The sequence below is a fragment of the Geotrypetes seraphini genome, chromosome 4 (genome assembly GCF_902459505.1).
Source record: "Geotrypetes seraphini chromosome 4, aGeoSer1.1, whole genome shotgun sequence".
NCBI classification, from domain to species: domain Eukaryota; kingdom Metazoa; phylum Chordata; class Amphibia; order Gymnophiona; family Dermophiidae; genus Geotrypetes; species Geotrypetes seraphini.
Genome location: NC_047087.1, coordinates 53,416,122 through 53,622,390, shown reverse-complemented (window position 1 = coordinate 53,622,390; position 206,269 = coordinate 53,416,122). Strand labels below are relative to the sequence as shown.

Sequence of the window (206,269 nt, the reverse complement as noted above, 5' to 3'; positions counted from 1 at the left end):
GTGATTAATATTTTTATGGATGGGGGGTCGGTGATCACTGGAGTAGTGTGTGGGTCTGTGTTATATGTTTGCTGTGCTTATCTGGTGACTTTAGGTGGGTTTTTGTGACTTAGACCATGTTTTACATGGTCTAAGTCACAACGTCCAAGTTCCGTCAATCGTGGGCTGTACGATTAAGTCTAAGCCGGCCCACGTCTCGCCCAACTTCCGCCCTCGACACGCCTCCCAAAACGCCCCGTTTAGCTTTGGTCGTTCAGTGATACTATGAAGGCCTAGGTCATTTAGAAATATGTCCAAAACCCGTTTTTAATATTGGCACTTGGACGTATTTGGGAAATGTTCGTCCAAGTGCCGATTTAGGCTGGTTTTTGGACATTTTTCTCTTTCGATTATGAGCCCCTTAGGGTATATAACATAGAAACTTTGCTGTGAAGTACTTGACCAGCCCTCAGACTTCTCTAGATCCATCTCCATTCCGTCCGTTCCGTCAGAAGCATACACACACTGTTGCAGATCTTTGTGATATCTGTAAGAAGTAAACTTTTCCTATTAGACCTTAAGAGTGGTGGACGCTTGGAATGCTCTCCCGGAGGAGGTTGTGACGGAGACCCCCATTCTGGGATTCAAGGGCAAGTTGGATGCACACCTTTTTGCAAATCACATTGAGGGATACGGGAAAACAGGGTCTTCATCAGGGAACACCTAGTTTAGCCTCCGCGTGTGCGGGTCGCCGGACTTGATGGACCTAAGGTCTGATTCGGCGAAGGCACTTCTTATGTTATGTTATGTTAAGATTACCCTGCTATTTTCAGAGCAACCTGTTTATCACTATCCCCCCCTTCCGATGCTACTCCAATGCTCACAGAATTCCTTTGAGCATCAGAGCATTTAGCACTCTGGACCATGGCAGAAACCTCAAGCGTGGCTTAGTAAAATATATTTATTTATTCAATTTTCTATACTGTTCTTCCAAGGGAGCTCATAACAGTTGACATGAAATTATTCAGGGACTCAGGCACTTTTCCCTGTTTGTTCTGATGGGCTCACAATGTACCTAGTGTACCTGGGGCAATGAGGGGATTAAGGGCTAGATTCACGAACCTGCCCGATCAGGACTGAGCCATGTCCGATCTGGACAGGTCCGATGGATTCTCCAAACTGCAATATGCAGATGGGGGCGATCGGAGGAACGCCCCCCCTCTGCCTGCCCGGATCACTCTATAGCGATCCCCGTGCAGGCGCAGGGCGGCAGAAGGCAGTGCAGTCGGAAAGGGCTTGAGCAACTGATCCTCAGCAGTCGCTTGTTTGTGATCGGCCAGCCCAGTCGGTGTTGCAGAGTTTTGGTTAGTGAATCGCGTCTCTGTCTACTTTGCATGCCGTTGCCCTCGTTTGCATGCGTGGATCGGAGGATGGTCAGCAGAGAGGTAAGTGAATCGGGCCGGAGGGAAGTCAGGCCGCAAATGGGTCACAAACCGATCAGTTTGCTTTGTGAATCTAGCCCTAAGTGATTTACCCAGGGTCATAAGTTACTGTGCCGGTTTAAACCCACAACCTCAGGGTGCTGAGGCTGTAGCTTTAACTACTGTGCCACACTCTCTAATGTATGGCAGCAGCCAAAAGAGCAAACAGGATGCTAGGAATTATTTTAAAAGGGATGGCTAACAAGACTAAGAATGTCATAATGCCCCTGTATCACTCCATGGTGCGACCTCATCTGAAATATTACGTTCAATTCTGGTGTCCTTATCTCAAGAAAGATATAGTGGTGCTAGAAAAGGTTCAAAGCAGAGCGACCAAGATGGTAAAGGGACTGGAACTCCTCTCGTATGAGGAAAGACTAACATGGAAAAAGAGACGGCTGAGGGGAGATATGATTGAAGTCTACAAAATCCTGAGTGGTGTAGAACGGGTACAAGTGGATCGATTTTTCACTCTATCAAAAATTACAAAGACTAGGGGACACTCGATGAAGTTACAGGGAAATACTTTTAAAACCAATAAGAGGAAATATTTTTTCACTCAGAGAATAGTTAAGCTCTGGAACGTGTTGCCAGAGGATGTGGTAAGAGTGGATAACGTAGCTGGTTTTAAGAAAGGTTTGGACAAGTTCCCGGAGGAAAAGTCCATAGTCCTGTGCATGAACCAAAGAGTCCTGTATCTACAGAGGCCTATGTCATTCAGACATTGTTCGAACTGTACATGCCCCTGTAGTTGACACAGCTGATACTTGATACATAGCCACACGGTTCAAATGCAGGATGCTGGAGGCACCCATAGGTAACTTGACAGCATCACAATAAGTCAAAAACTGGCAGAGAAAAAGCCAAGTTACTATTTAACAGAAGTAGCTGGTATCCAGTGTTAGTATGAAGATAAAAAGGAAGGGAGAGGCAGGGAAGGAAGAGCAGAAGCAACAAAAGAGTAGCTGGATTAGTGAGCAGAGTAAATGTCCTCTGCTTCACTCTAGGCTCAACCCTTCCCACCCTCTTCCCTGGAAACTGCCTGGAAGGAAAAGGCTGGAACAGAACAACCCTGATGCTCAGAAGGAGCTGGGATTCAGGCCATCCCCCCCGAAATGTAACATTCTTTTAGTATATTTTATTTTTTTTAATTGTACGTCACCTTACTTTTAAGCAGGATATACTGTACATTTTATAAATAAAGCCCCAAGTACCGGGATTACTGTTGCAAAGTTCTTTGCATTTTCTGCCTTGATCTCTTTATTATGGCTTATCAGCCAACAATAATATCCCAGGGATAAGAAAACTGTAATAAGCATCCTTGTCCTTTGGTAAGACACTGAGAATTAAGCTTTTCCTTACTCTTAATAAATCTACTGCTGATTACCCATTTATTACTTATTGCAGAATAAGAGGAAATTCCATTCAGTTCTCCTTCTCTTGATGAACCACATATTAAATCTGCTTTTTTGAGCCAGGAAATTTCTTCCTAATTCTTCAGACTTCCTAGGGCTGGCTTAGGGTCTGACACACTAGGCAAACCTTCAGCCATATGCCCCTCCCCATTTTCCCTTTCCTACTCTAACAAAAAATGGTCAGCATCTCATGTCCTTTTCCCTACTCCCAACCAGAACTTCCAGGCCAATGTGGACAAACCTTACCACCTCCTAGTTTGGCTGGAAGTAGGATTACCATATGGCTCCAGAAAAAGGAGGACGGATTGAGACATCTACTACTACTACTACTATCGCTGAAAAGCATACGCAGCACTGTACATTCTGACATTTATAGACAGTCCCTGCTTGGAAGAGCTTACAGTCTAACTTGGACAGACAGGGCTTCAGATATGCCAATGGTTAGACAAATGTTTTCTATGGCTACCAATATACTTGTGGCCATGGCTTCCTCACTAGCCCCATATTTTTTTTTTTTTTTTTCTTAAGCTTTAAAGTGCTATGTGCTCTATCTATAATTTATCATTTATAAAAGATAATAAACTTTTAACATTAAAAACTTATCTTTGTTTCTTAATGTTATTCTCTTGTTCACATCGGGAAGGGACCTGCCATTTCATCATGTTTCGCCCTTAGGCTGCTTCAAGAAAAGTCCCCCCTTTTTGTACTTTATCTGCACCATCCCGATCTGTGTAATGTTTTTAGTATTTATTGAGGTTGAAAAAATGCCATAGCCATCTTGATACTAAAAACATTACACAGATCGGGATGGTGCAGATAAAGTACAAAAGGGATAACGGTTTTTGATCATTTATCTTTAACCGAGTTTGCTTCTAATGAAGAGTTTAAGGTTGTTATAGACTTATTAGTTTAACTTTTTAATATAAGCACTGATTCTTATGTTCTAGGGCAGTGTTTTTCAACCTTTTTACACCTATGGACCGGCAGAAATAAAATAATTATTCTGTGGACCGGCGGTTGAAGAACACTGGGCTAAGTCGTAGGCCAAACCTCGCCCATCTCTACCCAATCTCTATCCCAGACCCCAGACCCCATCCCCATAATCGTACTAATTGCACCTTGCAGGTCCCGTGCCTCATCTGGAAGCCTTTCCTCTGACGTTGCAACATCAGAGAGAAGGCTTCCGGTTCAGGCGCAGGATGCCCATAGGAGCCACTGCCTGTAGCTTTGTGCACTGAATCAGTTAGGAAGAGGGAGCTTGCTCGAAGATAACGCCGCATCGATCGCACCGTGGACCGGCGGTTGAAGAACACTGTTTTGGACCTGATGCACGTGCTGGCCCTGTGGACCGGCAGGAAATTTCTGTGGACCGGAACTGTTCCATGGACCGGTGGTTGAAGAACACTGTTCTAGGGGACTTTTCTAGATGGAAGTGATGTCATTTCCCAACACCTTCAATAAGAAATCTGCCCTAAAGGGGGCAGAAGGATATGGAAGCACTTCAGCATGGCCTGGACGGCACTCAGTATTTATTAAGCTTTGGGCTGGCCAAGGCGGTTTGGGTGGGAAGAAAAGGAGCAGCAGTGCCAGGCCCAGTAAAAGGAAGGGAAGCAGGGAAAGGTTCTTGTGTGCCAAAGACATAATACCAATCCTGAAATTCTGCTTTCCTAGACTCCTTTTGGTAGGGCTAACCCCAAGTGTTCCAGCTCTTCAAAACCAAGATTAGATTTTGGTGTTAGGCGCCCCCCTCCCAACTCATGCAGCCTAGTCATCACACAGCATTCCTCCTGCAAATATTGGCTCTAGATAGCAGCCTTGTCAGGACTGATTTTTGGTGGGGCCCAGGTGTTAACATAGATGAACATTAGGCAGTGCAGATGGTGACATCACCTCCAGTACATCTCTGGGCACTGCCACTGACTGAGTGTGCCTGAATCCAAAATGAGATGACCATGATCCAACGAGCCCTCCCCCCATGGCTATGCCCCTTCCATTAGGTTTAACTGTTGCACAATGATTATGAGAAGTGTCACCCCCCCCCCCCACTCAAACACACTTCAACCCTTGATCATTACCTCTTGGGGATCCTCAGTGACTTTGGAAAGGAGAAGTCCCATCTGGAAACCAGACTCAGATCCTCCTCATGACACTACATGAACCTGGTAAAGGCTGACCTGTTTCAGTACCTTATAAAGTTTTCTTCTACAGTTTTTCTTTAGGGGGAGGGGCAATATTTCAAAATTAAACTCAGCACTGAAATGAAAAACTAGGCTGTGTGTCTTTCTGAGAGGTATTGATGTACTAGTTAATGCTGGCTCCAAAAAAGCCATTTGTCTCTCTGGGAGATTCACCCACCCTCCCCATTTCTTTTTTCTTCTATTGATTTCTGTTCTGAAGCAAAGAGTCAATTCTTACATTTTTACCAATTGCTTTCTCTGCTCCACTAAACAGTTCTTAATACCTCACCTTGAGACAAACCTTTTCCCAGCTTCTTTCCAGCGAGGAAAAGGTTTGTCTCAAGGTGAGGTATTAATTGTGGGTAAGCCTTGTAGAGCCATGACTTTCCCTTAAGTGTGTCTCTATTTGTTATGTTAATCAGATTTTCTATTCCGTCTTTAACCAGTGGCATAGTAAGGGGGAGCGGGGGGGGCGTTAGCACTTATCCTCCTCTCCACCCCACCCCACCCCCGCCGCTCACGTGCACCCCTTCCTTCATACCTCTTTCATTGTCCCTGCACAAGCAACATTATGAACTTGTGCCTTCGTCAATGTCGCCTCTCTCTAACGTCACTTCTGGGCCCCACAACTAGGAAGTTACGACAGAGGGATAGCCAACACAACGCAGGCAGCAAGTTTGTAATGTTGCTCGCACCTGGAAAATTACGGGGGAAGGGGGCACAAGCATGGCAGGGGGGGTCAGGAAGGAGCGGAGGATGGAGGAGAGGGGCAAATTTGCCCTGGGTGCCAGTCACCCTCGCTACGCCACTGTCTTACCTATTCAGTTCAAGGTTGGATTACATTTCAAGAGGTTGTGTCAATTACCCAGGAAGTTACAATGGACAGTTTAGTTTGACACAGACATTCAATAGAGTTGCTAGTACAGGTAAATCAGTACAGTTATTAATATAGTTAGGTCATAGTTACAAATTTAAGTAAATCATCTTTAACTCATCATTATGTCCGATGAGTTGCATTGGCCAGCTTAGAAATGGGCTTTTACAATTACTATTTAGTTACTTCCAGGTTGACTCCCTGTCTTGGTACGAAATGCTTTTGATTCTTTCAATAAAAATTGTTATACATAAAAGTTTTCTGAACCTGAGATAGTGGTTACAAGATTGTAGTGTAAGTGATGGTTGGCTCCAGCATTTTGCTAATTTATACTGAATGGATAAGGTAATTTGCCTGGTAGAATTTACATTGTTGCATGCTGGGAATTTTAATTGGAAAAGATTTGTGGTGAAATATCTGTTGGAGGCACCATGGAGTAGGACGGCTAACTCTGTTAAGTAGTCGGGGGCAGGTCCATTGACTCAGCAGCATGGCACCTCAGAAGACTTGATTTCATTTCCAAAACTCACCGCGAGAGGAAATAAATAACTTCTTAGTAGCTAGAGTAACTGGGAAAAGAGGCTTGAAATTCAATTGATAGCACAAGCATTTTTGGACCTTGGTAAGGTTGCCAAATGGAGTCATATTTACCCAACATAGTTGATCCAATCCTAGTTTACTCCCACTGCATGTAGGAATGTGTCGCATTGATTTCCCTCATTGCATTTCTTAAGAAAAGCAAGGCTACAAGTTCCTGCATGCAATGGGGTAAACCCAGAACCGGATTAACCCTTGGTGAATCTGGATCTAATTGTCAGCTTCATGCCTTAGACAAGTCACTACTTTCCATTGCCTTGGGTGCCCACTTAGGCTTACCATATGACTCCAGAAAAAGGAGGATGGATTGAGACATCTGGGTTTTACTTCCAAATGGCGTTATCTCCTGAGTCCATAGAACTTTGAGCTAGTGTATAAAGTTTACTTCAGATGTTGGACTGTGTATAGCTACTTTCTGCTTCATTATAGTCCACACATTTTCAATAATGTTCAAATCTGGGGTGTTGCCCAACTAAGGTTCTTTCAGTGGTATCTGTCCACAAGCCAGTCATGCCTTAACAGGTTTTGTAGGACAAAAAAAAAAAAGAATCCAACCAAACTGCTGTAAATGTCGAACTACAGGATCCAAAAGAAAATACTGCAGAGCCGATGTACTTGATGCCAAGGCTTTATTTCAATCAATAAGCATTGTTTTTATGCGTGGTACACCTTTGTCCTAGAACAGGGGTGTCAAAGTCCCTCCTCGAGGGCCGCAATCCAGTCGAGTTTTCAGGATTTCCACAATGAATATGCATGAGATCTATTTGCATGCTAATAGATCTCATGCATATTCATGGGGGAAATCCTGAAAACCCGACTAGATTGTGGCCCTCAAGGAAGGACTTTGACACCCCTGTCCTAGAGAAACAAGGACCCGACACGGTCCGTGTTTTGATCAACATATCTTCCTCAGGGGTCTGAATGGTTCCTTAATGAGCCACAGCAATGTACAAAAAATTCAATACTCATGGAGAATCAGTGGAAACCTTAGAATGGTGCCTCTTAGTGCAGTGAGGAAGATGTCGGGTTCTTGTGTCCCTATGACAAAGGTGGACCACATTAAGCAAACAATGTTTATTGACCAAAATAAAGCCTTGGCTTCAAGTACATCGGCTCTGCAGTATTTTCTTTTGGATCCTTTACAGGTTTTGTTCCTTGGCATGGTGCACCATCCTGTTGGAAATGGGTTATGTTGTGAATTAGTATAAAAATGTAGCACTTTCCCCTTCAAAATTCAAATAAACCGTTAATGGTGATTGTTCTTCCGCCCTGCTTGACCAGATCCCGATACTGCACCCCAAAGCATAACCTTTGATGGTTGCCTACAGAAGACATAGAACTGAGTGAAAGTGCTTTCATCTAAAAACATACCATAATTCACTCCCATTGATCAGCTGTCCACTGCTTGTACTTGTAACAGAAGGCAATCCAATCTGATATTTATGGCAGACAGCTTCAGTTTTTAAGCAGACTGATAAGAATGAAGTCCAGTGTAGAATAGTCTCATGCATATTGCCCTTTTGCTTGAAATCCAGGCATGAATCACTTATTAACTCTTTCTAAAAATACTAGGACTAGGGGGCATGCAAAGAAAATACTAAGTACAGGTACAAGATCCTTTATCCAAAATCCTTGGGACCAGGCCTATTTCGGTTTTTGAAATTTTTCAGATTTTGGAAGGGTAATGTTGTCAGAAAATTGCCACTTCCTTTTCTGCTTCTCATTGCCACCCTGAGTGGCATCTGCAGCTCTCTTTGTCATTTTTCCAACCCGCCAACTTCAATTATGCAGAGGACAGGAGAAACGCAGCATGTGTCATATCAAGCAACTTGACTACTTCCGGTTCACGTCAATTTTCCGTTTTTGGAACTTTTTGGTTTTCAGATAAAAGATCTTGAACCTGTAATAGATTTAAAACAAGCCAGATAAAATATTTCTTCACTCATCGTGTAATTAAACTCTGGAATTCATTGCCAGAGAATGTGGTAAAAGTAGTTTAAAGGGTTAAAAAAAGGAGGGTAAGCTAGGGGTGCTGGAGCGATGCTGGACCTGGACATAGAGGGGGGATCACGTGCATGTCACTTCAGGCTCACTCAAAAGTTCCCAAATGAAATTGATTTTTAAATTAGGAGGAATAGCCTAATGCTTAGAGCACTAGGCTGAAAAGCCCCTTAAAGAAAGATTTGTTAAAGCTCATCAATAAGTTTTATTAAGGTTGTCCTCAGAAAAATGTAGATTGAGGACAGCCTTTTCTTGAAAATACAATGTTGATGTGCCTGAAGCAATTACCCAGTTCTTTCAAAATAACGTATCATTTCATAAATGCTGAGTCAGAAAAATGACAGGTGAGATGTTCCCAATGGTGCAAAACCTGTTGCAATAAGGGTAGTGCTGTATATGCTGTCATTTCCTGATTTCTCTGGCTTTAAATATGCTTTGCAGCTGTACTCTCATGACCCATGAATGTAGGTGTAAAGGAGTAACACCCAACGAGGAGGAAACCCAAAACCAGCAAACCAGGAAGACAAGGCAGACCAAGAGACAGATGAAAGGAAAGCCTGAGGGCATGCAGAGGGAGTCTGCTGGCAGAGCTTCAAAAGTGAAAAGTGCAGGGCAAACTGCCATCACCTAGAAACTGTTGATTTTGTAGCAGCTCACCAATCTGGAACCTTTCTGAAGTTTCTAGGGTTACCATATCACTCCAGAAAAAGGAGGACGGATTGAGACATCCGGGTTTTACTTCCATTGCCTTTAATAGCCGTAAAACCCAGATGTCTCAATCTGTCCTCCTTACTTCCATTGCTTTCAGCGGAAGTAAAATCTGGATGTCTTAATCCGTCCTTCTTTTTCTAAGCCATATGGTAACCCTATTCTGAACTATACCAAATGTGCTCCATTTCCACATTATAACAAGGGTGGAGGCCAAGTTTCAAGTTTAATAAATCTTTGATTAATCACTTGCCCAGTTCCAGGTTGGAGACTTTGGGACAGTCTTGGTTTTGAACTCACAGCCCAAGCAGTGAGGGATTTGCAGTGTCTGATCCTGCCATTGAAATCAGTTCTGCTAATCCCATAATGCACCATGATGGAGTCCATGTGTTCCAAAATCTTCAGCCTGGAACTGGAAATCTTGGCATCCCTGCCACTAGCCTCAGCCAGGGCCAGCAATTCTATTAGGTGAACTAGACCAGGGGTCAGCAACCTTTTTAAAGCAAAGAGCCATTTTATCCTAGAGATGTTTGACCCAAGATTTACAAAGAGCTGCTAGGGAAGGGATTTGTTTCATGTTTGGTGAGTAGTTGGAAGTCTTTCCCCTTGCACCATATCTCCTTCCCCTCCACCCTTATGTCCGTTTCTCTCTTCCCCCCCCCCCATGCAGCATCTTCCCCTCCACCCCATTTCCCTCTCTTCCCATGCAGCATCTCTCCCTCCCCTCCCCTCCACCCTACCCCTATATCCATATCTCCCCCTCTCCCCATGCAGCATCTTTCCTTCTTCCCCTCTACCCTTATGTCCATTTCTTCCTCTCTCACCCCTCCTGCAACATATTTCCTTCCCCTCCAACCCCACCCCCACCTCCACTCACAACTATTATGCTTTTTCTTGCTTCAACGGGTCAGTGGCGATTCCTACAGTTGCCTGCCTCTAACTCGGAAGCCTCTCCTCTGTTGTGTCCAGCCTGGGCAGAAACACAGAAAGTTCTGACAGAGGGTGGGAAGCTATAGCAATAGCGGCAGACAGCTATAGGAATCATTGCCACTAACCCATTGATAAGAAAAGAGCCGCAACCATGTGGTCAAAGAGCTACTTTGACTCACAAGCCGCTGGTTGCCGACCCCTGAACTAGACCATCGCTAAGAGAACCAAAATTGGTTGGGGAATGGGCCGGCCCTGCGAAAATGTCATGGCCATATTCTTCCCCACCCTCCTCAGAGTTTAATCTCAGCACCCTAGCAAACCTTCAGCCACCTCCCCCTATTAACTCTCAGATCCCTAGTGTGCTCCGCCCCAGTAAATCATGCTTTTAAAACTTTCTTGTGGGTATATAACCCAATCAATTCTACTATCAAAATCTTTGGAGTCATCCTGGACTATTGCCTGACTTTTGACGACCATACTAATGCTCAGGTTAAAAAATGCTTTTGCACCCTTTGGAAACTTCGCACCATCAAACACTATTTTGACTTCCTCTCTTTTCAACTGCTGGTTCAATCTCTAATCTTAAGCATGTTAGATTATTGCAATATCATATACTTGGGATCCTTTAAGAAAACCATCAAACGATTGAGAGTCATTCAGAATGCTACCGTCTGTCTCATTTATGGTCTCAAAAAGCGACACTGACTGCCGATGGAGGCAAGGATCATATTCAAGTTTGCCTGCCTCTGCTTCAAAACCTTAACAGGTTCATCCCCAATCTACCTGTCGCACCATTTTGAATTTCCAGGCACCACCTGCACATGTAGTGCCTACCTATTTGCCTTCCCATCCTTGAAGGGCTGTTTCTACAAGAGATTCCTTGATAGATCTTTGTCATTCCAAGCAGGCAAATGGAATAAATGTCTAACCACCTTCATTTCAAATGCACCCTCCTACCAAACCTTCAGGAAATCAATTAAAACCTATCTCTTTGATAAATTTCTCTGACTCCCTTCCTGCCTTGTTGTATCTCTGATATGCCTCCAGATATACCTGACTACTCTTGACTTGCTAATGTAATTTGAAAGTCTTTTCTGTAACATCGCTGTCTGTGTACAGTCTCTTCCTCTGTAAACCGCTCTGAACTGCTGTGGTATTGCGGTATACAAAAATAAAGTTATTGTTATTATTATTATATATTTATCACCCAAAAAGAGCAATTCCCAAAAGTCATTTATTCAGTCCTGCTTATTTAGCTCTACACTTAGATGCCTTCTAGTCCTTCAGCCTCTAGAGGCCCACCTGCCTTTTGACATCACATACTGGTGACTGGGCAGACCATGACAGGCTTAGAGCAGTGTCTCTCCAGCTCACTCCTGTAGGGCCAAGTACATGGCTGTGGCTGCTGAAACTATGGTCCTTCTCCCCCTGCCTTGTGGTCTGGAAGCTTGCTGACCCAACTCACACCCTCTGCTCTTGCTGTAGTGAATGACAGCTGCTTTCAACTCTGGAAAGCTCAGGAAGCTAACCTTTATTTAAAATTTTTTTTAAAAATCCAAAACAAACAACTTTGAATATCCATAACCTCAAGTACTACAAGGGATAGGTGTCTAAAAGCCAAGAATGTCAAAAGTGACTCACCTCAGAGTGAGATTTACCACTTCAATAAGGGCCCTTTTACAAATGCACTGAAGCCCTCCTGCAGATGCAGAGTAGAGTTTGGACATTTTCCCATACAACTCACTATATAATCATGTTTTTTGGTCTCTACTGCTATCTGAATAACAGGCATGTTGGATAATGTGATACAAACATCTGTACAATATAAAGTCTGTGAGAACATTAAGCACCAGCTACAGTGCCAGCACTCATTCCAAAACCAGGTCTTCAGTTTCCTCTGTAGCTTAAATAAAATTTAAAGCCCCACTATAATACAGAAAGGCCCAAATGACTATAGAATACTACCTGGAAAATTCATGCTAACAGAAAACCTCAATGACACACAAGAAAAATGCAGAATAAAAGTTACCACGAACATGCAGTGGACACCCTAAGAAGCCAGTCTTTGCACATAGTACAACACCAGAAAAGTAGAAAGAGATGCATTTCCTCCTACACTGTGCAAAATATAGACAGAGCATGGCATTAGGGGGTCCAACTACTACTATTACCCTTGGACCCCTAGCCAGAGAAATCCACAAGCCTGCTGGAAGCAGAACAAGGTGCAGCCTGGTAGTCATCTTTGGGAACCCTTCCAAATTTCTTGCCCAGACATGTCTAACACTGGCTCTAGTAGGATACATATTTCAACTCAGATGTATTTTCTACTAATTATTTAGAGCAGGGGTCTCAAACTCAAACCCTTTGCAGGGTCACATTATGGATTTGTAGGTACTTGGAGGGCCTCAGAAAAAAATAGTTAAAGAAATGATAATTTTGCATGAGGTAAAACTCTTTATCTATATATATAAAATCGGAGGTATGTATGTGTGTATGTGTGTGTGTATGTGTCGCGATCACGCAAAAACGGCTTGACCGATTTGAACGAAACTTGGTATGCAGATCCCTCACTACCTGGGATGATATGTTCTGGGGGTCTCGCGGCCCACCTGCACACGTGGGCGGAGCTACAAACATAAAATCAGATTTCACCCATTCATGTCAATGGAAAAAATGTAAAAAGCTGCCATTCTCACAGTAATTCAAAAACGGCTTGACCGATTTGAACGAAACTTGGTATGCAGATCCCTCACTACCTGGGGTGATATGTTCTGGGGGTCTCGCGGCCCACCTGCACACATGGGCGGAGCTACAAACAGTAAATCAGATTTCACCCATTCATGTCAATGGAAAAAATGTAAAAAGCTGCCATTCTCACTGTAATTCAAAAACGGCTTGACCGATTTGAAAGAGACTTGGTATGCAGATCCCTCATTACCTGGGGTGATATGTTCTGGGGGTCTCGCGTCCCACCTGCACACGTGGGCAGAGCTAGAAACAGAAAATCATATTTCACCCATTCATGTCAATGGAAAAAATGTAAAAAGCTGCCATTCTCACAGTAATTCAAAACCGGCTTGACCGATTTGAACGAAACTTGGTATGCAGATCCCTCACTACCTGGGGTGATATTTTCTGGGGGTCTCGCGGCCCTCCTGCACACGTGGCCGGAGCTACAAACAGAAAATCATATTTCACCCATTCATGTCAATGGAAAAAATGTAAGAAGCTGCCATTCTCACAGTAATTCAAAAACGGCTTGACCGATTTGAACGAAACTTGGGATGCAGATCCCTCACTACCTGGGGTGATATGTTCTGGGGGTCTCGCGGCCCACCTGCACACGTGGGCGGTGCTACAAACAGAAAAACACATTTCACCCATTCATGTCAATAGAAAAAATGTAAAACACTGTGGGACCGATTTGAACGAAAATTGGTATGCAGATCCCTCACTACCGGGGGTGATATGTTCTGGGGGTCTCGCGGCCCACATGCACACGTGGGCGGAGCTAAAACCAGAAAATCAGATTTCACCCATTCAAGTCAATGGAAAAAATGTAAAAAGCTGTGGGACCGATTTGAACAAAAATTGGTATGCAGATCCCTCACTACCGGGGGTGATATGTTCTGGGGGTCTCGCGACCGACCTGCACACGTGGCCGGAGCTACAAACAAAAAATCAGATTTCACCCATTCAAGTCAATGGAAAAAATGTAAGAAGCTGTGGGACCGATTTGAACGAAATTTGGTATGCAGATCCCTCACTACCTGGGGTGATATGTTCTGGGGGTCTCGCGGCCAACCTGTACACGTGGGCGGAGCTACAAACAGAAAATCAGATTTCACCCATTCAAGTCAATGGAAAAAATGTAAAAAGCTGTGGGACCGCTTTGAACGTAAATTGGTATGCAGATCCCTCACTACCTGGGGTGATATGTTCTGGGGGTCTCGCGGCCCACCTGCACACGTGGGCGGAGCTACAAACAGAAAATCAGATTTCACCCATTCAAGTCATTGGAAAAAATGTACAAAGCTGTGGGACCGATTTGAACGAAACTTGGTATGCAGATCCCTCACTACTTGGGGTGATATGTTCTGGGGGTCTCGCGGCCCACCTGCACACATGGGCGGAGCTACAAACAGAAAATCAGATTTCACCCATTCAAGTCAATGGAAAAAATGTAAGAAGCTGTGGGACCGATTTGAACGAAACTTGGTATGCAGATCCCTCACTACCTGGGCTGATATGTTCTGGGGTTCTCGCGGCCCTCCTGCACACGTGGGCGGGTCTACAAACAGAAAATCAGATATCACCCATTCATGTCAATGGAAAAAATGTTAAAAGCTACCATTCTCACTGTAATTCAAAAACGGCTTTACCGATTTGAACGAAACTTTGTATGCAGGTCCCTCACTACCTGGGCTGATATGTTCTGGGGTTCTCGCGGCCCTCCTGCACACGTGGGCGGGTCTACAAACAGAAAATCAGATATCACCCATTCATGTCAATGGAAAAAATGTAAAAAGCTGCCATTCTCACAGTAATTCACAAACGGCTTGACCGATTTGAACGAAACTTGGTATGCAGATCCCTCACTACCTGGGGTGATATGTTCTGGGGGTCTCGCGGCCCACAACTCTATGTTGCTTGCTCAAGGGTGGGTTCACCCAAGAATTTATATGTTCTTGCTCCTGGAGGTGAAACTAAAAATTTTGTTTATAATCACGTTTTGCGTTAGTTTTATTGTATTCATTTTGTCAAATATTTCACATTATAATTTGAATATTGTACTTTTTATTAAGCTGTAAAAAAATAATTTCATTCACCACTATAAAGTATCTTTATTTGAATCCATTTACAGTGTTATTGCTATAATTAAATACCCGTGCAACGCCGGGACATCAGCTAGTAGTTTATAAATCTTTCTTTGTGGCTAAGTCTTAATAATAATATTGTCATTTATAGCTAAAGAGACATATGATCAAGAAACTGTTTTATTTTACTTTTGTGATTATAATAAACATACCAAGGGCCTCAAAAATAGTACCTGGTGGGTCGTGAGTTTGAGACCTCTGATTTAGAGAATGGCAATATGTTTCCTACTCACAGGGGAACCTGTTGGTCTTTGGGTGACAATATGGCTCTAGAAAGATGAGGACAGATTGAGATATCTGGGTTTTACTTCTGTTCAAAGCATTGTAACTAAAACTCTGAAGTCAATCTGTCCTTCTTTTTCTGGAGTCATGTGGTAACTCTGGTTACTCCCCCTATTACTGGGGTTCTTTGGGTATAGCCAAGTTATTTGCAGGGTTCATAAACCATGTTCTAGACCTCTCCCTCTCTTGTGAACTATTACACTCTGTAACGTAGTAACATGGTAAATGACAGTAGATAAAGACCTGAATGGTCCATCCAGTCTGCCCATAAGTTATACCCATTGAAAAATACACAATTAGATTAACTTGTCTCTTCTTTGATATTTCTGGGCCATAGACTGTGAAGTCTGTCCTAGGTTCCAAATGCTGAAGTTGTTGTCCAAGCTCACTCCAGCCTATCCCACCATCCTGTTGCTTGCAGGATATCTACCGTAAAGTCTGGTCAGTAACATCCTCATCTATATATACAAAATCGGAGGTATGTATGTGTGTGTGTATGTATGTGTGTGTGTATGTGCCGCGATCACGCAAAAACGGCTTGACCGATTTAAACGAAACTTGGTATGCAGATCCCTCACTACCTGGGATGATATGTTATGGGGGTCTCGCGGCCCACCTGCACATGTGGGCGGAGCTACAAATTTCACCCATTCATTTCAATGGCAAAAATGTAAAAAGCTGCCAACGCAAAAACGGCTTGCCCGATTTGAACGAAACTTGGTATGCAGATCCCTCACTACCTGGGGTGATATGTTCTGGGGGTCTCGCGGCCCACCTGCACACGTGGGCGGAGCTACAAACTGAAAATCAGATTTCACCCATTCATGTCAATGGCAAAAATGTAAAAAGCTGCCAACGCAAAAACGGCTTGCCCGATTTGAACTAAACTTGGTATGCAGATCCCTCACTACCTGGAGTGATATGTTCTGGGGGTCTCGTGGCCCACCTGCACACGTGGGCGGAGCTACAAACAGAAAATCAGATTTCACCCATTCATGTCAATGGAAAAATTGTACAAAGCTGCCAACGCAAAAACGGCTTGCCCGATTTGAACGAAACTTGCAACACATCTTCCTTTTCAGTTTAAGAGATTGCAAATTCCAGTGATACTTGCATTCTCTATCACAATCAACAAATCACAGGGACAGACTATTACATACTGTGGAGTGGATTTAAGATCCCCCTGTTTTTCCCATGGTCAACTCTACGTTGCTTGCTCAAGGGTGGGTTCACCCAAGAATTTATATGTTCTTGCTCCTGGAGGTGAAACTAAAAATGTTGTTTATTATCAAGTTTTGTGTTAGTTGTATTGTATTCATTTTGTCAAATATTTCACATTATAATTTGAATATTGTACTTTTTATAAAGCTGTAAAAAAATAATTTCATTCACCACTATAAAGTATCTTTATTTGAATCCATTTACAGTGTTATTGCTATAATTAAATACCCCTGCAACGCCGGGGCATCAGCTAGTGTTCTATATTAGTGGAGTTCCCATTGATGCCCACCCTCGCCCATCCTACACTGAATCACCATATAAGTAGCCTACACTAAAGGCTTCTGTTGCATCCCCACAGACTGCAAAGTCCCCCACCCACATATGGGGACAGCCACATACATTGCTACAGGGATGATAGCAGGTGGGGCTGAGGGACAGGAGATGTATGGGAACAGAGAAACAGACAGAGGTGGAGCAGAAGAGAGCTCAGGAATATGAATCTGTTCAACAATGATATGAATACACCAAATCAAATGAGAAGAATATGTTTCGTAATACACCTCATTTCCAACTCTCAGGAAAAGAATAACCGATACAGCATTCACGTTTGCTGATGAACATAGGAAGTGGACATTTTTGATGCACAACTTGAACTTTGATATCATCAATATACATCTGGGTGCCAAATTGCCAATGAAAAAAAGGCTGTTTGGGGCAGCTTAGGATCTGTGTTGGGGTTTGTGACCATATCTGAGTTTTCTGTAGACTTGTACCCACCACTTGGGGAAGATGGAGCAAGTAGCTTTAATCACTGAGCCAGAGCAGCTGTTTTTTAGTCTGTGCTCTCTGACATGTGGAATGATGCCTTAGGAATGCATAGCATCTGTGTAAAAAAATAGATTTTCCCTGTGGCAAAGGAAACTGCACAGTGCAGATGCAAACAACAAAGTATTTTGCTGTCCCGCAATGCCCAATCTCTTCTGCAGGAAAGAAGAGGTTAGGAAAGTACAGGGGGGGGGAAGGATTTGAAAAGGGGACAAAGTGGCACATACAGTAAATCTGAGTTTCCTATGGATTTGAACCCACCACCTGGGGAAGTTGGAACAAGCAGCCTTCACCACTGAGCTACATCACCACTGAGCTACATCGTTGGAGAGCATGCCCATCAGTGTGTGTTAGATAGAAGATAATAGTCCTCATGGGAAGAAGGGCCTTCAGTGGGCAGATGGAGAAGATTCTCTCAGCATATTTATACTATGGATTTGACCAACCTGTTAGTACACTACCCTCCCTAGACCCATCATCAGATATATGAATGTGAATACAGTATTACAAAGTTACTCATATTCATATTACTAAACATTGAATATAAGATAAATATCACACTGATAGGTGCACTGTAGTGAATCATGCTTAACAATGCTTATGCGGAGCCATTGAAAAAAACTGGCCAGTTTTCAGGACGCTTAATATGCAGGCATTGATATAGGTACCTAGACGCACGTACAGGAAGCAATTCTATGAAGCCAACTAGCTATAAAACTACACCCACGCCTATCTCAATAGGTGCCTGTTTTCTTAGGGCACCTACAGTTTCCTAGGCAGCCTTTGCTAGAACCATATTGTACTTATCAGTGCCTATTTTTCAATTATCCCTCATTGGGCTTATTATTCCTAAGCAACAATACAGATTCAGAAAAAACAACAGAGGAATTATCAGAACGTAACATTAATAAGAACATAAGAATTGCCGCTGCTGGGTCAGACCAGTGGTCCATCCTGCCCAGAAGTCCGCTCCTGCGGCGGCCCTTAGGTCAAAGACCAGTGCCCTAACTGAGACTAGCCTTACCTGCATATGTTCTGGTTCAGCAGGAACTTGTCTAACTTCGTCTTGAATCCCTGGAGGGTGTTTTCCCCTATAACAGCCTCCGGAAGAGCGTTCCAGTTTTCTACCACTCTCTGGGTGAAGAAGAACTTCCTTACATTTGTACAGAATCTATTCCCTTTTAACTTTAGAGAGTGCCCTCTCGTTCTCTCTACCTTGTAGAGGGTGAACAACCTGTCTTTATCTACTAAGTCTATTCCCTTCATTATCTTGAATGTTTTGATCATGTCCTCTCTCAGTCTCCTCTTTTCAAGGGAGAAGAGGCCCAGTTTCTATAATCTCTCACTGTACGGCAACTCCTCCAGCCTCTTAACCATTTTAGTCGCTCTTCTCTGGACCCTTTCGAGTAGTACTGTGTCCTTCTTCATGCATGGTGACCAGTGCTGGGTGTGTGAAAAACAAAGTACTGAAAGTTTGCTTCACTCCAGGAGGCACTGTTCCCTCTAAGGCAGTGGTCTCAAATTCGCAAGCCCACCAGGTACTATTTTGAGGCCTTCGGTATGTTTATCATAAACACAAAAGTAAAATAAAACAGTTTCTTGATCATATGTCTCTTTAGCTATAAATTACAATATTATTATTAAGACTTAGCCAAAAGGAAAGATTTATAAACTATAAAGAGTTTTACCTCATGCAAAATTGTCATTTCTTTAATAAGACATTAAGTATTTTTTCTGAGGCCCTCCAAGTACCTACAAATCCAAAATGTGGCCCTGCAAAGGGTTTGAGTTTGAGACCACTGCTCTAAGGTGAGCAAGAGTCCTCCACCCATAGTCCTACCAGTAGGGGTGCTGTTTCATTATCACAGTTTCAATAGTGAGGGACAGGCAAGCTCTTCTTGGACTCCAGGTAACCTGCCTGTCTCTAACAATTGAAAACCACCAATATTGGAGTACTGTCCCCCTCTGGCAGCAATGCAGTTGGAGGACTCCCGCTCTGCTTGGAGCACGGGTGTCAAAGTCCCTCCTCGAGAGCCGCAATCCAGTGGGGTTTTCAGGATTTCCCCAATGAATATGCATGAGATCTATTTGCATGCACTGCTTTCATTGTATGCTAATAGATTTCATGAATATTCATTGGGGAAATCCTGAAAACCAGACTGGATTGCGGCCTTCAAGGATGGACTTTGACATCCCTGGCTTAGAGGGAACAGTGCCTGGAGGAGAAGTTAAATATTTTATCTTCTTGTACCCAGCTTAGGGGTGAGGTGGGGGGGCAGTCCGCTGGCAACCCTCCTCCTTTCTACCCCCTCCGCCTCTTCCCACTCCTCCCTTCGCCATGCACCCACCCCTTCCCTCGTACCTCTACTTGTTCACCACTTTGAGCAATGACTTCAACGTGTTCCTCTGACATCACTTCTGGGTGCCGTGCATAGAAAGTGACAAGAGAGGGGGAGCTGCCAGGGTCATGAGGAGCACAATGAGGTTGTTACTTATGGCGGTGAACAACCAGAGATACGAGGGATAAGGGCACGCGGCAGGGGGGATTGGAGAAAAAACTCACATACACTACATATCTCTCATGGCACAGCTGGAATCTAATCTGAGCGAGAATCCTCCAACTGTATGACTGCCAGTAGAGGGTAGTGCTTCAATATTGTGTTTTCAATTGCTAGGGATAGGCAGGATCACTGAAGTCTTGCAGTCACTATTGAAAATGTGATATTGAAACAGCAGCTCTCACAGGCAGAACTGAAAGTGAAGTACTTAGAAGAAACAGTGCTTGTAGTTCAGGGGTGTCCAATATCGGTCCCCTAGGGCCGCAATCCAGTCGGGTTTTCAGGACCTGGTGAGCTGTCTATACTTATGCAACACCCCAGCACCTCCCTCAGTACCCCATGATCCCCTTTTCCCTCAGGAATCTGTCCAATCCCTGTTTGAATCCCTGTACTGTACTCTGCCGGATCACTTCCTCTGGGAGCGCATTCCATTTGTCCACGACCCTTTGGGTGAAGAAAAACTTCCTTGCATTTGATTTGAACCTATCTCCCTTCAGTTTCTCTGAGTGCCCCCTCGTACCTGTCGTCCCTTTTAGTCTGAAGAACCTGTCCCTGTCCACCCTCTCTATGCCTCTAAGTATTTTGAAGGTCTCTATCATATCCCCCCTGAGCCTCCTCTTTTCCAGAGAGAAGAGCCCCAGTTTATCCAGCCTCTCAGCATATGGGCAGTTTTCCAGCCCTCTTACCAGTTTCGTTGCCCTCCTTTGGACTCTCTCAAGAACTGCCATGTCCTTCTTGAGGTGCGGCGACCAATATTGAACGCAGTATTCCAGATGTGGGCGCACCATCGCTTGATACAGCGGCATGATGACTTCCCGCGTCCTGGTTGATATGCCCCTCTTGATGATGCCCAGCATCCTGTTGGCTTTCTTCGAGGCTGCTGCACACTGTGCGGATGGTTTCATGGATGGATCCACTAGCACACCCAAGTCTCTCTCAAGTCCGGTGTCTTCCAGCAATCTCCCCCCCATTTTATACTCGAACAACGGGTTCTTTTTCCCTATGTGCATGACCTTGCATTTATCTACGTTAAAGTGCATTTGCCATTTGTTTGCCCAGTCCTCCAGCTTATCGAGGTCCCTTTGCAGTTCCTCACACTCCTCCCTGGTCCTAACTCTGGCGCAGAGCTTGGTATCGTCTGCAAATTTTATAACCTCACACTTTGCCTCCGTTTCCAGGTCATTGATAAATATGTTGAAGAGTAGCAGCCCCAGCACCGATCCCTGCGGCACACCGCTCGTGACTCCCCGCCAGTCAGAATATTGGCCCTTTACTCCGACCCTCTGTAGTCTACCTGACAGCCAGTGCTTGATCCATCTGTGTACATCCCCGCCCACCCCGTGGTTCCACAGCTTCCTAAGCAGCCTTTCATGTGGCACCTTGTCAAAGGCCTTTTGAAAATCGAGGTAAATGATGTCTATGGGTTCCCCTTTGTCCACCTGACTGCTTATTCCCTCAAAGAAGTACAGAAGGTTTGTCAGGCACGACCTTCCCTTACAGAATCCGTGCTGGCTTGTTCGCAGTAGGCCATTTTTCTCGATGTGCTCGCAAATGCTGTCCTTGATCATTGCTTCCACCATCTTCCCTATAACTGAAGTCAGGCTCACCGGCCTGTAGTTCCCGGGGTCACCTCTCGATCCCTTCTTAAAGATAGGTGTGACATTCGCCAGTTTCCAGTCCTCTGGTACCTCTCCAGTTTTCAAGGATAGGTTGCAAACATGCTGGATTGCGCCCACTATTTCCTGACTTAGTTCCTTTAGAACCCTTGGGTGGATCCCGTCCGGTCCCGGTGATTTGCCGCTTTTCAGTCTGTCAATCTGCTTGAGGACATCCTCCCGACTTACCTCTATATGCCCCAATCTTTTGGCCTGCTCCCCACTCATGAGCTCCTCTGAGTCCGGTATATTGGACGTGTCCTCGCTCGTGAAGACCGACGAGAAGAACGTGTTCAACCTCTCAGCTACCTCTTTATTCTCCTTAATCACTCCCTTCCTATCCCCATCGTCCAATGGCCCCACCTCCTCTCTCACTGGTTGCTTCCCCTTTACGTAACTGAAGAATGCCTTGAAGTTTTTCGCCTCCCTGGCCAGCCCCTCCTCGTATTTCCCTTTTGCTTTTCTAATCTCTCGGTGGCATTCCTTTTGGCATTTCCTGTGCTCCTGGTGATTTTCCTCCGTTGGATCCCTTTTCCATTTCCGGAAGGACACTTTCTTGTCACTGATTACCCTCTTTACTTCAGGTGTTATCCAAACCGGGTCTTTTGACCGCTTGTTCTTGCGGCCTTTCCTGAAACTGGGGATGTACAGTTTTTGCGCTTCCTGCAGTGTGTCCCTGAGAAGGGTCCAGGCGCTCCCTACAGTCTCCATCCTAAAGCCGTTCCTGAGCTTCCTCCCCACCATTTTCCTCATAGCAACATAGTTCCCTTTCCTGAAGTTGAGCGCAGTCGTTGCGGTCCTCCCCACTATTGGTGACCCCCTTTCTAATGTGAATCTGATCACGTTGTGATCACTGTTGCCTAGTGTTCCTCCCACTTCTACCCCTCTTGCAGGCCCCCCTAATCCGTTAAGGATGAGGTCAAGAGTAGCATCCCCTCGCGTCGGTTCCTTGACTAGTTGCTCCATGAAGCATAAGTTGTATAAGGACAGACTTAAAGATCTCAATCTGTATACTTTGGAGGAAAGACGGGAAATGGGAAATATGATAGAGATGTTTAAATACTTATGTGGCGTAAATGCACATGAGTCATGTCTCTTTCATTTGAAAGGAAGCTCTGGAATGTGAGGGCATAGGATGAAGTTAACAAGTGAAAGGCTCAGGCGTAATCTAAGGAAATACTTTTTGTAGGGTGGTGGATGCATGGGGGTAGTAGATGCATGGAACAGTCTCTCCCAGTAGAGGTGGTGGAGACAGACTGTGTCTGAATTCAAGAAAGCCTGGGATAGACACGTGGGGTCTCTTAGAGAGAGGAAGAGATAATTGTTACTGCGGATGGGCAGACTGGATGGGCCATTTGTCCTTTATCTGCCATCATGTTTCTGTTATATTGTCTATGATAGAGGTTTATACCGCAGCCCAGAGCACTAAATGCTTCGATGCTGCTCCGACGCTCATAGGAATGCTATGAGTGTCTGAACATGTAGCGCGCTGGGCCGCGGTAGAAACCTCTACTGCAACTTAAAGGGGGTGGGGGTTAGGCTTTAAGCGGGTGATAAATCACAAAAAAATTACAGCAAAAAGTGAGTAGGCCAAAGATTGATCATTCCTTACAGGCTCCCAAGAAAATTTACAAGAAAGCAAAACCAAGCTGAAAATGCTGAAAGGGTTGAAGAGTTGTGATCAGATACAAAATCAGAAAAGAAAGCCAATTTAAATATAGGCTAAGGAAATTAATTAGCATTGTGCCTGATGTCCCTGTGCCTGCAAGCGTCTGTTCTCTATTATGTACTTCTACAAAATCCTTGATGTTGGCGGGTGATAAACTTCTAAGGTTGTGTTTATGTACACAAACCACAACAGATGCATTGAATGGAAATTTCTTCTAAATATTCACATAGAAGGGGTAAAGAAGATTATGTGCCTTAGCTGGGCTGGCTCTTACCACTGAGCTTACTTTTCAAAAACGACAGTTCTGCTAAAGTATTGAACCTTCAATAGGAAGCAGTTTTCTGCCACTTAGTTATTGCCAGGCAACCAGAGTTAACTCGGGTTCAGGGTCCAGCCCACGCTATTGAAAAGCCTGAATTCTCTTTATACTGTGGCATTGTCCAGAAGGTTCTACTCGAGAAGGGGAGAAGAGCTGAAAGGAGAATTTTAAGCCATGTCAGGCTTAGGAACATAAAACTCAGGAGCATATCTAGGAAATAAGTTTTTTCAAGGTCCCCTCCTTCCTCCCAAAAAAAACAAGCATTTTCTTTAAACAAAATATAATATCAGTTACTAGCTGATGACCCGGCGTTGCACGGGTATTTAATTATAGCAATAACACTGTAAACGGATTCAAATAAAGATACTTTATAGTGGTGAATGAAATTATTTTTTTACAGCTTTATAAAAAGTACAATATTCAAATTATAATGTGAAATATTTGACAAAATGAATACAATACAACTAACACAAAACTTGATTATAAACAACATTTTTAGTTTCACCTCCAGGAGCAAGAACATATAAATTCTTGGGTGAAGAGACCCCCAGAACATATCACCCCAGTTAGTGAGGGATCTGCATACCAAGTTTTGTTCAAATCGGTCAAGCCGTTTTAGATTTACTGTGACAATGGCAGCTGTTTACATTTTTTCCATTGACATGAATGGGTGAAATCTGATGTTCTGTTTGTAGCTCCGCCCACGTGTGCAGGTGGGCCGCGAGACCCCCTGCACACGTGGGCGGAGCTACAAACAGAAAATCGGATTTCACCCATTCATGTCAATGGAAAAAATGTAAAAAGCTGCCATTCTCACAGTAATTCCAACTACCTGGGTGATATGTCCTGGGGGTCTCGCGGCCCACCTGCACACGTGGGCGGAGCTACAAACAGAACATTAGATTTCACCCATTCATGTCAATGGAAAAAATGTAAACAGCTGCCATTCTCACAGTAAATCTAAAACGGCTTGACCGATTTGAACAAAACTTGGTATGCAGATCCCTCACTAACTGTGGTGATATGTTCTGGGGGTCTCTTCACCCAAGAATTTATATGTTCTTGCTCCTGGAGGTGAAACTAAAAATGTTGTTTATAATCAAGTTTTGTTAGTTGTATTGTATTCATTTTGTCAAATATTTCACATTATAATTTGAATATTGTATTTTTTATAAAGCTGTAAAAAAATAATTTCATTCACCACTATAAAGTATCTTTATTTGAATCCGTTTACAGTGTTATTGCTATAATTAAATACCCGTGCAACGCCGGGTCATCAGCTAGTATAGATATAAAATAGAAGAGACACCTAATCAAAATGAGAGAAGGTGGTATATATATATATGTCCTTACCAATGTTTTAACCCTACACCAGTGTATCGCAAACTGTGTACCGTGGCAGATTCCAGCTGGGCCATGAGAGATATGTGGTGTATGTGAGTCTCTTCCCCAATACCTTCCTGCCGCGTGCCCTTCCCAGGCCGTCCCTAATATGTCTGGTTTTTCACCACCACGAGTAACAACCTTAATGTGCTCCTCACAATCCTGGTGTCTCTCCCTCGCTCGTCACTTTCTATGCATGGCATCCAGAAGTGATGTCGGCGGAAGAGCCGACGCGGTCGTGGGGAACACGTTGAAGTCGTTGGTCACAGCGGTGAACAAGTAGAGGTAGGAGGGAAGGGAAGGGGGCATGCGCATGGCGAAGGGAAGAGTGGGAAGAGGCGGAGGGGGCAGAGAGGAGATGGGTTGCTGGTGGACTGCCCCCTCCCCCTCCCCCCTAAGCTTACTACGCCAATGTAAATCAGACAGCAGTGACTTTAAGCTCAGGACAGCTTTTTATTCCTGTCCTGCACTTCAGGCAAAGCAAAACTGGGCTTATCATGGAGATGGGAAGGCATGGAGTTCCATAATTGTGGGGCTGTGACTGATAATATGGAGGAACGTGTATTATCATAAATTATTTGTTGTGGTGAGGGTGTTACTAAAAGGCAGCACTTGGACGACCTAAAAGACAGGTCATCCAAGTGGCAATAATTAAACCAAGTTTCTGAACGTGCCGCAGGACTTTTCATGCCTCTGAATGTCGCTGTACACCCAGAGCTGAAAGGAAGGGTGGCACAAAAGGGGAGGGAGGCTATGCTCTTCCTTAATTATGCGTCCTTGAACATGAAGGTTTTTAAATTCGTTTTAAATTTATCAATATTTTCTTCCTCTCTTAAGTAAGCTGGTAATGAATTCCAGTGTTCGGGTGCACTAACAGAGAAAATACGTTTGCGGGTTGTATCATAGAGAAGGTGTCTTAGAGAAGGGAAATGGAAAAGATGTTGACTACTAGACCTTAGAGTTCTTGATGAGCAATAAGGGACAAGCAATCTGTCCATGAAATTTGGTGTATGAAGAGATTTTGTTTTAAATGTTAACAATAAGATTTTATAAACAGATGCTGGAATGTGCTTCTTGGATGTTGTACTGTATATGCTTTGATTTTTGCTGAGGTTGGTATGTAAAGAATATGGAATTGTAACCGCAGAATCTCTATGTCCTCAGTTGAATTGGAGTGATTAAGAGCTATCAGGTGTAGAGTATTCTGTCCCAGAGAGAACCCTGCACAAAAAGACTGGGTGGAGGAGGGGAAATATTCAGCTGGCACTGGTCAGCATTTATTTTGGCTGTTGCTGGCATAATGCCCAGATATTCAATGCTGGACCTTGCCCTATATTCACTAAGCAAACAGATCGTGTACCGATCGATTTGTAACCACTTAACTATCAAATTTCCCTCCGGCCTGATTCACTTACCTCTCCTGCGATCCGCTTCTAATCCGTGCATGCAAATGAGGAGAAATGCATGCAAATTGGACAGCGACCCAATTCACTATACAAAATATCATCGGACAGGGCTGGCCGATCAACGGAAGAAGCAACTGCTGGGGACCAGTTGTTCAGTGGTTTCCAACTGCATATCCTGCTCTCTGCCCCAACTCAAGCACAAATCTCCTGCCCCGAAGTCCTGCTCTCTGCCTCAAAGTCCTGCCACCCTGCACTGCCCCGAATATCCCCGAAGTCCTGCTGCCCTGAACTGCCCTTCCCCGCCCTGCGAGCCCGTGGTTTTAATCAGCGAGTTTAAAGCGGGCTAAAACCACGGGCTTGCAGGGCTCAAAACTTCTAAAAAAAGTAAAAAAAAAAAAAAAAAAGAAGATCGCGGGTCCAATGGACCCAAAGTTGGGAGCAGGAGGGATGCCCGGTCCCTCCTGCTCCCAGGCCTCCCACCCCTTGCCCGATCCTGGTTGGGTCAGGCCAGGCTGTCAAGCTCAGCCCACCCACCCCGGTACCTGCAAAATAGTTGGGAGCAGGAGGGATGCCCGGTCCCTCCTGCTCCTAGGCCTCCCACCCAACCCCCCATCCCCACCCGGTCCTAGTCATGCCTGGCCCACCCCGGTACCTGTAAAATTGTTGGGAGCAGGAGGGGTGCCCGGTCCCTCCTGCTCCTTGGGCAAGGTTCCCCCATCTTCGGGAGCAGGAGGGGTGCCCGGACCCTCCTCTTGCTCCTACGCACCGGCAATATCTTCGGCACTTAACCACCTAAGTATTCATGGAACCGGCATAATAAAGGGGAAAATACCTTGATAAAGCCCCCTGGGCGAAACATAGCCTATGTTGGTGAAGAGCCCCTGCTATGCTTCTCTAAAAGAGATGAGGACTTTTTTCAAAAACTTATTTATTAAATGAAGTATTAAAATTTATATATAGGGAAAAAAATACATAAAAATTGAGACCGATGAAGACTTCTGTGCTGATACATCTGTGAACGAAACCTTCTCACAGTTAGCACCGCTGAGGTCCTAAACGGGATAAATAATATCGGTATCTAAGGTTGTCTATGTTTGATTTTTGAATTTAACCTCAGAAAAACAAATCTTTATTGCCTTATAGATTTGTATTTTGGAGGTTAGTGCCACTGAATATCCGTGGATAGCCTTGTTAAATCGCTTTGAATATCGACCCCTCAGTATTTTGCATGACTCTGTAGCCAGAGGCTTAGATTTATTTTTTTATTTTTTTTTAATTAAAAGAAAACAATAATAATTTCTGTTGAGTTTTCATTCTGAGAAAATAACCCTCAGGCACATCAAGCCAAGGGATACTGAAATAACAGCAGAAAACCCAAATCAATCACTAGATTTCCCTAAAAGTCACAGCAAATATACATTTTCTAGCAAGACCCACACGCATTGCCAGAGGTTGTGGTAAGAGCGGATAGCGTAGCTGGTTTTAAGAAAGGTTTGGACAAATTCCTGGAGGAAAAGTCCATAGTCTGTTATTAAGACATGGGGGAAAACCTCTGCTTGCCCTGGATCGGTAGTATGGAATGTTACTACTCTTTGGGTTTTGGCCAGATACTAGTAACCTGTATTGGCTACCGTGAGAACGGGCTACTGGGCTTGATGGACCATTGGTCTGACCCAGTAAGGCTATTCTTATGTTCTTATGTAATGCTTATGTAACTACGAGGGTTCTTAGACAAGTTTCCACACTTTCATATTTTCACGAGAATTGGTTGGGGTGGGAGAAGTGGTAAGAGGGCGTGTCATAGAATGCCATGGGAAAAATGTATCACAAAACAGGATGATTAAGTAGAAAAGTGATGTAATTTGCTTTTGAGCTATTTAATAGTGTTTAAAAAGATAAAAGTGTGCAAACTTTTTGAAGATCCCTTATATATACATTTATTAAGGTAAGTTACAGAATGGAAAATATTACTCTTATGGCCGCTATGTCAGTCCTAGCAAAGACTGACTTATCAATACATACTGTACATTATGCAATTTACTTACCTGAAAAATGAGCTGGGTTGTATAACTAATCAACAAAAATGTTTTATAGTGCTATCAAGAGCAGACCATAATCTCTTCTGGAATGTGAACTCTGCACTGTAGAACAGGAGTGGAGTAAAGAGATTATTATCCGAGTTGAATAACCAAAACTATTTGCTTAGACAGGCTGTGCCTTCTGAAGCAGTACAGAAAACAGACCTTTCTAAAAATTTGTCAAAAATTTATTGGAATCTCTGGTTTTAGGCAAGGTTTGAAATGTGCTGATAAACTGAGTGGAACACAAGGGTAGATCAGTTGGCTCAGACACCAAAGGTCTGCAGTGTGTCGAACTGATAACAACACAGACAACCAACTCATTAATCTTACTCACAGGCAATGTATTTTTAATGACCGTGCAGGTCTAGTCTGCTTGACATAATGCTGTGGATAATCTCATTCGAAAATAAAGATACAGCATAAGCTTTTCTCTTGCCATGGATGGTAGAAAAGGAGGATTCAAAATGATGAGTAAATTTAGGAGTTGCAAGGATCAACAGTCAACAGCACATATTATGTCTGCTAATTTCATTCCCCTTTTTTGAGCTCCCAGTTCAAGTAGAACCTGATCCAAGTGAGCCTATGGATCTAGAAGCCTTCATTCCCTGCTGGACTAGCTTTTCACTGAGTGACAGACTGTATGAGGCTCATAATCAAAACATCTAGACATCCAAAAAACCACCCAAGGCACTCGGTTGTCAAAACCCTTTTCCAGGACATCTAGTGAGACGTTTCTCCAGCTGTGCATCCAGAGCTCAAAGGGGCAAGTTGGGAGGAGTATTATGGGCGGCGTTTAGGAAGGCTTAGACATCCTGCAGGGATAATTGAATGTTTTTGGCAGACATCCTGGATGGAACATATACATTTCGAGTTAGACCTGTTATAAAAGGGTATAAGCAGGGCCGGATTTAGATGAAAAGAGGCCCTAGGCTATTCCACTTATGAGGCCCTTTTACCTCCCATTTTTTAAGTTTGTAAATTACATGAGATAATAAAATACATCATTACTGTGATATATATCAATATGTTAAATGAAACATATTGTTATTGGTACTAACCTTTATAAAAAATGTGACATGGATTTTGAGGCCCTAGGCTGAAGCCTAGTTAGCCTATAGGAAAATCCGGCCCTGGGTATAAGTGTTAAAATGGTACCCAAAGTGACCAGATAACCAGTGCAGAAATAGAGTAAAGACCCACACACACTTCCCCAGTGCTCATTGACCTCCTCATAACCCACAAAGCTCAGAATACAAAAGGACATACCTGCCTCCAGAACAGCAGCACCTAGTATTGGAAAGCCTAGTAGACCTACACACAGGTGTCTTGAGTAGCCGGGTGGGTAGCGCAGGAATGCCAGTGGACAGCTGAACCATAGAGAGGAGTAGCAAGTCCCATAAGACACTCTATCCACTACATTTATGGTGGAAAGTGTGAGCCCAACAAAACCAACCCCAAATCTACTGTACTGCCATATAAGTGACACCTGCAGCTATAAGGGCTATTGGGGTGGTAGACAGGTGGCTACTGTAGGTTTAGGGGGAGTTTTGGAGGGCTCACCATACATTAACAGGGGATTCTGGTGAAATATGTACTTGGCACCCTCTATGGGAAGTTCACAGCAGTGCCCCCTAAGGGTGCCTCACTGCCCTGTTGGGATGTCTGTGTGGCCAGTCCAAATGGGCTTGATTTGAACATTTTTGTATTTGAAAATGGCCTAAAATAATTAGACATCCAATGGACCAAGACATTCAAATAGGTCATTTTCAAATAAAAAATTTAGACATCTAGCAATTTAAAAAATGGATGTTTCCCCAGCCCAATATTTGGACATCTTGCAGGATATGTCCAAAGTCGGACTCAGACGCACTATTGAAAATACCCCCTCCACATCTCTCCAGAACATGCTACCACAGTGTGCTGGAGCCAGCCAGTTGGTATTATTCTCAAAATGACTGGACTTCCTTTTGGTGAATTCAGATGCACCCTGAGCACCAGGGCCCAATCCAGGAACTGAATCTGGATATACTACAAGGAAAGGGCCAACCAGCAGATAATAACATTACAAAAGAAAAAAATCTTCACCCCTTCCTTCTCCTCATTTACAAAATCAGTTGTTGAAAAGTGACTATGTGCATGCATAAATACATGAGCCAATTACGACATATGGTCTCTTGCTCGTTCTCCCAGAGTGATCAGTAATCATTACTTGTGGTTTGGAAGGATTTAAGGAGGTCTCTTCGACTACATGAGAACAGTAGAAAGGTTTTTGTTTCCTGATCTACCGCATTTCCATGATATAACCGAAGCAGTTTACACATTACATAGAGGTATTTTTTTTCTGTCCCACAATCTAAGTATTTGAACCTGAGGCAATGGAAATTGACTTGACTAAGGCCACAAAGAGCTCCTGTGAGAACTGAACCCAGATTTCAGATCGTTGCATAAGCCTTTAGGCTACTCCACCAGTCTTAGAAAAATGCAGCAGCTGCTGAAATTTTCAGGCAAAGTTTACATTTGTGGAAAAGTTATTTTACATCCAGCATTTCTCAACATTTGCTTCTGTAATAAGATGAGACATCGCTGCAATGACCAACCTGCTACAGGATTCCTGAATATTCTCTACAGAGTTTAACAGCAAACCCACATCTAATAAATGGTGGATAAAATTCCCACAAATACTGAATGAACCTACGATTACCTAATCCACTAAATAAGCAAACTAAAGTACACAATGTGATAGTAAAAACACAAACAGTAATTATGTCTAAGCAGCTTCTCATGACTAGCAAATCTGAAACATTTGTTTTGTGTATTCTTTGACCTTCCATTTATATATTGTTTGCTATTTAAACTAGTTTCTGATTTCCTCCATTACTGATCAATGAAAGAAAAGTTACTTAACATAAGAAACATAAGAATAGCCTTATCGGGTCAGACCAAAGGTTCATCAAGCCCAGTAGCCCATTCTCATGGTGGCCACTATAGGTCACTAGCACCTGGCCAGAACTCAAGGAGTAGCAATATTCCATATTACTGATCCAGGGCAAGGAGTGGCTTCCCCCATATCTTTCTCAATAACAGACTATGAACTTTTCCTCCAGGAAATTGTCGAAACCCTTCTTAAAATCAGTTACCTAGCCACTCTTACCACAACTTCTGGCAATGCATTCCAGAGCTTAACTATTCTCTGAGTGAAAATAATTTTCTCCTATTGGTTTTAAAAGTATTTCCGTGTAACTTCGAGTGTCCCCTAGTCTTTGTAATTTTTGACGGAAAATCGATCCACTTGTTCTACTCCACTTAGGATTTTGTAGACTTCAATCATATCTCCCCTTAGCCGTCTCTTTTCCAAGCTGAAGAGCCCTAACTGTTTTAGTTTTTCCTCATACGAGAGGAGATCCATCCCCTTTACCAACTTGGTCACTCTTCTTTGAACCTTTTCTAGTGCCACATTATCTTTCTTGAGATAAGGAGACCAGAATTGAATGCAATATTCTAGATTAGGCCGCACCATGAAGCGATACAGGGGCATTATAAGATTCTTAATCTTGTTAATCATCCCTTTTTTAATAATTCCCAGCATCCTGTTTGCTTTTTTGACCACTACTGCATATTGGGTGGAAGCTTTCATCGTATTGTCTACGATGATACCCAGATCCTTTTTTTGGGTTCTACTCCCCAAGGTGGACCCTTGCATCTGATAACTGTGATTCAGGTTATTCTTCCCAATTTTTCACTATGCATTTGTCCACATTAAATTTCATCTCCCATTTGGACACCCAGACTTCCAATTTCCTAAGGTCCACCTGCAATTCTTCACAATCCACATTCATTTTATCAGTTTAGTGTCATCTGCAAATTTAATCACCTCACTCGTTGTTCCGATTTCCAGATCATTTGTAAATAAGTTAAATAGCACTGGTTCCAGTACAGACCCCTGAGGCACTCTAGATAGAGAGGGTAAGTTGGGAGGTGGGGTAGCACTTTACATCAAAGAGAACATCAAGACAACTAGGATCACAGATGTCAAGTACACTGGGGAATCCATCTGGGTAAACCTGGCCAGAGGCGGAGAGAAATGCCTATACCTTGGTGTGGTATACAGACCTCCAAGACAATCGGAGGACAAGGACACAGAATTAATTGAAGACATTGAGAATATCACCTTACGGGGGGACGTTGTCCTGCTAGGGGACTTCAACATGCCTGATGTAGACTGGAACACATTCTCAGCAACAACTTGTAGTAGCAGGAGGATATTAACATCCATGAAGGGAGTACAGCTCAAACAAATGGTGCTAGAGCCCACTAGGGCCCAGGCCATCCTGGACCTGGTACTTACGAACGGGGAAAGCGTCACGGAAGTCTCGGTGGGAGAAACCCTGGCAACCAGTGACCATAACATGGTATGGTTCAACCTTAGAAAGGGCTTCCCTAGATCACAAACAAAAACAAAGGTACTCAATTTCCGGGGCACTGACTTCGCAAGCATGGGTGATTTCATCCATCAGACGCTACAGGCTCAAGAAATAACGGATGATGTGGAAGCTATGTGGTCAACACTGAAAAAGACACTACACGAAGCAACTAACCGCTACATAAAATCGGTAAACAAACAACAAAGAAAGAGGAAACCCCGTTGGTTCACTGATGAGGTCTCACACCTAGTCAAGGACAAGAAAAGAGCATTTCTTTCATACAAACGCACCGGGGAGAAAGAAGCTAACATTGAATACAAGACAAGGTCTGCAGCGGTCAAAACAGCAGTCAGGGAGGCCAAACTTCGAGTGGAAGAAACTCTAGCAAAGAACATTAAGAAAGGGGACAAATCCTTCTTCAGGTATATTAGTGACAGGCAGAAGAACACAAACGGGATAGTATGCCTCAGAACAGCAGACGGGAATTATGTGGAAACAGATTCCGAAAAAGCCAAACTACTGAACGATTACTTCTGCTCAGTCTTTACCTGCGAGGCACCTGGACACGGGCCACAGCTGGAAGCAAAGCCAAGCAAGGAAGACCCATTTCAGAATTTTGGGTTCTCACCAGCTGATGTTTACAGCGTACTGTCAAGACTCAAGGTGAGCAAAGCCATGGGACCAGACGAATTGCACCCACGAGTGCTCAGGGAGCTGTGCGATGTCCTGGCGGAACCGTTAACCATGCTCTTCAATCTCTCCCTAAGTATGGGAAGAGTCCCCCTGGACTGGAAGACAGCTAACGTCGTTCCTCTGCACAAAAAGGGTTGCAGAGCGGAGGCTGCGAATTACAGACCAGTGAGTCTCACATCAATAGTGTGTAAACTCATGGAAACATTACTTAAATGCAAATTAGATACAATTTTGGATGAGGGGAATCTAAGGGATCCTAGTCAACATGGATTCACTAAGGGTAGGTCATGCCAATCCAATCTTATCAGCTTCTTTGATTGGGTAACAGGAAAGCTAGACTCGGGAGAGTCTCTAGACATAGTGTACTTGGATTTCAGTAAGGCTTTCGACAGCGTCCCACACCGTAGACTATTAAACAAGATGAAATCGATGGGGTTAGGTGAGACACTAATTGCATGGGTCAATGATTGGCTAAGTGGAAGACGTCAGAGGGTGGTGGTCAACGGCACCCTCTCTGAGACATCGGAGGTGACCAGCGGAGTGCCACAGGGCTCGGTCCTGGGTCCACTCCTTTTTAACATATTCATAAGGGGCTTGACCCAAGGGCTTCAGGGTAAAGTAACTCTATTCGCTGATGACGCCAAACTATGTAATATAGTAAGTGAAAGCAATCTGCAGGATAGTATGACGCAGGATCTGCTTACGTTGGAAAACTGGTCCTCGACATGGCAGCTGGGCTTCAACGCTAAGAAATGTAAGGTTATGCATCTCGGTAGCAGAAATCCATGCAAACCTTACACCTTGAATGGAGAAACACTAGCTAGGACTTCAGAAGAAAGGGACTTGGGAGTAATCATCAGTGCAGACATGAAGGCCGCCAAACAAGTAGAGAAGGCCTCATCCAAAGCAAGGCAACTTATGGGATGTATCAACAGAAGCTTCGTTAGCCGCAAATCTGAAGTCATAATGCCACTGTACAGAACCATGGTGAGACCTCATCTGGAGTACTGTGTACAATTCTGGAGGCCACATTACCGTAAAGACGTGCTTAGAGTTGAGTCGGTTCAGCGGATGGCCACTAAGATGATCTCGGGGCTCAAGGGTCTCTCGTACGAAGAAAGACTAAACAAATTGCAGCTCTACACTCTAGAGGAGCGCAGGGAGAGGGGGGACATGATTGAGACATTTAAATACATCATGGGACGTGTCGAAGTGGAAGAAGACATCTTCTTTCTCAAGGGACCCTCGGTCATAAGGGGGCATCCGTTCAAACTCAGAGGAGGGAAATTCAATAGTGACATAAGGAAGTATTTCTTCACAGAAAGGGTTGTAGATCACTGGAACAAGCTTCCAGAGCAGGTGATCAAGGCCACCAGCGTTATTGACTTTAAGAATAAATGGGATGCCCTAGTAGGATCCTTACGAGAGTCGAGTTAAGGAACTAGGTCATTAGTACTCAGACTTAATGGGGTGGGTCAGTAGAGTGGGCAGACTTGATGGGCTATAGCCCTTTTCTGCCGTCATGTTTCTATGTTTCTATTTACTCTCCTCCATTGAGAAAAATGACCATTTAACCCTACCCTCTGTTTTCTATCCAATAACCAATTCCTAATCCACAACTGAACTTTGCCACCTATCCCATGGCTCTTTAATTTTCTCAGGTGCCTCTCAAAAGCTTTCTGAAAATCTAGATACATTATATCAACTGGATCACCTTTATCCACACCTTCAAAGAAGTCAAGCAAATTGGTGAGGCAAGATCTCTCTCGGCTGAACCCATGATGACTCTGTCTCATTATATCATGTTTGTCTACATGTTCCACAATTTTATTTTTTATAATTGTTTCCACCATTTTGCCCGGCACTGAAGTGAGACTTATCAGTCTGTAATTTCCTGGATCTCCCCTGGAGCCCTTTTTAAAAAAATTGCGTAACATTGGCCACCCTCCAATCTTCAGATACTACAGACGATTTTAGCAACAGGTTACAGATCACTAACAGCAGGTCAGCAATTTCATGTTTGAGTTCTTTTAGTACCCTGGGATATATACTTACCTTTAACAAGTATTCTCTGGAGACAAAAGTCTCTCAGTCACACAAGTGGGTCATCATGGTTGCACTTGGTGCTGAATGGACATCTGTTTCAGGACTTTTTGGAAACACCATTCTAAAGCCTTTACTAACCTACTGTATATTATAAAGGGTTTTAAAAGCCAAACAAGCTAATTTAATGTCCGCTCAGGGTTTCTGACCAACTGACTTTTCTGCCAAAATTCAAATTGGTGGACTGCCCTGTTCCCAATCAGGTCAGTGAACCCACTATTTACAAAGTCACACAGACTTCAGAGCATACCCTGAAGAAAGAAACATCGGTTTCTAACTGACAAAGATGCAGTGAGACCTGGAAACCTTCAACAAGCTAATTTAAACTCAATCCCCAAGTGGATTGGAAAATAATGAAGGACAGTGAGAATTAGGGATATATTTTGCACCCTTAGGAGCCAGGCCAGACTTTACAGCAGCCAACATAAAGAACTTTACAATCGTGCATGAAGATAATACTGTATAACTGGGGAGATAACCTCTTGAGGGGGAGGTTCTCCTCTCTTATCTCTCCCTATACTCTGCCCCGGGCAGTCTCTCTTGTCTTATACCCTTCTCCTCTACTGCCAACTCTGTCCCTTCTATTATGCTGTGCCTGACTCAGTACATCAGGCTCCGTCTCTTGCAGTATTCAAATCCATGCTGAAAGCACACTTTTTTAAAGCAGTGTTTAAGTCCTAACCCAACCTGCTTGTAAAGCACCCATATCTGTTTGCCATTTCCTCTATAGTCCCTTACCCTATCCACGTCATTCCCTTTGTAATTCCCTACGTGAGCAGTGTGTATAGATTTACCATTTTAGTAAGTTCTTTCGAGTAGGGACTGTCTCTTGCGTATTTAATGTACAGCCCTGCGTGTATCTGGTAGCGCTATAGAAATAATAAATAGTAGTAGTAGGTAGAAGGATGTATGTAACTGATGAACTGTTCTGTTCAGCAACATCGTTTTCTTTTAATTCCAACAATCCACCAAACTCAAACGTCAAAGAGGTGTCTTAAAATTGAGTGGGTGCAGTGTCATAGTAAGGGGAGGGTAGGGGGCGGACCGCCCTGGGTGCCATCTTGGTGGGGGCACTGGCACCTCTCCATCCCCCCATGCCACACTTGTGACCTTCCTTCCCAGCCTCATTAAAATCTTCATCAGCGCGAGCAACTCCTCTAGCCCTTTTAAATCACTTCTGGGTCTCAAGGCCAGGAAGTGACATCGGAGGGAAAGCCAGCGCAAGCAGCAGGCAGAGAAGCTGCTCACACTGGAAAAGATTTGGAGGTACAGGGGTGGGAAGGGACAGTGCGAGTGTGGAGGGGGGGTGCAGAAGGATCAGGAGCGGAGAGGAGGCCACGGGGGGCACCACTGCCCCAGGCGCCTCCCACCCTCGCTATTCCACTGAGTAGATGCACAGGTCTTAGATCCCCACTGCGAGTCAAGACTGAGATATAAGCTCAACAGTTTTATTGCATCAAGCTTTATGTGTCCACTCATCATTAGTTCTGTCCACTCTTGGATTTTATTGTTATGTTTTTTCTTTTATTTAACCCACTTAATTTAATTTATGTAAATAAATAGAATCTCACTTAGCTTAGTGGTCTTATAATCTGGGAAATATTAGCCGACATGTTTCACCTGTCGCTTTTTCAAGGCCATTCCCCAGTAGTATCACCACCATCTCACTTGACCACCTTTTCAAACTAAGATAGTGAAATGGTGGAAAGAACCAGTGTCCTGTTTTCACAGTGACCAATCCAAGTCACAAGTACCTGGCACATAGGCAGCGGAACGCTGTTTAGTTTTGGGGATGACCAGGAGCTTCGCCCTAGCCCCAGCGGAATCCTGCGGCATGTCCGTCACCAGCTCCTGACTTCACCTCCTACCTCCTCCTGGCGTTGTACTTTAAAGCTTCAGGGTAGTCGCCATGAAGCATCAATGAGCAGGCCTGCCCCCGGCACTAGAATGAAGGGTTCTATGGCAGGCCTGCTCACTGATGCTGCATGATGGCTGCCCCAAAGATATAATGTACAATATCAGGAAATGGGGGGGGGGGGCAGGCACCAACTGTCAACTGCCAATTTTTGGCCCTTGTGGCCTTCCCCGTTCTGACACCTATGACCTGGCAGAAGCCCAAATGGTAGCAACATTCCATGTTACCGATCCCTGGACAAGCAATGGCTTCCCCCATGTCTGTCTCAATAGCAGACTATGGACTTTTCCTCCAGGAACTTGTTCAGACCTTTTTTTAAACCAGCTACAATGATCCACTCTTACTGCAACCTCTAGTAATGCGTTCCAGAGCTTAACTATTCTCTGAATGAAAAAAAATTTCCTCCTATTGGTTTTAAAAGTATTTCCCTGTAACTTCACCTACTCTTATCTGACCTGTTCTATAGTGATGTAAATCAGAATGAGCCTTGAGGATTTTGGAGGAAACTGTTAAAGGCCTTGTATATTAGGATTGACTGGATTTGACCAACTTTAGATTCAGATTTTAAATATGCAGGCATACGTCATATGGTGACAGTGAGTTTCTGGCAGATTCAACTGATCCAGAATCTGAGGCCTTATTTTTCTCAGATTTGGCACTCGATTATGGGACAGTTAGATTATTGTAATGTCCTACTTTCAGGGTAAAAAAAAAATATATGCAAATGATATGATTGCAGTATGTTCAGAATGCTGCAGCTCAGGTATCAGAAAAGATGTCAGCTGTTTCAGAGTTTCCTGGTTTTCCACTGCTGTAAGGAATGGCTTTAAAGTTTCATGTACAATTATTAAGTACTTAGTTGGGCTGGACCAAGCTATTTGAGAGTGAAACTGAAAATTAATACTTCTATTCATGCATTACTCTGAGCTGGCGATCATCAGTTCTTACTTCCGACTTGAGTGTTCGGGCATTTCTTTGGCACAGTTCAGCTCAAGTGATTAATCATTTATCCTGAAAATAGTGTACTTAAGAACATAAGAATTGCCGTTGCTGGGTCAAACCAGTGGTCCATCATGCCCAGCAGTCTGCTCCCGCAGCGGTCCTTAGGTCAAAGACCAGTGCCCTAATTGAGTCTAGCCTTATCTACGTATGTTCTGGTTCAGCAGGAACTTGTCTAACTTTGTCTTGAATCCCTGGAGGGTGTTTTCCCCTATAACAGCCTCCGGAAGAGTGTTCCAGATTTCTACCACTCTCTGGGTGAAGAACTTCCTTACGTTTGTAAGGAATCTATCCCCTTGTAACTTTAGAGAGTGCCCTCTCGTTCTCCCAACCTTGGAGAGGGTGAACAACCTGTCTTTATCTACTAAGTCAATTCCCTTCATTATCTTGAATGTTTCAATCATGTCCCCTCTCAGTCTCCTCTTTTCAAGGGAGAAGAGGCCCAGTTGGTTATTTTAAAACATTTAGTGGGGGGGGGGGGGGGGGGTGGAGCGATCAAGGTGCCATTAAAGCCAAGCTTTCACTGCACCTTGATTTACCACGGAAGTCAGCAACCTGTAGTATAGTAGTTCAGGTTGCCGACTACTGTGGTAAATGAATGATGCCAGATTAGCAATGAGCCCTGCAATTTCACCCTGCCTGGTAGTTCTAATTATCCCAAGTGAGAGGATATTACTTTTCTACTGGATTCATAACTTCTCAGAATTTCTAGCAGATATAGATGGATTGTGAGCCCACCGGGACCGACAGGGAAAAATGCTTGCGTACCTGAATAAATTCATGTAAACCGTTCTGAGCTTCCCTGGGAGAACAGTATAAAAAATTGAATAAATAAATATAGTGGGCCTGTCATCATGCAATTTTTTAAAAGCATTTTTCTCAATCTGTGCAAACTATAAAGACAGCACATGTTAAAGTTTCAAGTTTCAAGTTTATTAAATTATTTGATTAAACGCTTTTCAGGATACAAAGCGTTTTACAAAAAAATAAAATTGGATTTCTTAAAATCACAAATACATCGTAAATAAAAATAATTACTTAAAAAATTAAAAAACGAACTGGGGTAACAAACACATGGAACAGTAGGAAAGGAGGGATAAGAAAAAATACAATAAAAAAAAAAAAAAAAAGAGATGAGTTAATCAGATTGGGTTAGAACATAAGGATAATGTGAGAAAAGGATTTACAAACTTGAAAATCTAAAAAAAAGGGGATATATAATCAGAGTTTAATACAAAACGATAAGATTAGGAATGAACCGAAAAATAAATTTTTAGTTAAAGGCTTCTTTAAAAAGAAAACACTTTAAACTATTTTTGAATTTATTCAAATCTTGTTCAAGTCTTAAATGAAGAGGAAGTGAGTTCCAAATAGTAGGGGCTGTAACCGAAAAAAATCAGGTCACGGCGAGTACCGATGACTTTCAAAGAGGGAACATAAAGGGACGCTTGTGAGGATGATCTGAGAACTCTTGAGGGGCTGTAAGGAATCAGAAGCCTATCTATAAATGCAGGAGTATTATTTCTTAATGTCTTAAAAACTAATAGTGCTATTTTATAAGTAATTCTATATGAAATTGGTAGCCAGTGAGCATTTTGAAGCAGCGGTGTAACATGATCGAATTTTTTTGAACCTGAGATTACCTTTATTGCAGTGTTTTGTATGATTTGGAGGCGCCTTATATCCTTAAGATATGCCCCCTTTAACAAGGAATTGCAGTAGTCTAGTTTTGAAATCACTAGAGAATGTATTAAAGTATTGAGTGAAAATGAATCAAGAAGGGGAACCAATGAACGGATCATTCTTAGTTTATAGAAACAATTTTTCACCAATGCACTGATGTGTAATCTGAAAGAAAGATTATTGTCTAAAATGACGCCTAAGATTTTTGTATTGGTAGTGAGGTATAGAGGTTTGTTATCTATTAAGATTGGGTTGATTAGTTGTACACCTTCTTTCCCTGAAAAAAGCATAGATGTAGATTTATTGATACTTAAAGAAAGTTGATTATTGTTCAACCAATCGTGAACTTTGGCCAGCTTACGGTTGATTTCGAATATATCCTGGGAGCTTGAAGAATCAATAGGGTGTAAAAGTTGGAAATCATCCGCGTAGGCATACACTGTAAATCCTATAGATTGACAAAGGGTTAAGAGAGGGGCCAGATAAATATTGAAAAGTAATGGAGACAATATGGACCCTTGAGGTACTCCATAATTTGTTTGATAAGGCTTTGAAATAGAATTGTTAAAGTGTACTGAAGAAGATCTATTGGTAAAATATGACTGAAACCAATCTAAAACTTGGTCTTTAATGCCAATGGAAGAAAGGCGGTGAAGTAGTAAATGGTGATCAATAGTGTCGAAGGCTGCCGCTAAGTCTAAAGAAATGAGAACGACAGATTTATGTTGGTCCAGAAAGTAATGAATAGTAGTGACGAGACCTAATAAAGAGTGTTCTGTTGAGTGATTCTTGCGAAATCCTGCTTGATTGGGATGCAAGACATGAGTTTTGTCTACAAAGTCTGATAACTGTTGAAAAACTACCTTTTCAGTTAGTTTTGCTAGGAATGGAAGACTCGCAATTGGACGATAGTTAGAACAGTCGCAAGGACTAGTTTTAGAATCCTTGATAATTGGTAGAAGAACTGAATGTTTCCAGTCTTCTGGAATTGATGATGTTGACAAGCTTTTGTGAATAATTTGTAGAATAATTGGACCGAAAGTTGAGAAGTATCGCTTAAGTAGAAAAGGAGGAAATGCTTCATTTTTAGAACCTTTAAGTTTTATTGATTGAAATAACTGTCTTAGTTCAGATAGGGTAGGAATGATAAACTTGGAGCATGTAGCTTGAAAATTAATTTGATCTTCATCAGAAATAGCAGGAGTTTTGTTAGTTATATTAGCTTTGATAGTATTAATTTTTGTGTAAAAAAAATCAGCTAAACAGTCGGCTGTGAGGGAGTCATTGACAGGAATATCCGGTTTATGCTTAAAGGTAGTTAATTGTTTTAACATTTTGAAAAGTAATGAAGAATTCTTAGTCATAGATATTTTTTTATTGTAATATTTTTTTTTTGCATCGTTGATCTTTTGACGGTAATATTGGGAGTGATTTTTGTAAGTATCCAGATTGTTTGATGAGGGTTTGGCTCGCCATTTACGTTCAGCTGAACGTAACTGTTGTTTTAGTAATACAAGAGAAGAGTTGAACCAGGGTTTTTTTTGTTTTTTTGGTGAGATAGTTTTAGTTGTTATAGGAGCAATTTTATTTAAAAGAGATTGACAGGTGTTGTTCCAGGTAATTAGTTGGTCGTTTATAGATAGAGATTTAAAGTTATCCAGATCCAGTAATGGTGTAACGAGAATTTGAGGGGAAGGGGTGCACACTGGTTAGCAGGAATCCTAGTGAGGCCCTACATATAAAGATGATGTCATCCCTTGAATCCAATCATGGTACAAAAAGATACTTCTTAGCTTAACCATTAGTTCACCAAAGGGCAGTTTTTCTGCATAGATCTACCATCATGTGGGATCTAGAAATAATTACTAGTAGTACTCTGCCCACTGCTCACCACCCTAGCTAGCAGATTAACCATCCCCCCCCCAACTGTATCCCCACCCTGGCATAGGGTTACCAGATGTCTGGGAAAACCTGGACATGTCCTCTTTTTAGAGGACTGTCCGAGGTCCTGGATGGACTTTCCAAAACCCAGCAGTTTGTCTGGGTATTGGAAAGCCCCAACGAACTCCAGCCGTATCTGGAGGGCATCTGAGCAAGCGGGGATGATCTCACACACATCCGTGCATGCTTCAGACCCTCTAGGTGCAGCTGGAGCTTGTCGTGCAAGATGAGAGGAAGTTTGGGGGGGGCGGAGCTGGGGCAGAGTCGAAGGCGGAACTGGACGGGGATGAGCCATATGTCCGGATTTTTGCAACCTGAAAAATGGTAAATCTGTTTTTCTGTCTTGTCTGTTTAGATTGTAAGGTCTTTTGAGCAGGGACAGTTTCCTTTATGACTGTGCAGGACTGAGTACATCTGGTAGTGCTTTAGAAATAATTCATAGTAGTAGTACAAACCTTGTGTAAGATGTTAATAAATAAAAACAAAACCTGTTCTCCCACCCCTATTTCTATTTAATGTAACTTTTCCCTACGTTGATACTTAGGCCTTCTTCTTAATGTATTGAATGGGCTTTCCCCCTTGCAACCCTCCTCCACAATGCTTTTTTTCTGGAACTCTCTCCCTCTTGATGTGATGTAACTTTTCACCATGATGTTGCATATGCCTCTTATCTTGTAAATCACCTTGATCCTATTCTAGAGAAGTGTGATTAAGAAATCCTGATCTGATTAGATTAGACTAAGACCGTGTCACCCCTCTCCTTTTTCTACTCTGCATATTGTATCCAGCAGTTTTAAGTACCTGTATTGTATGGTCTCATTCCACCCCCCCCCCTCCCATACACACACACACACACACACACACTTTCTGAAGCCGTGTTAGGCTTTTTTATCACTGACAGCAGCAGTAAAAGCTCTGACACTCATAGACTTCCTATGAGCATTGGAGCTAATACCTCCGCAGCCAGCGATAAAAAAGCCTAACACAGTTTCATAAAAGGGGGGCCTTTATTAGTGTTTGTATTTCCTGCAACCTGCCCAGAAGATTTTGAATCAGCAGGAAGTAAATGTTTTAAATGAGTTAAACTTTCACTATTGTCAGCCATGAGAAAAGGAGAAAGACTGCAAAGGCCCTAGGGCAAATCCTGTTAAGAATCAACCAGTAATAAAGATACGTATGTTGTGAATATGAAAATAATTTTAACTGGACTAGAACCTCAATGCAGAGAAATTCCTAAAGGGAAAACCCCCCATTTCAAACAGGGGGCTACAGCTATGCAGTCAGGTTCTAAAGTTCTGCTAAAAAATCTAAATTTTATGTCAAAAAATGTTTTTACCAACAACGAAGGACAAAGCAATAATGATTTAAAAAACAAACAAACCCCCCAAACAACCTCTTTTCAAAATAATGTAAACAGAAAACATTCAGTCCAAAATGAAAAGAAGATAATGTAAGCATCAATATTTCTCAGTCAATATTGATTTTTCATCATGTATCAAAGTCAAAAAAATTATGTGAGTTCCCATGCAGCTGTTAAAGTTGATACATTCACATATTACCCTACAAAGGGATCCTTGTTTTACTTCTGTTATATCGAGGGTTAAAATCCTGGAAACTGCCGAAGAAAATAGTGTCAAGATAGGCCTTCTCTAAATCACAAATACCAACTTCAAATTAACCAGTCACATGAAAACTGATGTCAGACCAATGATCTTACTTCTCAGCTTTCCAAAACTCTGCGTCTTTCAATTTCTTCAGTTTCTTGTTCCTACTTGAAGTCTATCCATCATTCAATTTTCTTTTACATTGTGCCCACTCTATGGAACTCGCTTTTACTTCCCCCCCTCTCTTTACAAGGAGCTCTCTTGTCAAAAAATTAGTGTGGCCCTAGAAAAACATTTCTTTACTTCTGCCATTCCTTGTTGGGAGATCAGGTAGGGATTTTGGTGGCATGCCATCGGCTCTTCTCTTCATTATCCTTATCTTGGCTTTTTCAGCTTTCCTAACAAAAGTTTGTAGCTCTTTTCCGTTCTCTGGATTTTATTGTAAACCTTTTTGATTTCTCCAATGGAAATATGGTATATCAAGCACTAATAAACCATAATTTGAAACCTAGGACAATATCAGGTGGAGTTTATAGTCTATGACCCAGAAATATCAAAGAGACAAGTTAATTTAATCATGAATTTTTAATGGGTACAACTAATGGACAGACTGGATGGACCGTTCAGGTCTTTATCTGCCATCATTTACTATGTTACTATGTTATAACCATAACCTTTAGGATTATACGCGTATGTGGAACGGCATTCCTATTATTGAAAGCTGAGAAGTAAGATCATTGGTCTGACATCAGTTTTCATGTGACTGGTTAATTTGAAGTTGGTGTTTGTGATTTAGAGAAGGCCTATCTTGACACTATTTTCTTCGGCAGTTTCCAGGATTTTAACCCTCGATATAACAGAAGTAAAACAAGGATCCCTTTGTAGGGTAATATGTGAATGTATCAACTTTAACAGCTGCATGGGAACTCACATAATTTTTTTGACTTTGATACATGATGAAAAATCAATATTGACTGAGAAATATTGATGCTTACATTATCTTCTTTTCATTTTGGACTGAATGTTTTCTGTTTACATTATTTTGAAAAGAGGTTGTTTGGGGGGTTTGTTTGTTTTTTAAATCATTATTGCTTTGTCCTTCGTTGTTGGTAAAAACATTTTTTGACATAAAATTTAGATTTTTTTAGCAGAACTTTAGAACCTGACTGCATAGCTGTAGCCCCCTGTTTGAAATGGGGGGTTTCCCTTTAGGAATTGCTCTGCATTGAGGTTCTAGTCCAGTTAAAATTATTTTCATATTCACAACATACGTATCTTTATTACTGGTTGATTCTTAACAGGATTTGCCCTTGGGCCTTTGCAGTCTTTCTCCTTTTCTCATGGCTGACAATAGTGAAAATTTAACTCATTTAAAACATTTACTTCCTGCTGATTCAAAATCTTCTGGGCAGGTTGCAGGAAATACAAACACTAATAAAGGCCCCCCTGTTATGAAACTGTGTTAGGCTTTTTTATCGCTGGCTGCGGAGGTATTAGCTCCAATGCTCATAGGAAGTCTATGAGTGTCAGAGCTTTTACTGCTGCTGTCAGTGATAAAAAAGCCTAGCACGGCTTCAGAAAGTGTGTGTGTGTGTGTGTATGGGAGGGGGGGGGGGAATGAGACCATACAATACAGGTACTTAAAACTGCTGGATACAATATACAGCCAAATTAGAAAAATTTCTCTTTTTTTTTTTTTTTTTTGCTTTTAGACATTACACTGTAAATGGCAATTAAGATATGCTTAATAATACAAGTAAAGAAAATATTGAGAAAAGAAAAACCTTTAAAAATACAGTTATCACAGTAGCATATGGAAGAAGCACAGACTACCATATTTGATTTCATCTCTCCCTTCAAGGTGTTGTTCCAGTCAGCTACCAACCTCTTTGGCAAGCAATACATTATAATCCTTTATTCCAGAACTTCCTTCTCACTAAAAACAGCTAACATCTTATATGTTATTGTTCCCATGTGGTATTTGGCATTCTCTAGTATGATGCAGACATTGTGGTGTTATGAGAACTGTTCTTTTCATAATTACAATGTAACCTCCAGACATGGTCTACCAATGAGGTGTACAGAGCTGTTTATGTTCCTGTACATGTGCCCAACATTTCATTGAATTCTCGTCCCACCTAGTCATGCCGTTTGTCGACCATGAAATCAGTGTGATCATCCTCTTGCTCTTCTGGATTTCTTGCGATCGCCCATGCAAGTCTCTTTTTTTTTTTTTATAAATTCTTTATTCATTTTTAAGATTACATTAAGTGTTACATATATTCAATCACATTAACAATAAATATATCACTTACAGACTATCATTTGCACATTACTTAAAATCTTATCCATCCCCCTTCCCTCCCTCCCTACCATATAATCCAGTATAATATAAATATGTATTAATAGAATATCCCCCCCTACCCTACCCTATTAATACTAATAAGTTTAAGGGAAACAAACTCTACTACTCCGTACAATATTTTGTTAATGGTTTCCATACATCCTGAAATTTCTTGAAATAACCCTTTTGTAATGCAATAAATCTTTCCATTTTATAGATATGGCATAGAGAGTTCCACCAAAAGTTGTAATTCAATCTTCTCCAATCATTCCAATTATATGTGATTTGCTGAATGGCAACACCAGTCATTATGAGTAATAATTTATTGTTATTCATAGAAATCTGACTTTTTGCTCTCATTTCCATGCCAAATATCACAGTATCATAGGATAATGCCACCGGATTATCTAACAAATTATTAATTTGGTCCCAAATTGATTTCCAAAAATTCATAATAAATGGGCAATGAAACAATAAATGATCTAAAGTTCCTGCTTCCAAATGACAATGCAAGTCTCTTAACCACAGTCCTGAGATGGTGCGGTCTTTGGTGCCCATTTATCAGCCGTCACGGAGTTTACCCTCTAAGGATAAGTCATGTCTTGTTGTGCCCTCTTTGACCGTAGTTAAACTTTCGAGTTTGCGCAAGGTGATATTTTCTGGGCGAGGCCCTACATGTTGGAATGAGCTTGCTTTGGAGCTCAGGCAAGCCTCCACGGTGTTACAATTTAGGAAAAAAAGCTTAAAAACTGCTTTGTTTTTGCACACCATTCTAAATCCAGCAAGAGCAGGGCGAGATAGGTTTTAGGTTTTGGGGGGTTTTTTCCCTTCTTTTTCCTTTTCCTTTATCGTTTTATGTAACATGATTGGTATGTTAAATGTTGTAATTTGTATCTTTTACTCTGTGGATGTTTTATTGTACTCTGCATAGAATTGCAGGATATGCAGAATATAAATGTTTAAATAAAATGAATGAATAAATAAATAAAATATATTGCCCCAGGTACAAAATTAGTACCTGTATAGAATATGTATACAGCTTTGATTGTAACCGCAGAAAGGTAGTGTATCAAATCTCATCCCCTTTCCCCTTCTGTATCTCACATTCAGGTCTGCATTTTTAGGCACTGAATTTTACCTGTCACACCCTTCAGTACACCTCAGACTTTCTTAAATCCCTTGTCACTTTTCCATTTCATCTACTCAACTGAAAGAAAGCACAGCTTTCTAGTCACATTATGGATGCCTCCAACACTAATCTGGTCATGTTCCACTTCTTGAAAGGAACTTGGTATATAAATTGGATCCTTAAGGGCTTGGGTCTCGGTCAAGTGCATGCAAACATGCCTGGTGAATATTAATTGCATAGATCCTGAAAAACAGTTTTGTTTGCAGCCTTTAGACAAGAGCTATGCTCCTCTGTTCCACAAGGCTTTAGTAAGTGTGTAAGCCATTTTACCACATTAAGACCAATTATATACTGGCCAGATTTTTTTTTTAATACATTCCATGTGAAACAGTATCAAGAGCCTTACTGAAAAGGAGATGCTGTAATATCCAGTACTCTAGCCTGACCTAATTTCCTGAGTACCCAGCCAAGATCAAATTAGTTTGACAGCAGCGCCCTCTAGTGAATTAATTCTGCCTTTCATTATGTTCAACACTCCTCAGTTAGTAATTACATAAGTTTCTTCATCAACTCACTTGATTCTCCCATAGTTGCCAGTCTTTCCTGTGGAAAGGGCCACACATTTTTATTTATTTATCTATTCGATTTTTAACCTGTCCTCCCACAGGAGCTCAGAACAAGTTACAAATCAGGTGCCGAAGCATTTTTTCAATCTGTCCCAGCAGGCTAACAGTTTACCTAATGTACCTGGGGCAGTGGAGGATTAAGTGACTTGCCCAGGGTCACAAGGAGCAGCTTCTCTGTTTCTGTTACTTCTGCCACCTTCTAGTCCTCTGGAATTACTTTTGTGATTTGTGAGTCACTAAACAAGGTTGTTCTTGCTTCTCTATGCATCTTTCTATAGTCCCGGGAGGTATGCTGTCTACCTGGTGCTAAAATCCAAGATGTTACAGAGAGATTGTCAAGACTCATCAAGTATGATGACTACGATCTGATGTTGCGCATCCACGTTGGCACTAATGATAGTGCCAGGGACCCCTTTGTGGCTCTGGGAGAGAAGGTGAAGCAGTCAGGTGCGCAGGTGGTATTCTCATCCATCCTCCCTGTTGAGGGTAAGGGCCAGGTCAGAGAAACATGCACCCTTGAGATGAATGTGTGGCTATGTGGATGGGCCATGGGATGATTTTCCAAGGGCTGCTGAGCAGACTGGCTAATCTACTGAAGAGGGCTTTATACGAGAAGTGATGAGGAAGGGTGATCAAAGCCACTGGGTGAGTATAAGCCCTCAGGTAAGTAAATCACTAAATACCACTACATGGATAGGAAAAGGGGACAATGTCTGGAAAGCAGTATGTACTAATGCTTGAAGTATGGGAAACAAAATTCTGGATTTAGAAACAGTGATAGAAGAAGATGAGTTGGATAGGATATAGTGGCGATCACAGAGACATGGTTCACGGAGAACCATAACTGGGATGTAGTTATACCAGGCTATAAATCTGTTCAGGAAAGACAGGGTAGGAAAGAGGGGGAGTAGCGTTATATGTTAAAGATCATATTAAAGCCACACACTTGCAGGATTTGCAGGGCAAGAAAGAGGCACTGTGGATCAATTTAAAAAAGAGGAAATGGTAAATATATTTACATTGGTGTAATAAATAGGCCTCCATCACAGACAGAAGAAGTGGACAGAAATTTAATAGTAGACATTTGGAATATAGCTAAAAAAAGGGGAAGTTTTACTAATAGGTGATTTTAATATGCCGGATGTTGATTGGGGTATCCCTATTGCATGGTCTTCTAGAAGTAAGGAGATCCTGGATTCTCTACAAGGAGAACTGTTCCAGCAGTTGTTAATGGAACCCAAGCGGGATGGGGTCATACTGGACTTAGTGCTTACAAATGGGGAAAGTGTTTCTGATGTTAGTGTGTGATTATCTGGCATCCAGTGATCACTACATCATGGTATGGTTTAATATTAAGACAGTTATAGAGAGTGCTCATTCAAAAGTAAAGGTTCTAGACTTTAAAAAAACTAACTTCGTTCGGATGGGGGATTACGTCAAGGTATTGTCTGGATGGGAACGTCTGGAAGGAGTAAAAATACAGTGGGCAAATCTTTTTGTGACGCAAGTAAGTAAAAGTAAGAGGAAAAGAAGGCCACTTTGGTTCTCAAAAATAATAGCTGAGAAGGTAAGCAATAAGAGATTAATTTTCATAAACTACTAAAGATCATAGAAAGAAGACAGGCAAAAATATCTGGAAAAAAGTTAAGAAAGGCTAGGCGAGAAGTCAGGAAAGCATAGATACAAATGGAAGAAAAAATAGCTGACAGTAAAACAGGGTGACAAAACATTTTTTAGATATATCAGTGATAGGAAGAAGTACAAAAATGGCATTGTGAGATTCAAAAGTGAAGGGGAGGAATATGTAGAAGCTGATACAGAAAAGACTGAATTGCTTAACAAATATTTCTGTTCTTTGTTCATGGCTGAAGATCCAGGAGTGGGAACGCAGAAGCCAAATGCGAATAGGAATGGTGGAGTGGTAGACCCCGATCGATTTTCAGAGGGTTGTGTTCATGAGGAGCTAACTAAATTAAAGGAAGACAAAGCAATGGGGCCGGATGGTGTACATCCAAGGATGCTGAAGGAACTTAGGTAAGTTCTTGTTGCTCTACTGACTGACTTTTTCAGTACTTCTCTAGAGTTGGGAGTGGTGCCGGAGGACTGGAGAAGGGTGGATGTGGTCCCTCTACACAAAAGTGGCAGTAAGGAAAAAGTAGGGAATTACAGGCCAGTAAATCTGACTTCTGTGGTAAGCAAATTAATGGCAACTCTTTTAAAACCGAGAATGGTGAAGTTTCTGGAATCCAGTGGATTACAGGACCAGAGGCAACATGGATTCACTAGAGGCAGGTCTTGTCAGACAATCTGATCAATTTCTATGACTGGGTGACCAGAGAATTGGATAGAGGATGTGCGCTAGATGTGGTGGTTTTAGATTTTAGCAAAGCCTTTGACAGTGTACCACATAGACAGCTAATAAATAAACTGAGTGCAGCACTTTCCAACCACCACACACCCCATTTTATTTCTGGGAAAATAACTGGATGCACTGGCGTTAGCCTCCTCACCACTTGTTTCCTCCTTAGCCACAATCTGATGGCTTTTTTATGTGCCTCTGCAAAGTCTTCATTCATCCAACAGCATCCTTCTTCCCTTCTCCTCCTCCTCTTTTTGCTTCCTCTGTTGCCTCTCGCTTAATGCAGCTTCCCTCTGCATCTCCTGATACCATTCTTCCACCTGTTGCTTTCTTTCCAGCTGATATTCAAGTTCTAACATGTATCTCTCTGGGCTACGAGGCATTCTCTGAGTTCTAATGAAGACACTATTCTCATAATCATGATTCCACTTTTCAGGACTTGGGCTTTGTTTTCTGGGCTCAGTTTCCTCAGATTCTCAGGGCTTACATGTAACTCCCTATCCAGCCTTTCAAATCTTACAGACTTTAGATTAAGTAATAGGATGGCACCATATTTGCAGTGCTTTAATTCTTAGCTTGAAATGTAGGCTTTATTGAGTATGGGAAGCAAGAAGTGTAAGTTACAGCTTAGAGTAATTTAATGCGCTTTTCCATTCAATACGGTTTTGGCACTCTTGCTTTTAGCACGTTACATCATATACATCATGACATGGGCAGATTTAAACTAACAAAAAACATTGCCGCCTGCGAATGGGCCATTGCATAAAACTGTTAGGTTACAGATGCCTGCACGGAAAGATTATTAAGCTCCCGTAGTTGACTCTTTAAAGAAAGAGACCGCACAGCAACTTAAGTAAGTATAGAAAAATGTTAAGGTTTATAAATAGCTTAATTTTAAAAGTAAAATTATTAATGTAAGAAAAATTTATGAATTTTTTAAAAAACAAAGTAGGTATGAAAAAAAATCTGTTTCAGCAGCACTAGCCAAGGTTCCTTCTATCTAATATTTGAGGTGCATAGAAACATGATGGCAGATAAAGGACAAATGGCCCAACCAGTCTGCCCATCCACAGTAACCATTATCTCTTCCTCTCTCTAAGATATCCCACGTGACTATCCCAGGCTTTCTTGAATTCAGACGCAGTCTCTGTCTCCACAACCTCTACCTGGAGACTGTTCCACGCATACCATCCTTTCTATAAAAAAATATTTTCTTAGATTACTCCTGAGCCTATCACCTCTTAACTTCATCCTATGCCTTCTCATTCCAGAGCTTCTTTTCAAATGAGACTCGACTCATGTGCATTTACATCACGTAGGTATTTAAATGCTTCTATCATATCTCCCCTCTCCCGCCTTTCCTCCAAAGTATACAGATTGAGATCTTTAAGTCTCTCCCCATTTGCCTTATGATGAAGACCACACACCATTTTAGTGGCCTTCCTCTGGACCAACTTCATCCTTTTTATATCTTTTTGAAGGTGTGGCCTCCAGAATTGTACACAATATTCTAAATGAGGTCTCACCATAGTCTTATACAGGGGCATCAATACCTCCTTTTCCTACTGGCCATACTTCTCCATATGCACCCTAGCATCCTTCTAGCTTTTGCCATCACCTTTTCAACCTGTTTGGCCACCTAAAGATCATCACATACAATCACACCTAAGTCCCGCTCTTCAGTCGTGCATTTAAGTTCTTCACCCCCTAAACTCAAGTTTTTGCAGTCAAAATGCATGATCTTGTATTTCTTGCATTAAATTTTAGCTAACAACTAAACGTAAATGGAGAGAAGATAAAGAAAAAGTGGGGGGTGTAGAAAGTCAGCACAAAATTAGAAACCCCTCACAATCAATCACATTAACAATATAAGTCAAGTAACCGTTAATAGCAAGCAAAGAATATTTAAATATAAATATAATAAAGACAATCAAAATTTTATTCATATAGCAATGTCATAATATCTTAATATCAAATGTAAAATCCATTAAATTCAACATGTACACGTATAAGACAAAACATACAACAAAAACAAAGGCTTCATGATCATGAGAAAAAAAGGGGAGCAAAAAATGTGAGAAAAATAAAGTCAGTCCAAAAAGTGAAAAAGCAGCAGCACAGGTGAAAACTTGAAATCAGTTCTAGAACCAGCTAGAGCAGCAACACAAGTGAAAATTATCAATTTCCAAAAATCAAGAAAAGAAATAACAATAAAGTTCAAATAAAGTCCAAATAAATCCAAGTATGCAAAAAAACCAGTGCAAACAATAAAGCAAAAGTGCAGGATATAGGTCACAAATCGATACTGCACCACATCTCCGCACAATCATGAAACCCAACAGACTGTAGGATAGTAATCCTTCTCCTTAACTCATCTTTCCTCTTTCTTCCTTGACACAGGCCATATTTCGAACTTTCTTTCTCAAAAGGAAGTCAGAACGCAGCTCATCAGACACAGAGCTCACTGTCACCACACAACGTCATGATCATGAAGCCTTTGTTTTTGTTGTATGTTTTGTCTTATACATGTACATGTTGAATTTAATGGATTTTACATTTGATATTAAGATATTATGACATTGCTATATGAATAAAATTTTGATTGTCTTTATTATATTTATATTTAAATATTATTTGCTTGCTATTAACAGTTACTTGACTTATATTGTTAATGTGATTGATTGTGAGGGGTTTCTAATTTTGTGCTGATTTTAGCTGCCAAATTTCAGATTTTGGTATCATCCGCAAAGAGGCAAATCTTACCCGACAACCCTGCAGCAACATCATTTTTAAAAATGTTAAAAAGAATAGGCCCAAGAACAGAACCTTGAGGCACACCACTGGTAACAATACAAAGGCATCATAATATTCTCCAGTTTGTTTGCCAGTCCTTTCAAAAGAATTATTAACATTCTATTTGCTTTCTAAGCTACCGCTGCACACTTAGCAGAGGGTTTCTACATCTTTTGGGAAACTAGCCTTGGAACTTATTGAATGACAGTGATTATTCTTATAAGATTTATCTATTTAGTGTATTTCCTTTTATGTGTTTTAATTGAATTTTTAAGTTACACAAATAGATATTGCCTCTCTATCCTTTACCCTTCCCCCCTCCCCCCTAAGTTAGTGAGCAGTGCCCTGTTGAGGGAATGCCAATAGATAAGGTCGAGTCACATTATTATAACCACCACCTATCTCTGACATCAGGGACGCACAGTCAATAAATGAATGCACATGTTGTGTGCAGACTTCATGGGTATATAACAGTGGTTCCCAACCCTCTCCTGGAGGACCACTAGGCCAATCGGGTTTTCAGGATAGCCCTCATGAATATGCATGAGAGAGATCTGCATATAGTGGAGGTGCCAGGCATGCAAATCTACTCCATGCATATTCATTAGGATTATCCTGAAAACCCGACTGGCCTAGTGGTCCTCCAGGACAGGGTTGGGAACCACTGGTATATAAGATGGGATGTCAACAAGTTGCCAATATAGCAACTGTGGCTGTCATGGGGAAAAAGTGTGATTGATCAGTCATTGAAAAATGCATGATCATTGGCTACAGAGCCAAGGGCAGCAGCATTTCAGACTTGGCAAAGTTTGTGAACAATCTGTGGTTAAAGTGTACCGTGAGTGGACAAATGGATCCTTTTCGACAACCTGTTGTGGTAAATGTGAGGCAGCATAAGTCATCAATGTGAGAGGTAAATGTCACTGTGCAATTTGGTGCAGGCCAATTGGCACACTATCATGGAGAAACTCATTGTCCTAATGAACCAGGGGGCATCTAAATGCGTGTCCAAAATGACTGTTTAGCAAACCCTATTGCGAATGGGGCTCTAGCTGGCTGGTGACTGCACCAATGCTCACAAGAGTTCATTGCAAAAAAACAGCTGCAATTTACACAGGAGTACCAACATTGGACTTGCACCGACTGCCATCTCAGATGAGTCACGTTTTGAGCTACATTGAATAGATGGACATCAACGTGTCAGGTGTGAAACTGCCGAAAGCACCCAGCAACCATTGTTGGATATACACAAGCTGGTGACAGAAGCATTATGGTCTGGGGAATGTTTTCTTGGTATGGTCTGGGTCCCTTGATACCTCTGGAAGAACTCTCAACCAATATAGGTCTCTCTCCATCCTTGCTGATCATTTACACCTGTACATGTTAACAGTCTTCCCTATGGCCAATGGGATCTTTCAACAGGACAATGCAACGTGACATACCACCAGAATTGTTTGTAAGTGGTTTGCAGAACATGACCAAGACTTCCAACTACTTCCCTGGTCTCTGAATTTCTCAGACCTTAACCCAATCGAGCACATTTGGGACCACCTCCATCGACATGTTTGATGACTGAATCCACCACCACGTACTCGTCAGCAACTGTCAGATACATTGCAGTCTGCATGGCTCACAATACCTCTAGCAACCACCCAGCATCTTATTGAGTCACTCCCACAGCATCTGGCTGCCATCATATTAGGTGATCATAATGTGACTCAGTTGTATACGACAGTTCAGAAGGCATATTTTTCTGATTCAGGATCATAAAGCTATTTCATCGCTGCTTTACCTTAAATGTGGTATGTTAGAGAACTCCTTATCATATGCAATGTGGGTGGGTGGTTAAAGTTTGAAAGTGTGTCCATAAATATTTTGAAAATATATTTGGTAAATCAATCTCATTTACTCCAATGGATTTTGTTTGGGAAGAGTTTTGGACATTTAGGCAAGGAGGAATATTTGCTACTAAGGTCAGGGAAATAGGGAGGAAGTGTCTCCAACACCAGGCAGGATCTTAAGTTCTTTCTCTCTGGAGAAATGCACTACATGCATTGATAACTTTAAGAAGCAAATCTTGGTCCTAGAAAATTTTTTCCAGTTTTGGTCACTATGGAAAAGCTATACTCAAAGTTTACCTTCCAGGGCACATAGCAGGATGTTAAATAATTTAGATCTTTCATGTCGTCATTTATCTTGAATTTCTATTTATACAAACTCTAATTGGAGGGCAGGGAGTGGTATGGGTGGAGGCAGGGATTTGAATACCTATCGATAGCACAAGGAGTTATCAGAACACAACTCATTTTGAGAAAGCACATGTTCATTGAGGGGGGGGAGAATTGGGTGAGTATAGATAGTGAAGGAAGGGAATAAGCATTGAGCATACTGTGTACATATTTTTGTATTTCAGCCTTCAAGCTGACTCAGACTCTTGCTCTTTTGAGTATATCAGTATTTGTAGGTTATTGTTTTGATATGCTCAAAAAGTTATACATTAATTGATTTTTTAAAATTGTAAACTGCTGTAACCTGCTTGTCAGATGGCGGTATAATAAATTTTAAAGAAAAGATAAATGATAATGTTGTTAGTGATCAGCACATAAGGCTATGTTAGTGATATAATAGTGCTCACTATCTCCCATTAGTGTGTGCTCCCACTGTACCTAGACACATGTGCACAGTGGCAGTCAGAACAATGTTTTTAGCATATACTAGTGTTTACTAAGCATAGTCCATCATGTGCTAGTCACCTAAAGCAGAAGATACACACTTAATATGCATACTTATCAGTGAACACCAATAAACTTTTAGTACACTGATCCAGCATTTACACCTCCACCCCAAACCCTCTAAAAAAAGACAATCCCCCTCACATCCTAGGAGGGAAAGGTATCTTAGCTCCTAACAACCTGTAGTGCCACATACCACCGCTTATCTGGTACTGCATGTAATACAGCGCCCACCCCCTGCATTTATGCATAGGCTTTGCACTTACCACGAGTTAAAATTTCCCGTTAATGCAGAGTGGTGTCCTTTTACTAAGCTGCAGTAAAAAGTGGTCATGGTATGCCCTCGATTGGTCTTTCCCATGCGCTAAGGTTATTTATTTCCACAGCAGTAAAATAGCCTATTTTCTATTTTTGTAATTAATAGCCAAGCGATAATGTTGTCATTAGTATGCAGCCTTCAAAGCACAGTTACTTACTGGTAACAGGTATTATCTAGGGACAGCAAGCAGATATTATCACATGTGGGACGACATCATCCACAGAGCCCCAGTATATACAGTATAAAAAGTGTACTGTCACTTTAAACTTCTTACAAGTCTCGAGATTGCCCATACCATGCATGCAATGGTGCCTTCCTGTCTGACTTCCGTTTGCAGGACCATCAGCTCAGTAAAAAAGCTAAGAAGCCAACTAGGGGAGGTGGGAGGGTTGTGAGGATAACTGCCTGCATCCCTGGATAATACCTGTTACAGGTAAGTTAGCTGTGCTTTATCCCAGGACAAGCAATATATTCTCACATGTGGGACTCCCTAGCTAATATGGAAGGGATGGAGGGAAGTTGGCATCTAAACAGAGAATAAATTTTGTAGAACTGGTTGGCCAAACTGACTATCCTATCTGGAATGAGTCTTCAGACAGTATTGGGATGTGAAAATATGAATTGAGGATCAGGTTGCTGCTTTACAAATATCCTCAATAGGAGTGGAACATAGGTAATCCACTGAAGTTGCCATTGCTCTTACTTTAAGTGCTGAGATACGACCTTCCAGCAGCCCAGCCCGAGCATAGCAGGAGATACAGTTTAACCATGTAGAAATTGTCATTTTGGTTACAGAAGTTCCCTGCCTGTTAGGATTGAATGACAGAATAGTTGAGTGGAATTCTATGAGTCTTGGTCCTATCCAGGTAGTATGCTAAAGCTCGTTTACAGTCCAATGTGTGGAATGCAGCTTCACCAGGCTGGGAAAGTGGTCTCAGGATGAAGAAAAGCAGAACTAAAGACTGAAATGAAATTCCAAGACTATTTTTGGTAGGAATTTGGCATGTGTACAAAGGACAACTATCATGATAGAACATTGTATTGGGGGGGGGGGGGGATCTGAAAGAAGTGCTTGAAGTTCATTGACTCAGCCTGCAGAAGTGAAGCAGATTTAGAAAACTACTTTTCAAGTGAAGTATTTGAGCAATGAAGTTGCTATTGGTTCAAATGGAGGCTTCATCAAAGTGGAGAGTACAACACTGAGGTCCCAAGCAACTGGAGGAGTTTTGAATGTAGTAGGCCTTTCATAAACCTGGAACCCAATGGGTGTGATGTCAGAGGTTTATTGTTTAAAAGTATATGAAAACACTGATACTTGTAGCACTGAGATGCACCTTACTGAAGATGAAGAGATGTAAAAGATAGTCTAAAACTGATGGCAGAAGACACACAAGTCTGGAAGTAATATTTGTTGGTGACCCTAATGGGTAAAATCAGTCCACTTGAAACAGTAACTGTGTGGATGGTTTCCTGGAAGCATCTATTATAGCGGATACTGAAGCGAACAGATCTAGCTGTGGAGTCCTCCAGACTGAGAAGATCTGATGTAATACTGTTGAGCTGAGTGACCACTCGTGAGGTTGAAGGAATCTTTTTTTTTTAATTGTAAATAATTTTTATTCTTTTTTAAATTCTTACATCAAGTGAAATACATGTATTACATTCAATTATGAAGAAACACTTGAAATTATCAATAAATGTTCTTACATTGTAAATTAAAGAAACCCTTTACCAAAATTTTATATCATATTATTATTACAATATTTTTCCCTTCCCTACCCCCTCTATATGTTCTATACATGTTATGATATCTGATCAGTAGAATAATTTGTCAATGGTCCCCATATTTTATTAAATTTTTTAATATAACCTTGTTGTAATGCCATTACTTTTTCCATTTTATATATATGACAAATTGAATTCCACCAGAAAGTGTAATTTAATTTAGTGTAATCTTTCCAATTCTGAGTAATTTGCTGAATGGCGACCCCTGTTAGAATTAATAAAAGTTTATTATTGAAGGAATCTGATCAGTTTGTCTGCTAGATACACAGCCTTGAGGAAGATGTTGCATGGAATTGCCCAATTCTAGATCTGTATGGCTTCCCAGCAGAGTTGGTGAGACTCTGTACCTCATTGTTTATATAGTACATGGCTATTTGATTGTCCAGATTTGTATTACTTGGTTCAGAAGGCAATCTTGAAAAGGCTAAAGAGCGCTGTGACTTGCTCAGAGTTCTAGAAGATTTATGTGAAGAGATTTTTCTTGAATGCTCCAAATACCCTTAGTGTAAAGGCCATCTAGGTGGGCTCTACACCCAAACATGGAAGAGTAGGTATCTGGAAAGATTTGTCAGTTCCAACCACTAATGAAGGGACTGACGTAGTGTGGGTGTGATCTGGAGTTTCTGGGAAAGTCAATCTGTAGCTTGAGACCACTGGGAGGCGAGAGTCCACTGAGGATCTCTGAGATGAAGACGTGCAAATGGGGTGACATGGACCATCAACGCAGTGTGTCCCAAAAGTTTCACCATCTGTCTCACCATGATGATTTGGAGAGTAGACACGTGTCTGCAGAGGTGAATTAGGGTATCTAGTCTCTGTTGAGGGGGATAGGCACAAGTCTGCAATGGGTTCTGAAGAGCACCAATGAATTCCAGATTCTGGGTTGGTTGGAGATGGGCCTTCTGTAAATTGATTGCAAATCCTAGAAGTTCCAGATGTATGGTTGAGCTGATGGCTAGATGGGCAGCCTGATGTGACAACATCTTTATCAACTAATTCTCCAGATAAGGGAATATATGAAAGCCATAAGAGTAGAGTATTGCAGCTACTACAACTAAACATTTTGTGAATACTCTGTGTGCTGATGCTAGGTCAAAGGTAGTACTTTGTATTGGAGATGTGTTCCTATTTAGAAGTGAAGATACTTTCTGTGGGCTGGAAGGATGAAGATATGTGTATAGGCTTCTAGAGAGCGAAGCCAGTCGTTCTTCTCCAGAAATGGATAAAGGGTTCCCAAGAAGACCATTTGGAATTTCTCTAAATATTTGTTGAGGGCCCATAGATCAAGAATCAGGTCTTTTTCAGAATGAGAAAGTATTTGGAGTAGAATCCCTGACCCCTCTGTACAGGAGGCACTGGTTAGATAGTATTGAGTTGCAGGAGGGTTGAGCGTTCATGATAGAGGGAGGTCTATTGAGAATTGAAAAAATACTCTTTTGGAGGTTTGGAGGTCTGACACACAGATGAAGAATATATCTCTGTCGCATCACACTTAGAACTCAACTGTCCGCTGTGATGAGAGACCAGCACTGGTGGAAGTGGGTAAGATAGTTTGGGGTAGAGATGGGAGAATGTCAGCTAAGCTATTAGAAAGTCAAAAGGATTGTTGCGATTTTTGCTGGGGCTGAGGTTGCATTTTCTGGACGTTTCTTTGTTGGAGCCCTAGAAGATGTGGGTGGTTGGGCATACCGCCTATTATAGTAAGCTGACGAGTGTCTAGGATTAAAGAAATGCTTAGCAGGTTGAGGTTTTGCTGCTTTGGTAGCAGAAAGAGTGGACATACTTTGCTCATGTCTGGTGATTTTTTGAGTAGCTTCTTTGATCTTATCCCTAAACAGCTCATCTCCTAAGCAAGGGCCCAGTTCTCCAATCTCTCACTGTACGGCAACTCCTCCAGCCCTTTAACCATTTTAGTCACTCTTCTCTGGACCCTTTCAAGAAGTACTGTGTCCTTCTTCATGTATGGCGACTAGTGCTGGACGCAGTATTCCATGTGAGGGTGTACCATAGAAACATAGAAATAGACGGCAGATAAGGGCCACGGCCCATCTAGTCTGCCCACCCTAATGACCCTCCCCTATCTTTCTCTGTGAATAGATCCCACGTGTCTATCCCATTTGGCCTTAAAATCGGGCACGCTGCTGGCCTCAATCACCTGTAGTGGAAGACTGTTCCAGCGATCAACCACTCTTTCAGTGAAAAAGAACTTCCTGGTGTCTCCTCGCAGTTTCCCTCCCCTGAGTTTCCACGGATGCCCTCTTGTTGTCGTGGGACCCTTGAAAAAGAAGATATCTTCCTCCGCCTCGATGCGGCCCGTAAGATACTTGAACGTCTCGATCATGTCTCCCCTCTCTCTGCGCTCCTCGAGCGAGTATAGCTGCAATTTGTCAAGCCGTTCTTCATATGGAAGATCCTTGAGTCCCGAGACCATCCGGGTGGCCATTCTCTGCACCGACTCCAGTCTCAGCACATCCTTGCGATAATGTGGCCTCCAAAATTGCACACAGTATTCCAGGTGGGGCCTCACCATGGATCTATATAATGGCATAATGACTTCCTCCTTACGGCTGACGAAACCCCTTCGTATGCAACCCATTATTTGTCTTGCCTTGGATGAAGCCTGCTCCACTTGATTGGCAGACTTCATGTCCTCACTGACGATTACCCCCAAGTCTCGTTCTGCTACCGTTTTTGCTAGGATCTCGCCATTAAGGGTATAAGACTTGCATGGATTTTGGCTGCCCAGGTGCATAATTTTGCATTTTTTGGCATTGAAGTTGAGTTGCCATGTCTTAGACCAGCGCTCCAGCAGGAGTAGGTCGTGCATCATGTTGTCGGGCATTGAATCTTCGTCTGTTGTGCATTTGCCCACTACATTACTTAGTTTGGCGTCATCGGCGAATAATGTTATTTTACCTCGAAGCCCTTCTGCCAAGTCCCTTATAAAGATGTTGAATAGGATTGGGCCCAAGACCGAGCCCTGTGGCACTCCACTGATCACCTCCGTCATTTCGGAGGGGGTGCCATTCACCACCACCCTTTGAAGCCTACCTCCAAGCCAGCTCCCAACCCATTGCGTCAATGTGTCACCTAATCCTATAGAACTCATCTTACCCAGCAACCTGCGGTGTGGTACACTATCGAATGCTTTGCTAAAGTCCAGGTACACGATGTCTAGGGACTCCCCAATATCCAGCTTCTCCGTCACCCAATCAAAGAAGCTGATCAGGTTGGATTGGCATGATCTCCCCTTAGTAAATCCATGTTGTCGGGGATCCCTTAGATTCTTTTCATCCAGGATTTTATCCAATTGGTGTTTAATTAGAGTTTCCATTAGTTTGCTCACTATCGATGTTAGATTCACTGGTCTGTAGTTTGCTGTCTCCATCTTTGAGCCTTTCTTGTGGAGTGGAATGACGTTAGCCGTCCTCCAGTCCAACGGGACGCTGCCTGTACTAAGGGAGAGGTTGAAGAGCGCGGACAGTGGCTCTGCCAAGACATCACTCAGCTCCCTAAGCACTCTGGGGTGCAGGTTGTCTGGCCCCATTGCTTTGTTAACCTTGAGCTTCGACAGCTCACCGTAGACACTGCTGGGCGTAAACTCAAAGTTTATAAAAGGGTCAACTGAGCCAACCCTTGTCTGTAGCTGAGGGCCGAGCCCCGGCGCTTCTCGGGTGAAGACTGAGCAGAAGTATTCATTTAATAGTTGGGCTTTTTCCGAATCCTTATCCACATAGTCTCCGTCTGGATTCCTAAGGCTTACAATCCCGCCTGAGTTTTTTCTTCTGTCACTGATATACCTGAAGAAGGATTTATCTCCCTTCTGGATGTTCTTTGCCAGAGACTCTTCCATGTGGAATTTAGCCTCTCTGACTGCTGTTTTGACGGCTTTTGATTTGGTCAGGTAGTCTGCTCTAGAGTCCTGCTTCCCAGATTTTTTGTAAGAGATGTATGCTTTTTTCTTCTCCTTGATTAGGTCTGAGATCTCCGCAGTAAACCACTGTGGCTTATTGTTCCTTCGCCGTTTACTTACTGATTTAACATAGCGGTTTGTTGCTTCTTGTATGGTGGCTTTCAAAGTCGACCACATTTCTTCCACATTATCAGTTTTTGCTTGGCTTTGTAGCGCCTGGTGAACGAAGTCTCCCATTTCTTTGAAATTTGTGTCCTTGAATTTGAGGACCTTGGTCAGTGTGGTAGATTTAGTGAAACCTTTCCTGAGATTGAACCATACCATGTTGTGGTCACTGGAGGCCAATGTGTCACCCACCGAGACCTCTGTGACACTTTCTCCATTGGTAAGTATCAGGTCCAGTATTGCCTGATCCCTTGTCGGTTCCAACACCAGTTGCCTGAGTCTTGCTCCCTTCATAGTGTTTAATAGCCTCCTGCTGCTGCCGGAAGCAGAGGTAAGTGTAACCCAATCCACATCAGGCATGTTGAAGTCACCTAGCAATACTGTGTCCCCACGCAAGGTGATATTTTCTATATCTCCGATTATTTCCATATCCAGGTCATCTTGTTGTCTTGGGGGTCTGTAAATTACGCCAAGATACAAGCATTTGTCTTTCCCTCTGGCCAAATTAACCCAAAGGGATTCTCCAGTATACTGGACATCTGTGATTCTCGTGACCTTAATGTCATCTTTAGTATATAATGCAACACCTCCTCCCATTCTGCCCTCCCTGTCCCGGCGAAGCAAGTTGTAACCTGGTATGTCCATATCCCACCCGTGGGAGTCTGTGAGCCATGGCCCGGTACAGCGGCATGATAACATAGTAACATAGTAGATGACGGCAGATAAAGACCCGAATGGTCCATCCAGTCTGCCCAACCTGATTCAATTTAAATTTTTTTTTTTTTTCTTCTTAGCTATTTCTGGGCAAGAATCCAAAGCTTTACCCGGTACTGTGCTTGGGTTCCAACTGCAGAAATCTCTGTTAAGACTTACTCCAGCCCATCTACACCCTCTCAGCCATTGAAGCCCTCCCCTGCCCATCCTCCACCAAACGGCCATACACAGACACAGACCGTGCAAGTCTGCCCAGTAACTGGCCTAGTTCAATATTTAATATTATTTTCTGATTCTAAATCTTCTGTGTTCATCCCACGCTTCTTTGAACTCAGTCACAGTTTTACTCTCCACCACCTCTCTCGGGAGCGCATTCCAGGCATCCACCACCCTCTCCGTAAAGTAGAATTTCCTAACATTGCCCCTGAATCTACCACCCCTCAACCTCAAATTATGTCCTCTGTTTTTACCATTTTCCTTTCTCTGGAAAAGATTTTGTTCTACGTTAATACCCTTTAAGTATTTGAACGTCTGAATCATATCTCCCCTGTCTCTCCTTTCCTCTAGGGTATACATATTCAGGGCTTCCAGTCTCTCCTCATACGTCTTCTGGCGCAAGCCTCCTATCATTTTCGTCGTCCTCCTCTGGACCGCCTCAAGTCTTCTTACGTCTTTCGCCAGATACGGTCTCCAAAACTGAACACAATACTCCAAGTGGGGCCTCACCAATGACCTGTACAGGGGCATCAACACCTTCTTCCTTCTACTGACTACGCCTCTCTTTATACAGCCCAGAATCCTTCTGGCAGCAGCCACTGCCTTGTCACACTGTTTTTTCGCCTTTAGATCTTCGGACACTATCACCCCAAGGTCCCTCTCCCCGTCCGTGCATATCAGCTTCTCTCCTCCCAGCATATACGGTTCCTTCCTATTATTAATCCCCAAATGCATTACTCTGCATTTCTTTGCATTGAATTTTAGTTGCCAGGCATTAGACCATTCCTCTAACTTTTGCAGATCCTTTTTCATATTTTCCACTCCCTCTTCGGTGTCTACTCTGTTACAAATCTTGGTATCATCTGCAAAAAGGCACACTTTTCCTTCTAACCCTTCAGCAATGTCACTTACATACATATTGAACAGGATTGGCCCCAGCACCGAACCCTGAGGGACTCCACTAGTCATCTTTCCTTCCTTCGAGCGACTTCCATTAACCACCACCCTCTGGCATCTGTCCGACAGCCAGTTTCTGACCCAGTTCACCACTTTGGGTCCTAACTTCAGCCCTTCAAGTTTGTTCAACAGCCTCCTATGAGGAACTGTATCAAAGGCTTTGCTGAAATCCAAGTAAATTACATCTAGCATATGTCCTCGATCCAGCTCTCTGGTCACCCAATCAAAAAATTCAATCAGGTTCGTTTGGCACGATTTACCTTTTGTAAAGCCATGTTGCCTCGGATCCTGTAACCCATTAGATTCTTTCTATCCTTTCTTTCAGCAACACTTTCATTATTTTTCCAACAACTGAAGTGAGGCTCACCGGCCTGTAGTTTCCTGCTTCATCCCTGTTACCACTTTTATGAATAGGGACCACATCCACTCTCCTCCAATCCCCAGGAATCACTCCCGTCTCCAGAGATTTGTTGAACAAGTCTTTAATAGGACTCGCCAGAACCTCTCTGAGTTCCCTTAGTATCCTGGGATGGATCCCGTCTGGTCCCATCGCTTTGTCCACCTTCAGTTTTTCAAGTTGCTCATAAACACCCTCCTCCGTGAACGGCGCAGAATCTACTCCATTTTCTCGTGTAACTTTGCCGGACAATCTCGGTCCTTCTCCAGGATTTTCTTCTGTGAACACAGAACAGAAGTATTTGTTTAGCACATTTGCTTTCTCCTCATCACTCTCCACATATTTGTTCCCAGCATCTTTTAGCCTAGCAATTCCATTTTTTATCTTCCTCCTTTCACTAATATATCTGAAAAAATTTTTATCTCCCTTTTTTACATTTTTAGCCATTTGTTCTTCCGCCTGTGCCTTCGCCAAACGTATTTTTCTCTTGGCTTCTTTCAGTTTCACCCTGTAGTCCTTTCTGCTCTCCTCTTCTTGGTTTTTTTTATATTTCATGAACGCCAACTCTTTCGCCTTTATTTTCTCAGCCACTAGGTTGGAGAACCATATCGGCTTCCTTTTTCTCTTGTTTTTATTGATTTTCTTCACATAAAGGTCCATAGCCATTTTTATCGCTCCTTTCAGCTTAGACCACTGTCTTTCCACTTATCTTATGTCCTCCCATCCTAACAGCTCTTTCTTCAGGTACTTTCCCATTGCATTAAAGTCCGTACGTTTGAAATCTAGGACTTTAAGTATCGTGCGGCCGCTCTCCACTTTAGCCGTTATATCAAACCAAACCGTTTGATGATCGCTACTACCCAGGTGAGCACCCACTCGAACATTAGAGATACTCTCTCCATTTGTGAGGACCAGATCCAATATCGCTTTTTCCCTTGTGGGTTCCGTCACCATTTGTCTGAGCAGAGCCTCTTGAAAGGCATCCACAATCTCCCTACTTCTTTCCGATTCCGCAGACGGAACATTCCAGTCCGCATCCGGCAGGTTGAAATCTCCCAACAGCAGAACCTCCTCTTTCCTTACAAACTTTTGGATATCCACAATCAGATCCTTATCAATTTGCTGCGATTGAGTCGGAGGTCTGTAGACTACACCCACGTAGATAGAAGTTCCATCTTCTCTTTTCAGAGCAATCCATATCGCTTCTTCCTCTCCCCAGGTCCCTTGCATTTCGGTCGCTTGGATATTGATCTTTACATAGAGAGCTACTCCTCCACCTTTATGACCATCTCTGTCCTTCCTAAAAAGATTATATCCCGGTATGTTTGCATCCCATCCATGTGATTCACTGAACCATGTCTCTGTGATAGCAACAATATCTAGATCTGCCTCTAATATCAGGGCTTGCAGATCATGAACTTTGTTGCTTAGACTGCGAGCATTTGTGGTCATCGCTTTCCAGCTATTTTTCAGCGATAATCTCCTTTTTCGTATGGATTTTTGTGTCGTTTCACTTTCCGTTGCAATACTAAGAAATGAGTTGCTGATATTGCTTTTGTTGCAGCCTTTACTACTATCACATCTTTTCTTTTGCCGGGGGTGGTCTCTATAATTGTCCTTCGTACATACACCACCCCCACCTTCTAGTTTAAATGCCTAGAAAAATATTGTCTAAATTTCTCTGCAAGGTTTCTTTTTCCTGCTGTAGTAATATGTAGCCCATCAGTGCAATATAGCTTCTTGTCCTTCCATGTATTTCCCCATCCTCCTATGTACCTGAAGCCTTCTTGATGACACCAGGCTCTGAGCCATCTATTAAAGTCCTCTGTGTTTTTCATTCTTTGCTCTCCTTTTCCATATGCAGGCAGTATTTCAGAAAAAGCTAAAGTCTTTACAAAAGGTTTCACGCCCTCACCAAGCTCCCGAAAAGTGCTGCAAGTGTGGAGTTGTTGGCCAGGTCATTTGTTCCCAGATGGATAACAACATCAGTGTTAAAATCCTTAGTTTCTTCCTTAATTATAGTCAGTATTTGCCTGGAACTCCTGGTAGCTGAGGATCCTGGAAGACATTTCACTATTTTGGACTCCTCGCCCTGTGTTCCAAGGTTAATGCCTCTGATGATGGAATCCCCCAACAGTAATAGTTTTCTGTTTTTGGCTTTTTTATTTGTACTTAGGGTGCTCTTGTTCTCTTGAGTTTCCTTCATTGGTTCCAGTCCCACCGAAGGAAACTCAAGAGAACAAGAGCACCCTAAGTACAAATAAAAAAGCCAAAAACAGAAAACTATTACTGTTGGGGGATTCCTTCTCCGATCTGTTCGTGATCCCCTTCTTAATCATTCCTAGCATTCTGTTCGCCCTTTTCTTCGCCGCCGCCGCACATTGCGCGGACGACTTCATTGACTTGTCGACCAGTACTCCCAAGTCTCTTTCCTGGGGGATCTCCCCAAGTAGTGCACTGGACATCCTGTATTCGTGTATAAGATTTTTGTTACCGACATGCATCACCTTACACTTATCCATGTTAAACCTCATTTGCCATGTCGCACCCCATTTCTTGAGCGTGTTTATGTCACGTTGCAGGTCTTCGCAATCCTCCTGCGTCTTCATTACTCTAAATAATTTCATATCGTCTGCAAATATAATCACCTCACTCGTCGTACCAATTTCCAGGTCGTTTATAAATATGTTTTAGAGCATGGGTCCAAGCACCAAACCCTGCGGCATTCCACTCATGACACTTTTCCAGTCTAAGTATTGTCCATTTACCTCCACTCTCTGTTTCCTGCCAGCCAGTTTTTAATCCACATGAGTACTTCACCTTCGATTCTATAGCTCGCAATTTTTCGAAGTATTCGTTCATGTGGGAACTTGTCGAACGCTCTCTGAAAATCCAGATATACAATGTCGACCGGGTTGCCCTTGTCTATCTGCCTGTTTACTCCCTCAAAGAAGTGCAGTAAGTTCGTCAAGCAAGATCTTCCCTTGCTGAAGCCGTGCTGGCTGGTCCTCATCAGATTGTGTCCGTTAAGGTGATCAATGATGCAGTCCTTTATCAGCGCCTCTACCATCTTTCCCAGTACCGAGGTCAGACTCACCAATCTGTAGTTTCCTGGATCTCCCCTCGAACCTTTCTTGAAAGATCAGTGTAACTTTTGCCACTTTCCAGTCTTCCGGAATCCATTCATAGTCCAGTGCATCAAAGAGCTCTGCTCTTGGTTCTGACTCAGATTCCATCTTAATGAGCAAAGCCTATCCCATCTGCTTTTTTCACAGAAAGAAGTGGTGGCGATAGACTGTCTGAATTCAAGAAAGCGTGGGATAGGCACATGGGATCTGAGAGAGAGGACGAGATAATGGTTACTGCGGATGGGCAGACTAGATGAGCCATTTGGCCTTTATCTGGCCCATCATGTTTCTCTCGGGCAGTGATCTTCTAGGTGATAGAGAAGATGGGTCTGAAGAGATACCATAAGACTGAAGCTGACAGTTCCGGGTCAGAATAAAACCAATGAGAGAGGTCAGAGTCATACACCTCGATGCCTGGGTGTGTAGACAGGGATTGTCTGGAGTAGTGACCCTTACAGCAGTGTTTTTCAACCTTTTTTGGGCAAAGGCACACTTGTTTCATGAAAAAAATCACGAGGCACACCACCATTAGAAAATGTTAAAAAATTTAACTCTGTGCCTATATTGACTATATATAAAGTAATTCTCTTGAATAGGAATCAAATAAACACAAAGAAAGTATTTTATAATTACTTTATTATGAAATATTAAGTAAACAGAATAGTGAAAAATTATAAAATACTTTATTCAGTGCGAAACCTGGGCCTGTTTGGCTGAACACAAAGCTGATATTCTGGCTGGAATCGAAGAAAGACACACACGTAGCTCTTCGTCAACAGCTCTCAGTCTCTCTCTGTATTTGGTTTTTATAGCAATCATGCTTGAAAAGCTAATCTCACACAGATATGTAGCGGAAAATGGGAGCAATGTCAAAATAGCTTTGTTTGCCAGAAGGGGGAACTCCTTGGCGGTATCCAACCAAAAATTGTCCAAAGGTAGATCAGCAAATCTTAGCTTGAAACCAAGATTTTGTCTCAGTTCAGTTAGTTCTTCCTGCTCCTGTAAAGTCATGTCCTTTCCACCAACTGATGCTGAGCTATAAGGGTCTCTAACCCAGTCAAGGCATTCAGTGGAGACTGAAGAGAAATAAAATGACAACTTCTCCTCAAGAGTTTTTAAATGTTTAACTATTATCTCACACAGTGCAGCAGTGTGAACACCTTGCCATTGCTTGGTGAGTGTGAACATTTCAAGATTGCCACTTTCCACGTGTTGATGCCAGAGTTGCACCTTTGAACGGAATCCATTTATTTTATCTGTACTTGTAAGCAGGTTTTCACTTCGGCCTTGCATTCGTGTGTTCAGTTCATTCAGATGATAAAATATATCTGCCAGGTATGCCAGCCTTGCATACCACTCATCACTTGCAAGCTGCTTTGCGTAATCTGACCTCTCATTTGTCGGAAACACTTTAAGTTCCTCCCGCAGCTCATACACACGAGCCAAGACCTTGCCACGCGACAACCACCGGACCTCCGTATGAAACAGCAAGGTTTTATGCTTCGCTCCCATCTCCTCACACAAAGCTGCAAATATGCGACTTTTCACGGGTCGTGACTTTACAAAGTTTACCATGCACACAACATCATCCAACACATGAACTAGGACTGCTGGTAAAGTCTTGGCTACGAGGGCCTCGCGGTGTAAAAAACAATGCGTAACAATCACATCTGGATTTCTTTCCTTCACTCTGCTTACAAAGCCTCTGGTGCGCCCGACCATGGCTGCAGCTCCATCGGTGCAGACACTTGTGCAGTTTTCCCACTTAAGTCCTCCTTTTTCAAGGTATTCTGATGTGACCCGAAAAATTTCTTCTCCTATTGTTTTTTCTGGCAATGCCTTGCAAAAAAAGAAGTTTTCTCTAATTGCATCACCATCAACAAAACGCACATTGGCCAAGAGTTGAGCATGTCCACTGATATCAGTAGACTCGTCAAGTTGCAATGCAAATTTCTCACTGATACGGATCTTTTCCAAAACCACACTTTCGATGTCTGCAGACATGTCATTAATACGTCTGGAAATTGTGTTGTCTGAGAGAGGGACTTTGGCTATTTCCTTAGCTGCTTCAGGTCCGAGCATCTCCTCTACAATAGCTTTGCAGGCAGGAAGTATTAATGTCTCTGCCACAGTGTGCGACTTTTTTGACTTGGCTATAAGTTCAGCAACTTGATAGCTAGCTTTAAGAACTCTTTCATTTACCTTTGTGGTTTTTCTCATGAAAGTTGCCTGTTTCTCCGTGTTGTCACGCAGGCGAACAAAATAGTCCACATTCTTGTTTTGAAGCGAAGGGTGTTTCGTTTGGAGATGGCGTTTAAGTTTGCTTGGGACCATAGCACTGTTAGCTAGCTTTTCACCACACACCATGCACAGTGGAGTTGGTTTGTTTGCATCTCCAGTGAAAGTAAATCCAACTGAAATATAGCTTTCGCTATATTGCCTTGCGCCAGAGAATTTGCTTGCGCTAACCATCTTTGCTTTCTTTTGACCCCCACTCATACTTGGGCTCTCATCTGGCTCCAAATTTTGTTCAGTCTAGTTCTTTCCTTTTCAAAAACTTGTCCATCACTGCAGTATCTCACTGTCACTCAGGACTTACTGCGCTTGTCTCCTCCAGATAGCCGCTGTCCGTCACACTCAGCACTCTTCTGATCGATCCCCGATGAGCCGGCGGATGACAACTCCAGATGACAGCTCTGTAAAACTAAACAAGCCAGACCAGCACAGATCAATCCTACACCGTCAATCCTAACAGAAAACCATGTCTTTCAAACACACAGAACACAGAAAACACCTTCGCCTAGTATGGAATATGTCATCACAAACTAACCCCTCACCCTTTTACAAAACTGTAGTGTGGATTTTAGCCACAGTGGTAACAGCCCTGACACTCATAGAATTCTGAGCATCAGAGCTGCTGCTACCACCACGGCTGGCGCTAAAAAACGCTCTACAGTTTTGTAAAAGGGGGGATAAAATAGAAATACACAGTTTCAACGCTGTAGCTCAGAGGTGCCCAAACTTTTTGAGCTTGTGAGCTACTTTAAAATGACCAAGTCAAAATGATCTACCAATAATAAAATTAAAAAACACAAAGCACACTATACGCTGAGAAAATGTTAATTATCATTCCTATTCTGGGGTTTTTTCAAAGAGGTCAAGGCAGATGACTCTATGCATTGTCACCTCAGTAACAACCATACAAAAATAGACAAATATACCCTCCATCCTTTTTATTAAACCACAATAGCAGTTTTTAGCGCAGGGAGCAGTTTAATTTCCATCCTATAAGTTCACATAGAATTTTTCTTTTTTCAACCATCTTTATTTTCTCTTCTTTATTAATTTCCAGGTACTTTAGTTAGATTGTGAGCCTTCGGGACAGTAAGGGAATTTTTAAGTACCTTCTTACTTCTCATTTATAATCTTAATGTATATTTTCTTCAAACCGCTTAGAACCTAACGGATGTAGCGGTATATAAGAAATAAATTACATTACATTACATCATAGGCTCCCTGCGCTAAAAACCACTATTGCGGTTTAGTAAAAGGTGACCATATTGTAAAATATAGACAGAAGATATAAATTCAGAACTGTGCATAGTAAGTGAAGGGAAGTTTTCATCTCTGGGAATTTACCCAGTTAACTATTAAGTTATTTGGGCAAATTCCTTTGAAAACTGTGGTAATACTGCCTCCACTTTGCTAAATTTAAAATAAAATCATTTTTCCTACCTTGTCTGGTGATTTCTGGTTGCACTTTCTTCTTCTGAGTGTACATCCAATCTTTCTTCCCTTCTATCAGCCTGTATGCTTTCTCTCCTCCACACCTCATTCCCTCCCCCAACTTTTTCTTCCTCTCTCCCTGACCTTTCTTTCTTTTTTTCTGTTTCTCTTCTTTCCTTCCGTTTCCCTGCCTGCCCCCTTTCTTTCTTTCTCCCTGCCGTTCCCCAAGCCACTGCCACTGCCGCTACCATCGGGGAACAGGACCCACCAATGGATAACAGGCCCCAAAGCCGACGCATGCTCTCCCTGACGTCAATTCTGCAATCGGAAAGGAAGTTCCGCCCAGCCAGGCAGCGATTGGCTGGCCCGAACTTCCTCTCCGACTGCAGAATTGACGTCGGGGAGAAGAAGACTTATCGGCTCGATAGATTAGATCGCCAAGACAAAGTGAATCCTGGGTGATCAACTCACTTTGCCTTGGCGAGCTACTGGCGCCCCTGCCTTAGAACACTGCCTAGGACCCTGGGGGAGCCCGGGCCCCCTGTCAGCTCCGGGCCCCTGAATGCAGGACTGGTAGTACTGCCCTGATGGCGGCCCTGCGGCACACCAGGCAACATCTCGCGGCACACTAGTGTGCCGTGGAACAGCGGTTGAAAAACACTGCCTTACAGAAATGTCGACATTGAGAGGAGAGTCAGTTATGGTGTCGAGACAGACATTGAGAGGCACTTCAGGCTCATCTTCAATGCCAGTCAGACTTCGAATGAGAAGAGGTACTGCAACACCTGGATGATCTGGACCTTGATGTCCGGCGATGAGTGCATTCTCTGGTACATGAAGGCCTTATAGAGTGATGCTCGGGCTGGGCCGGTAGCGATGGAGTCGAAGTACAAGCTTAGGCTATTTATGCTTATAGCATGATAGCCAATTCCTTTTGTACTAGCTCTCTAAGCTGGTCCTGTATTGAAGGAACTGGTACCATAAGCAGTCAGCACAGAGGTGCTACAGTGTGTCTAGGCATTGGTGACCTCGATGAGGAAGCATGCCTTTAAGGGGACACCAGTTGTAAAGATGAGAAAGCGTGGTTCTTTGCAATGTGTCATGAAGGTGAAGTATGACTATGCTTCTTAGCCTGTTTATTAGTAGATCCCAATGGTGGTACTGATGGAGCCGACGTCGATGTTGTTTCTGGCTAGTGCCTTTCAGTGATGCGGTAGACAAAGTTTTCCATGTTCCTGATATCCTAAACAGCTTTTCTTGCTGAAACCTTTTTAAAGTTTTGAGCAATGAGAGCAAGAATCTACCCAGTGTTTGGGACCAAGGCACTGCAGACACTAATTGTGCAGATCAGGGACTGACTGAGATGGTCCCATTACACCGAGTATACCTCTTGAAGCTGCTAGGTGGCTTTGACATTGAAGGGAAAAAATGTCTGATAAGAGGTCAAAACACTAAATTGTCCCGGGGATCAAGTTAAGCAGTAGCCGAAAAAAGTTAAATGTTCCCAGCCTGAAATCCAAAGGCTCGAAAATGGAAAACACAAAATAAATATTAAATGAGGTAATTCAACGTAAAAACTGAAGAATATTTTTTAAAAAAACTCACGAAGGCACAAAATTGAAATTTAGGCATTTTGGAATTATTTTTTTTTAAACCCCAACTTCTTAGCTCTGCGAAAAACTAAGAACTGATGGTTCTGTGAGCTGACATCAGGTGGGAAGGCACTGGCACATGTGCAGTTTGGGTGGTCTCGAGACTTCTAAGAAGTTTAAAGTGACAGTACACTTTTTATACTGTCCATACTGGGGCTCTGCGATTGACATCACCCCACATGTGAGAATATACTGCCTACTTGTCCTGGGATAATAGAAATTAATGTGCGAGTGCTTACCACCAGTTAGTACACGGTAACGTAGATGTGCTGATTAGCACAAATTTTCTCCCCTCCACAAAAAAAAAAAAAAATTTAGAACACAGATCAGGAACTTAGAATGCTTCAGTAGGTCCCATGGTAAGCCCTTTTAAGCTGTGGTAAGAGTGCGCTAGTGCTAATCGCAGCTTAGTAAAAGAACCCCAGTATGTGCTAAGACTTACCACAATTTAGTAAAACTGCCCCTATTTTTAGTTCACTTTTTATAGCATAATTTTCATATATAGGCCCCCTTAATGAATTATTTAACATTGTTTTAATTCATTTTTGCTCTCCCAAACAGTATGCTGGTCCATAAACTTGCAATCTTTATTTCTCTACCATGATGCATGCTCCTCCATTCACTATTGGATATTACTTATGCATGTACTTTATAAATGCAGAACCCTGCATAAAAATGCCCACGGCAATTTAGCATTCAAACTTTATATACTATATTTCAAAAATATTGATAAACTGCAATGTTTAAATTAAAACATTTATTCAGTGTCACAAAATTTTCTAGATCGAGTCAAATACATAGATGAAATTTACAGACAAATGAGCAGGCCAACTAAAAATCTTAAAAGTATTTTACTTCAGATTGAAAAATGAACAGTTCAACTGTTCCATTTAAATAAAGATTTGCAAGATATACAGTATTATGAATACAGTGCTGGTCATTTGAGGCAAATTTTAAAAAAAAAGTACCTCAATATTCCTTCATGCTTTTTCTTTTAGAAAGATACTGTTTACCAAAAAGAAACTTAAGCAGTCCAGGAAAAAAAAGCTATTTTTTCCCATTAAATTTATGAAAACCATAAATTGAAGCAAACCTAAGATTCCCAATGGAATCAAGATTATCTTCCCGCTACCACCACCTTAAAAAAATCACATGCTTACTGGAACACTAATATCAGCACCCAAATAGTACATCTGTTTTCGACAATGAGGGCAAGTCTTTCTAACACTTCAGTGCAGTAAATGGAACACAGATCTCTGCAGGGATTAAGTGTCTGGAACAGTTCATTTATAGCAGCAAATACTGGACTTCAATCTCAGTTTATAAATAATTGTTCCCTAAGTAGTTAAACACAAAAATCTGGGTAATCATAACAATTTCACAATGAAAATAGCAAATGATAATACTGTGATTATGCACTATGAATTGTGTGAGTTTCTGATAGAGGCTCAATACCTTGCTGATAAAATTTATACAACCTGAATAAAAATTTAAAATATCAAATGGACATCATTTTTTTAATGTTAGAATTTATGCAATGTTATATGCAAGTTAGTAGTTTTACAAAGTCATTTTCGGAATATAATTTTCTTCTTCTTTGGAGTAAAACACTTTAAAAAAAAACTTGAAAGTTTAATAATTTCAGTGATGACAAGTTTTGATATATAATATTTAATTAGCAAACTTACACTAATCTGAGCCTTGCTGAATGTTACATACGCCTTCATATTTCTTGGGATAAATTTAAATTGGTGACTATGTATATTAAGATTTGAAAACACATATTAAGGCTCCACAATTCCTTCTTTTCCCACAACAACATGCCACACTTAAATTAGATGTTCTTTTCTGATGAAATACTTTCCATATTTCTAAAAGAATGAGAAACCTGTCAGAAAAACCCAAATATTAACAGAGCAGGTAACACCTTAGAGGAACAAAAGCTACCTTACTGATACACCACATATTCATTTAAAAAAATTTAAATAAAATAAAGCAAGCATTACCTGCATATTTCGAGCTTTAGCCCAAATGTCTTGTCATGTAAAGCTGCCTACTTAAAGGTATAAATTTATCTACCACAAACCCATGACAGTAGTTCATAGTTTGACTGTGCAGCTACATAGCCATAACACCCATTTCTAAAACTGCTGCCACTATATATTTGTATGGGGGTAATCCCAAAAGGCACGTTAAGTATACCCAGTATAAACCTGTGCCTATTTCCACACAAAATGGTAGGCTCATTGGTGAACTGGGTATTTGAGTCCAAAGCCCCCAAAAACTTGCACTGAAGGAGTTTTATAACTAGATGTCTACCTTTCTACAAAATGGCCTCTTTATGGGCAATATTTAACAGTCCTTGGTTTATTATTATACTTGGCTGCTGAAAACAGGTAGAGGAATGCTAATCAAGTGCATGGTACCCAGCTGTATATAGTCCCATAAAAGCAACAGAATTGCCTTGGGGAATTAAACACAGCTAACTACTCTGTCACAGATCTCAACTCTAGAAATATTTTGGTGCATATAGCCCTTATTGTTGCTAGATAAATCAAAAACTGGTTAAGACCGTTTGGGGTTCTGGTGAAGCTCCTGACCCACTGGGATTGCTCTCCCAGGCCGCATCTAAAGAAAATATTGTTACTGCTTAAAATAAAGCTATAAGTTTCTTAGCGGCTGGTCATTCACATCACAGTAAACTGTTATCCCGTGCCAGTTCTTGCTTCTCAGAGAAATGTACCCTAGACTCGACTGGGTATCAGTTTTTTTGAGAGCCCTGGTTTCTGATTCAATCTTGTTGCAGGATTGGAGAATTACAATAAATAAGATGGAAATTGGTAGTGAGCAGAAAACAAAGAAATACATGTATTACACATCATTACTAAATAGTTCTGCATAATACCAGTAGCAAACATTGCTCAGTGGTTTCTATCCAGCAAGACTTCTCTTAAGTCCCTGAATATATGTGTATACAAAAGAAACAGCAAAAAGAGATACTAAAGGGAGTTCTAAATATAACATTCAATGCATACAAAGTATAACCCTAGCCTTTATAAAATTGTCCAAAATATGGTTCAAGCAGGTCATCAAATTCTCAAAGAAGCTGGACAAAAATAAGGCTAAAAGATGTAGAAAAAGAACCTAAAAAATAATCAACTTTTTTTGTAGGTTTCACTGCAAATGATGAAGATTTCAAATAATTGGTTCCAAAAGAAAGAAAAATAAAAGTACCCTTTTCTACAATGAAGCTTGTTCCTTAAATTCTACTGTACCAAGAATTAAAATGTAAAAGGCAGATGGGGAAAAACAGGAAAACAAGCAAGCTTAGTCACCAAGGCAGCATTGAAAAGTTAAACTTCCAAAGCTTATGTCAAAACTTTTACAGAAAGGAGGAATACAGAACCAACTTCAACCTTCATAATAAAACTGCTAAGTCAGCAGATGTTAAACATTATCTTAGTGGTAATGGCACCAACATGGAGGTGTCAGAAATGGCTAAAACACTAGGGCCCTCTTTAACAAGTTCTAGGGAAATCTATTAAATTAGCTTCCAATATGCAATAGGGACATGTGCATATTTTTATAATAAGCAAAATGTAAAAACATGTCACCATAGATTGGTATTTTTTTTCCAATAACAATCTTTGAAGCAGATTTTAAGTAATCAATGTGAATTTTTTTTTTTTTTTTTGCTTGAGGAAATAATTTTTAGTTATGGAAGAACTTGTATGCATTTTTGCTGCCCACTGATCAAGGTGACAACTTGGGCTTTATCTTACAAACTAATCCTGAGGAAATTAAGAAACTATAATTTAAACAGTAATGTAAGATAGAAAACATTAACAAATCCACTATTACAAATGCCAATAATTCTCTCTCTAATATGGTCATCTATATACACAATAAAATATATGAAAAAATAAAAAAAAAACCATGCACAAATATTTTGCCTTGTCTGTGTTTGCCTCAAAGTACTTTTTGTTTTTCTTCATTTTTTATTTTTTTCTCGTTTTGTGTACCACCCCTTACACACACTGAACACTAACCCTATAATTCAGCATTAAAGCTGAGGAGACATACTAATTTTATATTTAAGCTTTAACATCCTAAATGATCCTGTTGTAGCATATGACATCAAATGAGCAGCCATTTTGTGTGCGCTTTTTTTTTTCTTTTCAGTCAAAAAGTCTTCATGATCCATTCCGTGGCGAGCTAGGAAAAATGCAATTGTTAATCAATGTCTGAACAGTTTGAAGCTTCCAAAGATCCCAGAAGTCGGTTTCAAACCATCCTGTAGCAGAAAGTCACTGCACACACAAGAACAGTTAGCCATAACAAAGGCAACTATCTACAAAGGTCTGAGAGTGCAGGGTCCCTCTTGTGTTTTCTTTTTTTCCCATGGAAATACTGTTGGTGTGATTTACTTCCTTGATGAGGTTTGTTCGTCATCAGTGTGTTGTGGCTTGTGTTTGATTGGTTTTGGAAGCCTTTATTAGAAGATCGAAACAATCTCACTGAGCCATGCTAAAAAAAAAGAAAAAGACAGACAGACATCAATTTAACCATTCAATAAAACAGTTGAAAATTCTGCAAAATTAACACTGTGATAATAATTTGAAAATGCTCAAACAAAAATGATTAAAAAAAAAAAGTCACAGGCAGTATTCTCCACTTATAATAAAAGCAGTCACCACCACTAAAAGTTATACTGGAAAATATTTCAGGAGTCTAAATACAGACATGATTGCTTTTGTGCTAACCATCTTGCACAAACAATTGTGGTTGCTGTTTTAATGCACTTGGGTACATAGCAATACCAAAAAAAAATTGTAGATATGCTATTACACTAATGTCACTAGCTTTTAAAAGTTATTCTCTCTTCATAAGGTCAGTAAATTAACAATGACAGCAGTCTGTGAGGGTTTGGGGTATTATGTTAGTGCAAAATGGTACTGGGAAAAGGATCAGATATCTACCATTTTACAAAGGTGTTTTATAATAAAAAATAATTAGGCAGCTGAAACCGTTTCTGGACTTGAAAAAATTACTGATTATAGAAGGCTTAACAAAAAGGTGTTTGTTATGTTTTATATGTGGGTTTACCACAATTTTAAGAAATTACAAATTATCTAGAATGCAGCAGTCAGATTGTTAGGAGTGTGCTAAATCTTTTGAGTCAATTACACTGGCTTCCTGTGAAGGAAAGGATCAGTTTAAATTATTAACTTTGATTTTTAAGGTATTACATTATCAGAAACCAGTATATTTGACAGAGAAACTTATTTCTTATATACCAAATTGACCACTGCAACCAGGTCAAGACAATCTACTTCAATTTCTAGGTAAAGATATTGTTACAAAAAACAAGATGGATATCAAAAGCTTTTCAAATAATTGGAAAGGGGATAGGGGATGGAATTTGAAAATACTACCTTTCTGTGATTACAATCAAAGTTATGAATCATATAGGTACTTACTTTGTACCTGGAGCAATGAAGGCTTAAATGACTTGCCAAGAGTCACAAGGAGCTGCATTAGAAATTGAACCCAGTTCCCCTGGATCTCAAGCCACTGTACTAACATCAATGGACCTGAGTTATGGATTAAGCTTACTATAGAGTTGAGGTTGGAAACAAATACATTTAGGAGGAAATTAAAAAACATTTTTGTTTCCTCGTTAACCTGGCCTTTATGATAATTATAATGTAAGCTTTGATTATTATAAAGGAAGTTTAGGTTATTTGATTTTGGATTATGTTAGAATTAAGAGCAAGTCCCCTCCCTTGTTTTCCATTAGTAATGGCCATATGGTTCTGCAGGAGGGAATCATCCCTTACAACATCCTGGAACTAAGAATATATAGTACTCTGCTGTATAAAAATTATTTTCATTAACCTTATTACTTTGTTCTCTTAGATGTTAGAAATGGTTTTGAAGCCATTGCTGCATAGTCACAGATTATCTATCTTTGTCTAATTTTGTTACAAGATATTTATCTTAAACTGTTTTATTTGGTTTTAACTTGTGTGCTATTTTTTCCATTGTGGGCTGTTCAGCAGAAGCTTCCTCCTGATGTAGCAGAAGCAAAATAGGGATCTGAAGATTTTGGGATGTCCAAATGGATTTAAGACTGCATTTGAAGAAAGAAGGGCGATCATCTATTATGTGTTAATGCATTTCTGGTTTTTTGAACTGTGGTCCTTTTCCATGCCTGGGAGCTGCATGTTGAGTCAAGTGGAGTTCTGGGCCCCTGACTTTGAATACTTTATGTTCCAGAACGGTGCCCTGTTCATCTGAGATCTTTTTTTCTCCACTTGCTGTAAAAGTAGTGTTTCCAGTCCTGGAAGAGCTGGGTTTTTTTCACACTATAGTGGATTTAGCATATCATATCAAAAGAGCTAGTCAAACAGCAGCACTGGTCCATCTCTACTTATAAATTATGGTTACAGTTACTATATCTTTTGGGACATTAAAGATTCATATTTTATAGAACTAAAATCTGGGCTCCTTCCAACTATTCCGAAAGCATCTGAAAACCTGGCTTTTCTCAAAAATGTAAAGCTCACAAGCCCCTTTATAACCACTAATTCTTATTATGTTCTTCCTTCATTTATTAAAGTACCTGTAAACCAGTGGTCTCAAACTCGCGGCCCGCCAGGTATTATTTTGAGGCCCTCGGTATGTTTATCATAATCCCAAAAGTAAAATAAAACAGTTTCTTGATCATATGTCTCTTTAGCTATAAATGACAATATTATTATTAAGACTTAGCCAAAAGGAAAGATTTATAAACTATAGAGTTTTACATCATGCAAAATTGTCATTTCTTTAATAAGACACTAACTATTTTTTTCTGAGGCCCTCCAAGTACCTACAAACCCAAAATGTGGCCCTGCAAAGGGTTTGAGTTTGAGACCACTGCTGTAAACCGTGCCGAGCTCTATCTTTATGGAGAGGATGCAGTATATAAACTTAAGGTTTAGTTTAGTTTAAAATGAAAGTTCCTGGTAGCACATAGAAACACCGATAACACTGCAGCTCAATTTAATTTATAGGCCTAATGTGCAAACTTGCATGTCTTATATGCTACAAGTATATTCATGCAGGTATTATTCATCTATTCAGGTCCTGAAGGAAAATAAAATGCTGTAGTCTATTTCAATTCTGCACACCTGGGGTTTGTTTACACTGCTGGGTGTGTTAGTCTGGCTGCTTTGCATTTTTCCACTTGACTGGGAAGATCCTGCTGAAGCTTCTTGTGATATCACCCTGTTCATGCTGGACTGTCGACAGTTAAGCGGTTTTGATGTTTTGCAAGGTGCTCCATCTGAGTCCTTTATACAGAGAAGTACATTACTCAATAGGTGTCAAAAGATCAGCTTTGTGTATTTAAAAAAGGTAAACAAAATTAAATAGAATTTGTAAACATTTATAATGTTCAGATACATATAATGAATATGTTGTGCAATATATTTAACTCAAGGATTTTTTTTAAATTAGTACTTACTGTTCTTCTCTAAAACATACAGAGCCACAGAATGCTGAGAAACTGTTCTTCCTCCTCTCACTTTCTTATATTAAAAAAGTGAAGGATGACACTGGGTGTGTAACTTTGTGAAGTGCTAATGTGCTGATTATACATGTAAATGTTTAAAATAATACACTCAGTATTTACTATTAGGCTATTAATTTGATTACTCCTCAAGTATACCAAAAATATATGTGAAGCAGTGTAATCATTGATATCTTCATATCTATTACTTAGGTCATCAGATGTGCTCTTCCATTTACTGATCACTTTTAATCATCAGAAACATATGCACAGCTTAGGTAACGATTCTGAAATCTTAATCGTTACTTAGCAGTCCTCATTGACCAAGTTTTTCACAATTTATTTTTTTATTTAGTAATTTTTAATTTTGGTTAAAACAACAGTACTTATTTGTGTGCTCTATCTTCTATATCGGCTGGGGACTCTCTTCACCAGACATGTTTCACCAAATGGCTGTTTCAAGGATGCCCCCTACAAACGCCGTTCAGCCTGAATCTGCAATCATAGGGGATATCCTTGAAACAGCCATTTGGCGAAACATGTCGGGTGAAGAGAGTCCAGCGAATGGCCACTAGGAGTCCAGCGAATGGCCACTAGGAAGTCCAGCGAATGGCCACTAGGATGGTCTCCGGACTCAAGGGTCTCTCATACGAGGAAAGACTGGGCAAGTTGCAGCTCTACTCTCTAGAAGAGCGCAGGGAGAGGGGTGACATGATTGAGACATTTAAGTACGTCACAGGTCGTGTCGAGGTGGAAAATGACATATTCTTTCCTAAGGGACCTTCAGTCACAAGGGGGCACCCGCTCAAACTCAGAGGAGGGAGATTTGGTGGTGACACCAGGAAGTATTTCTTTACAGAAAGGGTGGTGGATCACTGGAACAAACTACCGGTGCAGGTGATCAAGGCCACTAGCGTGCTTGACTTTAAGAATAAATGGGACATCCACGTGGGATCTCTACGTGGGTCGATCAGCACTCTGACTTAATGGGGTGGGACAGTAGAGTGGGCAGACTTGATGGGCTATAGCCCTTTTCTGCCGTCATCTTTCTATGTTTCTAGGTTAATATAGAAGATAGAGCACACAGATAAGTGCTTTTGTTTTAACCACATTTAAAAATTACTAAATAAAAAACAAAAATTGTGAAAAACTTGGTTAATGAAGAGTGCTAAGTAACGATTTAAGATTTCAGAATCGTTACCTAAGCTGTGCATATGTTTCCGATGATTAAAAGTGATCAGTAAACGGAAAAGCACATCTGATGACCTAATAAGTGATATGAAGATATTGATTACACTGCTTCACATATAATTTTAAAATAATACACTAACATACATGTGTGTACATATGCATGTAAATTTAAAAAATCCACCTAAGCACTACTCTGTAAATACACACACGTACAATGTGTTTGACAGGCTGGTATACTTGTGGGTGGAGTCTGGGCTGAGTATGGAAAGGACTCGTGCACATATCCTGTAACTTAGAGTGCACGTATCTCTGGGAATTTAGGCACCAGCACTCATACTAGCTCTATTACTGATATACATGCTAGTGCCTAAATTATAAGTGTGAACATATCCATTACACTAGTATTCTAAAAAGAAAGTAGGCGCCTACTTTTCTATACAGAATAGATGCCCTGCTGTAGAATAAACCCCTACAAGCTTTGTGAATTTTGCAGAAAGATGCCTTTGATAAATGAAAACTAACAGAAATACTTACCACATCACTAGAACTGGATAGAGAGGACGACGATGATAATGGCCCTGATGAAGAGTTTGAATGTTTACTGAGAGCTTCAGAAGCTTTACTTTTAGGCTGTCCCAAAGCAGAATTTTGTTCTGACACATTATTGTTACATTTGTCTAGCTGCTGATTATCCACTATCAAAGTTACATCATTTCCTGAAAGAAAAGGACAGCTTTTTCAGAACTGAAGCTATGTTTACAATAAAACTGAATACAATACAATAAAATCTGGTGTGGGATAGACAGAACCCCCCTCCCCCCCACTAACTGCTGGCCTTGGCCTATAGGAAGAGGTATATATCTTAACCAGAAGATGAACTTCTTAAAATTATAACATTAGCAGGCCTTGAATTTTTTTTTAGATATAGTAAGATACCAAACTAACAGTAATGTTCAAGAGACAAGACTTAAGAATTGCTGTACTGGGTCAGACAAAGTCTAAGTGCAGTTTCCTGCTTCTAACAGTGACCAAGCCAAGTCACAAATATCTGGCAGAAGCTCAAAGAGGCAAAATTCCATGCTACCTACTCCAGGGATAAGAAGAAGATTCCCGCTGGTCCTAACTTAATGGTTTATGGACTTTACCTCCAGGAGTTTCTCCTTTACCTCCAGGAGTTTTTTTAAAACTCAGCTACGCTAACTGCTTTTACCACATTCTCTAGCAATTTTCTATTTGTTTTTAACTATTACTGTACATAATTTCAATGGAGTGTTCCCTCGCCTTTGTACTTTTTGAACAAGTAAAAAATTCTATTCATGTTTACCTATTCCATTCCACTCAGGGTTTTATAGACCTATCATATTCCCCGCCTCAGCAATCTCTTCTCCAAGCTGAAGAACCCAGACCTCTTTAAGCTTTTGCTTATATGAAAGAGTTGATATACCACTTCTCAAAAAACACAGAAGTGGTGCACATAATTTTTAAAAATATTATAATAAAGAAAACCCCAAGATAATTTGAGCCCACAAAGAATGTATTTGACACAGCAAATTAAGAGTAGAAATTGTGATTTATAAGAGATAAGATGAACTTGTATACCACAGTCAGTCTCAAGAAACTAAATTATCCTAAAAGGGTACCTGCCAATCTCCATTCCAATCCAATGTGTATGTAAAGTTCAGAATATAATTGTTCTAAATACATATGGAGTTATGAAATGTAAATTTTTTTGGTAGAAGTAGATGGGATAAGTACATCACAATGTAAATCTCACCATTGTATGAAGGTTCAGTTTTACTTTGTTGACCCCAGTGCTTTGATATCCACTCTCTGTATGTTACCACCTCCTGTGTCACTCTAATTATTCGACCCAATATACTGCAGAAGTGGAAAAAAAATGTATTAGTTCTGGGAATGTTTAAATAGGTCACTTTACAGTGGATTACTGGATGATAAATATGTAGGTTAAATTTTACCTTTCAGTTTCATTGTTGGGGTAGTATTTAGCTATTGGTGACACTGCATGACTCAAGACAACATAAGCATAATCAAAAGCCTGCTTCACCTGCATAGCACCATATGAACTCCGACCAACATCATTACCTTTAAAAAAAAATGTAAATTATGAACTGAGTAAAGCTTACTCTTACAATAGTAAAAAGAGTAATCAAATTTTGATAATTAATGAGAAATATATCTATGGTTCTGCCACAGCATCTGCATTATGCTGATTAAGTCAAATATTTAACCAATACAGAATGTTTTATTGATATTGCCAAGGCTGCTTCTAGGATCTGCTCCTCTCCATCTGAAGTAGTATCTTGACAGCATCTCCTATGCACTAGATCATAAGTTAGAGAAAGTATTTTGGAAGGCTGTTCTTCCAAAATGATGCAAAACTACCTTTGTAAATCTATCACATATTTTGCTCTCGTACATTCTATTCCTTAAATCAACCATCTGCTGCTGCTTACACCAGCTATTACTTCAAAATGGCTACTTTTAGGCTCTTCAAGCAAAGGAAAACTACAGAACTACAATCCATTAAAGAACATATTACTCCTCCCCATAAATGAAGGGAACACAATTTTACTTAACATGAAAAAAGCTTGCATTCACATATCAAGGAAATTAAACTCATCATGCATGCCTTGTTGTTGTTTTTTCAATGGGCTCGGAGAACAGCAAAATATATACTGGAGAATATTTTCTTTTAGATACATCCAAGTCACCACAACTTTAACTGTTACTTCACCCTCTCATTTGCAACAAAAATAATTAATCTACAACTCTGAACTATTAGGTATGGAAAGATTAGTTTCTTACCTTGATAATCTTCTTTCTAGTAGACACACTCCATTCCTGAATATGTGTATAGTCAATCCCTTCTTGCGAGAATTCTTGTAGGGAGCTTCATTAGCATTCTTTTGCTCTGCTTCCCATCCTTCTGGGCTGTCCTCCAATTACAGTTCATACCAAAGCAGATGGTCAAGCCCTGGAGGGGAAACAGAAGAGGGAGGGGTATGGGGACACTCACTGATAAACATGTCTGTTCTGCTCATACCATTAAACATAAAACAGATACACAAAACTTAACCATTTGCAATACATAACAAGGTGAAAAACAAACAAGTCACCAACTGGAGCACCACCAGTACTAAAAAATGTGGTAGATTTCATAGATACCCCCCTAGTTTCTTCAACGCAACAGTCACATCCTCTGTTCTTGTCAAGGCTGGACAAAGGAAAGAAACAAGATGTCTGGAATCCCCGGCACCTTTGGGTCAGTAAGCAGGCAAATGAACATCTGACAGGGCAGGCATCGGGAATGGAGTATTTGTATACTAGAAAGAAGATTATTGAGGTAAGAACATAATCTTTCCTTCTAGTGTGAAGACACTCCATTCCTTAACATGTGGAATGTATCGAAGCAGTCCCTCGAGTTTCGGGTGGGACAGATGAGCCTTTTGTCAGAACTGAAGATCCAAATGCAGATTCATGTTTGGCTGCCATGTCCACCCTGTAAAACATTTTGAACATGTGGAGAGAAGACCAAGTGGCAGTTCTACAGACTAGGGACACCACCACAGATTCCGCCCATGAGAAAGCTATGCTTCTAAAAGAGTGTGCCTTTACGGATATAGACGGACATTTTCCACTTCTGATACAGACTGAAGAAATGACTGTATGGATTCATCTTGAAATGGTTGCTACAGAGGCTGATTGATCTTTATGGGCAGCACCAGCCAATACAAATAGATGATATGACAATCGAAATGTGTTTGTAACCTCTAGATACCCCAGGCTTTTGCATATGCTGCTATAGTCACCTTCTTCCTACATCTTAGAAGCTTGGAGACCACCTAAATGAATAGTCTTTATATGCTAGCACTGTGCGCTCAAGAGCCATGCCGTAAGACCAAAGCATTCTGGATCCTGCAGGGCAATTGGACCCTGCATGAGCAGCTGGAGATGAGAGGGAAGTTTGAGACTTTGATTCCTTTGCAGATGGACCAGGTCTGTATGTCACGGTCACCTAAGCCAGTCTGGTACTTCTAGAATCACCAGCCCCTGGTACATCATAATCCTGTGAAAAGACAACCTATCATGGGTCACGGAGGGAAGACATAAAGACCTGCCTTTGGCCAAGGTCACAGAAGGGCATCCAGGCCTTTGCTTCCTGGCTTGTGTCTTCAACTGAAGAACCAAACTGCCCTCCTGTCAGCTGCTAATGCCATCAGATCGAATGTCAGGTGCCCCCACCAATTCACAATGCAGGTGAAGTCTTTCTGAGACAGTAAACCCTCCTCAGGATCCAGGGTCTTCTGATTGAGGAAATCCGCTTGCACACTATCCACTCCTAACATATGTGCTGCTGCGAGTGTCCGAAAATGGGAGTCCACCTATCAAAACAGCATTTGGACTTCCAAGCATAGAACAGTGCTTTTGGTGCACCCCTGGCAATTGACATAGGCCACCGTTGATGCGTTGTCTGAGAAAACTTGTACCACTTTGTTCTCCTATGAACTCTAGAAGCACCAGCCGGATAGCTTGAAGTTTCAAGCGGTTGATCGACCACTTCCTCTGGGAAGAGAACCAGTATCCCTGAAATGGATGCCCCTCACATTGTGACCCCAGCCTTAGAGGCTGGCGTCCTTCATCAGTCACCCATGAAGAGATGCAAAGAACTACTACTCTGGTGAGAGACCAGGGTTCCAAACACCAGGCTAGACTGTGACGAGCTTCCACTGTCCAAGGCAGCTTCTGGAGAAGTGTATCCCTCCGAGGGCACCATCAGGAGAGGCGTTTATCTTAGAGCAGACCCAAGTGCGCTCTTGTCCAGGGGATTGCGTCCATGGTTACAACCACTGATCCCAATGCCTGCAAATAATACCAGGCCATTTGAGCAGACTCACTCTGAAACTCCTGTATCTGATGCAGAAGCTTCTCTCTATGGGATTCCAGGAGTTACACAGTTTTCCCTTGTGTTGAACTGTACTCCCAGATACTCCAAGATATGCGTTAGCTCCAGGTGACTCTTCCGAAACTGACCACTCAGCCCAGCTTCTGCAACACTTGATTATTCTGTGAACCACTAGTCTGCTTTTGGATTTGGACTGGGCTCTTATTAGCCAATTGTCCAGATACAGATGGACTTGCATGCCCACTATGAGCAAGTGTGGTGAAGGTCCGCAGGAAGTTACATCGGAAGGAGGGACTTGGCTGGAAGGTCCCAGAGCAGCTCTGCATCTGATGTTGCCTGCTTCTTCATCCACGAATCTTCTGAGGCAAAGGGGCCAACCCAAGGGATATATATATTTTTTGCAACAGTTTTGACCCATGATCAGGAGCGAGGGAGGGGGCTGTTGAACCAGTGATTGGGGGGCTGCTGAACTCAAGAGAGGAGCTGCTGCTGCACCCTCAAAGAAGGGAGGGGGTTAGTTGGGCTGCTGGACTGGCTGGAGCTGAAGGGAAGGGAGACAGTTGCTTGGATCTGGTCTGGTGGAGGGGGAAGGAAAAAGGTGCTGGGCCCATGTGGTGGGTAGAGTGCAGCTGGAGGAAAGGGAGAGGTGCCAGACCCACACCTGGGTGCTGAATGGAGGGGATGGATGGGGATAGATGTGTTGGACCCATGGGAAGGGGGCTAGAGGGAAGGGACAGAAGTGCAGTATCTGTAGGGAGGAAGAGAGATGAGGAAAAGAAAAACTGAACTAAGGGGATGAAGAAAGAATGAGTGAAATATTGAACATAGTGGAGAAGGGAGGAAAGAGTGTGAGACACATTGATGTAAGGGAATAAGAGGGGAGAAGCTGAACACAGGGAGATATACAAAAAGAGGGGAAGGAGATCGTGGGCATGAATGGGAGCATAGGAACAGGGACAAAAAGGGGAATGCTACATCTGCATGGGGGTGGTATATGGACACAGAGGAGTAATGCTACACATGGGAGGGTATATGGACACAGAGATAAGATGGCTAGACATGGGGGAAAATAAGAATGCAGAAGGAAGATGCTGGACAGGGGGTATAGGGATATAGCGGAGCGATACTGTAAACAGAGGGAGGGGAATCACAGAATGGTAAGATGATGAAGGCAGGGAGATGGATACCGGGGAAATACTAGAAAGGGACATATAGGAGACATAGAGAAGGGAGATGCTGAACATGGGGAATAATACATACAAAGAGATAGAAGATGGATGGTGAGCATGGAGAAAGAAGAAATGTCAAATCGTCAGGAGACCCTGGCAAGTGAGTTAAAAGAAGACAAATGAAAACAGAGACCAGCGCCTAAGACCAACATGATTTGAAGAATAAAATGATGAGACAACAAAAGTTAGAAAAAAATAATTTTGTTTTCTATTTTGTGATTAGAATATATCAGATTTGAAATATGTATCCTGCTAGACATAACTAGGGATCACAAAGACCAGGCCATGCTTCTTTAGCTTCCAGCTGGCTTAGGACTCTCTCTGACCAGGGGGCAGCTGCCCTAATTGCACTCCCTTAACACTATTCCTGTCATGTGTAACTGTGGTATTCTGTTATCATGATTTTTCTGTGTAGCATTCTGGAGTAATTTGGCTTATTCAGTTTTCTTGATAGTGGAGGGGATATTTGTGAAGGGGAGGGGAGGCAGGGGTTTGTTGATCCTTGCTCTGTATTATTTGTGTTTATAAAATGACAACTGTACAGAATATTGTTTCTTTTTATACTTTAATAAAATAAGTTCAAAATAAAATCATAACTATTCGAGGCTTGTGCGGATGGGATCAGATGGTTTAAGGGAACAGGGACAAGTTTTTTCCCGTGTCATTCTCTACCCTAAACCTCAGAACCTGCGCTCTCCCACAACATCCCCTGCAGCACCGAAAAGCCTCGCAAACAGTCCAAAAAAAACAGAATATAATTGAAAAGTACACATGAGCAGAAAAGACCGGCTCTTATCATCTTGTTTGTAGAGAGACAATTGAGGAATTAGATAGTCCAGAAGATGGGAGGTGGAGCAAAAAAAATTCTAATTAAGCTCCCTACAAAAATTATTGCGAGAAGGGATTGACTACCCACATATTCAGGAATGGAGTTTCTGTTATACCAGAAGTTATGTTCTGGCCTGTTACAAAACTGGTTGCCCAATTAACTCATTTAAATTAGCTTACCAATACACCAATGGTATTCATTACCTGGTTGTAATGGATCTTCAATGTACAACATGGATGGTCTGTATCCATCTAGCATATTCTTCTGAACCTCATCTTTTGCCACGTATGACCCACCATCCTTTATTCTGATGCCTGTCTTAAGATAGTTGAAGTGTCGCCCGTACAACTCAAAAAATTCTATTAGAAGAACACCATAGTTGGCATCAGGACTGCAGGCATCTTCCCTGGGATGAAGCTAGATAATACAGAAAACAAAACAGCTTGATCACTTATTGAATTGTGTATCCCAAGATCTCCTATTCACCATTATGGATATCCAAGCATGATGGATTTCCATTGGTCTTTTAGTGAATTGTTGTGGCAACACAAAGCCTATATAATAGCATAGTACAATAAAATAAAATATTCAGGCTGGGATTTGAGTACAAATCTTTACAGCAAGCAGTTTTCTATATCTGTGTGAAAAAATGCTATTAGGAATCATCTCGTATTCCATTTTAAAATATAGCCAAAATAGAAATACTGATACAAAAATTACAAGCTAGAAGCAATAGCCTTATAACCCGTTTCAATTCAAAATTACTGGTTTGAAGTTAAATTTATTCACCACCACAGTGCAGTCACTTGTGAGCCAGAGACACAGGCCCCTCCAAAAACCCAAGCCCAACCACAATGCACAAGGACTACCATGGCTGGCAGGGATCCCCAAGCCCATCAGTGAAAGATCAAGTGCCTCTGCTTTCTCCAGTGTCCATCTGGCACTGTAAGTACACCCAAACCTCTGACAATACTTCCTGTTTATGAAATTGTGAGACCATGAACAGGATGTGCTTCCCTAAGAGGTTTCAGTGTGTGCATGGAGTCAACTAGACAGTGGCATAGGCAGTTATAGGGAACACTTAGAAAACCAGCATTCAAAACTTTCCACACCCAAACAGACTATTTATTTCTATTTCTATCCCATCCTCCCATGAGCACAGAACGGGTTACAAAAGCACGTTCACAGTAGATTACAGTAGACACATAGAAGTCAGTTATATTAGACATTCAAGGTACATTACAGACTAAGCAAGTTGCATGTCTTACAGGCCTTTAGAAGAGAATCTGTAAGGCTGCAAGCCCTCATCTCATGATCTGATCTTTCATTTCTACTTGCCCTTGCTAGAGGAGAGCTTGATCCCTAGGAAAGGCCAGGGTGTGCCTGCTAGTAGACATACCAAATCTATGAACCAAGGCTTCCAAGGCCTGTCTGGAGCAATCAAAGAAGAGGTGCTAGGCTACTTTGTGCAGCATTCTCCAAATTAAGGGTCAAGGAAAAAATATGCAGAGCAGCTCCTGCCAGGAAAACTCCAGTACACTGATACTATCAAAGCCAAATTTCTTCTGCAACTGAAGAACCAAGCTGACTTGGTGTCATGGCTCAAGGCCTTCAGATCAAACCAGCTTCCCCTACCTGTCCAGGTTTAAGTCCCATTCCTCCATTTCCAAGATGGACCAATTGAGAACATCTGCATGGCCATTATCCTGGCCTGCAATGGGGACTGCTGATATTATAAAGTAGGCTCTCTGCCCAGGCTCCTCATGACCCCTCCCCCCACCCAGCTTGTTGACTTACACTAGCATTCCAAGATATCACTCCCATTGCTCTTCTATCCAGAGTGGGGAAGAGCTCCAGCCGTACAAATTGATCATCAACCCTGTGCTAATCACAGGCCCCAAAAAGCTCCAAACCCCTAAGACTGACCTATGTGGTCACTACAATCCACTTCTTTGTATCCAAAGGAATACCCCCTCAACAGATGAGTCAAGCGAGTCTAAAGGATTCTTGCCTTTTGAGCCGCTGGCAGGAGGGGCAGTCTAATGTGTGGCGCAGTGGTTAAAACTACAGCCTCAGCAACCTATGCTGCTCCTTGTGAATCTGGGCAAGTCACTTAATCCCCCCATTGCCCCAGGTACATTAGATAGATTGTGAGCCCGCTGGGACAGACAGGGAAAAATGCTTAAGTACCTGAGCAGGGACTGTGTCTTGATGTTTAATATACAATGCTGCATTTATCTAGTAGTGCTATAAAAATAAGTAGTGGTAGATTCCCTCTTCTAACCCAGCACTCATTTTGTGATCCATTCTAAAATTTAAAGTGCATAGTTTTTCCAAATGATCACATCTGGTGTTGCCTAAGCCTAGCTGCATAAAAACATGCCTGTATTTCAAAATTTAAGAATGATCAAACATGAGCTGTCCCAACTCTTAAGAATTGGTATTCTGCTAGGAAGGACCCATTAAATGTAGCCACAAAATTTAACAAAAAAAGTTTACAATTTATTTTTCCTTCCCCTATCAAATAAAACTTCTTAGTCAACTTACCTGTAGAAAACTAACAGCCATTAAAAATAGACTATAGGAGCCAATTCCACCTGTAAATACTTCATTAAGGTCTCTCTGCAATAGGAACTGTTTCAGTACTAAAACCAAATATGGGAGTACAGGATATTTCTATGACAGAAACAAAAAAAACAAATTAGAAAAATTGCTGAACAATTATAGATAAACAAGAGGGAAAGCATACAGAATATACTTATGTGTTCGTATCTGTTACATGCTTATACCTTTGTTACCTCTTAAGAGAATGGTAGATTAGGTTCTTACCTGGATAATCTTTCTGTTAATACACATTGGAGTCTGTAGGTTAGAAACATAGAAACATGATGGCAGATAAAGGCCATAATCTGCCCATCCACAGAAACGATTATCTCTTCCTCTCTCTGAGAGATCCCACCTGCCTATCCCAGGCCCTTTTGAATTCAGACAGTCTCTGTCTCCACCACCTCTTCTGGGAGACTATTCCATGCATCTACCACCCTTTCTATAAAAAAGTATTTCCTTAGATTACTCCAAAGCCTATCACCTCTTAACTTCATCCTATGCCCTCTCATTGCAGAGTTTCCTTTCAAATTAAAGAGACTCAACTCATGCGCATTTACATTACGTAGGTATTTAAGCGTCTCTATCATATCTTCCCTCTCCCGCTTTTCCTCCAAAGTATACAGATTGAGATTTTTAAGTCTGTGCTCATACGCCTTATGATGAAGACCACACACCATTTTAGTAGCCTTCCTCTGGAATGACTCCATCCTTTTTATATCTTTTTGAAGGTGCGGCCTCCAGAATTGTACACAATATTCTAAATGAGGTCTCACAAAAGTCTTTTATAGGGGCATATACCTCCTTTTTCCTACTAGCTATTCCTCTCCCTATGCAACCTAGCATCCTTCTAGCTTTCGCCGTCACCTTTTCAACCTGTTTGGCCACCTTAAGATCATCACATATAATCACACCCAAGTCCCGCTCTGTTGTTGTGCACATAAGCTCTTCCCTTGGGTTTTTGCAACCCAAATGCATGACCTTGTATTTCTTAGCATTAAATTTTAGCTGCCAAATTTCAGACCATTCTTCAAGCTTCGCCAGGTCTTTCTTCATGTTATTCACACCATCTGGCGTGTCTACTCTATTGCAGATTTTGGTATCATCGGCAAAGAGGTAAATCCTACCCGACAACCCTTCAGCAATATCGCTTATAAAAATGTTAAAAAGAACAGGCCCAAGAACAGAACCTTGAGGCACATCACTGGTAACATCCCTTTCCTCAGATCGATCTCCATTGATCAGTACCCTCTGTCGTCTTCCACTCAACCAGTTCTTGACCCAGCCCGTCATTTTGGGACCCATCCGGAAGACACTCAGTTTATTTATTAGAAGTCTGTGTGGAAAACTGTCAAAGTCTTTGCTAAAATCTAAATATACCACATCTAGCGTACATCCTCTATCCAATTCTCTGGTCACCCAGTTAAAGAAATTGATCAGATTTGTCTGATAAGTCCTACCTCTACTGAATCCATGTTGCCTCCGGTCCTGTAATCCACAGGATTCTAGAAACTTGACCATTCTCCGTTTTAAAAGCGTTTCCAATAATTTGCTTACCACAGAAGTCAGACTTATCGGCCTGTAATTTCCTACTTTTTCCTTACTTCCACTTTTGTGGAGAGGGACTACATCTGCCCTTCAACAGTCCTCCATTACTACTCCCGACTCTAGACTCATTAAAAAGGTCGGTCAGCGGAGCTACCAGAACTTCCCTAAGTTCCTTCAGAACCCTAGGATATACACCATCCGGCTCCATTGCTTTGTCTATCTTTATTTTAACTAGCTCCTCAAGTACACAACCCTCTATAAGACAAACCAGAAACAACTATCTTTTTGCATACCCAATCATTACCAATTGTAAATACAAAACCTTTCTGGACAGAACTTTCATGTACCAAGCAAACAAACAACAACATTGGCTAGACAACTACATTAATAAAGCTGAACTGACCTACAATGCTTTTAGAAAACTCATAAAAACTACCTTATTTGACATATATATCACCTAACAGAATCTCACCGAACACTGTTCATTTCACTTTCCCAATATGCCCTCTGAAATCCTAATCGAACAGTATTTGTAATTTCGGGACCTTTCTTCTAATATGTCCCCTCTGAAATTCTAAACAAACTGTATATTGTAATTTTCGCTGTTTTTGAAATTCGCGACCTTTCTTTAACAGGTCCTCTCTGAAATTCTTAGCAAACAGTATATTTTGTAATTTCGCTTTCTTAAAGTCTCTGTACTCTGTACTTCCATCTGCCTATCTGCATACTGTAAATCGCTGAATGTCCAGCTCTCTTGAATGTAAACCGCCTAGAAGTCGCAAGATTGTGGCAGTATAGAAGAATAAAGTTATTATTATTATTTCCACCCCTTCCAGACGTTCCCATCCAGACAATAATTCCTTGACATAAACCCCCTTCCGAACAAAGTTAGTATTTTAAAAGTCTAGAACCTTTGCTTTTGAATGAGCCCTCTCTATACCCATCTTAATATTAAACCGTACCATGCAGTGATCACTGGATGCCAGATGATCACCCACTAACATCAGAAATACTTTCTTCATTTGTAAGCACTAAATCCAGAATGACCCCATCCCGTGTGGGTTCCATTACCAACTGCTGGAACAGTTTTCCTTGTACAGAATCCAGAATCTCACTACTTTTGGAAGACCCTGCAATAGGGATACCTCAATCAACATCCAGCATGTTAAAATCACCTATTAGCAAGACTTCCCCTTTTTTAGATATATTCTGAATGTCTACCATTAAATCTCTATCTACTTGTTTAAAATTGGTGCATCTCTCCCACTCCTTCTACTGCCATATCCAACATTTTCCCCTCTCATATCCCCTGGATCATGTTCAGCATTTTTCACTATTGCCTACCACCCCCATGCCCAACATTTCTCCTTCTATCACCCCTCTCCAGCACCATGCCACACCTCTCCCTCCACCACTATGTCAAACATTCCTCCCCTTTGCAGCCCCTTCAATCTGTCCCTATGTTACCTCTCCACCACCATATCCAACATTTCTCCCTCTCATCCTTCTCTTCCTCACTCCCCTCTCTCTCTATGCCACATGCAGAATGCAAGAGCCACTGTGCGCTGTCCCAGCAAACAAGTGCAGCTGGTACTGAAGATATGGAGCAGCCAAGCTGGAAGGAAGAACGGGGACACTAATTCTTCATGGACTGGCCGGAAATTTTTGCGGACTGACACCAGTCTGCGGACCGGCAGTAGAAGAACACTCCTCTAGGTGACATATAAAAGAAGTGGCAAGGCCTATGGTGGGACAGATGAGCCTGTGCTCAAAACCAAGGACCCAAAAGTGGTGTTCTCCTAAGTCACCACGTCCACTCTGTAGAATCTGGTAAAGTTACAGAGAGTAGTCCAAGTAGATGCTCTACAGATCTCTTCAGGCAGCTCTGCCCTGATCTCTGCCTAGTAAGCCATCACACTTCTAGTCAAATGAGCTTTGAGAGAAAAGGCAGCTGTTTGCCAAAGGCAACATACTTTGACGAGATTGCCATACAAATCCATCTGGCAATAGATGCTTTGGAAGCTGGTCTGCCTCATCTTGACTGACTGGTGCACTCTTTTCCCAACATTTTTTTGTTTTTATTTTAACCTTCCCTTTCTTTATCTCCCTTGTACCCATTTTTTATTTGTATGTTGGTTGTATTTTTGTTTTTGTTCATTGCCTCCCTTACTATGTCTTTTTATTTTTAATATATTATTATTGTAAACCACTTAGATTAACTGTGGTTGTATTTACAGTATATCAAATAAATTTAAACTTGAAACTTGGTTAGAACAAAAAGACAAAAGATTGGAAAGACAAAAGTCATTGGTATGTCCAAACAGTTGAATAAAACTCTCCGTATGTCCAGTCTCTGCAAAATTTAATCCTGCTTGGTTGAACCTGTAGACAAATGCAGGTAGACGGACCTCTTGATTGACATGAAAGGCCGAAACAACCTTCTGTAAAAAAGAAAATACCGTGCGTAGGATAATCCCTGCCTCTATGATCCTGAAGTATTGCTCTCTGCATAAGAGTGCCTGCAATTCCAAGACCCTTCTTGCTGAGACAATTACCACCAGCCTCTTATAGGGAAGTCAACTCATCACTTATTTTCGTCGCCCTTCGCAATAACTTTTCTAATTCTACTATATCTTTTTTGAGATAGGCCGACCAGAATTGCACACAGTATTAGAGGTATGGCTGTACCATTCCTTTCCTGATAATTCCTAACATTCTATTTGTTTTCTTAGAAGCTGCCGCACATTCAGATGAGGGTTTCAACATATCCTCAACGATGACATCTACCGTATTTTCTCGCATATAACGCGTGCATTATACGTGGTTTTTACAAACCGCGTATAACCTTGCGCGTTATACGCATGAGCGCGTTGTACAAAATTTTTTTTACATAGTTCCCCCCCCCCCCCCGACGTCCGATTCACCCCCCCCCCCCCGCAGGACCGCTCGCACCCCCACCCTGAAGGACCACTCGCACGCACCTGCACCCCCACCCCGAAGGACCGTTCGCACGCACTCCCACCCGCACCCCCACCCTGAAGGACCGCTCGCACCCCCACAGCCCCCCGACCCCCCCCCCCCATCATGTAGAAGCTCCTACCGGTGTCCTGCTGCTTCCTCTTGGCGGTCCCGGCCCTTCCGTGAGCCCTGCGCCTGTGCTGCTTCCTCTTCCGGCGGTTTGCCCTTTCTCTAACGTCAAGCCCTCTTGCCCCGCCGACTCCCCGACACGATCGGGGCAAGAGGGAGCTCAAGCCCTCTTGCCCCAGCCAACCGCGGCACCCCCGACACAATCGGGGCAAAAGGGAGCCCAAGCCCTCTTGTCCCGCCGACTCCCCAACTCCCTGACAATATCGGGCCAGGAGGGAGCCCAAACCCTCCTGGCCATGGCGACCCCCTACCCCCACCCCGCACTACATTACGGGCAGGAGGGATCCCAGGCCCTCCTGCCCTCGACGCAAACCCCCCTCCCCCCAACGACCGCCCCCCCCCCACCCAAGAACCTCCGACCGCCCCCCCCAGCCGACCCACGACCCCCTTGGCCGACCCCCACGACACTCCCACCCCCCTTCCCCGTACCTTTGTGTAGTTGGCCGGACAGACGGGAGCCAAACCCGCCTGTCCGGCAGGCAGCCAACGACGGAATGAGGCCGGATTGGCCCATCCGTCCCAAAGCTCTGCCTACTGGTGGGGCCTAAGGCGCCTGGGCCAATCAGAATAGGCCCGGGAGCCATAGGTCCCTCCTGAGGGCGGGGCCTGTAGGTGTCGAATATAATGTGTGTAACGCTGAAGCGTACCAGCCAGAGATACCCATGTATTTCAATACCTCAAAAAGGTATGTCCAATTGACCTGGTCAAATGCTTGTGCAGCATCCAGACTAAGCAATAGCATCGGAATGTTATGAGATTGAGTGTGAGCTAAAGATAACAGTGCTTTACGTACATTATGCACCACTTGCCTTCCCTTTACAAATCCCACTTGTGTTGATGCAATGATATCAGGAAGAAGGGTCGCTAGTCTGTCGGCTAATATTTTGGAAAGTATTTTAATATCCACATTTAGCAAGGAGATTGGTCGATAGGACTCGGGAGCCGTACTATCTTTGCCAGGTTTCAATATCAACGTAATTAATGCCTCATTTGCTGCTACGGGAAACTGCCCATCTTGTGTTACCTGGCAGTAGTAGTCCCGTAGGTAGGGAACAAGCTGCCCTGATAATAATTTATAAAATTCTGCCGTGAACCCATCCGGCCCTGGAGCAGAAAAATTCCGTTGACCCTGGATGGCTTTATGTAATTCTTTAGGGGTAAGGGGTGCATTGAGGAACGCAATGTCCGAGTCAGAGAACGGCAGTAAACCAGAATCCACTAAATAGTCCCTAATGAGGGGTGATGCTCCCGAGTCCTGGCGGCCATATACCCTCTGAAAGTGGGACTGAAAAATCTGCACAATGTGGTCAGTAGTGTGTTGGAGACAGCCCAGGCCATCCCGCAATCCCAAGACATAGCGATGACCTCGAGCCTGAGTGGTTAATCGTGCTAATAACTTCCCTGCGTGATTACCATAGCGGTGATAGCGATATTTTTGATACAATAGCATTTTCACCGTGCGCTCATGGATATAAGAAGTAAGGGTCCTTTCCACCGAGATCAAGTGTTCCCTAGAGGTTTGGGTCGGGAATTGGGTATAGTGACGTTTGGCTAGGGCAAGTTCTTTTTCTAACCGAAGTATACCCCGTGACAAACGACGGTTGCACGCTATTATGTAAGCGATACAGTCCCCTCTGAGCACCACCTTAGCAGTGCTCCAAAACAGTGTCGGATTATTGCAATGCTGGCCATTAAAGGCGAGGAAGTCATCCCACTTAGTTGTCAAATACTTTTTAAAATGATCATCAGAGAATAAATAGCTAGGAAAACGCCAGCGTACCAGTCCCCGCAGGCCAAAGCCCACGTTCACATCAAGCCAGATCAGCGCATGGTCTGAGATCGCCGCAGGTCCTATCACCGCTGCATCCACATTTAAAAATGCTCTGGTCGAGATAAGAATATAATCTATTCTAGATTGTGTGTTGTGTGCCCGGGATCGGTGACTATAATCCCGTTCAGTAGTATGGAGAATTCTCCATGGGTCAACTAAACCAGATTAGCACAAAGATAGGGTAGACCTCTTGTTTGGGAGATACATGTATTCTTTCCTGGCTGAGAACGATTGCAAGTCGGGTCAAGAACCTGGTTGAAATCACCTGCTACATATACCGGATCAGTAAAACGCCCAAGAAGTAATGCCGCAATGCCCTCAATAAAGGAATGGTCATATATATTGGGTGCGTATACATTCATGATGTAAAAAGAGTATGTGCCTACTGACATCTGCAACAGAATGTATCGGCCCTGCGGGTCAGAGGCTACCACCCTTGCTGTGTATGGTAAGGTCTTACTAATTAATATCGCTACCCCTGCACACTTATGAGTAGAGGAGGCAGCATATACTGTGGCCACGCAGGACCTCCTCAACTTCTGGTGTTCCAACTCCGTCAAACGAGTTTCCTGCAAACAGACTATGTCTACCTTGTGTCGTTTGAGGTGTGTTAGAATTTTTGTTCTTTTTATAGGGGAGGTAACGCCTGAAACATTCCAGGACGCTATTCTCAGATTGTTAGCCAGCAGGTATGAAAAGGGCATGTACATACAGAAAATATACCATGTGTAAACAGAATCCACCCAGGGCAGCCACAAGGCGCTTAGGGCCTGCCCGAGCGTCAGCAGTACAGTAGATAATGCAACTGACCTGAGGCTCGCTGCAGTTTCTGAACCCACACTCTCCAGCAATCCAACAAATTCCAAAATCAACCACAGAAGCAAAGGACTCCCCCCCCCTTAAACCCCAGCCCACCCCTCTCTCCCATCCCCACCTGCCCCCTTTTCGTACAAGTACAGTCACAACCATGGGGCCGTCCCTAGACAGTCCCAAAGGTGTGAAAGATCACAAAATCATGCCACTCCGGGCCCCGAGACCCCATACAGTGAAAAAAATCATGGAGCAGAATGTTAGCCTATATAAGGAAAAAACAATGGGAAATCCCCATATATTCAAATAGCAGTCTCTGAGTGAAAACCATATAATATAACATTGTTAGTAAACTGGAACTAAAGTATCAAGAAACAGCCAAAGTAGGGGAACAGCACGCTTCTCCTAAACCAGGAGAGCCTGGTGTCCAGCAGTTGCACGTCCAAAGGCACACAATAGCAGACAGTAGGTACCAGCACGCTTCACGTGGTCACTCAAGTAAGGTCCGACTGAGGTAGCACCTGGGTATTCACATATAGATCCGCCTCAGCCGCCACTTCAAAAATGTGCCATTGTCCCTGGTGGTAAACTTTCAAAGTGGCCGGGTACAGAAAAAGAAAACGTGCTTTTTTGTCAGCCAGAGAGGAACAAATTGGGTAGAACTATTTCCTGCGCTGAGTTAAGGCCACGGAGTAGTCCTGAAAGATACGCACCTCAGACTCCTCAAATGATAAAGTCTCTCTGAGCTGTTTATATTTGCGCAAAATTTCCACTTTGTGATTGTAGTTTAAAAGTTTGGCTATTACCATGCGAGGCCTCGTCTCACGTGCCTGCTCCCTGCCCAGCCGGTGTGCCCTTTCCAGGCGAATGGGCCCCAAGCCCTCTTTCAAAGAAAAGGTGCTGGACAACCAGGCCTCCATTACCTGAAGTAGCTTTGGCCCAGGTACTGTTTCTGGAATGCCCAAAAAACGTAAATTAGACCTCCTGGATCTGTTTTCCAGATCATCCAGTCTTTCTGCTTGTTTTTGGGTCAGAGCCTGTAGTTCCTGCAACGTGGTGTCGTGGGTCTGCTGCGTGTCTTCTATGTTTGAAACCCGGGTCTCCAAGGCCGTTGTCCGGCTGGCAGTTTCTGTAAGCATATTTTCCAGTTTTAAAAGCTGCTCAGAGAGTTTATCAATGCTGGGCTGCATTGCCACTGTCACCGCCTGTGTTAAGGCCGTCAGCGCCTCCGGCGCTATTTGCTGAATCGCCGTGGTGGGGGTGACCGGCGCCATTTTGTCCGCGCCGTGCTGCGGGCGTTCCCGATCTTTTTTCTGGGTGCGGGTGGACAACTGCGGCGTGGGAGAGGACAGAAATCTGTCCATACTATAAGCGCACTCAGCGCTGCAAAGCGCTATCCCCCGAGGCACCTCCGACGGCAGGCAACAGGGTGATTCGGGACTCGAGGCCTGGGAGCTCAGGCAGCCAGCGTCTGCCTCGGCTCAGGGCTTCACGTGATCTCCTATGCTGGTTTTTAAAGAAAAATTAAGTTACTAACAATAGCTCTGCAAATTCATTTTTCAATACTATCAGTACTCTGAGATGTATACCATCTGGTCCAGGTGATTTGCTACTGTTCAATTTGTCAAATTGACCCATTACATCATCCAGTGTTACAGAGATTTGTATGAGTTTCTCTGATTCATCAGAACTGAATATAATTTCTGGCACCGGTATCTCCCCCACATCTTCCTCAGTGAAGACCGAAGCAAATAATTCATTTATTCTCTCCACTATGTCCTTGTCTTCCCTAAGAGCACTTTTTATCCCTCAGTCGTCTAGAGGTCCAACCAATTCTCTTCCTGGCTCCTTGCTTTTAATATACCCAAAAAAGTTTTTACTGTGTTTTTGCTTCCAGCATAATCTTCTTTTCAAGATCTCTCTTCGTATTTCCTTATTAGCGTCTTGCATTTGACCTGACATTCCTTGTATTATTTACAATTATTTTCAGTCGGATCCTTCTTCCACTTTTTGAAGGATTCTCTTTTAGCTCTAATAGCTTCCTTCACCTCACTCGTTAACCATGCCGGCTGCCGTTTGGGCTTATTTCCTCCATTTTTAATACATGGAATATATCTATTCTGGGCTTCTAGGATGGAATTTTTAAACATCCACACCTGATGTATATTTCTGACTTTTGCAACTGCACCTTTAAGTTTCTTTTTTAACATTTTCCTCATGTTATCATAGTCTCCTTTTTTAAAGTTAGTATTGGATTTCCTATGTAAACTTATTCCAGGGATTATATCAAATCTGATCATGTTAGATCACATATCAAGCAGCCCTAGCACCATTAACTTCCCTCACCAATTCATGCGCTCCACTAAGATCACTTTCCAAGTGAGAAACCTAAGATCAGTGATTGCCATAGGTTCAAATGGAGGTTTCATCAGGCTGGTGAGGACTACATTGAGATTCCAGATAACTGAAGGCAGCTTTAGTGGAGGTTTTGAGTTCAACAGTCCTTTCATAAGCTAAGAAAGAAGTGGGTGAATGGCTACAGGTTTATTATTGAAAGGAGCATGGTATGCACTAATAGCACTGAGGTGAACTCTGACCATAGTGGTTTTAAGTTCAGAGTTGAATAAATGACACCGAAGGAATAGAAGATATGGAGGGATCCATGTGATAGATTACACCAAAAAGTAAAGTGTGCCCACTTGAATCAATAGCATTGCTGAGTAGAAGGTTTTCTGGAAGCAGTTATAATGGCCTATACTGGTACAGAAAGAGTGAAATCTACTGAAGTCAGGTCAAGAGGTACAAGCTCGGACTGGAAGAGTGTCACCAGTGGGGTGCCGCAGGGCTCAGTGCTTGGAACCGTGCTCTTCAACATCTTTATAAACAATCTGGACATAGGTATGATGAGTGAGGTGCTTAAATTTGCGGACGATACGAAGTTGTTCAGAGTAATGAAAACACAGGGGAATTGTGAAGATCTGCAACGGATGGGGAGGAGGGACCTTGGGGTGATAGTGTCTGAAGATCTAAAGGTGAAAAAAACAGTGCGACAAAGCGGTGGCTGCTGCCAGAAGGATACTGGGCTGTATAAAGAGAGGCGTAACCAGTAGAAGAATGAAGGTGTTGATGCTCCTGTACAGGTCGTTGGTGAGGCCCCACTTGGAGTATTGTGTTTAGTTTTGGAGACTGTATCTGGCGAAGGACACAGAAAGGCTCGAAGCAGTCCAGAGGAGTGTGACGAAAATGATAGGAGGTTTGCAACAAAAGAAGTATGAGGAGAGACTGGAAGTCCTAAATATGTATACCCTAGAGGAAAGGAGGGACAGGGGAGATACGATTCAGACGTTCAAATACTTGGAAGGTATTAACGTAGAACAAAATCTTTTCCAGAGAAAGGAAAATGGTAAAATCAGAGGGGTGGGAGACTCAAGAGCAATGTAAGGAAATTCTTCTTTACGGAGAGGGTGGTGGATGCCTGGAATGCACTCCCAAGAGAGGTGGTGGAGAGGAAAACGGTGACGGAGTTCAAAAAAGCGTGGAATGAACACAGAGGATCTAGAATCAGAAAATAGTAAATATTGAAGAACTAAGGCCAGTACTGGGCAGACTTGCACAGTCTGTGTCTATATGGCCGTTTGGGGGAGGATGGGCTGGGGAGGGCTTCAATGGCTGGGAGGGTGTAGATGGACTCGAGTGAGCTTTGATGGAAACTTCAGTAGTTGGAACCTAAGAACAGTACCGGGCAGAGCTTTGGATTCTTGCCCAGAAATAGGTAAAGAGAAAAGAAAAAAAAAAAAAAAACAACTCCAACAAATTTTTATATTGAATCAAGTTGGGCAAACTAGATGGACCATTCGGGTCTTTATCTGCCGTCATCTACTATGTTACTAGGATGTGGGCCGTTGGCAACAAGAGCACTTCTTAAACCCACTAGGCGGTTTCAACATGAGAGGAAAACTCTCAGCAGCAAGGTCATAAAGTGCAATGGTTGCAACGCCGAGATTGTAAATAAGAGAAGAAAAAAATTCCCGGAGGGAAACCGGCCCAAAGGCCCAACTGAGGAGTTTGAACATCGAAAATGCGAGGAGAAAAAATGCCAAGCAAAAATAAGAACAAAGAAATAAAACACTAGCAACAAAAAAAAAAAAAAAGAAAACGAGGCGAGACAAGACGGCTAAGAAAATGTTGACTGGAAGGCAACTTGTATGGACAGAGTCCAAACACAAATTCTTTGCTCCGTGGAAAACAACAAACTGAGGAACCACGAACTGACATCAGACATCAAGGCACTCAAGTGTGTGCGATTCGGGTAGTCTCAAAGCTTCTTAAAAAGTTTAAAATGACAGTACACTTTTAGCACTATCCACACCAAGCTCCGTGGATAATGTCACCCGAATATGGGAATATGCTACCTGCTTGTCCAAGGAAAAAGTCATCAGAACTGGAGCTTTAAAAGGCTCCACATTATCTTTGGAGTAGCACAGCTGAAAAGCCTTCCAGGACTTAGTGCAGGCTGCAAAAGTCAAAGGCTTTTTAGCTCTGAGTAGAAATGACTACCTCCGAATATCCTCTGTGTATTAAGGTAGAGAGCTCAGTGACCATGCTATAAGACCGCAGTGATCTGGGTTCTCCATGTGGCTTGGACCCGTATGAACCAGTAGCTTAATGCATCAGTCCCACTGGAGTCGTACTAGACCCACATACCATGGCCAGCGAGGTCAATCTGGGGCTAACAGGATCACAAATTCTAGGTGGGTCGCAATTCTGTGAATGACCCAGCCCACCATGGGCCATGGCAGGAACACAAAGCAGCCTGTCTTCTGGCCAGGACTGAACCAAAGCGCCCAACCCTGTACTTCCTGGTTCATCTTTTTGGTTGTAGAAGCGAGTCGCCTTTGTGTTTTTGGCTGAAGCCATTAAATCCATCTCTGGACTTCCCCAGCATTGCACAATGAGATCAAATGCTCTTTGAGACAGTGACCATTCTCCTCAGTCTCTAGGGGATAAGGGATAGGGACTTGTATAGAGCCTATTTGTAGATATACAACCACATTCAAAGCGATTTACATACAGGTACTCAAGCATTTTCCCTATCTGTCCTGGTGGGCTCACAATCTGTCTAGTGTATTTGGGGCAGTGAAGGATTAAAGTGACTTGCCCAGGGACACACAACCTCAGGATACTAAGGCTGTAGCACTAACCACTGCACTGCTGAAAAAGTCAGCCTGCATGTTTTCAACTCCTGTTTCATGGGTTGCAGAGAATGCCTGAAGGTAAGCTTCCACCCATCTGATCATCATCTGAGCCTCCAGACAAAGCACTCTTGGTGCCTCCTTGCCTATTCACGGTGGCATTATCCAAGAACACCGACAACCTATTCCACTATCGGTTGGCGTACCTCAGGGCTCTGTCCTGGAACCTCCTCTTTTCTCCATCTACACTTTTTCCCTTGGTGCTCTAATCTGCTTTCATGTTTCTATGATGATGTAATCCAGAATCTGAAGGAGATCTATAACTTGTTGCACCACCTGCTTTCTCTCTGTCTTTGACAGGGCTCTGACCAGGTAATCAGCCAAGTAAGGGTGCACCTGAATTCCCATCCTGCAGAGGTGAGCTGTGACCACCACCATACCCTTAGTAAAGGTGCACAGAGCTGTTGCTAACCCAAGGATAAAGTCATAATGCCTTTGCAGGACATGGAACCTCAGGTATCTCCTGTGGGTTGGGATGATGGAATATGAAGGTATGTCTCCATCAGATCTAGGGAGGCTAAGAATTTGCTCGGTGCCACCGCCACAATTACTAACTGGACAGTCTACGTGTGGAAGCGCAGTACTTTCAGGGCCACATTCACAGATTTCAGGGCCAAAATCAGCCTCCAGTGCCTTTTTTGGAGTATCTGTCAGACCCTGATTATTTTTATGGAGTATCTGTCAGACCACGATTATTCTTTGAGAACTGGTTCTATAGCTTGAATGTCTAGTAGCCTTTGCACTTTCACTCAGACCCTGGTTTCCTTTTCTGTCTGTCTGACTGGAGAATCCACAAAGAAATCTGGGGGAAGGCGATAGAATTCAATCTTGTGACCCTCCAGAATAAGATCTAGAATCCAGCAGTCCAAGGAAATTTGCTCCCACACTCTCCAAAGTGATGAGTCTTTCGCCAATGTGCAGGAGCATGGCTGCTTCCTTGGCATTACTGAATCTTCTTGGAAGCCAGGCTGAAGAGAGACCCTGAGGGGTTGCTGGCGTCTGGAGCTGCCAAATCTATGTCTGAACCCCTGATAAGATCTTTGAGCAGAGGCACCTGTGTAGTACTGGCAGAACATCATGAGGAATGAAAATTGCCTTTGCCTCCCCTGGTGGATCAGCGAAGTCTGTTGCCTGGCAGAGACTTAGGACGACGATCTGCCACACAGCCACACGATTGGCTGTGATGTCGTCCAATCCCTTTCCAAACAGCATCTGCCCTTTAAAAGGCAGTTTGCTTAAGGTGGCCTTGGAGGCCGAATCACCCGCCCATTCTCTGATCCAGAGCATCCTGTAGGCAGCAACGCTGTACACCGACACTTTGCTCATGCCTCCGATGTCAGAGAACATCTGCCCATAATCCACCCCCCTCCAACATTAGTTGGGGGCATATCCTCCTCTGCCATGAGACTGCGCCACAATCTGATGTGATAGGCACATATCACAAATTAGGCAGCACAGTAGCTTTGATCCCCAAAGTTCGCACTTCAAATTGCCTCCTAAACACATCTACCTTATGGTCCTATACGTCCTTTAAAAATCACACCTTCTTCACTAGGCAGGGATGTATGCTTCGCCACTTGAGCCACTGTGGAATCCACTTTTGGCTGAGTAAACAGCTGTTGAAATTCTGGAGCCATAGAATACAGCTTAGACATAGTCTTGGCAACCCTTAAGGAGGTTTCTGGAGACTCCCACTGTTCAATGACCAGCAAGGTGATGTCTGGGAATGCAGGAAAAAAAAAAGTAGTCTGAACATTTGTGCCACTCATGACTGCACTGCAAGGTCAACAGCTGTTGAGGAACCAGCTTTAATTCCCTGAGCACATCCGTAATAACATGAGGCACTGTAGCCAACTTGAAAAGCTACTGCACAGAGAGATCCTCTCGCTGGTAGAGTAGGACTATCACCTCCTGACTTCTGGTCCCTGAAAGAGAACCTGAGTCCTCCAGGCAAGAAACTGTGCATTGGGAAAGTAAAGACATGGAGTCCAATCTCCAATCCTTCTAGTCCTGGTCTGCATGGTCACTCAGGCTGGGAGTCAGATTCCTTAGCAGCAGGGAGGTCTCCTGGGGAGGACTCTCTCCACAGTCAAATGCTAGAATATATGCAGGCAGCACAGAGCATCCTGGATCCATCAAATAAGCCCCAAAAACATCCTGTGGGGGCTCCCATGAAGTTCAATAAATTCAGGGACAAGGGTTTTGGAGATGAGGGCCCCATAATCCTTTAAAACCCTATCACTGGCCCCATAACCCTTAAAAAAATCAGTTTTGAGATCCTCCCACTAAAGCACAAATGCAAGCTAGCTCACAGGGGAACAGTCCCCAAGCTTCCAAAATGAACAAAGCTGCAGACTGTCTGAGTGGAATCTGCATCCTCTCCTAGGCAGAGTAGCCCCAAATTGGGGATCTTTAGGCACCTAAGCCTCACTAAATGATAAAGAACAGTGGTTCCCAACCCTGTCCTGGAGGACTACCAGCCAGTCGGGTTTTTGGGATAGCCTTAATGAATATGCATGAGAGAGATTTGCATATAATGGAGGTGACGGGAATGCAAATCTGCCCCATGCATATTCATTAAGGCTATCCTGAATATCTGACTGGCGGTGGTCCTCCAGGACAGGGTTGGGAACCATTGGTAAAGAATACCCGAAAATAATAAAACTGAATAGATCAATCAGAACGCACCTTCTCAGTACGCTTTCAGAAGGAAAACCTAGAGAGGGCACTATACTCCACAAGTGAAGGAAGAGTTGAAAGATATGATTAACATCCTTCTGCAACAGTTGAGTAGACTCCTATGTTTATATAACAGAAAAGGCAGTTTAAATAGAGTGGTTCCCAAACATACCATTGATTTAGAAAGAACAATAAAACAAACCTAAGTGTGATAATATGCGTATCTAAATCATTAGATGCCATTGTCAGATTTGAAAGGATGTATTTTATATTCAAACCATGCTCCACTATATTACAAATTCAAAATGCCAAAAATCTAGACCCTTAAAAAACTGCAATATCTGGACTGCCTGAAAATCTGGACTTAGAAGTGATGTACACTCTTCCTCCCTCCTGCCTCACTGCACACGTTGTGGTGTCTTTCCCTCCCAGACCTGTCTGAGGCACTCTCTCTATCCTAAGGCTCTGCATCCAGCCACCTCACTCACTCCCTCCCCCTGCTCTCCAGTCTCTACACCTAGCCCCCACCCCTCCCTGCCAGGTTCTGTACATTTACCCCTCTCCCTCCCAATGCCCTGCAGGCCTCCACCGGGACTGCCAAGAGACCTGGTGGTCCAGCAGTGGCTGGGACGAGGGATCCCTCTCGCCAACTATCCTAGCCTGATTCTAATTATTTTTATCTCCCTCCCACCTCCCCCACGTACCTTAAGTACCCTGGTGGTCCAGCGGTGAATTGCCCTTTCTTCACTCCTGCCCTTGCAGAACCGCTAGCTAATTGGACTACCAAAATGGGAGCCTTTTAAGGGTCCACCTGATCCCTAAAACATCACTGTGGGAAAGCCTTCCAGGTTTTGTAATAAGAAGCCATAGTACAGGGTTTCTTTGAGTGCAAGAGAGTTAAGATAAATATATTGGTACCTTGGATTACGAGCATAATCCATTCCAGGAGCATGCTCGTAATCCAAAATGCTCGTTTATCAAAGCAAAGTTCCCCATAGAAAATAGTGGCAACACTGACGATTCGTTCCAGAACCTGGGGTCTGTACCTGTCGGGTGCTGCAGCGCTGTCTCCTCCGTCCGCCTCCTCCATCCGTCATCCAAAGAAGAACCCCACAGTGCCACTTCAGAGGGATGCCTCCTCCATCCACCGGCCAGCCCTCCACGTTGGATGCCCTCCGCATGCTGGAGAGCCCCCACCCGAGCCCACGGAGCCGAGCGCCGCCCCACCCGCAAGCCGCGCACAACGCCAATGATTGACGCTGTGCACGTCACACGCAATGCGCAGGCGGGACGGCACCCAGCCACGCAGGCCCAGACAGAGGTCCTCCAACCTGCGGAAGGCACCAGACGTGGAAGGCTGGCCAGAAGACGGAAGAGGAATCCCCCGAAGCAGCGCTTCCTGGGCTGTAAGTGCTCGTTTATCGGGGCAGTGCTCGGTTTGCGAGTCAAAAGTTTGCTGAGTGTTTTGCTCATCTTGCAAAACACTCGCAAACCGGGTTACTCGCAAACCGAGGTTCCACTGTACCTCCAAATAACCGTGCTTCATCAAAGCTGAGTGCTCAAAAGCAATGCTGTGGGTTCTCCATGGGCATCAGTCTCTGACTGAAAATATATCGCTGAAAAGGGCAGCTAGAGCTTCTCGTCCCGCTGAAGACATACGAGATCCGCATACCACGGCGGTGAGGCCAATCCGGAGCCACTAGAAACACCAGGCTGGGATGCATCGCTATCTGGCAAATGACACAATCAACCAGAGGCCACGGAAGGAACATCATACAGGAACTCGTGAGCCAGCCAGGACCAAACCATTCGGCCCTAGCTTCCTCACTGTTCATCGACCAAATAAGCGCCCGTCCTTCGAGATTTCTGCCAAAGCCAACAAGACTTTTTGGGACTAACTCCACCTCTTGTAAGATCAGATGGAATGCCTCCTACAAGAGGGACCATGCTTCTGAGTCCAAGAACTTCAGCTGAGGAAGTCTGCCTAAACATTGTCAACTCCAGCCTCATAGACCAGTGTTTCTCAACTTCTTCAAGCCAAGTACCCCCTAAGTCTAACAAATACCAAAAGAGCACCCCCACCCAAGCTCCACCCTGACTCCACCCCCAAAATAGTACTAATTGAAATGCAATTTCTTCCATCCATTTTTCATATACATACAATATAATCTTATTAAAACATAATGGTAACCACAAAATTAAAAAAATAGAAAGCATACTATACGCAGAAAAAATGTTCATTTATATTTGGGGGAGTCTACGAGATCAAGGCAAACTTTAAAATATGCAATGTCACCTCAGTAACAACTATAGAAAAATAGACAAATATAATGCAAAATATAGATCGCAAATATAAATTCTCAAAACTTGACACATTTCGATCACTAAATTGAAAATAAAATCATTTTTACTTTGCTGTCTGGTGATTTCATGAGTCTCTGGTTGCACTTCCTTCTGACTGTGCATCCAATATTTATTTATTTCTGCCTCCTGCATGCTTCCTCTGCTCTAGACCTCATTACATTTCCCAACCAACATCTCTCTCTGTCCCTCCATGAGTCCAACTTTTCCTCCTCTCTCCTCCACCCCTATTGGTAACAAGTCTCCCTCTCTCTCTCACTATCCATCTGTCTTGAGAAATCCAAGCATCTCTCCCACCATTAAATTAACTAAGAACACTTCTTAAGTTCTCAGTAGCAAAGAAAAACTTTTTTTTGTTGACCAGTGTTATCAGTATTATAGTTTCTTTTATAAGCACTAAATGTATTTTATGCTAAACATGAAATGTTTCAAGTTAAACAGATTAACCAACCTTGATAAAATCTCGAATAAGCTGGGCTGCTTTAACTCCATTTTGTACATTAAAGCTGATGTCAACTTTTACTTCAGTGAAAGAATCTGTCAATTTAATAATAGGTACCTATGGGAAAAAACAATATAGTTACAGTCACATAAAACAAGTTACTCTAATATTCAATGGCATATAAATTTAGCTCAAGTGAGCATTATGACCACAGTGAAAATCTGGTTTATGAACAGTACTCGTCACTTATCTACACAACATACTTGCAATCATTAGCTATAGGCAAAGCCCTGTCATAGATCAATGATTACAGGCAGTTCCCAGGTTAACAACATCCAATTTACATCAGACTCGTACTTACGAACTGGGGTCCTGTCTTAGGGTGCTCAAAACTGCTGAAAGCAAGAGCCAGTGGAGAAAGCTATAGCTTGAAAGAGCCAGAAAGAGCATCCAGAAAGAGCCTGGGCATCCTATGGTCCTGTAACCAGACCAAGAAGCTATGGATGGGATGGGGGGGGGGGGGGAAAAAGTTTGGTTGTTTTTTTTTTTTGCTCTTGCAGAACCCCAGCAATAAAATGGTGGTCAAAGCCATGCTAAAAAGACCTTCTGAAGAAGGGGTCCTCAACCAAATCCGAACTCTCAGGGTGACCGTGTTGATTAGTACTAGTGCTGCTCAATTCACTTTGGTGAACTGATTCATTTTCTTTAAATAATTGGGCTTTCTGATTCGGTGACCAACCCTCCTCCCCTTATCTTTGGGCCTACTAAAGAAGCTGCAGCGCTTTGGCAGCAAACAGTCTGTCCTAAGCGCTGCCTATGCTGCTTCTGCTTTAGGGGACGGGGAGGGGGGGTATCAGTTGGGAAGTGCTGCATAGGCACCAGCGCTGGGTACCCTCGGCTCCATGGATTTAGGGGCCCCCCCGAAGGCAAACATGTTTCCCCCTTCTCTTTACCGTCATCTGGCCTCCTGGTCTCACTGTCAAAGCTAATTACGGCATGCAGAGGATCACTGGTGCTGTAGTGATCCTAATAGGCTGCTGTCAGTCTCTGCTGCACGTTCCTCTGCCGTGGTTCCACCCCTTCTCAGACGTTACATCCTGTTTTGGTCTGGGATGGACCACAACAGAGGGAACATGCAGCGGAGGCCGATGGCAGCCTATTAGGATAGCTACAGCACCAGCGATCTTCTGCACGCCGTAATAAGCTTTGAAGGTGAGACCGGGAGGCCAGGGGGAAGCCAGACGATGGTAGAGAGGAGAAGGGGGAAACATGCCAGCCTTTGGCCAGAGGGCATAATCTGAGGTTGAGGGGTTGTAGACTCAAGAATAATGTTAGGAAATTCTTCTTTATGGAAAGGGTGGTTGATGCTTAGAATGAACTCCCAAGGGAGGTGGTGGAGAGGAAAACGGTGACAGAGTTCAAAAGGGCGTGAGATGAACACAGAGGATCTTTAATCAAAAAATATATATTGAAGAACTATGGCCAATACAGGGTAGACTTGCACAGTCTGCGTCACGTATATGGCCATTCAGTTGAGGATGAGCTGGAGTGAGCTTCAACAGAGACTCCAGTAGATGCACAATACCAGATAAGAGCTCTGGGTTTCTGGCCCAGAAATATCTAAGAAAAAGAACAATTTAAATTAAATTATAGAGTGTATGTTTGGATGGACCATTCAGGTCTTTATTTGCGGTCACTTACTATGTTACTATCCTATATTTTTAAGTACACGGAGGGAGGGAGGGATAGGGAGGGTCCAAAAAGACAGACATATGCTGGACTGAGGGTGGGGGAGGGAAAGAAATAATAGGTCTAAAAACAGAGGAGAGGAAGAGAGATGGTGGACAATGGGATGCAGGGAGGGAAGGAACAGAAAGGGAGAGAAGTTTGACCCAAGGGATGGTGTGGATGGGGGGGGGATAAAGATACTGGATAGGAGGGTAGTTGGGAAGAGAAAGGAAAAGATGGTGGACCCTGGGATGGTGGGGAAGGAGGGAGAGATGCTGGATGAAAGGGTAGTTGAGAAATGGAGAGATGGTGGATCTGGGAATGGTGGGATCCATTGCTGCAGCTGCTCTTTCATTCTTTAGGCCGCTGGCAGCGTGAGTGAAGTAAACACGCTGCCTTCCGCAGCTGGAAACTTTCCCTCTGCTAGTGGCCCGAAGAGTGCAAGTATACCTTATCAGATCCCATGGAGGAGAGGACTGCAGGGGGAGGAGGGGGGTCATTAGAGAAATGCTGGACTGTGTGGATGGAGATGAAAAAAAAGAAAGATGTCAGACCCCTGGGGAAAAAAGGAAAATGGAAGGGGAGGATAGAGATGGAAGATGGATGGTAAGCATGGAGAAAGAACAAAACAACAAATGGGCAGGAGACCCTGGCAAGAGAGTTATCAGAAGACAAACAAACCAGAGCCTGGGACCAACATGATTTGAATAATGACCAGGCAACAAAAGGTAGAAAAAATAATTTTATTTTCTGTTTTGTGATTACAATGTGTCAAATTTGAAATGTGTATCCTGCTAGAGCTGGTGTTAGACTGTGAACATGAGCTAGGAAAAGTCTTTATTTATTTTGTTTACACTACAGCGCCAATGTGGGTAGGAGAGGGCAAAGAGGATGGGGTAGGTGAAGAGGCTATAAAATAAACCTACCAGGATGTTTGGAAAAAAACTCCCACAAAAACATCCAATTGGGAGAAAAAAAAACATCCAACTGGGCAGAAAAATTGATTAAATAGGCTGAATCAAATTGAAATTTTTTTTTACTGAATCGGACAGCACTAATCAGTACCAGCAAGAGTTATCAACTGGATCCAAAATAAAAGCAGTGTCAGGAGACAAAAAACAGCATAATATCCGTATGGCACAATGCAATCAAAAACTCAGCCAAAGCCGGATGAGAGGGCTTCTGAAAAGAGACCTTCGCCACTGGCTCAACTGACACGCCTGCATCTAATGAGCTGGGTTGGAAGAATACACTTTCCAGAGCAGCTGAAAAAAAGTTTGGGAAAACTGCAAGGCCCTGCTGAGGTGCACCAAAAGAGTCCCCAGACTCAGAACATGGGCATTTGGCGCCAAACTCCATAACAGTGTCTGGGGGAGATATTTCCCTGAAATCACAGTCCCAAACTGGCTCCCCAGCCCGGTAGAACCTGAAAGAGGTGAAGCCAAAAGCTCCCGCCTCCTCCCCCAGGGTGCTGCGGCACGCGGATATGGTCACAGATCTGGTGCCATCAAGGCACACATTCAACAGATTAGGGGTTAGGGGGTCTATCCCAAATGATTTGTAATCAAAATCGAGGGGTTTTTGAGGCAGAAGTAAAACTTTGAAAAAAAGATGGATTAAAATCCAAGATGGCAACAGCCAGCGAATTTGAACCAAAAACAGCAAAAATAAAAACAAGAAAAAGAAGCAGAGCAATTCAAGAGACTTCTGCACAGAGTGCTGCAGAAAATGAAACTGTAGAGCAGGGGTGCCCACACTTTATGGGCTTGTGAGCTACTTTTATAATGACTAAGTCAAAATGATCTATCAACAATAAAATTTAAAAAAAAACACAAAACACACTGAAAGGCAGAGAAAATGTTAATTATTCATATTCCGGGTTTTTTCAATGAGGTCACAGCAGATGACTCTATGCAATGTCACCTCAGTAACAAAATACAAAAATAGACAAATATAACCCCTCCCTTTATACTAAACCACGATAGTAGATTTTAGCACAGGGAGTTACGCTGAATGTCTCGCACTGCTCTCAATGCTCATAGGCTCCCTGTTCTAAAAAACGTTATTGCGGTTTAGTAAAAGGAAGCCATAGTGCAAAATATAGACAGCAGATATAAATTCTCAAAACAGACACATTTTGATCACTAAATTGAAAATAAAATCATTTTTCCTACCTTTGTTGTTTGGTGATTTCATGAGTCTCTGGTTGCACTTTCTTCTTCTGACTGTGCATCCAATCTTTCTTCCTTTCTTTCAGCCTCCTGTATGTTTCCTCTCCTCCAGACCTCATTCTCTCCCCCAACTTTTTCTTTCTGTCTCCCTGTTCCTTATTTCTGTCTCCCTGTCTGCACCCTTTCTTTCTTTATCCGTGCCCTCCCCCAAGCCACTCAGTTTGCTGCCACCGCCATCGGGAACAGCCCCCAAGCCACCGCCGTCCCAAGCTTTCCCTGCAGAAGCGTTGCACTGACCAGCATTCCGCTCCCTGACGTCAATTCTGACGTAGGAGAGGAAGTTCCGGGCCAACAAGGCATTTCTCCCCATTCCATCCAGCCTGAGCACCATCTCTCCTTGATCCAGCATTTCCCTTCTGTGTCTGAAAGAATTACCATTCCACCTATTTTCCAGCATCACCCTTTTTTGTGTCCATCTCACCTATATTCCTATCTCACCACTTTTTCAGAATCTTCATTTGTCTCTGTCCTTGTCTTTACCCCATGTTCACCATTTGCCCTTTCAATGTCTTTACCCCCCCTTTTTCAACATTACTTCTATGTCTCTATTTCACCTCCTCTTCATGTCCCCTCTGTATCTCTATCCTTATTCAGTAGGTCCTGCTTACCCTTTCTCTTCTTTGTGTCACATCTCCATTTTCAGCTTTCCCCCCTTTTCCTTTAATGCACCCTGTAGCCAGAATCTTTCCATCCTCCCTCCACTCCGGCCCAGCCCAGTATGAAATATTTCCTTTTGTTTCCCTCCACTCTCTCTTTCTTCCCCTCCCTCACCCACGAGTCCTGCATCTGGCCCTCTCCCTTCTACCTGCACCCGGCAACACCCCCTGCTCCGCGGCTCTCTTCAGCAACTCGTCAGCAGCAGTGATCAAGACAGGCTGCTGACATCGAGGCCTTCCCTCTACGAGTCCCGCCTTTGTGGAAAAAGGAAGTTGAAACAAGCAGAGGGTAGGCCCCGACGTCAGAAGCTTGTGTCGATCACTGCTGCTGAGTTGCCAAAGAGAGTCTCGGAGCAGGGGGTGTGGCCGGAAGCAGGTAGAAGGCCAGATAGGAAGGCTGCTGGAAGAGGTAGAAGCTCCGGAGCATGACACCGACCCGGGCCAGGATTATTTCTTTTTTAGGCTGCTGCTGCTGCCGCCGCCACGCCCCCCCCCCTCCCCGAAATGACAAAAAACAGCCTAAAGTGGATGTCTTTGACGTCGGGGAGAGGAAGACTGATAGGCCCGGTAGATCGGGACGGCAACACGAGTCTATCATGGAGCCCAGGATGGGCTCTGCGATCGACTCACGTTGCCTTCCTGAGCTACCCGTCGATCGCGATCGACGTATTGGGCACCCCTGCTGTAGAGGGCTCTAACTCACTCTCTAAGGTAGAAGTATATGCTCAGAAAAGTGTCTGGATTTCTGCAACTCCCGGATTGCAGGAAGGGATTTAACACCTAGCGTATGGAATCCGGAACGGATATAACAAACAGTTTAAAGAATACTATAAATTACATGCATCAACTTATGCCCGCTACTAACATGGCATAAAACAACACACCTGAACCTGGGTGCACCAATGCTGTCATTAAACTAGCATTCTATAATGTTATCTTGGCACCAAGATGCTGTTATGGAATTATAATTAAGCACACAGCATTGGGGCACCTAAGCTGAGATGCCAATCTAAAGAACTGTCCTGTACATGTCTGGACCCAAATGCTGAATTTTTGCAGAGTTATAAGCAGTCTTAAAAGTACTTTTAAAAATCCAATATTTTAAATATTCAGAAGACTGATATTTCTCATTAAAACATGAATATTTTTCCGACAAGGCCTGCTTCATTTAAATGTTAGGATATGCACTATTAGTCTGACACTGTAGAACAGATGCTAACACACACATCATTGCCTAGCACTGGAAAAGCCATTTATCTGAATGTGTGTCTATTCCTGGCTCAAAAATTTATTAGCCTAAAAGGATGCCAGACATAACATGAGTCAATAAAAATCCATCTGTAAAGAGCATTGAGAAAGTGATAGCTCTAGCTTTAACCAGCCCATTGCTGCTAAATCCATTCTGGGACAAAATATGAGTGGCTCAGTTACTCTCTCAGCAAGTCACTTCAGAAGCACCAATGCAGATCAATCCTTTATTAGAATGACAGGGTAAAAGAATAATCTTCTCGGACAAATCATGTCAAGGTAATTTTTTTTTTTTTTTTTTTTTAGTTAAGAGCTCAAATTGCTTTTCTGAGAGAAGTAAAATACCTGTTACACATAAAATGTCTTCCTTAAAAAAGTTTATTCCTCTAACAAAAAATGGTACGTTATTATTTTAAGCAGTCAGCAGGTTAAAAAAATCCTTCAAGATTAATCCTAAAACATCCACGTCTTTAACCATTAGAACCTATATTGTCTTAAAACCAAAATTTATATATTTCATTGTATTACTAGAGAGTAACTCAAACATTCATAAATGATATTTTCTATATAAGGTTGTCATACAGAGGAGAAAAGCTGAAGCCAGAAATATAGCTTAAACACCCATTTTGTTTTAACAATCCTATATAATAAAACTCTAGCCGCACATGCGCACTCTTGCCAGCATGTTCCAAGATCCGTATGTCCGTGGCCGGCAAGAGTGCACATGCAAGCTTACAACGGCCCGAACTTGAGCGCTGTGGCCGACTCTTTTACACTGCACGGCCGAACCTGATCGTGGAACCCAAGGTAATGTTCAAGTTTCAAGTTTTATTGATTTTGATATACCAACCATCAAATTAATATCTGGCCGGTTAACAATCGGATTAAAAAGATAGGGAAAACTGAGAAAAATAAAAATTGGTAGATTAATAATAATGTGTGAACATAAAAAAGACATTTACCAGACATACTGGAAAGTGAGGGTAGAATAAAGGGATGGGTAAAGTTACATATTTGAGAAGAAAGAAGGAGATAGTAGGGTTTGGATAATACATAAAGGGAGGGGTTGCTTTGTCAAAGACCGAAGTTAGTTTTAAGCTCTAAGCCGCGGCTTCAGACGCAGGCAAGGATCGTGAGAGAAGCCGCTGCCGCAGCTTAGAACTTAAAACTAACTTTGGTCAGAACTAAAGGGAGTCAAGGCCCCAATTGTAAAGGTCGCCGGCATCGTCTTCGCCCCTCTCCCTGGCACACCTGAACTCCTGTTCAGCTTCCCATCCGACCCTCCCTAAGGCTCCCTTAGTCCCTTGCCGCCGCTCCTTTTCTCTTCCCGTGGTCCAGACAAACGTCCTGATTCCAGCAGTGGCCGCAGCACTCTAAACACGCTGCTTCGCGGCCTGCTACTGCCTGATTTGCTCTGCCCGACACGACAGAGCAAATCAGGCCACTAGAAGGCTGCGAAGCAGCGTGTTTAGAGTGCTGCGGCCGCTGCTGGATTCAGGACGTTTGTCTGGACCGCGGGAAGGGGGCGGCAAGGGACTAAGGGAGCCGATAGGAGGGTCGGATGGGAGGGAAAGGGGGCTGCTTTGGGAGAGGGGTGTGCTGGGAGGGAGACAGCTTTGCTTTGGGAGAGGGTTGTGCTGGGAGGCAGACAGCTTTGCTTGGGGGGGGAAGACAGAAGGGAGGGCCACGGAGAGACAGTCAGGGAGGAACTGGAGGGGGAGAGGGAAAGGGGGCTGCTTTCTAGCACCCGTTAATGCAGGGGTGTCCAATGTCGGTCCTCGAGGGCCGCAGTCCAGTCGGGTTTTTAGGATTTCCCCAATGAATATGCATTGAAAGCAGTGCATGCAAATAGATCTCATGCATATTCATTGGGGAAATCCTGAAAACCCGACTGGACTGCGGCCCTCGAGGACCGACATTAGACACCCTTGCGTTAATGTAACGGGCTTTAACACTAGTTTCTCAATAAAATATCTAAATGGCCCTGTACAAATTCATGGATGAGATCCAAATTACATTTCATATAATTCTAGAGGCTTTATTTTCAAATCCAAACTCAAACATTTTTGGAGCATGCCTGAACAGGGCTACTAGAATAGTAATGTATCTGCAACAAGACCCTATGAAATTAAAAACTTAAGAACTTAAATATGAATATACTCAAAGAGGATATAAGAAGAGATTCAAATAATAATAAAATTATGTCTTACCTTGATAATGTCCTTTTCTTTAGTCAGCTGCACCTTTCTGTTTTTGTTTTAAATTTTTTTATTCATTTTCATACATCCACAAGTGTAACATAGAAATTTAAAACGATCTCATAAAACATACACTTGAATTCCTTTCATATACCACTGTAAATACAATATATTTTCTGAACAAGGTGGTGTTATCCTTTCCTATCAGCAGATGAAGGTAGAGAAAAATATGATTTTTCCAGGGACCTCATCAAAATCTGGTGCTGAGAAGAAAACTTCAGTACACATCTGCCAAAGCAGCAGCAGTACCCTTCTTAACACACACCTGTGACCCATTAAGCACTGCACCTGCAATGATCATCAATGAGCATAACACCAGAGTGGCACTCACTACCCTGCATATGCCAGGCTTAACTTTCAAGGGCATGTTTCAGAACAGTACAGTTGACTAAAGGAAAGGAAATCATCAAGGTAAGACACAATGTCTCTTTCCTTAGCCGCACTGTTCTGAACAAATGGGATCTACTCAAGCAGATTTATTGGATGGGGGAAGACAAGGTCTCTCTAAATCAGTGGTCTCAAACTCAAACCCTTTGCAGGGCCACATTTTGAATTTGTAGGTACATGGAGGGCCGCAGAAAAAATAGTTAATGTCTTATTAAAGAAATAACAATTTTGCATGAGATAAAACTCTTTATAGTTTATAAATCTTTCCTTTTGGCTAAGTCTTAATAATAATATTGAAATTTATAGCTAAAGAGACATATGATCAAGAAACTGTTTTATTTTACTTTTGTGATTACGATAAACATACCAAGGGCCTCAAAATAGTACCTGGGGAGCCGCATGTGGCCCCCGGGCCGCGAGTTTGAGACCACTGCTCTAAATGGCTGCTCTGCCAAAATCTGCATGGATCAACCTGTTATGCTTTACAAAGTAAAAGGACTGACCCTATAAGAACATAAGCATTGCCAAACTGGGACAAATCAAAAAGGTACATCAAGCCCAATATCCTGTTCCCAACAGTTACCAATCCAGGTCACAAGTACTTAGTAAGATACCAAAACGGTAAAAGATTTTATGCGGCTTATTCTAGAAATAAGCACTGGATTTTTCCCAGTCCATCTTAAAGACCATCTATGGATTTGTCTTTTAGGAAATTATCCAAACTTTTTTTTAAATACTACTAAGCTAATAAATTTACCACATTCTCTGGCAATGAATTCTAGAGTATAACTCTTCACTCAACATGTAATTATTCTCTCATATTTGTTTTAAATTTCTACTTCATTGCATGCCCCCTAGTTCTTATATTTTTGGAAAGAGTAAACAAGCAATTCACACCTATCTGTTCCATTCCACTCATGATTTTATAGACTTCTATCATAACTCCCCTCATCCGTCTTTTCTCCAAGCAGAAGATCCTGAGCCTTTTTAGCCTTCCCTTTTTCATTTTTAGCGCCCTTCTCTGTACTTTTTCTAATTCTGCTATACCTTTTTTGAGATGCACTGTCCAGAACTGCACACAATGTTCAAGGTGTAGTCACATTATGGAACAAGATAAAGGCATTTTACTGAAACCAGGGATCCCTGCTGAATTGGTTGCCTCATTTCACCCCATTTCCCTACTTAATGTAGATCTTAAGCTTTTCTCTGGTATTTTAGCATCAAGGCTTGCTTTGGCCCTTCCGGAGTTAGTGGGCCTGGAACAGACAGGCTTTGTGGGGGGGGCCGACAGTCCGTCTTGAATGTACGGAAATTGTTGGCTATGGCGTACTGTCAACATCATGGGCTTCCATCTTTGGTTGTGAGTCTAGACATGGAAAAGGCTTTCGACCAGGTCAGCTGGCAATTCCTCTTTGCAACTTTGTCCCTATTTGGGCCTTCAGGAGCACTTCTTACAGGCATTATCATGTACTTAACTCCACTCCCCAGGCTTGTGTATTGGTGAATGTGGTCCGTATGGAGCCGATTCCTGTAGCCAGGGGAACACAACAGGGCTGTTCTCTTTCTCCTTTGTACTCTCTTTGGAATTCCTGTTGCATGTCCTCATGGCTCAGCGCGGTATCTCCGAGGTGTCCATCTCTTCCGCTAAGATTAATGTCTTGGCATATGCCAATGACATCTTGATAGTGTTGACGGATCCTACCCAGTCCCTGCCCCTTCTGCTTTCTGTTATACAGGAATATGGAGAGCTTTCTGGCTTTTCACTCATCTTTCCAAGTCTCAAGCTCTTCCATTGCTTCTGGAGGTACGGGACCAGTGGGTTGGTTCTTCCCCTTTTCAGTGGGTGACTTGCTCTCTCAAATACCTTGAGGTTTATCCAAATCCTCACCAAACAACAGGACGACCCTTAAAAGAAGAATATGCAACGATTGCGAATAGTACAAAATGCAGCGGTCACGCTGATTTTTAGGTTGAAGAAATACGATCACGTAACACCCTCCTATTGAGTAATGCATTGACTGCCAATGGAGGGGCGGGTGAAGTATAAGTTTGGTTGCTTCTGTTTTAAGGCTTTGTTTGGTTTAGCTCCCAAATATATAAATGAGCTTTTCTCTTTTGCAACCAACAGACATAAGAGAAACTCACATCTGAATTTTGTTTTTCTAACTGTTAGAGGAGGTGTCAGGTCAAAACCGCGGAAGACAAAGGCACGTGCCGACAACTGAGCGTAGCGCGGAGGCGCACGCCAAAGAAAATAACTGTTTTTAGGGGCTCCGATGGGGGTGTGGGGGGGAACCCCCCACTTTACTTTATATAGATTGCGCCGCGTTGTGGGGGCATTGTGGGGGTTTGGGGGGTTGTAACCCCCCACATTTTACTGAAAACTTAACTTTTTCCCTGTTTTTAGGGAAAAAGTTAAGTTTACAGTATAATGAGGGGGGGTTACAACCCCCCAAACCACTCACAACGCCGCCGCAATCTGTATTAAGTAAAGTGGGGGGCTCCCCAACAAAACCCCCCATTGGAGCCCCTAAAAACTGTCATTTTCTTCGGCGCGCGCCTCCGTATTACACTCAGTTGTTGGCGCGCGCCTTTGACTTCCGCGGTTTTGTCTATGAACCATTAGAGGATATAAACGTAAAAAAAATCAAAATCTTTTTTCATATCAAGCAGCATTATGGGGTAAGGATTTAGAACAATTGCTTTTGCTTACTGACACTTATGGGGAATTTAGGAAACATCTAAACCGCATAGAACTTTATGGTCTTACGGTATATAAATTGATTATTATTATTATCATTATTATTAATAAAAGGAAGCCGTATGAGACGCAGCTTGGAAGCTGCATCCGCTGCCCAATGGCGCAAACATAATGACCTGCGAGAAACTACAGAAAGCGACATCTGCTTAGCCGAAGCTCGAATGATATCATACAAGGTGTCCACCAAATACGCCAAGCCTGTCTCCAGGTCTGGAAATTCAGATGAGAGCCACCCCTGACTCCAACATACTATCCGCTATCTGTTGCACCCACTGCAGACAAGCACGGGCCACATAGGAGTTACATACAGCTGCCTGTAAGGACACAGCAGCCACCTCAAAAGACAGGTTCAGGGAAGATTCAATCTTCAATCTTCCTATCCTGAGTATCTTTCAGGGCCATACACCCCTCAACTGGCAGCTTAGTCTTTTTGGTACAGCAGCCACCAAAACGTGCACTCTCGGGAACTTAAATCTCTCCAGCACTTCCTGCACCACAGGATATAACTCATGGCCTCATGAACAGGGAATGTCTTAGGAGGTTTTCTTATGCCAGCCATAAGAGGGTTCACAGTTCCCGCCACCTGCAAGTCCACTTGGGAAATATTCAGACCCTGCAATGTCTTAGAAATAAAAGATGACAATTCCTCCCTGTGGAAAAGGCGCAGCGCTTTGGATCATCCGCTTCCCCATCATGCGTGTCACTCCTATCCAAATCTGCAACCTCCCCCTCCGCCAACGAATCCTGTAAAACAAGGGAGAGGTTTGAGTCAAATTGAAGGTCTCCTCCCTCCGTGGGTACCACCCTATGCTTCTTGGCCCCCTGAGGATCCAATTGAGGCTGAGAGATCGAGTCTGGAGCAGAACTGGCCAAAGCAGCTCCAATGTGGTGAACAGACTAGGAGCTCTGCAGGAGAAAGGCCTGGTGCAACAGCAACACAAATTTAGGCAAAAAAGGCATAGTTTGTGCTCCCGATGGCACCACTGACAAACTCCCCAAGATAGTATTTTTGCTCCCCGCAACCTCTGACATGATTGAAGCTGAACTCGGCACTGCTGAGAGGAAAGGGGAGCGCAGCCGCGTGCCATTTGCGCAGGAAACCACCGAGTCATCCGGAGCCATGTTGGCCTCCTCTCTTGCACCGTCCATGCAGCTGACTGCACACAAACCTGACGGTGTTTGGTGCATCCCACAGCATTAACACAGTTTCACAACTTCTGCCACCATTCGCACTCAAACACCACACACAGCACACACTAAGCCCATCGGCAAAAACAAAAAACAAGTCAACTGAATTAAACTCTCTTTACCCAACTTTGGCAGGAACGCACGTCTATTGCTGCCGGTTGTGGTCTGGAAACTGACAGTAAAGTACAGTTCAGCCACAGAAAAGTCTGTCCCCGGCAAGATGGTTGAAGCACTGATCAAGGATAGCATAGTCCGGCACTTGGACGCACACAACTTGATGAAACCCAGTCAACATGGATTCAGGAAAGGGAAATCATGTTTGACGAATTTACTCCAATTTTTTGAGACCGTGAACGAGCAAATTGATAGTGGGAAGCCGGTGGACATAATATACTTGGACTTCCAGAAAGCGTTCGACAAAGTTCCACACGAAAGACTTCTCAGGAAACTACAAAGCCATGGCATAGAGGGAGATATACAAAGATGGATAGGCAAATGGCTGGAAAACCGAAAGCAGAGTGTGGGCATAAATGGGAAGTTCTCCGACTGGGAGAAAATGACTAGTGGTGTGCCCCAGGGCTCGGTACTTGGGCCGATCCTTTTTAATATTTATATCAATGACCTGGAGGAAGGAACATCCAGTGAGATCATCAAGTTTGCAGACGATACAAAACTATGCCGGGCAATCAGATCGCAGGAGGATAGAGAGGAACTCCAGAGCGACTTGTGTCGGTTAGAAACATGGGCGGAGAAATGGCAGATGAAGTTCAATGTGGAGAAATGCAAGGTAATGCATTTAGGCAATAAGAATAAGGAATACGAGTATACAATGTCAGGTGCAACTCTGAGGAAGAGTGAACAAGAAAAGGACCTGGGTGTACTGATAGATAGGACCCTGAAGCCGTCGGCACAATGCGCGGCAGCGGCAAAGAAAGCAAATAGAATGTTGGGCATGATAAAGAAAGGAATCTCGAGTAGATCGGAGAAAGTTATAATGTAATGTAATGTAATTTATTTCTTATATACCGCTACATCCGTTAGGTTCTAAGCGGTTTACAGAAAATATACATTAAGATTAGAAATAGGAAAGGTACTTGAAAAATTCCCTTACTGTCCCGAAGGCTCACAATCTAACTAAAGTACCTGGAGGGTAATAGAGAAGTGAAAAGTAGAGTTAGAGGAAAAATAAAAATAAAATAAACATTTTAACAAGATTTTAGTTTCCAGAAATAATGCCGCTTTATAGGGCAATGGTCAGACCACACTTGGAATACTGCGTCCAACATTGGTCTCCCTACCTAAAGAAGGATATAAAACTGCTGGAGAGGGTGCAGAGACGAGCAACAAAACTGGTGAAGGGTATGGAGAAACTGGAATACGAGGATAGACTTATAACACTAGGATTGTTCTCCCTTGAGAAAAGGAGACTGCGTGGGGATATGATCGAGACCTTCAAAATACTGAAAGGAATCGACAAAATAGAGCAGAGAAGATTATTTACATTGTCCAATTTGACACGGACTAGAGGACATGTAATGAAGCTAAGGGGGGACAGGTTCAGGACTAATGTCAGGAAGTTCTGCTTCACTCAGAGAGTGGTTGACACCTGGAATGCCCTCCCAGAGGAGATTATTGCGGAATCGACCGTCCTAGGCTTCAAGAGCAAACTAGATGCATATCTCCTTAAGAGAGGCATATAAAGATATGGTGGACTATAAATTACGCCAGGTGTACACCTGGCAGGGCCTCCGCGTGTGCGGATCGCCGGACTTGATGGACCGAAGGTCTGATCCGGAGATGGCAGTTCTTATGTTAGTCTTTTCCCCTTTACTATTGGGAAAGAAGAAAAGAGAGAGCACCAACGAGACCCCTCAATCCACCGGAGGGGAGGGTGGAGCAGGGACCTGGGGGGGCCCAGGTGTAACTCCTATAGCCGGCACCACTCAGCCAGACACCCCAATCTTACTGAAGACAAGCAACAGTTCAGATCCAATTCAGCAACAGCAGCCAGGAGCTAGAGGAATGGCATCCATCCGCCTGCTGGAGATAGAGAACTAATTAACAGGTGCTCCTCTTGGATGGAATGACTCCTGTACATTTAGTATCTTCTATCTCCACCTTCCACTAGTCTCTGGATTCATCTGCTGCTGTTGCTAAGGAAATGCATACAGGAGTCCCTGAGACCAAGGAATAAAGGCAACATCTACTGCCATCCTCTGGGGGATTGGCTGAACAAAGCAAAAGAGGAAGCAATGTGCATTGTGTTGTATAGCAAAAAGAGAACCACAGAGTGATTCCACAGAGGAAAAACAGTTCTTGAACTATAGTTGAGTCGTTTCTACTCGTGCAGAATCAGTCTGTGACTGAGGAAGCCTGTTTCTTCCATCCTGGGAGGTAAGTGATCAGAGTGGTGTTCAATGAGGTGGCAAGGAGCCAATTTTTGAGAACTTCCCAGCAGGAAAAGGAACCCAAACTCCCTCATTTGTTCACATAACTGTCACTCTGTACAGATAAGAACTTGTGAGCAAATCCATGGTGAGAATGTTTGTAGCACATTGTAAATATCTCAAAGTTTGCTCACAAGAGTATGACAATTTTCAGTGAGGCATATCAGGGAAACTATAGATTTCAGCTGCACAAAATTAATATATATTGCTCATTTTAACCAGTGCTACTAAGAGAAAATATGAAAGCTTTTAATATCTTTGGCACAGTGGTTTGTTGAAAGAGGCATTTTTGTCAACTAATCTTTCAAAAACCATGTGTCCCAGCTCAAAATGGATTGCAGTTTCCAAATCAACACAAAATTCTGAATAAGTGGTGCACATTTCACAGTTGTAGGATACTTAATGGCAGAATTATTAAGACACACACACCTCCTCCACACTGGATAAAAGCCAGTATCTCAAAAACCTTGAAAATAGCCGTTTGAAATTTTGCAGTTTTTCATCTTATATACTGGTTTCCATTCTGGTTGGTTATCATCAAATTTTGAAATGGTGAGGTTGGGACCATTGATTGAATTGACAATTATGTCCAGAGATTTAATAGAATAGACAACAAAGCCATGTTTCAGCAATTGAATGCCTGCTTCAGGAGTCCAGATTTATACAGGTTTTATGCAGTAAGCTCAGTTCTTTAGTTTTCAGCTCTGTGGTAATTTACCAGAGTTACAGAGACCAATCTAAGACTAGAAAAAAAAATTAAAAAGTTTTTTTAGAATTTTAAACCAGTTAATCTTCTTTCTTTTTTTTTTTCAAAGTCTTTATTCATTTTTCATCTTATAACAAGTGCACAATATTACATCATTTAAATTTATACACATCACTTGAATTTCTTTCTATTATTATCTTAAATACATAAATTTATTCCCTCCCCACCCACCCTTCCCACAAATATTTTAATCATAAATTTCATATAAATATTACATTCTTATCTAATGATTAAACCTTAAATAGAACTTTATACCACCCCCCTCCCCCATATTATAAATGTACTTTCAGTGGAAAATGGCATCTATTCATTGCAATAAGTTGTTAATGGCCCCCAGATCTTATTAAAATTATTATAATTTCATTTTTGTATGGCAATTGTTCTTTCCATTTTGTAAATATGGCACAATGAGTTACACCAGAAAGTATAGTTAAGTCTACTATAATTTCTCCAATTCCTGGTGATATGTTGCAGTGTTCTCCCCAGAAATTTTTTTCAGCTAGGTGGCATGAAAAAGTAGTCGGGTGGGGTGGGACGGGGAAATTTGGTGGTTAGTATAGGGTCATTAAATCTAGTGGCGTACCTAGTATATATGACAGCCAGTGCTAATCATTTTTAACAACCCTCTCCTCTATATAAAAAGGTTATTTTTAGTAATAATCCATGAGTCACACAACAAGGGTACACCTAGGACAAGGCAGCATCTTAAACACTGCAGTGAGCACTAGAATACCAACACACGCACTGTAAAACTAAACAAACCAGTTCCTGCACAATCAATTGATCCTGTACAGTCGATGCTAACAAAAAACCATGTCCTTTTCATACACATAGAACACAGATACACCCTCGCCCAATATGGAATAATCACAAATTAAAAATATGTCACCACCTCCTCTGGCATCTCTCTCTTCTCCTTTCTTTCCTTCCCATCCCACGGGCTGGCATCTCTGTCTTCTTCCCTTCCCTGATTCCCTGGCATCTCTCTCCTTTTCTTCCATCTCTCCCTCCCCCTCCATGCCCTGGCATCTCCTTTCATTCCTTCCTTTCCCACCCTCCCTCATCTTCCTTCTCCCTTTCTTTCTCCCTCCAGTTGCGTGCAGCAATTCTCTCCACCCTCTGCTCCCTTTCCTCCTTCTGTCACCCCATCCCCGGTCATGAACTTCTTCGGGCAGCAGCAGCAGCAGCATTCACAATTTGCTGTTGTTGCCGGCTTCGGGCCTTCTCTGTTGGATTCTACCTTCATGGAAACAGGAATTAGGCAGGACTCGGCAGAGAGGAAGGCCTGAAGCTGGCAACAGCAGCGAATTGTAAACACTGCCCAAAGAAGTTAATGGAGCAACCAGAACAGCTCACTACTTCTCCCCCCCCCCCACCCCGCTGACCCTCCTATCTCTCCCTTCCATGCGAACCCCACCGACAAACCTCCCTCCAGCAGCATTGGCAGCCGCAGCAATCTAAACAGTTATAGCTATAATACCAAGAAAATTGCTTCATTAATAAAAAATAATAGCAAATTTTAAGAAAAATGGAGCTTTGTAATCAGTGACTTTGAGGGACCCGAGGAAGGGCTTTCAAATTTTTTTAAAAAATTATTTTCTGATCAAGTACAATCAAATTCATGGGGAAAACTTCATTTCAGTTTTCCAACTTTAGATTTTTCTGAATAGCCTTTGAAAGCAGACATGGAAGATTGGCTCAGCCTTCTGGACAGGACAATGTTGTGGTGATACTTCTCTCACTCACCGTTTGTCCTTTTGTGGGAGGAAGGCCCAGCTGTGAAAAGGAGGAGCAGGAAAAAGGGAGTGGGGGGCTCTGAAAATGACAATGAAGAAAAAGCAAATTCTGTAGTGACAGTAAAGGAGAGGTAAAAGACTGCTCAGTTTGGCTCTTCTGAGCTGCGAAAAAAAAAACCAAAACAAAACACCCCAGCTGAAATAACTACCAAGAAAACAGCAGAGCACTAGTACTAACAAGGGGGCTTGCAAGAATTTCCATTAAGATGGCAATTCATTAGTGCACTTTTTAAACAAATTATTTATAGCAGTACAGCCACTCTACTCACACGTTTATTTTGTAATTCAGCTGGTTATAAGTAATAAAAAACTCATATACACCCCCAACAATCCCATGGCGCCTGATATCTTCTCACTCTGGCCACTTTCTACCCCCACTCTCGCGCTTCCCGTGCACCTGCGTTGTAGAAGTGATTGAGCACACCGGTCTCACCAAAGTCCAGTTTGTTGAAGTGCAGCAGCTCCAGGGCGGCTGTCACACTCTCGCTCGCCTCCCGCAGGCACTGCAGCGCCACCGCTGGGCTCGCCTCATTGATTACATAAGGCCACCATCGTCCTGCTGCTACTGCCTGTGCCAGTAAAGTGCTGGCTGTGGTAACCACAGCCGATGGCCCCTCACTGCACCACTTAATAAAAACTAAGGAGCGATGTAGAGAAGTGCTGCCAGGTCCTGCCTTCGCGAAAACAGAAAGTAGGCAGGACCCGGCAGCAAGAGCAGCAAATTGTAAGTTTCCCGCCTTAGCCCGTAGCGAACTCATGCTCCAGAGCTCTGACGTGTGTGTGCCGGTTTCCCTTCTCTTCCTCCCTTTCGGTTTCAGAGGGAAGAGAAGGGAAGCCGGCACACACACTTTAGAGCCCCGGAGCAAGAGTTCGCTATGGGCTAAGGCCTGAAATCTCCAAGCCGGTCGTTGTTTTTGGTTTGCTTTTTTTTTTATGTTGAGCAGCGGTGGCAGCAGAATTTGCTATCGGATGACAGCCGGGCAGTTGTCTAAATTATCTGGGTAGAGCGCCCGGCTAAAAGGCCCTATGGCGACTCCTGTCATAATCAATTAAAGTTTATTATTACTTGATGAAATTTGACTTTTTATTCTCATTGATGTACCGAATAGAATTGTATCATATGATAATGCTACATGGTTTTCTAATAAACAATTAATTTGAGACCAAATTGATTTCCAAAAGGCCATGATACAGGGACAATAGAATATTAAATGATCCAGAGTCCCTGCTTCCAGATTACAATGCCAGCATCTATTAGACTTAGAGCTATCCAACTTTTGTAATCGAACTGGGGTCCAAAATGCTCTATGTAACAAAAAGAACCAAGTTTGTCTCATAGATGCAGACACTGTACATCTCATTTTCCAAGACCAAATTCGTGGCCATTGAGACGCAGAAATTTGATGCTTAATCTCAATGCTCCAAATGTCTCTAAGACCAGTTTTGTTTTTTTATTCATAAATCCAGATATCAATTTATACCACTGTGCGGCCTGGTGTCCCAAGAAATCCGCCTGAAAGCATAAGAACTCCAGACTATACTGATTAAGATTTTTTCATTCAGGGAACCCCTCCTGAATAGCCTGCTTCAGTTGCAACCATTTAAAGCTTTGTGATTTATTAAGACCATATTTATGTTGCAACTGTGAAAAATCAAGCAGTTTACTATTTGAAATAACATCATCTAAAGTCCGTATACCTGCAATAATCCAATGCTTCCATACGATTTTAAATCCGCCAATTTGAATCTTGGAGTTTAGCCATATAGACTGATTTGTTGATTTGTATATTGGGTTAGGTGTTAAATTACTGACATACTGCAATGTTTTCCAAGTATCCATCAGTATTCTGTTTTCTTTATATATTCTAGGCATCTTTACACTGAGAACATGAGATAAATGTAAAGGAAACATGAGTCGCCATTCCAAATACAACCAATCTGGGGTATTCACCATGAGCTCTGGGAGGACCCAATACATACCCTGGTGTAAAATATAGGCTTGATGATACCTATAAAAGTTTGGAAAATTTACCCCACCCTCCGCAATTGGTTTTTGTAAAGATACTAAAGCAATTTTAGGCATTTTACCCAGCCAAACAAATTTTGTAAGAATACCATTTAACTTTTTATAAAAGGACCCTTGAAAAAAAACTGGTATCATACTCATTTGATAACAAAACACAGGCAATATCATCATTTTAATAGTTTGGACTCTCCCCCACCAAGAAAGATGTAAAGGATTCCATTGCTCACACATTTCTGTTACTTTTTTTAATAAAAATTTTTCATTCTTTTTCATTGTGTCTTCCAGTGTATTTTTTATCCTAATACCTAAATATCTATCTTCCTTCCATACAAATGAGAATGAATCAAATAAGCCTTTAGTACAATGCACATTAAGTGGAAGAATTTCTGACTTGCTCCAATTTGTCTTATACCCTGAAAATTTTCCAAATTTCTCTATGAACTACAACAAACATGGAATGGTAGTTTCTGGATTTCTCAAATAAAGCAGTATATCATCTGCATATGCAGAGACTTTATATTCCCAATCTGTACGAGGAATACCCTGTAACTCCTTTGCTTGCTGAATAGCTAATAACAAGGGTTCTAATACAATATCAAAAAGCAAAGAAGATAATGGACAGCCTTGTCTAACCCCCTCTGCAAATTAAAACACTCTGATAAATTATTATTAATATACAATCTTGCAGCAGAGGAGCTATACAATGTCTGAATCATTTTTATAAATCCTGAACCTATACCAAACCAATCTAATGCTTGATACATGAAAGTCCACTCAACCCGATCAAAGGCTTTCTCCGCATCTAAAGAGACAGAGAAAGCAGGATCATTTATGGCTTTTGTTAAATTTAACATATGAAAAGCCAGTCTGGTATTATTAGAGGAATGTCTCTTAGCAACAAATCCTGTTTGGTGTATATCAATAATAAAAGGGAGAGTCTTAGCTAAGCGTAAAGCCAATGTCTTAACTAAAAGTTTTCCATCAACATTGATTAGCGAGATAGGCCTGTAGTTTGAAACCAAAGTGGGATTTTTGTTTGGCTTTGGAAAAACGATTGTTAATGATTCTGCCATAGTACCTGTAATGCAACCTTTAGTTAGTTGGGACTGATATCTATAATAATAAAATGCTAAGCGTACATGCGCACACTTAAGCCGTGTTCCCTGAGATCTGATCTGTCGGGAAGTGGCCACAAGAGTGCGCATGCGCACTTTTTACATCACACATGGCAACTCAGCTCACTCAGGAAAAGCGAAGGGCCTGAACAGCAGCAGCCCCCGAAGCTCCTCACCAGTCCAATCCCTCTCCAACATCACCGACGCCAAAGAAGCTGCAGCCTCCCCTGCTGCGCACAACCCGCCCAGGACCTGCTCCCTCTCCTGCAGCTCAGGCACCACAAAAGCCGCAAAATCTACTGAGCGTGAAAGCACACAACCCGGTCCCCGCGCCTGCCTACCCCCTCCCAACACAGCGCTCGAGCCAGTCCCCGGCTCTCTCACCAACTCAGACGATTTGCATACACGGAGCGGAGGCTTCTGGGAGGAGGGCTTTGAGGCAGGCAGCTGTCGGAGGGCAGACGCAAGGCTAGGAGTGGCTGATAGGAGGAGTCGGTGGCCTCTGCTATTATTATTATTTTTTTTACATAACATTAAAACCGCTATAACACACCCATAATCCTTTGAGCGACCCAAATGCTTACAAAGGGGCCCCTACGTCTCTCTTCACTCAACCTGGAGTCTCACGCAAAAAAAAAAAAAAACAACAACAACAATCCCTCCCGCTTTTCGCTTCTCTCGATTGGTTAAAACTGCTCGCCGCGCACGGCTGTTGAAATCTCATGGGGAAACTCTGGACCGTAGGAGGGAGGAAGGGATGAATTGCTGAATGGGGGGAGGGGTAAGAGGCAGAGATATTGCACGGAGGGAGAGTGGGGCAAGAGAGGCAAGGTGCTGTAGGGGAGAGGGACAAGTCAGGGAGAGGTGCTGCTTGGGGGGAGAGGGGCAAAAGAGGGATAGATGCTGCATGTGGGGGGGGGGGAGAGCAATACAGAGACAAATGTGGATGGGATAGAAAGAGAGAAATGTTGGACCCAGGGTGCAAGAGAGAACTACTTTAAAGTGGCAATTTTATTTTTTGTCTATTTTTTTTTGTTCTTTGCTTAGTCTAACTTCCTGTTGCCTTGCTAAGAAGTGTTTTGCAGTGGTTGGAGCTACAGCCTCATCATCCTGAAGTTGTGGGTTCAAATCCCACACTGCTACTTCCATCCAAACCTCCCTTTCCACAATCTGACCGGTTAAAAAGGTGGAAATAGGAAAGGTAAAAGGGGAAATGGGAATATGGGTAGGTAAAAGGAAGGGGGGAGAGACAGAAAGAAAGGGGGGCAGGGAGAGAGAAAGAAAGACAGACAGAAAGACATGCCTAAGTCTACACATCTATTCTAGCACCCGTTAATGTAACGGGCTAAAAAACTAGTAAATTTAATAAATGAGGTAATAGGGTAATTTGAAATGATTTATAAAACTCTACTGTGAAACCATCACCACCTGGAGCGGATCCAACTCTAATAGATTTCAACGCTGTTTCTAATTCTTTTAGTGATATAGGCTCTTCCAAACTTCTTTTTATATGTTCAGGAACCTTCGGTCCAATAATAAGTTTCAAAAATTCTAAACCATTTTTTTTCCTATCTTCATAAGGCTCAGAAGAATATAGGTCTTTATAAAAATTGACTTAAAATATTTCCAATTTGAGTATGTGTAACTCCTTTCTCATCCTTTATTGCAATAATTTTTGCCCTTCTTTTTTTTGCTTTAAGATAATTTGCCAATAATCTTCCCGGCCTTATTTGAGTTTCCATAATACATCCTATGTTTCTAACAAGAACAAGACCATGTTTAATTCATTTGAAATGAATATAGATGATGAAACGTATTGTGAATTATCAGATTCCAGTATTAAATTCTATATTACATTACATTAGTGATTTCTAATCCGCCATTACCTTACGGTTCAAGGCAGATTACATTAGTGATTTCTATTCCGCCATTACCTTACGGTTCAAGGCAGATTACATACGAGTTGTCAGGACATTTAGGAGTACATTAGGAATTGTCTGGACATTTTCGTAGGTGCTAAAGGGTGAAGTAGATTACAAATGGGGCTTGAGATAGATCTTGCTGTGTTAAGTTTGTCATTATGGAGTTTTTGAATAGCAGGGTTTTTATTTCTTTTCTGAAGGTTTTGTAGTCTGCGGTCGAGATCAGAGAGTTGGTAGTCTAATTTTGCTGCTTGGGTGGCTAGGAGGGCATCATACATTTTTTTCCGTTTACGTTTTTGATTGGAGGGTGCGTGAATGGTGCATGGGTTCTCCTATGTCTGGTTGTGGTGGTTTGAATTAGTCGGTTGTTCCAGCAGGCTGGGCTGTCTCCATTTATGGCTTTGAATAGTAGGCAGTAGAATTTGAAATGTATTCTTGCTTATATTGGGAGCCAGTGTGAGTCGAGGTATGCCGCTGTGATGTGGTCATATTTCCTCAGTGAGTAGATAAGTCTTCGAGCTATGTTTTGTACTGTTTGTAGTTGTTTTATCATGGTTGCGGGGCAGGAGAGATAGAGGATGTTGCAGTAGTTTAGTAGACCGAGGACTAGGGATCGGACCACTAGCTGGAATTGTTTTCTGTCGAAGAATTTTCGAACTTCTCTTAGATTTCTCATGACTGCGAATGATTTTTGTATTGTTTTGTTTATTTATGGTTGCATGATACAGCCTCTGTCTATCAGCATCCCCAGAAGTTTTAGAGTGGGTTGAATGGGGTATGTGACAGAGTTTATTACTAGGTTTGTTATGGTTGTGGTTTTGCTATTTTCGAGGAGGATGAATTTTGTTTTGTCAGGATTTAGTTTCACTTTGTGCTCTTTCATCCATGTTGCTACTGTTTCTAGTGTTCTGTGCAGCGTGTCTGTCATGGAGGGCGCTAGTTGGTCAACAGGAAGGAGGATGGCGATGTCATCTGCGTAGCTGTAGGAGGTCAGACCTAGTTTGTCTAGGCAGGTGGTGAGTGAAGCAATGTATAGGTTGAACAGTGTGGGGGCAGAGGTGAACCTTGGGGCATGCCACAGGGATTGGACTATGGTTCTGATTTTTCACTGTTTGTCTTTATTCTGTAAGTTTTGGATTGTAGGAATCCTTAGTTTAAACCATGATAGTACCTTGCCTGTGATTTCTATTGAGTCTAATATTTGTAGTAGGATATCATAGTCTAACTAGGTCAAAAACTGCGGTGAAATCTAGTTGAATAATTAGCATTTTTTTTGCCTTTGCTGAGGTGTTGTCTAGCAGTGTCCATGAGGGATCCTAATAGAGTTTCAGTGCTGTAATTGATTCTGAAACCAGACTGTGTAGGGTGGAGTAGGTTGTGGTTTTCTAGGTATACGGTTAAGAGTTTAGCTATGAGGCCTTCCATTAGCTTGACGTAAAGTGGTATTGAGGCTATGGGTCTGTAGTTGGAGGGTTGATCAATTGCTCCTTTGGGGTCTTTTACGATTGGAGTGATGATGATGATTTCACTGAGTTCTTGCGGGAAAAGGCCATCTGTGAGCAAGGTTTATATCCATTGTAGAAGAAGGGCACGGAATAACGTACTGGCGGTTTTTAACAGGTATGGCAGATAGTTGTAGTTTGAAAACCTGTCCACTCCCTATTTCCAAAGTGGAGTGGAGTTACTGGTGAAAAGACTCTCTAAACAGGCTGTCCTTCAGATGTATGTCCAGTGTACTTATATCACGATATACCTGAAACCATGCTTAACTGGTTGACTTGTTTAGTTAATTCAAATTTGACTCGGGGTTGGCTTACATCCACCTTTGAAAACCTTGTGCTTGCACCTATTCCAAAAGGATTAGATTCAGACTTATCACAACTCTTGTATTACAAATCTGTAGCTAGTATACCATTCATAATGAAGCTAGTGGAATTTACAGTAGCTTAAAAATTATATTACTAACTGTAATGTGCTATCATCTTAACATTGTTTTAGGAATTTGTATAGCGCCGAGACTCCACTGAGTTAGTATCTAAAGTTAAATCGGTATTGAGCAAGGGCAGACAAAAGTTACTATTACAATGATGTTTCGGCTGCTTTTACATAATATTGTCCATCACACTTTACTTTTGAATGGTATGTCAGAACTGGGAATCTCAGGTGCTGTTCCGCAATGGTTTCAAGGTTTTGCTTTGGGGGTTTCTTTTGTCAATAGACAATACAGAAAACTCAAGAATGTGGTGTTTTCTGATTGCTGGGTTCTATCGTGTGGGGTTTCTCAGGGGTCCCCCATATCCCCAATTTTATACAACATATTTATGACAATTTTAAAAGCTATTTCACTGGATCTTGAACAGTGGATCTTTTCATATGCGGATGACATATTTCTGCTGATTTCTCTAAAGCTGAATGATTTCTCTTGAGAGGTTATTAAAAAAGTGATTGATAAAGTTCAAAAATGGGCTCTAAGATATCACCTTAAACAAAATACTGATAAGACCAAACTCCTCTGGTGTAGTTTGCAAACACATTTAATTCCATCTAATATTTCTTTGGCGAATTGTGTAAATTTTAAAATTGAGACCTCCTCAAGGGTTTTGGGAGTTATACTGGATAGCTCTCTAAATCTGGAAAATCATACTAATGCTAATCATTCAGAAATCATTTCTTAAATTAAAGCAACTGCATCAAGTATGCTATTTCTTCCCCCATCATTTTAGAAAATTGATTTGATCAGTTATTTTATCACTATTGGATTATTTTATTGAAATATCTCTATTAATATGATGAGACAATTTCATCTAATACAAAATACAGCAGCGAGACTGATTTTTTACTAGTCCAGGTTTGATTGTGTCATGCCATTGTTTATAAAGCTTCACTGGTTTCCTTCACTGTAGACTTTAAACTGGTTTGCCTTGTGTTCAAAACCTTGTATGGAGAAATTCCCGAGTTTTATTATAATATATGTTATCATTTTAAAAGGAAGCTTGGGATATCAGTTATGGCTGACTATTATTAATTTTCCCATCTATGATGGGTGTGAGGTATAGAGATTACAATATTAAACCTGCTAAGAACTCCAGTTGGATTTTGTTTTTTTGGGGGTTTTTTAAACGTAGCATTACAGACAAATGACCTGTCCAGCTCCTTTCTTCTTCCTGAAAGTGACTTACCTCTTAGGCTTTTTTCCTTTAGCTGGACTGGGATAGGCGATTCCTCTCCTGACTTCCCTCTCTTTCATGAGCAAGAGGCCAGAGTTAAACAAAGAGGTGGGCAAACTTTTGAAACACACAAGACCAACTCTGCTTTGCTCCTAAAAGCTACTTTGAATTTAAGATGACTTAATTTAAATTAAGGTGACTTAATTTAAATCAAGATTCATGGTCAGCTTTTCATACATTAGCGCAAAAGACAAAAATTAATCTATTTCTGATTCCACGGACTGTTTATGGTGGTGGCAGTGGAACAGAGGGTCCCAGGAAAATAAGATCAAGTTAGAAGAAAATGAGGCTGAGGGCTAAGTGAACCTAGGAAAGATGTAGTGGTGTATGAAAAAGGGTAGAAAGGAAGAGAGATAAGAAATTGAGGTGAAAGGCTGGAATTGAAAAAATGGAAGATGGCAAAGGGAAAATCTGAATTTACCTGTTAAATTTCCTTTCCTTCAGCCCTGCCAGACCAGTCCAGATAAATGGGTTATATATCCCCCATTAGCAGATGGAGCCAGAGAAACAGAGCAGTGGAGTTATCAGACATGTCATTTTGGAAAGGCCCACAGTTAAGATGGGTGGGCCTTCAAGATCCTTTTTTTCTATCTCTCTCTCTCTTCAGCCTCTTGATCCAGCATTTATCCCCACCATCACTTGCAGCTCAGCAACTCCCCCAATCTCTGAACACCCCCCCTTTGTGGGCTGCAGCAGTGATGCACATCTGCTGCTTGAGCAAGCCCCACAGAATTCTCTGCCATGTCCCATTCTCACAGATATCACTTCATGATGCAGCAGAGGGAAATCCATTGCGTCAGTGCAGGCAAGGCAAGTGAGGCAAATGCCGGATCTAGAGGTTGAACAGAAGGAAGCCAGACAACTCCAACTGAACTACTTGGGGGAGAGGGGGGCAGACAAGGTGAACCTGAGCCAACAATGGGTGAGCCTGTGCCCACCTAGGCCCACCTGCAGTTTGGCATATCAGTATTCAAAACTGACAGACCACATACTCTTTTGTAAATATGCCTTTTCCCAAGAGTCTATTAAACCAACCTGTCCACTTATGATGCCAACATCATAAAAAGTTTAGGTAACATTCATAATTCAAGTTCACAAGGCTTTTTCACAGCATTTTTCACAAATAGGGTCAAACATTCCATGCTACTTATCCAGGGCAAACAGTGGCTTCTCCCATGTTTGTCTCAATAGCAGACTATGGACTTTTCCTCCATGAACTTGTTCAAACTTTTTTTTTTTAAACCAGCTACATTAACTGCTCTTACCACATCCTCTGGCAATGCGTTCCAGAACTTAACTATTCTCTGAGTGAAAAAATATTTCCTCCCATTGGTTTTAAACTTCCCTATAATTTCCATTTTGTGTCCCCTAGTCTTTGTAGTCTTTTGTAATATATTAGTTAAAAAAACCCACAACCTTCAAACAGAAACAGCTAGAATGCATCCAATTAATTCAGATAGCCCTTAAATATGAGTGAAAGTGAAACAGTATAAGGGCCCCAATCATTAAGGCTTTTGTTCCAATCATTCTGAATCTTGGAGGAGCTGTGTAAATCAAGTTCCAGAAGCACTAATCTAATTTAAATCATCATATCATATTCATTCACAAGCCCTGAACAGATGAAAACATTTTAAAGATAACATTTTGAAAGACAGCATGAAAAAGATTATTTTAGCAAATAGAAACACTTACGGTAGCTTTGTCAAGCACTTTGACTGAATTTTCATCAGCTACATTATGCTTTCTTAGAGCTTCTTCCAACGTCCAGAGAGGTAAGGTCTCCCATTTTCCAAACACAACAAGATCAATATCACTAAAAGAACAAATATTTAACATGTCCTTATTTGCAGTTATGAAAAGGTAATATCTAAATAAAATGCAAATTAAAGGCAAGCTCTATCAGCAGCTGTTTCAGCGTGTCTATGAAAAAACTGCAAATGCTATGGTATGCTCAGAAGAAGCAGTCTACTATAAAATGTAAATTAAAATGAATTAGATTTAAAAAGGGGATATGAGGCAGAGAACAGAAAAAGGATTGTGGAGAGGGTGATTTTGAAAATGAGACTGGCAAGAGGTTGAAAAATCTCTTAAAGTGATTTGTACACTGTATTTGAAAAAAGGCAATTAATCAAAACATCCAGGACACATTACAAATTACTTATGTGCTTAAACTACAAGTGCATTCGCCTCATCATACAACTCAGCTTTTTACTAGAAAATTGCAAAATACTAACCTGGTAGGTAAATACAATCCAGTTTTGAAACTTCCAAATATCTGAACCTAAAATTAAAAAAAAATAAGTATTACACTATACATTTACAATTTCTTAAAATATATTTTTTTAATGATCATCAGAGTTCTGCTACCCCCTATTGGTATGCATTGATAACACATAAATTAGCAACCACTTGCATGAGTTTTGCAAACTCAACTCTTCTATATATATATCTAGGACTTCTCAAAGAGGTTTCTGTTCATGGTATAAACCTTCTGAAAGCACAGACCACATTACAGTAGAATCTTGGTTAACTGGGTCTCAGTTAACCGGGACTCTCACACTACCAGCAAAAAAAATAATAATAATAATATTTCTCTGAAGCACCAGCGGCGTCCTGAGCTGCAAAGCCCTCCTCCCTCCTGCTCTGTCTGAAGCAGCAGAAGCAGGCAGCAGTCCTGAGCCATGAACTCCCTTGCTCCCTCCCTCCTTCTCTCTCTTCCTACCTGAGCGCAGTCGGTCAGCAGGAGGCAGCCTCAAAACAGGCTGCTCGCAGCCAGCACTGATAGGGCCTTTCCTCTGACATGTCATTTCTGTACCCAGAGGTTGCGAGATCAGATCCCAGTCTTGCTCCTTAATCTTCCTATGCCCACCACTTTGAATGTCTGCTTTGAAATGCCAAAGCCACAAAAAGGCAGTATACAAGTCCCCATTCCCCTCCCCTTACTTCAAGTTAGTATGGGGGGGTCAGCTGGCTGTCCCAATGCCAGGGTAAATCAGATAATTCACTCTGCCAATGCATAACAGAGAACTAAATATACTAATCGTGTTAAAATAATCTGTTTTCCAGTCCAAATCTATCACTTATGTACAAAAATATTCAAATAAAATAGTGGATAACACTAGCAATTAGGGTGTAGGGTGTCCTAATTTATTCCTCAGAATTTTTGTGGTTATCTTTTGTTTCATGAATAAATCAAAGAAAATTTTTGTTTACCTGCAATTACATCACTTTTCCAGAGATAAATAAAAAAGATTTGACATCGATATGTGAACATTTCTTAAGAAAGAACTGAATATTTCATGGAGTTTCTTAATTTTTTCATATGACTGTGTGTTATTTTTTTTGGCGGGAGTAGTTTGAGATTCTTTTGAGGCCTTTGGCTGTTTGCAATTGATGTTCTAATGTTACTTCTTGAGCAGAACAGTTGTTGCTAAATTTGATTGCCATAAGTGTCTACTTCATGTTTATTTAGTGGCTCTGGGTTCTTCGGTATTAACTGTAGGTGGAGCTAAGGAGTACAGTGAAGTACAGCAGAAGCACAGAGAAAAAAATCCAGAGTGGATTCCTTCTGCAGATGGCACTGTGGCCATGGGGACACAACCCTCTGTCTCTAGAATCTCTCACTTATCTACTGGAAAAGAGCTTACCAGGGTAAGCCAGCTGCCCCCTCCCCCCCAATATACTAGGGGAAATGGGGACTTGTATACTGCCTTTTTGTGGCTTTGGCATTTTAAAGCTGATATTCAAAGTGGTGGGCATAGGAGGATTAAGGAGCAAGACTGGGATCTGTCCTGGCCATCCTGTCCTGAGGTGGCCATCTGTGAAGTTTGAAGCAAAAACGAAGCTTCTAAGACCAAAAAAATATACTTTTTAAAACTTTTAAGAAAAACCAAAGATGGCCACCGCAGGTGCCGATTTTGACAGAAAAACAGCCGTTAAAAACGCAGCAAAATGCTAAAAACGGTGATTTTAGGATTTTACAGGTGGGGGGGACCAGGGCATGCAGGGAAACCCCCCAAAGCCCCGATTTGAGGACCCCCCAAAATCGGCAAAGTCTGTGACTCAGACACACACCACAGACATGTGCTGCAATGCATTTCAATGGCAGCCAGCAATACACAGTACAGGCATAGGGAGATCATTATCTCAGGAGCTGATTAAACTAGATATTTCAGATCTTCTGGCCGCCTCAACTTCCTGTCACATCAGATCATGACCACCAGGACCCCTCAGGGAAAAACACGCAGCGCAGTTCCGATCCCGGCGTACCTCCTTGGAACCACAGCCTGCGCTCTACCCCTTTCCGGACGAACCAGGGGAGAGATGGCTCCAAAACCTGGAATCCTGATTCAATCTGCAGGCTGTCCAGAGGGCTTACTGCAGTTTCAGGCTTACAGAGCACCCTCCAGAAGCAGACAAACTTTAAAATGCCTGCGGTCTCCCGAAGGATCACTCGCACAGAGTTGATCCGTAGTACGAGGGCAAACCCGCGATACCGAAGAAAATAAAAGACTAGGAATTGAGCAATAAAATCACGAGCAGAAGAAAACTAGAAGTTCTCAGCAAGGCTGCAGAATCAAACTGAACTTCAAGGGGAGTGGCTGCACAGGTGACATCGCAGAGGAGGTTGGTGTTATCTTTAAGTTCTGCAGCAAAGGCTGGAATGGATGCATTACCCGATAGTTCAGGCTCCAGAGGGATTGTACAAGAATGTCATATACTTTATCATTTCAACTTAAAGTTTTGTTTTTTAAAAAAAGGTCAAAAATTGGGTATTTTTAACCAGCTTTTACAAAAAAGAATATTCTGGAAACATTTTCAAACTAACTATTAAAAAGAGCATGTTTCAGCTACCCCTGAAAAAGTTGGTTTGTTTTTCAAGGGAAGCAAATAATGCCTGAAAATAAGGGTTAAAGGTAATGTTGTTCTTTAACATCGAAATATGGTCAGCTCTTCAAGTTATAAACTGTTCTGTACTTTTTATGAGGAAAATATTTGATTGTATTGGTCCATAGTGGCATTGCCACTACTAGTTCAAGAAATTGAACTAACAACCTCAACGCCATAGGGGTCACACCTCAATACCAGCCAAGGGTGGGTCTCTTAGTACAGGTTCCAAAGCTTTCAAAGGATGGGTGTCTGTCTGGTTCCCAAGGCTAAGGTGGGTATCTTCTATTGGTTTCCAAGCCAAAGTTCAAGCTGCTTTTATTATTCATTGCATTTTACTGAATTTATGCACCACATTTGCCAGGGAGCTAGACTAGGGACAGGAGCACTGTTAGCATAACCTACCACATGCTGAAGGTAGAGAAAAATACTGGATTGTTCCAGGGAATACCTCTGCTTACGTTAATGTCGCTGGCAGAATTCAGTTCTACCTTCACCTGCTGGCAGTAAGGGATAGCACCAATTTGTGAAAAACGGATGTTAATAAAACAGTGATTTAATTTGCCCTCAATGTGTTTTTCCCTCCAGGATCATTACCTTTCTTCTTTTTCTCCTTGTTGGTAGAATTCTCTTGATTATTTTTGCTGCACAATATAGTTCTCTGATTGCTATGATATCAATAGCCCAATAAGAACAGAATTATTGCAAGTTCTATAAGAAGTTAAAGACCTATATATTCTGTCTGGTCTTTCCTGAGTAATTTTTGTTGCTTATGCCATGGTCCTCATTGTTTAGTTATGCATATTGATTGCACAAGCAAACTTCCTGTCGGGGGGTAGGACATGGCAGACCTCTAGTACAACCTTGTGCTCAAGGTCCCACAACATGCTGAATTTAGTTTTGTCTTATTCAGGCACATATAGGATAATGACAGCAGCTGCATACCCAGATATATAGACATTTGTATCCAACCAAGATATATATATATCTCTTGGTTGGATATATATATATATATATATATATATATATATATATATATATATATATATATATATATATATATATATATATATATATATTTGTATCCAACCAAGAGAGAGATATATATATATATGGAAAAATTATGTTCTTACCTGTTAATTTTCTTTCCCTTAGACGCAGCAGATGAATCCAGAGACAAATGGGATAGCACACATCTACCAGCAGGCGGAGATAGAGAAACTGATTAACAGGTAGTCCCATTGGCTGGCACTCCTCCTATATCTCCAGTATAGCTCCTTGCCCAAGCATCTGTAACCATCAATAGGCATAGCATGGAGGAAAAAAAACTTCTTTCCCATAACAAATCTCAAAAGGCAATAATACAGAATACAACCCTCAATAATAACAAACTTCGAAAGTTGCAAAAGAAAAAAACGACAGACAATATCCAGAAAGGGTGGGGGGCTCTGGATTCATCTGCTGCATCTAAGGGAAAGAAAATTAACAGGTAAGAACATAATTTTTCCTTCCCTAGCAACAGCAGCAGATGAATCCAGAGACCAATGGGATGTAGCAAAGCAATCCTCAATCTGGGTGGGAAGTAAACGCCGCCTCCGCAACAACCGACGCACTAAACGCATCTACCGCATGCACCCCCACATCCAACCAGTAATGCTGAGAGAAAGCACTCTCGGAAGACCAAGTAGCTGCGAGACAAAACTCCTCCAAGGAAAAAAACCTCTGGACCGAGTCCAAGAAGTAGCCATCACTCTGATGGAATGGTCATGAAGTTCTTTCGCCAACCGCTTCCCTGCTATCAAGCAAGCGTAAAGCATGTCCTCCTGGACCCATTGAGCGATGGAGGCTTCGAACGCCGCCATACGTTTGAGGCGTCCCTTGAAGAATACAAAAAGGAGATATAAACAACTAAAAGTCGTTAGAAACCGAGCTTGCGGAGAACGCTACGTATGTATCAAAAAAATGCAGTGAATAAAAGCACTGCTCCCAATTTATCCTCCCAGGAAGAAGGAAGGAAAAGCGAGCATGACATAAAAGAAAGGAGGACACCCCCCTAGAAAGAAATAGTGGTACCATCCGAACTGATACCCCATATTTCAGAAATCAGAAATAGGAATCCCCGTTGAACAAGGCCTGCAACATAGAAAACTGCAGAGCTGAAGCCATGGCCACAAGAAACCCCATGTTCAACGGCACAGCCCTTTAGAGTCCCAAAAGACAAGGATGAAATGAAGCCTTCGGTAAACTGAGTAGAAGTACGTGAAGATTGTACTCCAAACCGGGCTTTCTAAGAGGCGCATGAATATACCGCACTCTGTTTAGGACCTGAACTACATGAAGCTGAGAAGTAAGCGAAGAGCAATATACCTAGCCCTTGTAACAAGCCAAGAATGACACTAGAAGCTGAAGGGAATTGAACGCTAAGCCCTCGGCAATACACCTGTGCCAAAAAGGAACTCTGGAGTGGTTCAAACGTTAAGAAGCACCCAAGAAAGGAAAAACCTCCAAAAGGAAGCAGAAGCCACAGGAGAAGACGTCCGTAGCACCTGGATAAGAGAAGAAACAACCTGCTTCACATAACCCTTACACATCAGCCAAGATTTTTCAAAAAACTAGGTCGTAATACTAAAGTAGTACAAATATCCATGTTGAACGGACCCTAGGCGAGCAAAGCCGAGATACCAGGAAACTTCTTAGTCCGGCTGTCGAAAGACTCATCAAATCCGCAAAGTAAGGATGGCGCCGCCAATCCAGAGATTCTACAAATACTGTGCCCGGAAAGCGAGCTCGAGGTGGCAAATCCAAGCCATCATCAGCCAGCGGAAAACACTGAAAAAGAGAAGGCAGAAGCAAGAAAGGAGCCACGCAGCCAACTCCTCTAACTCCCACTCCCTGGGCCTGCCGAAGAAGCTAGGAAGTTTAGAATTGAGAGACGAGGCCATGAGGACTAGGTCAAGCAGATCTCATGTCCATAAAAAGAGCTAGAACGCTTGAGCCACAAATCTCAATATCCAGGATGCAGAAGATTACACTATTACTAACATGCACACTTTCCAGAGCGTACACAGCGCTGTACACTGTAACATACAAGAAATGGGCCATGCTCAGATTCCGCGGAGAGAAAGTCTATCCAAACTCTTATCCTGATCCATAAAAGGATCTGCCAACAGAAGACGAAGATGAGAGTCCACCCATTGAAGCAGAATAACTTCACCTGCCAATGAGTACAACACCTACTGCCCAAGCAGTAGAGAAATACCCCCATCCTAATACTGACCAAAAGGACCCTCAGCGGCAATCCGGAAGAATGATCTGAAGCTCCAGAAAGGTAGCCTGACCCTGCTCAAGAGCAGAAGAATGAACAAGTACTGAGTCGCCTCTGAAGACCAGACTCAAGGAGCTGAGGATGGAAGCCACGGAGCCCCCCAACCCGACAGCCCGGAATGGTCGGTGGTCATGAGATAGTCCAGCAAAGACCGAGGCATGCCTTGAAAAGAGAAATCGCGCTGAGCCACCAAATCATACAGAGTGATGCAGGAGGAGCATACCAAATAATTGGTGCCCTGAGATACCGGGAACAACCGGAACAAAAGCGACTGCTGTAGCGTAAGAAGGGGAAGCAAGCCGAAGTCCCCAGTGGAGTCAGTGGATCCCAGAAACTGTACAGAATCCCATACTCTTGGTCATGGTAAGCGAAGAAGAATACCAATCAGAGACCGAGACCCCACGCCCAAGTCTCCAGAAAGAAACACGTCTCTCCTATATGAATAAAAACATCACCCCGATATACCTATAAATAGTATAGGAGAAAAGAGCGCAGTGCAAATTCAAAGATGCACATGTAAAGAACTGAGGAAAATATATCACCCTTTTCGTGTCAGTCAAATGGCCCGAAAACGGTACCACCGCCCACATCACCTAAAACGTTCGTGAAGCCTTGGGTAGGCGAAATGGCATGTGCCAAAACCGAAAGCGCCGCTCCAAGAGAGGCAGGCAAACCAAGTGCCGATTCGGAGTCCATAGAGAAAATGTAAATATACTCCCAGGTTGTCTGCAGAAATGTGTAACCTCGAGAAACTAATTCAGCAGAATGGGATCCAGCCTGCCCAATGGCCTCGTCTCGGGCACCTTGCAGTAAGTGGAACAACGTCCCTTAGTTCCTGAAGAACTACAAGAACTGTCCTGAGGACCAGGAACACTGAAAAGGGAAACACAAAACATAGAGACTCCAAGAACGAACTGGAAACCTGAGGAGGATGCAAAGATGCAAGCATCCTGAAAAATCTTCACAGCCCCCTGACCTGACATTATAGCGTCTTCTCCCTCATGAGAAAGCCTGAAGAGTCATTGGAAGAAGTCAAGATCCCCTCAGAATGAAGTGCAGAAGGTCAGGGAATGGCAGGATGAGACTGTAGGATCTGCAAGAAGAGTCTCCTAGGAAAAATCAAGTTTCACAATGTAAAGAGGAATATACTGGAACCATGAAAACAGTACTAACCCCATGCAACATGAGCGAAATACGTATGTCCTTTAAAGTGAATACAAACTAGACTCAATCAAGGTGTTGCATCTACCGCCCTGTGGAAAACAACAGCATCCTTACAGGTAGCAGACAAAGCTCACATCGCTAATGAGTAGAGAATGACACGGGGAAAAAATCTGACCCCATCACTGCACCGTCCCCGGCCCACCATCCTCTGCACCGCCCCGTCACCGCCGTTCCCTTCACCGCCCCGTCACCGTCACCGCCATCCCTTTCACCGCCCCGTCACTGCCACTGCCATCCCATTCACCGCCCCGTCACCGTCCCCGTCTAGATCCCATCTTCTTCCCTCTGCTCCCCCATAGTCTGGCATCTGTCTTCTTCCCTTCCAGCGTCTTCTCCCCACTCTGCCTTCCACATTTCCTTTCAGGGTCTGTTCCTCTCTACCCTCTTTCAATGTCTGTTCTATTCCTTTCCACCACCACCCTTCCCTCCCTCCTTTACCATCTGTTCCTTTCTACCACCCTTCTTTCATATCTTCTATCAGTCCCTCCACCATTACTAGCAGTCTCTCTTCTCCCTTACCATGAGCAAATAGAACTTCTGAAAATTGTATTGCTGAGGCATTATTTCTAGTACGCCTTTTTTTTCCAGATGGATAATGACATCAATTTTATAATTCTTACTGTCTGCTCTAATTTCATTCACAATTTGGTTTGTGTTTTGTACCTGAGGATTCCATGAGGCATTTAACCTTTTCCTGTCTCTTCTGTGATTTCAAGTTGATTCCTTCAATAATGGAGTCTCAAGGCAGTAGCAGTTTTCTATTTTGGTCTCTTTTGACATTGTTTAAGGGATTTCTTGTACATTTGGTGCTGGTCTTCTTTGATGAGGTCACTTCAGAATCTATTTCCAAGGAAGAGAAACTTTTTCCCTTTCACCCCCTCCTTCCTTGTGTGAGCCGGAACACGCGGTCCCCGCAAGCAAGTAATTTTATATCATTTTCATTCTATTCATTCATAGAAATTAAAGTCTAGATAATGCCAGTCACATAACAAAACATGATTTTACAAAAATAATTCCCTGCACAGTCAAGCCTGCAAGGATTACTAGATGTCTTTCAGCAGCTCCCCTCCCTCCCTCCCCCTTACCTTTGTGGCCAAGTCAAAATGATCTACCAACAATAAAATTTTAAAAACACAAAGCACGCTGTACGCAGAGAAAATGTTAATTATCATTTATATTCCGCGGGTTTTCAAAGAGGTCAAGGCAGATGACTTTATGCAATGTCACCTCACTAACAACTATACAAAAATAGACACATATTCCCCCTCTCTTTTTATTAAACTGCGATAGCGGTTTTTAGCGCAGGGAGCTGCGCTGAATGCCTCACGCTGCTCTCGACGCTCATAGGCTCCCTGCGCTAAAAACCGCTATTGCGTTTTAGTAAAAGGGGGCCATAGTGCAAAATATAGACAGCAGATATAAATTCTCAAAACGGACACATTTTGATCACTAAGTTGAAAATAAAATCATTTTTCCTACCTTTTTGTCTGGTGATTTCATGAGTCTCTGGTCCTTCTTTCTTCTCCTGCCCCCCCTCTTTCTTTCTCTCTCCCCCTGGCCCCCCTCTTTATTTCTGCCTTTCTTTCTCTCCCTCTTGACCCCCTCTTTATTTCTGCCTTTCTTTCTCTCTCCCCTTGGTCCCCCTCTTTCTTTCTGCCTTTCTTTCTCTCTCCCCCTGACCCCTCTTTATTTCTGCCTTTCTTTCTCTCTCCCCCTGGCCCCCCCTCTTTATTTTTTCCTTTCTTTCTCTCTCCCTCTAGCCCCCACAAAGCCATCGTGCCAATTTCTCCACTTCCACGATTCTTTCCCTACCCTCACTCCCAAGCCAGCAGCCGATTTATCCCTGCTCCTTCCCCGATGTCCTGAACTTCATCGGGCAGCAGCAGCATTCACAATTCACTGCTGTTGCCGGTTTCAGGCCTTCCTCTCTGTCGGGTCCTGTCTTCATGAAAACAGGAAGTAGGCAGGACCCGGCAGAGAACAAGGCCTGAAGCTGGCAACAGCAGCGAATTGTAAATGCTGTTGCTGCCCGAAGAAGGTAATGGAGCACCGAGGCAGTCCGCTTCTCCCCCCTCCCAGCCGAACCCCCGCTGAGCCTCCTATCTCCCCCCCCCCCGTGAACCTTTCCGACCCTCCCAGCGAGAGCAGCAAACCTCCTTCGCGGCTTTCTCCTCCCTCTGCCGCGTCACTGATGACATCATCAGTGATGCGGCAGAGGGAGGAGAAAGCCGACGCTACTGGAGGGAGGTTTGCTGCTTTCGCTGGGAGGGTCGGAAAGGTTCACTTGGGGGGGGAGAGATAGGAGGGCAGCGGGGGTTCGGCTGGGAGGAGGGAGAAGCGGTCTGCCTCGGTGCTCCAAGGCCTGGAGCCATTACCTTTTTCGCCCCTCCCGCCCCCCCCCCCTTGGTACGCTACTGCTCTCCAGCTCTCCTTAGTTTGCCGGTTTTCTTTTTCGGCGATCGGTGCGGCTGCTCAAAGTTCAATCTTCTGCTCTGCTGCAACTTCCTGTTTCCGGTTGGGTCAGAGCAGAAGATTGAATACTGAGCAGCCGTGCGGCTCTTTTGAAAGAGTTGCGTTCGCCGAAAAAGAAAGCCGGCAAACTAAGGTGAGATGGAGAGAGGAAGCTGGTTAAACGATCGAGCCGGCGTGCGGGTGGGGGCTACGGGGACCACACGATCCTTTATGCCTCACTGCGGTGACAAAACCATTCACCGCTCCACGGGGCGGTGATGGCCTTGTCCCCATCCCCGCAGAGGCTGCTAATTTTCATTCCCCATTTTTGGCGGGTTACCCGCGGCTAAACGCGGTAGCCGCGGGTAAACCGCCACCGTGTCATTCTCTACTAATGAGAGCTTCAGGGATGAGGCTAACAGCCACATTGCGCATGATCCTCCGCGGGTTTGATAGAATAGGTAACTGGCTCCTGGTTAAAAGGAGCTGTACAGCCCTTCCTGTCTGTTCGGGAGGGCCCGTCTAGCATGTGCCATGAGAAAATGGTGACAGGAGAAACCAGCGTGATAAGCATGGAAATCTGAAGTCCAGGCCCCCTCAGAAATAGAGAAAGAGAGTCCTGGCCGCAGGAAGATGTGCAGTGTCATTATGCCAACAGAGACAGCCCGAACTTGGAAACTGTTTGTACTACCTTTAGGCATATATATCCTGTGCCACTACTAGACACATGCAGCTCAGCACAGAGGCCCAAATAAGGACAGTTACCAACAGACAAAGGCTCAATCTGCAGGGACCCCAAGAGAGACAATGAGATACCTGTGTGAAATACAGGGCACTATCTTACTGCTGATCTCACCGTGCCGTGAGTTGCCGTATGTCGCCCCAGTCCGGAGACAAACCGAGACTGGGTGACCTAGCACAGGTCAGAGTCTCTCTGGTAAACCCCTTGAGTGCTAACCCCAGAGTCTGATTAAACAAGCAGCTTCCTTCAAGGGAGTACAGCAGGAACACAGACATAGACATATAAAGCTGCCCAAGCTTGTCCCAAAGCTGGTGAAACACATACAACTTGTCTGAACCGGAAAGGAGAGAAGCCTCGGCATACCCTAACCAAAGTCAGCTGGAAATAAACTACCGGAACGCCGCAGCTCTCCCGCCATTGCCGGAGACCCAAGCCCACGCTTGATTCTGACACGTGGCCGCTGCATCAACAATCCTGTTCAATATGTTTGTGAGTGACATTGCTGAAGGGTTAGAAGGAAAAGTGTGCCTTTTTGCAGATGATATCAAGATTTGTAACAGAGTAGACACCGAAGAGGGAGTGGAAAATATGAAAAAGGATCTGCAAAAGTTAGAGGAATGGTCTAATGCCTGGCAACTAAAATTCAATGCAAAGAAATGCAGAGTAATGCATTTGGGGATTAATAATAGGAAGGAACCGTATATGCTGGGAGGAGAGAAGCTGATATGCACGGACGGGGAGAGGGACCTTGGGGTTATAGTGTCCGAAGATCTAAAGGCGAAAAAACAGTGTGACAAGGCAGTGGCTGCTGCCAGAAGGATGCTGGGCTGTATAAAGAGAGGCGTAGTCAGTAGAAGGAAGAAGGTGTTGATGCCCCTGTACAGGTCATTGGTGAGGCCCCACTTGGAGTACTGTGTTCAGTTTTGGAGACCGTATCTGGCAAAAGACGTAAGAAGACTTGAGGCGGTCCAGAGGAGGGCGACGAAAATGATAGGAGGCTTGCGCCAGAAGACGTATGAGGATAGACTGGAAGCCCTGAATATGTATACTCTAGAGGAAAGGAGAGACAGGGGAGATATGATTCAGACGTTCAAATACTTGAAGGGTATTAACGTAGAACAAAATCTTTTCCAGAGAAAGGAAAATGGTAAAACCAGAGGACATAATTTGAGGTTGAGGGGGTGGTAGATTCAGGGGCAATGTTAGGAAATTCTACTTTACGGAGAGGGTAGTGGATGACTGGAATGCGCTCCCGAGAGAGGTGGTGGAGAGTAAAACTGTGACTGAGTTCAAAGAAGCGGGGATGAACACAGAAGATTTAGAAAATATTAAATATTGAACTAGGCTAGTTACTGGGCAGACTTGCACGGTCTGTGTCTGTGTATGGCCGTTTGGTGGAGGATGGGCAGGGGAGGGCTTCAATGGCTGGGAGGGTGTAGATGGGCTGGAGTAAGTCTTAACAGAGATTTCGGCAGTTGGAACCCAAGCACAGCACCGGGTAAAGCTTTGGATTCTTGCCCAGAAATAGCTAAGAAGAAAAAATTTAAAAAAAAAAAAATTTTAATTGAATCAGGTTGGGCAGACTGGATGGACCATTCGGGTCGTTATCTGCCGTCATCTACTATGTTAGAAAAAAATTATATTTATTTTTTTTTTTTTTGCTTTAGGGGAGATACATCGCTGTTTCTGTGGTGTTGCATTGTATGCAGAGTCCAGCTTCTTGGTGGTTCAATTTAACCTTTGTCCACGTTTTTCTATTTTATCCCCTTTTACAAAACTGTAGAGCGTTTTTTTTTAGCACCGGCCATGGTGGTAATTGCTCAGAATTCTATGAGAGTCTGAACTGTTACCACCATGGCTAAAAACCACATTACAGTTTGTAAAAGGGAGAGGGGTTAGTTTGTGATTACATATTCCATACTAGGCGAAGGTGTGTTCGAAAGACATAGTTTTCAGTTAGGATTGACTGTGTAGGATTGATCTGTACTAGTCTGGCTTGTTTAGTTTTACAATGGGTGTATTGATGTACTGCTCACTGCAATATGTAAGATGCTGCCTTTTCCTAGGTACACTCTTGTGTGATGTGTAGATTGTTACTAAAAATCATGTTTTTCATACAGATGGGGGGGTGTCAAAAAATGATGGGCCTCGGGTGTCACATATGCTAGGTATGTTATAGCAAACACTTTCACTAGAAATATGAATAGGATGTCATGAAAAGTTAGTGCTGCTATAGTTCCAATTAAGGGAGTTTCAAATCACTGGAGGAAAAAGCCTCAGATTGGAACCCTTCCACCACCACAATGGTGGTCCAAGGTGGTCGGGCGAACACCTCACTGGCAAAAAACCTCCAGACCAGCTCCCAACAATAGTGAACTTAAAGCAGGACTATGGTATAAAGATAGAGGAAAATTTCCACTTATCAAATAGGTTGATCGGTGTACCGATCAACCTATTTGAAAGTGGAAATTTTCCTCTATCTTTATACCATAGTCCTGCTTTAAGTTCACTATTGTTGGGAGCTGGTCTGGAGGTTTTTTGCCAGTGAGGTGTTCGCCCGACCACCTTGGACCACCATTGTGGTGGTGGAAGGGTTCCAATCTGAGGCTTTTTCCTCCAGTGATTTGAAACTCCCTTAATTGGAACTATAGCAGCACTAACTTTTCATGACATCCTATTCATATTTCTAGTGAAAGTGTTTGCTATAACATTGTTGTTTTTTCACTTTTCCGGGTTATTTTTACATATGCTAGGTATGCCACTGCCTTCATAGTTTATATCTAACCCACAAGCCTGCTTTTAGGACCTACAGGGTATGTATCCCTCCGATTCATGACAATTTCACTTCTCATGTTATCTTATCCATTCGTTTTATTATAAAACTGCCCAGATAAGCATCATTCTTTGACGTGATTGGACCTTGAAAACTAACGGCATCAGTGTTCTCCCCAGAAATTTTGTCCAGCCATGAAAAACATTTGCTGCATTTAGTGTGCCACAAAAAACATTTGCTCCCTTTAGTGTGCCGGAGTTAAAAAAGTTTGAGAGAAGCTGCTCTATACCATTTGAAAGAGGGCAAATATCTAATTATTCAGTTCTAGAATTGGATACTTCTTAAATTTAATATATATATTATGGAACAAGTGTCAAACCTTAAGAAAGGCAGTCATATTGAGCATTGAAAAATAACTAATAATATTTAACTAATACAAATAGTACACATTTAGGGCTCCTTTTACTAAGCTGCGATAGCGGTTTTACCGTGCGCTTAGCTCGCGCAGAATTGCCGCACATGCTAGACGCTAACGCCAACATTGAGCTGGCGTTAGTTCTAGCCATGTAGCGTGGCAATTCTGCACGCGCTAAAAATGCTATTGAAGCTTAGTAAAAGGAGCCCTTAATTTTCCCCACCACCAAATTTCCCCATCCTGCCCCACCCAGCTACTTTTTCATGCCACCCGGCATATACACACACACACAAAAAAAGATCTCAGTAACAATTTAAACAAAATAATTTCTTATAGCTACTTACGTCTGCACTGGGCCACAGTTCCTTAATCACGTTTTCTATTCTGTTCACCACTTCCATTCGCATTTTTTCTTCTTCAGTTCTGGGTGACATATACTTGTAAAAATCTATGATTTCTTCATGAAGTCTAAAAAAACCAAAACAAAAGAAAGACATCCGAATTGAAACTCAAAGCTCTGATACAACAAAAGTTCTAAACAGAAAAGCAAATAAAGTGGCACACTTCATTCACTGGAAACTGCAAACATGGACATCTTTATCCAGAAAAAGCACTGCTATTATAACCTGAAGGCCAAAGGTTATGAACTCCTGTGCCCTTCTGACCAATAAAAAGCTGAATGCAAGAAAAATCAGGAAAGTGATGAAGGAGAAAAGCACAACATTGATAGAGATATCATCACCAAATGCTTATGCTGTGAACTCTGTCAACAAAGAAAGATTCTCAAGTACCAAAAAAAATCAGTCATAGACCAAGACAAATTTAACAGAAGAATTTATTTCCTATCTTGTTGTGTGCTACAGGCTATTTCCAAATACATCTTGCCCAAAATATTTAACCTTATGAACTCCAGATGGAAGCTCTCTGGCATAATACAAGTTTTATAGAAAGTATTAGCAGTACATTTGAGAAATTGAAATCATAGTCCACATATCCAAGCTTAGGAGTGAGGTGCACTACTGTCATGGTATGCACAAAACCAGATCCCCAAAATAAGAAAAACTAAATTCCAAAAATAGGATAGCAACAGTATAACTACCATCTAACAACAAATCCTTTTGCTTGCTAATTTCATTTTTTTTTACAGTATTAAGAAACCCCCCTCCCCCCAAAAAAATCTCAAGACACCTCCAAAATGCAAAAAAAAAAAAAAAAAAAAACCCAACCAAAACCTCCCCCCAAAAAACAACAATGTTCTCAATGCAATATTCATGCAATGCTCACAAAGTTCACCATAATGTTCAATATAACCACAGCAAAGTCCAATTACCTTATATACTTGAATATAAGTCGATCCAAATATAAATCGAGACCCCCATTTTCCCCTAAAAAAGGAGGAAAAATGGTTGACTCGAATACAAGGCTGGTGGCTTAATATTCATGTGCCCTGCCAGGATCTGCACCCAGCCCCCTCCCCTTCATCCTCTGTCAGGCTCTGCACCCAGCCCCCTCCCTGTCAGGCACTGTACACAACCCACTTCCCTCCCTCCCTCCCTGTCCTGTCTATCGAACCTCCTCTGCCGCTGGAATCCCTGGTGGTCTAGAGCACAGTTCTTCAACCGCTGGTCCGCGGACCGATGCCGGTCTGCAGAAAATTCCTGCCGGTCTGCACAGGACCAGCAAGATGGACGACGTTAAATTTCCTGCCCCGGTGGTGTTCGCAGAAATCTTCTGTTCCTCCCAGCCTCGGGCGATCAGGACAGGCTGCCGACGTCGGCCATTCCCTCTGTGAGTCTCGCCTATGCGGAAACAGGAAGTTGAAACAAAATAGGCGGGACTCAGAGAGGGAAGGTCCCGACGTTGGCAGCCTGTCTTGATCGCTGCCCCTGCTGAGTCGCCGAAGAGGGCCGCGGGTAAAGTGCAAGCAGAGAGGAGATGGTCAGCGTGCGCGGGGAGGTCAGCATGTCGATTGGGGCCATCAGCAGCGTTTGTGTTGAGTCTGCCCACGTGCAGGATGCGGCGGGTAGGGGCCTCCGGCTCGTTTTGGGCGGCAGGGCCTGCGGTGCAAAGCTGTTTTTGCCGGCTTGGGGGGGGCGGGTTCGCGAATGTGCAGGGCACAGCAGGAGTAAGACAGTGACTGTCTCCTCTCCTAGCAGCTCTGTACTTACCAGGGCAGTGATTCACTTTGGCAACTTCCCCTTTCCTCAGAGGCGGCAACGGACCCAAGGCTGCCTAAGGAAATCACTGCTGCAGGCAAGTACTGAGAGCTGCTGGAAGGAGAGGAAGCCACTGTTGGAGGCTGGGAAGCTGATGGATAAAGGGAGAGCTGCTACTGCACCTGGAGAGAGGTAGAAAGAGAGATGCTGCTGGGAGGGGAAGAGGGAAAGAGATGGGAAGAGAGCTACTGTTGGATAGGGGGAAGGGAGAAGGTAAAAAGGAAGGAAATAGCTGGCAGGGAGACTAGAGGAGGGAAAGGGGAGAGACAGGAATGAGAAAGTAAAGAGAGATTGATGCTGGAAAGGGGGTCAGCAGAGAAATGAGAGAGGGATAAAGATGCTAGATCTGGTGTAGGAGAGATAAAAATGAAGAAAGCAGTGAAGCTGGAATGAATGATGTAAAAAGGAGAGAGGAGGCACAGGCTGGATGGAAAGGGGAGAGCGGCATAGAAAGAAGTCAGATACATATGGAAGGGGGAGAGGCCAGACAGTGGATGGAATGGGCAGATGCTGGAAGGAAGAGTGGAAAGAAGATGAAAGCAGAGACCATAAAAGGTAGAAAAAAATCATTTTATTTCTATTTTGTCATTACAATATATCAGATTTGAAAATATATATCCTGCTAGAGACATAACTGGGGACTGCAAAGCCTAACACTATTCCTATCATGTGTGACTGCAGTATTCTGTTAGCATGATATTTCTGTGTAGCATTCTGTAATAATTTGGCTTGTTCAGTTTTCTTGATAGTAGAGGGGATATATGTGAAGGGGAGGGGAGACAGGGGTTTTGTTGGTCCTTGCTCTGAATATTTATATTTATAAAATGACAATTGTACAGAATATTGTTTCTTTTTATACTTTAATAAAATACGTTCAATATAAAATCATAACTGAGGCTTGTGCAGATGGGATCAGATGGTTTGTGGGGACCGAGCTTGCGGAGACGGGGCGAAAATATGTTTTTTTATTTCGGTCTTAGTAGTTTGCCGGTCCACAAAATAATTCTTTTATTTCTGCTGGTCCACGGGTGTAAAAAGGTTGAAGAACACTGCTCTAAAACATGTCAGTGCTGCCACCTGAACCTTCAAGCAAACCTAGCACATCTCCAAACCAAATTGCAGATATACTAGACCAGGGGTCTGCAACCTTTAAGACATAAAGAGCCACTTGGACCCGTTTTCGAAAAGAAAAAAAAACTTGGAGCCGCAAAACCATTATAAAACAAATCTAACACTGCATATATTGTTTCTTATCTTAATGCTATATACAGGATCACTAAATTGAAAATAAAATCATTTTTCCTACCTTTGCTATTTGGTGATTTCATGAGTCTCTGGTTGCACTTTCTTCTTCTGACTGTGCATCCAATCTTTCTTCCTTTCTTTCAGCCTCCTGTATGTTTCCTCTCCTCCAGACCTCATTCTCTCCCCCAACTTTTTCTTTCTGTCTCCCTGTTCCCCCTTCTTTCTGTCTCCGTGCCCTCCCCCAAGCCACTCGGTTTGCTGCCACCGCAATTGGGGAACAGCCCCCAAGCCACCGCCGTCCCAAGCTTTCCCTGCAGAAGTGTTGCGCTGACCAGCATTCCGCTCCCTGACGTCAATTCTGACACAGGAGAGGAAGTTCCGGGCCAACAAGGCATTTCTCCTCATTCCATCCAGCCTGAGCCCCATCTCTCCTTGATCCAGCATTTCCCTTCTGTGTCTGTCAGAATTACCATTCCACCTATTTTCCAGCATCACCCTTCTTTGTGTCCATCTCACCTATATCCCTATCTCATCACTTTTTCTGAATCTTCATTTGTCTCTGTCCTTATCTTTACGCCATGTTCACCATTTGCCCTTTCAATGTCTTTATCTCCCCCCCCACACTTTTTCAGCATTACTTCTATGTCTCTATTTCACCTCCTCTTCATGTCCCCTCTGTATCTCTATCCTTATTCAGTAGGTCCTGCTTACCCTTTCTCTTCTTTGTGTCACTATCTCCATTTTCAGCTTTCCCCCCCTTTTCCTTTGTTACTGCACCCTGTAGCTAGAATCTTTCCACCCTCCCTCCACTCCGGCCCAGCCCAGTATGAAAGATTTCCTTTTGTTTCCCTCCCCTCTCTCTTTCTCTCTCTCTTCTCCTCCCTCGCCCACGAGTCCTGCATCTGGCCCTCTCCCTTCTACCTGCACCTGGCAACACCCCCCTGCTCCGCGGCTCTCTTCAGCAACTCGTCAGCAGCAGTGATCAAGACAAGCTGCCGACATCGAGGCCTTCCCTCTACGAGTCCCGCCTTTGTGGAAAAAGGAAGTTGAAACAAGCGGGACTCGCAGAGGGTAGGCCCCGACGTCAGAAGCTTGTGTCGATCGCTGCTGCTGAGTTGCCGAAGAGAGCCGCGGAGCAGGGGATGTGGCCGGAAGCAGGTAGAAGGGAGAGGGAGATAGGAAGGCTGTAGATCTCCGGAGCATGACACCGACCCCGGCCAGGATTATTTCTTTTTCAGGCGTGCACCTTACAAGTCCAGCGTCGCGGCGGGAAATAGCCATGCTGAGCAGTGAGCTCAGTCATCTGTGTATGTGCTGAGCTTACTGCTCAGCATGGCTATTTCCCGCCGCGACGCTGGACTTGTAAGGTGCATGCCTGCGTGACACACTACCGGAGCCGCAGCAAAGGTGGAAAAGAGCCGCATGCGGCTCTGGAGCCGCAGGTTGCCGACCCCCGTACTAGACCAAGTCAATCCGGAGAAAAAAAAACGTGAAATCGCCTTATCCTTACACCAGTTCTCAAACCTTTACCAAACTCTCGCATAGGCTGCTGAGGCAGAGCATAACCAAACCTGAATCAGAATAGTATTAACCAAATCTGGAAACCGCTTGTGTCTCAACAGCGCCCTTTCAACAGCCAAGCTTAAGACAAAAGAGGAATGAATCTTCTATTAACACTGGGCCCTGCCAGAGCAACATCCCCCTACTTAACTCAACTCTGAGTGAGACACACTGGCTGTTTAAGTCTTCTCGATTACTGTAATATCATCTACTTGTCAAGCACCAAGACAAATATGGCCAGAATCAAACTGATACAGAATACTGCGGTCAGACTAATTTATGGTCTGAAGAAATATGATCACGTGACTCCACTTTATTGTGAACTGCATTGGCTCCCAGTGGAGGCACGAGTTGTTTTCAAGTTGGGATGTCCATATTATAAAGTTGACTTTGGATTAGCTCCATCATATCTAGCTAACATAATCCTTATAGCACACCTTACAAGAATAGTAGAAAGTCACACACTCTGTTTGTTTTTCCATCAGTTAAAGGATGCAAAAGTAAGAAATATCTATCAAGCAGCACATCATGACAAAAATTTTCGGCATTTAATATGTATATCTTCTTCTTATGAACTTATTTTTTCAAAATTTCTTACGAATAATTCAGAACATAATTGAAAATTTTCTTCTTGCTAAAACTTCTGATTTAATATTTTTTATTGTGTCTTTTTAATAAAATTTTATAAACAGCATGGAACTTTGTGGTTATGTGGTCTAGAAATTCGGTGTAATGTTTGCCAACCAGAAGCTGAATCAGATCTGCATACCATGGCCATTTTGGCTAATCTGGGGCTACTAGAATGAACCTGTAAAGATGTAACCTTTCTACTACTCTGTCTTTCAGCCAAGGAGAAAAGGAAGTAATTGTTGTCCAGATCTCACCACATCTGAGTAGGTAGAACTGATGTTTCAGCCATCATATTGTGGCTGAAATGTTGGTTCTACCTACCCAGCCAACTGCAACAATCATGATGCCAGCCACAGAAGCCTAAGAGAACAAAAGACAAAGTAACCAGTCATCTGGCTATGGCAAGAAAAGAGCATCTAGGTCCAGATAAGTAGGCTCTTTCTAGTGATTGAAGAACTCATTTACCTTAGGATTCTCCTGGTGGTCATCAAGTCTAGAAACATCAAATCCCACAGAAAGTGGGAGCAGCCCAATTAGTGAATGGCCTAAGAAGCCAGGAAATTGGGTTTGATTCCCACTGCAGCTCCTTATGACTGAGCTAGTCACTTACCATATATACTTGAATATAACTCGAGACCTCCATTTTCCCCCCAAAAAGGAGGAAAAATGGTTTACTCGAATATAAGTCAGGCGGCTTAATATTCAACTGCCCTGCCCTGTCAGGCTCTTCACCCAGCCCCCCTTCCTGCCAGATACTGCACCCAGTCCCCTCCCTTCCTTTATTCCTTCCCCTGGCAGACTCTGCACCCTATTCCCCCTCCCTGCCCTGTCCTCATACCTCCTCTGTTGATCTCTGATGGTCCAGAGGTGCAGCGGGCAGGAGCGAGCTTACCGCGCTCTTGCCCCACTGCTAACCCAGTCTGTGGTGGCTGCCGCGAGATCGAGTTTCTTCAGCCACTGAGCAGCAATGAGCAGGAGCGCGCTTTGGCGCTCCTGCTCAGCTTCCTGAATGGCTGAAGAAACCCAATCTCGCGACATCCACCATCAACCGGTCCAAAAATCCCAGTTTATATTCAAGTACCAGGTACCAAAATATGAGCTGAGGTGGGACATTGAAGACAACTATCACACACCTGGATCCAGAGAGTGTCAGCTGAGAAAGCACAGTTACTTATCTGTAATAAGTGTTATCCAAGGAAAGCAGGCAGATATTCTCACATATTGGAAGGAGCCCAATATGGACAGTGTTATACTGTTACTTTAAAAAAATATTGATGTTCCAAGACTGTCCGTATTGCTCATGCGCCGGTGCAGTTCTACCCATCAGCTCGCAGGACCATTAGTTCGGTAAAAAAGCTAAGAAGCCAACTAGGGAAGGTAGGAGGGGTGTGAGAATATCTGCCTGCTTTCCTCGGATAACACCTGTTACAGGTAAGTAAGTAACGGTGTTTTATCCCAGGACAAGCAGGCAGCATATTCTCGCATATGGGACGCCCTACTTAAATCAAGTAGGGTGGAGAGAAGTTGGCTATCAAATGAAGAACAAATTTTGTAGAACTGTTTGGCTGAAGCGATTATCCCGCCTGGAACGATTTTCCAGACAGTAGTGGGATGTAAAAGTATGAATTGAGAACCAAGTAGCTGCTTTACAGATGTCTTCAATGGAAGTGAAATGTAGATGAGCTACTGACGTTGTCATTGCTTTCACTTTATGTGCAGTGACATGACCTTCCAGCAGCAGTCCAGCCCAAGCATAGCAGAAAAGGATACAGTCCGCCAGCCATGTAGAGATAGTTCTCTTAGTGACAGGAGCTCCCAGGCTATTAGGATCAAACGACAGGAACAGCTGAGTGAACTTCTGTGAGGTTTTGTTCTATGTAAGTAATAAGCTAGTGCATGCTTACAGTCTAATGTGTGAAGTGCTGCTTCCCCAGGGTAAGAATGTGGTTTTGGAAAGATTGGGAGAACTATGGCCTGGTTCAGATGAAATGCTGAGATGACCTTGAACTTAAGATGAATTAGAAGAACTACTCTGTCATGGTAGAACGTGAATGGAAAATTCGAGAGTAATGCCTGACGTTTACTAACAACAACGTGCCGATGAGATGCAATTAAAAATGCTACTTTCCAATCAAGATATTTGACAGAGGAAGACGCTAATGGTTCAAAGGGAGGCTTCATCAAAGCTGAAAGTATAGCATTAAAATCCTAAGCAACTGAAGGCGGCTTAATTGGTAGTTTAGTATGCAGAAGAGTCCATCCTTTTTATATTTTTTTGAAGGTGCAGCTTCCAGAACTGTACACAATATTCTAAATGAGGTCTCACCAAAGTCTTATATAGGGGCATCAATACTTCCTTTTTCCTACTGGCAATACCTCTCCCTATGCAACCTAGCATCCTTCTAGCTTTCCCGTCAGCTTTTAAACCTGTTTAGCCACCTTAAGATCATCTCATATAATCACACCCAAGTCCCGCTCTTCTGTCATGCACATAAGTTCTTCACCCCCCTAAACTGTACCGTTTCCTCAGGTTTTTGCAGCCCAAATGCATGATCTTGCATTTCTTAGCATTAAATTTTAGTTGCCAAATTTCAGACCATTTTTCAAGCTTTTCCAGGTCTTTCTTCATGTTATTCACACTATCCGGCGTGTCTACTCTATTGCAGATTTTGGTATCATCCGCAGAGAGGCAAATCTTACCTGACAACCCTTCAGCAATATCGTTTATATGTTAAAAAGAACAGGCCCAAGAACAGAACCTCGATTAATATAACATTAATATAACTGCTATGCAAACAAGCGTCACCCGAGGGACAGGGGCAATCAAGGGCAGCCCTCTCCCCAAAACAAAAACTGAATCTGTGATCACCCTCCGGACCAGCAGGGGGCAGGGGAGGCAGGATCAGATTGTCTGCGAAGGCTTGGTCCAGGATCACCACCGACCAATGGGTCTTCAGCATCATCAAGCAGGGATACTGAATTTGTCTCCACTCACGCCCCCCGAGTGGGCGGGTCTCCCTTCATCTTGACGACCCAATTTTTCCTGCAGAAAGGAGAGGACCTGCTTCGGGCAGAATCAATAGAGGGGGTGCCAACCAGAGGAGGTCACCAAGGGGTTTTTACTCCAGGAACTTCCTCGTCCCCATGGACAAGGACAAACGCTTGATCCTGGATCTCTGCAAGCTCAACATACACAAGGAACGATTCTGGATGCACTCTCGGGGCACAGTCTTGCCCCTGATACAGCCCAATGACTGGCTAGCCTCTCTGGATCTACAGGACCCATTTGCCTACCCATCCAGCCCATAGGAAGTATCTTCACTTCAGGATCTGAGAGAGACACTTCCAATACAAGGCCCTACCCTTTGGACTCTCGACAGCCCCAAGAGTGTTCACAAAGTGCGTGGCAATGGCAGCAGCACATCTTCACCTGCAGGGATATGCGTCCTTCCCTATCTCAACGACTGGCTGATAGTGGCCCCCTCACCAGGGGAGGCCCAGGCAGCCCTGACAACCACCATAACCCTCCTCCAAGAATTGGAGTTCCTCATCAACTACAAAAAAATCCCACCTGATACCCACCCAGAGATTCATCGGGGCAGTCATCGACACCGCACAGACCAAGGCCTTTCTACCGGACTGTCGGATTGACGCCATGACATCCCTAGCCCAGCGCATCTCTGCCAGCAGCTTGTCAGCACGCTCCCTCCTGCATCTCCTGGGCCAAATGGCGGCTGTGGTCTTTGTTATTCTCAAAAATCTGATTCTTTTTCCTTCTATGACATCCTAAGCCCTCAAAAAACTCTTCATATTTGGTCCTCTAACCCTTCATTGTAGTTCCTTTCTATCCCATCTCCTGTAAACCGTGCCGAGCTCTACGAATGTGGAGATGATGCGGTATACAAATCTAAGGTTTAGTTTAGTTTAAACATAGAAATAGACGGCAGATAAGGGCCACGGCCCATCTAGTCTGCCCACCCCAATGACCCTCCCCTACCTTTCTCTGTGACTAGATCCCACGTGTCTATCCCTTTTGACCTTAAAATCAGGCACGCTGCTGGCCTCAATAACCTGAAGTGGAAGACTATTCCAGCGATCAACCACCCTTTCAGTGAAAAAGAATTTCCTGGTGTCCCCGTGCAGTTTCCCACCCCTGATTTTCCACGGATGCCCCCTTGTTGCCGCGGGCCCCTTGAAAAAGAAGATATCTTCTTCCACTTCGATGCGGCCCGTGAGATACTTGAATGTCTCGATCATGTCACCCCTCTCTCTGCGTTCCTCGAGTGAGTACAGCTGCAACTTATCCAGCCGTTCCTCGTACGGGAGATCCTTGAGTCCCGAGACCATTCGGGGGGCCATTCTCTGGACCGACTCCAGTCTCAGCACATCCTTACGGTAATGTGGCCTCCAAAATTGCACACAGTATTCCAGGTGAGGCCTCACCATGGATCTATACAATGGCATAATGACTTCAGGCTTACGGCTGACGAAACTCCTGCGTATGCAACCTATGATTTGCCTTGCCTTGGATGAAGCTTGCTCCACTTGATTGGCAGTCTTCATGTTCTCACTGACGATCACCCCTAAGTCTTGTTCTGCTTCAGTTCTTGTTAGGATCTCGCCATTAAGGGTGTAAGTCTTGCATGGATTTTGGCTGCCCAGGTGCATGACTTTGCATTTTTTGGCATTGAAGCTGAGTTGCCTGGACCTAGACCAGCGCTCCAGTAGGAGTAGGTCATGCATCATGTTGTCGGACATTGAATTTATGTCTGTTGTGCTTTTGCCCACTACATTGCTTAGTTTGGCGTCATCGGCGAATAATGTTATTTTACCTCGCAGCCCTTCTGCCAAGTCTCTTATAAAGATGTTGAATAGGATTGGGCCCAGGACCGAGCCCTGCGGCACTCCAATGATTACCTCCGTCATTTCGGAGGGGGTGCCATTCACCACTACCCTCTGAAGCCTTCCTCCAAGCCAGTTCCCAACCCATTTCGTCAATGTGTCGCCCAATCCTATAGAACTCATCTTGTTCAGCAACCTGCAGTGTGGTACGCTATCGAATGCTTTACTGAAGTCTAGGTATACGATGTCCAGGGACTCCCCAACATCCAGCTTCCTCGTCACCCAGTCAAAGAAGCTGATCAGGTTGGATTGGCAGGATTTCCCCTTAGTAAATCCATGTTGACGGGGATCCCGTAGATTCTCCTCGTTCAGTATCGTATCCAAATGGCATTTGATTAGAGTTTCCATTAGTTTGCACACTATTGATGTGAGACTCACCGGTCTGTAGTTTGCTGTCTCCATCTTGGAGCCTTTCTTGTGGAGTGGAATGACGTTAGCCATCTTCCAGTCCAACGGGACGTTACCCGTACTAAGGGAGAGATTGAAGAGCGCGGATAGCGGTTCCGCCAAGACATCACACAACTCCCTGAGCACCCTGGGGTGTAGGTTGTCAGGTCCCATTGCCTTGTTAATCTTAAGTTTTGACAGCTCGCAGTAGACACCGCTGGGTGTAAACTCGAAATTACTAAACGGGTCATCTGCGTCAACCCTTGTCTGTAGCTGATGGCCGAGTCCTGGCGCCTCGCGGGTGAAGACTGAGCAGAAGTATTCATTTAACAGTTGGGCTTTATCCGAGTCCGCTTCTACATAGTCTCCGTCTGGTTTCCTAAGACATACTATCCCGCCTGAGTTCTTATTTCTGTCACTGATATACCTGAAGAAGGATTTATCTCCTTTCTGGATGTTCTTCGCTAGAGACTCCTCCATGCAGAATTTGGCCTCCCTAACTGCTGTTTTGACGGCTTTTGACTTGGCCAGATAGACTTCCCTAGAGTCATGTTTCCCTGATTGTTTGTAAGAGATGAATGCTTTTTTCTTCTCCTTGATGAGGTCTGAAATCTCCGCAGAGAACCACTGTGGCTTATTGTCCCTTCGCCGTTTACTTTCTGATTTTAACATAGCGGTTTGTTGCTTCTTGTATGGTGGCTTTCAAAGTGAACCACATTTCTTCCACGTTATCGGTTTCTGCTTGGCTTTGTAGCGCCTGGTGAACGAAGTCTCCCATTTCTTTGAAGTTTGTGTCCTTGAATTTGAGGACCTTGGTCAGTGTGGTAGATTTAGTGAAACCTTTCCTGAGATTGAACCATACCATGTTGTGGTCACTGGAGGCCAATGTGTCGCCCACCGAGACCTATGTGACACTTTCTCCATTGGTAAGTATCAGGTCCAGTATTGCCTGATCCCTTGTTGGTTCCAACACCAGTTGCCTGAGTCTTGCTCCCTTCATAGCCTCCTGCTGCTGCCGGAAGCAGAGGAAAGCGTGTCCCAATCCACATCAGGCATGTTGAAGTCACCTAACAATACTGTGTCCCCACGCAACGTGATATTCTCTATATCTCCGATTAATTCCATATCTAGATCATCCTGTTGTCTTGGGGGTCTGTATATTACGCCAAGATACAGGCATTTGTCCTTCCCTCTGGCCAAATTTACCCAAAGGAATTCCCCAGTGTAGTGGACATCTGTGATTCTGGTGACCTTAATGTCATCTTTAGTATATAATGCTACACCTCCTCCCATTTTTCCCTCCCTGTCCCGGCGAAGCAAGTTGTAACCCGGTATGTCCCACCCGTGGGAGTCCGTGAGCCAGGTCTCAGATATCGCCACCACATCCAGGTCGGCATTCCTCATTTCTGTTTCTAATTCCAGGATCTTGTTTCCCAGACTGTGGGCGTTTACGTACATAGCCCTCCATATTGTATGTTTGTTATGTCTCAGTGGGGATGTTCCCGCTTGAGCTACTTGGACACCTTTAGCATTATTTGCATGTTTTGTACTTTCCCTAGACCCAGAGTTACAACGTGCACCTATCCTGGACTCCCCAGACCCAGAACTACAGTGTGTTCCTATCCCAGACTCGGAAATGTGTGTACCCTGTGGGGGTATTCCCGCTTGGGCTACTTGAATTCCTTTAGTACAATTTGCAATGTGTGTTCTCTCGCTGGACCCAGAATTACAATGTGTACTCCCCCTAGACCCAGAATTACAATGTGTACTCCCCTTAGACCCAGAATTACAATGTGACCCAGAATTATAATGTGAGCCAACCCCAGACTTGAAAGTGTGTATACTCTCCCCTGACCCAGATCGGTGTTTACTTACCTTAGTCTCAAAAAAGTATTGGCAGCTTAGCTTGCCAGGTAGGTTGTTTGTGCCCGTACCCTGCCCCAACTTACCTAGTTTAAAGCCCTGTGTAGTAGGCGGGCTAGAAGGTGTCCAAGGACGTTCTTCCCTCTTCTGGTCAGGTGTAACCCGTCTGGTCCCTGTAGTCCTTGCAATGCCTCTCCATGGTGCATGAACCCAAAGTTCATCTCCTTGCACCATCCCTGCAGCCAGTCGTTTGCCCTCTGGATGCAATCCTCCCTGGCACTGCCCTTGCCACTTACTGGGGTTTAGTTTAGTTTGTTGTCCAGCACACCAGACTACACATGAGACCCCTGCAATGGCACCTCAGACGTCACTGGAACCAGCATACCCAACCACTGACCACCCAAATACTCATTCGCCAACCCATACATAAGACGCTTCACTGGTGGATGGCCCGAGATAACTTAGCGAAGGGGAAACCATTCAGACCACCACCTCACCAGCTTGTGGTCACCACGGATGCCTCCAAACATGGATGGGAGGCACACCTTCTCCATCTCGCACAGGGGACACATGGTCTGCCCAGGCATCCTCACTCCATATCAACCTACTGGAGGCTCAAGGCCATAGGGAATGCCCTCAAAACCTTCAAACAGTGGATGACAGGCAGGACAGTCCTTATCCAAACAGACAACTAGGTGGCCATGTTCTACATCAATAAGCAGGGAGGGACAGGGTCAGCCTCACTCTGCAAGGAAGCTTGCCGCATATGGGAGTTCGCCAACTCCATTCAATGCCCCATTCAGGCAACTTATCTCCCGGGGGTGCAGAACGACCTGGCAGACAGCCTCAGCCGCCAGCTGGATCCCTAAGAGTGGTCCCTCAACCCTGCGGTGACCTGGGGCACACCGAGCAAACTGAACTCAAAATGCACGACCTTCTGCTCAAAGAGACCAACCCATTGCCATCTCAGCCCCGATAGTCTGTCTCTGAGTTGAAACCACCGTCTCTTATACGACTACCTGCCAACACCTCTCATATCCAAAGTCCTGCAGAAAATCCGTCAGGACAGAGCAACGGTGATCATGATTGCCCCATTCTGGCCCCGGCAATGGATAGCGGTTCACACATATCTCTGCCTTCCGATCAGCACATATCTCATAATGCAACATGGGAGCTCTACTCTCCACCACGACCTGCGTTCCCTAGTTCTGACCGCATGGATGTTGAGAGGATGAACCTACCACAAGACATGGAGCACATTCTTATGGCAGCCAGAAGACCTTCAACCAGAAAATGCTATGGGTTAAATGGAGAAGGTTCCGCTACTGGTGCACAGGCACACAGTGAGATATACCAGACTACAACTGCCCCATACCGGACATCCTGCAGTACCTACTGAGCTTATCTCAGGGGGGGGGCCTAAAACCCACTTCCACCAAGGTCCACCTAAGTGTGATCGCGGCATACCACATTGGCTTAGACTACACAGTGATGTTGGGGCACCCAGTAATCGCAAAATTCATGAAGGGACTGTCCAATCTGCACCCACCCGTCAGACCACCACCGCCCGGATGGGACCACAACTTGGAGCTGCATCAGCTCACCCTCGACCCCTTCAAACCTTTGGGGGAGGCAGATCCCTTGCCTGGAAAATCCTCTTCCTGACCTCCATTGCATTGGCCAGACGTATCAGCGAGATCCAGTCCCTGGTCCATCACCCCCCTACACACTCCTCCATGAGGACAAGGTGGTGCTCAGAACCCACCCCCGATTCTTGCCGAAGGTGGCTTCAGAGTTTCACATCAACCAGTCTATCATCCTCCCTGCACTCTACATCTCCCACAGGGAGGCTCACAGCCACCTCAGTGACACCTCCTGGACTGTGTGCGTGGCCCGACTACCTACATCAACAGGATACAACGGACCAGACAAGCCTCACAACTGTTCGTCTCCTAAGACCAAAACAGACCAGGATTGCCGGTCACCCAACACACACTCTCACGCAGATTATCCCAGTGCATCTCCTTCACCTATAGAAGAGCGCAGCGTGAACTGCCGGTGGGAGCCCACACCCACCAACTCAGAACCATAGCCACCACTCCAGCTCATCTACACCACACACCAATAGAGGACATCTGTGATGCAGCCACTTGGTCCTCCATGCACACCTTCACCAAGCACTACTTCCTCGACATAGCATTCCACGCCCCGAATGCATTCGGCTGAACAGTCTTGCAAGCGGCCCTTCCCTCCCGGGAGTGACAGCAACCACTAGCACAGCCTTGACAAACACTGATCAAGAAGGGTGTTATAGATATTAAGTAGGTCTTCCAGTACTACCTGTCTAGACTGAATGTTGAATATGCAAGTACGAATTGTTACATGCAAGTACAAATTGTCACTGCTGACCAGTTGGTTTCTCACTGTTCATTGATTGTTATTGACCAGTTTCACAACTGGTTGTTATTGACCTTTTTTTGCACAACTTAACCTGCCCGGTTCGGCCTCCACAGCGAGGCGAGGGATGCACAGAGCGCTAAGGCGCAGGTCCATTCGGTACATCCCTCAACTAGGGAGTCACCCATATGTGGCTGACTCATCCTGCTTGTCTTAGGAGAAAGTGTAGTTACTTACCTGTAACGTAGGTTCTCCGTGGACAGCAGGATAGTCAGCCACACAACCCACCCACCTCCCTATAAGGCCGACCTGGCCACAGCTAGGAACATCCTGGGGATTAGGGGGAAGCAGGGGGAAATGGGTGGTGCTCGGGCACTGCACGTGCTCAGAGAGAGAGAAAAAAATCTCTCTGAGCTATTGGAGAGCTTATCCGCAAATTGGGAGCTGTTGGGACAACACCCATATGTGGCTGACTATCCTGCTGTCCACAAAGAACAGGTAAGTAACTACACTTTTTGGTATCATCCGCAAAGAGGCAAATCTTCCCTGACAACCCTTCAGCAATATCTTTATATGTTAAAAAGAACAGGCCCAAGAACAGAACTTCGAGACACACCACTGGTAACATCCCTTTCCTCAAAGCGATATCCATTGATCAGTACCCTCTGTTGCCTTTCACTCAACCAGTTCTTGACCCATCCCGAGGGCACTCAATTTATTAGACATCTGTGTGGAACATTGTCAAAGGCTTCGCTAAAATCTAAATATACCACATCTAATGCACATCCTCTATCCAATTCTCTGCTCACCCAGTCAAAGAAATTGATCAGATTTGACCAAGCACAATTTAGACTAATCATCCAATCCCTAGTCTTAGGTCTGCTGGATTATTGCAACTCCCTATATCTTCCTTGTCCAGCCACTATGATAAAACGACTCCAGACCATACAAAACACCGCCCTCAGATTGATCTACTCACTCAAAAAATATGATCACATAACAACTGCCTTCTTAGACTCTCACTGGCTACCCATACAAGCACGAATCCAATTCAAATACCACTGCCTGATATTCAAAGCATTACATGGCTCTTCCCCCTCCTATCTAAACAACCGCTTAAACCAAATCTCCACCTCAAGACACAGAAGAACCTCGAACCCTTTCACCTTCCCCCCACTCAAAGGCACACAACGCAAGAAAATGTTTGACAACCTACTGGCAACACAAGCAGCAAAAATCAACCATTCCATCTCCAATCTTATGACAATATCAGACAACTTCAAAACATTCAGAAAAGAAATCAAAACCCTGCTTTTCAAAAAATTCATCCAAATATCTTAACCCCTCCTCTTTTACCTCCAGAAGATTCACCTACCTTCAGATAACCTTCCCCCAAATTACCCATCTTAACACCTTCCAATTAAACAAATACCATAAATAGATTGTAACCTACCCTCTCTAACTGCATTCCATATGTATTTTTCATACAGTTCTTCACTGTCAGTTTAATTTCCATCCTATAAGTTCACATAGAATTTTTCTTTTTTCAACCATCTTTATTTTCTCTTCTTTATTAATTTCCAGGTACTTTAGTTAGATTGTGAGCCTTCGGGACAGTAAGGGAATTTTTTAAGTACCTTCTTACTTCTCATTTATAATCTTAATGTATATTTTCTACAAACCGCTTAGAACCTAACGGATGTAGCGGCATATAAGAAATAAATTACATTACATATCTCTAGTGAATCCATGTTGCCTCTGTTCCTGTAATCTACAATATTCCAGAAACTTGACCATTCTCTATTTTAAAAGTGTTTCCATTAATTTGCTTACCACAGACTTACCATTCTATACTTCTTCCTTACTTCCACTTTTGTGGAAAGGAACCACATCCGCCCTTCTCCAGTCCTCCGATACCACTCCTGACTCTAGAGCAGTGCTGCCCGATTCAAGAAAAAAAAATTTTTTCTTCGATTCAATTTTCCTGCCCAAGTGGGTATTTTTTTTCAAACATCCTGGTGGGTTTATTTTATAGCCTCTTCACCCCCTTTTCTCTCTCCTACCCACACTGATGCTATGGTGTAAACAAACAAAATAGACTTTTCCTCTCTCTGTTAAATCCTAGCTCACGTTCGCAGTCTAACATCACCTCTAACATTTCAAATCTGACATATTGTAATCACAAAATAGAAAATAAAATTATTTTTTCTACCTTCTGTTGTGTGGTCATTATTCAAATCATTTGGTCCCAGGCTCTGATTGTCTTCTGATAACTTGCTTGTCAGGGTCTCCTTCCCATTTCTCGTTTTCTTCTTTCTCTGTGCTAACCATCCATCTTCCATCTCTGTCCTCCCCTTCCGTTTCCCTTCCCTCCCCCAGAGGTCTGGCATCTTTCCTTTTTTTCATCTCCATCCATAGATCCACCTTTTCTCAACTACCCTTTCATCCTTCATCTCTCCCTCCTTCCCCACAACCCAGGATCCACCATCTCTCCCTTTCACTTCACAACTACCCTCCTTATCCAGTATCTCTATCCCCCCTCAACACCATCCCTTGTGTCCAACTTCTCTCCCTTTCTGTTCTTTTCCTCCCTAAATCCCATTTTTCACCATCTCTATCCCTCCTGTTTTTAGATACATTATTTCTTTCCCCCCCAAAATCCGGCATATGCACGTCTTTGAACCCCCTTTCCCTCCCTCCCTCCCTCCGTGTACTTCAACACCAGGGCCCTTCTCTCCAGAAGGCCTGCACCTCACCCCTGAAGGCATGTACTCCATCCCTGCGCCTGCTCAATAATTATCTCATTGCAGGCATTTCCCATGGCAGATTCATGATCTGTGGTAAATTGCCTCCCCGCAGCAGAAGGCAGCTACATTCTGCGGCAGGCCTTCTTTGTGACTCTGTACAGCGCTACATACATCTGGTAGCACTATAGAAATAATTAATAATAGTAGCAGGTGTTGTGCCACTGTGGTCTTGGCCAGAACCTACTACTAAGCTACACAGACCAGGACATATGTTTGAGAAAGTTCTGTGTTATGTACTTAGCATTTGCACTGAATGCACTTCCTCTAAAAATGTTAAAGTTCTCTGACAGAATTTGGGCTGCCATAAGACCAATAAGAATAAAAGGCACTGGAGTCTTGCCTCCTTTGCTCTCTTCCTCACCCATTTGCAAGCCAGCCAACATTCTTCACCATCTTGCTCCACAGCTCACTCGCCTACATTCCATCTGAGAATTTTGATGGCCACCTACATTTCATTTGAGAATTGATGGCCACCAGACACTAGAATGTTCTAATCCAAGAGATGGGCAATCTCTGTCTTTGACAGCTGCAACCTGGTTTCATGATTTCCCTAATGACTATGCATGAGATCTATTTACATGCACTGTCTCCATTGTATGCAAATAGATTACATTCATAGTCATTGGGGAAATTCTGAATGACTGAGTCGCAGCCCTCAGGTTGCCCACCTCTGTTCTAATCAGACAGCTATATAGTGAATGCAAATGTCCACACTTGTCTCAAACTCTTTGATCTTACCTCTCTTTCAAAATAGATGATCGCAGTGTTGTAAGCCCTTACCCTAGAAGCATGATGTGATCATCCTAATTCTAGAAAGAAACCCCCCCTTTTACCTTGAGCTTGCAGATCAAGCAGTTTCATTGTCTAGCTAGCCTCACCTTTCTCGCCAAAATTCTGAAAAAGTTGATCTTTAACCTGCTAGTTTCAGTCTCTCTCATCCATTTCTGATCTAGTGAATGATGACCTCTCTCTGCCCCTTGGTCTAAGTATAGTATTTTTCGCTACATGAGACGCACTTTTTTTTCCACCCAAAAGTGGGTGCAAATGGGCCCACACCGCATTCTGAATGGTTGCCATCAGTTCTCACGGAACTCGCAAGAACTGACGGCAGCCATTCAGAAAGCGGCGCAGGACCAAGCAGGAGCACAGAAAGTTCATGCCTGACCTGTGCGCTGCTGGCTGCAAAATATAACAGCAATCAATCAGAGTGGATTCGGAAGTACCGGTAAATTGTCTTTAAGCAATACTGCTGCCCGATTCAAGAAAAAAATTTTCAATTCAATTTGGCCTATTGAATTGATTTTTCAATTCACTTTTCCCGCCCAATATGGTAATTTTTCTTCATATGTCATGGCAGGTTTATTTTGAAGCCTCTTCACCCATCCCATCTCCCTTTGCCCTCTCCATGCCAGTACTGTAGTATAAAACAAAACTTTTCCTATCTCTGTTAGGTCCTAGCTCATGCTCTCTGTCTAACACCAGCTCTGGCAGGATATACATTTCAAATCTGACATATTGCAATCAAAAAATTATTTTTTCTAACTTTTGTTGTCTGGTCATTTTATTATTCAAATCATGTTGGTACCAGGCTCTGGTTTCTGTTTGTCTTCTGTTAACTCGCTTGCCAGGGTCTCCTGCCCATTTAACATTTTCTTCTTTCTCCGTGCTCACCATCCATCTTCCATCTCTGTACCTTGCCATATCCAACATTTCTTTTCCACAGACTGTCTCTCTTGCTCCCTGCCTTGTGCCCTGGGTCAAACGTCTCTATTCCCCTCCATGCAGATCTCTCTCTTCCTTCCCTCCATTATCATGTGCACCATTTCTTTCTCCCCATGCAGCATCTCTCCCTGCCCTCTATCCTATGTCCCAACATTACTCTCTCTCTCTTCTCCATGCATGTCTCCCTTCTCTCCACCATATGCAGGATATCTTCCTCTCACCCCTTTCTACCTCTGTTGCATCTCTCCCTGTCTCTCCTCCATCTCATCGCCACCAATTTTTCATCTCCACCTATATGCAACGGCTTTTCATCCCTCCCATCCCCCTGTGCAGCACCTCCTGATTGACCCCCACCCCCATTCAGGTCTTCTAAAGTAGCAGCACTGATGATGGTGATTGGCTTGGCAGAGGCAGCGCGGTGGACAGATTTCTCATGGTCTGCCCACTAGGACTTCCCTGAGCTGTGTCATCAGTGATGCAGCAGAGGGAAGGCCTCGGCGAAGCAGACAAGGAGAAGCCTGTTCACCGCACTGCATCTGCCACCACTGCTGCTACTTTAGGAGGCCCAGAGGTATGTCAGGAGTCAGGACTCACTGAATCTGTGAATATGATTTTTTAGAAAGTGAATAGATTCACAGAGGTGAAACGGTGAATCGGGAAGCACTATCAAGCAGTTAACTGGCTGGCTCCAGGATAATCATTTCTAAATTCCATCATATGTGAAGAAATTCTGTTTCCAAATCCTTGGGTCTTAATAATAATAATAATTTTATTCTTATATACTGCCAAAGCCATAATAGTTCGAGGCGGTGCTGGACAATCAGTGAAGAAACAATACAAATCACCAGAAATACATGCATACAAAAATAAATAAATAAAGTAAAAACAATGAATCCTTAGGTTACAAATCAATCAAACAATTGCGTTTTTACTGATTTTCTAAAACTAAAATAAGATGGGGCACGCATGATAGTATTACCCAACCAGTCATTCAATTTACCTGCCTGGAAAGCAAGAGTTCTGTCCAGGAATCTTTTAGAACAACAAGCCTTTATTGTTGAGTACGGTAAGTAAACATATGGATTCTACGTGTAGGCCTGTTAGAGCAATCCAAAAAAAAAAAAAAGTGAGAGACCAAATACACAGGGACCAAGCCAAATATTAGTTTAAAGCAAAGACAAGAGAATTTAAACAAAACTTGCTTCCATCAGCAACCAGTGTAATTTTTGATAATAGGGACTACTATGTTCCCATTTTTTCAAACCAAAAATCAGACGAACTGCTGAATTTTGAATAATTCAGAGTCATAAGAGTTTTCTTGAATGTTCCCAAATAAATGATATTGCAATAGTCAACTCAAACCTCCTGCCATAAACTATTATTTCAAGACACAGTACACGACAAACTCAGTTGTATAATCCTCCATTTTTGCCTTGCATTTGTTCTGTTGAACCAGTCCTATTCATCAAGCTTATAAGAACCCTTCTATCATCATTAGTGATCTCTCATCAACATTACTGCAGCACTCTTTACAATGACCTTACACACAACATTCTCTTAAGTGGTTTCAATTGGTTTAACTGATGCCCAACACCTTGATAACTGCCAAAGGAATACCTGCTTCCAGTCTCTGCTACACTTAGGGCTGGATTCACAAAGCTCTGATACCAAGGTAAAAAATATTGTAGGTAGGAGCAATCTTTTTTTTTTTTGGCGATGCTCAGCACAATAGCATGTAAATTATATGCATGCTATTCATGCGGAGAATCAAGGCACTTGCTCAGAAGAGCAATTGCTAGGCACAGCTCCTCTCTCTTGTCAGGCTCAAGCTGCTCTCCCTGCCCCAATCAACTGAGCCACAGGACTCCACTTTCGCTGAGCCGCTATCAGCTGAACCAGCAAGGGAAGCCCCGAAGCCGCCTTGGGGAGTCCTGCCAGCTCAGCTGATCACTCAGCAGGAAAAAAAAGAAGTCCCCTCCAACTTCTCCATCCCCACTCCCCGTACCATGCAGTAAAGACCAGCAGGAGGAAAGCCCATTTCTCTCTGAAGATGCGACATCAGCTGTCACTCCAAGTCGTAAAGTTAGCCATTTTAAAAGCACTGTGGCTTTTAGTTTTCATTAGCCAATGTTCATATGTACAGAGGCTATTTTGCTTGGAGGTAAAATATGGTCTTTCATTATTTCATTATTATATATATTCTGGATTGGATACTCTTTGGATAATTCTAAAGAACTTCCAGACTCTGCTGTGCACAACAGGACAGTGTGTGGCACAGTAGTTAAAGCTACAACCTGAGCACCGTGGGGTTGTGGGTTCAAACCCACGCTGTTCCTTGAGACCCTGGGCAAGTCACTTAATCCTCCCATTGCCCCAGGTACATTAGATAGATTGTGAGCCCACCGGGACAGACAGGGAAAAATACTTGGGAGTACCTGAATAAATTCATGCAAACTGTTCTGAGCTCCCTTGGGAAAACGGTATAGAAAATTGAATACATAAAAATAAATAAATATAGTATTTTAATCAAACTTATGGTGCAGAAACTAGATGCTATGAGAAAGGAACCTGCAGCGATTGTTTTCAAGCACAAAGTATTGGCCAAGCTTGTAATTTAGTAGAGAAATTATATTACAATGAATTCAAGATGATATACAGTCAAACCTTGGTTTGCGAGCAAAATTCATTCCAGAAGCATGCTTGTAATCCAAAGCACTCGTATATCAAAACAAATTTCCCCATAAGAAATACTGGAAACTCAGAGAATTCATTCCACAACTCAAAAACTTTAATATAAAATGACCCATTTCTCAAATTATTTTATAATACAGTAAAACCTTAGATTGCAAGAACTTGGTTTGCAAGTGTTTTGCAAGACAAGCAAAACATCTAATTAAATTTTAACTTGATATACAAGCAATGTCTTGCAATACAAGTACATACAGTATACACATATCACAATTGAATCAATGGTTCTTCTCTCTCCGACACTGCAAGAGTGTAGTGACTGTTCTAAACAACAAAATCTTGCAATATCAGTACATACAGTATACATGCATCACGTCATCACAACTTAGCCGATAGTTCTCTCTCTGACGCTTCAGGAGTGTAGTGACTGTTTAGTGAGGTCTTGCAATACAAGTGCGTATAGTATTCTATATCAAGTGGTCTAAATTTTAAAAAAGCTCAAATTTTGTATGCAGAACTAGCACAGCATTAAAAATATATATATATATATATATATATATATATATATATATATATATATATATATATATATATATATATATATATACTGTATATATATATATATATATATATATCTATCAGATTCTAAGTTGCAATAGTCACTGAGTTAGACCCTCCTTGTTTTACTGAGTGCTGGTAGCATTATACACAGCAGTGAATAAAATGTCATTTTTAGCTCTTGTAAAATTGAGAATAATTGGTCACAAGTGCTAATTTTTGGTAGCCCAGTGTAATTTTTTGTACTAGTTTCAGTCTAGTATGAGCATCATGGATGCAAAAGCCCGCATAAAACTTTTTTCAAAGTATGCCTTAAAACTTGTCAAGACAGATTTTGACCAGTTTATCAAATACTTTATAACTCCAGAGCAAAAGTAGATGCACACTTCAGATTTTTATCATATTCTTGCACTTTTAAATTTGCAGCAATTCAGTATGACTAGCTGCATCAGAACAGTCCTTCAAATGATGCACCACTGACACAAGGGCTGAAATTTATCTATTTTCAGGGTTAATTATTTAAAAAAAACAACCACCTCAGAGTCTGCCATATCTTCCTAAAAGCAACACTGTTTGAAAGAAAAAGGTTTTACTCTATAACAGCAGTTCCCAAACTGTGAGCCATGGCACCCTGGGGAACCATGACTGACGTACAGGGGAGCCGCAGATTATTCTTATATTAGACATCTTTTACAACCTTAAGAAATTAAAAAGTATATAGAAATAAAAATACTACAACTGAATTTTCAGGTTATTTATTAGTTACTGTTTTGATGTTTATGGCTAGTAAAACAGTTTGTTTTCTGTTATCATATGAATGTAATCCAAGTTTCCAAGTTTATTATAAAATTTGATTTATCGCCTATTCAAAATTCTAAGCGATGTACAATTAAAAGTTACAGAGTTGAGGGAAAAAGACATAACTAACAAAAACTCATACTACTAAAACATATTAAAATTCAATAAATACGTACCAGGTCAAACATAAGGAGAGTTAGAGAAGAAATACAATTTAGTTATAAAAGAAACAATTAAGGTAAAAAACACATTGGGAAAGGGAAGAGACAAGTCATTAAAATATTATGGACAAATTAAAGGCATAGGCAGTTCATTTAATCCTTGAATGCATCTTTAAAAAGAAAACCCTTAAGTTTGCTCTTAAATTTTTCCAAAACCCTTTCTTCTCTTAAATAAATTGGAAGGGCATTCCAAGCTTGAGGGACCGTAACTGAGAAGATAGATTGCCGCCGTGTATTAATAACTTTTAAAGAAGGAACGACCAATAAATGTTGGTCATTTGACCTTAGTACTCTAGATGAAGTATATGGAATTAAAACTTTATAAATAAACGCTGGGGTTTTAAATGTCAAGGACTTAAAAGTAAGCAGATATAATTTATACATTTTTAATCACCGTGGGGGAAACACTATGGGGCTCATAATCGAAACAGAAATATGTCCAAGTGCCGATAATTGAAACGGATTTTAGACGCATCTAAAAACAGCTTAGACCTTTTCAGTGCCGCTGTGTGCCTAGAGCTGAAAAGCACAGTTACTTACCGTAACAGGTGTTATCCAGGGACAGCAGGCATATATTCTCACATGTGGGTGACGTCATCTACGGAGCCCCAGCGCGGACAGCTTTTCAAGCAAACTTGATTGAAGTTTCAAGTTTGCTATGCTGCACCACGCATGTGCATGCCTTCTTGCCCACTAGAGGGCGCATCCCCACCTCGTGGTCCTCAGTTCCATAGCCAGCAAAGAAGCCATCCCCGGGGAGGAGGGCGGGTTGTGAGAATATATGCCTGCTGTCCCTGGATAACACTTGTTACGGTAAGTAACTGTGCTTTATCCCAGGACAAGCAGGCATGATATTCTCACATGTGGGTGACCTCCAAGCCAACCAAAAAAGGGTAGGTGGGAGGATGGCAATTTAGGAAAACAGGTTACGTAAAACCGACTGGCCAAACCGGCCGTCGCTTCTGGACAACGTATCCAGACAGTAGTGGGAGGTGAAAGTATGAACCGAAGACCAAGTGGCAGCCTTGCAGATGTCCTCCACTGGAGTAGACCGGAGGAAAGCAACAGAAGCTGCCATTGCTCGGACTTTATGTCCCGTGACCCGACCATGCAGCGCGAGACCAGCCTGAGCGTAGCAAAAAGAAATACAAGCAGCCAACCAGTTAGACAAGGTGCGCTTGGAAACCGGACGTCCAACCGATTAGGGTCGAAGGACAAAAACAATTGAGGAACCTTCCGATGAGACTGAGTGCGTTGAAGATAAAAAGCCAACGCCCTCTTACAGTCAAGCGTGTGAAGCGCCACCTCGCCAGGATGCGAGTGGGGCTTCGGAAAGAACACCGGAAGAACAATGGACTGATTGAGGTGGAAATCAGACACAACCTTCGGCAAAAATTTAGGATGGGTGCGAAGAACCACCTTGTCATGATGAAACACAGTAAAAGGTGGGTCCGCAACCAAAGCCTGCAACTCACTAACCCGCCTAGCTGAGGTGAGTGCAATCAGAAAAATCACCTTCCAAGTAAGAAACTTAAGATGAGATTTGTCAATAGGCCAATAGGCTCAAAAGGAGGCTTCATCAGCTGAGCCAAAACCACATTAAGATCCCAAACTACAGGAGGAGGTTTCAGAGGGGGATGAACATTCACCAGACCCCGCATGAAACGAGTCACCAGAGGATGAAGAGAGAGAGACCGACCCTCAAGATGCCGATGGAAAGCAGCAACAGCACTAAGATGGACTCGAATGGAAGTCGTCTTCAGTCCAGACTTGGACAAATGCAACAAATATTCCAGAACCGAAGACACCGGAGCCGAACTCGGATCCAGATGGTGCGAGGAACACCAGGATGAAAATCTGGTCCACTTCTGGGAATAACAAAGCCGAGTCGAGACCTTGCGCGAGGCTTCCTAAACCTCCCTGACAGACTGAGAAACAGAAACCGAAGTCAAGGGTAAGGAACCAAGCCGTCAGATGTAAGGACTGAAGATTGGGATGCAACAGCGAACCCCGACTCTGAGACAGCAGAGAGGGAAAGACAGGCAGAAGCAGAGGCTCCCTGACACTGAGTTGAAGGAGCAGGGAGAACCAGTGCTGACGAGGCCAACGAGGCGCAGTGAGAATCATAGTGGCTCTGGACGATTTGAGATGAACCAGCGTCCTCAAGATCAGAGGGAAAGGAGGAAACGCATAAAGGAACCTCCCTCCCCAGTCGAGAAGAAAGGCATCGGCCTCGAGACGGTCCGGGGAGTACATCCGAGAACAATATAGGGGAAGTTTGTGAGTCTCCGGGGAGGCAAACAGATCCACCTGAGGAGTCCCCCAGCGGTCGAAGACCTCGTGCAAAACTCAGGAGTTTAGCGACCACTCGTGCGGCTGGAGGAGACGACTGAGTTTGTCTGCCAGACAGTTCCTCTCTCCCTGAATGTAAACCGCACATAGGAAGATGTTCTGGGAGACCGCCCATTCCCAAAGGCGCAATGCTTCCTGGCACAGGGACCAAGAGCCCGTTCTCCCTTGCTTGTTTACATAATACATTGCCACCTGGTTGTCCGTCTGCACGAGGACTACCTGATCGTGCAGCAGGTGGCAGAACGCTCGAGCAGCCAGAAAAATGGCACGAAGCTCCAAAACATTGATGTGACAACGCCGGTCCTCTGCCGACCATAGACCTTGAGTCTGCAGACCGTCTAGATGAGCCCCCCACGTGTACTCCGAGGAGTCCGTGGTCAGGACCTTGCGATGCGGAGGAACGAGAAAGAGCAAACCCCCGGAAAGATTGGAAGAGTTGGTCCACCAACGGAGCGAGCGTCTCAAGGAAGGAGTCACTGTAATAGGGGAGGAGACTGGGTCCCGATCCTGACGCCACAGGGAGGCCAAGGTCCACTGAGGAAGCCTCAGGTGCAAACGGGCGAACGGAGTGACATGGACCGTCGACGCCATGTGGCCGAGAACCATCAGGCGCTGCGCCGAAACTGAGGGCAGCAGCGAAACCTGGCGACTCAATCGAAGCAGGGCCTCCAACCGTGGCGGGGGGAGGAACGAACGGAGGCGAACCGTGTCCAGCACGGCCCCGATAAACTGAAGGGATTGAGCCGGGCACAACTGAGACTTGGGGAAGTTCACTTCGAACCCCAGACGTTGAAGGAAGATGATAGTCTGTCGGGTCGCTGAAATAACCCCTTCCTTGGAGGACGCCTTGATCAGCCAATCGTCCAGGTAGGGAAAGACCTGCAGCCCCCGAGATCTCAGGGCTGCCGCGACCACCACCATACACTTCGTGAAGACTCGAGGGGACGAAGCCAGCCCAAAGGGGAGGACCCGATACTGGAGGTGCAACTCCCCCACCTGGAACCTGAGGAACTTGCGGAAGGCGGGATGCACCGGAACATGAGTATATGCTTCCTTCAGGTCCAGGGAGCATATCCAGTCCCCCGATTCTAACAGAGGGTACAGGACCGGAAGGGATAACATACGGAATTTCTCCCGGACAAGGAACTTGTTGAGCCTCCGGAGGTCCAGAATGGGGCGTAAGTCCCCTGTCTTCTTCGGGACCAAAAAGTAATGGGAGTAAAACCGCCGTCCCCTTTGGTTCGGGGGCACCTGCTCCACCGCCCGAAGGCTCAACAAGGACCTGGCTTCCGAAAGGAGAAGAGGAAGCTGGGCTCGACAGCAAAGAGAAGCCCCCGGAGGATGTTCTGGCGGCGTGGCTAAGAAGTTTAGCGAGTAACCCTCGGAGATGATCCGGAGCACCCAAGCGTCCGACGTGATCCCGGCCCAGGCCGGAAGAAAGGCCTGCAAGCGGCCCGCCCCCATCCGCTCATCACGTCAAAAAGACGGAGCCGGTTTAGACGCCCTTTGCGCCTGAGGTTTCGGTTGGGACGCTCTGCCCTGCTGAGGGGGACGCCGGGGCGGAGGCCTCGAGAAAGCCGGCGTCGACTTCCGCGGGTATCGCCGCAGTGGAGGTCTAAACGGCTTCTGCAGCGGGACCCGGGGTGTAGGACGGACCAATGAGGCGATGGAGCGCTCATGTTCGGACAGGCGTTTGGTCGCCGCCTCCAAGGACTCATCGAACAATTCTGAGCCAACACATGGAAGATTGGCCAGACGTTCTTGCAAGTTCGGGTCCATATCCAGGGTACGGAGCCATGCGAGAATGCGCATCGCCACCGCAAAGGCGGATACTCGAGAGGCCAACTCAAACGTGTCGTAAACTGCGTGAAAGAGGTACAGACGCAGTTGTGACAAATTGGCCATAAAGGTACCAAAATCCCCCTTATGGGAATCCGGCATGACCCCATAATAACGGGGCAACGACTTCACCATCTGCCGTAAATAGGACGAAAATGTGAAAGCATAATTAAGGACCCTGGCAGCCATCATGGAATTGGAATAGAGGCGACGACCAAACTTGTCCAGGGTCCGTCCCTCCCGTCCCGGGGGGACCGCAGCAGAGACCCGAGAAGGCTGGGACTTCTTCAACGCCGACTCCACCAGCAACGACTGGTGGGACAGCTGCGCTTTATCGAAGCCTTTGCAAGGGACTGTACGGTACTTTGACTCCATCTTCGAGGGAACCGCCGTAACCGTGAGAGGGGAGTCCAAGTTTCTCAGGAAGGTCTGATGGAGAACTTTGTTGAGAGGCAGACGAGGAGTCTCCCTTGGGGGAGAAGGCAAATCCTGCTCCTCCAAAAATTCCTTCGTATATTGAGAACCTGACCCAAGATCAAGGTCCAAAGCCCTCCCCATATCAAGCACAAATCTAGAAAAGGAGGAGGGCTTCGAAGGTGGAGAGGGAGATCGAGAAGCCCGCGCCGCCAAGAAAGAAGGGGAAGCCTCACGGGAGTAACGAGGTTCCTTACCCGTGCCAGACCCCGAACCCCAAGAAGCCGCACCCAGCGACCTCGATGGGGTCGGGGACCGCCCATGCCCCGAGGAACCCCTGCGGGAAGTCCCCGGGGTATGAGGAACCGAGGCATGCCCCTTCCGTCTCGGCGAGGAGTCCCTCGATAACTCTACCTCGGAAAAGCCTCGAATTATCGAGGCGGAGCTCCGAGACACGCAGGGTCTCAGCCCCGGTCGGCGAGGAGCGACCGAGTCGTCGAGGAGAGCCCCGAAGACGTTTGGGCTTCCGAGGCCGACACTTCGCCCGAGGCCGACCCGAGGGCGAGGAGCCCCGGGAGGACCTCGACGAGGAAGAAGAGGAAGAGATCCTCCGAACCCTTCGCACCTTGTCCCGAGGCCGCACGCTCCGCTCAGGCTGGTCAACCGAGGTCGAGGGCAAGGTCGGGGTCGAGGCCGAAGCCACCCCGGGGGCCGAAGTCGAGGGTAGCGAGACCGAGGCTGCCGAAGCTGGGGCAGACGAGGCCGAAGCCGGCTGTAGGTGCGCGAGGGCACCGGACAGCTCCGAGGCAATGAGTGCATGGAGTAAGTCCTGAAAAACAGGAACCCCCATCATAGCCGGTAGATCCGGGGCCGGCGGGTGCTCCCTCGGTCTCGAGTATTCCCGCGGGGCACCCGACTTCGACGCTCGGGGCGGGGCCGAGGACGACCCACCCACCCCCGTCGATGAGCCCGAGGATGGCTTCTTCGAGGCTGGAACAGAAGAAAGAAGTGAGAACTTACCCACCGTCGACTTCGGGGTCGAGGGCGCAGGCTTCGACAAAGCGGGCTGTCGGGGCGAGGTCGAGGAAGTCGAGGCCGAGGTCAAGGCCGGGGCTGAAGCCGAGGTCGACGTCGAGGCCGTCCCCACCGCGGGGTCCACAGCAAAGAGCTCTGCCATTCGAGCGCGACGGCAGCGGAGAGCTCTCGGCTGAAAAGTAGAGCACCGAGTGCAGGAGTCTGTTGGGTGCTCAGGACCCAGACAAAGCAAGCACCACCGGTGGGGATCGGTGATCGAAAGCAACCGATCGCACCGGGTGCACTTTTTAAAGCCCGTCAAGGGACGGGACATGAACTCAAAAAACGGCCGGGAACAAACGAGGTCCCGCGGCCACCGGGAGCCCCCGGAGCTGAACGAAAAGATTTTTTTTTTTTTGACGAAAACTTACACACGAACAAATAAAAAAACAAATCAAGCACAGCCACCGAGAAAAAAACACTCAGCCGCGGTGTCAGAAGGCAAAAAGAAGAGAGCACAAATTCCACAGGGCTTCTGGCTCCGCGGAAAAAACTGAACTGAGGACCACGAGGTGGGGATGCGCCCTCTAGTGGGCAAGAAGGCATGCACATGCGTGGTGCAGCATAGCAAACTTGAAACTTCAATCAAGTTTGCTTGAAAAGCTGTCCGCGCTGGGGCTCCGTAGATGACGTCACCCACATGTGAGAATATATGCCTGCTTGTCCTGGGATAAGGGGCATTTTAGGAGGAGTGGTGAGGGCAAGATTTTGTAAAACCAAAAGTTTAATGAGACTGCCTAGACGAACTTGTATGTAGCGACTTAGGGGATCTAAAAACAGGTCTAACTGTTCCGAAGGAATCCAAAGTGACCAGATAACCACTGCGGACACAAAGTAAAGACCCCACAAACACTCCCCCAGTGATCACTGACATAAATACTTGCCTCCAGAATATCAGCACCTGGCATAGGAAAGCCTAGTAGAGCTGCACAGAGGTAGCTTAGTCTGTCTGGGGGGTGGGCTAGTGAACCATAGAGAGGAAGACCCAGGCCTATAAGCCATGCTAACCACTGCATTCATAGTGAAACATGTGCACCCCCAAAACCCTATTGTACTGTCATATAGGTGCCACCTGTAGGCATAAGGGTTTTTGGGATGGTAGACATGCGGGTCCAGTAGGTTTTGGGGGACTCACCATGACCTATAAGGGAGTTGTGGTGAGATGTTTATGTGGTACCCTTTTAGTGAAGTTCACAGCAGTGTCCTGTAAGGTGTCCATTCCATTACTTTGCTGACCCCGCCCATGTCCAAAAGGTCTTGTTCTAGGCGTTTTTGACTTGAACAAATTTTTGGACGAGAATGGGGTATAAACACAGATGACTTAGCGGCCTGGACGATTAAACAGCTGGACGTACAAGTAGACGATTCTTGAAAAAAAGAAATTTTAGACATACAGTAAAATCTTGGATTGCAAGTAACTTGGTATGCAAGTGTTTTGCAAGAAAAGCAAAACATTTTATTAAATTTTAACTTGATATACAAGCAAGGTCTTGCAATACAAGTACATACAGTATACAGTACAAACATCACATCACTATAACTGAGCCGATGGTTCTTCTCGCTCTCTCTCCGACACTGCAGGAGTATAATAACTGTTCTAAACAAGCAAGATATTGCAATATGAATACACACAGTATTTTGCATTAAAGTTTTGGTGTTGTGGAGTTTCCATTATTTCTTATGAGGAAATTCACTTTGATATATGAGTGTTTTGGATTACAAGCATGTTTACGGAACGAATTATGCTCGCAAACCAAGATTTTACTGTATTTTTTGAGAATGGACTTTTGACATGTCCAACTTTGGGTGACTAGTGACTTAGGCCCGAAGTGGACTTAGATGGTTTTTTTTTATTATGCCCCTCACGCATATAACTAGTGATAAACTTTATAAAAACATGCCCAGTAAAAGCAAGATTTTTCAAAAAATTGTGTGAAGATATGGGAGCATATCTTTGTTATACTACTGCCACTCACACTGGCTTTCTTGTGGCAATATGTTGGACCGTATATTTAATATACAGTGGTACCTTGGTTTACGAGCATAATTCGTTTTAGAAGCATGCTCGTAAACCAAAATACTCGTATATCAAAGCGAGTTTCCCCATAGGAAATAATGGAAACTCGCTTCAATACGGCCCAGATGACAGTAAGAAGCAGCGGGGGTGCCGGATCGCGGGGGGGTGCCGCTTACAAATCGAGGCAAGCTCGGTTTCCGAGGCACTGATTTTGCAAATGTTTTGCTCGTCTTGCAAAACACTCACAAACCGGTGTACTCGTAAACCGAGGTACCACTGTATTTCAATTTCGACAAGAACTCTATATTTTTCTGGAAGAAAAACATGAGTATGCCAAAAACTTTGTAGGGACAGTTTTTGATGAAACTGGCATACTTGTGTGATATTTTTGAAAAGTTAAATACGCTGAATCTCACCTTGCAAGGAGGCAACATGCACATTTTGAAATTGATCGAGAAGATTTCAGCTTTCAAAAAAAAAATTACAATTATGGTGGAGAAATATGCATGAAGACAGTGGCCAGAAGTTACATCAGAAGGAGGGACTTGCTTTTACTGGGAGAGTTTTTATAAAGTTTATCACATCCACTACTTATTCTAGGACCAAATTCAATGTAGGACTCAAATGCTTTAATGCGATTACTTCTCTATGTATTATGAAATGGGTCCACATTGCAATCGGAGCTTTCTTTAAAATAGGTGCTTGTAATCCTCCATAATGGCCTGACATCCATACAGACACCAATACACTTTGTCCACTCTAAATTATTTTCTGTCATAAATATATTTAGGATCTCAAAAGTTCTGAGCCTTTGTACTTGCAGTTTTTTTTTTAAACAAAAAAGTTCTTCCACAATGGTATTTCTATCTACAAAACATACATAACAAAAATCAAATGTGCAGAAAGCTTTAACAGGCTGGTAGGCACACTCTGGGAGGCGCAAAACAGCCAACCCAGGAGAGTCGCAGGTTTGTTTTTTTTGCCATTGGGAGGGAGGGAGGGAGAGAAAGAGGAGCGAAGGTGGGGGGCTGTTGGACCCACAATAGGAAGGGAGGGATGTGGATGTTGGTCTCACGAGGGGGGGCTGCTGCTGCACCCGCAAAGAGGGAAGGGAGTTGTTTGTGCTGCTGGACTGGCTAGAGCTGAAGAGAAGGGAGACAGTTGCTGGATCTGGTCTGGAGATTGGGGGTGGGGGGGGGTGCTGGGCCCATGTGTTGGGTGGAGCTGGAGGGAAGGGAAAGGTGCCAGACCCATACCTGGATGCTGAAGGGAGGAGATAGAGATGTTGGACCTATAGGGAGGAAGAGAGAGAAAAGCTGAACCAAGGGGATGGAGAAAGAGTGCGTGAAATACTGTACTGAACATTTAAGAAGGAGGAAAGAGTGTGAGAGACACATTGGTGTAAGAGAGGGGAGAAGCTGAACACATGAAGATATACAAAAAAAGAGAGGAGATGGTGGGCATGGATGGGAGCATAGGAACAGGGATAAAAAGGAAAATGCTGACATGGGAGGGTAATTGGACACAGAGCGGTAATGCTAGATATGGGAGGGTATATGGACACAGAGAGAGGATGGCTAGACATGGGGAAGAATAAGAATACAAAAGGAAGATGCTGGACAGGGAGGCCTAGGGATATAGAGGTATGATACTGTACACAGGAGGAGGGGATCACAGAATGGTGAGATGATGAAGGCAGGGAGATGTGCACAGGGGAAATACAGTACTAGAAAGGGACATATAGGAGACAGAGAAGGGAGATACTTGCTGAACATGGGGGAAAAAAAACATACACAGATGGAAGATGAATGGTGAGCATGTAGAAAGAAGACATGTCAAATGGTCAGGAGACCCTGGCAAGTGAGTTAAGAGTAGACAAGACAAAAACAGAACCACAGCCTGAGACCAATGTGATGTGAAGAATAAAATGACCAGACCAAAAAAAAGATAGAAAAAAAAAATTGTTTTCTATTTTGTGATTAGAATATATCAGATTTGAAATATGTATCCTGCTAGACCTAGTGTTAGATATAACTAGGGACTGCAAAGCCCAGACTGTGCATCTTTAGCTTCCAGCTGGCTTAGGGCTCTCTCTGACCAGAGTGTAATTACCCTAGTTGCACTCCCCTAACACTATTCCTTCCATGTGTGACTGAAGTATTCTGTTAACTTGATTTTTCTATGAAGCTTTCTATAGTAAATTTGACTTCAGTTTTCTTGATACTGGAGGGGATATTTGTGAGGAGGAGAGGGGGGAGACAGGGGTTTTGTTGATCCTTGCTCTGTATTATTTCTGATTTATAAAATGACAATTGTACGAAATAATGTTTCTTATTTTATTAAAGTATATAAAGTTCAGTCTAAAACTATTTGAGGCTTGTGCGGATTGGATCAGATGGTTTGTGAGGATGGGGTGGGGACAGGAACAAAGCTCATGGGGATGGGGCGAGGAAAGAGACAAATTTTTCCCTGTGTCATTCTCTAATCCTGAAGTAGCAGAGACAGTCCTAACAACCCCCCCTCCCTCCGGCCCCCAAAGCAGCAGAGCCAGTTCTGACTACCCCCTCCCTTACTCTCTCTCACTTACCCGAAGCAGTAGCAGCAGCTAGTGTGAGCAGAGAAAGCACCATAGACAGGCTTCTTCCAGCCAGCCCCGGCAAGGCCTTTCCTCTGCTGTGTTGGAAGTGACGCGACAGACAGAGGAAAGGCCCTGCCGGGGCGGGTTTAGCAGAGGGATGCAGATCAGAAGCTCCGACATCCCCAGTGGGCCTCTTTGGTTCACATTCACACAAACAAACTTTAATGTTCAGTTTCAGCCAAAACCAGGCAACAAGTTTTGGCTGCAGTTTCAGTATTAGATTGTAAGCTCTTCTGAGCAGGGACCATCTCTTGCATGTGCAACTGGTAGCGTTATAGAAATAATAAATTAGTTTTTGTTTTGGCCAAAAGTAATTAGGTAGCTTTGATAGCAGTTTCAGTTTCTAACTTCCGGTCTCTACCACAATATTAATACATTTTAGACACTTGATAGATGTAAAAACTCTGATAAATAATTTGATATAATGCAAAGATTGTTAGGAAATTTCAAAATATAGGCCTCATTTCTCTAAACTGATTAAGTCAACCACTAATCCAGCACAATGTCTTTATCGCTTTACCTCCTCTATTATCAATAAAAACTCCACCAGATAAAAATACTCTTCCATCGTTTGAAAACTTGGCTGTGGCCTTCTCGCAGAAAATACTCAAACTGCGCAAGGCCCTACCAGCCATAATTATTCCTCAGGATTAGTCTCAATCAAACCTTCGCCTGATCTCCTGGATGAACCATCTAACTCACATGGATCATCCAAGTGGATCACTTTAATACCCATTCTATGACCACACTTTCTCTAACTCTGGCACACGAGACCTACTTTTACATGCTTCTGGTATCTTGGTTGATATCTCAGTCTCAAGGGCTCCTACCATTTGCTCTCAATAAATTACAGACATATTATCCCTAGGTACAATTCCATTAGAGTAGAGCAGTGGTTCTTAAACCTGTCTTGAATATGCATGAGGCAGATTTACAAGTCCGACACCTCTATTATATGCAAATCTCACGACAGCCATTTTGATGACGGCTCTGCACATGGCAGGAGCATAGGTAGATCAATCCTGTGCCGTGTCACCGCGCTAGACCACCAGGTAAGGTCTGAGGAAGGTCCGAGACGCAGGAGGGAGACGGGGATGGGTCAGAGCCAGCCCTAAAAGTTATTCGCAGTTTTTTAATATTTGCAGGCCAGCTCTGCCCTTAACCCCTGCAAATATTGAGGAAGAAGTATAGTAAACCACATTGATCTATGTGTAGGAAAGCAGCAGTATATCAAGAATAAAATAAACATATGTATGCAAAATTTGATGAACTGCCACTATTTTCAAACACAAAAGCAGAGAGTTTCAAACCTACAAATGAAACATATATCGCTTTAGACTCAGGTAAGGGGATGGGACTTGTTTACTGCTTTTTCTTTGTGGTTTACACAATCAAAGCAGTTTATATATTTTAGACAGGTACTTATTTTGTACCTGGGTTAAGTGACTTGCCCAGAGTTACAAGGAGCAGCAGTGGGAATCAAACTCAACCTCAGGGGGCTGAGGCAGCTGCTTTAACCACTAGGTCACTCCTCCACTTCCCTATATTCTTGGCTTGCCATTCTCTATTTCAACCAAGCAATATCAGGAGTTCCCATGCACTTTGTAAATACTTAAAAACAAAGCTATTCATAATGTCAGCTGTGTGCTCTGGAGTTAAGGAAACCAACTATACACCGAATGGTGTACTTATCACTGACTAAGTGCTATTCTATAAAAATGCATAACTCCAGCATCACAAGTGCAATGCCTGCTGAGCAACCCTAATATTGAGTGAGCTCCTTTGCTGTATCCAGAGGGATATTTTGTGTTGTGCTTAGCACCCCTCAAACATTATGTATTTGCTACTTATCAGGACAGCTGATAAGGTTATCATTTTGAAGTTATGAGATTAATGTTTCACTTAAGTATTCTTCAAATACTAGCAAGTCAATTAAGACAAAGGTACAACATTTATGTTTAAGAAAGTCTGGAAAAGTTTCCCAATAATACTTTGCACCCAAAAGAAAGCAACCAATTACAGAGTGACTTAAAGCATATATTAAGTGGGCACAGAAGAAAGTCGAAGTCCTTTTACAGCAACCCCAAGGCCTATAAACTTGCTTATTTTCAAACGCACAGCTGCTTTTCTATTACCTAAAGCAGCCAAAGGCCAGATGCGTTCAGAACGAAATGACAATAACTGCAATCAAGCACAGAGCTGACGACCCCTCAACTCCCTCAGAAATAATACAATATTTACTTAATACACCACATTAACAATAATATTCGTAGAAATAATACAAAAACGCACTTGGAAAATTGTGTGTGTACAGATAGAAATACTGTATATTTCTATTATCACATTTATTTTTGTAATACCTGTACAAGCAGCAACTTGCCCCGCCCCCATTCCCTCTATTATTCTGAAATGTCCCCAGGGTATAATTTCCACATTCAACACTTCGCAACAATCGACCAAATTAAATAGCGCGCTAATGCCAGAAATCATACACAGCCGGGTGTCCGTAGGAAAAAAATGAGCAAGGGTGGGAAAGGGGACATAAAGGCCGGGATTTCTTCACTCACCCCACCACGGCTTCGCTGTAGTTCCTGCACTTCCAGGGGGTGCCGGTGTAGCCACCTGCTCCGATGCCGTCCACGCCTAGGCCGCCGCCAAGCAGCAGGCTGTAGTTGAGTCCGTAAGTGCTGGCCTTGTTATCCCGCTTCCTCTTATTCCTGTTGCCAGAGTCCAGACCCCTTCTCCAGCCACCGGCGGCGGGGTTGTTGAGGAACAGCTGGTTGTTGTTGTTGTTAGTGGTTTCCAGGGGTAGAAAATCCCTCTGTTCCGCGAGCTCCCCGGCTGCCTGGCCCAGCCTATCCCGGAACATGCTACCGCCACCCTGCTCCGTACCGCCCCCGCTGCTGCCAGAGGAAACGCCGCTAGTGCCGCCGCTGCCGGGAGAGCTGCAGTTGTTATTGAAGTACAGGTTCCTCAGTCCCTGAGTCGTTTCCCAAATCTGCATCCACAGGCTGTTAGAAGGTCCGAGCTGTTCTGGCTGAAACCAGGCGATCCTCGGATCCATCAAACGGCGACTTCGCCCCCAACCTCCTCCCCCCGCCCTCCCCAGCCCAGCGCGCGAGCGCGCGCGCGCTCCCTGCCCGACGCCTCGCGCAGCTGGCCCAGCACGTTCCCGGCTCAGCCGTTGTTTTCTTTTAAATAAATAAAGAAGAAAAGAAGGACAAAAAAAAAAAAAAAAAGAATGAAACTCTGCACGCGCTGTCCACCCGCTGCCACAGTAACCGAGAGAAGAAAAAAAAAAAAACCAAATAGGGGAGACGCGTTAACACGTGTAGCGAACGGTTCAAAGAAGCGCCAGCAGCTCCTGCCGCACCTAGCACTGCTTCACCCCCACTAGACCCTGTCACTGCTGGGTTCCCAGTGCAATGGCGACTGTGGAAGAGCACTGCGCTTGCTCGCGCTCCCCGAAGGGGCGTGGCCCCGAAACTTCAACTGTGTGGCGTAACAAGGGAGCGAAAAAAGTTCTTTACGTAATAAGGGAAATGGGAGGCGGGCCTACGTAGCTGAAGAATGTACATGCGAGGCGGAGTCTGGAAGAGCGGAACGGGTCGTATGAGATGGGGACTGAGGAGATAAACGAAGCGGGCTTGTATCGACTGTGCGAAAGTAAGGAGTCATTTTCACTTGAAACTTCAGGGTAAGACGCATTGATTTAGATCAATGGCTAGATAAGATGCTAGGGGCGTTAAAGCAATTGTTTTAGTCACTTTTTATTGTTTGGCTTAAAGTACAGTGAAAAGCTGTTCCTTAGTAAATAAAGAACACTGCTAACTCTATAAGAATCAGAGAATAGTTTAGAATCGCTAGGTGGAATATGCACAGTAAGCTTCTGAGCTGAAAACCAGATTAATTTGCATAGGTCAGGAAGCTGGTGAAATATACCTTGAAGGTCAACAATGCATACTTTAGAAATACAGATTCTTAAGGGATCATATAATATGAGTCCGGTTTCAGGTTTATGAGACAATTTTTGAAGAGAACAAGACGTTCCAAAACGTGTTCTGGGCACACCGTAGGTTTTCAATATATCCAGAATAAATCCATGTGAGCTAAAACAAAACAAAACAAAAAAAAAAAACCTGCCTCTATTACAAATCTGGTATATGCAGATTTAGCTCATGCATAATCATTGAGGACCAACTGAAAGTTGGCAAAAAAAAAAAAGGCATAACTAGGGAAGATACAAGATTACACCAATCATAATCTAAAATCTTTATTATAGAATCATATTTTGGAATAGACAAGTTTAAAGATGCTGTCTAAACTAGTCAGTAGCTATTCTAAGATTCATAGGAAGATCATTTATCATATTGCTATTCACTAACATATAGGTCAAAGAGAGTTACAAATCTCAAATAAGAAAAAAGGGGAACTTCTTAAATTCATTATGAAAAGAGGTAACACATTTAACACAAGTCACAGAAATTATTGTCAAACAAGAACACAGTGGTTGACAAATCTCAACTGAAAAGAAGATCAGATAAGCCCATTCACAGAATCCAGTCCCTCACATCTTCCATCATTGGCGGTTGAACATAATTTGAAACAAATGCACCTTGAAACCTGACCTGAATCTGGATCCTAGGTCTAGAATAATTCCTCTTTTAGAAACATGATGGCAGATAAAGGCCAAATGGCCCTTCCAGACAGCCCTTCCACAGCATCCACTATCTCCTCCTCTCCCTAAGAGATTCTATATGCCTGTCCCATGCTTTCTTGAATACAGAAACAGTCCTTGTCTGCATCACCTCTACTATTCCATGCATCTGCCACCCTTCTGTAAAAAAGGATTTCCTTAGATTACCCTGGAGCCTATCACCTTTTCATCTTATGCCCTCTCATTCTGGAGCTTCCTTTCAAATGAAATATATTTGCCTCATGCACTTTTATGACAAATAAGCATTTAAACATCTCTATCATAGCCCCCCTTTCATCCAAAGTATACATATTCAGATCTTTGAGTCTGTCCCCCATACATCATATGATGAAGACCACAGAAAATTTTAGTAGCCTTCCTCTGGACCAACTCCATCCTTTTTATATCTTTTTGAAGGTGCAGTCTCCACAACAACCAGGTCTCACCAAAGTCTTATATAGGGGCATCAATATCTCCTTTTTCCTACTGGCCATACCTCTCCCTATGCACCCTAGCATCCTTCCAGCTTTCACCTTTGCCTTTTCAACCTGTTTAGTCACCTTAAGACCATCACATACTATCACAACCAAGTCCCGCTCTTTCGTGCACAAAAGTTCTTTATCCCCTAAACTGTATCGTTCCCTCGGGATTTTTTGCAGCCCAAATACATGAGCTTGCATTTCTTAGCATCAGATTTTAGCTGCAAAATTTCAGACTGTTCTTCAAGCTTCATCAGGTGTGTCTACTCTATTGCCGATTTTGGTATCAACCACAAAGAGGCAAATCTTACTCGACAGCCCTTCAGCAATATCATTTATTAAAATGTTAAACAGAACAGAAGCTTGAAGCACACCACTGGTAACATCCCTTTCCTCACAGCGATCTCCATTGATCACTACTCTCTGTCGCCTTCCACTCAACCAGTTCTTGACGCAGCCAGTTACTTTGGGACCCATCCAGAGGGCACTCAGTTTATTTATTAGACATCTTTGTGGAACACTTTCAAAGACTTTGCTAAAATCTAAATACACCACATCTAGCGCACATCCTCTATCCAATTCTCTGATCACCCAGTCAAAGAAACTGATCAGATTTGTCTGACAAGACTTACTTCTAGTGAATCCATGTTGCCTCTGGTTCTGTAATCCACAGGATTCCAAAAACTTCACCATTCCATTTTAAAAGCATTTCCATTAATTTGCTTATCACAGAAGTCAGACTTACGAGCCTGTAATTCCCTACTTCTTCCTTACTTCCACTTTTGTGGAGAGGGACCACATCTGCCCTGCTCCAGTCCTCTCCCAACTCTAGAGACTCATTGAAAAGGTCCATCAGCAGAGCTACCAGTACCAGAACTTCCCTAAGTTCCTACAGCACCCTTGGATGTACACCATCTGGCTCCATCGCTTTGTCTACCTTAATTTTAGCTAGCTCTTCATGAACACAACCCTCTGAAAATCAATCAGGGTCTACCACTCCTTCATCTCTATTCATGTTTGTCTTCTGCAGTTCCATTCCCAGCGCTTCAGCCGTGAACAGAAGTATTTGTTAAGCAATTCAGCCTTTTCTTTATCAGCTTCTACATATTTCTCCTCTTCACCTTTGAGTCTCACAATGCCACTTTTGCACTTCTTCCTGTCACTAATATATCTAAAAAATGTCTTGGCTCCCCGTTTTACTGTGTCTTCTATTTTTCTTCCATTTGCATCTTTGCTTTCCTGACCATTTTTGCTGTCAGGGTGTGAGCTGTGATTGGTTCATGGATTTACTACCATGTGAGGGGTTGCCTCTACCCATCCTTCAAAAAAAATCCCCTGATCCCTTCTCCACAAGAAAACCCCCATTGACTTATATAAACATATATATGCCTCTTGTCTAGTGACCTTCCCCATGAACTCCGTGCCCCTTAGACCCTACCCTAAGTACCTTGAAGAAGAGGCAGGAGTGATTCCCATTCATATATTAGAACATAAGAATAACCTTACTAGGTCAGACCAATGATCCATCTAGCCCAGTAGCCCATCCTCACGGTGGCCAATCCATGTCACTAGTACCTGGCAACCTTCCTGTGCAACAAATTTTTCCTTTATTTGGAAGTCTGACCAGAAACTACTAAATAAGGAAAACATTCTCTTATTTGGCAGTCTGACCCCACTTGGTGTATCCCAGAATGCATCATGTAGGGTCCAGTGCTGCCATTTTGGAATATAGTGTCCTACTGGAAGATTACATTTAAATGCAAGGATAAAAACCTCTTAAATCACAGCAAATTATTTCTGCCAGCTGTCTTACAGTACAAACTACATAGTAACAGTAGATGACAGCAGATAAAGACCCGAATGGTCCATCCAATGCTCTGATAGTGACCCATCGAGATCCATCTACCAATTCCAGGATTTGTAATGAGCACAACTGAGACTTCAAAATTTTTGCATTCCTAATGGGTTTCCAAGGCGGTTTTACCAAGTTTCCCTACTATCTCTGTCTTTGGGACAGAGGTGCTAGTCCACCTAGTGGCAGGCTGGCCTTGCTGTTCCCCTCTCATCCCAACTCTGGTGTTCTGTCTTTCTCATCTTTTTTTTTTCAATCCAAAATATCTCTCATATACATATACCCTTTCTTTCCCAGCTCCTCTTTTTTAAACACCCTATTCATCTTGTTCCTTTTTAAACACCATACTCCTCTTTTCCTTGAATTCCCTATTCCGCCAGCCTCTCTTTTACACATTTGCTCTTGTAGTAACAGGTATTGAGACACCTGTTACTACAAGAGCAAAAGTTTATTTTTAATTGGCTTGCGCTTAACCCTTTGTGTTTAAATGCGGATATAGAATGGTTTCAGCTTTGAAACACATCGTTCAGCTTTCAACCAATAGTCTCCTGCCAGCAATTGACATCATCTGTAGTGGGGAGATTTAAATAAAGTGATCGTAGCAGTTGATAGACATGTAGAAAGTATGCACTTTGTCAGACAAGAAATGTAGGAAGTATGCACTTTGTCAGAAGTTGGTCTGTTAGTTTGTCCTTGTATGGAAGCCGATTAAGGTATTTATTACAGATTAAATGTAGATTAAATTGAATAAGTTACAATTTATAAAAAATGTGAGTACCTGTAGAGATGTGTGGTTGATTTTATTTTTGTTATTTTTAGCATCCCCTCCTAAAGAAGCATTTGGATTGCAAAACTCGAATAAAGGGGGGCAGGTATGAAGGTTGCAGCTTTGGGAGTTTTTAAGTTTAGTTTGCAGCATGGGTTTGCCTTGAAATGCCGCCACAGTCTTCAACATCTTAAGATAAGTACATTTTATTAAATATATTGCCGATCAAATAAAGTGGTGGAGCAATAACAGTTTGGCGGTAGGACCTGTGAGTGCCATGATGGTCCCAATGGCAACCCATGCTATATAGTATAACACAATTAGCACTTGGTTGTGGGTCTGAGCACTTCAAATTATAATTTTTTTTTAAAACTACATTGATTATTACACATATAATTCTGTGATTAGAGTGGTGGAGTACTGAGATTTATTACAGAAGGTTCTTGTATGACTTCCATGAGATTGGTGTATTAAATCTTAGCTGCAAAATTTCATATCATTCTTCAAGCTTTGGCACTTACACTTAAGGTGGTAAGATATTCACACATTCATAGTATGGCATTTCGAGAAACTTCTAACTACAACTTTCTAGCAAGCATCCATGACGGTTGACATAACCCAGATGTGAAATTAGGAAGGCCTGTTTGTTCTCAGAGAAATCTCAAAAACGACAAGACTAGCATCTAGAATTAAACGTGTAGATGGTGATTCTTGGTAGCCTCTAGATTCTTGGTAGCCTCAAGTGGCTGGACCAATGTCAACTTTGAAAGTGGATGGCAGTAGTCATGAACAAAGAAAACTGAGGGATGGCAGAAAGATCTCACTACTGCTGAAGCTGAAATTGTTAAGAGTGGGGTAGGCTGTGATTTTACCTGGACCAACCATCAGTCTGACTAGCAAAACTGATTGTTGACTAAAACAGTTTTAAAATTCAACTATCCTTAAATCTCAAGAAGACATTTGTTACAAAAATTATTTAAGATTTTTTTTTTCAAGTTTTATTAACAAGACCAGCTTGAAAACAAAACATCTCATGTTACAACAAAAAATAGGCATAGCTAAAATACTCATCACAAGGAAAAAAAAAGTAGTAAAAGCATACACACAGAATTTTCTAGTTCTCAAAGAGGGAGCCTCCCCCTAAAATAGCAAGTTCAAGCAAACAAAAAGAAACAGCTATACATTTACCTATTACAGAAAATTACCTGTTCCTATACCCAAGTCATTACGCTGATCTTATCAACATCTTATCAAAAGGGTAGGTGTATAATCATTTGATGGGCCCTAGGCAAACAAACACACTACGTCTCCCAACTACTACAACTACTTTTAAACCGCCTTATGAATACCAGTATATGTGGGGGAGATACTGGTTCCAGAAATGGTATTAAATTCTGATGAATCAGAGAAACTCAAACAATTCTCTGTAACACTGGAAGATGTAATGGTTCAGTTTGACAAACTGAAGAATAGCAAATCACCTGGACCAGATGGTATACATTTCAGAGCTACTGGTAGTAATTTTTCTTCAAAACCCAGCATAGTACTGGAAGACTGGAGGGTGGCCAATGTGACACTGATTTTTAAAAAAGGTTCCAGAGGCGATCCGGGAAATTATATTCCGGTGAGTCTGACAGAACATATACATAAGCATGGATTAATGAGAGGAAGCCAACACAGATTTAGTCAAGGGAAATCTTCCCTCACCAATCTACTGCATTTCTTTGAAGGGGTTAACATGTGGATAAAGATCAGTCAGTTGATATTGTGTATTTGGATTTTCAAAAGGCATTTGACAAAGTATCTCATGAAAGACTTCCGAGGAAATTAGAGTCATGGGATAGGAAGCAATGTCCTATTATGGATTAAGAACTGGTTGAAAAGACAGAAAACAGTAGATTTAAATGGTCAATATTCTCAATGGAGAAGGCTAAATAGTGAGGTTCCCCAGTGGTCTGTGCTGGGATTGCTGATTTTTAACATATTTATCAATGATCTAGAGACTGGAATATAGTGAGAGAATTAAATTTACTGATAAAGTTGTTAAATCACAAGAGGATTGTGAAAAATTGCAAGAAGGCCTGGGAGACTGATCAAAAAAAAGAGGCAGATGATGTTTAATGTGAGCAAGTGCAAAGTGATGCATTTGGGAAAGAGAAACCCAAACTATAGATATCTGATGTAGGGGTCCGTTTTAAGAATAACTGCGCAGGAAAAGTATCTTGGTGTTATTATTGAGGACATGTTGAAACTCTCAGCTCAATGTGTGGCAGGAGCTAAAAAAGCAAATAGAATGTAAAATGTTATAATACTCTTGTATCACTCTATAGTATGGGCACACCTCAAATACTGTGTGCAATTCTAGTTGCCATATCTCAAAAAAGATGTAACAGAATTACAAAAGGTACAGAGAAGGGTGATGAAAAGGATAAAAAGGGATGGGACGACTTCCCTATAAGGAAAGGCTAAAGCGGCTAGGGCTCTTCAGCTTGGAGAAGAGATGGTTCAGGGGTGATATGATAGTGGTCTATAAAATACTGAATGGAGTGGAAAGGGTAGATGTGAATTGCTTTACTCTTTCCAAAAATACTAGGACTACAAGGCATACGATGAAGCTAATTACATTACATCAGAGATTTCTATTCCGCCATTACCTTGCAGTTCAAGGCGGATTACAAAAAGAGTTATAGATGGAGAGTTACAAAGTAAGATCACATGTCATTTCCAGGAGTGGGTCAAGTAGTATCAGTGGGTTTGGGAGATGAGAAGAAGGAAGGTACTCGTGGTATTAAGCCTTTTTCAGGGATTTCGTGAAGAGTATAGTTATTTCCTTTCTGAACATCTTGTAGTCTGGGGTTATCATCAGTAGATTGGTGATTTGGTTATCTAATTTTGCTGCTTGAGTGGCTAGTAGGCCATCTTATACTTCTTTGAATGGGGTGTGTGTTTTTCTATGCCTGGTTGAGGTAGTTTGGATGAGGCGGTTGTTCAGGTAGGTTGAGCTGTCTCCATTTATAGTTTTAAGTAGTATACAGTACAATTTAAATAGTATTCTTTCCTGTATTGGAAGCCAGTGTGAGTTGATGTATGCTTCTGTAATGTGGTCGTGTTTCCTCAATGAGTATACGAGTCTCAGAGCTGTATTTTGAATTGTTTGTAATTGTTTAATCATTGTTGCAGGGCAGTACTAATAAGTACTGTAGTAGATTTAAAACAAACAAGAGAAAATATTTCTTCACACATGTAATTAAACTCTGGAATTCATTGCCAGAGAATGTGGTGAAATCAATTAGCTTAACAGGATTTTTTAAAAGTTTTGAATAATTTCCTAGAAGTCCATAGGCTATTATTGAGATGGCTTTGGGGAAATCCACTGCTTATTCCTGGGATAAGCAGTTTAAAATCTGTTTTAAACTAAACTAAACCTTAAGTTTATATACCGCATCATCTCCACGGAAGTGGAGCTCGACACAGTTTACAAGAACTTAAAATATAAGAAGAGAAGGGAAAGGTTTACATGAGCTTATATATAGAAGGGAAGAGCAAGGGGGAAGATAGAGTTACATTTTAGAGAAAAGCTAAGTTTACTACTTGGGATCTAGCTACTTGGGCCCTGGATTGGCCACTGTTGGAAACCAGATCCTGGGCTTGATGGACCTTCGGTCTGTCCCAGTATGGGAATTCGTATGTTCTTAAATAATTGGCTAAAAAGGTTAATAAAAATGAAATTATTGTGGTATTAATGGAGCTAGGGTGTTTTTCCTTACAACTCACCATTCAAAATATCTAGCATTCCTTGTTAACTTCAGTCAGAATATTTTATGATTCCATGTTCTGTATGTGCTTATCTTGCAGTTGCCTGTGAGCGAGAAGATGGCTGTGTATTTAAAGAAAGGACTACCTGGTGGCTGATGATTAGGGGGGAGGGAAGAAGTATGTGAAGTTAATGGGAGTTTTATGGACATGAGCTGGGAGAGCCACTATAGGTGCTCTCATACTCTTACACCTCTCTACTCCACCCATCTCTTTACAGTTCCTGAAAATTTTCCCTTCTACACTATCCTCAATGGTTTTTTTTCTCCTTGAGCACTGATCAACTCCCATAGGTGCTCTCTATCCAAGCATCCAACCAATGTGCGGTGGCAGCCAAAAAAGCAAATAGGATGCTATGAATTATTTAAAAAGGGATGGTTAACAAGATTAAGAATGTTATAATGCCCCTTTATCGCTCCATGGTGCGACCTTATCTGGAGTATTGAGTTCAATTCTGGTCTCCTTATCTCCAGAAAGATATAGTGGCACTGGAAAAGGTTCAAAGAGCGACCAAGATGGTAAAGGGGATAGAACTCCTCTCGTATGAGGAAAGACTAAAACGGTTGAGGCTCTTCAGCTTGGAGGCTGAGGGGAGATATGTTTGAAGTCTACAAAATCCCGAGTGGTGTAAAACAGGTGCAAGTGGATCAATTTTTCACTCTGTCAAAGATTACAAAGACTATGAAGTTGCAGGGAAATTCTTTTAAAACCAATTGGAGGAAATTTTTTTTCACTTAAGAGAATAGTTAAGGTCTGGAACGCGTTGCCAGAGGATGTGGTAAGAGCAGATAGCGTAGCTGGTTTTAAGAAAGGTTTGGACAAGTTCCTGAAGAGAAAGTCCATAGTCTGTTATTGAGAAAGACATGGGGGAAGTCACTGCTTGCCCTGTCTCGGTAGCATGGAATATTGCTACACCTTGGGTTTTGGCCAGGTACTAGTGACCTGGATTGGCCACTGTGAGAATGGGCTACTGGGCTTAATGACCATTAGTCTGACCCAGTAAGGCTATTTATGTTCCTCTCCACAGCTCTCAAATAACAAGGAAATGGTTACACACACCTGCTATTTCAGTTATTTCTGCTGGGTATATAGACTGTATGTAGCATGTCAAGCTCAGTCCTAGGTCTATGTCCAGTGGATCCTGAGCTAGAGTGATATATGCAGAGGAGGTGAAACACACATACACATGAGTCTGGAGCAGTGCTACTGATATCTCATGCAAAAAGCAAATATTGGAGGATAAGGCAATGTATAAAAAGATTGTGAGATGCCCAGACACACCACAATTTATTTTTTTAGAAATCTTTTTTGGATTACAAAAGTTAATTGAGGATTACAAAGTTAGGAGATGAAAGTTCCTCTATCGTGGATCAGCATTTCAACTTCAGGAGCATAGTCCATTTTGCAACTGAATGCATCATGAACTTCACTGATCTTTACACAATTGCATAACCTTGTAGCATTCTAGAGCAAGAAACCATTTAAACTACAAGTCAGCTTAATAAGCAAATACATAAATAAAAAGTATTATAGCCAGGAAGGATGAAGACGATTAAGTAAAGGTATGGTGTAGATCAGGGGTTCCCAAATCTGTACTGGGGGAACCTTAGCCAGTCAGGTTTTCAGGATATCCACCATGACTATACTAGATTTGCATACCAAAAGAGGAAGTGTATTCAAGCATTTTTACATAAACAGTAAGACATACCAAAAGGACCTTAAGTAATTAACTCTGTTCCCTTAGCAGATTTGGTCAGCAGGAAAATATGTACAAAAATAACACACTGAAGAAAATAACTTCATGGAAAGGGTGGTGAATTTGTAAATGGCCTCTCGGTGGAGGAAGCATACAGGAGGAAAGATTGGATGCACAGTCACAAGGAAGTGGCAACAGAGACTCATGGAAATCACCAGACAACAAAGGTAGGGAAAGTGACTTTATTTTCAATTTAGTGATCAAAATGTGTCCGTTTTGAGAATTTATATCTGCTGAATATATTTTGCACTATGGCCCCCCTTTTACTAAACCGCAATAGTGGTTTTTAGCGCAGGGAGCCTATGAGCGTCGGGAGCAGCATGGGGCATTCAGCGCAGCTCCCAACGCTAAAAAACCACTATCGCGTATTTGGTATAAGGGGAGTGGGTATATTTGTCTATTTCTGTATAGTTGTTACTGAGGTAACATTGCATATTTTAAAAGTCATCTGCCTTGACCTCTTTGGAAAAAAAACCCTGAATATAAATTATAATTAACATTTCTTTACTGTATTCACTTAATTGAAAGTGTAAAAAATGAATAAAGAATTAAAAAAGCAAACAAAAAAAAATTTTCTCTACGTACAGGTGCTTTGTGTTTTTAAAAATTTTATTGTTGGTAGATACATTTGACTTGGTCATATTTAAAAGTAGTTTGCAAGCCAAAAAAGTGTGGGCACCCCTGGTCTAAGGCCTCCAAGTACTTCCGCACTGTGACCATTGTCAGCTTCCAATTTGACCAGCAGGGCTTGCCCAGCTGTCTAATGTATTCTAGTAAAAGAAAGTCTTTCTAAAGGAGATTTTCCTCTAGGAGGCGTTATCTGTGATGACTATTCCGAAGGAATGCAATAAGACTCGGGTGCAGATAAAGTAGGCGAACAGTCGAGTCAGAAATGTAAGGCTGAGTTATATAGAATGCTTGGAGACACTGTATGTCGAGAGAGAATGATATCTACAAGAAGATTTTGACATCTTCTGTACCAATCTGATGAAGACAAGGAAGAGGACCGATGAGTGTCCCTCTTAGGCTTCGAAGCATGAGATTGACATGATGAAAGGAGCGATGGTATCTTGAAGATGATCATCCTGAAGAACAGTGTTGATGCGTCAAAGAGAAGTGTCGTTAAGACGAGCAAGAACATCATGTGAAGATGATGTCTTGAGCGTCGTCTAGAAGAACAATGTCATCTTACAGGAAATCCCTGAGGAGTTCGATACTCCAATGGATAGCTGACAGCGGTATCTTGAGGCTGTTTAATGCTATGCTCAAGATGTGCCAGTACCAAGGAAGTCGATGATAGCACCAGTATACAGTGCAGTTTGAATATACAGTGGTACCTTGGTTTGCATAATTCATTCCAGAAGCATGCTCACAATCCAAAGTACTCATATAGCAAAGCAACTTTCCCCATAGTCCATAAAGGCAACTCGGATGATTCGTTCCACCTGATCCCCGAACTGACCCCGGGAACCGGCAGTATTTGATGAATTCTTTCATAGGGAGCTCGGTAATACAGTCAAACCTCAGTTTGCGAGTAACGCGGTTTGCGAGTGTTTTGCAAGACGAGCAAAACACTCGAGCAAACTGTAACTCGCAAACTGAGCATTGATCGATTTGCGAGCCCCCACCTAACCCCGGGAACCGGCAGTATTGCACCCCATGAAGCCACCGGCGCTGCTCCCTCCCTTCGCTATCGCCTTCTAACCCCCTGACCGGCCCTGTCCTTACCGTGCATCGTCTGTGTTAAAGTGCTTGCCGCCGGTTGGTTTGCTGGGCCTTGAGGCATCTGCGCATGCTCAAGGCCTTCTGTATCTCACCCTGTCTGAGATTCTCATGAGATGTAGGAGAGACAACCTGTGAAGCTGGGGAGCGGTGGTGTCTTTGTCTGGTCTGTATCAAGGGATTCGATGCTGTGGAGACCTGCGATGCTTGTTTTCCAAACTTAAAGTGACAGTTCACTTTTCATATTGTCCATACCAAGCTCCGTGGATGACATCACCCTTATGTAAGAATAGCCTTACTGGGTCAGACCAATGGTCCATCTAGCCCAGTATCCCTCACTAGGTAAGGAAGTACGCTTGGTAACTTGGGCAATCAGTGAAATCAACCTTAGGCTGATCAAACATCTGGTGAAAGTCAGGAGCAAAACTTTGTACATCATCTTGGCCCTCATAAAGAGCCCTCCAAGCCTCCCAATGCTCTGTGATTAATCCTGTGAGATCAGGCTGCAAGGGAAAATGTAGTCTTATTCTGGGAGCATTCATTACAAAGCACTGGGTAGCCAAATTCTGAAAAAGGATCCAATTTTAGTTCCCGCAGCAATTCCTTGAAGAGCTGTCGACTTAACAAGCAGTTGGGTCTTTACCGCAGTCAAGGGCTGCCACAGTCTCTTGACCTCTCAGCTTCCATCTGGGCCCCTGAGTTTCCCACAAGGGAAGACACACTCTGGGAAGCAGAAGTATAGAATCTGACTTCCAGTCTCCCCATTCTTCGTCTGACTGGTCTTTGGGAAAGGATCAGGAACCTCTTCTGGGGGTTTCACTTAACATAGGTAAATCCCCTTGCACTGCCAGTGGCTCTCCCTTGGATGGTGCAGAAGAACCCCAATAATTTTTATAGGCTTTCCACATTACACTTACAAATCTGGGTAAAGCCCTGACCATAGGACTCTAAGGACCCCTTCATGGCTTTTTTTGTCTCCTCCTGGGCTCCGTGCCAAGTTGCTCTCCAACAGCTCCAGAGCTCCCCAGCCAGCCACCACAAATCTGGCATGATGTAGGGGCATCCTGCCTTGGGGAGTCCATCAGAACTGATTTACACAAAATCGAGGGTATTGAGGCAGACAGAGGCTCTAAAAACAAAATCAGGAAATCTAAGATGGGCCATTGTGGCAGCACAGTTGTGCCAAAAATAGCTCAGGAACCCAAAATCAAAGGTCCAAAATTGTGGTAAATGATTTTTGAGGATCTTAACTCTAGCCCCAGAAATATTCAAAACTGTCCAATTCAAACCCTCCCATCCCCATAGACATCCCCATAGACATCAATGCTGGTGGTGTTCCTCCAGCTTTTTCACTAACTGGAATATGGAGAAGACACTGCCTCAAACATCAACTTCAGTCCAGCACTGCAATCTACGAGCTGCCAGTCAGACTGAAATTAAACTGCTATCTCAATCTCTTCAGATCCACCTGGCAGCAGGGGACTGGGAAGAAATGCAACTGCCACACGGGCAAGCCTGCCACAGAATAATGCGGGAGTCAAACAGGCTGCACTCAAGCACCTGATAAATCAGGTTACGAGCTACATTCCAAGTTAATGGACATAAACTAATGCAGAGCAGTCAGACAGGTACCCCAAGGTAATCCTGTGAGCTACAGACTTCTAACACAGAGTCTGCATCCTCTCCCAGGAAGAGTTGTCCCCAGGGTCAATGGAAACCTCTTAGCACGGGAAAGCCTCACACTTTGGATTAAAATCGGAAATAAATTATATTTAAGATCAGAAAGATACCTTCTCAACTCCCCTGCAAAAGGAAAAACTGATAGGGGGTCACTACAACCATTGGTGAAGGAGGTAGAGTTGAAGAATATAAATTTCATTCTTCTGCAACAACTCACGAGAAGGGGGATATTACCTATATAGTCAGGACTCCCAGACACATTGCACCAGAAATGGACTTTATATGCTTGCAATTTCTGTTTCAATCTTTAACAACTGTAACAGCAGGAACAAAAATTCTAACACACATGATAAATATATATATTAACAAAACTGTAAACACAAAAATGGACAGGCATAACCAAGCCTAGATTCTCTCCATTAGGAGCCTCTACTTAACCAACTAGGCGCCCGTTCACTCGTTCAGATTTTTAGGAAGTTATTGGTAATAACTAACAGAACTTTAGGAAATTTCATATTGAGATATTCATACTCCTTCCAGGTTAAGAAACCTTTAAGCTACAGAAGGGTCAAAATTTACAGCTGCCCATCAAGTTCAGTTATAATCAAATTTAATATACTGACTTTGTGCTGAAAATCTGATAGCCACTCAAACTTTTATTCTTACCATGCTTGTATTCAGAACTGTTACTGTTGAAAGTTTATATTAAACCCCCAAAAGCCATCTTTTTTGTAGAGACAGAATTGAAAATGCTATAATAACATACAAGAGAGCAATTATGAATGCCCCAAATATAGCCTAAGAGAAATGGAAAGCCTCCACTGGGTGCTGACATTAGAGTTAAGAATATAGCTGCTTTTTCGACTGCTTATGTATTTGAGAAGTTTTGATTATGAGTATAAATAAGAGAAGCTTTTGGACCAATGAATGAAAAAGCCTACAACTGTATTTGAGAAGGCTTAATTTCGAGGTCCCTATTTCTTCTCATTGATTTAGAGTATTATGAGATAGTAAGACATTAAAGATTTTGTCTGCTGTCATCTATATTAGTGCAAAGTTTTCAAATGATATAGTATTCACTCTGTGGCTCCTCAATCTCTCCTCTCTTATATCTCCCTATATCCTACCTGGGAACTCCGTTCTTCAGGTAAGTCTCTCTTGTATGTACCCTTCTCCTCTACTACCAACTTCACCCCTTCTGCCTTGCTATGCCATATGCCTGGAACAACCTGCCTGAATAAGGCTCCATCTCTGGCAGGGCTCAAAGTTGTGTTTTGGTCCTAAGCCTTCCAACCTGTAATACAACATATCCGTTTCTCATTCCACTGTAGCCCCCTAACCTTTCTACCTCTTCATCCCTTTGTATTTCCCTTCATGGACAGCATATACCTGAGTTATCTGTCAATTAGATTGTAAGCTCTTTAGAGCAGAGATCATCTCTTGTGTGTTTTAAAGTACAGTGCTGCGTGCATCTGGTAGCACTATAGAAATAATAAGTAGTAGGGTTACATAAACATAACCAAGCCTAAAGGCATGCTATACTTTCCAAGGGAGCTTTATTTGCTTAAACTTTAATATGGCTTTCTTCCTAATTTGTTAAATAACACAATCAAAATAGATAACAAAAAATTGCTTCATTTATTTAAAATACAGAATGTACTTCTTGACAACCATAAAACTAACAGCAATGATATGGTTTTAAATAACTCATATCATGTACACATGTTTATAGAATATGCTCACATGCAAAACACAGGGTCTGGCTGAAAGACAAAAATTTCAAGATTTAAGGTCTCTTTTACTAAAGCTTACCCTTTGATAAATGCAAAGATGTCCATTTTATATCTATGGGCTTTTTAGTAGCTAGTGTATGTTAAGCTTTAGTAAAAGGGCCTCTTATGTTGAAATAGTTAACAGATCTGAAATCTGTTATAGGCTTACCCCAGTTGGTGCTCACACAAAGCAAATCCTCCCCTACCAGCATACCTCTCCTTGAACTATTAGTTTATTAACTATTCAACTGGAGTCAGGATGCAATCTTTCTTGCATGCTTAGACTAGAGAGTTGCTCGGGGACAGAAATCCCACCCGTCCCCGCCAGGATCCTCTCTGACCCCACCCGTCCCCGCCAGGATCCTCTCCGTCCCCACCCGTCCCCGTCAGGATCCTCTCCGTCCCCACCCATCCCCGCAAGGAATTACCTCCATCTCCGCCCGTCCCCATAAAAAAGCAGCAATTACTTCTGACAGTTTCATCAATTCCACAGTTTCTTTTGTGTTTGTGCTGCTGTTTTCCTTGTGGAATCTCTTTGGTGGAACTCTTTTTTTGTTTTCTGTTCAGGTAATTAACTTATAAACCCCCTCTTTTACTAAGGCTGAAGTGTCCATTATATTATATGGACGAACCCTGCTTCCAAAGCCTTCCATCCCCATAGGAGTCCCGTTGGCTAGAGGGGGGTCCCCGTGGGAGTCCTGTGGGTTAGGGGGGATTCCCGTTCCCGTGCAGACCTCTAGCTTAGACTTGTTCTCCACTTGTTTCCACACATCACATTAAAATGAGTATCTAAGCAGTAGTGTAGTTACTATTTTAGTTCACTTAGCTAACGGAAATGAGGTGGTCAATGAACAGTGGTATGTTTATTTTGGCATTTTCTTTATGGGGGTGCTTAGTTTCCTCTTATACCTTTGGGCTTCAGCTCAATCACAACTATATTCTATTTGGTAAAAGGAACAATGAACCTTTATTCACAAGAAAATGTTTTTAATCCCCCCCCCCCCCCTTTTTTTATTCCAGTCCTAGCTATGACAGCTCTCAAAATGCTGAAAAGGGTATGGGAGAGATCTTTCTATTGTGACTAGTTGAATTACTAAGTCTAACCTTTGCTGGCTGGTCGTATTTATTATGTCTGTAAATCAGTCCATGCTTAAATCTTGAATTCCCTTCTTATTACCGTATTTTCACGCATATAACGCGCGCGTTATATGTGTTTTTACAAACCATGCATAACCTTGCGCGGTATACGCGTGAGCGCGTTGTACAAAAATTTTTTTACATAGTCCCCCCCCCCCGACGTCCGATTCACCTTCCCCCCGCAGGACCGCTCGCACCCCCACCCCGAAGGACTGCTCGCACGCACCCGCACTCCCACCCTGAAGGACCGCTCGCACGCACTCCCACCCGCACCCGTACCCCCACCCTGAAGGACCACTCGCACGCACTCCCGCCCTCTTGCCCCAGCCAACCGCGGCACCCCCGACACGATCGAGGCAAGAGGGAGCTCAAGCCCTCTTGCCCTCCCCCGACACGATCGGGGCAAAAGGGAGCCGAAGCCCTCTTGCCCCGCCGACTCCCCAACTCCCCGACAATATCGGGCCAGGAGGGAGCCCAAACCCTCCTGGCCACGGCGACCCCCTACCCCCACCCCACACTACATTACGGGCAGGAGGGATCCCAGGCCCTCCTGCCCTCGACGCAAACCCCCTCCCCCCAACGACCGCCCCCCCAAGAACCTCCGACCGCCCCCCCCAGCCGACCTGCGACCCCCCCTGGCCGACCCCCATGACACCCCCACCCCCCTTCCCCTTACCTTTGTGTAGTTGGCCGGACAGACGGGAGCCAAACCCGCTTGTCCGGCAGGCAGCCAACGACGGAATGAGGCCGGATTGGCAAATCCGTCCCAAAGCTCCGCCTACTGGTGGGGCCTAAGGCGCCTGAGCCAATCAGAATAGGCCCGGGAGCCTTAGGTCCCTCCTGGGGGCGGAACCTTGGGCACATGGTCGGGTTGGGCCCATGTGCCTCAGGCCCCGCCCCCAGGAGGGACCTAAGGCTCCCGGGCCTATTCTGATTGGCCCAGGTACCTTAGGCCCCACTAGTAGGCGGAGCTTTGGGACGGATTGGCCAATCCGGCCTCATTCCGTCGTTGGCTGCCTGCCGGACAGGCAGGTTTGGCTCCCGTCTGTCCGGCCAACTACACAAAGGTACGGGGAAGGGGGGTGGAGGTGTCGTGGGGGTCGGCCAGGGGGGTCACGGGTCGGCTGGGGGGCGGTCGGAGGTTCTTGAGTAGGGGCGGTCGTTGGGGGGGAGGGGGGTTTGCGTCGAGGGCAGGAGGGCCTGGGATCCCTCCTGCCCGTAATGTAGTGCGGGGTGGGGGTAGGGGGGTCGCCGTGGCCAGGAGGGTTTGGGCTCCCTCCTGGCCCGATATTGTCGGGGAGTTGGGGAGTCGGTGGGGTAAGAGGGCTTGGGCTCCCTTTTGCCCGATCGTGTCGGGGGGGGGCAAGAGGGCTTGAGCTCCCTCTTGCCCCGATCGTGTCGGGTGTGCCGCGGTTGGCTGGGGCAAGAGTGCTTGACGTTAGAAAAAGGGCGACCGCTAGAAGAGGAAGCAGCGCAGGCGCAGGGCTCACGGAAGGGCCGGGACCGCCAAGAGAAAGCAGCAGGACACCGGTAGGAGCTTC

The 206,269-nt window shown here is 43.2% G+C and overlaps 2 protein-coding genes across 2 annotated transcripts; both read right to left on the bottom strand.

Annotated features, from left to right (window-relative positions):
• Positions 1 to 50,464: 50,464 nt before the first annotated feature.
• LOC117359678 (zinc finger BED domain-containing protein 5-like) lies at positions 50,465 to 69,846 on the bottom strand. Its single transcript, XM_033942894.1, has 2 exons — positions 68,294 to 69,846; positions 50,465 to 50,660 (listed from the first exon to the last, which is right to left on the bottom strand). The coding sequence occupies exons 1-2, from the start codon at positions 69,844 to 69,846 to the stop codon at positions 50,465 to 50,467; spliced, it is 1,749 nt and encodes a 582-aa protein (XP_033798785.1).
• A 3,648-nt stretch (positions 69,847 to 73,494) lies between these two features.
• Positions 73,495 to 188,153, bottom strand: TENT4B (terminal nucleotidyltransferase 4B). The gene is made up of 12 exons (XM_033941711.1): positions 187,623 to 188,153; positions 151,072 to 151,195; positions 137,145 to 137,191; positions 136,603 to 136,723; positions 109,164 to 109,271; positions 91,028 to 91,156; positions 88,684 to 88,897; positions 83,475 to 83,601; positions 83,273 to 83,376; positions 82,033 to 82,214; positions 79,928 to 80,089; positions 73,495 to 77,279 (listed from the first exon to the last, which is right to left on the bottom strand). The coding sequence occupies exons 1-12, from the start codon at positions 188,117 to 188,119 to the stop codon at positions 77,100 to 77,102; spliced, it is 1,995 nt and encodes a 664-aa protein (XP_033797602.1). The 5' UTR covers positions 188,120 to 188,153; the 3' UTR covers positions 73,495 to 77,099.
• Between the last annotated feature and the right edge of the window lie 18,116 nt (positions 188,154 to 206,269).

Coding starts and splice junctions, on each gene's coding strand:
- TENT4B (XM_033941711.1), bottom strand. CDS start 188,119: ATGGATCCGAGGATCGCCTGGTTTCAGCCAGAACAGCTCGGACCTTCT. Junction 137,192..151,071: donor AACTGTGGCCCAGTGCAGAC/GTAAGTAGCTAT, acceptor TTTTAATTTTAG/GTTCAGATATTTGGAAGTTT. Junction 136,724..137,144: donor GGATTGTATTTACCTACCAG/GTTAGTATTTTG, acceptor TTGTTCTTTTAG/TGATATTGATCTTGTTGTGT.
- LOC117359678 (XM_033942894.1), bottom strand. CDS start 69,846: ATGGTTAGCGCAAGCAAATTCTCTGGCGCAAGGCAATATAGCGAAAGC. Junction 50,661..68,293: donor CTACCTTTGGACAATTTTTG/GTTGGATACCGC, acceptor TTATGAGAATAG/TGTCTTCATTAGAACTCAGA.